The sequence below is a fragment of the Lithobates pipiens genome, unplaced genomic scaffold (assembly GCF_037356315.1).
Source record: "Lithobates pipiens isolate NorthernLeopardFrog02 unplaced genomic scaffold, aLitPip1_a1.2 Scaffold_8, whole genome shotgun sequence".
Classification (NCBI taxonomy): domain Eukaryota; kingdom Metazoa; phylum Chordata; class Amphibia; order Anura; family Ranidae; genus Lithobates; species Lithobates pipiens.
This window is the reverse complement of record NW_027507903.1, coordinates 567,343,400-567,631,757: the sequence shown is the minus strand read 5'-3', so window position 1 is coordinate 567,631,757 and position 288,358 is coordinate 567,343,400. Positions and strand designations below refer to the sequence as shown.

The 288,358-nt window shown below is 44.8% G+C and overlaps 2 protein-coding genes across 4 annotated transcripts; both read left to right on the top strand.

Annotated features, from left to right (window-relative positions):
* The first annotated feature begins 80,215 nt into the window (after positions 1–80,215).
* On the top strand, positions 80,216–215,692 carry LOC143961032 (cytokine receptor common subunit beta-like). Of its 3 annotated transcripts, XM_077470153.1 has the most exons (13): positions 80,216–80,338; positions 116,371–116,482; positions 129,839–129,962; positions 140,171–140,337; positions 149,262–149,382; positions 163,248–163,405; positions 170,361–170,524; positions 171,912–172,113; positions 199,382–199,472; positions 204,234–204,309; positions 210,066–210,151; positions 212,865–212,897; positions 215,322–215,692. In XM_077470153.1, exons 2-13 carry the CDS (start codon positions 116,380–116,382, stop codon positions 215,593–215,595), a joined length of 1,599 nt encoding a protein of 532 aa, XP_077326279.1. In that variant the 5' UTR covers positions 80,216–80,338; positions 116,371–116,379; the 3' UTR covers positions 215,596–215,692. The 3 variants fall into 3 exon arrangements, with proteins under 3 accessions (XP_077326279.1, XP_077326280.1, XP_077326281.1); XM_077470154.1 differs by lacking the exon at positions 212,865–212,897; XM_077470155.1 differs by lacking the exon at positions 116,371–116,482 and having other exon boundaries at positions 80,235–80,338.
* Positions 215,693–238,302: 22,610 nt separating this feature from the next.
* LOC143961029 (uncharacterized) lies at positions 238,303–244,755 on the top strand. Its single transcript, XM_077470152.1, has 2 exons — positions 238,303–240,775; positions 240,977–244,755. Exon 2 carries the CDS (start codon positions 242,564–242,566, stop codon positions 243,965–243,967), a length of 1,404 nt encoding a protein of 467 aa, XP_077326278.1. The 5' UTR covers positions 238,303–240,775; positions 240,977–242,563; the 3' UTR covers positions 243,968–244,755.
* Positions 244,756–288,358: the final 43,603 nt, after the last annotated feature.

Genomic DNA, 288,358 nt, shown 5'->3' with positions numbered 1-288,358 from the left:
GGACTAAGAGTTTTGTCACAGGGTCATTTAAAAAATGACATGCAGAGGAAGAGGCAGGCCCTTCCGCAGGGGTGGTAGGGGTAGGGCAGGAGCAACAGGCTTGAGCCAAAGTGGGAAGTTGCAGAAGGTGCGTTCAATTACTTTAAAGGATGCACCAGACTTGGTTGAGTGGCTCGCTCAGCCTTACTCTTCTGCACCCTCCTCATCCTCTCGATCTGCACCCTCTTCTTCACTCTCTGCTATGTGCACCCCCAAAGACACTACCACCAACAACACGACCACCACCACCACCACCACATACCTTCCGCTTGAGTCACTGGAATTATTTTCCGATCCATATCAAGAGGACATTTCTGATGCGCAGCCACTCTTGGTATTGGATCAGGAAGAGGAGGTAGCAACAAGCGCTACTCAGCAGTCTGACGCCAGTACCCAGATCAGCCCAAGGAGGAGGTTGGTCCCCGGTGTTGCTGCCTACTCCGAGATCTCTACTTATAGCGGTGGGGAAGGTGACGTTGATGATGACGTGTCTAGTGATGTCACGTGGGTGCCCACAAGAGAGGAAGAGGAGGGGAGTTCAGAGGGAGATATGGACCAGCAGATAGGGAGGAGAAGCAGCAATGACTTACATTGCACAGCAGGGACAAAGCAGACTGCAAATGTATCAGGAGCGAGTCATCGACCATGTACGGTCACATCTGGCGCTCCCAGGACACCGGCACATGGCTCCGCAGTGTGGGCTTTTTTTAACGTGTCCGCTGCTGACAATAGCGTTGCCATCTGCAATCTTTGCAGTCAACGCGTTAGTCGCGGTAAGCCCAATACTCACCTAGGGACGACCGCCTTAAGAAGGCACATGAGCAGCCATCACCGAGCCCAGTGGGAGCAACGGAACACACAAAGCCACACTGCAGGCTCTCACCGTCCAGCCTCGTCTTCTACTTCTCCTTCTCCTCTCTCCTCACAATTGTCCTCCACTCCACCTTCCATCACGCCAAGCTCACATTTTTCTGCAAAAAGGCAGGCTTCCGTGGGCCTAATGTTTGAGCGTAAAAAAATGATGATGCCGGATAACCCTCTTGCCCAACGGTTGGCGGCTGGCTTGTCAGAACTCATAGCCCGCCAACTACTGCCATATAAACTGGTGGACTCGGAGGCCTTTCGCAAATTTGTGGCCATTGGAACACCACAATGGAAGGTCCCAGGAAGGAAGTATTTCTCAGAGAAGGGCATCCCAGAGCTATATGGCCATGTTCAGCGGCAAGTGAATGTATCTCTGGCACACAGTGTCGGTGCCAAGATACATCTGACCACAGACACGTGGTCTAGCAAACACGGGCAGGGAAGGTATATCAGTTTTACTGCCCACTGGGTGAACCTTCTGACGGCCGTCAAGCATGTAACCCGTGGCACCCGTGTAGATTTGGTTTTACCGCCACGGATTGCATGCAGGCCTGACTCTTCTTCTCCTCCTCCTACTCCATCCTCCTCCCTCTCCTCCTCAGCTGCCTCCTCCTTTTCCGCTGCTAGCGTCTCTTCCACTGCACCGCCCAAGCTCCCCAGAACCTATTCCACATGCCAGGTGAGACGTTGCCATGCCGTGCTGCGTCTGTTGTGCCTGGAAGCAAAGAGCCACACTGGCCCGGCACTCCTTTCAGCTTTGCGTTCACAGGCAGATGAGTGGCTAACACCGCTCAATTTGACAGTTGGTAAAGTGGTGTGTGACAACGGTGCCAATCTGCTTAGCGCATTGAAACAGGGCAAAATCACGCACGTGCCGTGCATGGCACACGTCTTAAACTTGGTCGTGCAGCGATTCCTTGTCAAATACCCTGGGGTCCAGGACATCTTGCGGCAGGCAAGGAAAATCTCGGCCCATTTCAGAAGATCTTACACGGCCATGGCTCGCCTTGCTGACATTCAGCGGCGACACCATCTGCCGGTCAGACGTCTTATTTGCGATTGCCCGACGCGATGGAACTCAACCTTCTATATGCTTGATAGGCTGCTCCAGCAGAAACGTGCAGTTAACGTCTACCTGTATGAACTCTGCGAAAGAAACGGTTCTGGGGAGCTGGGTTTTTTTTCACCGCGCCAGTGGCTGCTCATGCGCGACACATGCAGACTTCTGCGGCCATTTGAGGAGATCACCAAACTGGTCAGTCGCAGCCATGGCGCCATCAGTGACATGGTACCTTATGCCTTCTTTCTGGAGCGTGCATTGCGTCGTGTCATTGATCAGGCTGTGGAGGAGCAGGAGCGGGAAGATGAGGAAGTCGCAATGCTGGATGAATTCCCAGGGGGGGCTACTCTATCTGAGACAAGTCAACAACAGGAGTCTGATGAGGAGTCAGAGGAGGATGGTGCCGGGGCGGATGAGCAGGAGCAAGAAGAGCATGCTTTAAACCTTTCTGGGATCCCTGTTGTGCGAGGATGGGGAGAGGAGAATGAAGAGGACGACATTATCCTGGATGATGAGCAGGAGCCAGGCCACCACACCGCTTCCACTTTAGTGCAAATGGGGGCCTTCATGCTCCAGTGTTTTAATAGGGACCCCCGTATAAAAAGCATGAGGGTCAAGGACCAGTACTGGGTGGCAACGTACTTAGACCCCCGGTACAAACACAAAATGGCGGAAATGTTACCGCCGTCGCAGAGGGCTGTCAGAATGCAGCACTTCCAGGCCTTGCTTCGAGAAATGCTGCATTCTGCTTTTGCGTGCGCTGGCAGAGGAGCAATTCCCACTCCCAGAGAAGGATTTGCGGGTACCAATCCAACAGCGCCTGCAAGAAGAGGCCGGTTTGAAGATGTGTTGGTGACTTCGGATATGAGGTCATTCTTTCAGCCGACCCATCGACAGGTGTCATCCGGATCCAGCATCAGGGAACGCCTAGACCGTCAGGTGTCCGACTACATTGGGTTAACGGCCGATGTGGACGCTCTGAGGAGTGATGAACCCCTAGACTACTGGGTGGGCAGGCTTGACCTCTGGCCAGAGCTTGCCCAATTTGCAATCGAACTGTTGGCTTGCCCCTCATCCAGTGTCCTGTCCGAAAGGACGTTCAGCGCAGCAGGGGGGATTGTGACCGATAAGCGTACTCGCCTAGCTCACCACAGTGTTAACTACCTCACATTTCTAAAAATGAATGAGGCATGGATCTCGGAGGAATTCAACACATGTGACCAGTAGACCATGTATATGTCTATAAACTATTTTTTTAATCAAGCACACAGACCTTCTTAATTCATTTGGCTCACTTCCTTGACCCAAAAAAGCACACCGTACTATATGCCCCTACCCTCCTCTTTGAAGAGGTTGAGCGGTGTCATATTTCTACTGGGGCTGCTTATGATATCCCTGTGCTGTGCTGACTTCCTCCTGGGGGTTCTTATTATGAAGGGATCACACTATCCCTGTGCTGTGCTGACTTCCTCCTGGGGGTTCTTATTATGAGGGGATCACACCATCCCTGTGCTGTGCTGACTTCCTCCTGGGGCTGCTTACGGTGCTGCTGTCAGTGCTGTATGTCACGGTGCTGCTGTCAGCGCTGTATGTCACGGTGCTGCTGTCAGCGCTGTATGTCACGGTGCTGCTGTCAGCGCTGTATGTCACGGTGCTGCTGTCAGCGCTGTATGTCACGGTGCTGCTGTCAGCGCTGTATGTCACGGTGCTGCTGTCAGCGCTGTATGTCACGGTGCTGCTGTCAGCGCTGTATGTCACGGTGCTGCTGTCAGCGCTGTATGTCACGGTGCTGCTGTCAGCGCTGTATGTCACGGTGCTGCTGTCAGCGCTGTATGTCACGGTGCTGCTGTCAGCGCTGTATGTCACGGTGCTGCTGTCAGCGCTGTATGTCACGGTGCTGCTGTCAGCGCTGTATGTCACGGTGCTGCTGTCAGTGCTCTGTATTACGGTGCTGCTGTCAGATGCCTCTATCACGGTGCATGTGTCATTCCGGTATGTCACGCTGCTGGTGATCATCTCCTGCACCCTCTTCTTTGCCTACCCTGGTCCCTGACCTTCCCTCTCCTCCATTGCCTTCATTAGCTCCATAGTCCTGAATTGTTAGAACAATTTCCCAAATAAAATAAAAATGCTTGTAGTTATCGATCCCAAATTCACCTCATACATGTATTATGTCATTGTCCAGATGGTGGGACTACGTTTTACCCCCTAATAATTACCACGTGGCCGCAAATTCGACATGAAGGTTTGCAAAGTTCGCCTCCCATTGAAGTCAATGGGGCCCGCGGCGAACGGTCGGTTTCGCGAACGTTTGGGTCCGTTCGCATTTCGCGTTCGCGAAACGTCCCGTCGGAAGTTCGTCCATCACTATCTGTAATGGATTAGCATACTCTTCCCCCCCTCCTCCCCCTCACAAGTTTTCTTCTTTTCCTCTTATTGTCACCTCCCTTGGTGAAGATTTGATGTTATCCTCTTGGGCAGAATGGTAAGACAGCTGGCACATTTAAGTCAGGATATATACTCTAGGTGATAACTAACTGCCATTCCGTCTCTACAATTACAGTTGACCATGGCACAAACCGCATGGGGGGATTGTGCGGCACCGGCCCTTGGTCTGCAGCAGGATCCCTTTTTGGTTTTATCCAGTTATGTTCACAATTTAGAGATATATTAAGTGCCATGGGTATATGACTCTTAGAGCGGATTGCTGGGTCAAATAAGGGTAAATGTGACTATTAGACACGTGCGATTCGTTTCGTACGAATCTCAAATTCGTACGAATTTTCCTAAATTCGTACGTTCGGGAGGATCCGAAATACAAATTACCATGCGTCCGAATTCTGTACGAAATATGAACTTTTGCTTACGAATCCGAAGGAGGAAGTCAGCACAGCACAGGAATGTTGGGAGCCCCTCATCTAACAAAAAATCATATATCGGATAGGAAATTCTTCAACGGAATTTCGTATTTCGCATTAAAAAAACAAACTTCCATCAGCATCGACTGTCATATTGAGGTATATTTTTGCCGTTAAATTCATCGTAACGAACGTTTGTACAAGTTAACGAATCGTATTTCGTACGAATTGAAACGGAATTTCGGACACGAAATACGAAGTATGAATTAATTTTAATACGAACCGTAACGGAACAGAACAAAACTAATTTATTGACGGCGCCCATGTCTAGTGACTATCACGTTCAAAGGTATAAACAGACCTGACTCTTTTTTCTTACATAGTCTCCATGGATGGAAATGTTCATGATATATTTGTTATGATGCATTTGTTCTTCTTTTGTTGTGAAGAAAAACTTTTAATAAAAATTATTCAAACTAAAACATTTCAGGGCCTCTGAAACTGTGATAGGTAGTGAGGAAGTGAAATCACCATTTTACACCCTTATGCCGCTTACACACGATCTGGACTACCAGAGTCCGCCCGGACAATCCGCTCGTGTGTGAGCTCCGGCTGACTTTTTCTTTCCAAAAGTCCGGCGGACTTAGAAAGAAGCTTTGACTCAAAATTGTCAATTCAATTGACAATTCGCCCATCTGTGTGCTAGTCCACCGTACTTTTGAAATGAACGGACTTGCCCACACACGGAGAAAAGTCTGTTCATTTTGAACGTGGCTCCAGGTAGACAGAACTAGCGAAGGAGGTCAATGTCGCCGCCCCCACCGGAGAGATTGACATCTCGCTAGCCCCGTCACCTGGTATGGATTTAAAGGGGAAGCCCTACGCTGAAAAAACGGCGTGGGGGTCCCCCCAAAGTCCATAGTAGATCCTTATCCAAGCATGCAGCCCGGCCGGTCAGGAAAGGGGGTGGGGACGAGCGAGCAGCCCCCTCCTGAGCCTTACCAGGTCCCTGTGGCACCCCACCCCAATGCATCTTGTCCCCATGTTGATGAGGACAAGGGCCTCTTCCCGACAACCCTGGCTGTTGGTTATCGGGTCTGCGGGCGGGGGGCTTATCGGAATCCTGGAGCCCCCTTTAATAAGGGGGCCCCCAGATACCAGTCCCCCACCCTATGTGAATGAGTATGGGGTACGATGTACCCCTAGCCATTCACCTGTCCGGTCGTGTGTGGGCAGGTCTCCTCCTTCGGAAAGTCCGGCAGACCTCAGCTGCAAAGTCCGGTGGTTTGTCCGCCAGATTAAGTCCACCAGTTAGTCCGATCGTGTGTACGTGGTATAAGAAAGCCTGAAGGCGGTGATTGGTTTTCGGGATCCTCCCAAAAAGACTCACACATGTGGTATCCCAGTACTCGAGAAGCAGCGGAATGTATTTTGTGGTGTAATTTCACATATGCCCATAGCATGTTTGAGCAATATATAATTTAGGGACAATTTTGTGCAAAAAAAAAAGTTTGTAATTTTCCCACAACTTGTGGCAAAATATAAAATATTCCATGGACTCAACATGCCTCTCAGCAAATACCTTGGGGTGTCTACTTTCCAAAATGGGGTAGTTTGGGGGGGGGTTGCTATCTTGCCATTTTATGGCCTAGGAAACTGGTAGTGAGGAGTGAAATCAAGAATTTACACCCTTAGAAAGCCTTAAGGCGGTGATTGGATTTTGGGGTCCTGTAGGTGGCTAGACTGCCAACAAATCCCACACATGTGGTATACCTGTACTCAGGAGAAGCAGAATGTATTTTGGGGTGTAATACCACATATAACCATGACACCTGTGAGAAATATATCATTTAGTAACAACTTTGTATAATTTTCGTTTTTTTTTTCATTTTTCAATCACTTGTGACAAAAAAAATATTCAATGGGCTCAACATGCCTCTCAGCAATTTCTTTGGGGTGTCTATTTTCCAAAATGGGGTCATTTGGGGGGGGGGGGTTGTACTGCCCTGCCATTTCAGCACCTCAAGAAATAAGATAGGCAGTCATAAACTAAACGCTGCGTATGCTGACTGTTCTGTACTTAGGCGTTTGACTTCTGTTCTACTTACATCTGTATGATTGTAAAACTCAATAAAAATTATTTGAAAAAAAAAAATCTGCGTAAATTCCAGAAAATGTACCCTAGTTTGTAGACGCTATAACTTTTGTGCAAACCAATAAATATAGTCTTATTGACTTTTTCTTTTTTTTTTTTTTACCAAATTCATGTGGCTGAATACATTGTGGCCTACATGTATGACTAAAATTGAGTTTATTGGATTTTTTTTTATAACAAAAAGCAGAAAATATCTTTTATTTTTTTTTTAAATCGTTCTTTTTCCGTTTATATTGCAAAAACAAAAATCTCAGAGGCAATCAAATACCATGAAAAGAAAGCTCTATTTTCGTTTGTGTACAGCATTGCATGACCGCACAATTACCAGTTAAAGCAGCGCAGTGCCAAATTGTAAAAAGTGCTTTGGTCATTGACCAGCCAAATCCTCCGATGCTGGAAGTTAAGCAGCAGAATAATGACCTATAATCACTACACAGATGATTTCTACAGGATCCAGCTGCCTGATAAGTGTGACATTTCTTTACAGATAAGTGATGTGAATGCAGCTCAACTTTGAAATTTATTAAAAATGATCCCTGAATCAAATTTAAAAATTGCTCTGGTCTATAAGGGGTATAGACCTGAACAGGTTATAACGTCATTATACTGCGGCAGGTTGGCTCTCCTTGGCGAAATGCCATAGATGTACTGTACGTCGGCCTCTTTAAGAGCTCTAGGGGGCGTGCACGCACGACGCTGAAGCCGATACGTGTGGCCGGCCACCTGCGATCGCTTCTCACAGAGACAGAACTGGGATCTGTAAACAGACAGATTCCCGTTCTGTCAGGGAAGTAGAGAGAGATTTGCTGTTCCAAGTAATCAGGAACAGCAATCTCTCTCGGCACGCAACAGCTAGTGGACACCTGGAGAATATGTAATCTGGAAAAAAAAGACTATACGTACTATTCCTCAGTCCATGGCATGTACGTGAGACTGGACTACATATTTGTAGATCACGAATTATTGGAAAATGTGATAGACGCCAAAATAGGAACCATTACTCTGTCGGATCACGCACCAGTGATAGTTAAAATCAGAGAGCAAGAAATGGAGTACAGAAAAGGGACCTGGAGACTCAATGAGACTCTATTAGAAAATGCGGAAATGGAGAATATTATAAAAATAGAGATTGAACAATACTTCAATATCAATGACACAGTAGAAATGCCTAAAGCTACTCTATGGGAAGCTCATAAAGCCCTAATCCGTGGTAAATTAATCTCCATAGGTGCAGGGAAAAAAAAGAAAGTGAAATGAAATTTAATAACTTAAAAAAAGAACTGCACGAGCTAGAACAAAAGCATAAGAGACAATTAGACAAAAATATATATAAAGAGATTATCCAAAAACGCACACAACTAAGCGATATGATGGAACAGGAGTCTAGAAAAGTATACAAAAATTTTGCCAAAGAAAGATACAGGTGGGGAAACAAGATGGGGAAACACCTGGCAAGACTAGCTCGGAAAAAAAAAGCTTTAAATTACATAGAAAAGATTAAAAACGCGCACAGGGATATGAAATTTAGAACATCGGAGATAGCAAATGCATTTAAGACATACTATAATGCTCTATATTCAATTAGGAAAACGGAGACAGAAAAACAGAAGGGGATTAGGAAAATTCAAATCGAAGAATATTTAAGTGATATAGAGTTACCCAAAATAACTGAAGAAATGGCTAAGAGGCTAGATGAGCCAATTATGCCAGACGAAATTTATAAAGCAATAAAGGAAACACCGAATGGGAAAAGCCCGGGACCAGATGGTTTTACCATCAGGTACTATAAGAAATTTAAGCAACAACTGGTCCCGGAATTATGTAAATTTTGTAATAAATTAGGGGAGGAGGAGACTCTGAGGAAAGAATCACTACTGGCGAACATAACAGTCACCCCAAAACCCGGTAAAGATAAATCCATCTGCTCTAATTACCGCCCTATAGCATTGTTGAACATGGATACTAAATTATATGCAAAGGTATTAGCGACAAGAATAAAAAACCTTATGCCAGAATTAATTAATGGGGATCAAGTAGGATTCGTTCCCGGGAGGGAAGGCCGAGATAACAGCCTGAGGACTTTGTTACTTATGGGTAGAGATAAGGAAAACAACCCCCCAATGATACTAATTTCGATTGATGCCGAAAAGGCATTCGATCGAGTAGATTGGAGTTTTATAATGGAAACTCTTCAGAAGGCAGGCCTTGGACCAAAAATGCTGAAATGGATAAATAATTTGTATACTTGTCCTTCAGCTAGAGTGGGGGTAAATGGGAGTATGTCGTCCTCATTTGATATGTTAAATGGGACAAGGCAAGGGTGCCCCCTCTCGCCCCTACTGTATGTGATCGCTTTGGAGCCACTATTGGCAAAAATTTGAAATAATGTTAACATAGGGGGGGTTACAATGGGGGGAGAAGTACATAAGGTGGCGGCATATGCGGACGACATACTCCTATACATGACTAATCCACGAATGTCTTTACCTACTTTAATAAAAGAAATCAGAGAATACGGCGCACTTTCTAACTTTAAAATAAACCCAATAAAAACAGTTATTTTGAACATAGGTCTAGATAATAGGGAAGAGAAAATGCTACAACAAGAATCCCTCTTCACATGGGAGAAAAAAAGAAATAATATATCTAGGAATAAAAATAACAAAGACGGTCCATGAGTTATATCAAGCTAATTATATTCCATTGGTAAATGAAACTAAGACACTGTAATGCCGCGTACACACGATCAAACAATCCGGTGGAAAAGTCCGGCAAACTCAAGTCCGCCAAACAATCCCCCCGTGTGTAGCCTCCGGCATACTTTTTTGACCCGAAAGTACGGCAGACTTAGAATGCCGTGTTGCACTCCAATCTTCCCGCTGGACTCGCATTTCGGCGAACAATCCGGCCGTGTGTACTTTTGAAATGAGCGGACTTTTCCCGCCCGGAGAAAAGTCCGTTCATTTCGAGCGGGTCTCCAGGTAGGCGGGGCCCGCGAAGGAGACGTCGCTGGCCCCGCCGCCTGGTATGGACTTAAATGGGAACCCCAACGCCGAAAAAAATCGGCGTGGGGGTCCCCCCCAAGTCCACAACAGACCCTTGTCCGAGCACGCTACCCGGCCGGCCAGGAAAGGGGGGGCGAGCGAGCGCCCCCCCACCTGAGCTGTACCAGGCCGCGTGCCCCCAACATGGGGGGTGCCTTCGGGAAGGGGGGCCGCGCGGCCCCCCACCCCAAAGCAGCTTGTCCCCATATTATATAATAAGGGGGCCCCCAGATACCGGCCCCCCACCTTATGTAAATGAGTATGGGGTACAATGTACCCCTACCCATTCACCTGTAAAATAAAAGTACAAAAAAAAACACAACACACGAGATAAAATACTTTATTGCACAGCTCTGGGGATCTTCCGTCTTCAGGGGTCTTCTCGCCGGACTCCTCCGCTATCTTCTTGTAGCTCTTTTGCTAGCGGAGGAGCCCGGCTTTCTTCCTCACCGCTGGCCTCTTCTTCCGACTTCGGGGGTCTTGTCCCCCTCTTCGGTTCTTCTGCCGAACCACCGCGCCTTCTTCTAGCTCTTTTACAGGCGGTGTGTTGTGTTTTTTTTTGTACTTTTATTTTACAGGTGAATGGGTAGGGGTACATTGTACCCCATACTCATTCACATAGGGTGGGGGGCCGGTATCCGGGGGCCCCCTTATTAAAGGGGGCTCCCGGATTCCGATAAACCCCCCGCCCGCAGACCCCGAAACCAACGGCCAGGGTTGTCGGGAAGAGGCCCTTGTCCTCATCAACATGGGGACAAGGTGCTTTGGGGTGGGGGGGGCCGCGCGCCCCCCCTCTTCCCCAAGGCACCCCCCATGTTGAGGGCATCGCGGCCTGGTACAGCTCAGGAGGGGGGGCGCTTGCTCGCCCCCCCTTTCCTGGCCGGCCGGGTAGCGTGCTCGGACAAGGGTCTGTTGTGGACTGGGGGGGGCCCCCACGCCAATTTTTTTCGGCGTTGGGGTTCCCCTTTAAGTCCATACCAGGCGGCGGGGTCAACGAAGTCTCCTTCGCGGGCCCCGCCTACCTGGAGACGCGCTCGAAATGAGCGGACTTTCCTCCGCGTGTGTGGGCGAGTCCGTTCATTTTAAAAGTAGGGCTGATAGTACGGCGGACTTAGTACGCCGTATTAGTCCGCTGAAAAAGTGCTGTGTGTGGGCAAGTAGCCCATTCGGAAAGTCCGACGGACAGTCTGGCGTGAAGTCCGCCAGACTAAGTACGTCGGACATACCGCCGGCTTTAAGGAACATAAAAAATGGACCAATAACATGGACGGATAGAATTAATATGTTGAAGATGGTGGTGTTACCAAAAATTACCTATAAATTCCAAATGCTTCCGATCAATATTCCAAAGAGTTTTTTTAAAATAATGAAAACATTGTTCTTAAAATTTATATGGCAAAATAAAAAACCTAGGATAAACTATAATTTATTAACTAGAAAACAAAACAAAGGGGGAATGGCATTTCCAGACACTTACAGATATTATATCGCAATCACTAAATCACTAAATTCAGAGTAATTAGTAATAGGACTCACAAAATCACTATAACAACATTTAAAATATGGGACACAGTACACCGGAGAAACAAATGGGTATACAATTCACCACTGATCCCACTCGAGGGCACGAGTTTCTTTATTCCAGGAAACGGCACGCACTTAGGGAAACAAATGATAAATTTACAAATAAAAGATATCACGAGGGGCGGTAAGTTAATGTTAAAACAAGATCTAATAAGGAAGCATAGTTGGCAAACTTTAAGTGATTGGGAATACCTACAGATTCAACATTTTATTAATTGTATCCCAAAACCAATAAGAGATGAAAATACGTTAACGCCAATGGAAAAGCTCTGTACTGCAAAAACTACACTAAAACATAGTGTGTCACGGGTACATGATATTCTTTCAGAAATAGAGGGCCAAGGGACCATACCAGCTATAGCCAAATGGGAGCAGGACATGGGTATCAAAGTAGATTAAACTCAGATGATTGATGCAGTGCACAATTATGTATCGGACACAACATCAGTTGAGGTCAATTATAAGTGCCTGATGAGATGGCATCTAACACCAGATAGATTACACAGAATAGATCCCTCCAAATCCAAACAATGTTGGAGAGAATGTAGATTACCCGGAACAACATTTCACATATGGTGGCAATGCCCAGAGATAAACCAATATTGGCGCAACATAATAGCTTACATAGAAATAATAACTGGTGAAAGACCACACATGTCGAACAACGCTCCTATCCTCGTCTCCAGGTCCTATGACACCAATAAAACTAAACCCTGACTTTCCCCCGGGCATGCACAAACGCTACCTGACTAACTACTGGCCAGAAACGTGCCCTAGGGCACATCAAATGTACCGTCGAGGCAAACTCCTTTCAGCGCATCAACTCTCTCTGACAGTGGAACGCCCGCCCATCCCCCCGTGGGACTACCTTCTCCTCACACAATACCTTAAATCCACAGAAAAAGATGCACAATACCCAAGACAACTATCTCCTTTCGAAAGACTATGTATGCAAAGAATGCCCCAATCTCACCTTATCTCTCTCACCCACAATCTCTTGTATGAGAACTTAAAAGCTAACGACAGTAAAGCCTGCAAGCAATGGGAAAAGGATCTAATGATCCCGATCTCAGAAGAGAACTGGGAGAAGATTTTCCTGAACATCCACAAAGGCTCGAGAAATGTGTATGCACAGGAAAATGGATATAAAATCCAATCCAGATGGTATCGCACGCCGTCTCTCCTTAACAAATTTAACCCAACGGTTTCTGATGCTTGCTGGCTTTGCCAACAGTCGAAAGGCACTCTACTTCACATATGGTGGGAGTGCCCAGCCCTCCAGACATTTTGGAAAGCTGTCCATCAAACTATCTCCACCATTGCCTGTCATGACATCCCGTTCACACCGGCACAATTTCTCCTTCACCACTCGATACTTCCTCATAAGAAGTATCATAAGTCCCTAACAATGCATCTAATAAATGCGGCGAAACAATGTATACCCATACACTGGAAATTCTCGCGCACCCCATCACTCAAAGAATGGGTCAACAGAGTCCAGAAAATTGCTGACCTGGAAAAGCTTATACATACTGCCCAAGATAATCCTACCAAATTTAGCAAAAAATGGGCTGGTTGGATATCCTTCCAAACAACAACAGCATTTGACGCTCTAAGTAACCCGACCACCTAGTTCAATTGGACCACTTAGGATATAATGGATAGACCTTCGAAAACTTGTAAGATCCATCTCATTAACGACATCCATAATATGCAGATCTCCTCCTCTCCATACCCATCCCATTCTAACGGACCTCCAGGCATCCGGTCCCTAAACGTATTCCTTTAAGTTAACCAAATAAAAGAATCTACCATCTGAGAGCAGCTACAAGGGAGTCAGAGACAAATGCCCCCATTTCCCCCCCTTTTTTTTTCTTTTCTTTCTTTTCCCCCCTTTCCCATCCCTCCCCCCCCCAATCCGACTGAACTGAATACTCACCATTCACGCTTCTATACACTCCACCAGATTACCTACACACAACCTTACATGTTGAGTTTGAAACACGAGTCATCGACATCGCCATCTCCACATACACCTAAACGCTTCACTTAGCCAACTATACCATTTGATTCTCGAGTCCTCACACTTAAGTAACAGGAGATGGGCTTACTAATCAGCATGGGCTTAGTTTTATTACTTATACTTTTACAATGCTGACCTGGATTTTTGGTTTATGTACTCGTGTCAGTTTTCTGTGTTTGTTATCCCATGTATTAACTGTTTCTATAAATAAAAGAAATTTCATGGAAAAAAAAAATAAAGAAATAATAACTGGTGAAAGAATATCATGTGATCCGGGGGAGTGTTTGTTTCTGGGGGCAGAAGAAAAAACTAGCAACCAATTTAGGAATAAAATAAAAAACACGCTGGTGCCGTTTTTGCTTAATGCGGCAAAAGCCTTGATACCTAAAAATTGGTTACAAGCTAAAAAAAACCTCCATCAGAGAGTGGATACAGAGAGTAGAATATATTAATAATATGGAATACCTAAGTAAAATGGAGGAAAATAAAATGAAAAGATTTTGGGTAATCTGGGAAAAGTGGAGATCATTCAAAAAGACGGAACATTTCATTCAGGCACTATCGGAATAAACGAGAATGAATTCAAGGCGGGCCAACAGACCACGGGGAGGAGGGCAGGGTTTAAAAGGAAAACAGAAAAGAAATGCAAATAAGATAAAGTTGAATGAGATTAAAGGTGAAAATATATGTATTTGTACTGTATGAGATGTTTTTTTTTTTTTTTTAAATATAATAAAATTTAAATGAAAAAAAAAAAGAAGCAATCTCTCTCTACTCCAAGTTCCCAGTCAGTCCCATCCCCCCACAGGTAGAAACACCTCCCTAGGACACACTTAACCCTTTGATCGCCCCCAGTGTTAACCCCTTCCCTGCCAGTAACATTTAAACAGTAATCAGTGGCTGTTTTTAGCTCTGATCGCTGTTTAAATGTCAATGGTCCCAAAAAAGTGTCAAAAGTGTCTGATCTGTCCACCACAATGTTGAAGTCCCACTAAAAATTGCAGATCATCGTCATTAGTATTAAAAAAAGAATAATAATAAAAATGCCATAAATACATTCCCTATTTTGTAGACGCTATAACGTTTGCGCAAACCAATATACGCTTATTGTGATTTGTTTTTTCTTTTACCAAAAATATGTATAAGAATACATATTGGCCTAAACTGATGAAGAAATTTAATTTTTTTCTTTTTTGGGGGGATATTTTTTATAGAAAAAAGTTAAAAAATATTGGGGTTTTATTCAAAATTGTTGCTATTTTTTTGATTATAGCGCAAAAAATAGAAACCACAGAGGTGATCAAATACCACCAAAAGAAAGCTCTATTTGTGGGAAAAAAGGACAATTTTTTTTGGGTACAGCGTTGCACAACCTCGCAATTTTCAGTTGAAGCAACGTAGTGCCGTATCGCAAAAAAAATTCTTCCAGGGCTGAAGCGGTTAATGAAATCATTTAACAAATATCATGACCATCTTTATACTAGCATAGCTTTATTGAGATCTGATAGTATAAACAAGAAGTTCTTACTAATTAAAAAAATGTTCGGAAGATACATTTACAGGAACAATAAGAGGAAATTTGAGTTTCCCTTAAAATGGAACTGAATGCAAATGGTAAAAATTATTATTTAGTTTGGTTATTTGCTTGAAAAAAAAATGTCAATGTATTCTTAAATACTACTAGAAATTTTGTATCTGTTCATGAATGGGTTCATTTAGGCTGAATGAATTTTGGTCTCCCAGTGATTCACAACATATTGGTATGTAAAACTGAGCAATCATACTTTATTTTTTTACTTCTAAACATTAAACTAAAGACAAATTCCTTGTATGCTGTACATACTTGGCCAATAAAGCTGATCATTTTTATTTTAGCTTGACATGTACTATTTTGATGAAATTGGCAAATTCAACACTTTCCAAGCTGAAAGTTAGGAAGTGGTCAACTTGCTAAGTTTTCTTGTATGTGAAGCCGCGTACACACGTGGCGGACTGTCTGGCCAACTTAGTCCATCAGACAATCCGACGGACAGTCCGTCATACTTTCGAATGAACGGACTTGCCCACACATGGCACTTTTTGAGCGGACTAATACAGCGGACTAAGTCCGCCATACTATCCGCCCTACTTTTGAAATGAACGGACTCGCCCACACACGCGGAGGAGAGTCCGCTCATTTCGAGCGCGTCTCCAGGTAGGCGGGGCCTGCGAAGGAGACGTCGCTGACCCCGCCGCCTGGTATGGACTTAAAGGGGAACCCCAACGCCGAAAAAAATCGGCGTGGGGGTCCCCCCCAAGGCGCCCCCCCTCCTGAGCCGTACCAGGCCACGTGCCCTCAACATGGGGGGGTGCCTTTAATAAGGGGGCCCCCGGATACCGGCCCCCCACCCTATGTGAATGAGTATGGGGTACAATGTACCCCTACCCATTCACCTGTGAAAAAAAGTACAAAAAAAAACACAACACAGGGTTAAAATATTTTATTGCACAGCTCCGGGGGTCTTCTCGCCGGACTCCTCCGCTATCTTCTTGTAGCTCTTTTGCTAGCGGAGGAGTCCGGCTTTCTTCCTTGCCGCCGGCCTCTTCTCCCGACTTCGGGGGTCTTGTCCCCCTCTTCGGTTCTTCTGCCAGGCCACCGCGCCTTCTTATAGCTCTTTTACAGGCGGTGGCCCGGTCTTCTGTTGCCGCCGTCGCCGACCGCTTTCCGTTCTACTTCTTCTTCTTCTTCTCCAGGAGATGTTGCCTCGACGCTCTCTCCGGCCGGAATGCCAGGGACGCGCTCCGCTGCCACTTATATAGGGACAATGGGGCGGTGTCACATGGCTTTATGTCACATGGGTTGGTCACATGGTGACCCCGCCCCCTTACGATGTCATAGTCCCCATGTGACATCAACCCATGTGACCAACCCATGTGACATAAAGCCATGTGACACCGCCCCATTGTCCCTATATAAGTGGCAGCGGAGCGCCTCCCTGGCATTCCGGCCGGAGAGATCGTCGAGGCAACATCTCCTGGAGAAGAAGAAGAAGAAGAAGAAGAAGAAGAAGAACGGAAGGCGGCGGCGACGGCGGCAACAGAAGACCGGGCCACCGCCTGTAAAAGAGCTATAAGAAGGCGCGGTGGCCCGGCAGAAGAACCGAAGAGGGGGACAAGACCCCCGAAGTCGGGAGAAGAGGCCGGCGGCGAGGAAGAAAGCCGGACTCCTCCGCTAGCAAAGCTACAAGAAGATAGCGGAGGAGTCCGGCGAGAAGACCCCCGAAGACGGAAGACCCCCGGAGCTGTGCAATAAAATATTTTAACCCTGTGTTGTGTTTTTTTTGTACTTTTTTTCGCAGGTGAATGGGTAGGGGTACATTGTACCCCATACTCATTCACATAGGGTGGGGGGCCGGTATCCGGGGGCCCCCTTATTAAAGGGGGCTCCCGGATTCCGATAAGCCCGCAGACCCCGACAACCAACGGCCAGGGTTGTCGGGAAGAGGCCCTTGTCCTCATCAACATGGGGACAAGGTGCTTTGGGGTGGGGGGGCCGCGCGGCCCCCCTTCCCCAAGGCACCCCCCCATGTTGAGGGCACGCGGCCTGGTATGGCTCAGGAGGGGGGGCACTCGCTCGCCCCCCTTTCCTGGCCGGCCGGGTAGCGTGCTCAGACAAGGGTCTGTTGTGGACTTGGGGGGGACCCCATGCCGATTTTTTTCGGCGTTGGGGTTCCCCTTTAAGTCCATACCAGGCGGCGGGGCCAGCGACGTCTCCGTCGCGGGCCCCGCCTACCTGGATACCCGCTCGAAATGAGCGGACTTTTCTCCGGGCGGGAAAAGTCCGCTCATTTCAAAAGTACGGCGGACTGGCACACACACGGGCGGATTGTCCGCCGAAATGCGAGTCCGGCGGACAGTATTTCCAACATTCCGAAATACTTAAGCCGCGTACACACGGGCGGACTGTCTGGCCAACTAAGTCCGTCAGACAATCCGACAGACAGTCCGTCCTACTTTTGAATGAACAGACTTGACCACACACGATGAACAGACAGTCCGTTGAAAGCTTGCGCGATGACGTGTACAGCACGTACGACGGGACTAGAAATACGACGTCCAATACACTGCAATGCAACCTTCGGCCGTGTAAATCCTTTCTGAGCATGCGCCATACTTAGTCCGTCCAACTTGCCTACTCACGAGCGGACTGTCCGCTGAAACCAAAGTTGGACAGACAATATTATGGAAATTCCGAAAGACTTAGTCCGCCAGACTGTCCGCTGAAAAAGTCAGCTGAAGCCCACATACGAGCGGACTGTCCGCTGAAATGTGTTTCAGTGGACTAAGTTGGACAGACAGTCCGCCCGTGTGTACGCGGCCTTAGTCCGCCAGACTGCACGCTGAAAAAGTCCGCTGAAGCCCACACACGAGCGGACTGTCCGCTGAAATGTGTTTCGGCGGACTAAGTAGGCCAGACAGTCCGTCCGTGTGTACGCGGCTTAACCCTTTATATCTTTTTTATGGCATGCAGTTCTTCGTGACAGTCAGCTCATATATGTCTTGGGGGTCTTCTCCTCAGCTCCATCAATTCAGTGGTATCTACAGTGGTTGTCACTTTAAACAACTTTGGAAACAAATTGCAGTTTCAAAGTAAGGCTTCATGTACACATAGCCTAATATGGCCGCTGGCCGCAAGAAAGCGCAAAATGCAGCTAAATGGAGCTGTTATTATACAGAGATTTTTGCCCTGTTTTGTGGCCGATGGTCAAGATATTCCTATCCTGAACACGATTCTACCACATTCAAGAGACCAAAGTTTAACCTTCCCTAACCACAGAGCTCCTAAACAATCCTAAAAGCCTATGTGTACAGTACATGAAGCCTAAGTTTGATTTTCACTTGACCCTTTAGGGCTCTTCACAAATTGAATTTTCAGATTTCCAAAAGAGAATGATCTTTTCAGAGTCCTCCTTAATGTAAGCTTACCAGTTTTTCCTACTGTTCTCTTTATGTCCCACTGATTACAGGTGTACAATGTCTTTAGCAGACCTTGCATCATCCTCCAAATAGTTTAGGGCTAAACTAGCTTATCGTGCTCTTAGATATTCATGCACCTTTCAAATAAAACTCAAAAGATAAGTTGACCGTTTGTGACATGTTACACCCATATTCAGGATGTAACATGTTACAAATCTACTTGCCCCTGCCCCCCCCCCCCCCCCCGACTCCCTGTTGTGATATGGAGCAGAGGATCTTCTCTCCCGCTCTCTGTCACATTCTGCTCCCTCCCACCCAGCTACGTCATTCATTCACAGAGTGAACTGAATGGAAAATGATAAGGTTGGCAGCCTTTGCGGTAGACATGCGCACACTGAAATATTTTGTTTTGGAATTTCGTTTTCGTCCGAAAAGATACATTTATTTAGTTACTCCCGAAATTCATTTATATATATTTTGTTTGCGTTAAAAAAATGCATTTGTCCAAAAATCCGACATAATTAAGGTTGAATCTGTCATTGAAGGCTTATGGTGTCTGTCGAATGTTCTAAGAAGATTCGATGGAGCACCTAAAGTGTACGACGCTGCAATCGTACATTTCCGGTCGAATGTTCCACCTACAAGCTATAGTAGAATTCTAATGTTGTATGACACTAGTAATAACAATTAATAAATATAATCATTACTAGTCAACCAACATTAGAATTCTTCTATAGCCTATGGGCAGAGCATTTGACCATAAATATCCACTCGCAGTGACTGCTTCTTCGAATCTTTATGCCAAATCTTTTCTCTCCATGTCGAATAATCTTGGACTAATAGAGTTAGGTTAGGCACAATCAACCTTTTTTGCTATTGTCTCTCTATGTTGAATCTTTTCTCTCTATGTAGAATAGTTTTGGACTAATAGAGCTAAGGTTAGGCACATTCGACCACAGGTTCGATGGACACAGATTGCTATTGTCAGCGTCATGTCGAATCTCCTATCTATATCAAACTCAAAAAAAATAAAAAGCATTTGTTTATGTCAGATCTTTTGGTTTTCTGATTCTGCACGTTCATTATCGTTTGTTAATACGATAACAAAAATACCCGAAATTTGGGCGAAAATGCATTTGGACAAAAACTAATGCTCATGTCTACTTTGCGGCTTTCGGCCTTAGTTCTCAATGAACTACCATGGCACTGTTGAGCACTGTGGTAATTCATTGATGCTTCCTTTTATTGTATAACTGCTTGGTTGTATGATGTATGGCCAGACAGCTTATACACAGCAGATCGTGGATGCAGTGCAGAGCTCTTGATTGCTTTCCAGGCTTCCAAGAAAAAAATAAATGCGCTTTTTTACCTGCAAAAAGATGTAATTTTTTTTTTAAAGGTGAACTTATCCTTTAAGTAAAACTATGCAATACCAAGCTATAGCCACATTTTGAAGTGGGATGAGAATACATTGTGAAAGCAAAGGCTGAACAAAAGTTTAAAGTAACAAGCAATTGGCCTTTAATGTGCTTTTTCTGGGCAATGTCATTTATAGTTATTGTGAAATTATACCCATTGCTGCATTATGACTCTGTAATCAAATGCATAGTGGGTCTGAAACTAAGGCAGCTCATACATTATGCATTTATTTTTTTCATTCAACTAGTGGGTTGAATATTGACAGTGAGGTGACTTCCCCGCCATCAGAATACAATGATCAGGGTTGCCAGCTATAGCTGATTGTTCAGGAAAAATCAGACAGGCTGGTTGTACACAAGTCAATCAACCAAACTGCCCATACATGGAACAAAATTTAGCCAATTCCAGCTAAATTTTGATCCATGTGTGGCTAGCTTTGGAATGGATCTTCTTTTGAGGCGGCACTTCCAAACTTGAGGTCAGTTATAACATTGCAATATCTGTTATTAACCATTATCACATTATCCTAGTTATCTGTCTCAGAGAGTGCAGCAGTTACTACATTATCCATCATATCAAATGTTCTTTTAGAAGGGATGTGAACAGGTTAGTATTGGTAGCCTTGCCCTTATATACACTAGAAAAAAGTTTGTAGGTGTCATAACCTGCAATATGTAAAGGCAACCAATTATTTCATTGAGCCTTCCCTTCCAGGAGAACACAGTGATTGTTGCTAGCTCCTATGGCCGTTGGCAATTGCCGCATGCAAAAATCCAACATGCTGGTTGCACCCAAGTCAATCGTTGGATCGACTGGGCTCCAAGTAGCCTGCCCATACATTATTCAAATCTCGGCCGGGCCTGGCTGAACCGGCTGGGTTTCAAACTGTCTATTGCCAGCTTCAGTGAATCAGAAACAATTTCATAATTAAATAAAAAATATTGTTTAACTACTTGCCGCCCGGCCATTTGAGGGCAGGGTGGTGCGGCTCTCGTTCTAAAGGCAACATCATATGATGGCTTCCCAGAAAAGCTGCTCTTGCATGCCCACGGGGCGGGCGGCCATCGCGGCCACGCCGATTTGCTAGGACACAGCACGACCCTGATCTCTGTATAGAGCTGTTTCCGTGGCTCTTTAACTATGTGATCGGCTGTGTCCAATCCCAGCCGGTCACATGTAAACAAGGAAGTGCCCATAATCGGCACTCATAGAGTTCACACACTGATAGAGTGTGTGGCGAGGAGAGCTGATCGGCAGCATCTCCACGCAGGGGGACATCTAGGAATGTAATTAGGGCACTAATTATCAGTGCTCTGATTACAATATTGCAAAATAAAATCACAAATCAGTGCCCACCATTGCCCACCAATGCCAGCTATCAGTGCCCACCAGTGGCAGCAATCAATGCGCACCACTGCCCACAAATGCCACCAATTAGTGTCCATTAGCGATGCCAGTCAGTGATGGCAATCAGTGCTGCCCATCAATGCCCGTCACTGCTGTCAATCAAAGCCCATCAGTAATGCCCATCTGTGTCGCCCATCAGTACCACCCATCAATGCCCATCAGTGCCACCTATCAGTACCCATAAGTGCGGCTTTTTTTGGCTCCTCATCAGTGCCCATAAGTGCCACCACATCAATGCCCACCAATTCAGCCCATCAGTGCTTAGTTACAAATTTATTGACAGAAAAAAAGTAAACTTATTTTTTTTCAAAAATGTTGGTCTTTTTATTTGTAAAAAACCCAGCAGTGATTAAATACAATCAAAAGAAAGCTCTATTTGTATGAACAAAATGATAAAAAAAATTGTTTGTGTACAGTGTAGCACGGCCGCGCAATTGTCATTCAAAGTGCGACAGCGCTGAAAGCTGAAAAATGGCCTGGGCAGGACCGGTAGGCAAGTGGCTAAAAAAGCTAGGTAAAATGTTGAAAAGAACATATATTTGCAGCAACTGAGTATTACAAAGGAAAAGAGACAAAAAACACCTGACCTCAGCAAGGTTTTACCTCATTCATGGAAAAGAGGATGCACTGGCCTAGTGCATTATCCAACATGAATTTATTGTAACAATAAAATGGTTAAAATGTCTACTCACAAACATAAATGTACAGTTCACTCAACAGGCCAAATACATGGCTGGTCTATCCCAGGACACCTGGAACACCAAGCCGTGGTGGAGGGGACCCAAATCCAGGTCCTTGCTGGTGGACGCAATGAATGGGAGGCAGTTTTCAGGCACTATTTTTAGTGCTTAAACACCTGAAAACTGCCTCAGTGTGAAAGGGGTCTTAAGATAGCCAGCTAATGGGATAAACTTCAGACTTGGCCAAGCAGAACCAAGATATACATTCCTGTGTACAATACATCCCGTGAAAGGGATCTTTTATGGGAAAGAAGTTTTTCCTTAGAAGAAGCTTTAAAAGGCAGATGATGTGTTATTTTTGCCTTCTGACAGCCCTAAGGAAAAGCAATGACTTATTTGTAACCTTTCTATTCAAATTAGTGAAACCTTTACTTATTGGAAATTGAAGGTACTGGATTGGTTGAAGAGAATAGCAAAAAATCGTGGGGTTTATCAGAAAGATTTTTGGGGGTTCCCTTCTTAGGCGCCATTCACACATTATCGTGGGCGGAATCACCGCAATGCTGCGCTCCGATTTTAAATGGCTACAAAACGCGGGGTGCATTTGAGATGCCATTACTTTTAAAGGCACCCCTATAACACCGTGATTTTGCTGTGATTGCCACATTGTCACAATGCTGTCACCCAAATGAAACTCGTGTTCCCTTTGTTCCTTTGCGATTGCAGCATGATTTACCACACGACAATCGCGGCAAAATTGTGGCGTGATTGGGGTGCCATTAGAAGCAATTGCAGGGCCAAACAAAACTCAAATTTTTAGATTTGGTTGTCCTTCATTAAAGAGAGGCCCGGAGTAATGCTGCAGGTATCAATGGAGGCCCGGCATGACAGGGGTTAATGGGGCCGAGCAAAGGGGGGAAAGACGGGCAGCTTGGGGCTGGCACCTTTGTGGGGATGGGGTGGAGCTGTACAGGTTTGAGCAGGAAGAGGAGGGGCCAGTTGACACGAGGAGCTGTAAGGGTAAGGCGCTTCCCACCCACCTGCCCTACGATTGGGGGAGCTTTGTATGCTGGTATGGTGGGGGTTGCACGACCACAGGGTTGGTGGACATTTGGCAGGATGCAAGGTTCTTGTTGGGTCATATGAGCACCTAAAAGGCATGGTTTAGTGTCTGAGGTACGGCTCCCAGTTGATATATGGGTAGCTGATAGTTGTCTCTGAGCCAGAGGTTTTCACGACTGGAGGCCTGAGAAGTGACTACCAGGTACAGTTATGGGTTATGCCTATTGGACCTTTTGCCCCATTGTTGTGATAAAACTGTATGTATATATTAAAAAGGTTATTATTATGTTAATTATTTAGATTTATATATTTGGTTAATAAAATGGCTGCTATGGCCAATTCACTCCATCTTAGTGTTGTGTGGTCATTAGAGTGAGGGATGGGGTTATTGGATAGCAGGATAAGCCGTAGTTAATACCATAGTCAAGTATTACTAAACCCAGAACCCTGCATTCACTATATCTGGTTTCCCACAGTACACAGAACATTAAAATGCAATTGTTTTAGTAAATATAAACTGATATATTTTTTTCATCAGTATTATATAGCAGTCTTGTGACTTGAATCAGTGTCTACTTAAGCTTGTAGGAGGAGTTTTCATTCTCCCCTGACCCTCTGTCTGGACAGTGCTGATTACATGCACTCTCCCAAGAAAAAAAAAATCTCTAGCAATACATACCAAACTGAGCATGTGCACCCTGACTCCTAATGCTCTGTTCTAACAAGAGATGGGTTGAAGTTAGTTAAAGAAGAGACACAAGCCCAGTGTGAAGTCACCAAACAAATGTGCTGAAAGTGAAAAACAGAAAAGTGATCCAATTAAAACAGTAAAGAGAAGCCTGGAATAATGCCTAAAAGGAAATAAACATAAGGCTTACATGACTGGGTGAACAGGGATACAGGGTAAGGATGTAAGACGGTATCTGATTGGTGTTAAAGAGGAAGTAAACCCTGATGGGTTTACTTCCTCTTTGATTGCCTGAAAAGGTAAAGCATAATGGACTACTATGCATTGCATAGTAGTCCATTATGTGTCACTTACCTGACACAGGAGCCAGCGAAGTCACCGCTGTCCCCTGTAGTCCGGAGCATCCATCTTATCGGTGGGTCTCGCTGCTCCGCCGCTGTCATTCGATGAAGCTGCGATGACGTCACTCCCGCGCATGCGCATGGGAGCCGCCACTCGCGGCATATCGCCGTTGACAGCGGCGCGCTCAGTGCCTGTCTTTCGGCAAATATCTCCTAAACCGTGTAGGTTTAGGAGATATTTCTTGGACCTACAGGTAAGCCTTAATCTAGGCTTACCTGTAGGTCAAAGTGGTTTGTAAGGGTTTACAACCACTTTAATGGAAGAAGAGGAGTCGGCAGGAAGTGAAGGAAAGGAGGTCCCTCCCCAGCGTCAGTGTTTGAGATGGAGGAAGCAGATTCCCACCCTCCCTCCCTGGAATAGGTTTGAGTTGTTTATTTAACATGATTTTCTTTATAGAAGTCTGTTTTACAGGATGTCATGGCAGTTGGCGGGTGTTGGTTGTTGCAGGTGAAGGATAAACCCCCCCCCCCCCCCCCAGTTAAGGTGAACGTGGGACCCATCGATGGTACTCCAGCTAACGTTAGTCTAGCTGGAATTTGGTGAAAGGGTGCACTGCCTATTTTAGTTAAAGGTACTGCAATGCATGGTGAGAATCGTTATGTTAATTCTGTGGGGGGGGGGGGTCCTACAATGACCAGCGTGATCTGTTGAGGTTTACAGATTTTTTTTATAATATGTTATTTTAATAGATTTATTAACCACTTGCCGCCCGCCCTATAGGCAATTGACGGCTGCAAAGTGGTTTCAAAATCCTGACCGGACGTCATATGACGGGATCAGGATTTTGAGCCGCTGTGTGCCCCCGGGGGGAGCGCATCACGGCGATCGTTGTTGCGGGGTGTCAGTTTGACACCCTGCAACTACGATCTCGGTAAAGAGTCTCTGACGGAGACTCTTTACCACGTGATCAGCCGTGTCCAATCATGGCTGATCACAGGAAAAGCCGATCTGTCAGATGCGAGTAGAGGAGAGCCGATCGGCTGCTCCTCTGACAGGGGGGGTCTGTGCTGATCGATTATCAGCGCAGCCCCCCCGAGGATGCCCACACTGGACCACCAGGGACGCCACCAGACCACCAGGGATGCTTAGCACAAGGTAATCCTCCCTAGACCACCAGGGATGCCAGTCAGTGCCCACAATGGATGCCAATCCGTGCCCATAATGGATGCCAATCAGTGCCCACAATGGGCATCACTGATTGGCATGCATTATTGTTTGGTACTGATTGGCATCCATTAGTACAGTATAACATAATACAATGCCGCCTATCAGTGCCCACCTGTGCCGCCTATCAGTGCCCATCTGTGCCACCTATCAGTGCCCACCCATGCCCATTTGTGCCGCCTATCCATGCCCATCTGTGCCACCTATCCATGCCCATCTGTACCGCCCATCCATGCCAATCCGTGCCAGCTATCAGTGCCAATTTGTGCCACCTATCAGTGCCCATCCGTGTCGCCCATCAGTGCCACCCATCAGTGCCGCCTATCAGTGCCCATCAGTGCCGCCTATCAGTGCCACATATCAGTGTTAATCAATGCCACCTCATCAGTGCCACTTCATTGGTGCCACATCATTGGTGCCCATCAGTGCCGCCTTATCAGTGCCCATCATGCAAAACATATTTTTTTTCAAAATTTTCGGTATTTTTTTATTTGTTTAGCAAAGAATAAAAACCGTAGAGGTGATCAAATACCACCAAAAGAAAGCTCTATTTGTGGGAAAAAAATTATAAAAATTTCATTTGGGTACAGTGTAGCATGACCGCACAATTGTCATTCAAAGTGCGACAGCGCTGAAAGCTCAAAATTGGTCTGGGCAGGAATGGGGTTTACGTGCCCTGTATTGAAGTGGTTAATAAAGGGGCTGCTACGGCCAATAATTTACTCCAAAACGGTGTGGTCTCCTTTAATGGGAAAGGGGCCGGAAGTATGGAGTTGGGTTGGCCGGGTAAAGCAGTGTGGATGTAGCATCTGTTATACTATAGTCAAGAGTTTGAGTTCAGAACAGGGAGAGCACAGAAGGTGCCAACACCCATAGCAGAGTAGTCCTACTGGTAGCAGAAATATAGTGTGAGAGCCAGAGTAAAGGCCTGTACACACGGTCGGACTTGTACAAACTTTTCCGTGGACTTTTGTACAAAGGGCGTGGTCCACAAGTTTGTATTGCATACACACGGTCTGACTTTTTGACAACAAACACGAACGTGGTGACGTCACAACGTACGGACGCCACTTCAAAAGAGGACGTTCAATGACTCCAGCGCCACCTTTGGTCAACTTCTGTATTGTAGTCTGATCGTTTGCATAGGTTCTGAGCATGCGTGTTTGTACCTTGTACAAAAGTCCGATGCTTTTGCGTACACACGGTCGGACTTTGCTCCATCAGACTTTTGTTGCCAGAAAGTTTGTCCGTTCGCACAGCCAACAAAAGTCCGATGAAAACAGAAAAAGTTTGTCCGATGGAGCGTACACACAGTCGGATGTTGCTCCAAAACAGCTAATTTGCATGTTTGTTGTCAAAAAGTCCGACCGTGTGTACGGGCCTTAAGGGAGAGTGGAAAATGTCTGCAAAAAGTGTACTGATCACATAGTAAAGGTGCATAAACATAGAAAACACAGCCAATAAACAATATATACAACTTATGCATAGAAAGTAGTGCCACAGATCACAATATCTATGTTTCTAAGCCCACAATGACAATTTAGAAAGATGAGTAAAAAAAGAAGCTCTCAGTGTCCAATAATATGCAAGTTGAAAGGTGAGTTAGAAGGCATTTATTGAAAATAGGACTACATCAACCAACGTGTTTCAGGGGAACAAGGACTCCCCCCTTCTTCAAGGCTATGAAATAAACATGGAGTTGTACAGAAACAGATATCTATGTAAATATATAAAAATGGGAAAAGTGACAGCTAAAAACATTCTAATCACATGAAACAAATGTATGAAAAAAAATGTATAACAATTCATATAATAATTTAGAATCAGTAATAAATAAAGACATGGAGGAAGAAATTGGAGGCTGCACACCAAAGTAGCAAAAAAAGTCCCTTTATTTCTCTTTAATAAAACATGATATTACACCACAGGATGGTAGCAAGTATCTACCATTCTGTGGCGTTATATCATATTTTATTGAAGAGAAATAAAGGGACTTTTTTGCTACTTTGGTGTGCAGCCTCCAATTTCTTCCTCCATATCCTTTGCACAGCAGTTCACCGGAGGGAGGAGTCCTCTCCCCAGCTCACCTAGAACAGTGTTTTTCTTTCCTATTATAAATAAAGACACCCAACCCTGTGCAGAGCACCTACAGGCTTTATCTATCTATGCATTGGTTTTTCACTAGTCATAGAGCCGAAATTTTTTAGCAGTAATAATAATATTGTTTTTTATTATTCTTATTATTTTTAAAAAGTTATTCACAGGAAAAAAGGAAATGTAAAGCAGACAGTTTTGTGTCACAGTAGGTCTTGTTTATGCTTGGGGTTGAAGGAGAGTAAAAACACATGGCTAAGCTGCATTTTTACCGCCCCAACCGATTCCCATTATGCTGCAAAGGCAGCAGCTGGGGGTGTATACATTTCACAGGTGCATGCAATGAACATGGTTGTGGAGCAGTAGTGTGGTATTTAGGGGATTAATACAGGCAGTGAAATGACCAATAACCTTCTTAACACCTTTAAATGTCTCTAAAAAGTGATCTGACCACTTATAGCTTTTCAGAGGTGCAGCAGTCCTTATCTCTAGTGTAAAAAAAGTCATGCTTTTATATTTGAAATGTTGGACAGTTTATTAGGCATTTACCCCTTTTTGAGTACATGTACACAAGGCTTAATTTATGAATCTGAAGAGCTGAGCTGACTTAACCGATTCCTGACCATCGCACACCGATGTACGTCGGCAGAATGGCACAGCTGGACAAATGGGCGTACCTGTACGTCCCTTTAAATTTGCCGCCGTGCCATCGCGTGTGAGTTGCCGGCCGGGACCTCCGTGAGTAGGGTCGCAGGTCCCGCGGACTCGATCGCTGTGGGGATACCCGCGATCGCCTCACAGAGAGGAAGGATGGGAAGATGCTAATGTAAACAAGCATCTCCCCATTCTGCCTAGTGACAGTGTCACTGATCTCTGCTCCCTGTGATCGGAAGCAGAGATCAGTGACATGTCACACATAGCCATGCCCCCCCCCCACAGTTAGAAACACTCCTCAGGACACACTTCACCCTTACACTGCCCCCTAGTGGTTAACCCCTTCACTGCCAGTGTCATTTACACAGGAATCAGTGCATTTGTAGAGCACTGATTGCTGTATAAATGACAATGGTCCCAAAAATGTGTCAAAAATGTCAGATGTGTCCGCCATAATGTTGCATTCATGATAAAAATCGCTGATCGCTGCCATTACTAGTGAAAAAAAAAATTAATAAATATGCCATAAAACTATCCCTTATTTTGTAAACACTATAACTTTTGCCCAAACCAATCAAACGCTTAAAAAAAAAAGTTTTTTTTATATATTTTTGGGAGATATTAATTATAGCAAAATGTAAAAAATAATGATTTTTTTTCAAAATTGTCACTTTTTTTGTTTATAGAGCAAAAAATAAAAACCGCTGGGGTGATCAAATACCACTAAAAGAAAGCTCTATTTGTGGGAAAAAAAGGAAGTCAATTTTGTTTGGGAGCCACGTCACACGACCGCGCAATTGTCAGATAATGTGGCGCAGTGCCGAATCGCAAAAAGTGCTCTGTCAGGAAGGGGGTAAAATCTTCTGGGGCTGAAGCTGTTAAATATCTTTTCTCACTTCCTTTGTGTTTCTACTGCTTCCAGATTCAAAATATAGAAGACAGGAAGTTTTGTGACTCAGCATCACAGAATTACGAGATAAGAGTAGCTGTCAGCAGCTGCAGGTCAAGCAAATGAAATAGTTTTTCATACTTAGCTCACACTGATCTACATATTTCATGTGCCACTTTCCTTATGTTTTTGTACATACTAGCATTATAAATTAAAAATGTAGCATTAGGGAATCAACTTAAATCTCTTCCCCTTAAGGCCCAACTCTATGTTTAATTTTACTTTAAAGGATAAATTCACTTTTTAGAAAAAAAATAATTAATGCACATTTTTATGCAGGTAAAAAAATGTGCATTTTTTTCTTTTTTTTTTTAGACCTGTAAAGCATTGCATCATCGATAAGCAGATCACTGGTGCCATGCAGGTATGCCAGTGTATCTCTGTGCCCGTACATCCCGTAAAGCCAAGCAGGTACAATCTGACAGCAAGAGAGGATGAACTACATGGTAGTTCACTGAAAACTGCAAGCCGACAGCCACAAAGGCTGCTGGACCTTGCAGTTCTCCATTCACAGGACACTGTGAGAGATGCAGCCAGGCTGGTGGAACCACACTCAGCCACATTTTTTTAAATTGTGACAACTAGCACTAGCAAGATCCCCGCTAAGGCCTGATTCACACTTGTGCAGGTTGCAGTTTGCATATTGCAGGTGCATTTTGCATTTTTCAATACACATCTTTAAACCATTGAAGTCCATGGAGCCCAAAACCAGAAAAAAACCCTGGCCCTTTCTATAAAATGCACAGATGTGAACTACATCCATAGCAAACCATGTTAAATGTACTGTAGTGTGTTTCTGCAAAACTGGAAAATGCACTAAAAAATATATAGGTGTGAACCAGGCCTAACTGTCAGATCAGGGAATTGGAGAGATGTGGGGGCTGGTCTGTTCATATCATGTTACACCCTAAGCCCGGGTTCTCAAAGTCACATTGAAGTTGGACCCCAGAGCGACTTCGGCACCACTTGCATTTGACTTCATTAACAGAAGTCAATGTAAGTTGCACCAAAGTCGGAACCAAATGCAGTGCAGGAGCTTTTTTCTAAGTTGGAGCGACTCAAGTTGCACCGATAAGAATGGCTCCATTGCACAGAATGGGGTCCAACTTCTGATGCGACAAGTGCTCCAAAGTCGGAGTGACTGTCGCATCAGTGTGAACAGTGCCTGAATATGGGTGTAACATGTTGCGAAAAGTGAACTTCATCCTCATCCTTTAAATAGCTCACTGCAAGGTTGTGCTGCATATGTTTTTTTTCACCCTGACATAGGCTTCAGTTATTTCCTAAAATACGCTACACAATTTCCCCAATCCTGCTACTAAAATTTCTAGGGATTAATTGCTAGATGTAGCAAATGATTAATAGTAAGAAGAGCCGGCAAAACTGAAATCCTTAAAGTGTAATTTATTGATACATCAGAGTGACAGTAAAACAATAGCTGTTGGTATTTAAGTTAAAAATCCGCCCCCACTTAAATTCCTACCACTGCGCCTAGAACAAAAGTCCCCCCCTAAAGCTGAGCTGCCACTTTAAATATTATGAACTATGAATTGTATTTTAAACCTTATATATAGAATATAGTGAATAAAGGAAAAAATAGCGGCGCTTAATATTTCAACATGAATGTCTCTTCAACTTTACTGTGAAAAATGGGTATTAAATGTAGCGCCCTGCTCCTGATGAGCAGCCGCTATTGTTCTTTTTCCAAATTTAATTGTCTGAAGCTGTAGTTTGGCTCAGACTAAGTTCTCTAAAAGTTCTGCTTTCTGTACCAGTTCAGCTGGGTTGCATTAATTCCCACTTGGCCATAGGTATCGCTGTCACCGTCAGTGGGTGTGGAACAGCAGCAGGCTGGATGCATTGAATGCCACCTCTTGCTCGGAAATGGTTCAGTGGGTGTAGTTTCCCTGCTGTGCATTCTGGGAGAGGGTATTTAAGGTACCAACGCCATTTTTTGGGTTCGTTTTCCAGAGACCGTGATCCCAACCACAGGGCCTTCCTGGCCAGGGGCCTGTGTCGCATTGGTCTTGAGCCTTGGGGCCGGCTGGCCCGAGGTCTCGCAACTGAGAGTGTGGGCCCAGGAATGTCCTGTGCTGTCTCGCCTGAAAGGAGAAGCAAAGAAAGCTGGAGGATCCAGGGGAGGACTTTTCCAGTGAAGGACGGAGAGCAAGGCTGGTGTCTCTGGAGGAGCCTGGAAACTCAGTTTGAGGACACAACCCAGATCAATATCCTTACAGTATCACCGGGTCAGCTGAAAGAATCTGGTACTGTATGGTAGTTCTTCCTAAAAACTCTCAAAACCTCTAAGTTCAAGTAACAAGTCTGTGGCAGAGACTTTGTTGTGTATCTACTCTCAAAACCTCTAAGTTCATTTAAAAAAATCTGTGGCCGAGACTTTGTTTGGCATCTCATAGGCTGCTAGGTCAAGTGAGAGACTGACTGCTGGATTCAGTCTGTGGAGCTGTTTGTCCTCTGGATCTGACTAATACCTCTAACCTGCAATTACCAGGTGCCTGAACTCCCCCTTATCCTCTAACCCTCTATTGAAGGGCTGTGTCTTGTGTCTTTCTTTGGTGTTACCCCTAAATAAATCTTCAAAAAGGACCACGTGTCTGATCTATCATCATTTGGGCTACTTTCCACGGGACCCCCCTAAGATGAAGAGGCGAGCAGGTGAGGTAATGGTAAGCCCAAATAAAACCAGCAGCTCCTCACCGAATTCCAATGCCTACACTTGTATGTCAGGCTAAAGCGCTTTCAAGCCACACAGAAAGGGTTAAATCAACTATCCAATATCCAAATGTGTATGCAAGGATCCATCCACATGTAAAATAATAAAAGTGCTACAATAGTGTAATAAAGTATAAACCAGTTTATTAAAAACACTTCAAATTTTCAACTAAAGCCAGCAAAACTCAAAACCACAGCAAGCCTTTCTAGTGGATAGCACAGTGTTGGACTGAAGCCACGGTGAACTCGAGGTGTGCAGGTGTTTACAGTATCTCTCACCCCCTCCTCAGTGTCTGGACACAGTATCGAATCACCACTTCCTGTTTCGGCATCAAGCGACCCACGTCACTAGTGATGATTACCGTACAGCCAGGTTTCGTCACAAACTGACTTATTCATGGGATTGCAGTACAAATGAATGAAGCATTGTATGATCATGTGAGACTGTTTGCTACTACCTGCTACTTGTATAGCTTATGCCATTATGCCTTTTATTCCATTAGCTTAATGATACTTTGCTGAACTCAAAGGTTCATGCATAAAAAAATTTGCTATGTGATTTTCTCATCATTTGTGCAAAAGTAACAAATACCGTTTCAGTTTCTATTTGCGGCCTTTTACAGGGTGAATGTAACATTTCCTTATTCAAAACCTAAGAAAAATTATCCATAAGAACATGCAAGCATAAGGCCGCGTACACACGCGGGGACTGTTCGCTCAACTTTGTCCGTCAAACAGTTTCAGCGGACAGTCCGCTCAAAATTAGCATGGACGGACTTGCCCACACACGACGAACGAACAGTCCGCTGAAACCGTGCGCGATGACGTGAACGGCACGTACGACGGGACTAGAAAACGACGTCCTATACACTGCAATGCAAACTTCGGCGTGTAAATCCTTTCTGAGCATGCGCGGAACTTAGTTTGACGAACAAGCCTACACACGAGGGGACTGTTCGCTGAAACAAAGTTTCAGCGGACAGTTTTTCGGAATTTCCAAAAAACTTTGTTCAGCAGACTGTCCGCTGAAACTGTCCGCTGAAAGCCCACACACGAGCGGACTGTCCGCCGAAACACTGTTCAGCGGACAAAGTTGAGCGAACAGTCCCCGCGTGTGTACGCGGCCTTAGAGTAAAAAAACATTCACCAACATAGAAAATAGCCTAATGCTATAGTCTAAGAACATTCGACCAAAAGGAGAAATAATATGAGGGAGACCTCCGCAATTTGTACAAAATCTAAGAACATTCCTGTGTGAATGGCCAAACAAATTGGTGTTCAGGCGAACGAAGCGCTGCAGTGGGAAGTGAAATATTTAGCAATGGTATTATTAAAAATGCTAAACGTAACAACTTCCTGCTCAGGACTTCTGGTTATTAAGGAGCCTTCAACTGCCGGAATCTTCACACCCAGTGACTCTTCTCACCCGAAACATTCAGCTGTCAGCTGGAGATTCTCAACTGACTGGTGAATGTAAACAAAGGGATAGTGTTAAAAATTGCATGGGGTCCTTGTATCTGCCCACAATTCATAGCAGACCCTTATCAGCCTGGCTCAACAGGAAAAGGGAATGACAAGCATGTGCCCCCCTCCTGAACCATACAAGACCACATGTCTTCAACATGGGGGCAAAGCTCCCTGTTATTTGACGTTCTGCCCCACCGTTTGGTAGAGCACATTTTGAGTCATGCTAACTCTTTGAAAAAATGTGGACTTTAAAGGGTCAAGCAACAAGTGACAGGATTAGATGTGTCTGCAGGTGATGAGTTTTTTTTCTTTTGGTGGTCAACAAGTGTCAAGCATAACTATTGTATAACAGATGTATTGTGCTTACCTACTGTCTGACCAATGCTTGCTACAGCCCCTTTACCGTTCTTCCCATTAATATAGACCACACCAGGTTGGAGTAAACTTTGGCCGTAGCAGCCCCTTTATTAAACCATAAATTTAAATGAACATAACCATCAACATCTGATATTTGCATTGGTCTTTGCATGCACTCCACATACCATCCATTTAATAGTAGTAATGCACTGCGGTACCTTTTAAATCTGATAATAGGCCTCTCGCCGACATACTGGCTCGGAGACGACCAACTGACCGCAGCACCCGTTAACCAAATTCCAGTTAAACCACCGTTAGCTGGAATACCACCATCGGGAACCATACCACCATGGGTCCCGGACTCTCCTTATCCGAGGTTTCTTCATTCACCTGCAAAGACCAACACCCGCCAGCTACCACGACATCCAGAGAACAAACCAATCTGTTAGAAAAAGAAGACAAATTAATCACCGAAAGCAAAACAGGGAGGGTGGGTGGGAAGCTTGCTCCTGTACGCTGAACTGATGCCTGGGGGAGGAGCCAGCTCCTTTTTACTCTCCTGTCCCCTCCTCCCCAAGCTCCTCCAATCATGTAAGCCCTCGCACTTCTGCACCCTGTTAACACTGTCATGCCCAGCCCTACGCTATTTCTTCATTTTATTTCTTTTTCGCTCCGGGCTTTCCTTGACTATTGTATAACAGATGTATTGTGCTTACCTACTGTCTGACCAATGCTTGCTACAGCCCCTTTACCGTTCTTCCCATTAATAGAGACCACACCAGGTTGGAGTAAACTTTGGCCGTAGCAGCCCCTTTATTAAACCATAAATTTAAATGAACATAACCATCAACATCTGATATTTGCATTGGTCTTTGCATGCACTCCACATACCATCCATTTAATAGTAGTAATGCACTGCGGTACCTTTTAAATCTGATAATAGGCCTCTCGCCGACATACTGGCTCGGAGACGACCAACTGACCGCAGCACCCGTTAACCAAATTCCAGTTAAACCACCGTTAGCTGGAATACCACCATCGGGAACCATACCACCATGGGTCCCGGACTCTCCTTATCCGAGGTTTCTTCATTCACCTGCAAAGACCAACACCCGCCACAGCACACAAGGGGAAAACCTTACCCTTGGGTGCCCCTCCAACCCCAACTATGTCTAAATGCCGTTGGAAAAACCTGAATCCACATATGGGACCCCCCAGCATGGGGGTCACTCCGTCACCTCGACCGCACCTCTAGCTGCCCACTGACCACCTTGCCATTCCAACCCAGCACCAGCTGACCTCCCCACGAAGTGCGTATGAAGCTAAGTCTCACACCCTACACCGATCGGCCCATCAGCCAATCGACCGACCAATGATGTAGGGCCCACCGCCACCGTCCCCAAGAAAGCCCTGCGGGCGTACCCGAAACCACCGTCATAACCCTCGTCCAATCCCCAATAGACTGTTGGCGCACATGATTACCACCGACGTGTGACACCCAGTTCCCAGCGGCCCCCTGTAGTCACATCGGGCCGCCCACATGCTAAAGTCACCACCACAATTATGTCCCCGTTAATCCATGTTGTGTCTCGACACCCAAGACCCCCTAATTTTATATAGCCGCAACTGCCTAAAATCCGGACGTAGCGAAACCGTCCCAACGGAGCAACAGAGACCGCCCCCCACCTATGGGCTCACCGTTACCACTAACGCCCCTACTGAGCCTTGCCCCCTACTGGACCTCCCAGGAGGGCTAAACCAGGCGCTGAACCCGTCCGCCCGAACAGAGACTACCGAGGGACAGCTTCCCTCGGGAACAAGGAAACTTCCTCACCGATAAAAACCCCCCAAACCAAATGAGCTGAAAGTAAATAAATAATACGGAATTGAATGCCAGCAAATCCGAAAACGACACGGTGTGCTCCGTGTCCTGGAGCAACGAGAGTCGATCCCCTTTATGTGCTGGTCTAGCAATAAAGTATCAGCAAACCTGTGATGTCGCAGCAAAACACACAACCCACCGCCTCCGGATCCGCAAAAAACCCCGCACCAAGCCAGACCCTCCCTTGGGCCCCACTGTCACAACACTGCTTGAAGCAGCAATGACAGACATGCCTGCCAAAACCCCGGAAGGGTGAGGTAAAGCACCGTGACCAATTGCCTTTGTGGCCCGCCTAACCCAACTTACCGGGATCCAACCCCGTCATGCGGGACAAAGTAAACTGCTGGTTGCTGCAGCACCGAGGCCCCAGTCCCGGGATACCTACCCAATGCAAGCCAAACCAAGCTTATGCCCTGGACTCCCACCCCCGAGAGGTGGACAGCGCCCCCAAACAAGGCCTACAAATTTCTCAACCCCAACGGACCGAAACCGAACAGCCCAACCCCCAGCTGACATTAGACCGCAACCTGTGGTAACCCATACCCCTTATCACGATGTCCACGTGCAAACTCACAACAGAAAACCCCAACATACTCACCCAAACCTCCTGGGCCAGCACCACTGGAAGCCATGCCGCCGATGCACCTCATGTATCCCACCGACGTACTTCACGAACGCGCATGTAACCCCCTTCCACAGGCCCATGGAGAAAGCCCACCGCTCATCCTGTCGGCCACATACCCAGACCTGCATTTCCGTCAACACCCACTAACCCAATAACCGGCCACACCTAACCACTAAAAACCACCGCGCCTGACGCCCTAAAACCATGCAGTCCTACCTATCCGTGCATCTATCAATAACCACACCAAATACTTACCGATACCCCGACGCACCCACTCTATCGTAAGATTCACCACTTACGTACTTACCAAATACTTACCGCACACCTCCATGTTGCCAACTTGACAGTAAAATGAACCATGTACGTACTCACCGGACACTGGAAGCCCCAATGTCACCACCGTAATGTCAGGAAGGGACCCCCATACCTCAGAAGGGCCCAACCAACATTTTCAACACTTCGAAGGGGACACCCATACCTTCGATGGGCCCCCACCAACATTTGTCCAGCGGTAGGAGGGGCCACCCATGATTCCGATGGGCCCCAACCACATTTCTCCACCCTTAGTAAGGGGCCACCTACGACTCCGATGGGCCCCACCAACATTCCCCAGTAATGAAGGGACACCCAACCACCGATGGGCCCAACCAACATATCTACCAACAGGCAGGAAGGGACACCCATCCCTCCGATGGGCCCCAACCACCAGCTTCCCCACCATCTGGCAGAGACAACCATACCTCCGATGGGCCCCAGTCCCCCCCTGACACCCACCGTTCCAGCACTTCCCAGGGAAACAGGGACCCCGCCCCCCGATGTGTCCAACCCACCATCCTTCTCAACTCAGAAGGGGCACCCATACCTCCGCTGGTCCCAGCCCCCCCTATTCCCCCAAGGCAAGAAGGAAAAGACCGAACCCATGCCACCGGCGGGCCCCAACCCCCCCCACCTTTTCCAATCAGGAAGGGGCCCCCATACCTCAGACTGGCCGCAACCCACCGGTGTATCACCGTTAGACAGGAAACCCCCACGCCCCAAAGCAGTCAACACCCACTACTGTACCCCAGGTGGGAAGGGCCACCCCAACTCGGATGTGCCCCACCCCCCGTGGCATTCCAGATAGGAAAAGGAGACCCATACGTACCAAGAGGATCGGACCACCCCGCCACCGATAGGTCCGGCCCTATATATATTTTCCTGGGCCCCCCCCGCCCGCAACCTGTCTAGAAGCTTACTGCCCCTTGTAGACTGTATTGTAGTCAATTTGTCAGGTTTATAGCTTTACCGTTTTTGTCTTTTTTTTTTTTTTTTACATTTACCAGACCCACCCCAGCCAGAAAGGGGGCACCCAAACTCAGATGTGCGCAGACCCACCATCTTCTACCCAGGTAGTAAGGTGCACCCATACCTCCTCTGGGCCCCACCCACTACAGTCCCCCCAGGCGGGGCAAGACCTCCCCCCTCCCGAGGGGCCTGGCCCTCCAGTCCCTCCCATGTGGACCCCCGCCCCCGTACTGGGGGAAAACTGCACCCCAAGAGCTAAAACCAGTACCAAGCAGGGAAAAATACTCCTGCTCCTCCCGTACCGCCGCACTCCCGCACCACGTTCCCAGTTCCCCGGACCCCGGCTGTCTTGCCACATGTCCAAAGCCTCCAGGTACACAGCGCCCCAGTCCCCACCGTCCACCGCTGACCCCAGACCCGTGAGAAGGTGCGCTTTTGGGGACCTGCACCAGCACCCACCCCGCCCCTTAGGTCAGAGGCAGCTATACCCCCATACTCCCGTATCCACCCTGGCACCAGCGTGAACGTGGGCCAAAAGAAAACCGGTGACAAAACCCCCACGCAAACCTGACCGCGGGTCCGGTCCCGCATGCCGTGGCCTAGGCCCACCCCACACGATCCCCCCCTGCTAACCCTCAACCCGCCATAAAATAGAAAATTGTAACAGGATTTACCCAGCAGCCTGGTGCGAGTCCCACCAGCCGAAGATCCCGCCGCTCGTCTCTGGGGCTCATCCTCCTCTTCCGACCAAGCCACCCCTGCGAATGCTGTTCCAACCGTCCTTCTCGATCGCCAGCCCTCCTGGGGAAGCATCCCAGGATACCGAGGATCCGCGCGGCTGCCGCCTACGCCTTCTCGCGCCGGGTCCACCCACCGGAACCCCATTGCCGTGTCTGTGCATGGCCGAGCGATGGAAGGGGGGGGGGGGGCACCTCTGTCCCCTTCTGCAAATACCACCAAACCATGCGTAGAGAGCCACCGGCCAGGACAATGCAGGCCTGATGTCCGCAGCAGGATTCATTGTGCTAGGAAATTTGTCGGTGCCGAGCTCCGCCCCCCCTGCCGACTCACTGCCAGGGGGGGGGGGGTTGAGGGAGCCCGCGTAGTCCTCTCGCTGCAGTGGGGGGGGGGGGGGGTGTGCAAATCTGTCCATGTCGTCGCCGAATGCCGTAGGGGGGGTTAAGGATCCCCCAGCCGTGTGCAATGCGGGTGGGGGGGGGGGCGTGTAAACCGCGTGTCGGCCTCTGGAGAGCGAACGGCCGCCGGCCCTGATCTCCCCCAGAGCTCCGCCCCCTCCACCTCCCCGCCAGCGGTGGAGCCCACGTGCTCCCGGAGAGCCGAACCGAGGGGTCCCACACCGCTGTGCACCACACTGGTCCCGAAGTCCCCCGTCGCCTAATGCCGTAGGGGGGGGTAAGGCTCCCCCAGCCGTGTGCAATGCGGGTGGGGGGGGGGGCGGTAAACCGCGTGGCGGCCTCCGGAGAGCGAACGGCCGCCGGCCATGATCTCCACCAGAGCTCCGCCCCCGCCCCCTCCCCGTCAGCGGCGGAGCCCACGTGCTCCCGGAGAGCCGAACCGAGGGCTCCCCACCGCTGTGCACCACACTTGTCCCGAAGCCCTCCGTCGCCGAATGCCGTAGGGGGGGGTAAGGCTCCCCCAGCCGTGTGCAATGCGGGTGGGGGGGGGGGGCGTGGAAACCGCGTGGCGGCCCCCGGAGAGCGAACGGCCGCCGGCCATGATCTCCACCAGAGCTCCGCCCCCGCCCCCTCCCCGTCAGTGGCGGAGCCCACGTGCTCCCGGAGAGCCGAACCGAGGGCTCCCACACCGCTGTGCACCACACTGTTCCCGAAGCCCCCCCGTCGCCGAGTGCCGGCGGGGGGGGGGGGGTAGGATCCCCCATCCATGTGGACCGGGAGAAGCACCCCTCCAGTCTGTAGTCGTCTATGGCTAAGACCCGTGAACGGGGCTCCAGCGGCACTGTTCTGCCCGTCCGCATGGACCCAAGCCCAGGTCGCCCGCTCACCTCGACTGGCCCCCCTCTCCCGTCTCGCCGCCATCCTGCCCTCCGTGCCGCCGGCCAGACCGCATCAAGGCTCCTCCAAGCTTGCTCCTGTACGCTGAACTGATGCCTGGGGGAGGAGCCAGCTCCTTTTTACTCTCCTGTCCCCTCCTCCCCAAGCTCCTCCAATCATGTAAGCCCTCGCACTTCTGCACCCTGTTAACACTGTCATGCCCAGCCCTACGCTATTTCTTCATTTTATTTCTTTTTCGCTCCGGGCTTTCCTTTATAACTGATTTGGATCTGCATCACTAGACAACATGAGTGATGGTGGATTTACATTATGGAGCTTTATTTTTGTTATTAAAGACTTGTCAAAAACTTTGTATTTATTTACTATGACATTGTTTGTGACTGGGTAAAGGTGATCATTAATGTAGGGGGGGGGGGGACTGAGAGCCTCCTTATTAAAACAAAAAGGGCTTCTAGGTTCCAATAAGCTTCTTGCAAATAGACCCCCACAACGCTGAGCCAGGGTTGTGGGGAAGAGGCCCTTGTCCTCATCAACATGGTGACAAGGTGTTTTACCCTGGCAAGCTATCCCAATGTTGAGGACTTGTGGCCTGGTATGGTTCAGGAAAGGGGACCACATGCTTCCCCCCTCCACCCTTTAATGGTCAGCCAGGCAATATGCTCAGATAAGGGTCTGGTATAGGATCTAGGGGACTCCACTTAATTCTTTTGTGTTGTGCCCCTTAACCACTTGCTTACTGGGCACTTAAACCCCCCTCATGCCCAGACCAATTTTCAGCTTTCAGCGCTGATGCACTTTGAATGACAATTGCGCGGGCATACAACACTGTACCCAAATGAAATTTTTATCATTTTTTTTCCCATAGAGCTTTCTTTTGGTGGTATTTAATTACAGCTGGGAGTTTTTTTTTTTTTTTTTGCTAAACAAACAAAAAAAGATGCAAAAAAAAAAATTTTGCAAACAGGTAATTTTTCTCCTTCATTGAAGTATGCTGATGAGGCGGCACTGGTAGGCTGCACTGGTGGGCACTGATAGGCTGCACTGGTGGGCACTGATAGGCTGCATTGGTGGGCACTGATAGGCTGCATTGGTGGGCACTGATAGGCTGCACTGGTGGGCACTGATAGGCATAGTTAAGGCGGCACTAATAGGCACAGATAAGGCGGCACCGATGGGCACAGATAAGTCGGCACTGATGGGCTAAGATGGGCACAGATAAGATGGCACGAATGGGTGGCACGGATGGGTGGCACTAAGGGGCACTGATAGGTACCACTGATAGATGGGACTGATGGGCACTGATAGGTGGCACTGATAGGTGGCTCTGATAGGTGGCACTGCTGGGCACTGATGGACGGCACTGCTGGGCACTGATGGGCACTGGTAGATGACACTGATGGGCACAGATATGTGGCACTGGGGTGCAGCACCTTTGTTGAGGCAGATTGTGGGCACTGCTGGGTGGCACTGTGGGCACTGCTGGGTGGCACTGTGGGCACTGCTGGGTGGCACTATGGGCACTGCTGGGTGGCACTGACAGGGGGGGACACATTTTTTATTCATGTGGCACTGGCAGGGGGCAGGTGGGCACTGGCACGGCCGCCGATGATCGGCTCTTTTTTTTCTCCTCGCGCTGTCAGCGTGAGGAGGAATAATAGCCGATTACCGGCTCCGTTGTATCACATGATCAGCTGTCATTGGCGCGGGTCTCAAGTGGTTAAAATCTATACCAGACCTGAAGAACCCCGACACCTTTTTTTCTACACTCTCCCTTAATTTCTATTCACCTGTCAGCCAAGAATCCCTGGAAGCTAAATATGTAGGTTGGGGATGAGTCACTTCACACTGCATTTGGAGGTTTGCTCAGCTGAACACGCATTTTCTTTTCTTTTTCAATTCAAATAGGAATATCAAAATATTTTATACACAGTGCAAAGGTCTGCCTCATATTTTTTCCCTTCCCGGTTGAATGTTTTTAGCCTATAAAGGTGAATGTTCTTGAACTCATATGTTCAAATGTTCTTACTGATATTCTGTCTTTGGATCGAATTATAAGAAAAATGCAAAAAACAGTATGGGTATTATTTGTTACATTTGTGTGAATGATGAGACAGTCACAAAGCAATTTTTTTATACACACAGGCTCCCCAAGTGACTTATTATTTTAATTTCATTTTATTATTATTTTTTATTCCTTTTAGTAGCAGAATTGAGAAACTAAACGTTTCCTGTGTTCTGAAAACTGACAGCAAGTAGTTAAATCTCCATGCATGTAAGAGATTTAAATAACCTGCGATTATTATGTTAAATAATTGTTTTCTCAGTTTAGAAAACTGTAGAAAAATTGTTAATCAGTTATATTTAGAAATCAGTGCACCTATGTAATATAAAACTATAAAAAGTTTAGTTCTAGGACATTATTTTCTATGCACTCCCACAAGAAGGCTGTGTTATCCTAATGAAATGATGCATACGCCTATCATTACATGTTTAGAACATAATAACTGACAAAACTGGCTTTGCCGAAACTGCTGGTTATGTCTGCCAACATTTATATGACATACTGTCAAACCTGTTTTTTATCATAAAGTTGCCCCTAATTTAATGGCAGATGAAAAAACAATATAGTTGTGATAAAAAAAAAAAAAAAAGGTAACACTGTTTTATAATCAGTTTTATGTATTCATATACATGGTGACAAAAACATATGAAAACATTTCCATTGTGTGGGTGACATATTTGCCCTAGTGGAGGCAGCTGTAAAAAAAAACGAGTTGGGCATTCAAATTGTCCCTCAAGTTAAAATGTACTTTTCCTTTTTACTTTTTTAGAGGTAGGCTGCAGCTATACTGTCTGTATATATATATATATATATATATATATATATATATATATATATATATATATATATATATATATATATATATAAAGGCCAGTATGGTGGCCTGGAATTATGGGAGGAGCCCGGTGGGGTATATAACCAGCCCGTTCACCTGTCTTCCTTGTCGGTTCCGGTGCGCGATATCTGATACGTCAGAGATCAAGGGCCGACTGTTCGAGACCATTCGCAGTGAGTTGTGTTCGTGAGTTCCCGTGTTTGTTAGTCCCGATCGTGTCCGTGTTGTCAATTGTCTCGTCTTTCTAAAGCGTTCGTGTGTTTTCCCGTCTGAGTGTCGCATACTCAAAGAAATTTCCGTTGTCATACAACACATCTGGGCAGGCTGTCGCAGGTAGGGCTTCGGCACCCATTTTTCATTTCATGTTTTCTATGTCACTTAAACACGATATCCTGAACTCACGAACCTCTCACTTTACATTTCACGAATGTTTTAAATCATGTCACCCTTACTTGTTACCTCATGTCACTACTCCTTCTCCTTTCGAAGAGAAATCGTTATCGCCTATTCGTGACATGTCGGTCATGCCACATCAGGCACTTCATATCGTAGGCTTACATTTCTAGTCGAAACGACTCCCCAATCATTTCAAAGTGTTTAAATAGTTCGAATCATTTCGAAAACACAACCGACTGCTCGTCATGTCAAAATCAAGCAGTCCGGTTCAAATTGATTTCGAATCGTCTCATATCGTTACGAGTCGTCTCAAACCTTGTCGGGTAATTTCAAATCATTTCGTATCGTTTCATATAATTTGAATCATTTCAATCTTTTCGTTGAATCATTTCGATCATTTCATAGCATTTCGAATCAGTTCAATCAGTGTCAAGTCATTTCGAATCATTTCTAAATAATGTCACGTCTTTTTCCGAATCATTTCAAATCATTTCATATCATTTCGAATCATTCGTTCATTTCTGTCACTTACCGCGCTCCGGTTCGAATCCCGTCACATCCCCGATGCACCGATTCCCAGGTGCCCCAAGTTTCAGCCTCATTTCGATACATGCTCCAGAGACGGAGTCACTCGCAGGTTCAGGCACAGTCCCTGATTCCAGTCTTTGTCATGGCATATCATTTCTGTCACTTATTACGCTCCGATTCGAATCCTGTCGCATTCATTGATGCACCGATTTGTTCCGGTGTGCCCAGCTGTTCACGCCTCATTTCAGTACATGCTCCAGAGACGGATTCTTTGTTACAACCATCAGTCCAGTCGTTGATTCTTGTCTCTGTCATGGCAGGTCATTTTTGTCACTTATCACGCTCCGATTCGAATCCTGTTGCGTTTATTTAATGCACCGATTTGTTCCGGTGTGCCCAGCTGTTTACGCCTCATTTCTGTACATGCTCCAAAGACAGGATTCATTTTTCATTTCATGGGCTCACCCTCTGATTTTTGTCTTTGTCATGGGTATCATTTCATCTCACCTATCACGCTCCGGTACAAATAGTTACACCTGTGTACCAAATTCGTCCCGGCATGCCCTAGGACAGGCCTCATTTCAGTTCATGCTCCAGAACCCGTTTCGTGCTCGGTCGCAAGATTGCGGCATGACGATCCGGATCTCTGGCATGGCAGATTCACTCATTTCACTGTCACGTACCGCTTCCCGGTTTGAATCCAGTTGTTTTTCAATGTTTTGATTCCGGCCGGGGGGCCTTGCTCATCGGCCTCATTTCACTAAGGTTGCCTCAAAATTCAATACATGCTCCAGAGTTCGGTTCGCTGTCAGTTGCATCTGCGACGCGACCAAATCACATCTCTGTCATGGTAGGCGTTTCATTCAAAAAGCAACATTTCATTTGTTTGTTTGTCTCATTTCATTTATTTCATTTCATTTTCATTTCTAAATCTCACCTCCTTGAAGTCACTATTTAGCTAGCCATCTCTGTTTAGGTATTGAACTCTCAAACAAACTTCACCTTCATGTCCTCAGGTCAGTCGAGTTTTCAGTAGGTCCACCCTGCACCTGGTCGGACGGTGCCTCCTCAGGTAAGGAAAAAAAAAAAACACATCTGTGAAGGAAACGCACATGAGCGGAAGCATCCTTCTCGTCAAGCATGTATTTCTTCAGGAGTCACCAACGAGTCTTGTAATCCATGTCACCCTTATGTAGGTTCCGCTTAGAAGAAAAACCCAAACCCAAGGACAAGTAGGCTCGCCTAGGCCTGGATTATGCCACCATGTCCCGGGCCGGCAGTGAGGATCTCACAGCCCCATTATCTCCATCTCTAGTCTCAGAAAGTGGCAGCCAGCGGTCCCCCAGAGCATGGACCATTCCCAGACTGACAGCTGAGCTTAGGCGCAGAGGTGTACCCTTTCCGGCAACAGCCAGAAAGGCCGAGCTTTTCAGGCTCCTCTTTCCTCCCCCAGCTGTGGCAGAAGCTAGTACCCAGCAGGCCTCCCTGGGCTCGATCGCCTCTGCAATTTCGCAGCTACATACCCTGGTATCTTCCCTGGCGACCTCAATGTCAGAGGTCCAGAATCGGGTGGCCCTCCTCGAGACCCGCCCGCCCGTTTCTCCTCCAGTACCAGCAGCCCAGACAGTGACTAGCCCACTCGCAGGTATCACCGGGTGTACGTCAGTTGTGTACCCTTCTCATCTGGTATCGGCTAGCATCAGGAAGGACATCCTAGAGGGTAAGGACATCAATCTGGCTTCTCTACTCATCTCCATCCACGAGCTTGCGGAGAACAAGGCTTATACGTGGGGGGACGTGTCAGTGGTCCTCAAAGCCAAAGACCCCAGGCTGGACAGAAAGCTTTCGGTCACCGAGTTTACGTTGGCCTTCGGCATGTTGAGGGATATCATCTGCTCAGCCTCCCCCAACAGGAGGGAGGAGCTGGATCGCTACCTCCATGTAATAGTAGATCTAGGTTACAAATACGGCGGTTTTTCGTTTTACGACTACCACCGCTTATTCTCCGCTAAAGCGGCCGCCAGGCTCTTCCAATTCCAGACGCCTACTGACTGGAGCGCCATGGATACCGAGCTATTTTGCCGCCACTTCGCGGGTCTACGGTCCCCCCTCTGTGCGATTTGCCAGTCGGCTACTCATACCGCGACCTGGTGCGCTAACTCAGTGACAGCCCGGCCCTCAGACAATCCTTCTGCCTCAGGTACTGCTCAGGGCCCACAGGCGCCGGCACGCCTGCCGCAGACAGATAAATTTGGGCGCCCGGTCAAGACCATGGGAGGTGCAGCAATCTGCAACAACTACAATAGCGGGTCGTGCAATTTTAGTCAATGCAGGCTGCTCCACATATGCACGCAGTGTCATAGGGCTCATCCCAGGCTTATGTGCGAGGTCAAACAGATTAAGAAATCTTGACTGAGCCGGGCCAACGTCTCATGGCTCAGCATCTACCTTACAGCTCATCCTACTCCCTCACTATCTGTCTACCTTGTTCAGGGCTTCACTCAAGGCTTTCACACTGGACTTATCTCTCTCCCTCACCTCACGCACGAATGCCGGAACCTGCGGTCAGCAGCTATGGATGAACGAGCCATTGACCAACTCCTACAGACAGAGTTAGACCAGAACTTTATCATAGGCCCTTTCACACAGCCCCCATTCAATACCTGGAGAGTCAGCCCTATTGGGCTTGTCAAGGGCAAGTTCTCAAATAAACTCAGATTGGTGTACGATTTGTCAGCGTCTCATTCCTCTTCTGTCCCCAGTCTTAATTCCCTTATCCCCTCCGAGGAGTTCTCGCTTAAGTATGCATCCATAGACACGGCCATCCAGGCCATTCTCGAAACAGGCATGGGCACCTGGCTCTCCAAGGCCGACATCTCGGATGCTTTCAAGCTCCTTCCCATCCATCCATCTCTCTGGTGCTGGCATGGCATCAAGTGGAGGGAGCTGTACTATTTTGCCACCAAACTGACGTTCGGGTCCAAAAGCAGCCCCTGGCTCTTTGACACTTTCGTGCAGTCACTCACGTGGATCTTGCTGCACGTAGCCCAGTGTCGGGGAGTCATACACTATCTGGATGACTTCCTGCTGATCGAGCCACCCGGCTCACCGCCAGGAGATCTGGATAAGTTAAGGGTGGTCTTCAGTAACCTCAACGTCCCCATTGCCGAGCACAAGGTGGATGGTCCAACGCAGTCCATCACCTTTCTCGGGGTTAACATAGACACCAACACCATGCAGGCCAGCCTCCCCCCAGATAAACTGGCCCGCATCAGGACGGTCCTGAGGGACTTCACCCGCGCCAGAACTTGCACCAAAAAACAGCTACAATCCCTACTCGGCATGTTGAATTTCGCCATGCGCATCATCCCTCAGGGTCGCGCCTTTGTATCACGCCTATTGGTCTTACTGTCCCTCTCACAGGACCCGGAGCAAGTCCTCAGCCTGGATCCCGCGGCAATAGCGGACCTCGCTATGTGGGAGGAATTCCTATCGTCTTGGAATGGCGTGTCCTTGTTCATTCCCTCCGTGTCTTCCCTTTCACCCCAGGTGGTGACCGACGCAGTGGCCTCCACAGGCTTTGCGGCAATTTTTGGCCACCTCTGGCTCGCAGCTCCCTGGCCTCCCCAGATACTGGCTAAACCTGGCTTCGCCGAGACATCCTCCCTGTTTGAATTATACCCCATCGTAGCTGCAGCACACACATGGGGCCGTAGTTGGTCGGGTCAAACCGTGACCTTTTCAACAGATAATTTAGCCACTGCAGAGGTCATTAATAAAGGCAGGTCCAGGTCTCTAGCGATGATGTCCTTCCTACTTCGGCTGGTCCAGCTCTCGTTATTATTTCAGTTCAACATCCACTGTTCCTTTATCCCCGGTAAATTCAATCAGGCAGCGGACGCCCTCTCCCGCTTTAACTTTGTCTCATTTTTCGATCAGGTGCCCGGAGCCGGACCAACATCAGCAGCTATCCCGGACTGGTCTCAGCTGACCCTGGACTAGCCCCACACCTCCTAGCGGCAACCCAGCTCATCGATCTCTCCCTCTCACATAATACCCTCAAGGCCTACCAAACGGCCTGGAGGGCCTTTAACCACTTTATGACACGTCACAGCACAGAGACGTCCCGTGTCAAGCAAGTCCTGGCCTTCATTTCCTACTGCCACTCGGAGATGGCATTATCCTATAATACGATCCGGCTATACCTGGCCGGTGTACAACATTTCACGTCCCTCCAGGACCCTACCGAGCCTTCCTTATTTTCTTACCACGCTGTCCGGGCTATCATGCGCGGCGTCCAGAAGTGCCAGCCAGTGGCCAGCACCAGACGGCTGCCTATCACAGGAGACATTTTTAGAAACATGTCGGATATCCTGGTCACATCACCTTTCGGTCTCTGCCTTAGTGTCATCTTACAAGCAGCCATACATCTGGCCTTCTACGGCTTCTTACGGCCAAGCGAGTTTACTTGTAACAGCCCCACAGCACGCATGCTGTGCAAACGCCACCTGGTCCGATACGAAGACCATTTCGTCTTACACTTAGCAGTCTCCAAAACGCAGCAGCTTGGCTCGGGTACGGACATACATTTCTATAAGACCAACAACCGCTGGTGCCCGGTCGCCACTCTCACCCGCTTGTTGACCCTTCTGGCCGATCAACCAGAAACTAGCCCGCTTCTGCCATTTCATACCAAACCTCTGAACGCTGCCCAGTTTATGGAACATGTCAGGATACTCCTGAGTATCCTTCAGCTCAATCCTACTCACTACTCCGGACATTCATTCCGTATCGGAGCAGCCTCAACAGCCTCCCGCCAAGGGGTCCCGGACCATGTCATCAAGAAGTTGGGCAGATGGAAGTCCACCTGTTTTGCCCGTTACATACCCAATCCACAAGTGGAGATGGCCCAGGCCTTTGTCAAGCTCACCCAGTAACAAACTTGAAACAATAAAGTACAACCCCTACCTGAATGTTTTTGCCCCCTTATTTTGGTATAACGTACGTTAGACCAGGGCACACTTTCAGGTCCATTTCAAGTAAGCGAGTTTATGTTAACCTTGTTTGTCATCCTTATCCGTATCGGTCAGAGGGCTCTGAACCATAAATAAAAAGGCCAGTATGGTGGCCTGGAATTATGGGAGGAGCCCAGTGGGGTATATAACCAGCCCGTTCGCCTGTCTTCCTTGTCGGTTCCGGTGCGCGATACCCACCCACCCATCCCCTTTTTAGGGCATTTCTCAAGTATTATACTCCTCATGAGAGTACTCATTTCACTCCATTTCATATTCATCTCATTTAACACTCATTTCTCAATCTAGGGTATGCCCACTTATTTTGGTATACCGTACGTTAGACCAGGGCACACTTTCAGGTCTATTTCAAGTAAGCGAGTTTATGTTAACCTTGTTTGTCATCCTTATCCGTATCGGTCAGAGGGCTCTGAACCATAAATATATATATATATATATATATATATATATATATATATATATATATATATATATATATATATATATATATATATATATATATATATATATATATATACATATATAAAATTCACGTTCAAAGGAACATTCTTCTTGCTGAGGTAATCAGTTTTTATTTTTTGCTTCATCAGTGGAGATAAGTTGGTTGCTAATTATTTGCTCTGTCTGCAGTTTGTTCAATATTCACACATTTGATTTGTATCTCCTGTGTCTTTAAGGGCCCATTCACATCTTCACATTTTACCAAATCACTTGCACAGTACCGTGGAAATTGCAACGCAGAGCATTGAGGGGCCATCATATTGCTGTAGTCCTTTATATGCTAAGAGAACCCTTCCACTGGATGGCCAGTTGAAAATAATCACCCCATCCAAGTAGGGACATGGACACTCAAAGAAGGACCCTCATCCTCTGCAGGGAAAAAGAGAGAAAATGCTGGACCATGTCATGTGACCACAGATTTAGGTATGTAAAAAGGGGGTTTAGCTTTTGTTGTGGTTTGGGGGTTGAGGGGCAAGGGGTGGGAAGGGGGAGCTAAGTTGGGAGTTTAGCTTTGACACAATAATGCAAATGCATTAATGCAACACATAGTGTTAATATGCCCTGAAAGAAAGTTGTCATGGGAGATTTACAAAAGCTTTCATGGTTGACTTTCCTGTGAACATCCTAGTGACCTAACTATGAGGTTAATCATTTTGATCCAACATTTTCTAAATCACTAAAATAAAACACAAAGGCAGAATGTCACTTTACTTTCTGGATTAGGGTCAGTGACTTAAGTTTGTCATAGATGAATCATTTTATTTTAAATCAGCCAGCCAGTTTAAAAAAAAAACAAACAAATAAAAAATGGATTCCTTCATCCACATATTCAAGGTGGAAGAATGAAACCTCTCCAATGCACTATTGTATTCTGACAGAAGGACCTCTCCACTGTCAGAATACATAGATCATTGAACCTGCCGATTGGCTGCATGCGCTGATCGAACATGAATTTTCAACAGTTCCCGATAACTAAATTGACTCTTCTTGAATGGGAACAGCCATGAATATATCACAATTTGTCCAGTCCTTGCTGAACTGGCTGAATTTTAATCCATCTATGGCGAACTTTAGAAAATGATCAAACCAGCATGATATCCACACAACTAGGAGATTATTATTATACAGGTTTTATATAGCGCCAACAGTTTGCTCAGCGCTTTACAACATAGTTAGTAAGGTTGAATAAAGACACCAGTCCATCCAGTTGAACCTGAGTGAGTGTCTACAATTGTCCCTATCCCTGTACATTGCACACTCACATTGGTCCCTACCCTCAAGGATCCAACAATACAAGGTCCCCATTCATATACTAAGGCCAATTTGGGGCAGAAGCCAATTAACCTACCTGTATGTCTTTGGAGTGTGGGAGGAGGCTGGAGTGCCTGGAGGAAGCCCACACGGGCGCGGGGAGAGCATGCAGGCTCCAGGCAGGTAGTGTCATGGTTGGGATTCAAACCAGTGACCCTTTTTACTGATAGGTTAGAGTGCTAACCACTACACCACTGTTCCGCCCTAGGGCAGACATTACAGTTACATTACAATTTGGTACAAAAGGAATCAGAGGGCTCAGGAGGAATCAGGAGATCACAAATGATTAGGGTTCATTCAACTTTTGTAATGATATCATTAAAGCAATTCTACCCCCCCCCCCCCCTCAAAGAAATTATATACTGTAAATAGTTATAATATTGCAGTTTACAGGTCTTAAATAAGGTGGCTGAATTAGTTGTTTTAAATCTTGTACACACAGGCCGCAAATCGGAAACATAAGATTTTCAGCCTGTGTGTACAGCTGTCTGTTCTACAAGAGCCGATCTCCCAACTAGCTCCCGTCAAGCAGGTTAGCTAGAAAATCAGCAACTGGCCGCATCAGTGTGTTTTAGCTGGGGGGGGGGAGAGTCGCCCTGTCAGAACACAAAGGCACAGCGGGGGGTGGCCACACTAACATTGTGGTTGAATGAAAAGACTTTGTAGTGTGTTCCAGGCTTAAGATTTGATTTTCCTTTCATTTAATCTTTATGTATACAGTGTCCTATATGGAACGGGCATTGATTTTGGGCATCACATCCCCAAAATTGGTAAATGTATACCAAAAAAAGTATTAAAATTTTAACACATTTTTATTGCATATCAATTAAAATTTCTCATTAAAACCATGAATCTCATTATATTGTAAATCAAAAGACATAGTTCACAGATTTCAAATTTGCAATAGATGCATCAACCTTGACATGTTTCACCAAAAGATTTTGGCATCTTCAGGAGTATTAGGCATCAATTAGAGTTATGTACAAACGTGTCTGTTAGATCAAGGATAGAAGTGATCACTATTACTATCAATAGCAACTGGAGCCCAGATATTGGAGATCAGGGAAGCTGAATAGATGGCCACGGGAAAGTCAAAAAATCCTATAGAGGGGCCATTATTATGTTTGTTTCGTTTAAGGGTGACTTCCAATTCTTCTTAACTGATAGTGTGTCCAAGTTGAATGGGTTTTTATTCAGATAAGGTTATGTATAGTATTCCCATTGTAGCTCCCTCGAGCCACGGGGGAGCTACTATGACGAATACTACACATAAACTTTTTTTTTCTTCTTCTTCCCCCCCCCCACCCGCCTCCATGCACGTCCTATTTTAACTACTAGTCCATCTAATTGATCCTTCCTCTTACCCTATATGCTCTTTCCAACTCTAATTCTATTGGGTTATCTCCCGCACATATCTCCATGAGTTTTTAAAACACTCCCACCCCTTCCATTTATCTTCTCTATCCACTTCCTTTTCCTCCTCCCTCTCTTTATCTTGCTCCCTCTCAATTTTTTGAATATAATTTATTCCATTTATCCGCTTACTTATCTTTGGGCTTTCTGGTTTCTGCCAGTTTTTTTGGGATCAATCACTTAGCTGCATTTAATAAAATTGGTACCAATGAAGCTTTATATAACACCATCAGTCTGTCCGTCCTGTGGGAAAAGACAGACCCATGGGTCGAGAGGGATGGACTCCCCCGTTATCTCTTTTATCAACGCCAAAATCCTTATCCAATAGTCTTTTATGGTGGGACATTCCCACCATATGTGAGACATTGTGCCTACCATTTTACATCCTCTCCAGCATTCGGATGAAGTTTCCGATTGATAACGACTCAATCTATCCGGAGTAAGGTACCATATGACTAGGAATTTGTAGTTTATTTCTGTCATCCTAGTATCCGGTGCCGTTTCATGTGTCATTCTCCATATTTTACCTAGTCTAACACTCATACACCTTGTGCCTATTTCCCTTTCCCATTTCTTGATACATGGAGTGTCCTCCCCATTCTCCTCCTCCAACACAATTTTATAAATTTGAGCAATACTGTTTTTCGTATTCCCCTTTACTATCATCTTTTCCATTTCTGTATATTCCTTTTCCGAACGAATTGGGTCAGGCAATTTTTCCACAATTTTTTTCACCTGGTTATACCTCCATGTAACAAGTTTCCACCGTTCTGTGTCACCTAGCAAATTCTGAAAAGTGCGGATTTTTCCTTTTTCTACTATATCCTTCACTTGGACCTCTTTTTTTATCCAATTTCCCCCAACCTCCCTCATCCCGGGTGAAAAAAAAACATTATCTTTCAAATAAATTAGTGGGGAATTATATTTCCATTTTTTTGTGCATGTATTCTATCCCAAATTTTTAATGTAACATAAGTGATTTCATATGTATCCAGTCCTAATTCCCTAAAATGTGGTGGATTCTAGACATGTGCATTCGTTTTCGTCCGAATGCATTTTCGTCCGAATTTCAGCTATTTTCGTTTTCGTTTTGCCAAACGATAACGAAAGCACAAAATCCGAAAAACGAAAGATCCGACATAAATAAATGCTTTATTTTCGTTTTCATTGTTACAACAGTTTGATATAGAATAGGAGATTCGACATGACTCTGACAATAACAATCTGTCTATAGAACCTGTGGTCGAATGTGCCTAACCTTACCTCTATTAGTCCAAGATTATATAGAGAAAATATTCAACAGAGAAAAAAGATTTGACAGAGAGAAAAGATTCTGCAAGTTACTGTCCTAAAAAGTGTTTGGGGACCCGGGTCCTGCCCCAGGGGACATGGATCAATGCAAAAAAAAGTTTTAAAAACTGCTGTTTTTTCGGGAGCAGTGATTTTAATAATGATTAAAGTGAAACAATAAAAGTGTAATATTCCTTTAAATTTCGTAGGGGGGGGGGGGTGTCTATAGTATGCCTGTGAAGGGGCTCATGTTTCTGGTGCTTAGAACTGTCCCTGCACAAAGTGTCATTTATGCAGGAAAAAAAGTCCTTTAAAATCACTCGCAGCTATTATGAATTGTCGGCTCCCGTAATACAGAGAACACTCATTGAAAGTCATTGATAAAAAAAAATAAAAAAAATTTAAAAAAAAAGCGTGGGGGTCCCCCAAATTCAATTAACAGGCCCTTCAGGTCTGGTATGGATATTAAGGGGAACCCTGCCTCAAATTTAAGAAAAAATTTGACGTGGGGTTCCCCCTAAATATCCATAACCAGACCCTTCAGGTCTGGTATGGATATTAAGGGGAACCCCGCGTCAAATTAAAAAAAAAATTGACGTGGGGTTCCCCCTAAAAATCCATACCAGACCCTTTATCCGAGCACGCAACCTGGCAGGCCGCAGGAAAAGAGGGGGGGAGGAGAGAGCGGCCCCCCCTCCCTCCTGAACCGTGCCAGGCCACATGCCCTCAACATTGGGAGGATGCTTTGGGGGTCTGTGACCCCTCAAAGCACCTTGTCCCCATGTTGATGGGGACAAGGGCCTCATCCCCACAACCGTGGCCAGTGGTTGTGGAGGTCTGCGGGCGGGGGGCTTATCAGAATCTGGAAGCCCCCTTTAACAAGGGGACCCCCAGATCCCTGCCCCCCCTGTTTGAAATGGTAAGGGGGTACAAAAGTACCCTCACCATTTCACAAAGAAAGTGTAAAAAATAGTTAAATAAGACAAACACACTTTTGAAAAATATCTTTATTAAAAAAATAAAAAATAAAAAAAAAAGATTCCACCGGTGGTAATCCACTCTTGCTATCCAGCGACGGACAGTCATCTCTCCAGCGATGTCTCATCTCATCCAGCGCAGCGTATCCATCCTTCTTCTGTCTCCACTGTGGAGACACTGCAAGGATTCCGGCGGCCTGACGTTTCTTATATATGGAGGGCGGGGCCACCCGTCACCTGACCCCGCCCCCCTCTGACGCAAGGGGAAACCCGGGGTTCCCTGTGACGTATGGGTGACCCCGCACCCCTCTGATGTAACACAGGCAGGTTTCCGTTACATCAGAGGGGGGCGGGGTCACCCATACGTCACAGGGAACCCCGGGTTTCCCCTTGCGTCAGAGGGGGGTGGGGTCAGGTGACGGATGGCCCAGCCCTCCGTATATAAGAAACGTCAGGCCGCCGGAATCCTTGCAGTGTCTCCTCTGCGGAGACAGAAGGATGTATTCGCTGCGCTGAATGAGATGAGACATCGCTGGAGAGATGACCGTCCGTCGCTGGATAGCAAGAGTGGATTACCACCGCTGGAATCTTTTTTTTATTTTTTTTATTTTTAATAAAGATATTTTTCAAAAGTGTGTTTGTCTTATTTAACCATTTTTTACACTTTCTTTGTGAAATGGTAGGGGTACTTATGTACCCCCTTACCATTTCAAACAGGGGGGGGGGCCGGGATCTGGGGGTCCCCTTGTTAAAGGGGGCTTCCAGATTCTGATAAGCCCCCCGCCCGCAGACCTCCACAACCACCGGCCACGGTTGTGGGGATGAGGCCCTTGTCCTCATCAACATGGGGACAAGGTGCTTTGAGGGGTCACAGACCCCCAAAGCATCCTCCCAATGTTGAGGGCATGTGGCCTGGTACGGTTCAGGAGGGAGGGGGGCCGCTCTCTCGTCCCCCCCTCTTTTCCTGCGGCCTGCCAGGTTGCGTGCTCGGATAAAGGGTCTGGTATGGATTTTTAGGGGGACCTCCACGTCAATTTTTTTTTTAATTTGACGCGGGGTTCCCCTTAATATCCATACCAGACCTGAAGTGTCTGGTTATGGATATTTAGGGGGAACCCCACGTCTATTTTTTTCTTAAATTTGAGGCAGGGTTCCCCTTAATTTCCATACCAGACCTGAAGGGCCTGTTAATTGAATTTGGGGGACCCCCACGCTTTTTTATTTATTTTTTTTTTTTTTTTTTTTATCAATGACTTTCAATGAGTGTTCTCTGTATTACGGGAGCCGACAATTCATAATAGCTGCGAGTGATTTTAAAGGACTTTTTTTCCTGCATAAATGACACTTTGTGCAGGGACAGTTCTAAGCACCAGAAACATGAGCCCCTTCACAGGCATACTATAGACACCCCCCCCCCCCTACGAAATTTAAAGGAATATTACACTTTTATTCTTTCACTTTAATCATTATTAAAATCACTGCTCCTGAAAAAACGGCCATTTTTAAAACTTTTTTTTGCATTGATACATGTCCCCTGGGGCAGGACCCGGGTCCCCAAACACTTTTTAGGACAGTAACTTGCAAATTAGTCTTTAAAATTAACACTTTAGATTTTGAATGTTGGAGTCCCATAGACTTTAACAGGGGTTCTAAAGTATGCTATATACTAGCTCCATCGAATCTTCTTTATACATTCGACAGACACCATAAGCCTTCAAAGACAGATTCGACCGTAATTCATGTGGATTTTCGGACGAATGCAATTTTTGAACGAAAAACAAAATAAATAAAAACGAATTTCAGGAGTAACTAAATAAATTAAGTTTTCGGACGAAAACGAAATTCCGAAACGAAATATTTTACTCTGCACATGTCTAGTGGATTCCATACCATGTGACCCAGATGTGTACTACTCATGCTAAATTCTATATCTCTCCATCTTTTTTCGCTATTCTCCCTTGTCCATGCTACTAAACGTGACATTACCCCACCGCATAATAATATTTTTTAAAATCAGGGACAGCCAAACCTCCTTTTTTCTTACTTTGACACAAAACGGCACCTGAGATACGTGGTCTTTTATTATGCCATATATAACTGGAGATGATCCCTTTTAATATTGTGAAAAACGATTGTGGAATCTTTAATGGGAGCATTTGAAATTTATAGAGGATTTTAGGAGTTATCATCATTTTTAACGCATTAATACGGCCAAACCACGAGAGTGAGGATAATGACATTTTTTTTATTTCTCTCCTGATCTCATCTAACAGCGGGATATAATTTATTAAATACATTTTCCTCAAAGTATCCATTAGTCTAATCCCCAAATACTTTATATCCTGTTTCCAGATAAAGTGGAATTATTTTTCTAACCTCTCTTCTTCTATCTTATTTATATTAATATTCAATACTTCCGACTTTGTGGGATTTATTTTAAGATTAGAGAGCTCTCCATATTTTTCAAAAACTCGCAATAAATTAGGAAGTGTTGTCCTAGGATGTGAAATGAATAAAAGCACATCATCGGTGAAGGCTGACAATGTATGTTCCTCTCGACCCACTCTAATCCCCCTTATGTCCACACTATTCCTTATATAGGCCAATAAAGGTTCCAGTGTCAGTATGAACTATAAAGCCCCGTACACACGCGCGGACTTTTTGACATCCAAAGTCTGACGGAATGATTCCGTCAGACTTTTCGATCGTGTGTGGGCTGCAACGGACTTTTGATTCGCAAAAGTCTGACAGACTTTAGAAAATGGAACATGCTTCAAATTTTTCTGACGGAACTCCGCCGGACCCAGTTCCTACCGAAAAATTCGCTCGTGTGTATGCTATTCCGACGGACTAAAACCGACGCTAGGGCAGCTATTGGCTACTGGCTATGAACTTCCTTATTCGAGTCCAGTCGTACGTCATCACGTTCGAATCCGTTGGAGTTTAGTGTGATTGTGTGTGGCCAAGTCCGCTCATTCGGAAAGTCCGTCAGAACTCTGTCGGAACTCCGGCAGAACTTCGGCAGAACTCCTTCGGAAGTCTGTCGGACATAAGTCTGGTCTTGTGTATGCGGCATAAGGGGGACAGAGGGCAACCCCGCCTTGTTCCATTTCTCATTCTAAAGGGAGAGGATATGTGCCCATTTACCTTCACCGTTGTTTGAGGGCCCCTGTACAATGCTTTAATCCAACTAATCATCCTGGGTCCTATCCCCATCTTCTCCAGCACTTTCCACATAAAACCCCAGTCTACCCTGTCAAAAGCTTTTTCAGCATCAATTGACAGGAATAGACTGGGGCTTTCTTCATTCTTAGCTGCCTGTATTAACATCAAGGCCCGGACTCCATTTTCCCGGCCCTCCCTACCTGATATGAATCCTGTCTGGCCTGGGTGGATCAGTGCACTCATCCTCTCCTTCAATCTGTTTGCTAGTAAGCTAGCGTAGAGTTTAATGTCCGCATTTAATATTGCGATAGGCCTATAACTGGAACACAATCTATCATCTTTTCCATTCTTTAATATTAACGTTATTGAGGCTAACAACGCATCTGTCCCCATATCACATTGTTTACCCAATTGATTCCAAAATTTACATAACCTAGGGACCAGAATGTCCTTAAACTTTTTTAAATATAGGGGTGTAAACCCATCCGGGCCCGGGCTTTTTTCAGAACTTGATATATTTCTTTCTCAGTTATTGGCCTATCCATATACTCCCTATCAAACTCTGATATTGTATTTAACGCAATATGCTCGAAAAAATCCCATATCTTTATTTCCGCTTTCCATCCTTACGCTTTCTGTCCTTCCTGATTTCCCTTTTTTATAGTATACAGGGCCTCATAATAGTTCCTAAACTCTTGTGCTATCTCTTTTGTGGTGTAAATGGAATCCCTGGCCTTATTCTGTATCTTTTCAATAAAATTGACCTCTCAAATGCCTGGAAGACTGCCTGTGAGGACCCCCCCTGATTTTTATGTTGTATTTCTAAGCCACAAATTTCTACTGTAAGATTTTTAATGTTCATTTCACTTTCCCTTTTTTTCCTAGCCCCTATGGAGATAAGGATCCCTCTTATATACGCCTTGTGCTCTTCCCAGAGGGTGTTGGCAGTTACTTCACCGTTATTATTCAAAAAATAAACCTCAATCTCTTTCAGTATTATGGCTTCTACCTCTACATCCGATAATAGGTTTTCATTAAGCCGCCATGTGTATGGTATCCTATGGATACCTGGGGTCCTCATCTCCATAGTGGCTGGAGCATGGTCAGATTGTGACATTATTTCAATATTGACCTCCCCTACCTCCTCCAATAATATGTGATCTGAAAAAATAGTCCAGTCTTGAGTACGTCCCGTGCACAGGGGAAAAAAAAGTGTAGTCCCTAACTCCATCATGTTTTACCCTCCATGCGCCCATCAATTGGACTTGGTGCAATTTTAATTTTATCTTTTTTATTTGTGCCTTACTCATCCCCTGTGCACACGACGTACTATCAAGCATAGGGTCCAATCCAAAATTTAGATCTCCCGCCATGACGACCCTTCCTGTCCTAAATTCCTCCAATATGGTCAACATTCTATTGAAAAAACAAATAGGGTTCTTATTTGGGCTGTATACATTAACCAAGGTGTATCTCCCATTTTACCTTTAATAAACATATAGCGCCCCTCTGGATCAATCCTTCTATCTAATATCTTCAATTTAACCCTTTCCAAGAACCCAATTGCCACCCCCTTTGCTCCCCTTATTGTGGAGTCACCATAGAACCAGGTAGGGTATTCTTTTTAATACATTTTAATATTTGTATAGTGAGTTTAAGTGAGTCTCTTGTATAAATATCACATCTATAGATCGCTGTTTAATTTCTTTGAGAATTTTAAGTCTCTTCCCATACGAACCCAGACCCCTCACATTATATGTCATGAATTTTAATTCCATCTTCTACCTGATTCTATGGTGAGTCCGACTGCTTTCTACTTGGGGTCCCCATCCACTCTTGTCCTCCCTCTCCATCCACATAGTTATGTGGGATACGTGCATACCCCGACTTGATAGAGGATTCTAAATTACTGAAAATTTTCAGCATTTCTGATTTTGTCGGTAGCTGTGCCATCTCCCCCTTTTACCCTATTTGCTCTGGCTCCGTCCATACTCCCACCCCCTCTATGTCTGTTTCTTCCCGGGCTCGATTTTCCTGTTCTATCCTTTGTTTCTCAAGCTCTTTTTTTATTTTGTGGTAAGTTGTTTTTTTTTCCATCCCTGGACTCCTTAAGTTGCCCTCCTTGAGATATTTCTGGATTGAGCTAGTATTTAAACTTTCTTGTGGGTTCTTAGAGTCCGTCCCTCTCTGTGTGCGGCCTTTCATGCTGATTTCTAATTCCTAATACTACTTATGTCCATACCATTACTTTCCTCCCCCCACCCCTTTCTAGGGGTGGGACATCTTTTGGCTCTGACTGAGCCCCCTTTAATAATTTTGTAAAGGCCATACACCATATAGTTCAATATTTGATTTGATGTGATTTGCTCACATTTCAAACGCTGAATGGCGCTTTAGGTTAGGAATCACTGGTCTTCATATTTCATCATCATCATCACCATATGTACCATAAATTTGCTACACTTTGTACCCTCCGATCAACCCACTTTCTTAGTTGGAATAATACACCAGTTCAAAATACACTCTCAAAACCCCCAGAGTTTCTCCCTGATGTATTAAAAAGTAAGTAATCCTCTCGGGTGCTTCTGGGTGCAATCCAACTGATATTTCTGTCGTTTCACTGAATAAAATTCAGATAGTCTCTCAAAACATCAGGATATCACTTATCTCTTGTTCACTTCATATATATCACCTCAAGGAAGCCACAGTACATCCTCATATTTAAAAAAAAAAACCTTAGAAGGGCTGGATGGAGTAGGTGGGGTGGGATGGAATGGAATAAGGAGAAAAGGGTAGCATCACTGACTGGTTTACATTTAAACAGTCTCTGAATATTCACAAATATTGTTTTATGGTCACCACTCCAGTCACAGTAAATGAGGGCTAACAGCCACAACAAGGGAAACAGTCAATTCACAGCCACCCTGAACTCCAGGGTCTTTTACCCAACCAGTATGGATGAATGAAGGGGACAGTAGTCTCAGCAGGGTGGATGGATTGCACCAGAAAGGCTGCCTCTCTCCTCAGGCTTTCCAATCGTTCCAGGCATCCACTTCACCACTGCATATCACATGCAGTGGCTCGCAGCACACAACCCCCGGTCCCTCTCCAAGCCACCGCTTCTCCTGTCTCTACAAACATCCAGACCAACGGGGGGAGGTATGGGGAGGGCCACCAGGCGGTCGGAGGAGTCAGCAGTTAGCGGTCAGCGGATACACATGAGAGCTTCCCGGGCTCTCACCCCGTTCAGCCTCCTCTCCCGAATGCCGCTCGTCTCCGCTTGTCTGCTCTCACCTCTCAGCTCTCTTTCTCTCAGACCCACACTTGATCGGCATCACCTGGCCCCTCCCCTCTATCTCTGGCATGTCACATCCACACGCCGCTCTGCATCCTCTGCTGCCACAGTGTCTGATATCTGTAAATGACTACACATAAACTTATCTGCATATAAACCCATTCAACATGGATACACTATCAGTTAAGCAGGATTGGAAGTCATCCTTAAACGAAACAAACATAATAATGGCCCCTCTCCTGGACTTTGTCTTTCCTGTGGCCATTAGACATGTGCATTCGTTTTCGTCCAAATGCATTTTTGTCCGAATTTCAGCTATTTTCGTTTTCGTCTTGACAAACGATAACGAAAGCACGGAATCCGAAAAATGAAAGATCCGACATATATAAATGCTTTATTTTCGTTTTCATTGTTACAACAGTTCGATATAGAATAGGAGATTCGATGTGACTCTGACAATAACAATCTGTGTCTATAGAACCTGTGGTCGAATGTGCCTAACCTTACCTCTATTAGTCCAAGATTATATAGAGAAAATATCCGACAGAGAAAAAAGATTTGACAGAGAGAAAAGATTCTGCAAGTTACTGTCCTAAAAAGTGTTTGGGGACCCGGGTCCTGCCCCAGGGGACATATATCAATGCAAAAAAAAGTTTTAAAAACTGCAGTTTTTCGGGAGCAGTGATTTTAATAATGATTAAAGTGAAACAATAAAAGTGTAATATTCCTTTAAATTTCGTAGGGGGGGGAGTCTATAGTATGCCTGTGAAGGGGCGCATGTTTCTGGTGCTTAGAACTGTCCCTGCACAGTGTCATTTATGCAGGAAAAAAAGTCCTTTAAAATCACTTGCAGCTATTATGAATTGTCGGCTCCGTAATACAGAGAACACTCATTGAAAGTCATTAATAAAAAAATGAATAAATAAAAAGCGTGGGGGTCCCCCAAATTCAATTAACAGGCCCTTCAGGTCTGGTATTGATATTAAGGGGAACCCTGCCTCAAATTTAAGAAAAAATTTGACGTGGGGTTCCCCCTAAATATCCATAACCAGACCATTCAGGTCTGGTATGGATATTAAGGGGAACCCTGCCTCAAATTTTAAAAAAAAATTGACGTGGGGTTCCCCCAAATATCCATAAGCAGACCCTTCAGGTCTGGTATGGATATTAAGGGGAACCCCACGTCAAATTTTAAAAAAAATTGACGTGGGGGTCCCCCTAAAAATCCATACCAGACCCTTTATCCGAGCACGCAACCTGGCAGGCCGCAGGAAAAGAGGGGGGACGAGAGAGAGCGGCCCCCCTCCCTCCTGAACCGTACCAGGCCACATGCCCTCAACATTGGGAGGATGCTTTTGGGGTCTGTGACCCCTCAAAGCACCTTGTCCCCATGTTGATGAGGACAAGGGCCTCATCCCCACAACCCTGGCCATTGGTTGTGGGGGTCTGCGGGCGGGGGGCTTATCAGAATCTGGAAGCCCCCTTTAACAAGGGGACCCCCAGATCCTGCCCCCCCCCCCTGTTTGAAATGGTAAGGGGGTACTAAAGTACCCCTACCATTTCACAAAGAAAGTGTAAAAAATAGTTAAATAAGACAAACACACTTTTGAAAAATTCCTTTATTAAAAATAAAAAAGAATTTAAAAAAAGATTCCAGCGGTGGTAATCCACTCTTGCTATCCAGCAACAGACGGTCAGCTCTCCAGCGATGGCTGATCTGAATCAGCACAGCGAATCCATCCTTCTTCTGTCTCCATGGAGGAGACACTGCAGGGATTCCGGCGGCCTGACGTTTCTTATATATGGAGGGCGGGGCCACCCGTCACCTGACCCCGCCCCCTCTGACGCAAGGGGAAACCCGGGGCTCCCTGTGACGTATGGGTGACCCCGCACCCCTCTGATGTAACACAGGCAGGTTTCCGTTACATCAGAGGGGGGCGGGGTCACCCATACGTCACAGGGAACCCCGGGTTTCCCCTTGCGTCGGAGGGGGGCGGAGTCAGGTGACGGGTGGCACCGCCCTCCGTATATAAAAAACGTCAGGCCGCCGGAATCCCTGCAGTGTCTCCTCCATGGAGACAGAAGAAGGATGGATTCGCTGCGCTGATTCAGATCAGCTATCGCTGGAGAGATGATCGTCCGTCGCTGGATAGCAAGAGTGGATTACCACCGCTGGAATCTTTTTTTATTTTTTTTTATTTTTAATAAAGGAATTTTTCAAAAGTGTGTTTGTCTTATTTAACTATTTTTTACACTTTCTTTGTGAAATGGTAGGGGTACTTTTGTACCCCCTTACCATTTCAAACAGGGGGGGCCGGGATCTGGGGGTCCCCTTGTTAAAGGGGGCTTCCAGATTCTGATAAGCCCCCCGCCCGCAGACCCCCACAACCACTGGCCAGGGTTGTGGGGATGAGGCCCTTGTCCTCATCAACATGGGGACAAGGTGCTTTGAGGGGTCACAGACCCCCAAAGCATCCTCCCAATGTTGAGGGCATGTGGCCTGGTATGGTTCAGGAGGGAGGGGGGGCGCTCTCTCGTCCCCCCTCTTTTCCTGCGGCCTGCCAGGTTGCGTGCTCGGATAAAGGGTCTGGTATTGATTTTTAGGGGGACCCCACGTCAATTTTTTTTAAAATTTGACGTGGGGTTCCCCTTAATATCCATACCAGACCTGAAGGGTCTGGTTATGGATATTTAGGGGGAACCCCACGTCAATTTTTTTTTTAAATTTGAGGCACGGTTCCCCTTAATATCCATACCAGACCTGAAGGGCCTGGTAATTGAATTTGGGGGACCCCCCACGCTTTTTTTATTTTTTTTATTTTTTTATTTTTTATCAATGACTTTCAATGAGTGTTCTCTGTATTACGGAGCCGACAATTCATAATAGCTGCGAGTGATTTTAAAGGACTTTTTTTTCTGCATAAATGACACTTTGTGCAGGGACAGTTCTAAGCACCAGACACATGCGCCCCTTCACAGGCATACTATAGACAACCCCCCCCCCTACGAAATTTAAAGGAATATTACACTTTTATTGTTTCACTTTAATCATTATTAACCACTTGACCACTGGGCACTTAAACACCCTTAATAACCAGACCAATTTTCAGCTTTCGGTGCTCTCACATTTTGAATGACAATTTCTCAGTCATGCAACACTGGACCTATATGAAATTTTTGTTCTTTTTTTCACACAAATGGAGCTTTCTTTTGGTGGTATTTAATCACCGTTGGGTTTTTTATTTTTTGTGCTATAAAAGAAAAAATACAGAAAATTCTGTAAAAAAATGAATTTTTCTTCGTTTCTGTTATAAAATTTAGCAGATTAGTAATTTTTTCTTCATAAATTTTGGCCAAAATTTATACCACTATATATCTTTGGTAAAAATAAGTACAAATTGGTGGATATTATTTGGTCTTTGTGAAAGTTAGAGTCCACAAGCTATGGTGCCAATATCTGAAAATTGATCACACCTGAAGTACTGACGGCCTATTTCAATTCTTGAGACCCTAACATGCCAGAAAAGCACAAATACCCCCCAAATGACCCCTTTTTGGAAAGAAGACATTCTAAGGTATTTAGTAAGAGGCATGATGAGTTTTTTGAAGTTGTCATTTTTTCCCACAATTCTTTGCAAAATCAAGATTTTTTTAACTTTTTTTTTTTTTTTCCACAAAATTGTCATATTATCAGTTTATTTCTCACACAGCATATGCATACCACAAATTACACCCCAAAACACATTCTGCTGTTACTCCCGAGTACGGTGATACCACATGTGTGAGACTTTTACACAGTGTGGCCACATACAGAGGCCCAACATGCAGGGAGCGCCATCAGGCGTTCTGGAGCACCCAGGACAATTCTGACATTTCTCTCCTACATATAAAAATCCTCATTTATTTGCTAGAAAATTACATCGAATCCCAAAACATGATATATGTTTTTTTAGCAAACACCCTGGAGAATACAATGGTGGTCGTTGCAACTTTTTATCTCGCACGGTATTTGCGCAGCAATTTTTCAAATGCTTTTTTTTGGAAAAAAAATGTTTTGTGCTTAAAAAAAAAAAAAACACAGTAAAGTTAGCCCAATTTTTGCATAATGTGAAAGATTAAGTTACACCGAGTAAATCGATACCTAACATGTCACTCTTCAAAATTGCACAGGCTCGTGGAATGGCGCCAAACGTCGCTACTTAAAAATCCCCATAGGCGACGATTTAATTTTTTTTTTACTGGTTATATGTTTTGAGTTACAGAGGAGGTCTGGGGCTACAATTATTGCTCTCGCTCTAACGTTCGCAGCGATACCTCACATGTGTGGTTTGAACACCGTTTTCATATGTGGGCGGGACTTACGTATGCGTTCGCTTCTGCATGCGAGCACATGGGGACAGGGGCGCTTTAAAAAAAAAAAAAAAAAAATGTATTGTTCATTTTACTTTATTTATTTTAGTTTGACATTTTTTTCCCCAAAAATACATTTTTTGATCACTTTTATTCCTATTACAAGGAATGTAAACATCCCTTGTAATAGGAATATGGCATGACAGGTCCTCTTTCCAGTGAGATATGGGGTCAATAAGACCCCGCATCTCACCTCTAAGCTGGGAAGCCTGAAAAAAAAAAAAGATTCTGGATTTGATCGTATTGGCGAGTCGGTAGAAGCACCGGAGGGTGGCGGGAGGGGGGGGTGTCTATGGCTGGGTATTGCAGGGTATCACCGACTATGGCTGGGTATCTCAGAGTATGGCTGGGTATCTCAGAGTATGGCTGGGTATCTCAGAGTATGGCGTTGCAGAGTATTGCATTGCAGAGCATTGCAGGATATTGGAGGGTGTTGCAGAGCATTGCAGAGTGTTTCACGGTATTGGCGGGTGTTGCAGAGCATTACAGAGTGTTGCAGGGTATTGGTGGGTGTTGCAGAGCATTGCAGAGCATTGCAGAGTGTTGCAGGGTATTGGCGGGTGTTGCAGGGTATTGCAGAGTGTTGCAGAGTGTTGCAGAGTATTGCAGGGTATTGCAGGGTATTGCAGAGTAATGCAGAGTAATGCAGAGTAATGCAGAGTATTGCAGAGTATTGCAGTGTAATGCAGAGTAATGCAGAGTATTGCAGAGTAATTCAGAGTATTGCAGAGTATTGCAGGGTATTGCAGAGTATTGCAGAGTAATGCAGAGCATTGCAGAGTATTGCAGAGTAATGCAGAGTATTGCAGAGTATTGCAGGGTATTGCAGAGTATTGCAGAGTAATGCAGAGTAATGGCAGGGTATTGCAGAGTATTTGCAGGGAATTGAGGGGTTAATTTTCGGTGAGCAGCGATGTGGGCACTGCAGATGCAGCCCACATCGCTGCTGACACCGATCTCTTCCCCCTCCGCTGTTCCGATCGGTACAGAGAGGGGGAGGGAGGAACCGGCGTCATAACATGACGCCGGTTTGTTTACAAGTGATCACTCCGTCATTTGACGGAGCGATCACGTGGTAAACGGCCGCTATGAGCGTTTACCGTGATCGGTCACGGATGCTCTCGAGTGCGCGCCCCAGGGGGCACGCGAGAGCGGAATTCTGGGAGGACGTCATATGACGGCCTCCCAGAGTTAAGAAACCGCCCTGTAGCCGTCATTCGGCTATAGGGCGGTTATTAAGTGGTTAAAATCACTGCTCCCGAAAAAACGGCCGTTTTTAAAACTTTTTTTTGCATTGATACATGTCCCCTGGGGCAGGACCCGGGTCCCCAAACACTTTTTAGGACAGTACCTTGCAAATTAGTCTTTAAAATTAGCACTTTAGATTTTGAACGTTGGAGTCCCATAGACTTTAATAGGGTTCTAAAGTTCACACGAAGTATGCTATATACTAGCTCCATCGAATCTTCTTTATACATTCGACAGACACCATAAGCCTTCAAAGACAGATTTGACCGTAATTCATGTGGATTTTCGGACGAATGCAATTTTTGAACGAAAAACTAAATAAATAAAAACGAATTTCGGGAGTAACTAAATTAATTAATTTTTCGGACGAAAACGAAATTCCGAAACTAAATATTTTACTCTGCACATGTCTAGTGGCCATCTATTCAGCCTCCCTGATCTCCAATATTTGGGCTCCAGTTGATATTGATATTAATAGTGATCACTTCTATCCATGATTTAACAGACAAATTTGTACACAACTCTAATTGATACCTAATACTCCTGAAGAAGCTGAAATCTTTTGGCGAAGTTGATTCATTTATTGTAAATTTGAAATATGTGAACTATGTCTGGTGATTTACAATATAATGAGATTCATGGTTTTAATTAGAGATTTTAATTGATATGAAATAAAAATGTGTTAAAATTTTAATAATTCTTGTGTATTCATCAGCACCTTAAACTTCCATTATTTTTCTGTATACATTTACTTACATTTTTCCTGTTAATGCTACAAATAACACACTTCCTGTTATTTTACGTCTATACCCACTTCCTCATGGTGTCTATGGAAGGAGCCATGGTTGTGACACAGGCTGGACTTCAAGCATGTTTGTCTTTGTTCTTATCCATTACATGCTGGATGAATGGGACTAGTAATTTACAGGTAGATAACATTATTTATGCTGCCTTTTTAACTCACATGAAGTGACATGGTCACTGAATTTTTGGCAAGATTCACACATTTTCTGTTCTTGCAAACAGGTGCATTCAATAATGCATTTATACCACATTCTGTCAAAAAGGTTCTGTACCAAATTCACTGGCCTGCTGCCAGTTTTAGTAGCTTTAATGAAATGTGCAAGAGATTCAGATCATTCTGAGCCCTTGTACACACGGTTGGACATTCTGACAACCAAATTCGTTGGATTTTGTCCGACGGATTTTGTCCGACGGATTTTGTCCGAAACTGTTGCATACACACGGTCGGACAAAGTTGTCGAAAAATCTGATTGTATATAACGTGATGACGTTATTTCGTTACGACGGAACTACGTTCAGGCTAGTAGCCATAGCTTTGGTCTAGGAATTTGATCTTAGCATGCGTGGCACTTTGTCCGTCGGAGTAGGCTACACATGATCGGAGCATTTTGTTGGAAAATTTTATGGACAAGTTGGAAAACTTGGTCCGTTGGATATGCCGACGGAAACAGTCCGATGGAGACCACACACAGTCGGATTATCCGACAAAATGGTCCGATAGGATACATTCCGTAGGAATCTCCGACCGTGTGTACAAGGGCTGAATGGCAAATAGAAGATAATGCTTTTTCCTAGGATTCTCATGAAAAGCAAAGGTCTACACATCTGGAAAAAAAGCATTATCTTTTGTTTGCATATTGAGACTATTTTCTTTTTCTAGAGACTTTGAATGGAAGTTTGAACAGTCTTAATGGTACTGGTTTTGAGTTTGTATCTTTTAGTCTCCCCAGGGGGGAATAGTGTTGCCAGCTGCTGGGGAGTAATTATTTTCTTTATTTGTTCCTCCTGTGGGCTGATACTGTATTAAAGTTCTCAATGGCACTATTACAAAGTGCCACTATGGCTGCACCAAATTCAAAAATAATTACCTACAATTCCAATTCATATATAATGAATTTGGAGGTAATTAAGAACTAACAGTAATGCCGGCCATAGACTAAGTGACTTTCTTTCATGCAGCCATGGGTAGTAGGAAAGAAAAATGCTTGAATCACTTCTGTGGAGCCACTGTGTTCTTCCAGTAGCCACCAGCAATAATCGCATGTAAAATACAATGGGCTCATTGTATCCAAGTTGTTCAATCGATCAACTTGGGTACATTCAGTCTGCCCATGAATGGTTTTAATCTCGACTGGTCCCTGCAGAACCAACAAGATTCAAGCTGTCTATGGCCAGCTTAAAGCGGAGGTTCACACAAAAATTGAACCTCTGCTTTTCGGAATCCTCCCTCACTCCGGTGTCACATTTGACACCTTTCGGGGGGGGGGGGGGGGAGTGTGCAGTCTAAGACAGGTATTTGCACCCATTTCTGGGCATAGACTCCCACGGGAGTCTATGCCTCTTCCTGTCCCACCGCACTGTCTGCTGGGACATGCATGCATGGGCTCGTGCATGTGCAGTAGGGAACTGGGAAGTGAAGCCGCAGCGCCTTCACTTCCTGATTCCCTCACCGAGAATGGCACCGGCAGCAGGCGAGCGATTGCTCGGCTTCGACTGCCGACATCGCTGGACTCCAGGAAATGTAAGTGTCCATTTATTAAATATCAGCAGCTGCAGTATTTGTAGCTGCTGGCTTTTAATACATTTTTTATAGGTGGACTCCCTCTTTAACTTGGTATACAGAAAAAGTCAGAATATCTGTCTCTATATGCTGTGTTGCAGGGAATCATGATTGTCGCTGTCCCTCCTTCCCTCTCCCCCTGACACTGGAAGTGGGCAGAGCCTCATAAGGAAACTGAGGCACTATTTCCCCATAAGGTTCACTCACTTCTTGTAAATGACAGCAGGCTATGGGCAGTTATATATTCAATAGCAAGCTGTTTATTCGCTATGAAACCCACCCACTGCCTGCTGTCAATCACTAGTGGAGCACAACTGGTGGTGAACTAGTGTCTCCGTACCCCCTAACAGGCTCCACTCACACAACCACCACATTTTTTGGCCCCTGAGTTGTGCGACAGCTGCAATTACAGGGAGGAAGCTCATCTGCACTGAGGATGGAGTGTCCCTATGGACACTATAATCTCAGTGCACCTAGCCACAGCAAATGTCGGTACTTGCTTCCAAAAGTTACATGAATTTGCGCCATGCGTATGCACAAGGAAATTCAAAAGCATTCTTTATGAATTCCCCAGAATGTTCTTAGCCTGAAAAAGGGAATCTATTGCAGCTACCACATCTGAGAACTAGTACACTGCAAAACAGTAGATTTGTTTTTTGGGCTGGCTAACTCCACATTTTAGAGCATGTTACATGTTACACCCATATTTCAAGGGTAACGTGTAACATGGTGCCCAGCTAGCATGGACCTCAGTGCAGACTAGGAGCTAGAGGAAAAGTCTGCAGGAGCCTGGCATTGCACCTGTGATCCACTGCTCAAGATTGTAATGCTTTGCAGGCTCATTTGCAAAAAATAGGTGGAGTTAAGCTGGACATACACCTATAGATTATCTGCAGATTTTCTATGGTTAGATGGAAAAAGTGCAACCGATCTCTCATCTAACCATAGAAAATCTGCAGATAACCTATAGGTGTATGGACAGCTTTAGTCTTTAAATTGTGGTATCAGACCCCAACAACCACACACATGGATTTCTACCAGCTGGGTACTCCAAGAAGAAATGTTGTTATTCCCAAAAGGCCAGGAGGTATCTGTCCAGGGGTGGACTGACAACTCATGGGGCCCCCGGGCAATAGGAGATTATGGGGCCCCCAGGCAATCAGAGATTATGGGGCCACATAGTATACGCAAACACACACACAGTATACAATCACACACACAGTACACAAAGACATGTTTCTATTGGCTGAGAAGGTACTGGAGAGGTGGGGCAGCTATAATCTCGGGATTTACATACTGTCCCTTGTTTTACTGAGGCTGGCAACCCTGATGGGGCCCCCTAGTGGCATGGGGCCCTCGGGCAGTGCCCGAGTAGGCCAATGGTCAGTCCGCCCCTGTATCTGTCTACCTGGATTGCTAATAATAACCCATATGTTAATCAGAAACATGTTTATTTTAGTTTGTGAGACCAAAATGGGAATTGCTTTGTCCATCCTAAATGCACCGGGTCAGTGCTGAAAGACACACACGTGCCATATTTTTTAAATCTGGGAATCCACAATCGCACACATGTGTCCTTAGCTATGAACATTTATACTGTTGTGAGCAGTAAATGTGATTGCAAGGGATAAACGAAACTGAGGGTTTTAATTTCTCTGAATATCAAGAGACCTCAAGAGGAACTACAGATTTTTTTTCTAAGTCAGCAGCTACAAATACTGTAGCTACTGACTTTTAAAAAAAATCAAGCAACTAGCAACTGGGGTTTAGCACTGTCTTCCTGAAGCTAGTTCTTCTTACCGATGTGGGTCACTAGCACCGACATCTTGGATATTGGAGGATCCTGAGGATCCACAGCTGGCTTCATACTATGCATGTGTAAGCTCATGCAGCGCTTCTGTGACATGTTCCAGGAGGTTGCCCGAACACAGGGGGTGAGGTAAAAAAAGTGAAGAAGTGGGAGTCGTATATATATATATATATATACAGTGCCTTGCGAAAGTATTCTTCACCCCCCTTGAACTTTTCAACCTTTTGCCACATTTCAGGCTTCAAACATAAAGATATAAAATTTTAATTTTTTGCGAAGAATCACCAACAAGTGGGACACAATTGTGAAGTGGAACGAAATCTATTGGATAATTTAAACTTTTTTAGCAAATAAAAAACTGAAAAGTGGTGCATGCAAAATTATTCGGCCCCTTTACTTTCAGTGCAGCAAACTCACCCCAGAAGTTCAGCGAGGATCTCTGAATGATCCAATGTTGTCCTAAATGACTGATGGTGATAAATAGAATCCACCTGTGTGTAATCAAGTCTCTGTATAAATGCACCTGCTCTGTGATAGTCTCAGGGTTCTGTTGAAAGTGCAGAGAGCATCATGAAGACCAAAGAACACACCAGGCAGGTCCGTAATACTGTTGTGGAGAAGTTTAAAGCCGGATTTGGATACAAAAAGATTTCCCAAGCTTTAAACATCCCAAGGAGCACTGTACAAGCGATCATTTTGAAATGGAAGGAGTATCAGACCACTGCAAACTACCAAGACCTGGCCGTCCCTCTAAACTTTCAGCTCAGTCAAGGAGAAGACTGATCAGAGATGCAGCCAAGAGGCCCATGATCACTCTGGATGAACTGCAGAGAACTACAGCTGAGGTGGGAGAGTCTGATCATAGGACAACAATCAGTCGTACACTGCACAAATCTGGCCTTTATGGAAGAGTGGCAAGAAGAAAGCCATTTCTCAAAGATATCCATAAAAAGTCTCATCTAAAGTTTGCCACAAGCCCCCTGGGAGACACACCAAACATGTGGAAGAAGGTGCTCTGGTCAGATGAAACCAAAATCGAACTTTTTGCCCACAATGCAAAACGATATGTTTGGCGTAAAAGCAACACAGCTCATCACCCTCAACACACCATCCCCACTGTCAAACATGGTGGTGGCAGCATCATGGTTTGGGCCTGCTTTTCTTCAGCAGGGACAGGGAAGATGGTTAAAATTGAGGGGAAGATGGATGCAGCCAAATACAGGACCATTCTGGATGAAAACCTGTTGGAGTCTGCAAAAGACCTGAAACTGGGACGGAGATTTATCTTCCAACAAGACAATGATCCCAAACATACAGCAAAATCTACAAAGGAATGGTTCACAAATAAACGTATCCAGGTGTTAGAATGGCCAAGTCAAAGTCCAGACCTGAATCCAATCGAGAATCTGTGGAAAGAGCTGAAAACTGCTGTTCACAAACGCTCTCCATCCAACCTCACTGAGCTCGAGCTGTTTTGCAAGGAAGAATGGGCAAGAATTTCAGTCTCTCGATGTGCAAAACTGATAGAGACATACCCCAAGCGACTTGCAGCTGTAATCGCAGCAAAAGGTGGCTCTACAAAGTATTAACGCAAGGGGGCTGAATAATTTTGCACGCCCCACTTTTCATTTTTTTATTAGTTAAAAAAGTTTCAAAAATCCAATAGATTTCATTCCACTTCACAATTGTGTCCCACTTGTTGATGATTCTTCACAAAAAATAAAATTTTTATATCTTTATGTTTGAAGCCTGAAATGTGGCAAAAGGTTGAAAAGTTCAAGGGGGCCGAATACTTTCGCAAGGCACTGTATATATATTGGTATTTTACCAGCAAATTTGGTAAAAGCAGCTTAATGATCAAAACTTAAGAGTTTTTAGTTTTTTGCCAAATTTCAGCAATGGCAAAATCATTTTAATTGACTATTGAAATAAAGTTAGCTGAAATCTTCATGCCTAGCAGAGATTTGTTACTTTTTGGGGTGTCATTCCCTGCCCCAAAGGGCATATAAAAAAAGGGGCAGGATGCCGTTAATGTCAGTGCCCTTATATGGACACATGCTCAGATTTAATGAATGTTATTGGCTTAACATTAGCATGTGCTCATACAGTATAAGCCCACCAACATCACCATCATCTAGCCCCTTTGTTTACTTGTGGTGTGGGGTGGGGATTGACTCAGCCCACAGGTGACTGAAGTAAAAAGAGTTCAATTTTGATGTTTGTAAAAAAAAAAAATTAGTTCAGAGGACATCTGAATTGCCCTCCCACCCACCCGCTCTGATGTTTTGTCACAGATTTATTGGATGTTTTGACCTTGCCAGCAATTGATGTTGTTGTAATGGGCTATACCCTCAAGTTAAATTCTGGGATCAGTCTATTGCCTGTCTGGCACTGATGGTAAGGACAGGCCTCTTAGACTATGTGAGTTTATGTTTAGTATAACTGTGACTAACATTGTTGTTTGGTAAATTGTGGGGTCGGTCTAATGCCTGTATGGCACTGATGGTAAGGACAGGCTTCCTGGACAATGTCAGTTTATAGTTTATATGTCCTCACAGTATACCTGTGACAAGCATTGGTTATTTGTTACATTTGAAAAAGTTCAATAACGCTGTGACTTTGCCCTTTTTGCAACTTTATCGGTGTCCTTGTCATTTTTGGGCAAGGTATTGGTCTGTTAATTGGTTGTATGAGCATATGTTTCTCAGCAGTCATGATATACATGTGCATTTAATTTATTTGTTGTATCCATTCTGTAGTATAGGGACCTGACCTAAATTTACCTATTAGAAAAAAAATAACATAAATTTTTTCTTTTTTTATATATATACACAGTATAGTTGGGTTACAAACAAGGTAGGTGCTGTAGGTTTTTTCTTAAATTTTTTCTTACATTTTTTTCTTAAATTTTTCTTAATTTTTTTTTTTTGTAAGTTGGAATGGGTAGATTTTTTAAGTGTAGCTCTATTTTGAAGCCTTTTTGGATAGCATAGGGAAGGGTTAACACCTCTGTAACATTTATTTTGCTGTCTGTGCCCCTCACCTCATTTTCTGTCCCTGTGACAATTGGATTTAGAAAATTTTGGGTTGTTAGGGAAACATGGCCTGGTAATAAAGCATCAGTGGAGACACCTTTTCCCCATAATAAATCATACAGGAGTGAATTTCCCTTCCTAGGGTTAGATTTCCCCTTACTTCCTGTTGTCTCCTTCCGTTTGTAAGTAGGAGCTGTTTGGAAGTCAGATGTTTGTAGCTAGGGGACCGCCCATCTATCTATCTATCTATCTATCTATCTATCTATCTATCTATCTATCTATCTATCTATCTATCTATCTATCTATCTATCTATCTATCTCGCACATACAGTAAAACCTTGGATTGTAAGCATAATTCACTCTGGAAACATGCTTGTAATTGAAAGCGCTCGTATATCAAAGTGAATGTGACTTTGAGGCAACTTCTCGGAATGCCTGTGTAATCTTCCTATAATGTCAGATCCAAATCACATCAATTAAGATGAGGATCCGACTTAGGGCTCATTCATACTGCAGCTCAAACGGAAATCAGATTTTACAGGCATTTAAGCTTTTATTTCAGCTTGAAGAAGCTTGTGTTTTTTTGTGCTCTTGTGCATATTTTTATTGAGCTTCTTTGAGCTCCTTTGAGCTTCTGTAAACTTTTTTGAGAATAAGAGTGTTTTTTTTAACAAATCTTTCTTAACCACTTAAGGACCGCCGCATGCCTATGTACGTCATCACAATGGCATGTACAGGCACAAGCACGTACACGTACGTGCTTGCCTTCCAGCGGGTGGGGGGTCCGATCGGACCCCCTCCCGCTAGATGCGGCGGTCCGTTTCGCTGCAGGAGCGATCCGGGATGAGGGGATGGCCGTTGGTTTCTGGCTTTCCCCTCTCGATCGCTCCTGGCGAATGAGAAGCTTCCTCCCACTGTGTATAGTAAACACAGGCAGGCAGGAAGTGATGTCATTCTCCTCGGGGTGGTCTTATTGACCGGACTACGAGGAGAGGACACAGTAAGTGTGCACCAACACTACACTAACACATAGGCACACACAGGCACACCACCCCCCCCCGATCACCCCTCGATCTCCCCCCCCCCCAGTCACAGTGTCACTGATTGCAGTGATCATTTATTTATTTACTGATCACTGCATTCAGTGTCAGTTGTGACAGTAAAAACTGTCAGGGCAGTTAGTGCTAGGTCCAGGGTAGCCCCCTACCACCCCCCAATAAAGGTTTAACCCCCTGATTGCCCCTAGAGTTAACCCTTTCACCCCCTTTTGCCAGTGTCACTAAGCGATCATTTTTCTGATCGCTGCATTAGTGTCGCTAGTGTCGCTAGGTAGCTAGTTATTTTTTTAGGTTCACCGCCAGGATTTTTATAGCGCTAGGTACCCCGATATACTACCCAATAATGGTTTTAACCCCCGATTGCCCCTAGTTAACCCTTTCACCCCCTTTTGCCAGTGTCACTAAGCGATCTTTTTTTGATCGCTGCATTAGTGTCGCTAGTGTCGCTAGGTAGCTAGTTATTTTTTTAGGTTTACCGCCAGGTTTTTATAGCGCTAGGTACCCCGATATACTACCCAATAATGGTTTTAACCCCCCGATTGCCCCTAGTTAACCCTTTCACCCCCTTTTGCCAGTGTCACTAAGCGATCATTTTTCTGATCGCTGCATTAGTGTCACTGGTGCTGCTAAGTTGCTAGTTATTTTTTTAGGTTCACCGCCAGGTTTTTATAGCGCTAGGTACCCCCATATACTACCCAATAACGGTTTTAACCCCCTGATTTCCCCTAGTTAACCCTTTCACCCCCTTTTGCCAGTATCACTAAGCAATCGTTTTTCTGATCGCTGCATTAGTGTAACTGATGCCGCTAGTTAGCTAGTTATTTTTTTAGGTTCACTGCCAGGTTTTTATAGCGCTAGGTACCCCGATATACTACCCAATAATGGTTTTAACCCCCTGATTGCCCCTAGTTAACCCTTTCACCCCCTTTTGCCAGTGTCACTAAGCGATCATTTTTCTGATCGCTGCATTAGTGTCACTAGTGTCGCTAGGTAGCTAGTTATTTTTTTAGGTTCACTGCCAGGTTTTTATAGCGCTAGGTACCCCCATATACTACCCAATAATGGTTTTAACCCCCTGATTGCCCCTAGTTAACCCTTTCACCAGCGATCACCGTATAAGTATCACTGGTGACGCTGGTTAGCCAGTCAGTTATTTAGGTTCCCCATCAGGTTTTTATATAGCACCAGGGACCCCCATATACTACCTAATAAAAATTTGAACCCCCTGATTGCCCCTAGTTAACCCTTTCACCAGTGATCACTGTATAAGTGTTACGGGTGACTCTGGTTAGTTTGCTTTTTATAGCATCAGGGCACCTGCAATTTATTACCCAATAAAGGTTTAACCCCCTGATCACCCAGCGGGTGATATCAATTAGGTTTTAGGGTCAGGGTCTGCGTCGCCCCAGGCAACGCTAGGTTAGTGCCAGTACCGCTAACACCCACGCGCAAAGCATAAACCTCCCGTAGTGGTATAGAATCTGAACAGATCAATATCTGATCTGATCAGATCTATACTAGCGTCCCCAGCAGTTTAGGGTTCCAAAAAAACGCATTGTTAGCAGGATCAGCCTAGATACCTGCTAGCACCTGCGTTTTTGCCCCTCCGCCCAGCCCACCCAAGTGCAGTATCGATCGATCACTGTCACTTACAAAACACTAAATGCATAACTGCAGCGTTCGCAGAGTCAGGCCTGATCCCTGCGATTGCTAACAGTTTTTTTTGGTAGCGTTTTATATTTAAATCTGGATGGCAGTGCTTGGTTTTCGGGGTCCCGTACGCGGCTAGGCTCCCAAAAAGTCCCCCACATGTGGTATCCCTGTACTCGGGAGAAGCAGCAGAATTTATTTCGGGGTGTAATTTGACTTATGCCCATAGCATATGTGAGCAATATATCATTTAGTGACAACTTTGTGCAAAAAATAAAAAAAATTTAATATTCCTGCAACTTGTGGCAAAATATAAAATATTTTATGGACTCAACATGCCTCTCAGTAAATAGCTTGGGGTGTCTACTTTCCAAAATGGGGTCATTTGGGGGGGTTTTGTGCTATTTTGGCATTTTATGGCCTTCGAAACTGTGATAGGTAGTGAGGAGTGATTGGTTTTCGGGGTGCCGTACGCGGATAGACTCCCAAAAAGTCCCACATATGTGGTATCCCCGTACTCAGAAGAAGCAGCAGAATATATTTTGGGGTGCAATTCCACATATAACTATGGCATGTGTGAGCAATATATCATTTAGTGACAACTTTTTGTAAACTTTTTTTTTTCTTTTTTGTGTCATTATTCAATCATTTGGGACAAAAAAAAAATATTCAATGGGCTCAATATGTCCCTCAGCAATTTCCTTGGGGTGTCTACTTTCCAAAATGGGGTCATTTGGGGGGGTTTTGTGTTATTTTGACATTTTATGGCCTTCAAAACTGTGATTTGTAGTGAGGAGTGAAATCAAAAATTTGCACCCTTAAAATCCTGAAAGCAGTGATTGATTTTCGGGGTGCCGTACGCGGCTAGACTCCCAAAAAGTCCCACATATGTGGTATCCCCCTACTCAGGAGAAGCAGCAGAATATATTTTGGGGTGCAATTCCACATATAACTATGGCATGTGTGAGCAATATATCATTTAGTGACAACTTTTTGTAAACTTTTTTTTTTTTTTTTTGTCATTATTCAATCACTTGGGACAAAAAAAAAATATTCAATGGGCTCAACATGCCCTTCAGCAATTTCCAAAATGGGGTCATTTGGGGGGGGGGGGGGGTTGTACTGCCCTGCCATTTTAGCACCTCAAGAAATGAGATAGGCATTTGTAAATTAAAAGCTGTGTAAATTCCAGAAAATGTACTCTAGTTTGTAGACGCTATAACTTTTGCGCAAACCAATAAATATACGCTTATTGACATTTTTTTTACTAAAGACATGTGGCTGAATAAATTTTGCCCTAAATGTATGACTAAAATTGAGTTTATTCGATTTTTCTTATAACAAAAAGTAGAAAATATTTTTTTTTCTCAAAATTTTCGGTCTTTTTCCATTTATATCGCAAAAAATAAAAATCGCAGAGGCAATCAAATACCATCAAAAGAAAGCTCTATTTGTGGGAAGAAAAGGATGCAAATTTCGTTTGGGTACAACATTGCATGACCGCGCAATTACCAGTTAAAGCAGCGCAGTACGAAATTGTAAAAAGACCTCTGGTCCTTAGGCTGAAAATTGGTCCGAGGCTGAAGTGGTTAAAGTCTATGGACAAAAGACAGATAGAAGTTGCCTTGAAGTGGTACAGGAAACTTTTCCAAAAGTCTGAGCGACTTCAGTAGTGCTAATTAAGGCCCTATATAAACTATTCGATTTTCTGCAGATTTTTGTCTTCAGAAGTACCAAGACCATATAATATGTGGTCAAACCTTAGGCTGCATTCACACCTGAGCGTAGCTTTTTCAAGCGTTTTTTGCGGCGTTTTTTACCGCGATTTGCGGCGTTTTTTACCGCGATTGCGGCATTTTTTACCGCGATTTGCGGCGTTTTTTGCCGCGTTTTGTCGCGAATTTGTGCAGGGCAAAAGGTCACCAATGTTAAGCATTGAGCAGATACAGCGTCAAAACGCCCATAGAAACGCTCGTTGTCGCGCTAAACGCTCGAATCGAGCGTTTCCATTAGTTTCTATGGGAATGAAAACGCCCAAATCAGCCCGATTCGCGCGGAGGGTCCGGAACTTGTTTGAGCTTCAGGCGTAGGGCTTCAGGCGACTTGGAGTGGAGATGTGAACCATCTCCATTGAGAATAATGTATTTTTTCCCCTCCAGCGTTTTGTAGCTTCAGGCGTAGGGCTACAAAACGCTCAGGTGTGAATGGGGTCTTAAAGTGGATGTAATTTCATCTGTGCCAGTCTTGCAATCCAGTTCTGAGAAATTCTCTTATCTTTCTTCAGTAAAATAAAACAGACACAGACAGGGAAATAGGTGTCGGTTCTTCCCCCTTGCTGTGACTGACAGGTGATTTCCTTATCTCATACACGAGTGAGAGAGGCATTCTGTGTACTTCACATCCCCCTTCATTTCTTCTCTAGCTCTCCCAGGATTGGCTGCTCCACACCCCAGCATGATTGGGCATGCTGAAGTCATGTGGTGACTTTCCTGGGTTTTGACTGGATGTTAGTGATCATGGGGCATAATTCAGGAGACCAGCAGAAGTTCAGTGTAAGAAATATCAATGTCTGGCCAAGGGGAGTGTAGAGGTGGGCGGGGAGTCTACTAATATCACAACTCCACCCATGAGCTCCGTACAACAGACCTGCCCACAGAATCCAGAGTATTGCAGGGCTCCAAACAGCTAAAGGGGAGATATTTGACAGGTAAGGATACATGCAAGAGGCATATATATCCTGATGAGAGTGGGTTTACAACCACTTTAAGAGTTTCAATTTGCATGTAATCAGGCAGGCCCTTGCCCTACATGGTTTTGGTAAATCTGAAGACAAAAATCAGCAGAAAATCGAATAGTGTGTATGGGGTCTAAGACAGCTCTCACTCAGTTGTGAGGGATGTGATGCTACCTGTATTGCAAGACCTCGCTCATTTATCAAGTTAAAATTTATTTAAAACATGTGCTCCTCTTGTAAAAAAAAACACTCTCAAACCAAGTTACTTGCAATCCAAGGTTTTCTTTATTTTATATATATTGTAACATCATTATATATATATATATATATATATATATATATATATTAGGGCTGTTACTTACTGATTAAAATTTTCATGTTTGATTACTCGTTTTTTTTTTTAAATCGATGAATCGACTAATTTTGATTAATTATCCAACTACTTTTAGCTGATCTTGCATTGCAACTATGCATTAGTCAGTGGTAAATGTGGCATACACTATATACAATCACCCAACACTAGCTAGTTTCCACAATCCATGACTTAACTTCACAGTTCACACAAATACGTTTTAAATACAAACTGTAGCACTGACGTAAGTCATTTTTTTTTATTAAACTTTAAGAAAAACATAGAAAGTTAAACTTTAATTATAAAATGTATCTAGTATATTGACTGTCAGTCACTTTATAGTAGGCAAGTAGGCATCACTTTAGCCAGTTGCGCAGACATACCAGAGTGTTTACATTTTTTTTTTTTTTTTTTTACAATGTTAAAAATGGAGGTTATCAAATTTGCCTACACTTAGCTCACTGAATGATCCCAGTTAACCACATCATTATTTACCATCACTGTCCAATGAAGGGAAGGGGTCCGGTGACGTCGAAGTCTGTGATGTCACCGGGCTCCTCCCCCTTCCCTTTATTAGCAGACAGAGGCACTTGGGGAAGGGGGGAGAAGTCCGGTGACGTCAATGTCCGTGATGTCACCTGACCTCTGATGGAACTCCCTGAAGATCTGGAAGCCGGCAGAGAGGTGAGTACCGATCAAAAGAATTTTGATCGATCAAAAAAATTAACGAGTAATCAAGGAATTAATCTTTAATTTTCCCAGCCCCAATATATATATATATATGTATGTGTGTGTGTATTTTGAGATATATATATATATATATGTGTGTTTGTATGAGTAAATGTTCTGACAGTCAAAATATATATATATATATATATATATATATATATATATATATATATGTGTGTATATGTGTATATATATATAATGTATATGTGTAAATGTTCTGACAAACAGTTCTAGAGAAAGCTCATTACAGTCCTTGGGCTGTTTTTTCTCTGGAACTATTGCCAAACAAGGGCAGGATCTGATTAGCAGGAAGCAGAATTTTTTTTGTTACCAGATAAAACGTCAACAAGAGAGAAAAGGAGGAAGCTGTTCTAAGCTCAAAGTACCCGTAAATTCTACAACTATTGTTTTAAAGCAACACTGAGTGGGGAGTCTAACAGAGGTAACACATTTTATTGGCTGCTTTACCTGTATTATGTCTTTGCTATTTTTAATTGTACAGCTTGACGTGGGAAATGATAGCACTCATAACATCCACAGCTGCATGCACATGTTTTTAGTCGCTATTGCTCACAATGACAAGTTGCTTGGTGCAGTTGATACCTGTTCCAGTGTAAGGACAGCGGTTTATGTGAATGTACGGAAACATGTGAAGAAATGTGGAAGCAAGCTCTGGGGCTTTCATCTTGGTCCAGACTTTCACTGCTTAAGTGAATGACCTGGAATGAGTACACAGGATGGAAGGCTTTTTCGGACTTCCCTGATGGCATTGACATCTTGTATTTCTGACCTCCTAGATTTGCTTTCGCTGAGATGACTGTCAGACATTTACTGTGTGATCCTAAATGTAGGATATTACTAATATTTGAAAAAAAGGTCTACAGGAAGCAATCTGTTGTAAAGAACATCAGCTTAGATTTAGAATTCTTCCTACAAATTTTTTTTCTGCCTTCCTGTCAGATGAGGGGGTTTTTATCCTAATACTGTCATACATATTTCACATGGTAAGAGCATTTTCTTAATGACTTTTGCATTGAGATGATACAAAAGCTATCAGTTCAGTGTAAAATTTTTACGTTATTAACAATTAAAAACAATTCCTTGTAGGCAAAGTTATCATTTAGCCTCATCCCACAGGAAAACAGTTAAAGTAAAGTAATAGGGTACCTTTTGGGCAAAAAATTTTTTTAGTTTTGGATAGAATATAGTTAATGTCCCTGTGATGGGAGTCACTTTGGGTGGGGGCCTTGTGGAACCCAGATTACCTTACAGAAATTGGGAAACTCCTGTTTCAGCTCCCCAGGCCCCTCTTATGTTTGAGTCTTCCTGTGTCTATTAGGGGCACAGGGTGACCAAGAAAGTGATGGACAATTATTTATTGGACGTTGAGAGCGCGGTTTGGATTACATCTTTGGACAGAAATACTTATCAACAATAATAGCACTGCTTCGACCAAATGTGACGGAACTGCTTGGGCACTCCACTTAGGCGCTTCCTTCCACCAAACAGCGCTTTCTGCCCTCCAAACCGTTCCGAGCAGACCAAGAGCTAATACCAGCCCTTTTAACCCCAAACATCTTGTCTGTGTACAATGTTTGGGGTAAAAAAGGGCTGGCACTAGCTCTCGGTCTGCTTGGAACAGTTTGAAGGGCTGTTAATGCATTAAGATAAAAAGACTTCTGTGTGCAGCAGCCACCCGTCCCCCGTCCCCCTAATGCTTACCTGAGGTCCCTCTCTGTCCAGCGATGTCCACAAGTCCCTCGGCCATCCGAGATTCTGCTTCTTGATTAGTTGAGACACAGAAGTGGCACCATTGGCACCGACTGCTGTCAATCAAAGTCAGCTGGCCAATCAGGGGAGAGAAGGGGCAGGGCCCGTTTGGGGCTCCGTGTCTGAATGGACACAGAGAGCTGTGACACAGCTTGGGTGCCCCAAAGCAAGCTGCTTGCTGTGGGAGCACTTAACAGGAGGGAGGGGCCAGGATCACAGAAGAGGGACCCGAGAAGAGGAGGATCAGGGCTGTTCTGTGCAAATCCAACTGCATATAGCAAGTAAGTGTAATATGCTTGTTATTTTTATAGGGAAAAGAAGACTTTACAATCACTTTAAAGGAAAACTTAGTGAATTTATACTATGTTGTATGCCTTATTCTTTATTTTTACTTACTTCACAAATAAATATTTAACCACTTGCCACCTACCCACCATCAAATGACTGAGGGACAGTGCGGCACCCAAACTGCCCCTCCCATGCGCCCGTGGGCATGTGCAGTGAACCAATCCTGACTGCTGCGTTTTACTAGGACATGGTGCGACCCAATCTCTGCAAAGATTCACTGATGTGGCTTTTTGTGTCCAATCACAGCCGGTCACATGTAATTACAGGAAGTGCCAGTAATAGGCTCTCTTTGTCTCACACTGACAGAATGTGAGGTGAGAAGAGCTGATAAGTGGAATTTCCTTGCAGGGCATGTAATTAGGGCACTGATCATCAGTGCCCTGATCACAGTAAAGCCCCAGAAGTGCCACCAATCAGTGCCCATGAGTGCCCATCAATAACACAAATCAGTGCCCATCAGGGACACAAATCAGTGTCCATCACTGGTACCAGTCAGTGCTGTCTTTTAGTGCCCATCAATTCCCATCGGTGCCAATCAGTGCCCATCAGTGCTGCCTATCAGTGCCCATCAGTGCTGCCTATCTGTGTTGCCTATCAGTGCTCATCAGTGCAGCATAATAGTGCCTCCTGACCAGTGCCACCTAATCAGTGCCCTTAAGGGCCACCTCATCAGTGCCCATAAGTGCCACCTCATCAGTGACCGTCAGCCTGTCAGTGCCCATCAGTGCAGCCTCCTCAGCACACAGCAGTGAAGGAGAAAATTTACTCATTTACAAAACTGACTGACAGAAACTAAGAAAAACTTTTATTTTTCAAAATTTTCGGTCTTTTTTCTTTTTTTTTGTAAAAAAAATAAAAAATGCAGCAGTGATTAAATACCACCAAAATAAATCTCTATATGTGTAAAGAAAATAATAAAAAATTAATTTGGGTACAGTGTTGCATGACTGCGCAATTGTCAGTCAAGGTGTGACAGCGCTGAAAGCTGAAAAATGGCCTGGGCAGGAAGGGGGTGAAAGTGCCCAGTATTGAGGTGGTTAATGTGGTTATAAAGGCTTAGGGCCCTTTCACATGGGTGGACCAATAAGGTCTACCTGTCAGGAGACCTTCCAGTCTCCTCTATGGAGACTGTCCATTGACATCTATCGACATCGGATATGATCCTGTCTGCTAAACACAGACAGATGGGAATCCATTTCCCATCCATCTGGTGGATCAGATTGGATGGTAGTCGAGTGTAAATAGACAGAAGGTCCTTTTACATCCAACTGCAGTCTACAGAATATTTTGATTTTCCGGGTTACGTGGTTAGTTAGTTAGTTGGTTAAAAAAGGACAATAGTACATCTAGTTTAACCTTAAAGTGATTGAAAAGTCTTGTTTTTTTCTATAAAAATAACAAACATGTTATTCTTACCTTCTCTGTGTGTTTCCTCCTCTTTTGAGGTCCCACTTCGCTGCTCCTGCCACCTCCCTCCTGTTAGGTACCCCCACAGCAAGCAGCTTGCTATGGGGGCTCCTGAGCCAAGCCTCAGCTTCATGTATCCATTCAGACATGAACCCGCAGTTTGGCCCCACCTACTCTCTCTCCTCATTGGCTAACTGACTTTGACAGCAGCGGGAGCCAATGGCACTGCCGCTGTGTCTCTGCCAATCAGGAGGGGAGTCCCAGGCAGCCGAGACACTCGTGCAACATCGCTAGAAAAGAAGGAGCTCAGGTGAGTATGAGGGGGACTGCTGAACACAGAAGGCTTTTTATCTTAAAGCATAGAATGCATTAAGATAAAACAAAACCTTCTGCCTTTACAAGCACCTTAATTGAACTGGATGGACTAGAAAGCCTCCATATAGAAAATATAAAACCTCCATATATGCTATTCTATACCCATAGGGGAAGGCAAAAAAAAACCAATGAAGCATGGTTCAATTTGCTCCAGTGGGGGAAATACATTTCTTCCTGATTTGCCAAGAGGCAATTAGTTATTCTCTGGACTATAGAACTATCCCTGGTGTTACCTCAAAAAAGGTATATTTTGTGCATTTGTTTAAAAAATCTACTGGCCAGTAGTAGTCCACATTTTCACTGCTTTTACTGTGAAGAAACCTGTTGGCATGTGAAGGTTAATCTTTTTTCCTACAGACGTAATGACCTAAAAGTAAATAAACCTACACCAAGTTCAATATATGCACCACTTATGTATTTATACATATTGATGCTTTTTTACTTTCCTCTTCGCAAATCATTTTTAAATATATTAAAAAGTAAGGGTCCCAACACCGAACCTTGGGGTACATCACTAATAATCTTAGACAATTCAGAGTAAACACCAAAACACAGAATACAGTTTGAAGTTGAGTTCCTGAGGAATAAGTGATAAAGGGCCTCAGGAAAACCCTGGGCTGGGACAGATTACAATGAAAGAATATCTATGTCCAAAACTTTGAGCTTGTTTAGTAACAATAAAAACGATTGGAGTGGTGTACAATCAAGGCACCATTTTCTGTGTTAACCTATAATCCATATAATATAAAATTCATGGTTGGAATGGCCAGAGGTGGGTAGTGGGGTCCCCCAGGGTTCTGTGCTGGGACCAATCCTATTTATTTGTTCATAAACGACCTGGAGGATGGAGTAAACAGTCCAATCTCTGTATTTGCAGACGATACTAAGCTAAGCAGGACAATAACTTCTCCGCAGGATGTGGAAACCTTGCAAAAAGATCTGAACAAATGAATGGGGTGGGCAACTACATGACAAATGAGGTTTAATGTAGAAAATTTTAAAATAATGCATCTGGGTGGCAAAAATATAAATGCAATCTATACACTGGGGGGGAGAACCTCTGGGATACTCTAGAATGGAAAGGGACCTGGGGGTCCTAGTAGATGATAGGCTCAGCAATGGCATGCAATGCCAAGCTGCAGCTAACAAAGCAAACAGAATATTGGCATGCATTAAAAAGGGGATCAACTCCAGAGATAAAACGATAATTCTCCCGCTCTGCAAGACTAGATAATATACAAATACTAGTTTTCTGATACCTCCATGGTCAAGGCTGGTGTGTGCTGAGGGGAAACAGTGCTCATGTACCAATCCCAGAGCATCACAATGTTTGCAGTTTTGTCAGAACTTTATCGGAAAATGTTACAACTCAGTTAAAGAGGAAGTTATCCCTGATTGGTTTACTTCCTCTTTCATTCCCTGCAAAGGTAAAGCATAATGGACTTCTATGCATCACATAGTAGTTCATTATGTGTCACTTACCTGACACAGGAGCCAGCGAAGTCACCGCTGTCCCCTGTAGTTCCGAGCGTCCATCTTCTTGGTGGGTCTCGCTGCTCCGGCGCTGTGATTCGCCGGAGCAGCGATGATGTCACTCCTGCGCATGTGCACGGGAGCCGACACTCGCGGCATATCACCGCGATCTGTGGCTTACCCAGTGCGCCTGCACGCCGCTGTCTAAGGTGCATGCGCCGTAGACAGCGGTGGCTGTCTTCAGGTAAATATCTCCTAAACCGTATAGGTTTAGGAGATATTTCTTGGCCCTACAGGTAAGCCTTAATCTAGGCTTACCTGTAGATCAAAGTGGTTTGTAAGGGTTTACAACCACTTTAATTCAGTTTCATTCACACAGTGGCATTGCGATGCGATAGATTGTGTTGCAACCCTATGTGCTGAAAATAAGTACTGCATGCACCATTCATTGCAACTCGTTTGATGTGAACCAGCCTTAAAAGTATTTTGGTTCAGTATTGCATAATCATCAATTGCTCAGCTTCTATTTATACATCAACGTTATCATAGATAATAATGATAAATAACAACCACCATTAATAAAGATAACAGATGGTTTATCTTCAGTCAACAAGTCATGCAAGGAAACAGGAGTGGCTTAGCTTGATGTCTTACCCAGGTCTGACAATCAGCTTCAATGGGCGGTGTATAGAGGCAGGTCTACAACATTAAAAATAAAAAACATACATGCAAAGAATTAACAATGATACAGTATATAAATCCCTTAGCCCTTGTACACACGGTCGGACATTCCGACGGAAAATGTCCGCTCGGACCGTGTTGTCAGATAATCCGACCGTGTGTGGGCTCCATCAGACTGTTTCCGTCAGAATATCCGACCGACAAAGTTTTAAAGCTGGGCTATAAAATTTTCCAACAACATGATCCGATCAGACTTTGTCCTATCACTTGTAGAGAATTCCGATCGGACAAAGTGCCACGCATGCTCAGATCAAATTCCTAGACCAAAGCTATTGGCTACTAGCCTGAACGTAGTCCCGTTGTAGCGAAATAACGTCACCACGTTCTGAACTATCGGATTTTTCGACAACTTTGTCCGACCGTGTGTATGCAACACAAGTTTCGGACAAAATCCGATGGATTTTGTTGTCGGAATGTCTGACCGTGTTTACAAGGGCTTAGAGTCAGAAACATAAATGTGCCTATAGCGAAAGAACCATGTGTTTAAATCATGTGTAGTAAACCAGATTCCAAATAACTCATGCCGCGTACACACGACCGTTTTTTTCCATCAGAATAAACTCTGATGTTTTTTTTTCTGATGGAGTTCTACTGAAACAGTCTTGCTTACACACGATCACAGCAAAGTCCGATCGTGACGTACAACACGTACGACAGGACTAGAAAAAGGAAGTTCAATAGCTAGTAGCCAATAGCTGCACTCGTGTCATTTTTGGTCCGTCGGAACAGCATACAGACAAACGGTTTTCCCGATAGGAATTGATACCGTCAGAAAGCTTTAAAACCTGTTCTATTTCTAGGTCCGTGAGAATTTTGGTAAAAAAAAAAAAGGATGATGAGGCCCACACACGATCGGAATATCCGATGAAAAGATTCCGTCTGACTTTTTCTGCCGGAAAGTCCGACCGTGTGTACACGGCATCAGGTGGGAGTTCCATAGGGAGGAGTAAGGATTGATGGAGCACCTATAGGTAATGCTATTCAAATTATTTACATAACATTGAGAAAGTTAGCCATATATTCAGAAGACTGTATGAGTACTTATCATTCAAAAAAATTGATTATTTGCCTTGGATATCTCCAAATGGAGATTCACTCTTTTAAATCGTCCTGGTGACATTTATGTTTGAGACAGTCTGGGAGCAATAGGAAATCCCATATTTTGAGAGTGTCTTCCTGTCTCAAGACAAGAAATAAAGGGAAATCTTTGCAAAGGGTCTGCAGGCAGCAGAAGAAAAACAAGATAGGTTTCTAAGAATTCCCTGCTCTATGCAAACTTATAGAAGGGCTTTGGTTTGGGACATGCTCTAGGGGATAAAGGTAAATTATATACCGGTAGTAAATAATGTGCAAATAGTATACGAAACAAGTGCAAACTAATTACACAATTCTTTCTATAGTTATAAAAATTAATATAATTAGTAAATAATATACAGTATATATATATATATATATATATATATATACACACACACACACACACACACACACACACACACACACACATATATATATAGTCAGAGGTTGTAAAGCAGCCCTCTTTAGTGTTCTCCCCACAAACTGTTGTGTCTGAAAATTTCTGCCTTACAGCAACACACATTAACTCACTCCCTAAAAACCTAGCCTTAACCATTTAAGCCCCGGACCATTTTGCAGCTAAAGGACCAGGCCCCTTTTTGCGATACGGCACTGCGTCGCTTTAACTGACAATTGCACGGTCGTGCGACGTGGCTCCCAAACAAAATTGGCGTCCCTTTTTCCCCACAAATAGAGCTTTCTTTTGGTGGTATTTGATCACCTCTACAGTTTTTATTTTTTGCGCTATAAACAAAAATAAAGGCGACAATTTTGAAAAAAAAATCTATATTTTTTACTTTTTGCTATAATAAATATCCCCCAAAAATATATAAAAAACATTTTTTTCCTCAGTTTAGGCCGATACGTATTCTTCTACATATTTTTGGTAAAACAAAAATCGCAAGCGTTTATTGATTGGTTTGCGCAAAACTTATAGCGTCTACAAAATAGGGGATAGTTTTATGGCATTTTTATCAATATTTTTTTTTTTTTACTAGTAATGGTGGCGATCAGCGATTTTTATTGTGACTGCGACATTATGGCGGACACGGACAATTTTAACACATTTTTGGGACCATTGGCATTAATACAGCGATCAGTGTGATTAAAAATGCATTGATTACTGTAAAAATGTTACTGGCAGTGAAGGGGTTAACACTAGGGGGCAGGGTAGAGGTTAAGTGTGACCTAATGTGTGTTTTTTTTACTGTAGGGGGCGTGGCTTGGCATGTGACATCACTGATCGTCCTTCCCTATGACAGGGAACAGACGATCAGTAACAAGCTCACTAGGAAGCACGGGGAGAGGTTTGTTTACACTTACCTCTCCCCGTTCTTCAGCTCTGTGATCCGATCACGGGACACTGGCGGCGTTCGGGTCCGTGGGTCCCGCGGCCACGGTCACGGAGCTCAGGACCGAGCCGGCTGGGCTCTTAAAGGGCAACGTACCTGTACGTGCTTGTGCCCAGCCGTGCCATTCTGCCGACGTATATCGGCGTGAGGCGGTCCTTAAGTGGTTAAAGGAGAAGTCCAGCCAAAGCTTGTTTGGCTGTACTTCTCCTATAGATCACAGAAGTGCAGTTCGTTTTGCACTCCTATGATCCATTTATAGCAGAGACCGGGCTGAAGACTGCTCTCTGTTGACGTCACCTATTTCAGTCCAGGCACCGCGTCATCACGACCACGGAGTCCTGGACTGACATCCGGCTCAGCCTCTCAGCGAGCCACTGAGAGCCTGAGACGGCCGCTCCCCCCTCCACAACTCAGCGCTTCAGTGAGCGAGGAGGGGGCAGAGCAGAGAGCTGTGACAGTCTGCAGCTCTCTCATGGAGCTCTGAAAACCGAGCGATCAGCGGTGTTCGATCACTCAGTGCTCAGTGTAGAGGTCCCAGGGGACAGATGCAGCATTAGACCGATGCTGCATCCACCTAGGTAAATCCTTTACTTCTCTTTTGACACTAAGGCTCCATGCACACTGAAGCTCAAAAAAGCTATTTCTGGACGCCAGATTGCTGGCAGAAAACGCTGGTTGAAAAACCTGCTTTTAACAGCGTTTTATACTAGCGTTAATGAGCGTTAATGAGCGTTTTACAGCGTTAGCGTTAATGGGCGTTTTTTATAAAAATACACAGAGGACACTCCAAAAATCCCACAATGCATTGAAAAATAGAATGCCGAACACTAATGAACAAGCGTTAATGAGCGTTAATGAGCGTTAATGAGCGTTTGTCGTTTTTTGCCGCTGAAAAACGGCACTTTGAACGCGAATTTCTGGCGTTCAGAAAAAAGCCCATAAACTCCACTGCTCATTAAAGCTGAAAAACGTCCATGTGTGCATGGACACATAGGCTAACATAGAGTGGAGTTTATGGGCTTTTACAAAAAACGCCCAAACGCCAATAAACTGCAGTTTATCAGCTTCAGTGTGCATGGAGCCTTAACTTTAAACTATAAATCCCCACCCTAACCATTACATCTAAAATGTCAACTTTACTTTACTCATACTGATAACATATTGGACTTGTGCCAAACACCACTACACTGAAACTCTCTAAAAATGGTTTCATCATTTAGAAGTTTTTTTGATGTGATCTTATGAAAGCCTTTTTGTAACTAACATTTTGAAACCTTTTCATTTTTAACATTGTCACAACATGATTCTAAAATGATTCATGCTCTCAGATGACTACATATTCTTCAGAAAACAAAACATTAACAGTAAGCAGCGCGACTTTGCAAGGCGATTTGCACACGACTTCAGCGGCAGCTTGCAAAATTACTTCTTTATAGAAGTCAATGCAAGTCGCCCTGAAGTCGTCCCAAAGTAATACAGGAATCTTTTTCAGAGCGACTTGGGTCATTCCTATTAGAACGGTTCCATAGTACAGATTGGAGTGCGACTTGTCAGGTGGCTAAATCGCCTGACAAGTCGCCCCTGTGTGAAGCTGCACTAATTGTGGAAGTTAAAGAGACATGCAGAGGAAACTGGTGGGGTTTTTACAAAATGCAAACCCTGAGCCTCTTATACCCACCTTACTTGTACTTGTTTACTGTTCCTTGCTTCTGAGAAAAGCTGGCACTTTCAGGTATAGGGAAAGCATGTGACTTGCTCTCCTGAGACATGCCTAGGCGTAGCAGCCAATCACTTTTTTCAGCCTATGGCTATGTCCAGGGCTGTCTTTAACCACTTAATAACCGGCCTATAGCCGATTAACGGCTATAGGTCGGTTTGCTATCTCTAAGAGGCCGTTAATTAACGGCCTCCCGGAGAATCGTTCGTGCGCGCCCCCCTGGGGCGCGCACGCCGGAACATCCGTGCTCGCCGAGTTCACGGGACCCGGCGCAACACGGATCGCGGTAAAGGACCAATGGCAGCGGTCCTTTACCACGTGATCGCTCCGTCCAATGACGGAGCGATCACAAATGTAAACAATTCGGCTTGCCGGGTCAAGCTAAGGTCATCAGTCTCCTCTCCTCACACCGATGCAGCGTGAGAGGAGAGGAGAACATCCCAGTGAAAATAAAAGATAACCGTGAGTGCCCAGCAGTGCCCAGCAGTGCCCAAATAGTGCCACAACAGTGCCAGAACAGTGCCAGACCAGTGACAGACCAGTGCCATCTATCACCTGTGCCACATCTGTGCGACCTGTGCGACCTGTGCCACCTTTGCCACCTCTGTGCCACCTCTGTGCCACCTCTGTGCCACCTCTGTGCCACCTCTGTGCCAGCAGAGCCACCCCAGTGCCACCCCAGTGCATACCAGTGCATACCAGTGCCACTACAGTGCATACCAGTGCCATACCAGTGCCACACCAGTGCCACACCAGTGCCACCTGTGCCCATCAGTGCCACCTGTGCCCATCAGTGCCACCTGTGCCCATCAGTGCCACCTGTGCCCATCAGTGCCATCTGTGCCCATCAGTGCTCATCTGCGCCACTGCAGTGCCACATCAGTGCCGTCTGTGCCCACCAGTGCCGCCTGTGCCCACCAGTGCCGCCTGTGCCCACCAGTGCCGCCTGTGCCCACCAGTGCCATCTGTGTGCTAATCAGTGCCACCAGAGCCACACCAGTGCCACCAAAGTCACTATAGTGCCCATCAGTGCCACCTGTGCCCATCAGTGCCACCTGCGCCCATCAGTGCCACCTGCGCCCATCAGTGCCACCTGTGCCACTGCAGTGCCCCATCAGTGCCGCCTGTGTCCATCAGTGCCGCCTGTGTCCATCAGTGGCGCCTGTGTCCATCAGTGCCCACCTGTGCCCATCAGTGCCCACCTGGGTGTTAGCTTTCCAAAATGGGGTCACTTTGTGGGCGTTTCCATTGTCCTGGTGCTCCAGGGCCTTCATAAGTGTAATAGGTGGTTGAGGTATTAGATGTGTAATTTATGCTCCTAGAACGCCTGAAGTTGCTACTTCAATGTTGGACTTGTGTATGTGGCCAGGCTGTGTAAAAGTCTAACACATGTGGTATCACCGTACTCAGGAGGAGCAGCAGAATGTATTTTGGGGTTTCATTTGTGGAATGTATATGCCGTGTGAGAGAAATAGCCTGGTAAAATGACAATTTGGTGTGAAAAAAAATTAAAATAAAAAAAATCTTTATTTTGCAAAGAATTGTGGGAAAAAATTACAACTTCAAAAAACTAACCGTGCCACGTACTAAATACCTTGGAATGTCTACTTTCCAAAAAGGGGTCATTTGGGGGGTTTTTGTACATTACTGGCTTGTTAGGGTCTCCAGAAATGAGATAGACTGTCAGTACATCAGCTGTGATCAAATTGATACATTTTCAGTGATTGGCACCATAGCTTGTAGACCCTATAACTTTCACGCAGAATAAATAATATCCACTAATTTGGGTTATTTTTACTAAAGACATTTAGCAGTATACATTTTTGGCCAAATTTATGAAGAAAAATTACTTATTTGCAAAAAATTTTAATAGAAATGAAGAAAAATGCTTTTTTTTACAAAATTTTCGGTATTTTTTCATTAATAGCACAAAAAATAAAAAACGCAGAGGTGATCAAATACCACCAAAAGAAAGCTCTATTTGTGGGAAAAAAAGGACGAAAATTTCAGATGGGTACAGTGTTGCATGACCGAGTAATTGTCATTCAAATTGTGAGAGCACTGAAAGCTGAAAATTGGTCTGGTTATTAAGGGTGTTTAAGTGCCCAGTGGTCAAGTGGTTAAACTTGATTGGACCCTGGGCAAAAAATTTCTTGGGCCTCCCCCCCATGCAATTTCACTCTCCACTTGCTCTGAGACATACAATAAAAACAGCTAGACTTAAAATCAGTTTACTGTATCAGATCAGTCAGCAATTGCAATTGGTTGCCAGCAGTTACAGCATATCATTACTACTTACTGACTGGTTGCTAGAGGTTACAGCGCACATTACGGCTCACTGATTAGTTGCTAGAGGTTACAGCACATCATCTCCTCACTGCAGGGAAACAAGATATACATATAAATACCGCCTTTATTTACATATCAATGCCTCCGGCCGCAGCTATTTACTTAGTAATTCTGTAGCTACTTACATATGAATGCTGGTTATTTATATGTAAACACAGGGTCTGCAGGTGAGTCATTTGTACACAACAATAGGCCAGAGCTGGGCAGCATTAGTAACAGCACTTCGCACTGAGATATCGGGACACAGCACAAGCCTGAAATTTCAAGGGACGAGGGAATTTAAACTGGGATAGTTAGCAAGTATGAGAGAGCTGCTTTGGGCCCCAAAACAATGACAGGGCCCAGGGCAGCTGTCCTCTTTGCCCTGCCATGGCTACGTCTAAGGCTTCTTTAGGCTGAAATGTGTTAGTGGTGCTACATAAATTGATTCTTACCATATGTTTACCACAAGTTTTTGGTCAAGTTCTGGCTTCAACATATGTACATGATTATCCTGCACTTCCCGTATTAGGGTGACAACATTCACTCCTCCACTGTATCTATTGAATAGCAACATAGTTAACCTTACTGTAGAAGCATTATCAAATTATAGAGAGCGTAGCATTGGATTGACAACATGTTACAAAATGATTCCTCCTGCCTCTAGTAGTTTGACAACATTATCTTAGCCTAGGCAAAGCTATTTGACTAGAGCTAAAGAACTGCATTTTAAAGCTCAAATCCAGGTATGACCATTACTGCATACTTACATTGATTCAGCCTGAACAAAGTATGCACAAAAAAATGCAAAACAAAACAAAACCAGTACTCTATGAATATAGACTCTACTAATCACCATACTCATCCAAATATAACGGAGAAAATAACCAGTTACTACTATGTAGAACATACTATTTGTTTACCTTTTAATTTATACAACAGATTGTTGAAATATAATCAAAAATTTTATTTCATATAGTTCAAAAATGACCCCATAAACACATAAAAGTACTTAGTTAAAAAAACAACCTGTTGCCCTTGCTCCACCAATTTGACCATTAGTATTAGAGTGTAAATGCATGCATAAATCCTTAAAAAAAAAAATATATATATATATATATATATATATATATATATATATATATATACAGTAGCAAAATTTTAAGGTGGCCACCAGAGAAAAAATGCAACGTGATGGGAATGAAAAGAAAAACTTTCCAGGGAATTTGTAATATTGGTGACAAAAGCCCACTGCACAGTCAAGCAGACTCTCAGATGAAAGCTAAGAGCAATTTAGCAAATCATGGTGCTGAGAGTTATGTGAGAGTTATGTGGGCAGGCGCAGCATGGTATTGTGGCAGTAAACACTCAGAGCCCAGATGCAGTGACAGAACTGTATTGTAAATGTAGTTCAAACCAGTACAACTACCCAGTGGGAGATCAACCCAAGTGGGCACACTCGCAGATTGTTGGAGTGAACAGTGTAGCAGCAGCTCTTGGAATGTACTGACAGCCTCTGTCTCGAGGGATGGCCAGTCAGTGCCCAAATGGAGAGGTTTCCTGGAAGGTAAGAGTGACCCTACTCTTCCCCTACTCATCTGGAACCTCTCCTTACCACTAATATTGTCCCTGACAGTGGGTGACCTGACCCTACACTACCAACACGTCAAATGCTCACCAAGCCTGAGTGCCAGGGTTTTAAAAAGACTCTGCCTTACCCAAGATGGACACCGTAGTTACATGAGGTGGCAGCATCAAACAGCTTCCCAGTGTCCCTATGGTTTCTATAGGAACAATTTCCTCTTTACTACCTCTCGCTCTGCAATGCCACTGTGGTTGAGCCCCACCTGCAGTGGAGAAAGTAGACTGCACCTTCCTACAAGTATGCATATTTTATACCTGTGAGCCTGCTAGGGAAGCTGACATTCTCTGTAGTAGATAGAGCTATTACAGTCTGGAGCCACCTGGAACTGCATGCAGGCATGCTATGTTAGTAAATGGTGATGAATAAGTTGTTTGGACAGATCTGCACATCCAAGTTTGTCAGTCAGACTGTCTGTATTCAGTGCTGTGCTCCCATCCCTGTGTACCTGTTGTACAGGATGTCAGGGATGGGTCTTGGATGGGAGACATGTGTCCCCACTATGTGGTTTGTGGACCCTTGGGGGATGAAAAGAAGCATGGTTGGAGTACTGAGAGATTCTTAACTATGCGGGGTCCTGGGGTGATCCAGCAAAAGGGAAAAACTGACTTACAGTTTCCCCAGGATTGTCAAGTCCTTAAAAGTGGACCAAGAATTTGGAGGCTTAAAGAGATTTTTCTATGGGAAAGAGCCTCCAGCCCTAATTATGGGAACTTTGGTCTTGAAAGAGTTAACTCACCTGTGAGAGACAGCTGAAACCACCAGGAAACAGGTATCTGTGCCAGCAGGTGTCTGTGGGGTATTGAATAGAAGACGAACTTGGCCCCGCCCCCGCGTAATTGGATTTGATTGACAGCAGCGGGAGCCAATGGCTGCGCTGCTGTCAATCTATCCAATCAAGAGCCAGGACCCTGTGCAGAAAGGGACAGTGCATCTCCCACAAGTGAATTCCGGGCTCAGGTAAGTAAAACGGGGGGGGGGGGGGCTGGGGGGGGCCGTTGACTGCCAGAAGTTTTTTTCACCTTAATGCACGAGGGTTTCCAATCCCTTTGAATCAAGCTTTTTTACTAGTGATTTAAATCAAATCCACCCTGCTTGAGAGTCTTAGATCTTGGCCTAAAAAGGAAAATCAACATTTCCAAATAAAGAAATCCAGTCCACATTTATGTGTGTGAACAAAGTTTACTAGACCCATTGAAATAAAAATAGTTATCAAATTATTTTATGTTCTGTTTTCAAGCAAAAATCCTGTTGATCCAGATGGAAATCTCTTTTTTTTATGTTTTGCGTACCGAACCAAAACAGCGCAATTTTTATTATTATTATACACAATTTATATAGAGCCAACAGTTTACTCAGCTCTTTACAATGTATAGGGGGGGGGGGGGGCACAATTACAGTACAGTTCAATACAAAATGTACAAAAGAGCAATGTTATCTGCTGTTCCAATTATCTTCTATGAGCTACAGAACAACTTGACTCTATGTAATGGAGATGAGGATGGGGAGGAGTCTCCAATCCAGATCAGGATAGGATGACAAGCTTGCTCCTCCACAGATAGTGAGCCGTTATCTCTCTAGGACAGCAAGTGTGTTACTAGCTGGATAACCAGTTGGAAATAAACAAGGCTGAAAGAAATCAGCCACTTTAATCTAAAGACTGGAGAGCTAAAATATATTACATTCCTAGTTTTTCTTTAGCTTAAAAGTATAATTAAAGGCATATTTCTTTGTTTTCTATAGCTTGGAGATTAGAACATGTCAGGTTTTTATTGCTGTCTGTATTCTCGTTAAAGAGGAACTGCAGTCTGCTCGCATAAATTTGTAATAAAAACATCTTTGCCATTCTGAAGCTTCCCTCCAACCACTTTGCATATTATTTTATATATACTGTGATTCTGTACTTGCAAAAATATATATATTGCAAATATGCTACAGAAATCTCCCCCCACTGAGCCTGGCTGCATCCGTTTTAACTGTGGGCAGCTGAAGCTCCTGCCTGTTCACTTTCTGGTTTTACAAGGACACACAGAGGTTCACATCCAGCTCTTTAGCTCTCATTGGCCCTCTTATGACTCACAACCCCCTCTCTTCCTGGCAAACTCCCAGGAGAATGAGAGAGAGAGCTGTGCATGATGTCATAAGCCTAGGCTTTTTAGCAGACAAGAAACAGGAAGTGGGCCTTACAAGGTATTTACTTTCAGAAAAAATATGTTTTACTATCCCATACCTCCCAACTTTTTGAGATGGTAATGAGGGACACCTATCAGCAAACATATGCAGGAATAGGACACAACCCTTGCCACGCCCCCTTAAAGGAGAATTTTACAAAAAAAACAAACAAGATTGGTTAAACCCACAAGTGCTTTTTTTTACTATTACTATTCCTTTATATTGGCTTTTGAAATTTACAAATGCAGCAATTTAGAAGTCAGATGAAAGGTTTAGCACTGGGAAATACTTTTTGATAGATAAAAAGTGCAGTTTATATACATCTATATAGATCAGACCAAAATAAGGGACAAATGAGGAGGAATGAGGGACAGAGGGACATTGCTCCAAATCAGGGACAGTCCCTGGAAATCAGGGACAGTTGGGAGGTATACTATCCAAAGTTAAAACAACAAGGGCATGAGATTTAAAAGATGGAAAGATAAAAATATTGCTAAAGTTCCACTTTAAGGAAGTTCACTCTTTCTATTTGACCTGTTATCACCAAGAGTGAACGTCAAAGAAACTCTCAAATGTTGGGTTGTTGTCAGAACAGCAAAAGGGGAAAGAAATTTAGGTGGGGACACCAGTTCTGGCGACACTGAGATTTCTTCAATTTGGAGGGATTTCTTATCACTTCCTGTTTTGATCATAGAGCAGGAAGTGAAGGCAAGTCTCTCCCAGAAGAACTCAGAAGACAAAACATCTTACAGTTTTTGCGTCCCTTACTTCTTTCAATAAGAAGACAAAATTGACTATAGTTCTGCTTGAGGTACTGTAACGAGTCATATGTGTAGCACTGATCCCTGAAGGAGCGGCTGGTTTGATTGGGCTTACCGTTACCTTCTTGACCTCCTGTACGTCTAGGGGTTTCCCGAGGTAGATGGCCCAAAGAACTGCAGAAACTGACGCTGGATCCACTTTTGGGATATTTATTTGACAACAAGTACACAGAACGGTCTCTTAATGAAGGGTAGAGGTTAGGTAGGAAGTTCAGATACTCTTGGAACTGCAAAAGATAGGAAGTCTTTCACTATAGAAATCCAGAGAATTACCGCTCACAACTGGATTCTCACAGCTACCGGATAGACCTCCTCTCACTAGGCCTAGCAGCTGATAGAGTGTTTGAGCAAAGCAAAGTCTCTGCCACAGACTTGAATGTAGAACACTTGCGAATAAAGTCTCTGCCACAGACTTGGATGTAAGTGAAGGATGTAGGTAAATTTAGAGAGCTATCATACGGTACCAGTATCTCACCAGCCAGTTCGGCGATACCATATGAGTGTAGATTCACTTGGTGTCTTTCAACTGAGCCACCAGGCTCTTTCTGAGAAGCCAGCCTTATGCGTGGCCTTCTCCCGAAGAGTTCTTCCCTAGGTTGCTTCTCCAGTTGCTGGGCCTCTCCAAAGATGAGATGGCACCGGACCACCTTTGAATCCTCCTCCGAGTTACTTTGCCTCGGGCTAGCCAGCCCCAAGACTCGGAATTGGATGGATCCGAACCCCAGGCCATGAAGGCCATGGGGGCTGGTCAGGAGGACCAGGACCAAACAGACAGAAAGATCTTCTGGACCAGAACCATGTGATGTCAGTACCTTAAGTATCCTCTCCCAGAATGCACAGCAAGATGACACTCCCACTGGACTGGTTCAGAGAAAGAATGGCACTCAATATGCCTAGCTAAACTGCGTTCTCACACTTGCCAGTGGTGACAGCGACACATGTGGCCAAGCAGAACCCAATGCAATCCAGCTAGACTGGCACTGAAACCATAATTTGGTATAATTGACCCTAAAACCCGACTGTGGCTTTAGGAATCTTAAATAGAAAAAAACACATAGTGCGTGCTCTGCAGGAGCCGGCTCTACATATGTAATGTGAGAATGAACATTGCTGTATTATTTTATTAGAAACAGAATAGATTGAGGCTTAGTGGCTCACAAGAATTTTCATACCTCCCACCATTTTGAGATGGGAAATGAGGGACAAACATATGTAGGCATAGGACACGCCCCCTACCCCACCCCCTTAAAGGAGAATAAACCAAACAAAAGTTTAATTAAATCTACAAGGACTTTTTTTTCACTACTACTATTCCTTTATATTGGCTTTTAAAATGTACAAATGCAGCAATTTAGAATTTGAGTGAAAGATTTAGCACTGGGAAAAACATAGCAGTGACAATTACAATTTGACATCATTGCACATTCATCTTTAGCAGAACTGGGAAAATGGATAGACAGGATAAGTATCTGGCCTGGAGGGTTCACTGAGAAAAGGGAAAAATCAAAAAAACAACTGAACCTGCAACCTATGTTGCTGAGATCTTTAGCAGTTGCCTTTTAGCCACCAAATCATGTAGGAACCTGCAGCACATAGCTTGTGTTCACATCTGCACATGTGTCATCCTGTCTGTCGTTTTCATTCAAGGACCAGCTGTTTAGCTCTGCGCAGACTTCTTATGTGTGCTGTAAAATACATTAAGGCTGCACTTCCGTGTGATCAGCAAATGCGCAAAAAGTATGCGTTTTTGTGCATATTCATGGAAAATGCAAAAAAACGCACATCATGCTTGCAATGTCATTAAAGAGGAAGCAAAGCCTCTTAAAAAAAAAAAAAACTACACCCTGCAAGACAAAGGCATAATGAGCTAGTATGCATAGCATACTAGCTCATTATGAATTACTTGCCTGAGATCGAAGCCCACGCATTGGCCCTCGTTCGCCTCCTTCGATGCCACCATCTATCCCGGAGTGACTTCCGGGTATCGCGGGTCAGGCGCTGTGGCTGGCCGGAGCCGCGATGATGTCACTTCCATGCATGCGTGCTGGTGCCGCCACTAACGGCATGATCGCTGTTAGAAAGGGCACACTCAGTGCGCATGTGCCCGATGTCTACGGCGTATGCGCCATAAACATCGGTGCTGCTACTTCTGCAAATATCTCCTAAACCTTTTAGGTTTTGAAGATATTTCTTGCACCTACAGGTAAGCCTTAATCTAGGCTTACCTGTAGGTTAAAGTGGTTGTAATGGGTTTATTATTAATGTCACCCCAAATGCGGCCAGCAAACGCACATTTTTGCATGCAGAAAAATGTGCTTATATGCAGGAAGCTCTATACTCAAAAAAAGGTGCAGGAGCTTCTTGGGTGCATTTATCATACATAGCGGTGCCCAGGTATGGATCTGAATGGATCTGAATGGATGTGAATGGATGTTGTCTATTTACATCAGGTCCCTTCACATCTGTGTAACATGTTTTTTTGTTTATACTTTTTTCACCTATATACGTAATTAGCCTCTTCAGCAATTAAGAAAAAACAGAACAAGAGACATACAGTGGGGCAAAAAAGTATTTAGTCAGCCACCAATTGTGCAAGTTCTCCCACTTAAAAAAGTCCTGTAATTGTCATTATAGGTATACCTCAACTATGAGAGACAAAATTTGGAAACAAATCCAGACAATCACATTTTCTGATTTTTGAAAGAATTTATTTGAAAATTATGCTGGAAAATAATATTTGGTCACCTACAAACAAGCAAGATTTCTGGCTCTCACAGACCTATATCTTCTTCTTTAACCACTTCCCGACCAGCGCACGACGATGTACGTCGACAGAATGGCACGGGCAGGCATATTGGCGTACAGGTACGTCCAATATTCGATGCCGCCCTGCCATCGGGAGCGCGCCGCCGCCGGCGCGCTCCCGCGCTGGTCGGGACCCCCGTGAGTCCGGTCGCGGGACCCGCGGACTCGATCGCCGCGGGCATCCCCGCGATCGTCTCACGGAGTGGCCGAATGGAGGAAATGCTGTGTAAACAAAATTTTTCCATTCTGCCTAGCAACTAGTGACGCTGATCTCTGCTCCATGTGATTGGAGCAGAGATCAGTGTACACTAAATGAAAGCCCAACCCCCCCACCGTTAGTAACACACCCCTAGGAACACTTAACCCCTACACTGCCACCCACTGGTTAACCCTTTCACTGCCAGTGTCATTTACACAGGAATCACTGCATTTATATAGCAGTGATTACTGTATAAATGACAATGGTCCCAAAAATGTGTCAAAAATGTCCGATGGGTCCCCGACAATGTCGCAGTCACAATAAAAATCGCAGATCGCCGCCATTACTAGTAAAAAAAATAATAATAAAAAATGATTAATAAAAATGCTATAAAACTATCCCTATTTTGTAAACGCTATAACTTTTGCGCAAACCAATCAATAATCGCTTATTGCGATTTTTTTACCAAAAATATGTAGAAGAATACGTATCGGCCTAAATTGAGGGAAAAAATGTTTTTTATATATTTTTGGGGGATATTTATTATAACAAAAAGTAAAAAATAATGTGTTTTTTTCAAAATTGTCGCTCTATTTTTGTTTATAGCGCAAAAAATAAAAACCGCAGGGGTGATCAAATACCACCAAAAGAAAGCTCTATTTGTGGGAAAAAAAGGACATCAATTTTGTTTGGGAGCCACGTCGCACGACCGCGCAATTGTCAGTTAAAGCGACGCAGTGCCGAATCGCAAAAAGTGGCCTGGTCTTTGACCAGCAAATTGGTCCGGTCTGAAAGTGGTTAAGAGGCTCCTCTGTCCTCCACTCATTACCTGTATTAATGGCACCTGTTTGAACTTGTTATCAGTATAAAAGACACCTGTCCACAACCTTAAGCAGTCACACTCCAAACTCCACTATGGTGAAGACCAAAGAGCTGTCGAAGGACACCAGAAAAAATATTGTAGACCTGCACCAGGCTGGGAAGACTGAATCTGCAATAGGAAAGCAGCTTGGTGTGAAGAAATCAACTGTGGGAGCAATAATTAGAAAATGGAAGACATACAAGACCACTGATAATCTCCCTCGATCTGGGGCTCCACACAAGATCTCACCCCATGGGGTCAAAATGATTACAAGAATGGTGTGCAAAAATCCCAGAACCACATGGGGGGACCTAGTGAATGACCTGCAGAGAGCTGGGACCAACGTAACAAAGGCAACCATCAGTAACACACTACGCCGCCAGGGACTCAGATCCTGCAGTGCCAGATGTGTCCCCTTGCTTAAGCCAGTACATGTCCGTCCCGTCTGAGGTTTACTAGAGAGCATTTGGATGATCCAGAAGAGGACTGGGAGAATGTCATATGGTCAGAGGAAACCAAAGTAGAACTGTTTGGTAGAAACATAACACTTCATGTTTGGAGGAGAGAGAATGCTGAGTTACAACCAAAGAACACCATATCTACTGTGAAGCATGGGGGTGGCAACATCATGCTTTGGGGCTGTTTCTCTGGAAAGGGACCAGGACGACTGATCCGTGTACATGAAAGAATGAATGGGGCCATGTATCATGAGATTTTAAGTGCAAACCTCCTCCCAGCAAGGGCATTGAAGATGAAACGTGGTTGGGTCTTTCAGCATGACAATAGTCCCAACCACACCGTCCGGGCAACAAAGGAGTGGCATCGTAAGAAGCATTTCAAAGTCCTGGAGTGGCCTGGCTGATCTCCATATCTCAACCCCATAGAAAACCTCTGGAGGGAGTTGAAAGTCCGTGTTGCCCAGCGACAGCCCCAAAACATCACTGTTCTAGAGGAGATCTGCATGGAGGAATGGGCCAACATACCAGCAACAGTGTGTGACAACCTTGTGAAGACTTACAGAAAACGTTTGACCTCTCTCATTGCCAACAAAGGATATATAACAAAGTATTGAGATGAACTTTTGATATTGACAAAAATACTTATTTTCCCACCATAATTTGCAAATAAATTCTTTCAAAAATCAGACAATGTGATTGTCTGGATTTGTTTCCACATTTCCTCTCTCATAGTTGAGGTATACCTATGATGACAATTACAGGCCTCTCATCTTTTAAGTGGGAGAACTTGCACAATTGGTGGCTGACTAAAAACTTTTTTGCCCCACTGTATGTGCAAACTGATGTACATGGATCTAAACTGTGTCAGTATTCATCAGTTTTTTCTTAGCAAAAAATGTGACTGAACCATTTGAAAGAATCCTAAAGATCCTAAAATCCTAAAAGATGAAGTTGTGTCAAGTAAATAGATACCAAACATGTTCAGCCTAAAAATTGCACGCACCCAAGACACAGCAACAAACTTTGAAGTATTAAAAGGCTTCAATGCCTTTGCAGGTTATCCGTTTAGAGTAGAGTAAATGATGGCCTTAGATGCATTGCTTGCACTCTGACATTCATGGCAATGCCCAACATTTGTTGTGCAGTTGGCAATTTTTTATACGTAGGTGCACTGATCAGTGGCAGGCCGGTCCATTAGGGGTGCAGAGGCGCTGCCCGTCTAATTCATGCGCCAGGCCCCTAATCTACATGCAGGGTGCTGGACGCATGGATTTCTCTGGGTTTTTTATTTTTATTTTTGAATCACATAATTGGCTTCAAAAAAGGTTGAGCTCGAGGCGCAGGACACCGCTGCCTTAGCCCACCCAGTTGTGTGACAATAGCAGATTATTATTAAAGTTCGTTTGTTTGCCACCCACGCCACTGGCACGATACATTATTATTATTATTATTCAGGATTTATATATACACAACAGTTTAGGCAGCGCTTTACAATATACAAGGGAGAAAGTGCAGTTACAATATAATAAAATACAAGAGAGTTAAGAGGGCCCTGCTTATAAGAGCTTACAATCTAATATTGTGGGCCAAGTGGTACAAAAGGTTGTAAGGTAGGTGGGCGTGGTAGGCTTCTCTGAAGAGATGGGTTTTCAGGGATCCCCTAAAGGCAGCCAGAGTAGAAGATAGCGGGACAGATTGAGGTAGAGAGTCCCACAGGATGGGAGAGGCTCTGGAGAAGTCCTGGAGACGAGCATGAGAGACAAGGGAGCTTGAGAGCAGGAGGTTTTGAAAGGAACGGAGAGGACAGTTTGGGTGATATTTGGAGACAAGATTGGTAATGTAGCTGGGGGCAGAGTTGTGAATGGCTTTGTATTTTGTTAGTATTTTGAATTAAATTTAATGGGCGATTGGAATCCAGTGTAGGAAATAGCAGAGAAGAATGGCAGACACTGAGCGGTACATCTGTTTACATTCATATATGCCTGTATGTGGGGAAAGGGGGCTTTAAAAAAATTTTGTTTTTTTATTCTTTTGATTTGTGTGTTGTTGTTTTTTATATGTTACTTTGATTTTTTAACTTTTTTACACTCAACTCTTTTGCAATGCCAATCAACATAGTAGACATGAAGGATGCTTTTTAAGGAGACATCAAGGGACTATTAGACCCCCAAAGTCACATATGGACCCCACTGAAGCTATTCAAGTACAGATCCTGCTTGATCAGCTGCTTCCCTGGCCAGTGCTGCCAATGAATTACAGCTTAGAACCCTAACCAAATGAACATATTTACATTCATCACTCTGACCCTGACTCTCGGTTGTGCTTCTGTGTTGTCAACCTGTTGACCAGCTCCTAGTGGAGATTACAAGAAGCCACGCTGACAGATATTGCAATGCCATTGTCCACTGTTATAAGCATTCTGATTTAGACTAATGTACATGCAGCCAGGAAGTGGCTAAAATGTCTGAAGGAGATTAGCAGCAGCAAGAAAAAATGCAAACAAATCATGAAAACAGAATTGTGTTACACATGGCAATTGTTTCTTATGCACAGTGCTTTAAAAGGGGAAGAACACCCTAACACTAAAATCTCTACATCTACATACATCCACAATCTAAGCCCTTGTACACACGGTCGGACATTCCGATGGAAAATGTCAGTTCGGATCGTGTTGTTGGATAATCCGACTGTGTGTGGGCTCCATCGGACTGTTTCCAATCGGAATATCCGACCAACAACGTTTTAGAGCTGGGCTATAAAATTTTCCGACAACATGGTCCGATCGGACATTGTCCGATCATTTGTAGAGAATTCCGATCGGTCAAAGTGCCACACATGCTCAGATCAAATTCCTAGACCAAAGCTATTGGCTACTAGCATGAACGTAGTCCCATCGTGACTAAATAACGTCACCACTGAACAATCGGATTTTCCGACAACTTTGTCCGACCGTGTGTATGCAACAGTTTCGGATAAAATCCGTCGGACAAAATCCAACGGATTTGGTTGTCAGAATGTCCGACCGTGTGTACTAGGGCTTAGACTAACCTATCTAATCCGGTAAAGACAAAATCCATATGCATACCTTTTTTGAAGTCGATCCGGTCTCCTGCAACGGAAGCTCTGCAGAGGCCACAGCAGACAACAGCTGTGAAATGAATGAGAAGGGAGGTCACCCATAGACTTACTATGGGGCTTCCATTGTTGGCTGTGTCTTCTGCACTCGCTTTCACAGAGAAGCCGCCACTGACAACTCAGCGTGGGATCATGTTGGCTTCAAAAAAGGTATGTATACTAATTTCTTCTTTCCAGGGCTAGATAGGTTAGTCTTATATTGTGGATGTCTGTAGATGTAGAACATTTTAGTGTTAGAGTGGACTTATCCTTTAAGTATGAGGGAATAGGACCCGGTTTACTGGAACCCTTTATTTGAACTAATACTGTAACCTGTTCATGTGGGATTTCTGTATCACCTCACTATTTGATTATAATGTTCTTTTGTAAAATTTGCATGCCAACTTGTTCCCCATTTTAAAAATGAATAAAACATATTCAAACAAAAGCTGATGGCAGCAGATAATGTATGCAGATATATTACCCAGATCTGTATTGCATTTAAAATTGAGCATCAATTTAACCACTTCCTGACTGACTTTTACTGTAAATAGATAGATAGATAGATAGATAGATAGATAGATAGATAGATAGATAGATAATATCTACTGTATATGTAGATATATATATATATTTTTTTTTTACTCACACACACTGTATATGAACTGTCAGCAATTGGTTATAACAAGACCATAGTTGTAGCTGCAGCCATGATCTTGGCATCATTTTTAAAGTCGGTAATTGGCTTGTAGGCAGGTGTAGTTTTGCCTCCCTGCATAGGTGGCACTGTTGGCACCACCATGCAGGGAAAATGGAGGACAAGCGTTCCTCTTACCAGGCCTCTGTAGGCCATCAGTTGAGCGGCTGTCTGACTGGACTCTGCTACCTCAGATGTCTCCATGGTCATCTTTGGTGAGGACAGTGTTTACAAAGGCACTGACTCCCTACAGCATTTTGTGTCTGGTTAGGAAAGGGACAGGAACCCAATGGTTAGGGAGATTTTGCCTAGCGTAAGGAGGGGGTTCCAGTGGAGGCGGGACAGGATATGGAGTGGTCATCAAATCATTAGTGTGGAGTTTTTATACTACAACTCCATGTTATATGACTACCTGCAAGTCGGCTCCTTTGCCAGGTGCTTTTGGCATTGAGGTGTTTCTCAGAGGAAAGGAATGCATAGCTTTCTGTGAGTGTTATTACCAGTTTGCTGCTTCTGCCTAGACTCTTTACTGTTGTTGGAACGTTCAAGTTAATACACTTCAAAGCAACTCAGATCTCCATGTGTCTTTCCACTCTTCTGGGTGGAAGCACTTATCAAGTACAATCTGTACTTGATTACATATCTTATGAGGCAGCAGACACACTGGGGGGGGGGTTGTCTAATATATCCCTGATGTCTCCATAGAGTACTTTCCACCTGCGAAAAGTTATTGCATGGGGGTTTGTTAGTCAATTTGCCATAGCAATAAATAAATAAAGAAATAAAATAAAATGAAAAAAAAAAGTGGCAAAAATTAATTTTATTAAATTAATTAAAAATAATAAAAAAATGTAAAAATCATCCCCATCTCCCCACGCATACATGCAAATACAAGTGCAGGTCCTGCAAGCATACTGTAACTGTAACTAAACAGCGATTGCATCACACACACATGTAAGCTATCACTACGAATGTCAGAGTAAAATCAATAAATCTAGGGCCACTGTAGTTTGTTGCCATTAATTAGGTGCTTGCAATTTTGAGTCTTGACACACTTGGTATCTATTTACTTGATGCAACATCACCTTTTATATTTGACAAAAACAGAGTATTATACTGTGTTTGGGTGAACCAAAATTTATTTTAGTGTATTTTTTCTTGAAAATTAGCATTTTATATATGGGGGTACAAATATTGTTTGACATAAAAAATTGCAGCAGCCACCATTTATTTTGCAAGGCTTCTACTTTTAGAAAACATCTAAGATGTCTAGAAACATCTAATTTTTTAGAAAAAAAAAGGAGATTTTATTGTGTGTGAAAACTTAAAAAAAAATTCCCAAATGGTGAAACTTTTTGGATAGAGTGAGGATGAGTTTAAATCACTGTCACATTTTTGCTACCATTCTTGTGGTTGTTGGAAACATTTTCTGTCTCATATTAGAACAGGAAATATAGAAATCCTTTCAACATAGACAGCTACAAAAATCTGGCAGTGGTTCTAAACCTTTTCCACTTAAAATAAGGTATTTGTATTTATCATAAGATCTTTTTCTTGGTTTTTGTCCGAATGCATTTTTGTCCGAATTTTGGGTATTTTTCATTTTAACAAACAATAACAAACGTGCAGAATCCGAAAACCTAAAGATCCGACATAATAGCGATCTGTGTCCATCGAACCTGTGGTCGAATTTGCCTAACCTTAGCTCTATTAGTCCGAGATTATTCTACATAGAGAGAAAAGATTCGACATAGAGAGAAAAGAGTCAAATGTGCCTATCTAACTCTATTAGTCCAAGATTATTAGACATAGAGAGAAAAGATTCAACATGAAGATTAGACAAAGCAGTCGCCACAAGTGGACATTTATGGTCAAATGCTCTGCCCATAGGCTATAGAAGAACTCTAATGCTGGTTGACTAGTAATAATAATAATTAATAAATATAATTATTACTAGTGTCATACAACATTAGAATACTACTATAGCTTGTAGGCGGAACATTTGAGCGGAAATGTACAATTCCGGCGTCGTACAGCTTAGCTGCTCCGTTGAATCTTCTTAGAATATTCGGCAGACACCATAAGCCTTCAATGACAGATTTGACCTTAATTATTTAGGATTTTCGGACGAATGCATTTTTTAACAAAACAAAATAAATACAAATTAATTTCAGTAGTAACTAAATAAATGTATTTTTCGGACGAAAACTAAATTCCGAAAAACAAAATATTTCAGTGTGCTCATGTCTAGTAAACAGCAAAAACCGAGCCCCAATTTAACCCTGTCCGTAATCATCATGCCTCAGTATTATAAGCAAACGATAAACAGAAAAGTGGCAGGACCTCATTTGAGGGTGAGCTCAGTGTGTGAAGTATTTAGGCCATTCAGCATTAACAAACATGACAATCATTGTCTATCAATAGTTGCTAACACTGCAGCTGGTGCTTGAACCTGCCATGCATTTGCCAACCACTTATGTCAGCTAGCCCATGCACCCATGTAGGCAAATGGGCAGGGAATGGAGTGGTTGCATCGTTAACTAAATATGACAATATGGCAATGTTTGGGCAATTTTTGGTTTATGTTTAGACAATGATTTCACCACTAGCCCTGCCTCTTCCTTTATATAGCTGATAATAACATTGTGACTGACAGTAGGTTTATGAGGAACTTTTTGGGGGGGATTTTTATTTCTTTAATAAAGGACTTTCAGGTTTCTTTATTTTTGGGTGCAAATTTTTGTGAATGAGTAGGGGTATGTAGCCCATACTCATTCACTTACAGGAAGAGTATCTGGGATATCCTCCAGATTCTTATAAGACCCCAACCGTAGACCTCCACAATCACTAGCCAGAGTTGTGGTGAAGAAGTTATTGTCCTTGTCAATTTGGGGACAAGGTGCTTTGTAAGAGCGCCCCCATAATGAGGTCATGTGCTTAAATATTGGATTTTCCAAAGCAAGGTCACAATAGAGACTGTGCCTTGGCTCTGGATCTGGAGAGCAATCTGCAGCTAACTAATAGAGTATACAAAGGTCTGGAAAGCACAATTCAGAGCCAAATACCCAAAGTTCCTGTTTTAGGCTAGTCACACAGTTTTCCAGTTCAGCAGGGTCTGGGGAGGACCCCCAAATCTGTTCCTGAGGATATGCTGATCCAGGTATCTGCTATGTAGGGACTACCTCAAGTAGCATTTTTGCAGTCTTGATTTAACATGCATGTAAACCCTCTCCTATACCCAGTGCAGTGAACTGCCTCAGATGATACACAGAGATGAAACAAATCTCCCTACATAAGTTTTACATCTACATCTGCAGTCTTTAGCTTTATATACCATTTAGAAAGTGCACATCATGTTAGAATTGCCACTAACTATTCTGCACTGTGAGAGAAGTCTTGGATTACACTGGGAGACCGCTGATTGGAAGAAAGGCACACATCTCCAGATACGTTCAGAGCTGTCCTGTGACTAATGCTAATCTATTAATAGCACCCTCCTTGACACAAAATTTAGCCTGGTTTTATCACATGTCGGAGAACTTGTCAGAAGTTATCATGCTGATAACAGAAGAATGGAGCAAGAAAAAGCCACGGGACTTAGTGCTTTGAAGAGAGATAAGAAAACACTGCAAATATCTGTGCCCAGCTCAAATGTCATGAATTGGGTTTACATCCACTTTAAGTTACCGAAGAAAAAAATATCTAAAGTGTACTGAGTATTTTGAATACAGAAAAATAAAATACAAATAAAAAGCAAAAATATAGTTAGTGAAGCTGAGGGAAAGGCTTCCAACCTTCTAGGATAATAGCAAAAAAATGAGGCATTATGGGTAGAGGCTGCATTATATGGCGCTGGCCTTGAACTTTTGTTTGCCAGTGTCCAAACCTCTTGCAGGCAGCAATATAACTCTGTTAAACTGTTTCAGGATTCCTGTGTCCCTCAATTGCCAATAAAGAAAATTATTTTATTGCTGTCGATGTGCTGACTAGAGAAATTTCCCTTAGTAACAAGAAATTGATAGACGTTTTCCCACTGGGGAAACAGACAGCAATGAAAACCTGAAGAAAAATTGCTTCCGCTCAAAGCTCTACCATTAAATTATCTTATATCATCCTACAAAATAAAAAGACATTGTACTGCTAGACAAGATGAAAATGTTGAAATATATCTGATTGGAATCTCCTGCATGCTTTGTGGCTCACATTTACAGTGTAATATGTAGATGTCTTTATACTAGGAAATTAGGTTTCAGGCATATGGTTATGCAGGAAGGCTTCTTTCTCCTATCATATCCTGTTATCACTCTACATGGCTTGCTTAATAATTTATATATTTTTGCTATTCATATGACTAACAATGCTGCACATTGTATCACTAAGGCCCAACATAAAGCTTGCTTGCATTCAGATTGCAATCATTGCTTATATTTACTGGTCCATTTCACCTTTCCTTAAAGCTGGCCTTCAGTAATTTTTTTATCTTTCCATCTATTAAATTTTCTGCCCTTGTTGTTTTAACTTTGGATAGTAAAACTTTTTTTTTCTGCCAGTAAATACCTTATACAGCCCACTTGTTTCTTGTCTGCTAAAAAGCCTAGGCTTGTGACATCATGTATGTGATAAACTCAGCGCCAAAAATGTAACTAAAATGAATATTAGTGACAATAGGTGGAAACACTACAGTGTGACCAATCTCTAACAATATTAAATTAGTACAGCTGCTCCCCTGATTGAACACAGTGATCAATTAAAATTGTAAATAAATAGAGGGTGCTAAATGCTAAAGACAAAATCAAAATATAAATTACTATTACAACATATGTGCATAATGATGAATGTGGTATACCAAACCAATACAACTTGCTGTGTATACACTTGACCACAATGCCGTGAAGTACAATAGTGCCAAATCACATATATAGTGCAAACAAAGAATGAAAATAGAAAAGTCCCAATGAAGTGACCACAACAGTGGTAGAAGCCTTAAAGTCTTCAAACATGAAGTATAGAAGTCTTCTATGTTCAAATGATAAAAATTAATTCACCAAAAAAAGGTAACAGCACCCCGCAGTGACAAGTTGAGGATCTGCTTACCAGATGTATATGACTTCTTTAGTTAAAAAGAAAGTCATGAAGGCTTGTACAGGATTGTGCCTGTTCACATGAGATGGCTTGATCAGATATGTAAAAAAAAACCTCCTCCCCATATGGTCAGCTGTACAATATATGAAAAACAATAGATGCTTCCATAGTGCATTAAAGTTTATTAAAACAATTTAAAACCATGAAGTAAAGCCAAATGGCTCCTTACATTAGTTGGTGTCCACCCGGGACTGAGGCTGCTCGCTCTTCTGGGGTTTCGCTGTGCTGAGAAGCTGTATATAACCTCCGTGAGTGGCGTGCGTTCCACCCGGCGTTAGCGGCAACCAGAGATGCCGGAAGTGCGATAGGATCACGTGACCAAGGTGACGCACCTACGTACATTTCGTATAAACGTCTTCAGGGCTGCGTACCTTGGTCTCTAGGTAACGATACTTTATATAGATGGGGGTGGACCAACTAAGCGTGTATAACGCTGCCGGCGGATATACTATATTGCCCTTCCGGTGACACCCTTATTATATAGAACATAGGTGACACTCGATCGCAAAAATAAAAGGATTATTTTTAAAATACTCTGTGGTTTATATAAAAATTAAAAACTAAAAATTGAGAGCTCAAGGGAAAGAATTTATTAAGAAACCAGAGTATATATGGCAAAATCCAGATGGCAATAGAACAATTGTATTTGTATGCAGCCACAGTCCCGGTTTACATACTATACCATATTATTCCCACCATATATGCTGTCCATAATTATGCTAATCTAAACATATTGTCACAAATATTGAGTATCTACACATATGTGGGAGAAAATGGAAAAAATCAAAACATAAAAATTTATATATACCACTTTAGACTAGTGGGTGGCAATGCTAAATAAATATCATATGAGGAAAGGCTCATCTAAATTGCAACTATAATGGTAAGATGAAAAATAACAAATGAACTCCAACTTAATACCAGGGCTGACACCCCAGATATACACACTAACGATAGTGGGAATCTTGTGGGATCAAGACCCCATACTAGACAAATTTGCTGGCCCTTCTTATTTGATTAAAGATGGCAGTATTTAGCGTGGGGTAACCTTGAGACCCCCTTAACCGATGACCCACATTGACAATATTGTGGCATATGATGGAAAAAGAAAGGAGGGAAACAAAAAGGACTCGTAATAATATATTAATCATTAGTTAAATAGCATTTGCGCCCACATATGTGTAGATAGTCAATATTTGTGACAATATGTTTAGCTCTTAAATGAAATCCCTGTCAGTGGCATTCAGTGCTGCCTATCAGTGGCGCCTGTCAGTGCTCATCAGTGCCACCTGTCAGTGACACCTATCAGTGCCCATCAGTGCCGCCTATCAGTGCCCATCAATTCTACATATCATTGCCTCATCAGTGCCGCCTCATCATTTCCCATCAGTGAAGGAGAAAACAAAATTTTATAACAGAAAATTTGTTTGTTTAGCAAAAAATAAAAACCCCAGTGGCGATGATCAAATAACCCCCAAAAAAAGCTCTATTTGTGGGAAGAAAATGATAAAAATTTAGTTTGGGTACAGGGTTGCATGACCGCGCAATTGTCATTCAAAGCGCGACAGTGGTGAAAGCTGAAAATTGTCCTGGGCAGGAAGGGGAGAAAGTGCCTGGTATTGAAGCGGTTAAAGAGGTTGTAAAGTCTAACTTGCTTTATTAAATTAAAAAAAGATGTTATGCTTACCTACTCTGTGCAAGGGTATTGCACAGAGGGGCCCTGAATCTCATATTCTGGGTCCCCCACAGCTCTCTGCTCCTCCTCTTCTCCCTGTGCCACCATAGGAAGTTGCTTCCCTTTCCCTTAAGACAAGCAGGCCTACCGGTACTTGGTTGCCCCCAGGACTTATACACAATGCTATAGTGCCTGGCCACCACACTAGGGCAGATGCAAACAGAGCAAACAACAGACTACCTGCAGTTTAGCAGACAGATAGCGTGGTTCTAAAACAGCCCAGATAATAAGGCAGGCTGAGTTCAGTATTCAATCCAGGTTATACACAGGGAAATCCAACAGCAAACAAGGCAGACAAAGGGAGGCTTGAACAGAAACAATGCAGGTAACTGTCTCTATCACAAGCAAGGGGTAGAGTGTTCGGTTTGCTTATATCAGGTGACTGATCAGATCAATCATCCTGCATCCTGCAGGTGAACACAGACAGGGGAAAAGCAACAGCCAACTCCCGGATGCTGGAATGAGGAACAGGGGCACTAAGTGTTCATGACAATATGATATTAAAAACATGTTGCCTTCCAACACTGCTACTTGAATGTGCATTCATTATTACAATTATCCAGTGTGAACCAGCCTTGAGAGGAATTATGAGCACCCTAGTAAGTTGCAGGTGCTTGTTATCACACAGAGAGATTTTTCCATCTTAATCGTTATTTATTCACCAATTGTATGTAGTTACATATTTCAGAGCTGTACTGAATGCCAGGACTAGCTCAGGGAGAGGTCAGCTTGTCTGTGTCCAGCCTCACTTAACACTAGGGAGGAGATGAATATTTGTTATAAAGACACATTCAGATTGAACTTTGTTTGTTCAGGCATTAGTTTGAATACCAGACTTTTTGCTCATTCAGCATAATCTGAACGTAACATATAGTAACCATCTTTCTACTGCCAGAATAAATTACAGCTTGTTTCCTATCGAAGGTAGTTGAAGAAGTGGTGGGTGCCAACACTTGCCCCCAATTCATGGGAATCCCCAGCCATGTTAACAAAGGGGCAAGAATAGCACTGACATCCCTGACCAAATATGGCCACATAGCCTTATTTGGGCAATGACATTAACAATGAGATAAGGATCTGGTGTGGATGTCGGTGGACCTCATCAATAACAGATAAGGTTCTGGTATGCATTTTTGTTTCCCCCGATTATTATTATTATACAGGATTTATATAGCGCCAACAGTTTGTGCAGCATTTCACAACATTAGGGCAGACAGTACATTTACAATACAATTCAATACAGGGGGAATAAGAGGGCCCTGTTCCTTAGAGCTTACAATCTAAGAGGGAGGGGAAAGTAATACAAAAGTTAATAACTGGGGGGTGAGCTGATGAAAAGAATAAAAGTACAGTTGTTAGGTGGAGGTAGGATAGGCTTCTCTGAAGATAAAACTTTTCAGGGATTGCCTAAAAGTGGATAGCGTTGGGGATAGTCCGACAGATTGGGGAATGGAATTCCAAAGGTTGGAGGAGGCTCAGGCAGGAGAAGTCCTGGAGGCAAGCATGAGGGGAGGCAATGAGGGAGCTAGAGAGCAGGAGGTCTTGGGAGGAATGAAGAGCATGATTATGTTGGTATTTTAAGACAAGGTTAGTGATGTAGCTGGGGGTAGAATTGTGGATGACTTTGTAAGTTATTTTTAGTATTTTGAATTTAATTCATTGGGTGGGTGGAAGCCAATGGAGGAATTGGCAAAGAGAGGCAGCAGACGCTAAACAGTTTGCAAGGTGAATGAGTCTGGCAGCAGCATTCATGATGGACTGAGGAGGGGATAGCCTATGTAAAGGTAAGCCAATGAAGAGGCAAGAAATAACCGGTCGGGGGGTGAATCAGGAGCTTTGTGATTTCATTGGTTAGGAAGGGACGTATTTTGGAGATGTTGCGGTGGTTGAGGCGGCAAGCACCTATTAACATCTGTAGCAGTCCTAATCTAAAATATGGGCATGATATAGATGAAGGGAATTCATGTAATTTACTGGTAATTTAAACTGTATTTTTTTCTATGCAAATGGAATTTTTGTATACAGTAGGTTGTCTACATTGTACAGATTCACCATTTCAGCAGCAGGTTGAGATCATCCTCCACAAAGGGATTAAGTAAACAATCCAACAGAAATTTCAATCCATGTGTAGTGCTCTCTGTTCAACAGGAGACAGTCATTAGACTGGCTTCTGTCAAATGGTCCTGCTAGCAAACCTACATTCAGCTCTGCAGTCATTGTCAATGTATTCTGATAGGGGCAATCCCCACTGTAATGCCCTGTACACACGGCCGGACATTCCGACTACAAAATCCGTTGGATTTTTTCAGATGGATTTTGGACCAAACTTGTCTTGCATACTGATCGTTCAGAACGCGGTGACGTAGACCACATACGACAGGACTATAAAGAGGGCAATAGCTGTTGTCTCATAATTTATTCTGAGCATGCGTGGCACTTTGTCCGTCGGAATTGTCTACATACGATCGGAAATTTAAACAATCGTATTTTGTTGTTGGAAAATTTTAGATCCTGTTCTCAAACTTTGTGTGTCGGAAATTCCGATGGAAAAAGTCAGATGGAGCCTACACATGATCCGATCACACATTTTCCATCAGAAAGTCCGACCATGTGTGCATGAATGTGGTGTGTGTGTTTGGTATGTTTGTCTGTCTTTTGGCTCTGTTTTGTTGTTTTTTAGTTTCTACTCCTTTGAAGTACCCTCTTGGTGGTATCGAGTGACAACACTGCTTCAGTTGTCATGATTATGGCAGCAATGAGCTGTATGACAGCTCCAAGGCTGGGTGGTTACTCTTCCTAACGGTTACTCGGGCCAACGTATACAATACCTAATAAGCAAGCATTAAGGGTATATATTGCTGTTTGTACGAACTAGGTATTATTATATACTATGTGTACTGATTGACATTTAAGTTGTAATGTTGAAAACTAAAATAAACAGCTTTTAAAAAAAATAAATAAAGAAAGTCCGACCGTGTTTACAGGGCATTAGAATACAATAGCACATTCGGGAGATACCTGCATCCACATCAGTTGTGATATAATACCTGCTGATTGAAAAAAAAAACCTCAGTGTATACAAGGATTAAAAATTGAGATGGAGTGAAAAAAAATAATAATTTAGACAGCAGCCAGGCTCCACCTTAGGGTAAGGGGTGGGAGATATGAGTAAAAGATGATGTTTTGCACAAAGAGATGTGACTCTATCAAAACTTTGTTGGCATCAAATGCTTCTAATGTTGCTAATAATAAATGTGTGTGAGCCTAATGTGCGTAGAGGCATCTGCAAATTGGCGCAAGGTCAAACTTGTGGGCGGTGTTAGATTTCCCAGTTTGAATAATCAATGAACTTGTATTTGGGGGTTACATATGGGTAGTGTGGACTTGCTTGATTAAAACTATGAAAACTTGCAGTGTTATTTTCTTTTCTTGCACGGAAAATGATACACATCAGTTAGGCCTGAAGCCTTGTCAGGGGTCATCTGGTTTTCTGCCATCACTGCTTCTTGAACTTATTACTGCATAGACCAGTACTGCTCACTGCACACATTGGGGGGTCCATGCTGTCTCCCAGCGATATAAAGGAAGAACCTGCCCCCCCCCCAGCCTGTTGCTGGACAGTTAAAGGAGAAGCAGCAGACTGTAGAGCCATACCTCCCAACATTTTGAGATGGGAATGAGGGACACCTACTAGCAAAGGAGAATTAACAAAAGAAAAAGTTTAATTAAATCCACAAGGGTTTTTATTTCTTTACCACTGCTATTCCTTTATATTGTTTTTTTAAATGTACAAATGCAGAAATTTCGAATTTGGATGAAAGATTTAGCACTGGGAAACACTTTTTGAAAGATACAGTAAATAAAGCATTTTTTATACAACTATATAGATCAGACCAAAATGAGGGACAAATGAGGAGGAGAGAGGGACAGAGGAACTTTATTCCAAATCAGGGACAGTCCCTCGAAATCAGGGACAGTTGGGAGCTATGGTAGAGCTAATCTTTCTGTCGCTCTTCTCTCTAGTATCAGCTTGCTGCTTCCACACCAGCACACATGATTGGCTCCTTGTGCTGCTTCTCTGACTAATACCAAGTAAAGTTCAGCTACCTACACTGCATTAAAAACACATTTAAGATGTATTAATGAACACAGAGCTACATCAATTTCTATTGCCTTTAGTCTAATGAATATGTCAGTCCTAGAAAGAATATTTCACACATTTGTTTTTTCTCATCACAGCTCTCAGGAATGATGCTGATGGCAAACTGCCGTGCATCAGAAATGAGGAAGAACAGTATCGTTACATATTGTGTAACCTTTTGCTTGCTGTCTGCAGTTACAGGGAACCAAGGTTTGAATGTTTCCTAATACATTTTCTAAATGTCACATTAAAATTTCATAGTAAAAAAATGTTTACAAATTACAGCACAATGTCCAAGTTGAAATTTCCTTGCAGGATCAATGGTCCTAATGACTAGAGCTGAGGCGAACATACCTCGATTTGTTTCAAGCAGGGCTGGGTAAACATGAGACTAAAGTTTGGGTATCCAATCCAAATCCTAATAAAGTCAATGGGAGCTGAATGTTAAAAACGGTAATGGTCATTTCCTGGGCTAATAAGTAAGGGATTGCCACAGGGCCGGTGTTGTGTCGAATACTATCCCCCATTGCACTTGCGCAGTACGGAGGACAAGGAGACGCCGAAGGTCTCCGAAGATGAGCGGCGCCGGCCAGGTTCAAGCTCCACCACCCAAGTGGACATAGAATTGTAATAAAAAATTGAAGAGAGAAGCGAGGCCGTGCCCGAAGCACGGCAAGCAAAGCGAGCTCACACGGGGCCCTGTTGCTAAGTGCTACCATATGTCCACTTGCATGGTGGGGCTCGAACCTGGACTCAGGGCAGAAGGTACTAGCAAGTGCACAGGCGCTGTTCATCTTCGGAGACTTTCGGAGTCTCCTTGTCCTCTGTACTGTGCAAGCGCTGCACCTGCGCAGTACGGGGGGAACACTATCCGATGGGGGGGACAGATTTTGGCAGAACACCGGATTTACCTCTAGGCAAACTAGGCAGCAGCTTAGGGCACCCACCCAGCCGCTGGTACTCCCGCTCTCTGCTGCCAGCAACTAACTCAGTGTCAACAGTTAGGCTGGAAGCCTGGTAAAGTTAGGCTGGAAGCCTCCTTTAACAATAAGGGGGGCCTCTGATACCACCCCTCAGTGAATGAATAGAAAAGTGAACAGTGAGAGAATACAAAAACTCTATTATGAACCCTAAAAAGTCCCACTATGTATATCCACTGTCAACGAAGTAGATCCACATCAATCATGATGCCCAATGCATCCAACCTGCTGAAATGTCACCCGCTGACACATATCTGGTCCTGTCACTTCACTCCCACCAAAGGACTTGTCTGGTGGATGAAAGCAGATATTTACAAAGGAGCTGGGTCTTCTGGGTGACATAAGTGGCCATATATGGACATGACTATATATGGTCAAAGACATCACACCGGAAAGACCATTCCTTTTTGCATATACCAGCTGTCATTCAGCAGGAGTGAAACGGGACCAGACGTATGTTGACAGCCTGAGTTTTTTTTCTCTTTAATGTGGATCTACATGGCTGGATGATTTGATTGAGGGTGGATATACTCAATGGCACATTTAACTTTTGTTTATTAAACGACTTGTCAAAAACTCTGTTGTTATTTCTACTATGTACCCCTTACCCATTCAAATGAAGTTAGTATCGTTAGGCCCCGTTATTGGTATATTGGTAAAGGGGCTTCCAGATTCCAATTAGCCACCCTACCTGCAGACAACAATTGGACCAGGGTTGTGGGGAACAGGGAACATGGGAACATGGTGTGTCCCCCAAATGGGCAATTTAGACACAGTTTAATGAAAGACTGATGAGTATTATCACATAATATGGACCGTGTGTGAAAATTATTTTAGTTTTTTTTCACAGAAGTTTTTTGTTTGATAGACTCATTTTGTTATGCCGCTGTTGGGACCTGGGATGGAACCTGGGACCTCTGGTGTGTCTGGCAGTGACTCTGCTTGCTGAGCCACCTGGAATGCTGGACAGCTCCTTGGACAGCTTCTTGGACAATTCCTTTAGTGATCTTGTCTTGAATCTTGTTTGCCTTGAACCTTGAACCCTTTGCTCCTCCCATGAACTTCCTGATATAAGCCATGTCTCTGCACTTCCTCCTTGCCAGAATATTGTGCCTTTACCAGCCAATATCTTGCTTCTATCTCTCCTGCTGCCGACCGTATCCTTGCTACCTTTCGTTACCGACATTTGGCTTGCTCCTGGACTACGCTTCTGCTGAATCCCAACCTGTAACTATTGGTTACTGACTTTTGGCTTGTTTCTCAACTACGCTTCTGCTTGATCTCTACCTGCTATATCTGCTACCAGACCCCCGGCTTGCTCACCTCCTGGTGGGGCTATCCTGAGGACCGCGACCTGGCACTAACACGCAGCCAAGCCCATCTCCACCTTTGGGAGCTCTGGTGAATACCGGTTAGTGCTTAGACCCCGCACCTCAGGTGAACCCGTGCCATCAGCCAGGGTGACCTGTGTGAATATCTGCTCTGCTGCTATAGCTACTGGTCTCTGAGCCTGACTCCAGATCGTGACAGAATATTCTGGCCAAAAACATGGAGGCCGTTGTAGCAGCTGCCGTGGCTCCTCTCAGGGTTCAAATCGCTGAGTTACAGGCATTTGGTGTTGACTGAAAAAAAGGGGAAAAACTGCGCTACGGAATACAAATGGTATTGGACGGAAGCTGCAATTCAAATGTACACCAAGAATACACCAAACAGAAATAGAAAAAAGAGAGAACTGCGCTAACCACGAATACCCAAAATGAGTAGGGTATGTATATGTGCCAGACCCACAAAATGGGTCTTAGTATCTTAATGTCTCTGAGACCACCTCCAAAATATAGTGCAAACCATATACAAATAAGTGAAATTAACTACAAAAACAAACCATAAATGCGTGTCAATAATGTGAATTCCCCAAATACAATATGAGTATGTCAAACTCTGTGCATATACCCCTAAAAATTAAAAATAAAAAATAAGATATGAAAGAAAAAAATATTTGCAATTTTTACATAAATGAACTATCGAAAAAAATCGTATTTAGAGACACTCTATATAATGTCCATATAGTCATATATCAAAAAATAATAATAGAATGTCCATATGGTAAACGAACACCAGTGAAGTAAAACTTCAAGTGAAGTACAGCAGTGAAGAAAAAACTTCAAACAGCTGAGTTATAAGTACACAAATTAAAAATCTTCTCCAAAGATGTAATGTGCTTTTCCCATCACCGAATGAGTGAATTGGCTCCTTACCAGATCCAAGCGACCCCCCGTTACAGAGGGTCACCACAGGCGACAACAGTCAAAGGATATCCGGATAGCGCTTCCTCCTCAGGCGATCCCGAATCTTTCACGCGATAGGGTTATGGCTGTTGGCCCCTGGACGACGTAAATTATTACGAAACGCGTAGGGCGGTGCGAACGTGTCGACGTCACCCCAGTCGTGTTCGTTCTTTTTGGACCAGGAAGGACGGGTTGGTCTCTGCGTTAGCGTGTATCCGGCCGGTGCACGCTTCTGTTTTGAACCTGCTTTTAAAGTCTTTTATGTAAGTGTATACGTTCGTTTTTGCAAATTAAAGTCACTTGGTTTTACACTATCTGGAGCCTATGTTTTTCCCTATGTGATACTACGTTGAGTTGGGAGTGATATGTGGAATAACAGCCATAACCCTATCGCGTGAAAGATTCGGGATCGCCTGAGGAGGAAGCGCTATCCGGATATCCTTTGACTGTTGTCGCCTGTGGTGACCCTCTGTAACGGGGGGTCGCTTGGATCTGGTAAGGAGCCAATTCACTCATTCGGTGATGGGAAAAGCACATTACATCTTTGGAGAAGATTTTTAATTTGTGTACTTATAACTCAGCTGTTTGAAGTTTTTTCTTCACTGCTGTACTTCACTTGAAGTTTTACTTCACTGGTGTTCGTTTACCATATGGACATTCTATTATTATTTTTTGATATATGACTATATGGACATTATATAGAGTGTCTCTAAATACGATTTTTTTCGATAGTTCATTTATGTAAAAATTGCAAATATTTTTTTCTTTCATATCTTATTTTTTATTTTTAATTTTTAGGGGTATATGCACAGAGTTTGACATACTCATATTGTATTTGGGGAATTCACATTATTGACACGCATTTATGGTTTGTTTTTGTAGTTAATTTCACTTATTTGTATATGGTTTGCACTATATTTTGGAGGTGGTCTCAGAGACATTAAGATACTAAGACCCATTTTGTGGGTCTGGCACATATACATACCCTACTCATTTTGGGTATTCGTGGTTAGCGCAGTTCTCTCTTTTTTCTATTTGGTGTTGACTACCAGGAAAAATTTTCTGAGTTACAAATTGAAGTGAAAGGTCTACAAGAGGAAATCCTTGATCTACACAAACAATTGAGGGATTCTCATGCCCGAGATACTGCTGCCATTGAAACTAATGCACGAATGCCCCTACCACTCAAGTTTAACGGAGACCGCCGCCATTATAGAGGATTCCTTAATCAATGTCGTATATACTTTCAGATGCAACCTGCTGCATTCACTTCTGACAGGAAAAAGGTGCTGTTTATTATCAACCTCCTGACTGAGGAAGCCTTAGCCTGGGCCTCCCCTTATGTGGAGAAAGATGATCTCATCCTGGATAATTTTGATTCTTTTGTGACTGCAATGAACCAAGTTTTCGATGATCCTAACCGCTGTGCTACTGCTGAGGCAAAATTGCACAATTTACGGCAGGGAAGACGCTCTGTTGCAGAGTACACAACTGAATTCCGACGTTGGATCTCAGATACCAATTGGAATCCAGCAGCACAGAAGAGTCAGTTCCGTCAAGGACTCTCGGAACAAGTAAAAGATGAGCTTGCCAGAGTAGAAAGTCCTGATGACCTTGAAGCTTTTATTAAATTATGTATTCGAATTGATCAGAGACTTACTGAAAGGAGAAAGGAGAGACTGGGAATCCTAGGCAGTAATGGTGGCATGCGTTTTTCTACTACTCAGTATCCTCCTAAGGGTCCAAGAGCTTTTCCTGATTCTGACACTCCTGAACCTATGCAGGTGGATGCTATTAAAAGATCTATTACTACTCAGGAGAAAGAAAGACGACGTTCAGAAAACTTATGTCTTTATTGTGGAGACTCTGGACATTACGCAGTTAATTGTCCCAATAAATTTAAAAGAACAATTGCAGCAATGGATGTTACAGTATCTGAACAAATAAACTCAATTTCTCAGTCCATCTCTCAGGAAGCAAATAAAGTTAATTCTTTATCAACTCATTTTGTCATCCCTATAAAGCTTATTGTTGAAAGCAATGAAATACCTTGCTCTGCTATGCTGGACTCAGGGGCTGGGGGAAACTTCATCGACATCGAATTTGCCCAAAGTAATAACATTCAAATAAGAAATAAACTTGCCCCAATTGCTATGGAAACTGTGGATGGCTCACCTTTTGACTTCAGGCCCTGTTACCCACGAGACAATCCCACTTAAACTCCTAATTGAAACTGACCATCAGGAGACTATCAGCTTTGAGCTGATTACATCACCCAAGTTCCCTATTATCCTGGGCATTCCTTGGTTCTCTATCCATAATCCCTCCATCAACTGGGAGACACGTTCTTTAAGCTTTACATCTGACCATTGCAAGAAACATTGCAAAGAATCTTATCAAATAAGCCCTCCACCAACCCAAGATTTACAAGCAGTTTTGGCAACTATCCAGTCATACGACAAGCTACCTCCACAATATCTTGAGTTTCGGGATGTTTGTGATAAAAAGAACGCAGATCAGCTGCCTCCTCATCGCTCTTATGATTGTCCCATTGAATTGCTTCCAGGGGCAGAAATACCATTTGGTCGCCTTTATTCTTTATCAGAACCTGAACTGAAAGTGCTCAGGGAGTGGATTAATGAGAATCTTGAGAAGGGTTTTATCAGACGCTCAACCTCTCCTGCTGGCGCAGCCTTATTCTTCGTGACGAAAAAGGACTCCACCCTGCGTCCATGTATTGACTACAGAGATTTAAATAAGATCACAATTAAGAATCGCTATCCACTCCCACTGATTCCAGAAATGCTTGAGAGACTCCGCTCTGCCAAGCTCTTTACCAAATTAGATTTACAGGAGGCATACAACCTTGTCCGCATTCGTTCCGGTGATGAATGGAAAACTGCTTTCAGAACCAGATATGGACATTTTGAGTCTTTGGTCATGCCCTTTGGGCTTTGCAATGCTCCTGCAACTTTTCAACATTTTATTTAATGATGCTTTTCGAGATTTGCTTGATCAGTTTGTAATAGCATATTTGGATGACATTCTCATTTTCTCTGATACTTTGGAAGAACACCGCAAGCATGTCTGTATTGTTTTCGAGAGATTAAGGCGAAATCAACTTTACATAAAATTAGAGAAATGCGAGTTTGAACAAACTCAGATCCAGTTCTTGGGATACATAATCTCTTCTGAAGGGGTAAGCATGGATCCCGATAAGATCAAAGCTGTGGTGGATTGGCCCGCCCCTAAGAATGTTAAAGAGATACAGCGATTTGTTGGATTTGCCAACTTTTACAGAAGATTTATAAGGAATTTCTCTAGGGTAATTGATCCAATCACACAGTTGACAAAGAAAGGGGTGCCCTTTTTGTGGTCACCTGAGGCACAGGCTGCCTTTAGTAAACTGAAAACTCTCTTCACTTCTGCACCAATACTGGTACATCCAGATCCAGAACTACCTTTCATCGTAGAAGTTGATGCTTCTAATTCTGCTGTGGGAGCTATCCTTTCTCAGCGAATGGGAGAAAAAATGCAGCTTCATCCTTGTGCTTATTTCTCTTGACTGATGTCTTCAGCCGAGATGAATTATGACATTGGAAACAAGGAGCTGCTGGCAATTAAGGAAGCATTTTCTGAGTGGAGGCATCTGCTGGAAGGAGCTAAGCACCCTGTAACCGTTCTCACCGATCATAAAAATTTAGAATTTATTAGGTCTGCTAAAAGGTTGTCATTTAGACAAGCACGTTGGACCCTTTTCTTTTCCAGGTTTAATTTTGTTATTTCATACCGCCCTGGGTCAAGGAATGGTAAGGCTGATGCCCTATCACGGATGTTGTCTGGGCCTCTCCAGGAAAGCACCTCTGAATGTACAATCCTGCCTCAAAAGAACTTTCTAGGGGCCATGAGTTCAAAGACATTTCTTAATCTTCTCAAGGAGGGGTATGAGAATGACCCACTTCTTAATAATCCTCCTAAGGACATTAACCTCAAGTACAACAATGGTTTTTGGACTCAAGCGCATTGCTTCTATGTACCTGAATCAGTTCGGGTAGAAGCCCTCAGGTTGGTACATGACTCTAAGCTTGCTGGTCATTTTGGGGTTTCTAAAACAGAAGAACTCTTATCACGTTCCTTTTGGTGGCCTGGGTACAAGAAAGATGTTAAGAGTTATGTGGCTTCATGTCTAACCTGTGCTCGCAATAAGACACCTCGATCTTCTCCTCTGGGGTTACTTCTACCACTACCTGTTCCATCAAGACCATGGGAGTCAATTTCTATGGACTTTGTGGTTGACCTTCCTCTTTCAAAAGGGATGACCATCATTCTGGTAGTCGTTGACCGTCTCACTAAGATGGCTCATTTTATTCCAGTTAAAGGGGTACCCTCCGCCGAACATACTGCTGAGGTAATGGTTAGAGAAGTTTTTAAACTTCATGGAATTCCTGATGATGTGGTGTCTGACAGAGGGGTACAGTTTACCTCAAAATTTTGGAGAAGTTTTTGCTCAGCTTTGGGTGTAACAGTTAATCTGTCCTCGGCTTTTCATCCGCAGTCTAATGGTCAGACCGAGAGGACCAATCAAACTCTGGAGCAATACCTTCGATGCTTCGCGAGTTATCTTCAGGATGACTGGGTGGACTACCTTCCTACGGCAGAGTTTGCTTATAATAACTCTAAACATAGTTCCACATCCCAAAGCCCATTTTTCTTAAACACCGGGTATCATCCAGTTTTTATTCCTGATCTCCCCATCTCAACTTCAATTCCTGCTGTTACCAACAGACTAACTTCATTACATGAGATCCAGGAGAAATTGACTGATACATTGAAGGAGGCGCAGGAATATTACAAGAAGGCTGCTGACAGACATCGTAGGTCTATTCCCACTTTTCAAGTAGGTGAGAAAGTTTGGTTATCTACCAAAAATGTAAAAGTTCCATGTGCTAAGTTGGGTCAAAAGTTTATGGGACCTTTTGAGATTTCTGCTCAAATCAACCCGGTCACTTTTCGCCTAAAACTTCCTGACAATATGAAGATTCACCCTGTGTTTCATATATCACTACTCAAACCATTTCATGAAAATACTTTTTCTGGAAGAATTCATCCTCCTCCCCCACCTGTCGAGGTACAGGGTGAAGAAGAATTTGTGGTGAGAAAAATTCTTGACTCCAGGATCTCTAGGAACAAATTGCAATATTTGGTTCAATGGGAAGGATATGGGCCAGAAGAAAATTCTTGGGAGCCTGAGGAGAATGTTCATGCCCCTAGATTAGCAAGGGAATTCCACCAGAGGTTTCCTCAGAAACCTGGCCCTAAGACGTCCAGGTGACATCCTGGGAGGAGGGGAGTGCTGTTGGGACCTGGGCTTGAACCTGGGACCTCTGGTGTGTCTGGCAGTGACTCTGCTTGCTGAGCCACCTGGAATGCTGGACAGCTCCTTGGACAATTCCTTTAGTGATCTTGTCTTGAATCTTGTTTGTCTTGAACCTTGAACCCTTTGCTCCTCCCATGAACTTCCTGATATAAGCCATGTCTCTGCACTTCCTCCTTGCCAGAATATTGTGCCTTTACCAGCCAATATCTTGCTTCTATCTCTCCTGCTGCCGACCGTATCCTTGCTACCTTTCGTTACCGACATTTGGCTTGCTCCTGGACTACGCTTCTGCTGAATCCCAACCTGTAACTATTGGTTACCGACTTTTGGCTTGTTTCTCAACTACGCTTCTGCTTGATCTCTACCTGCTATATCTGCTACCAGACCCCTGGCTTGCTCACCTCCTGGTGGGGCTATCCTGAGGACCGCGACCTGGCACTAACACGCAGCCAAGCCCATCTCCACCTTTGGGAGCTCTGGTGAATACCGGTTAGTGCTTAGACCCCGCACCTCAGGTGAACCCGTGCCATCAGCCAGGGTGACCTGTGTGAATATCTGCTCTGCTGCTATAGCTACTGGTCTCTGAGCCTGACTCCAGATCGTGACAGCCACGTACACACGATCGGACTATCCGGCGGACTTAGTCCGGTGGACCATTCGACCGTGTGTGGGCTCCGGCAGACTTTGAAAGAAGTGTTGACTCAAAATTGTCCGCCGGACTTGTTCAATCCGCTCGTCTGTGTGCTAATCCGCTGGACTTTTCAAATGAACGGACTTGCCCACACACGGAGTAAAGTCTGTTCATTTTGAACGTGACTTGAGGTACGATGGGACTAGCGAAGGAAGTCAATGTCGCCGCCTCCTTTGCTAGCCCCATTGCCTGGTAAGGTTTTTAAGGGGAACCCCTACATTGAAAAAACGGCGTGGGGGTCCCCTGAAGTCCATACCAGACCCTTATCCGAGCACACAGCCTGGCCACTCAGGAAAGGGGTGGGGACGAGCAAGCGTCCCCCCCTCCTGAGCCGTACCAGGCCCTCAACATCAGGGGGTGGGTGCTTTAGGGAAGGAGGGCCCTGCGGCCCCGGTCGGCAACGAACGAGAAAGCCGGGCTCCTCCACTAGAAAAAGAGTGACAAAAGAGCAGACGATAGCAGAGGAGCCTGGCGAGAAGACCCCCGAAGTCGGAAGAAGACCCCTGGAGGTGACTTATAAACTACTTAAAAAACCTGTGTTTTTTATTTACACTTTTTATTTATTTACGCAGGCCCCCCTTCCCCGAAGTACCTACCCCCCATGTTGAGGGCACATGGCCTGGTCCGGCTCAGGAGGGGGGAGCGCTCGCTCGTCCCCACCCCCTTTCCTGACCGGCCGGGCTGGGTGCTAGGGTAAGGGTCTGATATGGACTTTGGGGGGACCCCCACACCATTTTTTCAGCATGGGGGTTCCCCTTAAAATCCATACCAGGCAACGGGGCTAGCAAGGTGTCAATGTCCGATGGAGGCAGCGACATCGACTTCCATCGCTAGTCCCGTTGTACCTCAAGTCCCGTTCAAAATGAACAGACTTTACTCCATGTGTGGGCAAGTCCGTTCATTTGAAAAGTCTGGTCTGCCAAAAGTCCGGCAGATTGTCAGTCGGACCTAGTCCGCCGAAAAAAAAAAAAGGTCGTGTGTATGCGGCATTAGCCATATTTTGGATGGTACACTGTTTATGATAATACATTTTAAAATGCGTTTCATTGTTGAACATTCATAAGGGAGTGATTATATTATATATAGAGTTGGGTAGTTGTGTCCACCGCTGCACTGATTGTAAATGTTATTCCCCAGGCAACTGTCTGTCCCCCATGCTATTTGTTTGACAATCCAGGGCTGGTACAAGGATTTTTGACACCCTAGACAAAACCTCATTTTGCCACCCCCCTGGCTCCACCCCCTGCCCATGTATACCCCTACCAGCACCCATAAATTCAGCCTCAGCAGCACCCTCAGCAGCACCCATTAATGCAGCCTCAGCAGCGCCCATTAATGCAGCCTCACCAGCGCCCATTAATGCAGTCTTACCATCGCCCATAAATACAGTCTCAATAACAGCCAGTCGCGTGATCTCCAGGAGCCACTGTGAGATACAGTGAAGGAAGTATTTTTTTGGTAAGACACAGCAACAGTGGGCACTGTATTAAGATACAGAACGGATAGTATACCAATACATATGTTATTCCTGCAGCAGGAGGGGAATGGGGCGGCACTGTCAATAGGTGACACGCAGAGAAGGGAGGGGTGGGGGGACAGAGGAGGCAGACACAGAAGAGTAGGCTGCGGATGACGGAGGCACGCAAACAGACTACAATGTCAGGGCTCAGCAGCCATGATTATTGTGGTCTGTTTGCAGAGGGAAGGCATAGCTAGGCAGGATCAGCCAGGTATGTCAGGTGATACGGGGTCCAAATGACACAGCACAAGCACTGTGCTGTATAACAGGCTTTAAGGGAACAGGATCTGTCTTTTTTTTTTTGGGGGGGGGGTTAACATACGCTTTAAACTTATCTCTAGTAATAGTAGTACTAGCTGTAGTGATTGCAGAATTGTTCAATAGCAATATACTGTAAGGATTTAGTCAACTCAAACAAATTGGATGAATTGTACAGAAAATAAATATAGATCAGCAAAACATAAAGTGATGTATTGATATTAGTATGATGCACAGAGACAATAAGGGGTCACATTTAAAGAACAACACCAATTTTGTGAAAAGGTACAGAGAAAATAGATTCCTAAATAGCCACAAAGGACATAAATCCAGTCTGCATGCACATACAAGGGCATTTTCCACCCAAAATAATACCTTGTAAAAGTAGCAGTGACAACCTCATTGTGCAGAATTGTGGGTTGGGCACAGCAGCATCACCTCCTACAGGCTGGCTGCAAAAAACTTCAGGGAGTGGATACAAGAATAGTCACCCCACGCAAAAAGGTGCAGCAGTAACAGATCTTTACTATTGGAAGCTCATGCACAGAGGCAAATTCTCTGATGCAAAGGACCTTTCTTCCATTCTCCAGCTAGCTATGGTTATCTAAAATTGGCAACAATCTAATTTGATTCCCTTGTAACCTTGACCACAATGTGGATATTCTGTACAGTGTGTACAAAACTCCTCAAAATTAGCATTTTCTGATTATATTCTGATTATGCTCCCGTACGCATGCGTGGAAGTGACATCATCGCGGCTTCGCCGAATGACAGCGCCGGAGCAGCGAGACCCACCAAGAAGATGGAGGCTCTGTACACAAGGGGACAGCGGTGACTTTGCTGGCTCCTGTGTCAGGTAAGTGACACATAATGGACTACTATGAGATACATAGTAGTCCATTATGCTTTACCTTTGCAAGGAATCAAAGAGGAAGTAAACCCCCATCAGGGTTTACTTCCTCTTTAAGCCTCTGGCTACTATACCTTCCAAGTTATATCCTTGCAACAACTATGCAGATCAGAAAAATCAGAACTTCTTATGTCGTGTACATACGAGCGGAATGTCCGACAGAAAAAGTCTTTTCATCTGATATTCCGATCGTATATATGCCTCATTGGACTTTTTCTTTCGTAAATTTTGACGGGCCTAGAAAAATAAATATTTCCGATGGGATTAATTCCTATCTGGAAAACCTCTCGTCTGTATGCTGTTCTGACGGACCAAAAACGGCGCATGCCCTGAAGCAAGTACGAGAAGGCAGCTATTGGCTACTTTTCTAGTCCCGTCGTACGTGTTGTAAGTCACCGCGTTCTACACGGTCGGACTTTGGTGTGATCGTGTGTATGCAAGAAAGTTTCAGCGGAACTCAATAGAAAAAAAACCTTCGGAGTTTATTCACACGGGAAAACCGGTTGTGTATACGCGGCATTACTTGTCAGTGACGGGTGTACTGAATAAAAACGATCAGTATCACAGCCACACATATATCATTTTCAGAAGAAGTGGTCAGCAATAGCATCTTTCACAATATGCTTCCTTAAAGTGGTTGTAAACCCTTACAACCAACTTTGACCTACAGGTAAACTTAGATTAAGGCTTACCTGTAGGTCCAAGAAATATTTAACCGAAGACAGCCACCACTGTCTACGGCGCATGCGCCGTAGACAGCGGTGCGGTGCGCAGGCGCACTGGGCAGGTCGCAGATCGCGGCGATATGCCGCGAGTGTCGGCTCCCGTCTCCACGATACATGGCAGCGGCGAAGAGGAAGACGGAGGACCGCTTCGAGGGCTTCGTTCTCAGGTAAGTTATTCATAATGAGCTAGTATGCTATGCATACTAGCTCAATATGCCTTTGCCTTACAGGGTGTGTTTTAAAAAAAAAATAATAATTTGCCTTTACTTCCTCTTTAAAGAGAAACGACACTCATCACAAATACCGGAGCTGCTGACTTATAAAAAAACAGACACTCACCAGTCCATGAGTCTAGCACTGTCTTCACCTAGGCTGGTTCTTCACCGGTCTTCGGATCCCCGGTGCTGCCATCTTGGCTTTGGGAGTTGGCTGTGACTTCCTTCTTTTTCGCAGCTGGCTCCCCACTGCACATGAAGAAGAATGTGATGACATTTTAAAACTGGTCATGCAGCCTCTTGCGATATGTGGCATGTCCCAGGAGATTGCGGGTGGGGAAGGGATCAGGCCAAACCTCCATCATTTTCACCCTAGGAGAAATGCAGAACTGGGTGTGGGTACCTGTCAGAAAATAAGTACCTGCTCCCATAAAAAAGTGAAGATCCACTTTAAAAGTTTCACCAATTACTTCTTGTATACTGTATGGGGACATTGAAGCGCTATGTTCTTATATCGATATCGTTCAGTGAAAGTTTGCTTTACTGTTTTCTCTGGACTTGTTATAAATGTACCATTTGGGTTCTTTATGCTTGTTTTCCACCCAGGTTCCAAATTACTGGATAGTCTCTCCTGCATTCGATTATATCCACAGAAAAAAATTACCTGCACGTGGTCAGAAAATAACTTTTCTGGAAATCTGGTGAACATGACTCTCAAAGTCAAAGATACGTATGTCTATGCTTGTGACTTATTAGAATCTTTTTTATCTACACCTTGTCTTATTTATGTGGGATTTGCATTTTTTCCCCATATTTAGCTCAATTCCCATATAAACACAGTCAGTATTGATGGGAGAATTCATCCAGCAGTGCTATTGTGTTTTGCCAGCAGGGAGCCTTCCCAGCCTTCCTAGCCAGCAGAACACAATGATTCCTGCTGACGGCTATAGCCACCAGTGATAATCAGTTGTAAAAAATCCAACAGGCTGGTTGCACTCAAGTCGATCAATGGTACAATCAGCCTGCCCATACATGGATGAAAATTTGGATCCATGTATGGCTGGCCTATGTGAAGTTATTGAAATAGTCCTGAACTTGGCAAGTTATAGTAGGATCCCAGGCACCTAAATTAACCAATTAAGGACCGCACCACACATATATACTGCGGCAGGGTGGCCCTCCTGCGTGAAATCACGTACAGGTACCTGATTTCGTGCAGTGGATCTGGGGCATACACCGCCTGCAACCCGCTCCCACAGTGATTGGACCTATCAGGAGCCAATCAGCAGGTCTGGTGGGCGAGATGGCCTCTGGCACCCTGCAATCATTTACAGGAGAGGCAGAATGGCAGTCTGGCCATGTAAACAAGACAGACCGCCATTCTGTAAGGGAGGAAGATGGAGATCTTGTATTTCTGCTAAGCAGAAATACGGATCTCTCTTTTCCTCCAGTCACAGCATTCCCCCCCCACAGTTAGAAAGCACTCCCTAGGAGCACACGTAACCCTTTGATCGCCCCTGATTTTAACCAATTCCCTGCCAGTGCCATTAGTACAGTTACAGTGCATATTATTTAGCACTGATAACTGTATTAGTGTCACTGGTCCCCAAAAAGTGTCAGTTAGGTGTCCGATTTGTCTGCTGCAATGTCGTAGTCACCGCCATTACTAGTAAAAATAAATAAATAAAAATTCCATAAAAATATTCCCTAGTTTGTAGACGCTATAACTTTTGTGCAAACCAATCAATATATGCTTTTTGCCATTTTTCTTTTACCAAAAATATGTAGCAGAATACATATTGGCCTAAACTGATAAAGAAATTAGAGTTTTTACATTTTTTTATTGAATATGTTTTATAGCAGAAAGTAAAAAATATTGCTGTTTTTTTTTTTTTTTTCAAAATTGTCTGTTTTTTTTTGGTTATAGAGCAAAAAATAAAAACTGCAGAGGTGATCAAATACCAGCAAAAATAAACTCTATTTGTGGGGAAAAAAAGGACATCAATTTTATTTGTGTACAGCATCGCATGACCGCGCACTTGTCAGTTAAAATAACGTAGTGCCATATCGCAAAAAATGGCCTGGTCATGAAGGGGGCTGAAGTGGTTAAATTGTTGTAGGGCTTGTACAATTGCATAATGAAAAGTCTATATTTCCTCTCTCCTTTCCCTCTACTCTTTGCTGTCTTCCATTTCTTTGAAATAGTTCCACAAACCTGCTGCACTTAATTCTGAGGCATTATTGCTATGGTCTTTTGCTCACAATGTGCAGTAGAACTAAATGTAGAAACCCGCAGGGGCGGACTGACAACTCATGGGGCCCCCGGGCAGTAGGGGATCATGGGGCCCCCTTTGTCCCCACCCAAACACAAGCCACACCCTCACAAAGCACCACGTATATATTGCACTGGTGCATCATATGCATTGGTGACAGAATTTCTCTACTGTATGTTCAAAATAAAGGTTTAAAGAGTTAGGAAAATCAAGAAAAATAAACTCACATTAACCACGTACATTTACTGCGGGGCTGCGTCTCCTGTGAGCAGAATCACATACAGGTACTTGATTCTGCACTTGCGGGTCTGCGCGCTGTTTGATTGGACACACCGAGAGCTAATCAGTGGGTCCGGCGGGCCCCGACGATTGTTTCCAACAAAGGCAGAACGGGGGTCTTCCGATGTAAACAAGTCCCCAGAGAGCCTCCCTCACTTACATCAGGGTCCTCAGAGAGCCCCCCCATACATCAGGGTCCCCAGAGAGCCCCCTCCATACATCAGGGTCCCCAGAGAGCCCCCTCCATACATCAGGGTCCCCAGAGAGCCCCCTCCATACATCAGGGTCCCCAGAGAGCCCCCTCCATACATCAGGGTCCCCAGAGAGCCCCCTCCATACATCAGGGTCCCCAGAGAGCCCCCTCCATACATCAGGGTCCCCAGAGAGCCCCCTCCATACTTCAGGGTCCTCAGAGAGCCCCCTCCATACTTCAGGGTCCTCAGAGAGCCCCCTCCATACTTCAGGGTCCTCAGAAAGCCCCCTCCATACTTCAGGGTCCCCAGAGAGCCTCCCCCTTACATCAGGGTCCCCAGAGAGCACCCTCCATACAGCAGGGTCCCCAGAGAGCCCCCTCCTTACTTCAGGGTCCCCAGGGAACCTCCCCCTTACATGAGGGTCCCCAGAGAGCCCCCTCCATACAGCAGGGTCCCCAGAGAGCCCCCCTCCATCACGGTCCCCAGGGAACCTCCCCCTTACATGAGGGTCCCCAGAGAGCCCCCTCCATACAGCAGGGTCCCCAGAGAGCCCCCCTCCATCACGGTCCCCAGAGAGCCCCCCTCCATCAGGGTCCCCAGAGAGCCCCCCTCCATACATCAGGGTCCCCAGAGAGCCCCCTCCATACATCAGGGTCCCCAGAGAGCCCCCTCCATACATCAGGGTCCCCAGAGAGCCCCCTCCATACATCAGGGTCCCCAGAGAGCCCCCTCCATACAGAAGGGTCCCCAGAGAGCCCCCTCCATGCATCAGGGTCCCCAGAGAGCCTCCTCCATGCATCAGGGTCCCCAGAGAGCCTCCTCCATGCATCAGGGTCCCCAGAGAGCCTCCTCCATGCATCAGGGTCCCCGGAGATCCTCCTCCATGCATCAGGGTCCCCGGAGATCCTCCTCCATGCATCAGGGTCCCCGGAGATCCTCCTCCATGCATCAGGGTCCCCGGAGAGCCTCCTCCATGCATCAGGGTCCCCGGAGAGCCTCCTCCATGCATCAGGGTCCCCGGAGAGCCTCCTCCATGCATCAGGGTCCCCGGAGAGCCTCCTCCATGCATCAGGGTCCCCGGAGAGCCTCCTCCATGCATCAGGGTCCCCGGAGAGCCTCCTCCATGCATCAGGGTCCCCGGAGAGCCTCCTCCATACAGCAGGTTCCCCAGAGAGCCTCCTCCACACAGCAGGTTCCCCAGAGAGCCCCCTCCATACAGCAGGGTCCCCAGAGAGCCCCCTCCATACAGCAGGGTCCCCAGAGAGCCCCCTCCATACAGCAGGGTCCCCAGAGAGCCCCCCCATGCATCAGGGTCCCCAGAGAGCCCCCTCCATACTTCAGGGTCCCCAGAGAGCCCCCTCCATACTTCAGGGTCCCCAGAGAGCCCCCTCCATACTTCAGGGTCCCCAGAGAGCCCCCTCCATACTTCAGGGTCCCCAGAGAACCCCCCTCCATACTGCAGGGTCCCCAGAGAGCCCCCCTCCATACTGCAGGGTCCCCAGAGAGCCCCCCTCCATACTGCAGGGTCCCCAGAGAGCCCCCCTCCATCAGGGTCCCCAGAGAGCCCCCCTCCATCAGGGTCCCCAGAGAGCCCCCCTCCATCAGGGTCCCCAGAGAGCACCCTCCATATGTCAGGGTCCCCAGAGAGCCCCCCTCCATCAGGGTCCCCAGAGAGCCCCCCTCCATCAGGGTCCCCAGAGAGCCCCCCTCCATCAGGGTCCCCAGAGAGCCCCCCTCCATCAGGGTCCCCAGAGAGCCCCCTCCATACTGCAGGGTCCCCAGAGAGACCCCCTCCATCAGGGTCCCCAGAGCCCCCCCCATACATCAGAGTCCTCATAGAGCCCCCTCCATAATTCAGGGTCCCCAGAGAACCCCCCTCCATCAGGGTCCCCAGAGAGCCCCCCTCCATCAGGGTCCCCAGAGAGCCCCCCTCCATCAGGGTCCCCAGAGAGCCCCCTCCATACTGCAGGGTCCCCAGAGAGACCCCTCCATCAGGGTCCCCAGAGAGCCCCCCATACATCAGAGTCCTCATAGAGCCCCCTCCATAATTCAGGGTCCCCAGAGAGCCCCCCTCCATCAGGGTCCCCAGAGAGCCCCCCTCCATCAGGGTCCCCAGAGAGCCCCCCTCCATCAGGGTCCCCAGAGAGCACCCTCCATATGTCAGGGTCCCCAGAGAGCCCCCCTCCATCAGGGTCCCCAGAGAGCCCCCCTCCATCAGGGTCCTCAGAGAGCCCCCCTCCATCAGGGTCCCCAGAGAGACCCCCTCCATACTGCAGGGTCCCCAGAGAGACCCCCTCCATCAGGGTCCCCAGAGAGCCCCCCATACATCAGGGTCCTCAGAGAGCCCCCTCCATATTTCAGGGTCCGCAGAGAGCACCCTCCATATGTCAGGGTCCGCAGAGAGCCCCCCTCCATATGTCAGGGTCCCCAAAGAGCCCCCCTCAATCAGGGTCCCCAGAGAGCCCCCCTCCATCAGGGTCCCCAGAGAGCCCCCCTCCATCAGGGTCCCCAGAGAGCCCCCCTCCATCAGGGTCCCCAGAGAGCCCCCCTCCATCAGGGTCCCCAGAGAGCCCCCCTCCATCAGGGTCCCCAGAGAGCCCCCCATACATCAGGGTCCCCAGAGAGCCCCCCATACATCAGGGTCCTCAGAGAGCACCCTCCATATTTCAGGGTCCCCAGAGAGCCCCCCTCCATCAGGGTCCCCAGAGAGCCCCCCTCCATCAGGGTCCCCAGAGAGCCCCCCTCCATCAGGGTCCTCAGAGAGCCCCCTCCATATGTCAGGGTCCCCAGAGAGCCCCCTCCATATGTCAGGGTCCCCAGACTTAAACCCCCCCCCCCCCCAGGTTCCCCTGTACCTGGCTGTGCACATCCAATCCCCAGCACGGGGAGGTGGGAGGGGCGATCGGCAGCTCTATGGTGCCTGTGGACCGCGGGATCTCCCTGGGGTTTGCATTTCTCCTTCACAATGTATAGAGTGGAGAGGGGAGGAGCCTCTGACCCGGGCAGCAGTCAACAGTATACAAGCCGAGCAACTCACTGAAGAGTGAAACTTATAGCTGCCCGGGTCAGAGGCCCCTCCCCTCTCCACTCTATACACTGTAATGGAGAAATACAAGCCTGAGGGAGATACCGCTGCAACAACATATTCGATCGCCGCCTCCCATCTCCCGGGCCCCTACTGGACTGAAAGCTAGAGGTGCAGGGGAGATGCTGTGTCTTCGCCGCCCCCCTCCCCCCCCCCGCAGCGGCAGAACGGCTCCACCGCAGCACTGCCAGCAGCATAGGAGCTACTCACGGGCCCCCTACTGGCCACGGGCCCTCGGACGGCGTCCGAATGCCCGAATGGTCAGTCCGCCCCTGGAAACCCGGTTATACATGTCAGATTCTCTAATTTACTATATAATTCACCCAACATCATTGAGGTTAATATTGAAGGAAAATGTTGTTACTCAAAGTGGTAAGAGAATAGATGTACAAGATTAAAATTCTCAGAACCAAAGTTCATAGAAAAAACAAAGGGTGTTTGTTAAGCCTGGTACACACGATCGGACTTCAAACAAACTTTCCGTGGATTTCAGTCCAAAGGGCGTTGGCCGTGATCTTGTATTGTATACACACGGCATGACTTTTTCAGCCAACTTTCACCAAATCAGGTGGGTTTTCTGCTCTTTACCGCCACCTTTGGTCAACTTCTGTATTGTTGTCTTATCTTTTGCATTGCTTCTGAGCATGCGTGTTTGTACTTTGGACTTAAAGAGGAAGTAAACTCTCCCACTCTGATGGTTCTTTTCATTTAGTCCATTATAATAAGTAATTTTCAAACTATAGCCACTGTAATCCAGCCCAAATTGCATATTACTTTAAAAACTTTAAAAAAAACTTGTTTCCAGGGGTAAGGCAGCGCCATCTTAAGTATTGTTTTCTGAGTCCACAGTGGAGTGTATTTCCGCCCTTACATTGATTTTATCTAGTGTTTGCCTGTGTGAGTCCTATCAACTTCAGCTGATAAGACTGCAGTAATGCTGTCCCATGCCCTGCTTTACGCTGCATGTGATGTCACACAGTCACATGGTGTGTAGGAGGAATCTCTGAGTGATTATGCAGCCTCCCGGGAGTTCAGTGTTGTGTGCCGTAGGAAGTCCTGATAACAGATAGATAAGCACATAGAGAGTGTGCCGTAAATCAGGGGAGATCTGGGTATGCTCAGTGACGTCATTATACAGAACAACAAGGATTACAACAATACTAAGCAAGTAAGGAGATATATACAAGCAGTGTTCATTAGGGATTTTGTATGCTGATTTACATGGGACAAAGTTGTGGGGGAGGGTTTACAACAACTTTAAGTCCGATGGTTTTCTGTACACATGATAGGACTTTGCTCCATCGGACTTATGTTGCCGAAAAGTTTTTCTGTTTGCAGAACGAACTTTTGTCCAATGAAAACGGAAAAAGTTTGTCCGATGGAGAGTATACACAGTCGAATTTTAAATCAGCTAATTTCTTCGCATGTTTGTTGTCAAAAAGTCTGATCGTGTGTACAGGCCTTAACACTCTGTATTATAGCAGCAAATATTGCAAAGGAATCCTGGAGCATTTAGTATAAGTCTAAAGCCTCATACACACTATCAGATTTTCTGCTGATTTTTTGTCTTCAGATTTACCAAAACCATGTAGTGCAAGGGCCTGCCTGATTGCATACAAATTGAAACTCCTAAGGTTTGACCTCATATTATATGGTTTTGGTAAATCTGAAGACAAAAACCAGCAGAAAATCTGATAAGGCCCATACACACAATTGGACTTTATGACAACAAAAAATACAAATGAGCTGTTTTAAGGCAACATCCAACTGTGTGTACGCTTCATCGGACAAACTTTTTCGGTTTTCATCAGACTTTTGTTGGCTGTGCGAACAGACAAACTTTCCGGCAACAAAAGACAGATGGAGCAAAGTCTGATCGTGTGTACAGAAAACCATAGGACTTTTGCACAAAGTACAAACATGTTCATGCTCAGAACCAATGCAAAAGATCAGACAACAATACAGAAGTTGACCAAAGGGAGGTGGTAAAGAGCAGAAAAAACACGTGATTCAGTGACATTTGGCTGAAAAAGTCCTGCCGTGTGTATGCTTAACAAGTTCACAGCCAACGCCCTTTGTACAGAAATCCACAGGAAAGTTAGTTTAAAGTCTGATCATGTGTATGAGGCTAAACTTTTAGTCAACATAAATCCATGGAAAAGTTTGTTTTAAGTGTGTACGAGGCTTAAGGCAAGCCAAAGGAGCAACTTTCAACTAGGAAATTTGCTTGATTCCCCCATCAACAGTGTTGATGTGGGAATCTCTCCTGCCAGGCAAATATCTTTTCCCGACAGGGGAGGTGGGAGAAGTCATCCCTGCCAGAAGAAGACAGAGATTATTGCTAGCGGCTATAGCAGCCACTAGTGATAATCGCAGGTAAAACCCAGCATGCTGGTTGTACCCAAGCTGATCAATCGATCAACTTGGTGCATTCAGCCTGCCCATACACAGTTTGAATCTCGACCAGTTACTGCTGATCTATTCAAATTTTTAGGAAATGCTTACAGTACTAAGTGTACTAGGGGCTGCTTCTACATATTGTACTTGCCTGACTACCATGGTGATCCAATGTCTTCAGTGCTTTGTTAGGCCTCATTTTTGCAAAAAACATACCACCTCCTCTCCACCTCTCGATCCCTCTGAAGAGCATTACACTGCAGATCATCAGTGAGATAGCACAAATGTTAATGAGCCCTTGGTTAATTACCAGGAATGAGCACACATCGGAGCACCTGATCTGTAATATTCAGGACTAAGGATGAGCTTGGGCATGTTCTCACACTCCACGTACAGAGCCCGCCAGGAAATCAGCACTGCACAGCGCTAATCACAGGCAGTGAGACATTTTCCCGATGTGAGGCTGCAGAGATCAGGAAATGTCTCACTGCCTGTGATTAGCGCAGAACAGTGCCGAATTCCTGGTGGGCTCTGCACATGGAGTTTGCAAACACGCCCAGGGCCGGGACAAGGAGGGGCAGGAGGGGCGGCTGCCCCTGGCGCAATGGTTTATTGCGGGGCTAGGGGGCACCCTGACCCTAACCCTAAGGCAAAGGGGGGCACAGTTTGGCATCTTTGCCCTGGGCGCTGCTCATCCCTATTCAGGACTGCCCATTACAAGAGGAGTGTTAACAGGGAGCACAGAGACATAGCTCCAAGGGATCCCTCCCTCCACAAATTGCATCAAATTTCTCTTGAGTACTAGTTTATTTTCTTTTCAATAGATGCAACCACATTATTAAATCTTTGGTCATGTTCCCACAGGCTTGCGACTCTAGGGACACCCAGATCGGTTTATCAATATAAGAATATATTTGAGTTAATTGGATGAATTGTATCGGCAAATAGTATTTCCAAAAGTCAGGTACCCCCCGGGCCTCCCAAGTTTTTTGGGGTAAATAGCATGTGCTTTTGCACTCCGTGACCTTGGTCTCCCCAAAGTAATTTTAAACCTCAAGCTTGAAATCTATTAAGTTCTATGGTGGGGACAGCTACTGGCAATGTTCTGAAATAACACCAATTTTGGCAAAATGGTCATTTTTCACAGAGGCCATCTTACCCACCCAAGAAAGGGAAATGGAAGACCATTTCACCATCTCCTCATACAATTTGGCCTATTAAAGAAAAATGTATTTGCTTGTCACATTTGGAGTTAGCTTACCCCTAGATAAGAGAATGAGTGAATTTGCCAGACACAAGAGAATTGAAATTGAAAGATCTTGTAGACCCTAGCATCTAAATTAATATTAATAGCTTCTGAATTACCTAGGTAGACGTGGTGGCCTAAAACAAAGCAAATTGTTGATGACATAAATTAGAAAAGGTGTTATGAGGCGACTTGATAAAAAATAAAAAAGATCATCTGCGAATAGCGCACATTTATGGTGAGTCAAGGGGTGTATGTACAGGGGTCACAAGGGTCACCATTGGGATCCAGCTCCATGATCCAGGTGGCCGTGTGACCTCCCTGTACAGCTGGATAGGAAGGCGGCAGCATGTAGAGGAATCAATCCCTCCATATAACTACCAAATGCCCACTTCTCCTCTCCCTCCTGCGCAACATTCAGTGGCTGATGGAGGGAAATGGAGGGCATCGGCCCCTCTGTATGCTGCTCTTGTCACCTATCTATCAATGTCCTGCTGCCCTGGGCCCTTGTGTGCTCCCCTGGCCCCTCTGCAGTGCTGCTGAGTTTCCCCCTCCCTCCCGCTGGCTGCTGGTGATCTTCATTCATAGCTGAGGCATAGTAAATTTACTGTGCTTCAGTTTATGAATGAATGGGAAGCTCTGTACAGAGCTATTCCTGTTCATTCATTCTGTGTAGCTATGGCTGCAGAGAAAGGGACTGAAGAATCTATCCTCAGTCCCTTTCTCTGTCTCAAAAGTGAGACAAAATGGGTCTGTTTGGACCCCTGATATTTCACCTAAGCTCCCAACAGGGTTCCTAAAAAAGAATGAAAAATAAAACGGTAAAAAAAAAAAAAAAATGGTAAAAAATAAAATAAAACAACAAAAATTAAAAAAAACTACCGACACCAGTGGCAGAACTACCAGCATCACACTGGCAACTGGGCTCTGACGTTCTGCCACATGGGGGGGACCCCAGGATGGCAGGAGGGTGGTACCATCATAAAGGGCCCCAGGATCAGTGAGAAGGGCCCCGGTCAGGGACTAGTGTGGCCCTTCATGGTTTCTTACATTGGGGCCCTGAAGATTCTAGTTATGTCTCTGGGTCCCACTGCCCTCAATTCCAGGTATGTTTGAATTAGCACAAATAGTGATAGTTAAAGTTTCAATAGCAATTATGCAAATATGAAGCAGAGAGGGGATGATTTGGGAACATCCCCGATGCATGGCAGACCTAAAGGCTGTAGGTTCCAATTTGTATCCTTTTATTCTTATCTGAGCTGTTGGGGAGTACTAGTTTCTTTTAAAAGGCATGTGGCAGCTGTGCCAACTAACGGAAAAAACATGTCTCAAGATCAGTTAAGAAATATTGTGAACATTTCTCTGTGTGGTCAGCAGAACAGGATGCTTTAAAAATATTTCTGTGTTGCCTGTCTGTTTTTATGTATGAAAGTGAAAGTTTTTCTTTTTATTTCAATTTCCTAGAGAGGAAAGTGCTTGTCAGAAGAAAAGTGTGCCCGGGAGTTCATTGACGCATTCAAATTGGACATGTGATGTAGCTTGGGCTACAAATTGGAACTCAGCAGATGTCATCAATTTTAGTTTTGTGCCTGAGAGAAAACTGGAGACTCGACTTTACACTGAGGAAGAGAGTGAGAATACAACAAACTTTTTTACTGCATCTCTGTGTTTCCTACACCTGCATTATTTGTGCAACACATGCCTACCGTAAGCTGAATTGTAAATGTTACATAGTTACATAGTAGGTGAGGTTGAAAAAAGACACAAGCCCATCAAGTCCAACCTATGTGTGTGATTAGATGTCAGTATTACATTGTATATCCCTGTATGTTGGGGTCGTTCAGGCTCTTATCTAAAAGTTTTTTGAAACTATTGATGCTGAGACTACCGCCTGTGGAAGGAAATTCCACATCCTTGGCGCTCGTACAGTAAAGAACTCTCTATGCAGTTTAAGGTTAAACCTCTTTTCGTCTAATTTTAATGAGTGTCTTGTTAACCACTTGCCGACCGCTGCACGCCGATGTACGTTGGTAGAATGGCACAGGCAGGCATATGGGCATACCTGTACGTCCCTGCCTCCCAGCAGGCGGGGGGCCTGCGGCGGTCGGAATCGCTTCAGGAGCGATCTGTGCTGAGGGGGAGGCCACTGATTCATAGCCACCCCCTCACGATCGCTCCTGGCGAATGGAATGCTTTCTCTGCTTCTGTAATGTAAACCGGAGCAGAGGAAGTGATGTCATCTATCCTTGTGTATTTTTGTTTCGGCACTGAGGAGAGAAGACATCAAATAAGTCTGCTCCAAGACTACACATACAGTAGAACACGTAGGTACACAAATCACCCCCCAATCACCCCCTGTCACAGTGACACCAATAGCAGTTTTTATTCTTTTACTGATCACTGATCACTGCATTACCCCCCCAATAAAGGTTTAACCCCTTTATTACCTCCTGTCGCCAGTGTCACTATGCAATCTTTTTTATGATCGCCGTATTAGTGTCACAGGTGACACTAGTTAGCCAGGTAAGTATTTAGGTTCACCGTCAGCTTTTTATAGTGTCAGGTACCCCCATATACTACCTAGTAAAGGTTTTAACCCCCCGATTGCCCCCTAGTTAACCCTTTCACCAGTGATCACCGTATAACTGTTACGGGTGACGCTGGTTAGTTCGTTTGTTTTTATAGTGTCAGGGCATCTGCCTTTATTACCCAATAAAGGTTTAACCCCCTGATATAAGGGTGATACAAGTTAGGTTTTAGGATCAGATAGGGTCTGCGTCACCCAAGGCAGTGTCAGGTTAGTGCCAGTACCACTAACACCCATGCACATAGCATACACCTCCCTTAGTGGTATAGTGTCTGAACAGATCGATATCTGATCTGATCAGATCTATACTAGCATCCCAAGAATGCAGTGTTAGAGCCCGTTCACACAGGGGCAACTCAGGATCCGACTTTAGGTCGCCCCTAGTCACCTCAAGTCGCGCTACATGTAAAAATCAATGTAAGTGAATGAGAGCCGTCTTAATGCACACTACTGAAGTCGCTCCGACTTCAGAAAAGGTTCCTGTACTACTTCAATCCGACTTCTAGGCGACTGGTACCCATTGATTTCAATGGAGGTCACCTCCAAGTTGGATCTCCGTCTATACGGAGGCGACTCTCAGAGAATTATCAGCTCTCAAGAGGGAACTCCACGCCAAATTTATTTTAAAAAATTGGCGTGGGTTCCCCCTCCGAGAGCATACCAGGCCCTTAAGCCTGGTATGGAGTTTAAGGGGAACCCCCTATGCCAAAAAAACGGCGTGGGGGTCCCCTCCAGATCCATACCAGACCCTTATCGGAGCACGCTACCCGGTCGGCCAGGAAAGGGGATAGGGACGAGCGAGCGCCCCCCCCCCCCCCCCCTGAGCCGTACCAGGCTGCGTGCCCTCAACATGGGGGGGTGCCTTGGGGAAGGGGGGCCGCACGGCCCCCCCACCCCAAAGCACCTTGTCCCCATGTTGATGAGGACAAGGGCCTCTACCCATTCATCTGTGAAAAAAATGTACAAAAAAAAACAACACACAAGGGTTAAAATAGTTTATTGCACAGCTCCGGGGGTCTTCTTCCGTCTCCGGGGGTCTTCTTCCGTCTTCGGGGGTCTTCTCGCCAGACTCCTCCGCTATATTCTGCTTTTTTGCTAGCTATTTCACTAGCGGAGGAGCCCGGCTTTCTTTCCGCCACCCTCTTCTTCCGACTTCGGGGGTCTTGTCCCCCTCTTTGGGGGTCTTGTCCCCCTCTTCGGTTCTTCTGTCACCGCTGTCTTCTGTTCTGTTCTTCTCTTCTCTTCTTCTTTTCTCTTCTCTTCTGGAGATGTTGCCCCGTCGCTGTCTCCGGTCACAATGGCAGGGACACGGCATGCGGCGACTTATATAGGGACATAACCGGATGATGTTCTTGCCCATTATGATGTCACAGTCCCAGCATCCTCTGGGACTGTGACATCATAATGGGCGGGGACATCATCCGGTAAGGTCCCTATATAAGGCGCCGCACGCCGAAGAGAAGAAAAGAACAGAAGACAGTGGCAGTGGCGACAGAAGACGCGGTGGCCCGGCAAGAAGAGCCGAAGAGGGGGACAAACCCCCGAAGTCGGAAGAAGAGGGCGGCGGTGAAGAAGAAAGCCGGGCTCCTCCGCTAGCAAAAGAATTGTATCGCAAAAAATAAAAATCGCAGAGGCAAACAAATACCATCAAAAGAAAGCTCTATTTGTCAGAAAAAAAAAGACGTAAATTTTGTTTGGGTACAACATTGCATGTCTGCACAATTACCAGTTAAAACAGTGCGGTACCAAATTGTAAAACGTCCTCTGGTCTTTGGCCAGCCAAATGGTCCGGAGGTGAAGTGGTTAAACTCCCTTCTGTGAAAACATTTTATCCCTATTGTGGGGTCCCCAGTACGGTATTTATAAACTGAAATCATATACCCTCTCAAGCATCTCTTCTCCAGAGAGAATAAGTTCAGTGCTCGCAACCTTTACTCATAACTAGGGATGAGCCCGATGTTCAAGTCAAACGTAAGTTTGAATCGAACATCGGGTGTTCACCGAACAGCAAACAATATGCAGTGTTCGCAGAAAATTTGAAAGCTGCCGGAACACCGGTAAAGTCTATGGGACACTAACATGAAAAATAAAAAGTGCTAATTTTAAAGGCTTATATGCAAGTTATTGTCATAAAAAGCATTTGGGGATCTGGGTCCTGCCCCAGGGGACATGTATCAATGTAGTAATTTTTAAAAAAATGCCTGTTTCTTCGAGAACAGTGAGTTTTTTAATGCTTAAAGTGAAACAATAAAAATGAAATATTCCTATATAATATTGTGCATGGGGGGTGTCTATAGTATGCCTGTAAAGTGGTGCATGTTTCCCGTGTTTAGAACAGTACCACAGCAAAATGACATTTCTAAAGGAAAATTTTCATTTAAAATGAATTGTTTGCGGCCGTAATGAATTGTCGGGTCTCGGCAATATAGATAAAACTCAATGAAAAAAAGGGTCTTAGGGTCTGATATGGAAATTAAGGGGAACCCTGCGTCAAATAAATAAATGGCGTAGGGGTCCCCCCAAAATCCATACCAGACCCTTATCCGAGCATGCAACCTGGCAGGCAACAGGAAAAGAGGGGGGACAAGAGAACGCCCCCCTGCTCCGTACCAGGCCACATGCCCTCAACATGGGGAGGGTGCTTTGGGGTAGCCAAACCCCCACAGACCCCCACAACCACCGGGCAATGGTTGTGGGGATGAGGCCCTTGACCCCATCAACATGTTGTTTTGGGGGGCTACCTCAAAGCACCTTCCCCATGTTTAGGGCATGTGGTCTGGTACGGTTCAGGAGGGGGGGTGCCCTCTCGTTCCCCTTCTTTTCCTGCCGCCTGCCAGGTTGTGTGCTCGGATAAGGGTCTGGTATGGATTTTGGGAGGGACCCCTATGCCATTTTTTTCATTGGCTTTTATCTATATTGCCGAGACCCAACAATTTGTTACAGCCGCGATCAGTTTTAAATGACAATTTTTCCTTTAGAAATTTCATTTTGCTGTGATACTGTTCTAAACACGGGAAAAATGCTATAGAGACCCCCAGGCAAGATATTTAAAGGAATATTTCATTTTTTATTGTTTCACTTTAAGCATGAAAAAAATCACTGCTCCTGAAAAAACATCCGTTTAAAAAAAAAAAAAAATTGCCTGTTCGCATGTTCTGCTGCGAACTGAACAGGAGGGTGTTCGGCTCATCCCTACTCATAACTTATATCCTCCAGACTCTTTATTAGCTGTGTTGCCCTTCTTTGTACTTGCTCCATTTCCAGTACATCTTTCCTGAGGACTGGTGCCCAGAACTGGACAGCATACTCTAGGTGTGGCCGGACACTTGTGGAGTGGCAGAATTATCGTTTTATCTCTGGAGTTGATCCCCTTGTTAATGCATACCAATATTCTGTTTGCTTTTTTTAGCAGCAGCTTGGCATTGCATGAGCCTATCATCTACTAGGACCCCCAGGTAATTTTCCATCCTAGATTCCCCCAGAGGATCTCCCCCAGTGTATAGATTACATTCATATTTTTGCCACCCAAATGCATTATTTAAATTTTTTTCTATATTAAATCTCATTTGCCATGTAGTTGCCCACCCTATTAATTTGTTCAGATCTTTTTGGAAAATTTCCACATCCTCCAGTTATTGCCCTGCTTAGCTTAGCATCGCCCACAAAAACAGAGATTGAACTGTTTACCCCATCCTCCAGGTTGTGTATGAACAAATTAAATAGGATTGGTCCCAGTACAGAACCCTGGGGGACCCCACTACCCACCCCTGACCATTCCGAGTACTCCCCGTTTATCACCACCCTCTGAATTCACCCTTGTAGCCAGTTTTCAATCCATGTACTCACCCTATGATCCATGTCAGCAGACCTTATTTTTTACAGTAAACATTTATGGGGAACTGCGTCAAATGCTTTTGTAAAATCCAGATACAACACGTCTACTGGCTTTCTTTTATCTAGATAGCAACTCACCTCCTCATAGAAGGTTATAAAATGGTATGGTTACACCTGGAAGATCTTGTACCAAGACTTAAGACTTTGTTCCACTTTTGCTTAGAACACAAGATTTTGCTGAAATCTCATGGAGGCTCAAGTGGTCCTGTTGCCTAAACCGGGCAAGGACCCTCTGAGCTGCTCCTCCTATAGACCCATAGCTCTCCTTGATTATAGATCCTAACAAAAATACTAGCCACAAGATTATCGAAGGTAATCACCACACTGGTAGACAGATCAAACTGGCTTCATTCCCCAGAAATCCACTAATACAAATCTCTGCAGGCTATTTGCGCACTTACAGATTAGTCATACTAACCCTGGGGCCAGAGTGATAGTGTCCTTAGACATTGCTAAAGCCTTTGATTCCATGGACTGGCATTATATGTCCACGATACTACGGTATATAGGGTTTGAAGATTTTTTCTTACCTGGATCTCTCTGCTGTACAGTACACCCAAGGCGACAATTAAGATAGACACGGCAGTTTCTGAACAGTTCTCGTGGATAGGGGAATATGAAAGGGGTGTCCACTCTCCCCGGCCTTATTCACCTTGGCCATTGAACCCATAGCCATTGCTCTACAAGCATCCACAGAGGTAAAAGCCCTTGAGATAGGAGGCATTCGTCAATGCACTGCCTTATATGCGGATGACATGCTTCTCTTTTTAGAGGACCCTGGACCATCCCTAGAAGCAGTATTTGAGATTCTAGGCACCTTTGCAAAGTTTTCGGGCCTAAGAGTAATTGGGAGAAGTCCAATGTCATGGCTATTGACGATGGGGCTCAGGCACGAGCATCACCCCTATAAGCTGGGTCTTGGTATTTAAATATTTGGGTGTTCGTATAACCCCAAAGTGGTGACTACCTATCACTCAATCTAATGCCACTACTCGCAAAGGTTAAGATACAGTTGGACACCTGAACCACTTTCCCTGATCGGTAGGGTGAATCTTCTCAAAATGAAGATACTACCAGTTTTTTTTTTTTTTTTTTTTGCACAATACTCCAATCTGGGTCTCATGCTCATTCTTTAAGCACACAAATAGCCTGTTTAGCTCTTTCCTGTGGTGCTCGGGTCACCCTAGAATAGGTCTCTGTACACTACAGGAACCCTATGGACACGGAGGATTAGCTCTCCCTGACCTGCTCAAGTATTTTATAGCAGGGCAAATGGTGGTTGCCCAGCACTGGCTGGTAAGAGATGATGGTGATGCAGCAACAGTACTTGAGGCTGCACTTATGAGATCCTACAAGAGTCTTTACTATTTGGTGCACAGGGGACCACAGGTTTTGGCGCCTTTGACTGGCTCCATGCGCGCTACTATATGCACGCGGGACAGGGCAAAGGTGCTTATGCACTCTGAAATAGAGGTATGATCGCCAGACACCCCACTATGGTTCAATCCTAGATTACCCCATTTTAATGAAATTCCAGACCCAATTATATGGGCCAGAGTCGGCATCAAACAATTGAAGAACATAGTGGAGGGGGGACACTGCTCACTTTCAGTCAATTAAAGGATAGACACGTTCTACCAAACTGGTACTTTTTACGCTATCTACAGCTGCGGCACGCATTCGCCACACAGCTTGGTGCAGGCATGGTGGAACCTCAAACTCCACCCCTGGAACGGTTACTTTGTGACAAATCCGTATGAAAGACGCTGTCAGAACCTTATAAAGAGCTATTTGTCGAAAGGCCCCAGACACTCAGTAAGTGTAGAGATAAATGGAGCTCACTAGTCTCCAATTGTCAGGACGACGACTGGGACGATATGTGGGACCATCCATTCTTGGTCCTGGTATCGGCTCGTGATCAATATATTCAATTTAAGATACTTCATAGGGTATACCACACCCCAGCAAGAATAGCCAGTATATATGGTTCGGATGGCACAACTTGCTGGTGTTGTACTACCGCCATGGTGGATTACAATCATATATTCTGTTATTGTCAGCCAATACAGGAATTTTGGGCAGGGGGTACAAAAACCATTCAGGGACTAATCCCACTACCTGTTTCCATGACAATATCAGTGTGTCTGCTGGGCCTGGTGGAGGAGGTGGCACTGCTTTGAGGTGCAGAAAACCATTCTCTCCCTCACTTTGTTCTATGCACGCAAAGCTATACTACTACGGTATGCTGGAAAAAGCCTGAAGCTCCCTCCCTGGCCTACTGGAAGGGCTTAGTGAATAAGGCATTGCTTTTCTATAAAACCACGTACTTGAGCAGAGGTTGCCCCAAAATTTTGAGAAAGTATGGCAATGCTGGCTCTCATCAGATGACACTATGAAACTCAGTAATTGAGGGGTTTAACTACTTCAATACAGGACACTTACACCCCCTTCCTGCCCAAGCCAATTTTCAGCTTTCAGCGCTGTCACTGTTTAATGACAATTGCGCAGCCATGCAACACGGTACCCAGACAGAATTGTTATCATTTTGTTCCCACAAATAGAGCTTTCTTTTGGTGGTATTTGATCACTTCTGTGTTTTTTATTTTTTGCTAAACAAATTTAAAAAAGACCTAAAATTTTGAAAAAAAAAAGTTTTTCTTTTGTTTCTGTTATAAAATGTTGTAAATAAGTAGCTTTTCTCCTTCACTGATGGACACTGATAAGGCGGCACTGAAGAGCACTGGTAGGTGGCACTGATATGTCGCACTGATGGGCATTAATAGGCAGCACTGATGGCCACTCATGGGTGGCACTGGTGGGCACTGATGGACATTGATAGGCGACACTAATGGGTACTGAAAGGCTGCACTGCTGGATACTTATGGGTGGCACTGATAGGCGGCACTGTTGGGCACCGATGGGCACTGATAGGCAGCATTGCTGGGCGCTGATGGGCACCGTTACGTGGCACTGATGGGCACTGATATGCGGCACTGAAAGATGGCATTGTTAGGCATCACTGATGGCACTGGCAGGCATTGGGGATGGGCACTGATTGGCAGCTGCCTGGGCACTGATTGGCATTTCTCTGGAGGTCTAGGGCGGCATACCTGGTGGTCCAGTGTGGTGGCCATCCCTGGTGGTCCTGGGTGGGCATCCGAGGGGGGGCTGCGCTGATAAACAATCAGCACAGACCCCCCCTGTCAGGAAAGCAGCCAACCGGCTCTCCTCTACTCGCGTCTGTCAGACGCGAGTGAGGAAAAGCCGATAAATGGCTCTTCCTGTTTACATCTTGATCAGCCATGATTTGACACGGCTGATCACGTGGGAAAGAGCTTCCATCAGAGGCTCTTTACTGAGATCGCTATAGCGGTGTGTCAGACTGAAATGGTTAATTGGTTTAATTGCAGTTTAATTGGAGACTTTGGTGAGGTGGATTTGGCTTCCCATAACTTAGAAGAAGCCTAATTTCACCACAGAGCTTACCTATGTCTGAGTGTGTGTGTTATTCTTTCATAGTCTATGGCAATAAGTTTCAGTCCTAGATCTCATTTCATTTACACATTTGACAGGTGGTGAAGAAGCAATATTTCACCTCCTGTTTTTAGCCCTAAAACCTGCATCACTATGTCCCAATAGCTGCATTGAATCAGTGAAATGGGTCGTGTTCGGCAGGCAGTGCTGTGATGTGATGGGGGATGTATATACCTTCATCCGCTGCCTTTGTAGCTTAAAAAACAGGGGTTGGGGGCGGCAGTAAGAACATTACTCGGGATGTTTAGTGTATGTCAGTATGGTGTTAAGTGAATCATATCAAGAAATAGCAAACTCTGTGCATTCAATTAAAGATAAGGATATTAGGAATCATAAAAGCCTTTATAAATGTAACTGTCTTGCTGGCTTGTGCATTTATATGATTACTGAATTATTTTGCGATATTTTTAGGTATTAACATTTACAGCAGGGCACTACATTATCATATATATAGTAACTACAGAACCAAACACGGATACAAAAACACCTTGTTTATAACATACAGTATTCTTACATTGTATCTCTTTCTACGTTTTCTAGAAGATGAAGCCAAACCACAAAACCTGCAATGTAAACCTGCTGATGGGAATTTTACATGCTCCTGGCAAATCAGAAAGGAGATAGCTGAATCTATTGACTTTGTTCTCTTCTATTACAATAGGTAAGTTTCAATGCTTTTGTTAAGGTTTTGAGATGCATACTTTTGTGATTGATTGAAGATTATTAGTAAAATTAAACCACTTGACTCTCCCATGTGCCAAGAGGGTTAAAGCTTATGTAGCACTTACCCCCCAGCAGGAGCCTTGGATGATGATAAGTCCTCTGTTCTTCCATGACTTGGTCCCCACCGGCACACTCTGTTTGAGCTGGAGGACCACTTGCACCTGGATAAATTAAGCATTATTAAGCCACGTATATATTAAAAATTCAAAGCGACTCATATGATTGGGCATGTAATTGCCAGCATCCCTTATAACTTGAAAAAGTATGTAAAACCTCTATTGTGGGATTTTTAAGGCAATAAAAAAAAGGTATTTTTGTAAAAATTAATTTATTATATAGTTAGAAAAATTCCCATAAAAATCTCAAACATGTTGCATACAAGTATTAAAACATTGTATATTGAGGGCATGGCTTGAGAGTGCATGTAGCCGGTCACGTAGCTTGTGAGCTCTGCTGAATCTCCACTATATCATCCTGATAACTGCCCACCAGTGCTTGTTTCTGAGGCCCCTGAACCCCGTGACACTTGCTGGATCTCCGGTGCTCTGGTTGTTGTGTCTCCTGCCTGCTGTAGCGTTGTCCAAACGTGGATCTGCTAATCGTTCTGCTCCGGACCATGTAGCTCAAGATGGCGGATCATTACTAAAATCAGCTAAAGCGACCTATGTGGAGGCCGTGCAGAAGCTGTTCTCATTGCCTACAGCACAAGATTCCCCTGCACTGCCTGGTGATGTGATGGTGGATCACAGCGGCTCGCAATCTGATGCGGATGACACGGTCCCTCAGGAGGATGCGTCTGCGCCATTGCTCCCATAGAACACTGTGAGTACACTCCCGGCCACAGTGGGGAAGGGGGTCAAGGCAGAGCTGTCATTTCTCCACCAGGATATGCAAAAATTAAGAGACCATATGTCTGCCATGGAAGGACGCATCAGTACTTTGGAGGATGAGTGGGCTCCCCTGCAAAGAGAATCACATGCCCAGCAGTTGCTGGTGGCCAAACATTCTGCATTCCTTGATGATTTAGAAAACAGACTTTGCAGAAACAATGTTAGGGCCATAGGTATCCCTGAGAAAATGGAAGGAAAGAATCCTGTACAATTCATAGAACAGTGATTGCTAAATACATTCGGGAAAGATTCATTTTCTCAGATGTTTGCGGTGGAGCGCGCGCATCGTGTCCCCACCAAGCCTCTACCCCCAGGCAACCCGCCTAGACCCTTCCTGATGAAATTACTGAATTACAAAGATTGTGATGTTATCCTGTCCAAAGCCAGATCTATGGGGGATGCCCTGGGGATGGACAATTTCAAGATTTCATTGTTTCCCGACTTTTCGGCAGAAGTACAAAAAGAAAGGGCCCAGTTCAATGATGTGAAAAAAGGCTTAGTTCTCTGGAACTGCAGTACGCCATGCCCGCTTATGCGTGATTGCAAGAGACAAAGTACATTTCTTTGAAAAACCAAACCTAGCAATGCAATGGCTGGATAAGTACTGACCAATATTGTGTGGGACTGTGAGTGCCTTTATTTGATTGATTTGCTCTACAGTGATCTACAGGATAATTATCTACTTACTGAGCCTAATTTGATGTTATTTTTGGCACATCATCCTGGCATGCCAGCACTCATTGTTGGGGATTTTAATAATTACCTGGATGCTGACCTGGACAAGTACTCTACTAGGGCGCACTTGATGGGCACTGGGAGGGGTCCAACACCCTTTGCTCGGCTCCTATCTGAGCTGGGCTTAAGGGATGTTTGGAGGTTTAGACATCCGGAAGTTAAATGTTATTCGTGCCACTCAGCCACATATGGCGGGCTCTCTAGCATTGATTTTGGTCTGGGCAATGACTTTATGCTCCCATTGGTGTCCTCTTCCAATTATGAGGCAAGAACTGTCTCTGACCATTCTCCCTTGTTTATCCAAATCACCACATCAGGTATAGTCAAAAGGACTTACCGGAAAATCAACCCGTTCTGGTTGTCGCTGTTTACTAACCCGGATCCCATATGCAATTCTCTTTCCACCTTTATTAAACTCAATAAACCATCAGTGGTCCCTAGTATTTTCTGGGACACGCTGAAAGCCTTCCTACGAGGCCAATTTATTAAGTCTATTAATGCCATTAAGACTAGGACTGGTTCTTGGGAACAATTTGTGCTGCGGGAGGTTGAGAGGGCTGAGTCAGGGTTTGTTGGCTCCCCCTCTGAACAAACCAAAAGGACATGGCAAGAAGCCCAGCATATAGCTAAACATAGGGTTCTAACAAAAGCTAAAAACAAGCAGTTCCTTCTTCAACAAAGGTTTTTGAGGAGGGAGAAAGCACAGATCACATGCTTGCAATGATGGCAAAGTCGCTGAGATGCTCCTCATATACAGAAGCGATTACCGACTCCGCGGGAGTCCTGATCTCCTCAGACTCGGGTATATTGAATACATTTACAGATTTCTATGCTGATGTGTACTCCTCCAAGGTCTCCCCAACACGAACTGCAATCAGGTCCTTTCTTTAGAATAGTCATTTTCCCCAACTTCTAACATCAGATATATATTAAATGCCCCCCTCTCTGTTGAGGAGCTAATGGAAGCCCTGGCTCTTTCTTCTCCTGGCAAGTCTCCAGGAGTGAATGGCTTGCCGGTGGAAGTTTATAAACGGTATGCTGAGATTCTGATACCACAACTGAGAGAGGTCTTTTTAGATGTTCTGGAGCGGGGAAGCCTACCCCTATCCATGAATGAAGCAGTGATAGTTTTATTGTTGAAACCAGGCAAAGATGCCCACTCCCCGGACTCATGTAGGCCCATCTCATTATTAACAACCGATGTAAAACTGCTGGCTAGGGTTCTGGCTACTAGGTTGGCAAAAATCATCCATAAAATTGTTCATAAAGACCAATCGGGTTTCATTCCCTCTAGGTCCACAGCCTTAAATATCAGCAACTGTTTCTTAATCTCCAGTTGCCTGTAGACAACCCAGGTAACAGAGTCATACTGTCGCTAGATGCAGCTAAGGCATTTGACAGCGTTGAATGGACTTACTTATGGGAAGTGCTGAGGTGCTTTGGGCTGGGAGACAAGTTCATAGCCTGGGTGAAGCTGCTATATGCGGCTCCTTCTGCTAGGCTACACATAAATGAAGATCTCGCAGATTCTTTTCCCCTTTTGAGGGGCACGCAACAGGGGTGCCCGCTTTCACCCCTGCTGTTTGCGCTAGCCCTGGAGCCATTGGTGGCCACAATAAGATCTCCTTCTATTGTGGGCTTCAATAGGGAATCAGGTGTAGAGAAAATGTACCTCTACGCGGATGACTCTCTCCTCTATCTTGGTGATGCTGCTGAGTCCCTTACTAATGTAATGTCAGTGATAAAATACTTTGGCTCTTTGTTGGGATTCTCCATCAATTGGAGTAAATCGTTACTACTGAATGTGGACAACCCAAAAACGTTGCCGGTTGCTGCGGAATACCTACAGATAGTCTCCTCATTCAAATATTTGGGTGTCTATTAACCCTGCCAAATATTTAGAAGATCTGCTGCCCCTTTTCAGGAAACTTCAAATGACCTGTAATATGTGGTGTAAGCTGCCACTGTCAGTAATTGGTAGGATAAACCTAATTAAAATGGTGTGATGTCCCCAATTATTGTACATAATGCATAATTCCCCCAAGTGAATTCCACATAGATGGTTCACGTGTATTGACACCCTATTCCGATCCTTGATTTGGAAGAAACAAGTAGCTAGGATCCGTCTCTCCATACTGCAGTATGGCGAGGATCAGCGAGGGCGGCAGTGCCTAATCCAAAATTGTATTTCTATGTCTCTCAGCTACAGCACCTGAGTGGTGGTGGATTATCAACTGAATCAGACCCGATAAATAGCTTATTGCAGACAGGATCGCTGATGGCGACTACGTTAGCGGGCTTAGAGGCTGGTTTACCCAATCAGCTCCCACTATTATACTTTTGAACAAATTATGGACTGTAAGTTTAGGAATAGTGGGTTTTCTAGACATTACTCCACTATGGCATAATCCAAACCTGGTGGAGTTACATAAATTAAAGGATTTTCAGTCATGGCAACAAGCTCGCATTTGTAATGTTTCCCAACTGTATAATCAAAATGTGCTAAAATCCTTCATGGACCTTCAGATGGAATTGAATCTACCTAGACAGCAGTTTTACCGATATATCCAGTTGAGACATGCTATACAAGCTCATGGGTAAAAAAGGCCTAATATCCCATATTTATTCAGTGTTACTGTCAAATCTACAAGATCCGACAATTTTGCCATGGTGGAGGGGATGGATGCAGGATCTGGGAGAGGTAGATGATGAAGCCTTGGAGATGTGTTCACAATCTGGTCTGATTACATCAGTCTCACAGTCCCACAGGTTATCCCACCTATTTCTACTACATAGGGCTTACCGTACACCCATTCAGTTTTATCACTGGGGTAGGAGGGAATCTCCACTATGCCTTAAATGTAATAGGAAGGAAGGCTCTCTAATCCATTTAATCTGGCACTGCCTCAAACTACACCGGTACTGGGGGGAAATAACCAAAACCATCTCTAATGTATTTCAGGTTGAGGTCCTTTCGGACCCCCTAATCTGTGTGTTAGGAGCTATTGACGAGTAAAAATTTACACCTCCCATTAACATAGCTGTGATTAGACTACTCCTATATTGCCCGTAAGTTGGTGGCTAGATTCAGGCTTTCCCCACGCGTGCATACTAAGAACCAATGGGTGGACCAAGTTAATCACATTCTTATCAGGGAGCAATTAACATATCAGCATAGAAATGCAAATCACAAATTTCACTCTATATGGCAGGCTTGGTTGAGAGCCCCAGGGCTAGCTCTGCTGCAGTTGGTCTTGTACCGGCTGTTACAAGCCTGAGTTATGCAAATACTCGAGGGGGGAGTGCAGCATTGTTTAAGATTGGCATGGGCAAATTTCACACTCAAAAGATGTCTCACTTTTTGGATATATCTTGTGAAGGCGCATCGTATACCTTAGAGAGGAATCCTCTCTATATACAGGCGGAGTGAGGACAAAAATTTAAATTTTTTTTTTTGTACCGTTGGCCTTCTGTTCTGTGCTGAGTTGGTGGGCTAGCTGCTCCTGCTTACTTGGTATAGATGACTGTTATTGTTGTCAAAAGATTTCTAGGTATCATTATGCACTACTTTGTCTCACTATGCCTTTCAGAGAAGAGGCTATCCCACACTAGCATATGAGTATTGGCTCATGGACTTGTAGTAATAAGATGTTAATGTCAGGATTTCCTGTTCGTTCCTTCTATGAGACATGAGGATGTATTTTTATACCGTGCTGTAATTATATTTTTGTTTGGTTCTTTACATGTCTGCTGATGTTTACCCTTTAAATAACCAGTGATGTATTATTATTGGCACAATAAAGACTTCTTTTGATTTAAAAAAATAAAATGTATATTGAAAAAAGGAGATACAGTGGTACTTTCACCAAACGCGTTTCAGTGGAAAATGGTTATTAGAATCTTCATCAGGGATATTGTATCACTATTTACAAGAAATAAAAAATACAACATTTTAGGATTACATGTAGGGATCACATTCAACATACATAGATGTTATCCATAAGTATACAAAGATCACAACTTACTTTAAAATACATGATTGATCAAATAGCAGGTGCATTCCCCATGATATCAGCAAAGGAGGTCCAAAAAACATATAGTGAACCCTAGTTCTCTACAGGACGGCTAGATATAATCTCCAAAAATTCTTTGGCGCTTAAAAAGCACTCCAAATGCTGTGCAAATATAAAGATAAAAATCAGGGCAAGGCAAAAAACTGTCCTTAATTACCATAGGCAAAAAACAGGGCACTTATTCTGCAGATAGAACCTAATTCAGGTCCTCTGGCACTGAGGAGTCTTGCACAGACACTCCAGTGGTGGTTAACCTCCTTCAGCTATCTTGCTGAGGAGAGGAATGGAGCCAATCGGCATCCTCGCGTCCTCTTGTATGCTGTTCCGTGCATCGTCCTGACGCACCACATGATCATGATGATGTGGCACGCAATAGCACGCTGCACCATCAATGGTACATCACGCAGTCTAAGTGACGCTGTGCATCCGGCCCGTCACATGATCATGATGACACGGCACGCAGATGCGCACCGCGTCGTCAATGATGCATAACGTGATCTTAGTAATGTTGTACGTCCAGCAACAAATATTGCCGCCAGGGCGTAATGCAATGCCGGAGCTCAAGCAATTCCTGTCTCTCTGATGTCAACATCTGGGAGACAGGACAGGTGTCCATCTTGGATAGACCCACAGAAAAGTGGAGCGAGGGGGGTGCAGAGGGAAAACGTCACAAACATGTGACACAACCAAAATGGGCAAAAAAAAACCCTACACTCCAGATATCATCTGGAGTAGTGATGGCCGAACGGTTCGCCCGGCGGTCGTTTCGCGGCGAATTTCGGCTGTTTGCAGTCCGCCCGATCACCAGACTATTGCCGCCGTTCGCCCGGCGGACTTCCGTGTTTACTGTGTAAAAGAACTTTGACCTATGATGACACATCCATCATGGGGTACAGGACAGCCAATTGAGACATTACAGCACATGATAAATAGACCCGATCCGGCGGCCATTTTACATTCTTTCTTCTGTCACTATAGGGAGAGGTTGCTGTGTGGAGCAGGGAGAGATTGCAGTGACCCAAATCACTAGTTATTTGGTACACAAAAGTTCTTTTCAGGACTGGTATAGGTGTTAGGTGTAGTTCAGGATATAGGTTTGAGGCACTGCTGTGCTACTGATTGTTGCAGCAGCCTGAGTGTCTTTTGTCAGTTTAGAGAAAGGGACAGGACGGTGTGTGCTGCAGGGACAGTCAGTTTATTCATTAGCTGTTACTATCAGGTCCACAAAAGTGCTATTCAAGTTATTGTTCCCGCATCCTCTGTTTTGTCAGTTTATATAGGGACAGGCAGGAAGCTGTGTGTGAGGCAGTGAGCGTCAGTTTAATCAGTAGCTGTTACTATATTAGGTCCACAAAGGTTCTTTTCAGGACTGGTATCAGTGGTATGGTAATAGGCTTGTACACGTATAATATTCTTTCTTCCAAATATAGAAATCATATTATACTTGACTGCTGCCCTTCTGCTGCAGCCTGCTAATCATTCACAACCTACTTGTTCCACAAAGGTCCTTATAAGGACTGGTAAGGTCTAGGGTGCTACAATACATAGGGTTGAGTGAGGTACAGTCTGCTATTCTATAAGGACTGGTATAGGTCCACAATACATATGGTTGAGGTGCACTACTGCTGACCGCTGCCCTATACTGCAGCAGACCTTCATCAGTATAGGGACTGACGTACAGTCTGCTAATCAGTCACAACCTACTTGTTCCACAAAGGTCCTTATAAGGACTGGTAAGGTATAGGGTACTACAGTACATAGGCTGGAGTGAGGTACAGTCTGCTATTCCTTAAGGACTGGTATAGGTCCACAATACATAGGGTTGAGGTGCACTACTGCTGACCGCTGCCCTATACTGCAACAGTCCTTTATCAGGATAGGGACTGACGTACAGTCTGCTAATCAGTCACACACAACCTACTTGTTCCACAAAGGTCCTTATAAGGACCGGTAATTTGGTCTAGGGTGCTACAGTACATAGGGTTGAGTGAGGTACAGTCTGCTATTCTATAAGGACTGGTATAGGTCCACAATACATAGGGTTGAGGTGCACTACTGGTGACCACTGCCCTATACTGCAGCAGTCCTTTATCAGTATAGGGACTGACGTACAGTCTGCTAATCAGTCACAACCTACTTGTTCCACAAAGGTCCTTATAAGGACTGGTAACTTGGTCTAGGGTGCTACAGTACATAGGGTTGAGTGAGGTACAGTCTGCTATTCTATAAGGACTGGTATAGGTCCACAATACATAGGGTTGAGGTGCACTACTGCTGACCGCTGCCCTATACTGCAGCAGTCCTTCATCAGTATAGGGACTGACGTACAGTCTGCTAATCAGTCACACACAACCTACTTGTTCCACAAAGGTCCTTATAAGGACTGGTAACTTGGTCTAGGGTGCTACAGTACATAGGGTTGAGTGACGTACAGTCTGATATTCTATAAATACTGGTATAGTTCCACAATACATAGGGTTGAGGTGCACTACTGCTGACCGCTGCCCTATACTGCAGCAGTCCTTCATCATTATAGGGACTGACGTACAGTCTGCTAATCAGTCACACACAACCTACTTGTTCCACAAAGGTCCTTATAAGGACTGGTAACTTGGTCTAGGGTGCTACAGTACATAGGGTTGAGTGAGGTACAGTCTGCTATTCTATAAGGACTGGTATAGGTCCACAATACATAGGGTTGAGGTGCACTACTGCTGACCGCTGCTCTATACTGCAGCAGTCCTTTATCAGTATAGGGACTGACGTACAGTCTGCTAATCAGTCACAACCTACTTGTTCTACAAAGGTCCTTATAAGGACTGGTAAGGTATAGGGTACTACAGTACATAGGGCTGAGTGAGGTACAGTCTGCTATTCCTTAAGGACTGGTATAGGTCCACAATACATAGGGTTGAAGTGCACTACTGCTGACCGCTGCCCTATACTGCAGCAGTCCTTTATCAGTATAGGGATTGACGTACAGTCTGCTAATCAGTCACACACAACCTACTTGTTCCACAAAGGTCCTTATAAGGACTGGTAACTTGGTCTAGGGTGCTACAGTACATAGGGTTGAGTGAGGTACAATCTGCTATTCTATATGGACTGGTATAGGTCCACAATACATAGGGTTGAGGTGCACTACTGCTGACCGCTGCCCTATACTGCAGCAGTCCTTCATCAGTATAGGGACTGACGTACAGTCTGCTAATCAGTCACACACAACCTACTTGTTCCACAAAGGTCCTTATAAGGACTGGTAACTTGGTCTAGGGTGCTACAGTACATAGGGTTGAGTGACGTACAGTCTGCTATTCTATAAATACTGGTATAGTTCCACAATACATAGGGTTGAGGTGCACTACTGCTGACCGCTGCCCTATACTGCAGCAGTCCTTCATCATTATAGGGACTGACGTACAGTCTGCTAATCAGTCACACACAACCTACTTGTTCCACAAAGGTCCTTATAAGGACTAGTAAGGTATAGGGCGCTACAGTACATAGGGTTGAGTGAGGTAAAGTCTGCTATTCTATAAGGACTGGTATAGGTCCACAATACATAGGGTTGAGGTGCACTACTGCTGACCGCTGCCCTATACAGCAGCAGTCCTTTATCAGTATAGGGACTGACGTACAGTCTGATAATCAGTCATACACAACCTACTTGTTCCACAAAGGTCCTTATAAGGACTGGGGCTGTACCTCTGCTGTGCATATTATGAGGGGCTCCCACCATCCCTGTGCAGTGCTGTATATCACGGTGCAGGTGTGAGTGCTTTATGTCCCGCTGCTGATGTCAGTGCTCTCTATCACGGTGCTGCTTTCAGTGCTGTATATCACGGTGCTGATGTTAGTGCTTTATGTCACGCTGCTGATGTCAGTGCTCTCTATCACAGTGCTGTTGTCAGTGCTCTCTATCATGGTGCAGGTGTCATTGCTGTATGTCACGCTGCTGATGTCAGTGCTCTCTATCACGGTGCTGGTGTCAGATGACTCTATCATGGGGCAGGTGTCATTGCTGTATGTCACGCTGCTGGTGATCATCTCCTGCACCCTCTTCTTTGCCTACCCTGACCTTCCCTCTCCTCCATTGCCTTCATGTGCTCCACAGTCCAGAATTGTCACAACAATTTCCCATATAAAAAAAGAATGCTTGTAGTTGTCGATCCCAGATTCACCTCATACGTGTGTTATGTCATTGGCCATGTGGTGGGACTATGTTTGCACAGCTATTAATTATTTTGTGGCTGCAAATTTGACCTGTAGGTTTGCAAAGTTTGCCTCCCATTGAAGTCAATGGGGCCCGCCGCGAACGTTACGGTTCTATCGGCCGCGTTCGCGAAACGTCCCGTCGGAAGTTCGTCCATCACTAATCTGGAGCAGAGGACATGGCCATACCAGAATTAAAACCTCTGACAAACCTACCTCTAGTGGTGGAAAAAAACACCCAACTGAGGGAATAATAGGGCCCCACACGTCTATCAAGTGTGGGGGCCCTTTTGTGCCAGGTAGAAATATAAGGCCTACAGATAAGGACCAACCACCTTAATCCAAAAATCTGCAATATACAATGTTTTAATACTTGTATGCAACATGTTAGAGATTTTTATGGGAATTTATCTAACTATATAATAAATATTTTTTTTCAAAAATACCTTTTTTTATTGCCTTAAAAATCCCACAATAGAGGTTTTACATACTTTTTCAAGCCACATATGTATAATAATACACAGAAATTACACCAAAACCTACCAGATGATATGTTAAGTAAATGTATTATATCAAAGCAGGTAAACAATGCAAAAGTTAGCATCAAGCAATACACAATTCAAAATTGCAAAACTGATAAAGTGAATTCAGTCACAGGAGTAAAAACCAAAGTCAGACCCAAAATACCTCAATAACAATGTTCTTGAGTGCACCCCGCAGTGAGAAGAAGCAAACACCTGGCCCCTTAAAGTTAGCATTGGACGGCTTGCGGTGGGGCCCTGATGTCATTGGTGTGCAAGAGTCTGTCGCTTTAAGAGTAAGCGATGTATAACTGTGGAGCTACTAAATAAAGAGCCGTCTATGTGAACTGAGTGTAGCAAGGGGTTAAAGCTGTTTCTCCTCTCACCATTTCTGGCAAACAACAGCTCCCGTTCCACATGTTTGGTGGTTCCAGATGTCAGGTTCCATAGGCTCAGTCACTCAGTTCTGGCTCACACACGTGCAGTCTCTAATAAACTACAGCAACAGGATTATCCTCCCTGGGATGCAGGCAGACAGGCTCAATCAGAAAGCCTCCTCTATGTCACGCTCTCTCACTTGTGTAGCTGTATAATGTCCCGCAGAAGGTCCTCTCTAGGGATGGGCCGAACATCCCCCTGTTCGGTTCGCACCAGAACCTGCGAACAGACCTAAACTTCGTGTGAACTTTAGAACCCTATTAAAGTCTATAGGACTCGAACGTTCACAATCTAAAGTGCTCATTTTAAAGGGTAATATGCAGGTTACTGTCCTAAAAAGTGTTTGGGGACCCGGGTCCTGCCCCAGGGGACATGGATCAATGCAAAAAAAAGTTTTAAAAACGGCAGTTTTTTCAGGAGCAGTGATTTTAATAATGATTAAAGTGAAACAATAAAAGTGTAATATTCCTTTAAATTTCGTAGCTGGGGGGTATCTATAGTATGCCTGTGAAGGGGCGCATGTTTCTGGTGCTTAGAACTGTCCCCTGGTGCTTAGAACTGCAGGTTTCCGTTACATCAGAGGGGGCGGGGTCACCCACACGTCACTGGGGAACCCCTGGCTTCCCTCTCCAGCGTCAGAGGGGCGGGGTCAGGTGACGGGTGGCCCCGCCCTCCTAATATAAGAAACGTCAGCGCTGGGATCTCTGCAGTGTCTCCGGAGTGGAGACAGAAGAAGGATGTATGGACAGCGCTGGACTGAGAGATCCCCCGTCGCTGGATATGATCATCCATCGCTGGACCCCGCAGACCCGTCGCTGGATAGCAAGAGTGGATTAGCACCGCTGGAATCTTTTTTTTATTTTTTTTATTTTTAATAAAGGAATTTTTCAAAAGTGTGTTTGTCTTATTTAACCATTTTGACACTTTCTTTGTGAAATGGTAGGGGTACTTTTGTACCCCCTTACCATTTCAAACAGGGAGGGGGCCGGGATCTGGGGGTCCCCTTGTTAAAGGGGGCTTCCAGATTCTGATAAGCCCCCCGCCCGCAGACCCTCACAACCAACGGCCGGGGTTGTGAGGATGAGGCCCTTGTCCTCATCAACATGGGGACAAGGTGCTTTGAGGGGTCACAGACCCCCAAAGCATCCTCCCAATGTTGAGGGTATGTGGTCTGGTACGGTTCAGGAGGGAGGGGGGGCGCTCTCTCATCCCCCCCTCTTTTCCTGCGGCCTGCCAGGTTGCGTGCTCGGATAAAGGGTCTGATATGGATTTTTAGGGGGACCCCACGTCAATTTTTTAAAAAATTTGATGCGGGGTTCCCCTTAATATCCATATCATTGAGTGTTCTCTGTATTACGGGACCCGACAATAGCCGCAAGTGATTTTAAAAGACTTTTTTTCCTGCACAAATGACACTTTGTGCAGGGACAGTTCTAAGCACCAGAAACATGTGCCCCTTCACAGGCATACTATAGATACCCCCCAGCTACGAAATTTAAAGGAATATTACACTTTTATTGTTTCACTTTAATCATTAATAAAATCACTGCTCCTGAAAAAAACGCCGTTTTTAAAACTTTTTTTTGCATTGATCCATGTCCCCTGGGGCAGGACCCGGGTCCCCAAACACTTTTTAGGACAGTAACCTGCATATTACCCTTTAAAATTAGCACTTTAGATTTCTCCCATAGACTTGTATAGGGTGTTCCGGCTTTTTGAATTTGAATTTGCTACAGCCCAAATTGTTCACTGTTCGCTGAACAGGCGAACAGGCAATGTTCGAGTAGAACATGAGTTCGACTCGAACTCGAAGCTCATCCCTAGTCCTCTCTACACGGCTTCTACTTTCTCAAGACCTCAGATGTGAGGCATAGACCCTGACAACAGGTCCATCATACTGAAGTAACAGTAATTTCACCTTGTGCCGCTATCCTGATTTAGACAACAAACACCTCTGCCTCTCCTCACCTCTCTTAGGCTGGGTTCACACCGATGCAAATTGGATGTAGGTTTTCCTGCACCAAATTTGCATGACAGGAGGCTGTGACTGGTTCTCAATGCAGCCGGTTCACACATCTCCGGGGCGGCCACAGAGTGGATTGCACAAGGGTTCTGTGTATCTTTGGCTCTGTTTTAGGTCTGAATTCAGGCAAAAATTCTGCTGTGAGCCACACCCACGCACAGTGGGAACCCAGCCTTACATACAGGGACATTGTTTGTGGTTCATAGCAGATGGCTGTGAAGACTGGTAAGATTCTTCAATATTTTATGGAAGGACTGGTGAGCTGCAAATATAACACTTGTTTTCTTAGGTTTAGATATCTTTCATTTTTCTTTGTCCGTTCAGTCAACAAAAAGGTTTTTGCTCTGAATAAGCAAAATTTGCATGATTATTAGTAAAAACAAAAAAAATACAAATATTATTGGGGCTAGTGGACATTGGATGGTCTAAGTTAACAATAATTTCTGGATTCCTGGCAACCATTACAGATACCCTCCACTGCTTTATACACATAAGTTCTAAAACATAAAAAAAAAAAAAAACATAAAATAACCAAGCATTCATAATTGGAGAGATAGAAGGATTCACGCTATCTGATTTTCCCATTTGCTACCTAGCTTCAAGACTTCTTGTACCTTTGACGTATTCTTGGGTTACAATTAACTATCTTCACTAGCCTTCAAAGGCCTCTCTAGCTAGGGAGAAGCTACTTGCTTACTGTATGGCATATCATGCATATTGGATTCTCTGAAATGTATTCTTTATCTTCCATCGTTTTACTCATTATTATTTTTAATCAAAGTTCTACTTAAAAGGTCACACATATTGCTAAGTTTATGAAACAAAGAAAATAATAAACTATGGTAAAATGTAGCAAATCATATTAAAATATTCTTATTTTAATGAATTTACTAAATTAACTTTGTCCACAGTGAGAAAGGATGCCAGCCCGAATGCCAACAGTTTTCAGACTACCATTACTGTCATTGCAACATAGCAAATGATAGCCAGCTGAACACGTCTGATTTTTTAAAGACCATCAGTGTAAAACCTCAGCATTCTTTTAAGGGATTTACGCTTTGCTTGAATTGTAAGTACTGGTATGTCATTGCTGATGTTGTTGAGCTTTTTTATTAATATATAAAAACCTAATAAAACTCATTAAACTTGTAGGCATGTGGGATTGGTAGGGGTTCCATGAATAGACATATTCAGTTCTGCAGAGTTGTTCCTTTTCAGGTAATGAAGAATAGAGAGGCATTGGTAGTGGCACATATTTTGCTAAGTATCGGTCACAATCAAGGTTTTCTTACTGGCCTAGTCAATATTACCCTGACAGCAGTCAATTCCCAAAGATATGAGATAGCCACCTCATACAGCCCAAAAAGTATGTATATGATCAATAAGGACAAAAACTATTGCAAGATGCTAATTTAATCAAAATAATACAGACAGACTCCCAACCAAAAATGAAATATTTTTTTTGCACAAAAGGAGAAAACTTGAGAACAGTTTAATTCAACTCTATTAGTCACTAAAAGCTTACTCAAAGGTAATGTTATATAACTTACATACATTTAGTTCCAAGTGATGGGCAATATAACCATAACCATGTCCATCTTGCACACATTCCTCTTCCCTTTCAACAGATGTGGGTGCACAGACTGTGATATTGCCGCCAGGAACATTAAATGCATAGATACCAACAGTCCCGGATTTGCCAGGACAATCCTGATTTTCAGACAAGTGCCCTGAGATGTCCATGTCCAGTCTCCTCCCCTCTCTATTTAGTAAAAAGCTTAGTAAAACGCTCTGTTTAGTAAAATACAGTGGTGTGAAAAAGTGTTTGCCCCCTTCCTCATTTCCTGTTCCTTTGCATGTTTGTCACACTTAAGTGTTTCGGAACATCAAACCAATTTAAACAATAGTCAAGGACAACACAAGTAAACACAAAATGCAATTTGTAAATGAAGGTGTTTATTATTAAAGGTGAAAAAAAATCCAAACCATCATGGCCCTGTGTGAAAAAGTGATTGCCCCCCTTGTTAAAACATACTATAACTGTGGTTGTCCACACCTGAGTTCAATTTCTCTAGCCACACCCAGGCCTGATTATTGCCACACCTGTTCACAATCAAGGCATCACTTAAATAGGAGCTGCTTGACACAGTAAGGTCCACCAGAAGATCCTTAAAAGCTACACATCATGCCGAGACCCAAAGAAATTCAGGAACAATTGAGAAAGAAAGTAATTGAGATCTATCAGTCTGGAAAGGGTTATAAAGCCATTTCCAAAGCTTTGGGAATCCAGCGAACCACAGTGAGAGCCATTATCCACAAATGGCGAAGACATGGAACAGCGGTGAACCTTCCCAGGAGTGGCCGGCCGCCCAAAATTACCCCAAGAGCGCAGCGACGACTCATCCAAGAGGTCACAAAAGACCCCACAACAATGTCCAAGGAACTGCAGGCCTCACTTGCCTCAGTTAAGGTCAGCGTTCATGCCTCCACCATCAGGAAAAGACTGGGCAAAAATGGCCTGCATGGCAGAGTTCCAAGGAGAAAACCACTGCTGAGCAAAAAGAACATCAAAGCTCGTCTCAATTTCTCCACAACACATCTTGATGATCCCCAAGACTTTTGGGACAACATTCTGTGGACCGATGAGACAAAAGTGGAACTCTTTGGAAGGTGTGTGTCCAAGTATATCTGGCATAGAAGGAACACTGCATTTCATAAAAAGAACATTATACCAACAGTAAAATATGGTGGTGGTAGTGTGATGGTCTGGGGATGTTTTGCTGCTTCAGGACCTGGAAGACTTGCCGTGATAAAAGGAACTATGAATTCTGCTGTCTACCAAGAGATCCTGAAGGAGAATGTCCGACCATCTGTTCGTGTACTCAAGCTGAAACGAACTTGGGTTCTGCAGCAGGACAATGATCCTAAACACACCAGCAAGTCCACCACCGAATGGCTGAAGAAAAACAAAATGAAGACTTTGGAGTGGCCTAGCCAAAGTCCTGACCTGAATCCTATTGAGATGTTGTGGTATGACCTTAAAAAGGCCGTTCATGCTCGAACACCCTCTAATGTAACTGAATTAGGACAATTCTGCAAAGATGAGTGGGCCAAAATTCCTCCAGGACGCTGTAAAAGCCTCATTGCACGTTATCGCAAACGCTTGGTTGCAGGTGTTGCTGCTAAGGGTGGCCCAACCAGTTATTAGGTTTAGGGGGCAATCACTTTTTCACACAGGGCCATGATGGTTTGGATTTTTTTTCACCTTTAATAATAAACACCTTCATTTACAAATTGCATTTTGTGTTTACTTGTGTTGTCCTTGACTATTGTTTAAATTGGTTTGATGTTCCGAAACACTTAAGTGTGACAAACATGCAAAGGAACAGGAAATGAGGAAGGGGACAAACACTTTTTCACACCACTGTACCTCGTTCCATTCACATTGTACCTTCAGTTGGGCATATACTGTACTTTGCCCAGGCTGTAGGTGCTGCTGGCCTTAAGATGCCATAGGGTGGGATTGTAGGTGAGATCGACTATGGCTGGACAGTCTCGGCTATCCCTCACTTCTACTTCCTCTTCCACACTACCTTCTGCCTTCATGACATCAAAACACATGTGTATCTAAGAAACTGTACTTTTTAGAGTGCTGAAGGGGGGCACAAGAGTTAATTTGCATTTGTAGTAGTGGAGTTCTACTACTGAGGGATCTGCAATAGAAGGGGGGCACAAGAGTTCATTTGCATTTGTAGTAGTGGAGTTCTACTACTGAGGGATCTGCAATAGGATGGGTGGGGGATGTTGGGATGTCTCTACTGAGGTCTGTACTTGGGGGAGGGGTTCTGTATTGAGGTGTCTGTATTGGGGGTTGGGATTCTATAATGAGGGGTCTATACTGGTGGGAGGGGTGGATTTATGGGAGGGGTCCTTGCTGGGGGGGTCTTTTTTCTTGGGGGAAGTTCATGCTTAGGGGTCTGTGCTGGAGATTGGACTGTCTTGGAGGGTTAGTCTATACTGACGAGTCTTTTCTGGGAGGTTGGTCTGTACCAAGGGGTTTATGCTGAGGAGGTTAGTCTGTGCTACAGGATAATTCTGTGCAGAGGGGTCTGTGCTGGTAGAATCAGACTGTGCTGGGGGGAGTCTGTACTGATCAGTCTGTGCTGGGGGGGGGGGGTCAATCTGCACCAAAGGGTTTGTGCTGGGGGGATAGTGTGTGCTACAGGATAAGTCTGTGCAGAGGGGTCCATGCTATGGCAGAGTCTGTACTGATTGGTCTCTACTGGGGGGGTCAATCTGCACTGAAGGATTTGTGCTATGGGTGGGCAGTCTGTGCAGAGGTGTCTGTGCTGGGGGGATTGGACTGTGCTGGGAAGAAGAGTCTGTACTGAGGGCTTTGTGCTGGGGTCCATCTATATTGAAGTGTCTGTATTGGGGGTACGTCTGTGCTGGGAGGTGGGTCTGTACTAAAGAGTTTGTGCGGGAGGATCTGTACTGAGGGTGTACGCTGGGAGGGAGAATTTAGGGATCTTAGGAGACATCTGTACTATGAGGGATTGGAGGGTGATTTGTACTGGGAAGAAGGGGTCATTTTAGTTGTTCTCTGAAAACTGGTTGTGCATTGTTCACTCCTCACTCCTGCATTATAGACACTTGCCTGCACAGTAAACTGGTGCGGGCAGCTGTCTATTTGGCCTGCAGTGATGTGTGGCAGGGGGTGTTTTACCACATCACACAGCTCCTTTTTTTGGGAACTATATTTAAAAGGTACAAAGTCACACTTCATTCATGTCACTGAACAGCAGTGCCATGCATTGCTCTGTTGTGTGGTGACATGTGGTGCCATCTGATGAGGTGCGATAAAATGTAGCTGTGGGCTGTGTTGTTGCGAGAATGGGGTACATAGAAAACAATTGTTTTTTACGTGCCCCTTTCTCACTACAATGCAGTCCATGGGTGCTGTGCAGTCAGGGCCATCTTTAATATTGATTGGAACCTGGGCAAGCATTTTCTTGGGCCCCTCCATGCAATTTCGCTCTCCACCTGCTTTACAATATACTATGCTCAAAATCAGTTTACTGAATCAGATCAGGCAGCAATTGCGATTGGTTACCAGAGGTTACAGTGTATCATTGCCACTCAATGATTGGCTGCTAGAGGTTACATCACACATTAGGGCTCACTTATTATTTGCCAGAGGTTACAGCACATGACTTCTGCTTGTTGATTGGTTGCTAGAGATTACTGTACATCAATACTGCTCACTGATTGGTTGCTAAAAGTTACTGGACGCCCTGGCAGCACTGGTGTAGTGGGTAGCACTCTCACCTAGCAGTAAGAAGGATTGCTGGTTCAAATCCCAACCATGACACTACCTGCTTGGAGTTTGCATGTTCTCCCTGTGACTGCATGGGTTTTCTCTGGGTACTCTGGCTTCCTCCTTCACCCCAAAGACATGCAGGTAGGTTAATTGGCTTCTGTCCAAAATTGGCCCTAGTACATGAATGGGGACCTTGGATTGAGGGCTCCTTGAGGGTAGAGACTTATGCGAGTGTGCAATGTACAGGGATAGGGACAATTGTAGACACTCACTCAGGATGGACTGGTGTCTTTATTAAACCTTGCTAACTATGTAACTATGTAACCCTTACCACTTACCAATTGGTTGCTAGCAGTTACTTCACATTATTACTGCTTACTAGAGTTGAGAGGACACCTGGATGTTCGGGTTCAGGACCGAACTTGACCCTGAACCCAAACCCCATTGAAGTCAATGGAGACCCAAACTTTTGAGGACTAAAATGGCTCTAAAATAGTAATGGAAAGGGCTAGATGGCTGCAAATGGCAACAAAATGTTAAGAGCATGGCAAGTGCTCTGCAAACAAATGTGGATAGGGAAATAACTTAAAATAACATAAAAAAAAAAAAAAAAAATATATATATATATATATATATATATATATATATATATATATATATATGCTGGAGGCCCCCTTCTCAGAAGAAGAGGTACAGGAAGTGATTAAGAACCTCAGAAACTCAATGCACGATGACACACATATGGTGGGAATGCCCCAGAATACGCCCTTTCTGGAAAAAAATATTCAATTTAATGGATAAGCTACTCAGAAAATAAAATACTTTGAAATAAAAAAAATAAAAAATTATAATCTTGACCTAGGAGGACGAGGTCCATATGGAGTAGGAGGTTGAGGTGGCGGTGGATGTGGCGGTGTAGGTGGAAGCGGTGGTGGAGGAGGACGAGGTAGCCAATACTGGTTCAAAAATACAACAATGGCTGGGTAAGGCCGGTGATGTGTCGAATTCTGTCCCCTGTCGGATAGTGTCCGCCCTGTACTGCGTTTGCTCAGTATTTAGGACAAGGGGATTTCGAAAATCTCCAAAGAAGAAAGGCGCTGTGCGGTGAGTCCAGGTTCAAGCCACACCATCCAAGGTTCAAGCCGAGTGAAGTGAGGCCGTGCCTAAAGCATGGCAAGCGAAGTGTGGCGAGTGAAGTGAGCCTGTGAGGGGCCCTGTTACTATTTGCTACCATATGTCCACTTGGATGGTGGGGCTTCCCGAGATTTTCAGAATCTCCTTGTCCTCTGGCCAGACACTATCCAATGGCCAGACAGTTTTTGTTAGAACACCGGTATACATGTCTATTCTGCACATGGTACGGACAAGTCCTGTGAGATCCATGCCTGGTTCGTTTTAATGAACGTGAGCTTGTCCACATTGGCTCTGGACAAGCGGCTGCGCTTGTCTGTGATAAAGCCCCCTGCTGTACTAAATACACATTCAGGTAATACACTGACTGCAGGGCAGGCCAGCACCTCCAAGGCATAAAGGGCAAGCTCAGGCCATGTGCCCAATCTCCCAATGCTGGAGAATCTCTCCATTTGGTCCTCTTTACTATTACACAAATATTCAATTTTGTATGTATACTCAATTCTTTCAAACCATTCCCTCATTGTGGGGCTCTCAGGGTCTAACAATTTTTTGGGGAATTCTTTTTCTGCATTCAATATATATGGTACTATCGTGTTCTTATATTGTTTTCTTGTACTATTTATATTATGGAATAAACAAAGCCACAGGTCGTTGGCAATCTCTGTTTCCGCAATCTCCCTTATGTGCTGCTGTATCTTCTGCCAGTAATCCCGTATCTTTGAGCATTCCCACCAAATATGAACCATGGTACCCCTTGAACTACATCCCCTCCAACACAGTGCAGATTTCAGAACATATAGTCAAACATTTATAGTTAATTTCTGTCGTATAAATGTCCACTGCCAGGCTATGTACAGAGCCCAATACTTTGTTTAATTGTTGCTCTTTTATACGTATTCCCAGTTCTTTTTCCCATCTTTCAATGAATGGCAGTATTCTTGGCTCTGCACTCTCTGTAAAGCCCCATACACACTATCAGATTTTCTGCTGATTTTTGTCTTGAGATTTACCAAAACCATGTAGTGCAAGGGCCTGCCTAATTACATACAAATTGAAACTCCTAAGGTTTGACCTCATATTATATGGTTTTGGTAAATCGGAAGGAAAAAATCAGCAGAAAATCTGATAGTGTGTATGGGGCTTAAGTATTGTATAGATCCGAGAAATATAATGCTTGGAAATCATCTGTAAGTTACACAGTTCAATTGGAAACAAATCTTCTGCACTAATAAGTTGAGGCAATGTTGTCACAAAGTGTCTTAGCTGTAGATACCGCCATTCATTTAGTGTCATTGGTTCCCTCTTGTGTTTCAATTCTTGATATGTACATATTTTACCTTTTATTATTATATCCTTTAATTGTACATTTTTATCTTTAATCCATTCTCCAAACTGTTCTCCATTACCCAGTAAAAAGATATTTGTCCCCATGAGTGGAATTAACAGTGAATTATAGTCCCATTTTGTTTGTCTATATATTCCTTATTTTGGAGTTTTAACTTATTAAAGGGTCTCGTTGTCTGCTTGCAATTTATATTTGGAGATATTTTTGTCATTTTTTTTTTCTCAGATAAACTGCCACCCATAAACTTGAAAATCAATGAAACAAAGAAAGGAGAGGTTTTCACTGTTTCTTGGAAGAGCAATTCTTGGAATAGCGCCACTTCAGAAAGTGAAAACTTTAAATATGTTTATGAATTCTGTTACTGGACTCAGAGTGATCTGAAAAAGGAGGTTTGTTCTACAAAAATATTACATTTATGTGGCCCAAGAGCACATAAACAGAGTATTGAGCTTTAAAGCGTACAGTAGGTGCGGCTTAAAGCGGTAGTAACCCACTGCAGAATAAAAGAAAGAAGAAAAAAAACACCTGTAAGACAATGACATACTAGCACATTATAGAATACTTAGAACAAAGCCCTTCCAGTGACACCCAGTCACGATGAGAGGGCTGACTTCTTCCGCTGGCCTTTGTTTTCCGGGTTCACAAGCTCCAGGGCTGTGAGTGAGTAACCCGCCGCCCGCTCACTGGGCCCTCCTTGGCTGCGGGCCCCATAGCAACTGCATGGGTCGCTATGACGGTAGTTCCGCCACTGTCTCCTGGAGTCATTTCCGGGTTAGCAGGCTCTGGCACTGTGATTGGCCAGAGTCGCAATGACGTCACTCCCGCAGGTGCTGCCAGTCACGGCACAGCTACTGGAGGAATGGCACGAGTGAGCCGTTTCTTCAGTGCGCATGTGCCAATGATGTCGGCACATGCGGATATAGTGAATATCTCCTAATGGTGCAAGTTTAGGAGATATTCATGATATCTACAGGTAAGCTTTATTATAGGCTTACCTGTAGGTAAAAGTGGTAGTAAAGGGTTTACAACCACTTTAAGAACTCATCCAACACATCCAAAGGATAGTTTTTATCATTAACTGGAAATTAAACACCATCAGCATGTTTCGTGGCACTATGTTGACTACTTCTATAGGATTAGTGTAAAGATTACTACTAGTAAGACAAATACAGAGACATGCATGTAAAAATAGTGATTAATTACAATTACTATAGCTTTTTCTACATGGATAAGAATTTGATGGAATTTAATAAGGATTCAAAAATATTAGTTAAAGTGAAACTCCAGGCTCAGATATTTTTGTAAACTCAGATGATTAAGGAAATGTTACCTCAACTCATAAGAAATGGCTGGATTACTTCAAAATACTTTTCTTATTGTTGTACTTCCAGTGTACTCTGCATATGATAGTTGTTAGTCTCAAATCCTGCAGTGCTAGTGTTGTTATTTTATTGAAATGTCAAATCGGCTGCAATTGCCGGCAATGGCACCATCCTAATCGGTGCGATGCTGCGTTTGCAGCGGCGCACCAGTTTCAAAAAGTAGTTTCTGGGCTACTCTTTGGGATTTCGGGGTGCGATTTCCATTGTTATCTGTGCATAAACCCACACCTGTCTGTGAAATCGCCGCTGAAATCAAGACTGACATGCGGGAGTGAAATGAGCTGAACTCGTATTGGCTTCATTCCCGTAGCTCAGTGTGAACCTCGGCTTAGTTGAAGTTCTCTTCTGACTTTGTATGATTTCAATGGGCTAATGCTAATTTTTTTACCAACAGATCCCCGATAATTGTCCAAATGTCCCAATCAATATAGGAATCAACCAAGATCCCAGTGTAATACTCCAGCTTGGTAACCAGCTTACGCCAAGCAGTAGTTACTCACTGATGGTTCGTGTACATTTGAAAGAGGGTGGTAAGAAATGTTATCAGGGGCCATGGAGTGAGTGGAGCGAAGTGCAAACACTGACCACCAAAGCAGGTACCAGCAAGAGCATTAACATTTTAGAAATTGGCTGGCTTAATAACATTTAGGGCTCATTCTCACTATTGCAGTGTATTAATACTAGCATGTAATTGTGCACTTTATTGTGCATTATGTAAAGGCAGTTCATTCATTTGAATAGGCTGCCTAGTACCATTTCTGGCAGAATATTGCATACTACATTCTGAATGGCATTACATTACATCAAGGCATGTGACTGGCAATACCGCACATTCCAGCAACACAATAGTGTGAACAGGCCATTAGATCATGTTATCTGCCTTGTTATAAATGCTGCTAAAGTTATATGATTGCATCTCTTTGGTTAAGTATGAAATGTGCTTTCTGTGTGTATGATGATTATTATGTAGAAAGTAATGGTAAAGACTAGATTTGTGCAATTTGTTTTGGTTCGAAATACAAATTTGGACGAATTTTTGGTTATTCGGAGAAAGATTCAGATACAGTGCCTTGCGAAAGTATTCGGCCCCCTTGAACTTTTCAACCTTTTACCACATTTCAGGCTTCAAAACATAAAGATATAAAATTTAACTTTTTTGTGAAGAATCACCAACAAGTGCGACACAATTGTGAAGTGGAACGAAATCTATTGGATATTTTAAACTTTTTTAGAAAATAAAAAACTGAAAAGTGGTGCATGCAAAATTATTCGGCCCCTTTACTTTCAGTGCAGCAAACTCACTCCAGAAGTTCAGAGAGGATCTCTGAATGATCCAATGTCGTCCTAAATGACTGATGGTGATAAATAGAATCCACCTGTGTGTAATCAAGTCTCTGTATAAATGCACCTGCTCTGTGATAGTCTCAGGGTTCTGTTGAAAGCGCAGAGAGCATCATGAAGACCAAGGAACACACCAGACGGGTCCGTAATACTGTTGTGGAGAAGTTTAAAGCCGGATTTGGATACAAAAAGATTTCCCAAGCTTTAAACATCCCAAGGAGCACTGTGCAAGCGATCATTTTGAAATGGAAGGAGTATCAGACCACTGCAAATCTACCAAGACCTGGCCGTCCCTCTAAACTTTCAGCTCAGACAAGGAGAAGACTGATCAGAGATGCAGCCAAGAGGCCCATGATCACTCTGGATGAACTGCAGAGAACTACAGCTGAGGTGGGAGAGTCTGTCCATAGGACAACAATCAGTCGTACACTGCACAAATCTGGCCTTTATGGAAGAGTGGCAAGAAGAAAGCCATTTCTCAAAGATATCCATAAAAAGTCTCGTCTAAAGTTTGCCACAAGCCACCTGGGAGACACACCAAACATGTGGAAGAAGGTGCTCTGGTCAGATGAAACCAAAATCAAACTTTTTGCCCACAATGCAAAACGATATGTTTGGCGTAAAAGCAACACAGCTCATCACCCTCAACACACCATCCCCACTGTCAAACATGGTGGTGGCAGCATCATGGTTTGGGCCTGCTTTTCTTCAGCAGGGACAGGGAAGATGGTTAAAATTGAGGGGAAGATGGATGCAGCCAAATACAGGACCATTCTGGATGAAAACCTGTTGGAGTCTGCAAAAGACCTGAAACTGGGATGGAGATTTATCTTTCAACAAGACAATGATCCCAAACATACAGCAAAATCTACAAAGGAATGGTTCACAAATAAACGTATCCAGGTGTTAGTATGGCCAAGTCAAAGTCCAGACCTGAATCCAATTGAGAGTCTGTGGAAAGAGCTGAAAACTGCTGTTCACAAACGCTCTCCATCCAACCTCACTGAGCTTGAGCTGTTTTGCAAGGAAGAATGGGCAAGAATTTCAGTCTCTCGATGTGCAAAACTGATAGAGACATACCCCAAGCGACTTGCAGCTGTAATCACAGCAAAAGGTGGCTCTACAAAGTATTAACGCAAGGGGGCCGAATAATTTTGCACGCCCCACTTTTCATTTTTTTATTCGTTAACCACTTGACCACTGGGCACTTAAACACCCTTAATTACCAGACCAATTTTCAGCTTTCGGTGCTCTCACATTTTGAATGACAATTACTCAGTCATGCAACACTGGACCTATATGAAATTTTTGTCCTTTTTTTACACAAATGGAGCTTTCTTTTGGTGGTATTTAATCACCGCTCGTTTTTTTATTTTTGTGCTATAAAAGAAAAAATACAGAAAATTCTGTAAAAAAATGAATTTTTCTTTGTTTCTGTTATAAAATTTAGCAGATTAGTAATTTTTTCTTCATAAATTTTGGCCAAAATGTATACTACTACATATCTTTGGTAAAAATAAGTACAAATTGGTGGATATTATTTGGTCTTTGTGAAAGTTATAGAGTCCACAAGCTATGGTGCCAATATCTGAAAATTGATCACACCTGAAGTGCTGACGGCCTATTTCAATTCTTGAGACCCTAACATGCCAGAAAAGTACAAATACCCCCCAAATGACCCCTTTTTGGAAAGAAGACATTCCAAGGTATTTAGTAAGAGGCATGATGAGTTTTTTGAAGTTGTAATTTTTTCCCACAATTCTTTGCAAAATCAAGATTTTTTTTTACTTTTTTTTTTCACAAAATTGTCATATTATCAGTTTATTTCTCACACACAGCATATGCATACCACAAATTACACCCCAAAACACATTCTGCTATTACTCCCGAGTACGGCGATACCACATGTGTGAGACTTTTACACAGTGTGGCCACATACAGAGGCCCAACATGCAGGGAGCGCCATCAGGTGTTCTGGAGCACCCAGGACAATTCTGACATTTCTCTCCTACATGTAAAAATCATCATTTATCTGCTAGAAAATTACATAGAATCCCAAAACATGATATATGTTTTTTTAGCAAACACCCTGGAGAATACAATGGTGGTCGTTGCAACTTTTTATCTTGCACGGTATTTGCGCAGCAATTTTTTGAATGCTTTTTTTTGGAAAAAAAACTGTTTTGTGCTAAAAAGAAAAAAAAACAGTAAAGTTAGCCCAATTTTTGCATAATGAGAAAGATGAAGTTAGGCTGAGTAAATAGATACCTAACATATCACTCTTCAAAATTGCACACACTCGTGGAATGGCGCCAAACGTCGCTACTTAAAAATCCCCATAGGCGACGATTTAATTTTTTTTTTACTGGTTATATGTTTTGAGTTACAGAGGAGATCTAGGGCTAGAATTATTGCTCTCGCTCTAACGTTCGCAGCGATACCTCACATGTGTGGTTTGAACACCGTTTTCATATGTGGACGGGACTTACGTATGCGTTCGCTTCTGCATGCGAGCACATGGGGACAGGGGCGCTTTAAAACATTTTTTTATTTTTTATTGTTCATTTTACTTTATTTATTTTAGTTTGACTTTTTTTAATAAATTTTTTGATCACTTTTATTCCTATTACAAGGAATGTAAACATCCCTTGTAAAAGGGATATGGCATGACAGGTCCTCTTTACAGTGAGATATGGGGTCAATAAGACCCTGCATCTCACCTCTAAGCTGGGAAGCCTGAAAAAAAAAAGAAAAAGATTCTGGCTTTGATCGTATTGGCGAGTCGGTAGAAGCACCGGAGGGCGCCGGGGGGGGGGGGGGGATGTCTATGGCTGGGTATTGCACAGTATCTCTGACTATGGCTGGGTATGGCTGGGTATCTCCGAGTATGGCTGGGTATCTCAGAGTATGGCTGGGTATCTCAGAGTATGGCGTTGCAGAGTATTGCGTTGCAGAGCATTGCAGGGTATTGGCGGGTGTTGCAGAGCATTGCAGAGTGTTGCAGGGTATTGGCGGGTGTTGCAGAGCATTGCAGAGTGTTGCAGGGTATTGGCAGGTGTTGCAGAGCATTGCAGAGTGTTGCAGGGTAATGGCGGGTGTTGCAGAGCATTGCAGAGTGTTGCAGGGTATTGGCGGGTGTTGCAGGGTATTGGCAGGTGTTGCAGGGCATTGCAGAGTGTTGCAGGGTATTGGCGGGTGTTGCAGGGTATTGCAGAGTGTTGCAGGGTATTGGCGGGTGTTGCAGAGCATTGCAGAGTGTTGCAGGGTATTGCAGAGTGTTGCAGGGTATTGGCGGGTATTGCAGAGTGTTGCAGGGTATTGCAGAGTATTGCAGAGTGTTGCAGGGAATAGCAGGGTATTGCAGAGTGTTGCAGGGTATTGCAGAGTGTTGCAGGGTATTGCAGAGTGTTGAAGGGTATTGCAGGGTATTGCAGAGTAATGGCAGGGAATTGAGGGGTTAATTTTCAGTGAGCAGCGATGTGGGCACTGCAGATGCAACCCACAGCGCTGCTGACACCGATCTCTTCCCCCTCCGCTGTTCCGATCGGTACAGAGAGGGGGAGGGAGGAACCGGCGTCATAACATGATGCCGGTTTGTTTACAAGCGATCACTCCGTCATTTGACGGAGCGATCACATGGTAAACGGCCGCGATGAGCGGCCGTTTACTGTGATCCGTGATGCGCCGGGTCCTGTGGACCCGGCGGTCACGGACGCTCTTGAGTGCGCGCCCCAGGGGGCGCACGAGAGTGGAATTCTGGGAGGACGTCATATGATGGCCTCCCAGAGTTAAACAACCGCCCTCTAGCCGTCATTCGGCTATGGGCCGGTTGTTAAGTGGTTAAAAAAGTTTAAAAAAAACAATAGATTTTGTTCCACTTCACAATTGTGTCCCACTTGTTGGTGATTCTTCACAAAAAATAAAAATGTTATATCTTTATTAGGGATGAGCCGAACACCCCCCGGTTCGGTTCGCACCAGAACTTTCAAACGGACCCCAAATTCGTACGAACGTTAGAACCCCATTGAAGTCTATGGGACTCGAACGTTCGAAATTAAAAGTGCTAATTTTAACGGCTAATATGCAAGATACTGTCCTAAAAAGGGTTTGGGGACATGGCTTCTGCCCCAGAGGACATGGGTCAATGCAAAAAAAAGTTTTAAAAATGCCCGTTTTGGCGGGAGCACTGATTTTAATGACGATTAAAGTGAAAAAAATGTGAAATATTCCTTTAAATATCGTGCCTGAGGGTGTCTATAGTATGCCTGTGAAGCGCCACGTGTTTCCCGTGTTTAGAACAGTCCCTGCACAAAATGACATTTAACGGAAATAACGTCATTTCAAACTGCTTGCGGTTTTAATGTTATATCTGGTTCCTGCAATATGGTTGAAAATCATTGAGAAAAATGGCATGGGTAGCCCTCCCTGCCCATTACCAGCCCCTTTGGGTCTTCTACGGATATTAAGGGGAACCCCGTACCCATATTAAAAAAAGGAAATACGTGTGGCCACCAGGCCCTATATACTCAGAACAGAAGTATACAGGCGGTGCAAACAAGACAGGGACTGTGTAGATTTGTTGTGTTAAGTTGAATCTGTTTGTAATTTTCAACTGGTACATTTTTAAAGCTTTTTGGAAAACATAGGGAAGGGTTATCACCCCTGTATAATTTGTTTTGCTGTCCGTCTTTTTTCATCTCACTTGCTGTTGTCTCCTTCCGTTTGCAGTAGGAGATGTTTGTAAGTTGGATGTTTGAAAGTAGGGGCCTGCCCTATATGCTCTGCACAAATGGCGGAACAAGGTGTTGGTTTTGCCACAACATTGTAAGCCCTCAAAGTGACTCTTGGTGGGCGCTGGAGCGCCCTGCAGTGAACGATTATATCAAGAATTGTAATTACATGCCATTGTTGAACAGTGGTAGAAAAATTGACCTTTGGTGGTTGTGGTGCTGGTGCCACAACACTATAAGTCCTCACAGTTACTCTGGGTGGGCACAGGAACAGGCCCTCCTGTGAAATATTATATCAAGAATTGTAATTACATGTCCATGTTGAACAGGGGCAGAAAAATTGGGCCTTAGGCACTAGTGCTGGTGCCACGACACTGCAACCTCTCCCATATACTCTAGTTTTAGTGCAAGAATTAGCCCTGCTGCAAAGCATTGCATCAAAAATTTTAATTAAACGCCCCTGTTAAACAGGAGTAGAAAAATTGGGCCTTAGGCACTGGAGCTGGTGCCACCACACTGCAACCTCTCCCATATACTCTAGTTTTAGTGCAAGAATTAGCCCTGCTGCAAAGCATTGCATCAAAAATTGTAATTAAACGCCCCTGTTAAACAGGGGCAGAAAAATTGGGCCTTAGGCACTGGTGCTGGTGCCACGCCACTGCATGCTCTCCCATATACTCTAGTTTTAGTGCAGGAATTAGCCCTGCTGCAAAGCATTGCATCAAAAATTGTAATTAGGGGGGGGGGCGTGGCCAGCCGCGGAGCGAGATGGACGTGTAGTGTCTCAGCTCCGCTCCAGAGCAAGGGGAAACGAGCGGCACAAAAGCTACAGACAGCTCTCCTCTCTTCGGAAAGAGAGTAGAGAGCTTCGGGACACCCTCGGGCATGTCAGGCAGGCGGAATCCTCCATCACATCCGCGCCGCCTGACAGAATGCTTCGGCCGCATGGAGCAGAGGAATCTCCAAGATGGCGCCGGCCGCCCTCCGCCGGCGGGAACGCGCCACAGCGGGACACAACTTCACCTCCCGCAGCAACACAACGATGAGGTGATTCAGGATGACAATGAATCTGAAGCGATGGACAATCTTCCACCCCCTGACAGGGAAACCACACCGGTACATCAGGACAGAGGTAAGAGACTTGCCTCTTCTCCCTGCAATTCTCCTACTAAAAATCACCAGGCCAAAAAGCACCAAGGCTCTGCACCAGCTTTAGCCTCTCACAACCTGGCCCCTGTGTCCTCCCTAGCTACTATACCTGCCACAGACAACCCTGTCTCTGAGAGCACACTAAAATCAATGCTGCTTACTTTACAAAAAGACCTGCACAGAGAACTGCAGATGTCTCTCTCACAAGTTCATGACAGACTTGACTGCTTAGAAGACAGAGTGGACATAACTGAGGAACACATGTCAGATGTGAGCAAAGCACATAATGAGCTGTTGGATGCTCATGAACATCATGCAGCTGAAATACATAAAATAAAACTCAAATTGGCCGACCTCGAAGACAGGGGCCGAAGGAATAACATAAAATTCAGGGGGATCCCTGAGGCGGTCCCACCCGCTGAACTCAAGCAATACATACAGCAACTCATGACGTCTTTGATCCCCAATCTGTCTGCTCACGACTTGATCATAGATCGTGCGCATAGAATCGCCAAACCAGACCACCTACCTGCAGATACACCCAGAGATGTCCTGGCCAGGATACATTTTTTTCACATAAAAGAACAGATCCTTTACTCGGCCAGAAACCTGAAACCCCTCCCCTCTCCTTACTCTAAAATCACCCTATATGCTGACCTTTCACCAGCTACTATGGAGATGCGCAGGGCGTTTGCACCGGTCACCTCGGTTCTCCAAGAGAACAAAATCGCCTACCGTTGGGGTTATCCGACGAAGCTCCTGGTGACCTACCAGCAAAAAATTGTACCGATACTATCTCCTAAAGATGGTTATAAGAAGCTGACGAATTGGGGCTTACTGCCTATCACCTCGACCCATCGCGGACATAATGGCCAGAATGCCTCCTCCACCTCTCACCCTCGCCACCGTAAGGACAAAACGGATAAAGCCTGATATTTGACTGTTGCGATTACCTACATGTCCCCAGCACAGAACTCCCCTGCTCGGGCATTATGTCAGTCTCTTACTCCCCAGGATTAAAGTGTGCCAAGCACATCTGGTTTCAAGTTTTCTTACTCTATATTATTTGCTACTGTGTTCATTGTAGGAAATATATGCAGTTCTAGCATACGAGTTTACAGGTACCTGTTTGTTACCTCTACCTTTTTCTGTGTTTTTTTTTTTTTTTTTCTAAGAGGGGTGTTTTTTTTTTTTCTTTTTTTTTTTCCCCCTCCCTGGCAATTGCTATCACTCTGACCGATTGCACACATTGTTCTTTAAGCTTCAGTCCCGTTCAACTTATATATCCACCTGTGAATAAGGTAAATCTTAGATTATCACTTGTAACCACTTATTATCCAAATGGCCATCACCATTCTATCACTTAATGCAAAGGGGCTCAATTCTCCTTTTAAAAGAAATCTCTTATGGAAGGAAGCACTTATGTCTAAAGCTGACATTTTATGCATCTAAGAAACACATTTTAACAGTACCAACCCTCCAAATTGTAAGCATAAGAAATTCGCACACTATTTTTTCTCAAATCATGATAAAAAAAAATGTGGGGTCATGATAGCAGTAAATGCTACCATCCCCTTTACCCTTCATCGAATGGAAACAGATAATGAGGGGAGATTTATTATCCTATCCGCCACCATTCATAACCACCCCATGACACTTGTTAATGTATATGTACCCAATACCTCCCAAAAATCGTTTTACAAAAAACTCAAATCCAAATTGGCTCCGTATATGGATACAGCCTTAATCATCTGTGGTGACTTTAATGACACCCCAGACCCCTACCTGGATTCTACTAATCCACGCAGGAGAACAGCCTCTGCACTCTCAGCCTTTATAGCCAACGAAGATCTCTATGACCCCTGGAGGTGTATGCATGACGTTGAACGCGACTATACCTTTTACTCGCATACGGGAGGATCTTACTCTCGGATCGATCTTTTCCTCACCAACAAAAAATCTTTACTATCAATCTCAGAGACGCGAATTGGTCTTATCACCTGGTCTGACCATGCTCCAATTACCTTGAAAGTGTTCCCACAACAAAACTCACACATGCGTCCTCCCTGGAGAATGAACACTTCTCTTTTAACTAATCCAAAATATGAGGAGAAGATCAGGTCCGAGATTGAGGGCTTCTTTGAAATTAATTGTGGTTCTACTGCCGATCACTCCATGGTCTGGTTGGCTCACAAAGCCTTTCTACGGGGTCTCCTTATTAAAATTGGTGCGCAGGAGAAAAAAAAAAGGTTGGAAGAGACAAACTCCCTACTTAACCAACTCAAACAATTAGAAATCATCAACAAAACCTCACCTTCTCCGGCAACACTAACAGCACTATCGGAACTCAGACGTAAACTGAGCGAACACCTACATAAAAACTTTGAATTTTATATTCAAAGATTGAAACTACGTTCTTACGCCTTTAACAACAAGTCTAGTGCATTTCTTGCTCGACAAGTTAAAAGACAGCAAATCAAAGCCAAGATCCCTTTCTTGTTTAATACAAAAGGAGCTAGGATGACCAATCTTTTAGACATCGCCAACACCTTTGCGACCTTTTATGACAGATTATACAATCTACAAGCCTCAGAGGGTGCCACCCCACCACGTACCAGTGACATCAATGCCTTTCTAGACTCCATCCAACTCCCTAACCTAACTCAGGAACAACTAACAACTCTTTCTACCCCATTTACTACAGAAGAAATGTATAGAGCCATCCAGTCCCTCCCCTTACATAAGGCTCCAGGCCCGGACGGCTTTGCTAATGAATATTTTAAACACTTCCACCACACGCTTACACCTCATCTATGTAAGACACTTAACCAATTTGCCTCCACTGGTGTAATACCTCAAGAATGTTTAGAAGCCCTTATAGTTACCCTCCCCAAACCCGGCAAACCCCATGGCATTCCGTAAAATTACAGGCCCATATCCCTTCTAAACACGGACATCAAATTATACGCCAAACTATTAGCACTTCGACTTTCTTCAGTCCTACACCACCTAATACATGCCGACCAAGTGGGTTTCATACCCCGAAGGCAAACATCCGACGGAACTCGTCGATTCATAGACCTCATTCAGTGGGCAGAAAACCGTCGAATGCCTTCTCTGCTCCTATCCCTGGATGCGGAGAAGGCATTCGATCGGGTGCAATGGACATATCTAGAAGCAGTATTGCGCAAATTTGGCATATCAGACACTCTATTAACTGCCATACTTGGCTTATACACGAATCCCAGTGCGAGAGTGTGGACTTCGGGAGTAACATCTGATCCATTTACTATCTCGAATGGTACCCGACAAGGGTGCCCGCTTTCACCCCTTATCTTTGCCATGGTCATGGAACCTCTAGCTCAGAAAATTCGAACAGAAAAGCAAATTAAAGGAATAACAATAGGGCAGACGGAACATAAAATTGGACTATATGCGGATGACGTGATCATCTCCATTACTGACCCAACTAATTCTTTATTGACGCTACAATCGATTCTCGACCAATTTAGTGCAATTTCCTTATATAAAGTGAATCATAGTAAGTCAGTCATGTTAGCAATTGGTTTAGACCGAGACACCAAACAACAGATTTCTACACAATCCCCGTTCACATGGTCAACAGACTCATCCATTACATATTTAGGGACTCGCTTGCTCTCTCCCAGTAAAAATATCCTGCGCATCAACCTAGCAGACCTCATAGAAAGGCTCAAAAAATTGTCTGATGATTTAAATCTTCCTTTCGTATCATGGGCTGGACGAATAACACTTGCAAAAATGTATCTTCTCCCACATGTCTTGTATTTATTCCGTACGATGCCAATGCCATTTCTCTCCTCGCAACTGAGATCCCTTCAAGCTATCTTCAACTCCTTCATATGGCAACAAAAAAGACCCAGACTACACAAGGACAACCTAATGGCGCCCAAAAAAATGGGTGGTATGGGGTCCCCCAACATTGGTCTATATTATAAAGCTGTCATTCTGGACCAACTCAATCAATGGTGGAACACTGACACAATCTATAACTGGTCACAGATAGAATCATCTGTTTTAGCCAAGGACCTCCAGCTATACCTCTGTGCAGCTCTCCTAGCTCCTGTACCCACGCACTCCCAATTGGACTCAATAACGTCATCTCTCAGGGTGTGGACATCTCTTCCTCAACTTTCAAAAGGAATACCACAGTCCATACTGCAATATTTACCACTCTCAGCTGTCTCATTGCTACTACCGGACCTTCCTCTGACACCCTGGCTTGAGGCAGGCGTCCACACTGTCGGACATCTCTTCAATTCCAACGCCTTGATGCCCTTTGCTCAACTAAGCTCCAAGTTCGGGCTATCTTCAAAAACTTTTTACATATACCTCAGGATCAGATCACTACTTGCTAAGATTAAATGGTCCACTCGAGATACTATTCTGTTACCGATCATACAACATTTCCGGTTAAGGAAACCCTCTTCCAAAGGCATTTCATACTTATATGGTCTACTTTCCCAGGATGCAGAAAAGCACATACGTACTCAGTCAGAAAAATGGAACCTATACGTCCCACATGCCCTGCCACTATCGCAATGGCAAGCAGCACTATCGTTGCCGTCAAAATTTTCCCATTGCACCACGCACTGGGAATCCGGTCAAAAACTTTTTCACCGATGGTACTATACACCCAGTAGACTTGCCAAAATTTACCCTACCTCGTCTAATCTCTGCTGGAGAAATTGCGGCTTTCCAGGATCTTTCATTCATATCTGGTGGGAATGCCCCATGCTTAAAGTCTTTTGGAATCAAATAACCGACCTGCTCAAAGTAAGCTTCCCCTCACATACCAATCTATCTGCGGTGGATCTCCTCATGGGCCTGATGATTCCTACGTGGCCCAAAAAATCCCAAACCGTGGCCACCCACATTCTCATCGCGGCAAGACTAGCATTAGCTAGAAACTGGAAAAAGACTCACCCCCCTTCTGTCCAAGACGTCATTACCATACTCAACGATAACTTCAAGATGGAATTTAGCTTTGCCAAAGCTCATCTCCAAACAGGCAAATTCTTCCGGAATTGGAATTCGTGGATTAAGGACTCCAGATGTGTGCGGTCAGTCAGTTCCCCCAATCCAGCGACGTCCACATCCTCCTGTGTCACACCGTGACTTTTCACGTCCTGTCCCCTCCATTTGATACTTATCTTTCTCACACCGAAGAACCGGAGTATAGATGCAAAACAGCAACAACGTAAAATGACTATGATAATAGGTGTTAAAGAATATTGGTTTTACTGCGGTGACTGCTAACTTTACCCTTCCCTCTTTTTTTTTTTTTTTTTTTTGTGTGCTCACCCCTACTTTTGCAATTTGTTATACTTACTATAGCTCAGGACCGGGCAGCGCTGTCACTCTCCCCAGGACACAGTTAGTTCCCAGAAGGGGTGTTCAGGGGTGACTGATGGTGCTCTCATCCTCTCAGGATTTGTTCTTAACTATTAACATGTACATCTATGTTTTCAATATGCTTGCTTTTGTTAGACTAAGCTTCCCAACTGGAAGCAACGACTACATCTACACGAAAATGTAAGTCCTATATTGCTGTTATCTTTTGTGCAAAATTTAATAAAAAATAAGATTAAAAAAAAAAAAAAAAAATTGTAATTAGACGCCCCTGTTAAACAGGGGCAGAAAAATTGGGCCTTAGGAACTGGTGCTGGTGCCACGACACTGCAACCTCTCCCATATACTCTAGTTGTAGTGCAGGAATGAGCCCTGCTGCAAAGCATTGCATCAAAAATTTTAATTAAACGCCCCTGTTAAACAGGGGCAGAAAAATTGGGCTGGTGGCATCACCCAGAACCAAAAATGTTCTTCCAACATATCCGCGGAGGAGGAAGAGGATAGACAATCAACATAACAGGACAGTCACTCAGCATCAGCATAGGCAGTCTTGAAGGGATGTGATATTTCTAAAAAAATTATTCGGTTACATCAGCTTCAGGTGCTTGGTAGCTGTGGGTGATCCAAGACTTATTCATCTTGATGAAGGTCAGTCGATCAACTGATTCGGTGGACAGGTGCACCCTGTGATCGGTAACAAAGCCACCAGCAGTACTGAAGGTGCGTTCCGAAAGAACGCTGGACGCAGGACAGGCCAGTAGCTCAATTGCATACTGTGCAAGCTCTGGCCAGTGATCCATCCTCAAGACCCAGTAAGCCAGAGGATTTTCGGTGGGAAAGGTGTCAAGTCTGACCTTGCCCCTAGGTATTCCTGCACCATGTAAATCAGACGTTGGCGATGGTTGCTGGAACCGATCATACCTTGGGGCTGTGGACTAAAAAATTGCCTGAAAGCATCGGTCAGACGGCCACCTTCTCCACCGCTCCTTCTGACCGATGCCTCAGCAACACGTTGTCCAGGACCAGGAGTTTGTAACCTCCCAGTCTCTGGGAACGCATTGCACAGACCTTTCTGCAAGGCCTCCTGGAGATGTCTCATCCTCTGCTCCCTCTGCGACGGCAAGATAAGTTCAGCAACCTTACCCTTGTACCGTGGATCAAGGAGAGTGGCCAGCCAGTAATGGTCCCTCTCCTTGATCCGAAGAATACGAGGATACTTCCGCAGGCTTTGCAGGATCAGGGAGGCCATGCAGCGTAGGTTAGCTGAGGCTTTCGGTCCGGAGTCCTCTGGGTCACTAAGGACAACATGATCCGCAGCTACCTCCTCCCAGCCACGTACAAGTCCACGGGTTTCTTGGGACTGTAAATCATCCCTACAAGACTGCTGCTACTGCTGATGCTGAGTGCCAGCCTCCACCTCCATGCTGACACAATAATCCTCCTCCTCCTTCTCCTCCTCATCCTCTTCCTGTGTGATGGGTGGCACAGCAGGAACACTGTCTGAATAAAGGGGGCCTTGAGAGGCAAGGAAGTCCTCCTCTTCCTGCCTCTGTTCTGCCTCAAGTGCCCTGTCCATTATTCCACGCAGCGTATGCTCCAAGAGGTGGACAAGAGGTACAGTGTCACTGATGCATGCACTGTCACTGCTCACCATCCTTGTGGCCTCCTCAAACAGTGACTGTCCTGGTGCCGTAGTCGCACAGGTACTCATTGATTGCGCTCTGCTGCGTGTGCAGCCGCTGCAACATGGCCAACGTTGAGTTCCACCTGGTGGGCATGTCACATATAAGGCGGTTCTTGGGCAGGTTCAACTCCTTTTGGAGCTCAGCCAGCCGAGCACAGGCATTAAATGATCGGCGGAAATGCACACAGACTTTCCTGGCCTGCTTCAGGACATCCTGTAAGCCCGGGTACCTGCCCAAGAATTGCTGCACCACCAGGTTAAGGACGTGAGCTACACAGGGCACATGGGTCAGTTGTCCCTGTCGGAGGGCGGAGAGGAGGTTGGTGCCATTGTCGCAAACCACCATTCCTGGCTTAACCACTTCCCGACCAGCGCACGACGATGTACGTCGACAGAATGGCACGGGCAGGCATATTGGCGTACATGTACGTCCAATATTCAATGCCGCCCTGCCATCGGGAGCACGCCGCCGGCGGCACGCACCCCCGCTGGTCGGGACCCCCGTGAGTCCGGTCGCGGGACCCACGGGCTCGATCGCCACGGGCATCCCCGCGATCGTCTCACGGGACGGCTGAATGGAGGAAATGCCGTGTAAACAGCATTTCTCCATTCTGCCTAGCAACTAGTGACGCTGATCTCTGCTCCACGTGATTGGAGCAGAGATCAGTGTTCACTAAATGAAAGCCCAACCCCCCCACAGTTAGTAACACACCCCTAGGAACACTTAACCCCTACACTGCCACCCACTGGTTAACCACTTCACTGCCAGTGTCATTTACACAGGAATCACTGCATTTATATAGCAGTGATTACTGTATAAATGACAATGGTCCCAAAAATGTGTCAAAAATGTCCGATGGGTCCCCCACAATGTCGCAGTCACAATAAAAATCGCTGATCGCCGCCATTACTAGTAAAAAAAATAATAATAAAAAATTATTAATAAAAATGCTATAAAACTATCCCTATTTTGTAAACGCTATAACTTTTGTGCAAACCAATCAATAATCGCTTATTGCGATTTTTTTTTACCAAAAATATGTAGAAGAATACGTATCGGCCTAAACTGAGGGAAAAATGTTTTTTTATATATTTTTGGGGGATATTTATTATAACAAAAAGTAAAAAATAATGCGTTTTTTTTCAAAATTGTCGCTCTATTTTTGTTTATAGCGCAAAAAATAAAAACCGCAGAGGTTATCAAATACCACCAAAAGAAAGCTCTATTTGTGGGAAAAAAAGGACGTTAATTTTGTTTGGGAGCCACGTCGCACGACCGCGCAATTGTCAGTTAAAGCGACGCAGTGCCGAATCGCAAAAAGTGGTCTGGTCTTTGACCAGCAAAATGGTCCGGTCTGAAAGTGGTTAAGCTGGCGTGGCATCAACCGCCTGCCCCTGCAGAGCTGACAAAACATCCGCCCCAGTGTGGCTCCTGTCCCCCAAACAAATCAGTCCAAGCACGACATGGCATCGTTTTGCCTGCGTACTTGCGTAGCCCCTGGAACGCCTACGGAGCACCGCTGGTTCTGAGGACAGAGCACTGGAAGAGGCCATGGAGGAAGAAGAAGAGGAGGGGGTGGAGGAGAGAGGTGTGTCACAACCAATAGTAGCATTTTGGAGGCGTGGTGGCGCAACAACCTCCAACACTACTGCACCTTGTCCTGCATCCTTCCCAGCTGTCAGAAGAGTGACCCAATGGGCCGTGAAAGACAGGTAACGTCCCTGTCCATGCCTGCTGGACCATGAGTCAGTGGTAATATGCATCTTACCGCTGTCCGCCCTGTCCAGCGAGGCAAGGACATTGCCTTCCACATGCCGGTAGAGAGCCGGAATCGCCTTCCGTGAGAAAAAGTGGCGTTTGGGGACCTGCCACTGAGGAACATTGTACAAACTCACAGAAAGGGGCCGAGTCTACCAACTGAAAAGGCAGCAGTTGAAGTGCTAGCAATTTAGCCAAGCTAGCATTCAACCGCTGGGCATGTGGATGGCTGGGAGTGAACTTCTTTCGCCGGTCCAGCAGCTGGGGCAGGGACATTTGCCTGCTATAATCGGACGTGGGTGTACTGCTAGCAGAGTGCCCGGAAGCACTTGGCTGTGACACACCTAATTCTACACCTTCATTCCTCTCAGAGCAGGTTTCAGAGAGGACTGAAGGTCTAGTGGGGTTGGAGATCCCAGCTGATGAGGCGCAAGGAGAGGTCCGCTTTGTTCTTTGGTGTAGGTCTTTGAGGTACGCTTGCCAACGAGCTGCATGGCAGGTCAACATATGTCTGGTCAAGCATGTGGTGCCCAAGCGGCTGATATTTTGGCCACGCGAGATACGCTTGAGACATATGTTGCAAATAGCAGCGGTGCGATCTGATGCACTCGTCTCAAAAAAGGCCCACACCAAAGAACTTTTAGAATAACGCGCAGAGGCAGCGCCCTGCACAGGCGGAGCTCTGCGGTGTGATTCAGTCAGTGTGCTGCCCCTAAGCTGGCCCCCGGAGGGCATCCTGCCTCGTTGGACATGTGCCTCCCCCTCCTCTCTCCTACCAGGCACACACGTGGAGTCAGTGCCCTCATCATCCCCTCCCTCTTCATCGCTGGAGCAAACCTGGCAGTATGCTATAGCTTGTGGAACATGACTGCCAGATTGCTGTCCTTCTTGAGCATCCCCTCTCTCTGCATTCACGCTACTGCCTTCCTCTAGCTGAGTATCATCATCAGAGCCTACAAAACACTGGGTATCCTCCTGGTGCATGTACCCAACACTGTGCTCAAAGAGTTCAGGAGACTCATCAGGAGGAAGTGGTGGGTCTAGGGAAGGAGTCACTGATGATGACATTGAGAGGAGGGAAGACGATGCATTGGCAGCTGCTTTGCTAGTACCCTGAGCCTGGGTGAGAGACGATGAGGAGGATGAATAGGGCTTGGTCATCCACTCTACCAAGTCATTGGCATGTTGCGGCTCAACATGTCCAGCTGCCGAAAAGAAGGACAAGCGTGTCCCATGGCCTTGTGCTGATGATGACGATGCACCGCATCCACGACCAGCACTGTTGCCTCTAGACACAGAGCCTGCTTGCCCTCTTTTATCGGCTCGCACCTGTCTGCCTCTCCTTGCTGGCCTTCCAGACATGGTAATGGCCTGAAGGGAGTTGGGAAAACCAGCAATTGGGTAATGTATATTGTGCTGGAGGCACACACAACTTCCACTAACTCCTGCAGATGGCAGATGGCTCAAATAGAGAAGAGCTATGTAGGTGGATATAGCGGTGTATACTGGGTTCAGAGCACGCAGACAGCATGCACAATCTCCTAACACTGACTGCAAGCTCTATTTAAAACTAGCAAGATAGTTAGCTATATAGGTGGAAATTTTTATTAAAATAAAACTGCTACTGATTTACATAATCAAGAACTTAAGAAAAATACTTGAGCAAAAAAGAACTAAAGAACAACGTGCATAAATGCTTTTGGACAGACAGGATCTATTCAAACTGCCCTTATCAGACGATCCTTAATCCCATGATCATCTGGGAAGAAAAAAAAAAAAAATTCCTAATCATTATTCAAACTATATACATTTATATTACATACCCCCTATAGGCAGGAACGTAACGAAACTGACGGTGCATACCATGTTTTTAAAATTAAGTTGCCCAAAAGCTAAAAAAAAGGGGTGAAAGGACAGACAGACCCCCACCTAAGGAAAAGAAGGGGGAGATCATCAAGGTGGCCGGAAAGAGAACCCTCTCCACAACCTAGCACACCTTTCCCTACCCATTCTTTCCCCCTCAAGAAACCTCACCTTACCCAATTCCCGAATGATATCACCCGCCACCTCATGCATGGGCAGGAACTTGCCCCTAGTGGACACTAACCACCGAGCGTGCCAAGTGTAGTAAAGGCATATGACACTAACGAAAAACAGTGATGATAACACAAAACCCCTCCGGGCTCTGAAGTCACCGTACACCCTCTCAGAATAGGCAAGGGCCCGGAGACGGGGTTAGCCAATGGCATCTCCAACCTCACCCAGAACCCCCAAGTTGAAAGGGCACTCAAACAAAAAGTGGTCCATGGTCTCTAGTACCCCACCACACTCAGGGCGAGGACAGCCTCTGTCCTCTGGGCTCCGGTACTTCAAGTTCGATCTCACATAGAGTCGTCCATGGAACGCCCTCCATGCGAGATCCCAGAACTTGGCAGGAATTCTCTTAGAATTCAGAAGGGCTAGTCCCTCCCTGAGAACCCTGTCTGGACAGTCCCTTAAGGCCAGTGGTCTCAAAACGTCTGAGGCCATGACCCTCTGGTACAGCTCTCACCGGCCCAGGGAGCCTACCTCTAAGGCCGTTATCCTCCACCACCTTAGTACCTTCAGGGCGGTTGGGACATAGGCGGGGAGGTACCCATGGGACCTCCGAAGGTCACCCGGGCGGCCGCCCCCCTCCCACCTGCTCAGGAACACCAGGAACCAATTCTTACACGAACGTTCCCACAGAGAGGGCTCGTCCACAAAAATGGATTGCAGATTGAACTTCAGGAACACCACAGTAAAGAAAACCGTGGGGTTGATCATGTCCAAGCCGCCCTCCCCTCTCCGTCGATACGTGACCTCCCTTTTTATCAGGTTCAGTCTGTTTCCCCACAAAAGCAGAAAAAACAGACCGCAGACCCGCGCATAGAGTGACTCTGCCAACAGACATGCGTAGCTGACATAGAGGAACTCGGGAAGCAAATAGGTTTTAACCAGGCTCACCCTTTCCCTCAACGACAGCTTCCAGCCTTCCAGGATTTGACTTTCTGGGTGGCACTTACCAACGTGCGCTCCCAATTTAGCTTGGGATAATCACCCTGGCCGAAATAAATGCCTAAGATCTTAACTTCTGGTCGGGGCGGGGGAAAAACATCCGGGAGGGCGAACTGCTCACCCTCCCTTCCCAACCAGAGAGCTTCACTCTTGTCCCAGTTGACCAACGAACCAGACGCCTCGGAGTAGCCTCCAATCTGTGTTTCCACAAAATGGGCCTCCTCTCGGCTAGCCACCACCACCGAGACGTCGTCCGCGTAGGCCACCACCTTCACCGCCTTATCCGGGCCACTGCCGGGCTCCATCAGGACCCCCCCCAGCTGCCCACAGTCTAGCCTTCTTACGAAGGGGTCGACTGCAAAGACATAGAGCAGGGGACTCAGCGGACAGCCCTGCCTAACACCAGAGTCCACCGGAAAGGTAGGACCCACCCAACCATTGACCTGAGGGAAGCTCTCGGCCCCTCTGTACAAAGTCCTGAGCCAATCAATAAATCGATCAGGCAGGCCGTATCTACCCAGGAGAAGCCAGAGGTACTCGTGGTCTACCCGATCAAAAGCTTTCGCCTGATCTAATGCCAGCAGATACCGCCCATCACCCGTTGCCCTGCACCTCTCCACAGCCTCCCGGACGTTAAGGACTGCACTAAAGGTGCTACGGCCGGGAACTGTGCAGTGCTGGGAGGAAGACAGCAGCTTGCCCGCAAACAGCAGACATACGCGTAAACAAAATCTTTGCCAGACTTTCTATCCGTGGAGAGAAGGGCGATAGGACGCCAATTCTCAACCACGGACGGATCCTTCCCCTTGGACAGAAGGATCAAGGCCGACCTTCTCATCGAGGGAGGGAGCAGGCCAGATGCCAAACACTCACTGAACACCTCCCTCAGACGAGGAGCCAAAAGGCTCTTAAAGGCTTTATAAAATTCTGCCGTGAACCCATCAGGCCCCGGCGACTTCTTTAGAGACAACGAGTCAATAGCCTGCTCAATTTCGGCCACTGAGATCTCTTCCACCAAGGAGTCTAGGGGGTCAGACCCCACCTCAAGTGGAGTCCCGTCAAGAAATTCCTTGGCTCTCCTCAGATCCAACGGCTTCTTCCGAAGGATGTCTGAAAAATGGGCTCTGATGATCCCCAGGATGCCTGGCTTGGACCTTACCAGGGAACCCGAGGGATCTCTCAGTCCATGTATGACCTTCCCACTCACCGCGTCCCCACAGCTTTTGTAGGGATCCGGGTTGGTGAACTTCCCGTAATCCCTCTCCAGCACCAGGGAGGCGAGACGGTCATACTGACACTCCTTCATCTGGAGCTTCAGATCCGAGATCTGGTCCTGAGGGCCACCATCAGAAACCAAGCGATCTAGCTGCCTGCGTAACTTCTGGTAGGCCTGATACCGGGATGCTGCCCGACGGCCCGAGACTTCCCGGAAGAAGCCCTCCGACCTCTTCTTCACCACTTCCCACTATTCCTGGCGGGAGCAGCCGCTCTCAAGGAGCGAGGCTTGTTCTAAAAAGAAGTCCTCATAGGCCGATCTGATTTCAGGGTCCTCAAGTAGCGACCCGTTTAGTCGCCACAGGCCCCTTCCTTTCTGAGGGGTGTCGGCCACATTCAGAGTGACCGACACCATGCGGTGATCAGAGAACTCAACCGCATGCAGCACAGGAGCTGCAAAGGACGAGTCCCCCTTCAAAAAAAACCTATCTAACCTACTCCTACAACTACCTCTGGAATATGTGAAACCAGTGAAGTTGGGGAAGTGGCGAACGTGCACATCCACCAACCCAGCTTCCCTCACTATTCTATTCAAAAAGATACTATCATATCCCAGAGGGCCTGAGGTGCCTGCCCGGTCCTTTGACCTGGTGACCATGTTAAAGTCACCACCAAAGACCACCTGCTGGGATGTAAACAGGTATGGTTTCAGCAGGGTGAGAAGGTCCTTCCTCCCCCTCTGGGACTGAGGTCCATAAAAATTGATAAGGCGGAGGGATTCCCCTCTCACGACTGCATCCACAATCAAACACCTACTGATTTCCAATTCAATCACTCATCGTCAAGCCACCGAACCAGTCTTAAAAAGGACCGCAACACCACTGCAGGGCTCAGCCGCAAGAGACCAGAGGGAGGGCCCATGTCTCCACTCCCTCTTCGCTAGGTGCATCTCTGCCACAGATGCCAGCCAGGTCTCTTGCAAAAACAAAATGTCGGCTTCAACCCGGCCGAGAAAATCAAAGGCTGAAAATCTAGCCGCCGCAGAACGCACACTTGCGACATTAATGGTCGCAAGGCGTATTGGAGCGGGTACCGCCATCCTTAGTGATTGAATTTTACGTTCCTCTCTATTTTACATTTCTAAAAGAATCAATTCTCCTCGGAGTCCGTGGAGGAAAGGATCCCGTATTTGTTCCATAGGGCCAGTGAGGAGCCCCCCCCTGCCCCTGAACTCGTACTGGGCTGGGGGTCCTCACCACCCTCCTTCCCCGAAACCTTCCTCTTCCTCTTCTTTTTGGTTTTCTTCTCCCATTCCACTTTGGGAGGTTCCCTCCCACTCTCTTCATCGGACCTCCCACTGGAGATCTCCTTAATCCTCTTATTAACCCCCTTACCGGCCCCTGAGATGTCCATCGGGGTCACCCCTCCTGCACCAGCCTGCCGACCACTCACGACCACCGAAGAGGCCGGAGGGGGCATTAGTATAGCCGCCTGATTCAGGGTTGGATGCGGTTTACCCGCACATTTAATTACTGAAGGGAGGGGGGGAGGGGGCAAAGGAGAAGAAGGGGAGGCTGGGAGGGGGGAGACCAGGGGGGGAGAGGGGAAGGGGGGGGCAGGGGAAAGGGAGGAGGACGGGGGGGAAACAGGGGGAGGGGGGGAGGGTGATTTTTGGGCGAGGGCTTTTTCGCCTTGGCCGGCTTCCCAGGTGTTTTTGTTGCCATTGCCCCATCTGACACAGGGTCAGACGGGGCCGGAGAACTCGCCGGCTCCCTCACTACGCCAGTTCCTGTCCTTGATCCGCGCCAGGGGGGTCTGACCCTTTGAGGGAGGGGGGAACCCTCCCTCTGTGACCCTGAGGGGTTGGGATCCCCACTTCGTCTAGGGACCCCCTCACCCTCCGGGCCTGGGGCACCCCCCTCAGCCTGGCACCCCCTGAACGCCTTGGGGCACCGACTAAAGGGGTGTCCCATTTCCCCACAGAGGTTGCAGACAATAAGCCTGCAACCCTCAGGTGAATGGCCGAAACCATTGCACCTCACACAGCGGGGCATTGTGCAGTCCGCACTGAGGTGCGCGGGACTGCCGCATTTGAAACAGCGACGGGGCTGTCCAGGGTAGAAGACCAGGATCCGGTCTCTACCTATAAAGGCGCTGCCAGGTACATGCGCCACGGTATTATTGTGGCGCTTGAGCCGGATCCTGACCAACCACGCACCTGTCCAGACCCCGCGCTCATCCAAACTTTTCCTCAGCCCTGTCTGGAGCTGCCCGTACCGCGCCAGCCAGGTCGCGATGTCCTCAGGTGGGAGGGACTCGTTCCTGACCAGTACAGTCACATTCTTTACCTCCTCCTGCCTCGAAAGAGGTATCACCCGGAAACTTTTCCACGGATCTGACTTCCTGACGAGCTCGTACAGTGTCAGGAAAAGCTCCATGGAGACCAAGGAGACGAAACTTACATCAAACTCCTTCGAGTTTGTGGGGTGTATGACTGCAAATAAGTCCGAAACTTTAAAGCGCAGCCCCAGCAGATAGTCGATGACCTGACCCCTGCTGGGACATGCAGACGTCCCTTCCCACCTGAGCTGCACCACATTCCGTCTGCGCCTCTCAGGGCCCCCCGTACCCCTCGTCCAGGCCTGCGCACCCTGGGGCTGATCCCCAGGGGGAGCCCGGAAATTCTGGGCGCCAAACTGGCCGTACAGGGGACCCAGGGGGACAGAGGAACCTGCCACCTGTGCAAACGAGCGCCCAGCCTTCAGGGCACCTAAGAGGTTTGCCTCCTCCTGTGTGCCCAAGATGAAAACTGGGTCTGTGGGGGAAGGGCCAGACCCCTGACAGACCGGACTCCCTGGCTCAGTACCTCTAACCACCGCATCCCCACCAACCGGCATCTCACTCCTTACCGCGGGGGAAGGAGCAGTACCCCCTACAGCTATATGATCCTGGGGGGGAGCCACCTCCATTTCTTCAGGACCCCGCTCCTGTGACCCCTCCAAACCCCATATGAAATCCAGGGCCAAGCACTCGCTCCTCAAATCCCCCATCGGGGACTCACCCCAGCATACTTGTCCTGCTGGAAGAAAATCCCCAGAGGACGCTAAAGCTGTTATCTCCAGGGAGGTCTCCGACACCACCGCCTCCTCTCCCCCAACGAGCGACACCAACGGCCCCCCTAGCTGAAATTCCGGTGTCCCCACTTCCGTTTTAGGCCCTCCCAGGACTTCCGGGGTCACCGCTGACATCACTTCCGGTTCCCGGAAGTCGATGAGGTCACTTCCTGTCTCGTCACCCGGAACAGGAAGTGATGCACCCGCCCCCATCCCACCACTCCTCCCAGTGTCAGCAGAAGATGCTTGTCCACATTGTCTATCCGAGACCGCACATGTGTCCGTTCCCATCAGCACCTCCCCCTCTCTCCATGCGGCCGCGGCGGGGGCCGCCATTATGGATGGTCTTCCTCGCACCGCTATGGGTCTGGCGGGAGTCGACGGGGTCACCGATGGGGCCCCGGGGGGGGGTCGGACTGCACTGTCCACTGGGGACTTCTGACCATTGGCCTTCACTGGCCCCTCCGACGGCTCTCTGGTGAGGACCACCATCAGTTTCTTGTGACTTGCGATTCCACCGGAGCTTTTACGTGCTTCATCGGGTACCCTACGCGGATCCTCCTGGACTGCGGCCATAGGCATGGCAGGTGTTAACACAGGAATCCGGGGACCCTCCGCACTGACAGCTCCGGGGGTCATACATTCCTTACCGGCCATGGATTGGTCGTCTCCGAGAAACGTTGCTTCCACTGGGGTCTGTTGTACTGCTACATCAGGTGAGAGTTTCAGGGGGGACTTCAGGGGGGCATTTCCTCGTCTCACCGCCTGGGTTCCTTCCTGGCTGGTCTTTAGAAGTTCTTTCTTCACCTCTGCCAAAAAACTTCGCTCACCCTTTCCACGCTCGCAGAGACCGCCCAGCAGCCGCCAGAGGTCCCTGCATTCAAGCTTCAGGCCGACTATGGTCTCCCTATATTCACCACGCTTGCTGCTGGCTGAGCGGTCCCTGCGATTTCGTAGGTCGGCCAGTCGCTCTGAGCGCTGTGCATAAGTCGCCACGGCCTTCTGTATAAGGGTTTTTACCCTCTCTCTCCTTTTCTGGAGCTTGCTTGGGCCCTCTCCCGGCTGGGCCCAGGTCCAGTCCATTAACTCAGACTGTGTGACCAAGAACAATTTCTCCTCCCTGGAGAGGTCTCTCACCCCAGGGGGGGTTGTCTGAGACCCAGGCCGGGAAAGAGGCCCCGAGCCTGGGCTGGCCGACGCCATAAGGCCGGATGTCTAAGACAGCTGCGGTTCTCCACAGAGCTCCTCCACGTACGTCTGCTCTCCTGGGAAGCCTCTCCTGTGTGCTGGGTTCAGAGCACGCAGGCAGCACGCACAATCTCCTATCACTGACTGCAAGCTCTTTTTAAAACGAGCAAGATAGTTAGCCATATAGGTGGATATAGCGGTGTATATTGGGTTCAGAGCACGCAGACAGCACGCACAATCTCCTAACACTGACTGCAAGCTCTATTTAAAACGAGCAAGATAGTTGGCTATATAGGTGGATATAGCGGTGTATACTGGGTTCAGAGCACGCAGACAGCATGCACAATCTCCTAAAACTGACTGTAAGCTCTATTTAAAACGAGCAAGATAGTTAGCTATATAGGTGGATATAGCGGTGTATACTGGGTTCAGAGCACGCAGACAGCACGCACAATCTCCTAACACTGACTGCAAGCTCTATTAAAAAAGAGAAATATAGCTAGCTATATAGGTGAATATAGCAGTGTATTCACCTGCCAGGGCACACAGACTTGTCAGGGCACGCAGACAACAACTACTACAGAAGAGCAAGAACGAAAAATCGGCCGATAACGGTGTATACTGTGTTGAAGGTACACAGAACACCCACTAACTGCTACAGACGCCAACACACTACACAAGGCCGCCACGCTGGCGGCCTTATATAGTGTGGGGCGTGTACTACACAGCCTGAGCTATGATTGGCCACAGGCATCCGGCCTGTGGCCAATCATGGCTCTCCTCGCTGCCGGCGCTGTGATTGGCCAAGCATGTGGGGTCAAAGTGCATGCTTGGCCAATCATGAGCCAGCAATGCACTGCGCCATCACAGTGCATTGTGGGCAGTGAGCGCCACACGAATTTGGCGCGAATGGCCCATAACGTTCGGAATTCGCCGAGCGGGTGAACAGCCAATGTTCGAGTCGAACGTATGTCCGACTCGAACACGAAGCTCATCCCTAATCTTTATGTTTGAAGCCTGAAATGTGGCAAAAGGTTGAAAAGTTCAAGGGGGCCGAATACTTTCGCAAGGCACTGTACATTCAAATCTCTGAATAAAAAAGGTTGTGGATTTTTGTTGAAATCCATTAAAATTTGTTTTGTTTATTAGTTTTCTAATGAAATTCTAACATTTCAGAACAATTAGAATTCAGATCCGTCAAAAAATCTGAATTCTGTGTGAAGAAATAGCTGGTTGTTGAGCAGCGGGCCGGGAAGCCGGCTGCCCACGTGCTTAACAATCACAAGTCATCATCTGTCAGCGGGCCTCCTCACTGACAGATGAATGTAAAGAAAATAATGCCTGCTCAGCACTAGAGAAATGTATTTTAAAAATGGCGTAGGGTTCTACTCAAAATACATACCAGACTCTTATCCGAGCATGCAGCCTGGCAGGTCAGGAAAGGGGGAGTGAGCGAGCATCCCCCTGAACCATACCAGGCCACATGCCCTCAACATGGGGGTTGGGTGCTTTGGGACAGGGGGCTCTGTGTCACCACCCCAAAGCACATTGTCTCCATGTTAATGGGGACAAGGGCATCTTCCCGACAAACCTGGGCTGTGGTTCTTGGGGTCTGCGGGCGGGGTGCTTATCTGAATCTGGAAGCTCCCTTTAACAAGGAGGCCCCCAGATCCCACCCCCCCCCCACATGTGAATGGGTAGGGGTACATCGTACCCCTACCCATTCGCCAAAAAAGTGTCGAAAAAATGCTAAAGAAACAGTCAGTTTTTAACAAATCCTTTATTTAAAAAAAAAAAACTGTGTCCCCTGATGTAGATCTGTTGTCAATCACGCCGCTTGGCAACCCAAAAAAAAGAAAAGAAATTGCTCTTGACGACACGGAGGTGCTAGGCCTACTGCAGGCCCCTCCATCTGACAGTTCCTTTATAGGGAATGGGCAGGGCCATCTGTCTACGACACTTGGTGGCACCGTCCTTTCTGACATCTCGGACCCAGCATGCACTGGTCCGTGATGTCAGAAGGGGGAGGTGCCACCATGTGATGTAGACTGGTGGCACCACCCATTCCCTATAAAAGAACTGTCAAATGGAGGTACCGTGCCGGCGAGAGCTAATTTAATTCATTTTTTTCAGGTCAGCGGGCGGCATGATTGACTATGGATGTTAAAAAAACAGCGAGGGGTCCCCCCCAATCCATACTAGGCCCTTCAGGTCTGGTATGGATTTTAACAGGAAACCCATGTCAAAAAAACTAAATGCACATTCCCTTTGTTCTCAGTTGCATAAGAGCTGGGAGAAGGAGAAGCAGCAGCACACTGAGCTTCCATCAAGTGACTTCCTCCATTTAAATGTGTATCAGGAACATATATCAGCGTTTACTTCACATACATTGTGGAAAAAAGTGCATCCTATAGACCTTGTTGAATTTTTCCACATATTTGAACAGTCAAATGTTAGATATTCATTTATAACAGAATCACAGAAAAAGTACAATGGAACCTCGGTTTGCGAGAAACGCGGTTAATGAGCGTTCTGCAAAACAAGCACTGTATTTCTAAAAATCCTAACTCTATTTGTGAGTGTTGTCTCTAAAAACGAGCAGGATTCAGGCAAAAAGCAGTGTGCAGTACCGCTTTTGACCTGAGGTGGGGGACGCTGGAGCCAAATAGCGACGATCATCAGCGTTCGTAAATGCATGGAAAGGCCCGAGCACACTTTGGCTGACCTCGGCAAACCTCGGAAAGGCTCGTGAATGTAGTCTTTCTGAGTTTTGCTGAGCTCAGCTGAAGTGTGCTCGGGCCTTTTTGGCCGTTTCCGAGGCTCTCGGCACCCCCCGCCTCTGGCCGCATGCGATATTGCATCCCATTGAAGTCCATGCGGAACAAATTATTTTTGTTTTTTCATTTGTTTCCATTGACTTCAATGGGAAAACTCGCTTTGATATGTGAGTACATTGGATTATGCGCATACTCCTGGAATGGATTAAGCTCCACTGTAATACATTTGAATTAACATTTGGCATAACTGCTCACCAATCTTGGACATTGACTTTCAGACTATGACCAATCCTCCATGCACAATTTCCTCAGTTGCAAGATGCATGTGGGTTTCTTGCATGAACTCCTCTTTCAAATTCCCCCACATATTTCAGTGGTTGACCTGTCAGCGCAGTGGCGAGCAGTTATACAAAACGATACCTTGGTATTGATACTTAGCATTTTATATATTTATTGTATATTTGTTCTATTTTTTTTTTAGTTCTCAGTCTCACCCTGCTATACGTCTCCATTCCTGCATGTATCATTGTTCTTGCAATAGTGTCTATTTTTGGATACAAAGCTCTGATAAGGTGAGTATAACCTATATGTATTTATATACACATGGTAACAGTCAATGGCAGACTACAAGTTTACTTATAAAAATTGGAAACATTAAAATGGGACCCCAGTTTATACCTATCTAGCCTTAAAACTGTTCCCTTCACCCTCCTAACTCCTATGCTACCTAACCTGTATAAGAAAGATGTATATGCTGTACTTATGGTAGCTATTTTCAGTCTGCTCCAGTCCAGTCATATGATCCAGCTCCCCTGTGTCAACCAGCATGGCTGCAGAGGAGGGGAGGACTCACCAACAATGGATGGGCCATTAAAGCCTATGGGTGATGTCACCACTTTACTAGACACCAGATAGATCACGTGGCCAAACTGGAGTGGCCTGAAAATAGGTAAGTATAATTTTCCTTATCCAGGTTAGTTGGCATAGTTTTTAGGAGGGGGAGGGGACCATTTTTAGAATACTTAGGTGTAAGCAGAAATTCGTAACAGCAGTGTAAAATACAGAAATAAGGCATTTTATTCATTATTATAGTCTTAAATGTAGTTTTGAAATGCAAGCAGAAAAGTTACCTGCATTTGGCTTGGTGTCAGCCTCTTGTAGTTCTCGTATGACTGAGTTCTGACTAAGGGAGGAGAGATGCAGCACAAGAAGGCTCAATTAGTTGTGTGCTGATAGGTAGAGAGAGCAGAGTGACAGACTGACAGAGAGAATAACTTATCAGTTTTCTGCTTCTCCTGCTACTGTCCAATTGCAGGTTAAGGGAGGGACAAGATCTGTAATGCCCCTTACACACGGTTGGAAATTCTGGCAGAAAAAGTCTGATAGGATTATGTTGTCGGAAAATCCGATCATGTGTGGGCTCTATCGGAATTTTTCTGTTGTTTGTAGAGAATTCCGACGCACAAAGTGCCACGCATGCTCATAAAAAATTTGGAGACGAAAGCTATTGGCTACTGGCCTCTACGTAGTCCCGTCGTGCGTTTTGTACGTGACCTCATTCTGAACGATCGGATTTTCCCACAACTTTGTGTGACTGTGTGTATGCAAGACAAGTTTCGGACAAAATCCCTCTGAAAAAATCCAATTGTCCGACCGTGTGTATGGGGCATTAGTGTTATTGACCTGCAACCACGGATCTGGTCTGCTCCCCCGCCAGACAGGGTTATACTGTGTGGCAAAACATAAATAAAAATCTATTGATGGGTAATAAAGCTCCCACAGATGTAGGTCACCAGTGTATTCAGTTGTTTGCCTTGAGTTCATCTTTCTAGGTTCTCCACAAAAATGAAAACATGCTCATGGCAGCCAGTAAGGTTCTGTTTTGCAATATTAGACACAGGATCAAAAGCAGGGGTGCCCAACCAGTGTCCTGGGGGCCACATGTGGCCCACGGAGGCCTCTGACGTAGTCCACAGCCTTCTGCTCTGGGAATGGCAAGCCCAGATCGTGGGTTGCCAACCTGCCACCCCAGAGCATCAGTGTTGTGAACGAAGCTGCCGCCAGAGGAAGCAAGCGGGTGCAGAGCAGAGGCACATAAGTCAATCCTTCCTGTATAGCGCCAGCTCCTGCCAAAGGGAGAGTGATAACAATTGCACTCCGCCTGGGACAGCAACCGCCGGCGATACCTGAATGAAAGACTGTTAATAAAGGTAAGTTTTATTACTAAAATCACAGTGTATACAGCTGTGTTCATAAGTTTACATGCCCTGGCAGAATTTATGATTTCTTGGTCATTTTTTAGAGAATATGAATGATAACATAAAAACTTTTCTTTCACTCATGGTTAGTGTTTGGCTGAAGCCATTTATTATCAATCAACTGTGTTTACTCTTTTTAAATCATAATGGCAACAGAAACTACCCAAATGACCCTGATCAAAAGTTTATATGCCCCAGTTCTTAATCGACCATGCAGCCATCTTTCTTCAGGTGCCTCCTTATTGTTATTGTGCACCTTGAAACAGCCACACCACATGTTTTCAGAGAGTCCTGTATTTCACCTGAAGTTACTTGTGGGGTTTTCTTTTCATCCAGAACAATTTTCCTGGTCGTTGTGGCTGAAATTTTAGTTGGTCTACCTGACGTGGTTTGGTTTCAACAGAACCCCTCATTTTCCACTTCTTAATTAGAATTTGAACGCTGCTGATTGGCATTCTCAATTGCAATCCTTGAATATCTTTTTATATCCCTTTCCTGTTTTATACAGTTCAACTACCTTTTCCCGCCGATCCTTTGACAATTCTTTTGCTTTCCCCATGACTCAGAATCCAGAAATGGCAGTGCAGCACTTGATGAAAGAAGCAAGGGTCTGTCAGGAGTCCAGAAACTCTTTGACCTTTCATACACACGCACTAATTTCAAGCAAACAGATCACAGGTTACCTTTAATAGCCATTCAAACCCCTGTGTGTTTACTTGTGTGCATGTTATCAGGCCAAAATCACCAGGGTATGTAAACTTTTGATCAGGGTAATTTGGGTAGTTTTTGTTGTGATTATGATTTTAAAAGAGTAAACACAGTTGATTTATAAATAATGGCTTCAGCCAAACACTAACCATGAGTGAAAGAAATGTTTTTGTGTTATCATTCATATTCTCTGAAAAATGGCCTACAAATCATAAATTCTGCCAGGGTATGTAAACTTATGAGCACAACTGTATATGGGCATATCAATAGATGGGTAATAGAGTTACTATTGAGTTAACAGACACATACTGATGTTGCAAAATTTGATCTGGGAATCTAGGCATCAGTGTACTTCCCCATATAGTAAGCAATTGTGCTACAAGTTTGAAAATGACTTGCTAAGCTATTGGTAGACTTTCCAGGCTTCACAAGTTTGTTGCACATTTGTATGTCTGCATTGCATGACTCCAGATAAACTTTCTTTGCAAACATTCTGAAAGTCCGCTGCAAGTTCTGGTTCAGTTATGTTGTGTAGTAGTTATCCCACCACAGGGGTCACTGTGACTTGCTGTAGACTCACCACTGCAACTTTGCTCTTGCTAATTTGCTTCAAATTGGAAAAATGTCAACAAGAACTTGTGGCATGCCTAAGAGGCATGGAGGAGCTCTGCTCTGAGGAAAGATTAGAGGAACTGGATTTATTCTGCCTTATGAAGAGGAGATTAAGGGGGGATATGATTAACATGTACAAATACATAAAGGGTCCATATAGTGAACTTGGTGTTGAGTTATTTACTTTAAGGTCATCACAGAGGGCAAGGGGGCACTCTTTACGTCTAGAAGAAAAGAGATTTCATCTCCAAATACGGAAAGGTTTCTTCACAGTAAGGACTGTGAAAATAGGGAATAGACTCCCTCCAGAGGTGGTTCTGGCCAGCTCCGTAGATTGCTTTAACAAGGCCTGGATTCTTTCCCAAATTACAATTCAACACTGCCACAAATTTGTTGCAAGTTATCCTTGTTTAGCAAGGTCCCGGGTCTAATGAGAACCTCCAGAGTTAGGGACAGCTGACATCCTTCTGTGTAGAGTGGGTTACAAGGCATGGTGGGTGTAATGCAAGGTAGATTCATGGGCTCCAGACACTTCTTGAATGCAAAGAGATTTATTTTCTCTTGAACAGAACTGTAGGGAAGAGGGTTTAGGGCCAGGACACCCTTAAGTAGTTGCAATGTTAATTGGCAGACTCCAAAACTTCTATAGGTAAACAGCCATGCAGGAAAAGGCACTCAGCAGGACACCACGTCTGCATATGTAGGATTGCTGTCTCCTATGGCATCAGTCTTATAACAATTTCTAACACAAGTTGTAACGAAATTCTGTACTTCCTCTACAATCACTTCTTGTAGATCTTCACTCCACCGAGCTCCCAGTCTCTTCTCACTATACTTGCTGATCCACTGCCACTGAATCTCCTGAGCTCTTCCAACCTTCTCACTGCGTATCTTCCTCAAGCATCAACCCCGCTTCCCTGCTGGGCCTCGGCACTCACAGATACTCCTCAAGCATCACACCACTGGCCTGCTCAGTCCCTGGCTTGGCACACAAGGTGTCTGCAAGCGTCACCTCCCTGGCTTGACACCTGCTGAAGTTTCAGAATTCTTCACCATCCCCGGTTGGTGGGAATACTGCTCCGGTACTTGCTTAAGCTACTCACTGTGGTCCCTGGTAATGAGGTGGTTGGTCCCTTAGTGGTGACAGCTTCACCTCTCACTCCGAGCATGACAGGTTCTCCGGCCAGCAGAACCATCACTTATGGTTGGACTGCAAGCTGCAATCCCAACTCTATGCTGCTCTCTTGCTTCTGAATAGGCCCTCAGACAGCCCAGCAGCCAGTGGTTCCTAGGATAGGCCTCAGGCTCTGGCCTAGCAGCCCAGGGCAGCACAACACATGTCCACCCAGGTGGCAAAGAACCCTGATCACCTGACCTCACCCAAATAAAAAATCTCTCCCAGCAGGTCAAGGGATCCAAGGAGATCCCTGCCCATTGGCTGAGATACCCCATCTATTCCTAATCTGTCCTTGTCTTATCTAAGGTCACCAGATACCCGGCCATCTGTAACAGAAGAGAAAAGTGCAATTCCAGAATTAGGGTGGAATCAATTGATCTCCTATCAATTGGCCAAGGCAATTATACCTGGCAGGAAAATTTATTGGCAACCCTGCCTAACCATCAGGGTGCTACACTTGCTCTTTCGGTTCGGAAGAAAATGGTGGATGTGGTAGTGTCAGCTACAGAATGTTCTCAATTTGCTGATGGGAAACTGCAGTAAAAAACTTTTTCTTTCCTTATTCATTTGTATTACAGGTACACAAGGCTGTGGGATGAAAGTATTCCAAATCCAAACAAGAGTGCCATCATTAAAGGATTACAGAAGACTAAGGCAAGTATTGTATTTGGTGATAGTATAAGCACATCATCTTTTGTTAATGAATTTGTAGGGTACCGTATATACTCGAGTATAAGCCGAGATTTTCAGCCTCTTTTTTGAGGCTGAAAGTGCCCCCCTCGGCTTATACTCGAGTCATCGCTGTCTGTCTGCCCGATCAGCGTGTCGAGCAGACAGACAGCGGCCATTCTAGGATTCAAAGGCCGCGCCTCCGTCTCCGCCTTCGCCTGTGATAGGCGGAACACTGAATTTCCCAGCAGTCTGTGTTCCGCCTATCACGGACGTCCTCTCATCCTCGTCCGTAGTATGAGGATGAGCAGACGTCCATGATAGGCGGACCACTGACTGCTGGGAAATTGAGTGTTCCGCCTATCACGGACATCCGATAGGCGAAACACTCAATTTCCCAGCAGTCAGTGGGAAATTGAGTGTTCCGCCTATCACCGACGGAGGCGCGGCTTTTGAATCCTAGAATGGCCACCGACGAAGAGCTGCGGGACGGGCCGGGACGCAGGCCGGGCCGGGACGCAGGCCGGGACGGGACGCAGGCCGGGACGGGACGCAGGCCGGGACGGGACGCAGGCCGGGACGGACACAGGCTGGACGGACACAGGCTGGACGGACACAGGCAGGCTGGACACAGGTAGGCTGCACGGACACACACACACACACACACACACACACACACACACACACACACGGATGCATGCACACACAGGGATGGATGGACACACACGGATGCATGGACACACACACACACACACACACACACACACACACACACGGATGCATGCACACACACAGGGATGGATGGACACACACACACACGGATGCATGGACACACACACGGATGCATGGACACACACACACACACACGGATGCATGGACACACACACACACGGATGCATGGACACACACAGGGATGGACGACACACAGGGATGGACAGGCATGTCTCACCCTCGGCTTATACACGAGTCAATAATTTTTTCCAGTTTTTTGGGGGTAAATTGGGGACCTCGGCTTATATTCGGGTCGGCCTATACTCGAGTATATACGGTAATCATTAATTATGACTATCACTTCAAGGTCTCAAGAGAACCGCTCAATCTGTGGATTCAGTTCAGTCATTCTCTGGATTCCTGCTAAATTCAATTGCTTTTGAGAATATGCACATCGTGTGAATGGCAGCCTGTGTATTAGGTTCCACTGTAATTAGTCGTCAAAATAGATGATCAAAAAAATGAATAGATTCCTTGATCCACACAAGCGAGGTGGATAGAGGAATCCTCTGTTGCAGTAGGGGCTCCTCTGTCAGATTACAATGATCAGCGCTGCAGACAATTATCTGCAGCCTCTCAACAAATGAAAGTTTTCCCAACAGTTCTGTTCAACAAAAGTCAATTATAGTTGATCCATCTATGGCCAGTATAACCACTTAAGAACTGGAAGGATTTCCCCCTTAATGACCAGGAGGGAGGGACCAGGAGTACCTAAGAGGGACCTGAGAAAAGGAGGATCTGTAATGCTCTGTGCAAAACCACTGCACAGAGCAGGTAAGTTTGACATGTTTGTTATTTTTAACAAAAAAAATGAGCCTTTAGTATAACTTTAAGTTTTACATTTCACCTAGTTTGCGTTAATTGAAGAGAATCACAGAATATCCTAATCTGTCACAAATTAGTACATTTGTTCCAAGTCAGTGAGGCAAAATGTTTTAAAGCTATTTAACCACTTCAATACAGGGCACTTCTACCCCCTTTCTGCCCAGTCCAATTTACATCTGTCGCAATTTGAATGACAATTGCGTGGTGAAGCAGCACTGTACCTTATCCCAATTTTTATCATTTTTTCCCACAAATAAAGCTTTCTTTGGTGGCATTTGATCACCAATGGGGTTTTTATTTTTTGCGCTACAAATAAAAAAAAAATAGAAAAATAAAAGTTATTTTCACTTGCACTGATGAGCACTAATGAGGCTGCACTGATGGGCACTAAAGAGGCAGTACTGATTGGCACTGATGAGGTGACACTGATGGGCACTGATGATGAGGCACTGATAAGGGGCACTGATGATGAGGCACTGATGGGCACTGATATGCAGCACTGATGGGCACTGATGGGCACTCTTAGGTGGCACTGATGGGCACTCATAGGCGGCACTGATCAGGAGGCACTCGCAGGCATAACTGATGGTGCATACCAAATGGGCACTGATTGGCATCCCTGGTGGGTTCTAGTGGGCGTACTTAGTTGTCTCCAGTGGGCATCCCTGGTGGTATCCAGTGGGCATCCTTGATGGGTCTGCACTGATAATCAATGTGCTAATTATCAGTGCAGACCCCCCCCCTCCCTGTCAGGAGAGCAGCCAATTGGCTCTCCTCTACTTGTGCCTGTCAGTGTGAGTAGAGGAAGAGCAGATAAACGGCTCTTCCTGGTTACCATGTGATGGTTACCATGTGATCAGATGTGATTGGACACAGGTGATCACATGATAAAGAGCCTACATGATAGGCTCTTTACCTAGATCAGAGATGCGGTGTGTCAGACTGGCACACCACACCACCGATCGCCACGCTGTACGCCCCCATGGGCGTTTTTCAGTGGCTTATCCTGCTGGACGTCATATGATGCCCAGTCAGGATAATAGAACCACTTTCCAGCCATCATTCTGCTATATGGCGGGTGGGAAGTGGTTAATCAGCATAGAAGTCTAGGTTTTATTAATCTTTTAGTAGTTTTCATCTCAGTGAAATGAAAGAAATGCACCCTCCAAATGAGCTTTCATGTCAGGCAAATGGGCTGGTATTCACAAGCCTTTGCTGGTCTCCCTCCTATGTTCCTTAAAGAGTGGGCACCTAAAACAATACTAATAAGCTCTTCACTATTACAGCAGTGCCAGGTAATGGTAGGATGGGCATATGTGCTCTTTAACTCTAAAGGTGACAAACAAATGACTACTTTATCAGTTTACCATGTTACTGAAAAAACAATCACAATATTCAAAATAGACATAAAATGACCACTTTTCACCAATTTACTAATAAGATTAAAGGCCATTTAATTTTACTTTAAATCGTTTGTTCAGGCCAGCTTGGTCTAAGCAAACTATTTTAAAAGATGTTGTCAGCTCTGTATAAACTGTAGGGTGCAACAGCTACATACAGTATACAATCCTGTGTTCTGGCAGTGGGACAAGACCTTCTCAAGCTGATCCCATACAAAATACAATAGCATAATAAATGCGGCAACGTACCGACAGAACCACAATTTGTCCAAAGTTTTGTATTTTTATCACTCGATACAAGGCTTTCTCTGATTGACTGAGATGGAGATATCTGTCTATACCCCCTGTTAGGACTACAGAACACTTCCCCTTCTCTGTATCTCCAAAACATGATGAAGGTGTTGTGGAGTTAACAATGCTAACTGAAAGGTTCAGCAGAGGCAGAAAGCCCAGGGAGTTGCCAACTGTTCATGATTTGGCTGATATTTATTAGATATAACACAACACTTTCAGCTATATATTTAACAGACCAAAAGTGAGAAAATGAGAGATGTACATTGTTAGATTTGAAATACACTTTAACCGGTTAGTGACCACCCACCATATACATACTACGGCAGGGCAGTACTAGTACTAAGCTGGGGCATGTATCTAGTACATGATCTGACACTTCCAGGTCTGGAGAATGTGTGACGCTGGTGACCCACTCCTGCTGCATCCAATCAGTGGGTCCGGCAAACGCAATGTCCACCGGGACCTGACAATCGTTAGTGAGAAAGGCAGAATGCCGGTCTACCTATGTAAACAAGGCAGATTGCCATTCTGTGCGAGGGGAATGTGCTGATCCTGTGTTCCTACTAAGCAGGAACACGGATCTTAACATTCCCCCAGTCAAGGCACCTCCCCCACAGTTAGTAAGCATGCCCAGGGAACACATTTAACCCTTTGATCGCCCCTGATGTTAACAACTTCCCTGCCAGTGCTATTAGTACAGTGACAGTGCATATTTTTTAGCACTGATCACTGTATTAGTGTCACTGGTCCCCAAAAAGTGTCAAAAGTGATGTCTTCGATTTGTCTGCTGCAATATCCTTCCAGAGCTGAAGTGGTTAAAGTAGTATTAAACTCTCAGCATATTTTAGTTTAAAGAGTAATTCTACTTTTGTTAAGAAAAAACTTCCCCTTTAGGGGTAATCAATTTTTCAAGGATTTTAGCAAGTTTTGGTGTGGATTCCTGTATGTTTCTACTATGAAGGAAAAGCTGTTTGTTCTTCTATGTCTTTTGGATACTGATTGTGAATAAAAGTGACTTTTTCATTATTGATCAGCTGATGCACTTGCCGGGTTCTAATGAGAAAAGCTACAAGGTATGAATTCCTTTAGAATTGATTAACCCTTTAGGGGAAAAAAACTGACATTTTTGTTATGGCGATGCCTAAAATGCGACATGTACCTTACTGCAGACTTCTGGGAAAATCCACGAGTCAATCACACAAGCAGGAATGACATTTCTGTGGGCATTCCATATACCAACTGTGTACGGGACACCTCCATGTTGCCAAATTGCATTGAATTTTACAGAAATTTACAATGGCCACAGATGAAAAAGGAAAGGGAATTTTTAACAATATTAAAGTGGAAGTTTAGGCAAGAACTAACTAACTCTAATCTTCCACTTTAATATTGTTAAAAATTCCCTTTCCCTTTTCATCTGCGGCCATTGTAAATTGCACCAACTTAAACAGGAACAATGAATGAAATAAAAAGAAGCTACATATTCAGTTACCTAATAAATCACATGCTGAAAATAAAAACTAAAATAAAAGGGTTTAATATCACTTTAAGTATTACAGCATGGTCAACTTCCTGTCCTCAGTCTGTGATTAAGCCATAAAGAAGCAGCAGAATACTGATAAGCTCATCCATCTGTTCTATCCTCCCTGTTAGCAGGTTCTTTGTCATAACATATACATGTAGCTCATCTGTAGTGCTGTGATTGGCCGGAGCCACGATGATGTCAATCCCACACATGGGAGCGGTAGCCACCATTCACAGCACAGGGCTTGGAAAGAACGGCACCCGTGGCCGTTCCTTCAGAGCGCGTGCACCGGTGATGTCACTGGCTGCATATAATGTAAATATCTCCTAAACAGTACACGTTTAAGAGATATTTACACTATCTATAGGTAAGCATTATTATAGGCTCATCTATAGGTAAATGTCTGCAGAGGAAGTTTGTTTCCTCTTTAATGTTTTAATATTCATCTGACACACCCCAATCCACCAGATTTATAGTAATTTAGTTTGCTTACCTCTGCCTGCCTGAAAGAGAAAAAGCAGATTCTAGGTTGCTGGCTTGCTTCAACTAAATATACTAACAAATGATAATAATAATACTTTATAATATTTAAATAAATAATACTTAAATAGTACTTAAATAAATAATGATTAAACATAAATAAATAAAATAAATACATAATTATGTACGTACCGTAAATACAAATAAAAAAAACTGATTTTTTTTTCAATGATTACTTTGGTAGATGTGCAGCTATTATTCTCAGCTACAGATACTGGCATTAGATTCAGATACAAAAAGAGAGAAAGTATTCTTATTTTTTTGTAATCACTTCTGAGCAACAAGCCTTGTTATAATCCTTCAGATATCAGTATGGCTAGGACTCTTGTAGATTTAATAAATGTCCAAATGAAAAATACATTTGACGTGGCTCTTTTGTTTTTTAGAAACCCATTATATGTCATGAACAGAATGGATCGTGTTTGCCTTATGAAGAACATCTGTACGTCGAGCCATACAATGACATAATGATGTAAGTATTGCAGTATATTCAAGCTGAGGTTGCTCAGTCTGGTGTTTTCCTTTATCAGCATTTATTTTAAAGAATAAATAAAGGCAAATCTATATTTTTTTAGTTTTGGATAGAGTGGAAGAGGATTAAAAATTGCTGGCAGGTTTTTATTACTGTCTGCATCCTCTTCATACTGATGCGAATTGGATGCAGATTACTCCACATCCAATCCGCATATCGCATGTCAAGAGAGTGTGACTGGCTCTCAATAAAGTCAGTTCACACAGCTCCAGGGTGGCTGCAGTCTGCGCTGGAAAAGGGTCCTATGTGTCTTATGCCCCGTACACACGATCAGAGATTCTGCCAGCAAATCCAATGTGAGCTTTTGGTCGGAAATTCCAACCGTGTGTATGCTCCATCAAACTTTTTCTGGTGCCAGGGCAAATTCCCGCCAGCAAAAGATTGAAAACAGGTTCTCAATTTTTTGGTCGGAAAAAGTCCCAATCGGAAATTCCAATCGTCTGTACCAATTCCGACCCACAAAATTCCCAAGCATGCTCAGAATTTTTTTTAGCGCCGCTTTACTGTCGTTTCAGTGGCACTATTCATCTGCTAGTGGGGCGGTTTTAACCCCCTGCTAGCAGCCGAAAAAGGGTTAAAACTGCAGCAGCGCTATGCTGGTGGTATAGCCGCGCTGCCCCATTGATTTTCTTCACCGCTCCAAAGATGCTGCTAGCAGGATGTTTAATGGTGTCCTGCCAGCACACCGCTGCATTGTGAAAGCCCTCGGGTGCAGTGTATTTCCAAGTTGGCTCTAATGATGAGGATGGAGGGGAAGCTGATGATGAGGTAACTGATGCAACTGGGGTGCCATATAGAGTGGAGGAGGAATGTGAGGGAGGAGAAACAACCCAATGAGTCAGGATGTCAGGCATCACAAAAGAGTAGAGAGCAGCCACCCAAAGCCATATAATTACGGAGCTATTATCTCCCAGACCACTTCCCAGAGCTAAGCTATGTGGCCCTTTTTTAGCACATGTGCAGCTGATTGCACTGTTGCAATTTGCAATCTCTGCCACAAGCAGATCAAGCATGGCAAAAACACTAGCCATTTGGGTACCACACCCTTGACAATGCATTTTCCCTCCCACCACTCAGCCCATTGGCAAGAGCACCTGAAAGTCACACACAAGGGACAAAATTATTCTCCTCCTCAATCCTCACCTCTCATGTGTAACCTGCTATATCTCATGACCTCTCAGCAGCCTCCACTAAAAGGGATGATGGTATAGCAAAGGGTGTCACGTCTGGCAGCAGCACATCACCAGCTGTAGAGTATAGCAGGCAAATCTCTCTGCCCCAACTGCTGTAGCGCAAAATTAATATAATCCCTGCCACACACATGCATTTAAAATTCAGCTCGCTGGCTTTACAACTCCTGCTTTTCCATCTGGTGGATTCTGCCCCCTTCCGTGAATTTTCAGAACACGCTGTACCACAATGGCAGGTTCTAAGTTGCTATTTCTTTGCAGGTAAGGCTATTCCAGCTCTGTACTATCACGTGGAAGGCAATATTTTGGCAATGCTGGGCAAGGCAGTCAGCCACAAGATCCACCCTACTGCTAGACATGCACACTGATAAAAAATTTGTTTTGTTTTTCCTTTTTGTTTCATTAATTTTTTTGCTTTTTTGTAAATTCAAAAATTTGAATTTAAGTGGTTGAAGGAATCACTGGTTGCAGGAAGAGAATGTTTCTCTTTTTTTTTTTTTTTTTTTATATATATTGTTTATTTTCTTATTTTGTTATGTTTTACAAACATTTAATCTTTTACTTTCATTATTAACATTACAATCATTACCTCCTTATCACTAGCCCTCCCTCTTCCCCCCCCCCCTAAGGAGAGAAGGAAAAAAAACACACCACCTACCCCGTCTCTCTCACCTCCCTCCCTTTCTGTCAAGACTATCTCTCCATTAACCTCAGGTACCTCTCCGTTTTCCTACATGCCAGCCATTGGTACCATATCCTTTGGTATTTCACCCCTGTGTCCTCTGTCTTGTTGATCGACTCTTCTATATTTCTTATCCACTCTACCCTCTCAATCCACTCTTTCATGATCTGGCCTCCTGAGTTTTCCACAAATGTGGGATCAGAGCCTTCGCTGCATTCAGTAAATATGGGATTAAGGTCAGTTTATATTGTGTCACCTCCTTCTCTGTGTCATTAAACAGACATGGTTGTTTTTTAATCCTTTCACCCGTTATATCAAAAATTGCTTCTGTTATTTTATCCCAGTAAGATTGTATTTTGGGGCACTCCCACCACAAATGTTAGAAAGTCCCCAATGTAGCACAGCCTCGCCAGCACATTGAAGAATTATCTCCTCTATTGGCATACATTCTTTGTAGGGTTACATACCACCTCACAAGGAGCTTGTACGACATTTCCACTGTTTACATATCCTTTGCTACAGAGTGAGTAAGCTTTATTATCTTGTTCCTATGCTTGTCGCTGCTTAAGGGGCCTATCTCTCTTTCCGATTTTTCTAGATAGGATGGGTATTCATAGTCCGCCTCCGGCAACAATATTTCATATATTTTTGATATCCTTTTCTCTAGGCTTTGGGGGGACTCCAGTAATTTCTCTAAGGGTCTCAGCTGTCTCTTTCCTCGTAATGGCTGTGGTAAAGTCTGTGCGAAGTGTTGTAATTGAGTGTATCTCTATTTATCTAGTGGTTTCTGTCCCCGTTCCCGCGTGATTTCCATGTAAGTGTATAATCTATTCCCTTCCATCACATCCTGCAATCTTATATCCTCCTTATTAGCCCATCTGCTAAAATATATGTATTCCTCCTTCCATGGTAGGAAGAAATCTGTGTCTAAGCCCTTTTATACATGGTCGGACATTCCGACGGAAAATGTCCAATCGGACCGTGCTGTCAGATAATCTGACTGTGTGTGGGCTCCATCGGACTGTTTCCTTCGGAATATCCGACGGACAAAGTTTTAGAGCTGGGCTATAAAACTTTCCGACAACATGATCCGATCGGACTTTGTCCGATTGTGTGTAGAGAATTTCGATCGGACAAAGTGCCATGTGCTCAGATCAAATTCCTAGACCAAAGCTATTGGCTACTAGCCTGAACGTAGTCCCGTCGTAATGAAATAACGTCGTCACGTACGATCGGATTTTCTGACAACTTTGTCCGACCGTGTGTATGCAACACAAGTTTCGGACAAAATCCAACGGATTTTGTTGTCCGAATGTCCAACCGCGTGTACAAAGGCTAAGAGTGATATTAATGGCGAATTATAATCCAATTTGTGTCTTTTATTTATTGCATCCCAAATCTTTAGTGAATTTTTTTGTCAGCATATTTGTGTTTGGTCCTAAATCTCGATATTGTGATGGTATCCATATCATTTTCCCTATGTCTGTCCTACCCATCCTCATTTCTAACTCGACCCAACTCTTCTTTTTCTTATTGTGAATCCAATCTACTATTCGGGAAATCACAATAGGTTCATATTATTTTTTCAAATCTGGTGCTGCTAAACCCCCTCTATCTTTTTCTCTAACTATTGTATTATATGCGATGCGTGGGTGTTTACGTGCCCAAATAAATTTTGTGATCATAGATTTTAACTTTCTAAAGTATGTCTGTGGAAGGGGGATTGGGATCATTGCATCCTACTCAGTTGCTCTTTGATTTTATTAAGCAGGGGAATATAAGTAGCCTCAAAAAGGTCCCCCAATTGTGCTGTCAATTTTATTCCTAAGTAGCCCAGTTCTTTCTTACACCACTTAAACAGTAATTTAGCTTGAATTGCTCTCTGATCTTCTGTTGGTAAAGTTAAGTTTAATATCTCGGATTTAGTCATATTTACTTCAAAGTTCTATAATTTCCCATATTGTTTTAACTCCTTCAGGACTATAGGGATTAATGTTCTGGGCATGGAGAGGTAGAGAAACAAGTTATCCGCAAATGCGGATGCCTTGTACTCCCTCTCACCTACCCGAATTCCTTGAATATCCTGATTTTTGCGTATTGAGGCCAAGAGGGGTTCTAACATAATTATAAATAAGAGTGAGGAGAGTGGGCAATCCTGTCTTGGCCCGTTAAAAAAATCGAGGGGGCAGAACAGGGTGCCGTTAACTCTTATTCTAGCTGTCGGATGACAATAGGGGGATTTGATCCATTCCATCATCTTCTCACCCAATCCAAGATATCTCAATGTTTCAAATAGGAACCCCCAGTTGACCCTGTCAAAGGACTTTTCGGCATCAATTGAAGAGAATGTTTCTCTTAAGTATCATAAAGGTCACTTAGCCTGTAAACCACATCACTGTGGAGCAAACACGAAGTTGTTTTTTTTTACTTTTGTTTTGTGTGAGGTCCCCCTTGACAGCCAAATTAAGGTTATGGGTATTCAAGGATATTAGGGACAACAAGGATAAGTATCTGATATGTATTTTAGCAGGAACCCTATGTCTTTTTTCATGGTACCACCCTCTAACAATTTGCATAAGGGTCAGGCAAAGATAAATGGAAACCCTGGCTAATTTGTTTACAGAACAGAATAAAGCATCCAGAAACTGTCAGGCCGCGTACACACGGGCGGACTGTTCGTCCAACTTTGTCCGCTGAACAGTGTTTGGGCGGACAGTCCGCTCGTGTGTGGGCTTTCAGCGGACAGTTTCAGCGGACAGTTTGACGGACAAGGTTTTTCGAAAATTCCGTAAAACTGTCCGCTGAAACCTTGTTTCAGCGAACAGTCCGCTCGTGTGTAGGCTTGTTCGTCAAACAAAGTTGCGCGCATGCTCAGAAAGGATTTTCACGCCGAAAGCTATAATGCAGTGTATAGGACGTCGTATTTTTCGTCCCGTCGTACGTGCCGTTCACGTCATCGCGCACGGTTTCAGCAAACTGTTCGTCCGTCGTGTGTGACCATGTCCGTCCATGCTAAGTTTGAGCGGACTGTTTGCCGAAACTGTTGGACGGACAAAGTTGGGCGAACAGTCCGCGCGTGTGTACGCGGCCTCATTGTGCATTTTTTTCTTTGTAATTGTTTTGCTTTAGTTTCTATTTAGGCATTATTTAAATTGTTACATGTTACACTATTCAGTATCAATGTTAGAGATACAATATCCTCCACCTGCATGCTTATCTTTTTTTCCTCTTTGATTAGGGGGACATCTTCAGTTTCAAAAGAGCCTCCGTATTATTACAACAATGAAGAGCACATCAGTAAACTTAATAGCCAACTGATTCCTCAGGAAGATATTGAATGTTTTATTCTTTGTGACCAAATTAAAGAAGACTATCCAACAGCATCCATTGTTGATGGGTATAAGCCTTTTACGGACTTGGAGAGTGAACAAGAAAGCAAAGACGTAAAGGATTCACAGTTCATGTTTTCAGCCTTTGATGGACCATATTTGTTCTCTGAAAGTAACTTATGACAATAGCTTTTCAAATAATATCTGTTAACATCATAAAGTTAATGGATTTTCCATGTTCTAAATTGTAAATAAACTTTGGGAAACATTGAATAACGAATTTGGAAAATGGTAATTGAATAGAAGTGGTTATAGTTTACAATTCATTATTTGATCAGCCTTTGGGACCTTTTTGCAAGAGTACTAGACTGATTAATCGTGGCATGATAAAGGCATGAGATCATTAGGTGATCATTGTGTGATGTATGCCAAACATTATCAAAAGCTAAAAAAAAGGGCTTATATTGTGAAGAGGCGCTGTGTAATTAACTGTTAGGGCATGATTAAGGGCAAAAAGGGCACTAGCCAAAAGTGCATTTCTAGTATAGATAGAGGAAATGTGGTATACAACATACTAAATTACTATGCTAGATTTTAGCACATTGTACTGAGTTCAGAATTGTGGAATATATATAACGAATTGGGATTAGCTGAGTCTGTGGATCCCCAAGTCTTATAGAATTACTTGAAAATGCAAAATGTTGAGGGTGAGTACTAAATACAACAGATAACAACAGAGTATTTGAAAAACTAGGCAGGCATCGAACCTAGATTTTTATTATCTGTTTTCAGATGCATTATGTTTTCAGATGCATGTTCTGCGGCAATGTGCCGCAGAACATACTGTGGGTCTTTGTCAAGCTTCCTTTGATCACAACTGTGGGATCAACACACATTTTCAATGCAATTACAATTCAAACAACTGATTTGAACACTATATGAGGGATCTATAAAGTGAAGACATTTTCTAAAGCCTCTACAGTTTTTGCTCAAGACAAGACAGGAATTTGCAAGAAAAAAATCCAGATTCCTATTTGCCAACCCCATTATTGAACCTTTGATGAACCTACTTTGAAACCTATCTCACCTGCGGGGCCAAAATCCACCAGAACTGTCATTCTGAAGGATTTCTAATGGGTAGAACCTCCAATGCACTTGCCCAAGCCAAAGCCAGATATTTGGAATTAAGCTGTCCAAAAAACAATGCCAGCATCCTATTTGCCAAGATATTTGATCACAAACATCTTGCTCTCTCAAGGATTTCCAAAAGGATATAGTCTATCCAATCCTTCTACCAGCTTGCCGCCTCCGTTACCAACTACTTCAAATTGTTTGGGAAAAAGGCCATCGGGGCTTTCCAGTAGCCAAGCCTCCCATGAACTTGCTAAAGCCAAGACCAGCGTTTTGTGGAGTTCCCCTATCCAAAAAAACATGCCAAGTTCCTGTTTGTTAAAACAAATTATTAAGTGAATGTCTTGTTTGCTCCACAATGTCTGGCAGGAAAAGACTCTTAACCACTTTTGGGCCAAGCCTATTTTTGACACTTAAGGCCTAATTCACTAAGAATAAGGAGAAAAAGTAGTCACTCTACATCTAGTTGCTCCCAATGAGTTCAAACCAATTAAGATCTAGGTGAACATGTGACCATAAAAGTGAGTACAAATACTCGAATATGCATTAGTGAATTACGATTCGGTATAGTCACAGTTCAATAACTGGCACTTGCCAACGAGTTTCCTATATGAAACTGCACTGCAGTATTTAGCTATGATCATGTGTGTACAACCATTGTTATGTGGGGTGTGCTCTACCTCGTGTGTGGCTATTTATTTATATTACAATTATTGTGCATAGTTTGTTTTCTTCTTTTGCTAATGAATGATGTTCTGAATGATTATTACAGAGTAATGTCTGCTATTCTGTAAGGTTAAATGTATTTAACATTTACAGTTACATATCTGTTATATGTTTGTTTTTTTCATGCTACATTCCTTTTTTAGGAGACTACAGAGTTCTAACTATCTATGTTCATTCTTTAATCATACTAAACTATTATGCAGGTCTAGTTGTGCCCAGCACATTGGCTTAGTGGTCTGTGCTCATGAACAAAAAGAACTTAGGGGGAGGAGTCTAGAGATGGAGCATGTCCACATCTAACATGCTCAGGTGAGGATCAGGTCTCCTCTCACAGCCGAGATGGTGCCGCTTGTTCCTCCCTGACCCCAGCTCTGGTGTCTCTACTCTTGCCTCCCTTCCCCTTCATACCCGTGCGGTGTCTACAGCCGGAGCTGCGTGCGGATGCGGGGACCTCTGCTCCGAAGAATAGCTTGAGTAAGCGGTGTAGAGCCTCGGTGAAGGACGGCGCTGTGAGAGAGCCTGCGAGAGGGGCGGTCGGGATCCCGAGCGAGGTTGGAGATCTCCGGAGAAACCGGCAGCTTCAGGCGCCCTCTGCTGCCCACTGAGATACAGCGTACCTAGGCTTACTCGGTCTGCGTGGCTGGCGGCACCCGAAAGAGGAGGACAAGAACCCATGAGGTGGATGCTTTGCCGCACGGATGATTCGAGGGAATAGCGAACGGGACGCCCAGAGAGATCCAGCTTGAAGGGTATGTGGATATACACTAAGATGTACTAAAGCCTGATACTCAGAAAGTGTTTTGTCAGAGTTTCCTTAATACATAGATTTTAAGACTGTAAATATAAAGCTTAGCTTACTGGCGCAAGTATTCTTTCTGGGAAGCAATGGATATAAAATGATAGCACTGCAGTTCTAACGCTAAAGATAAATTCTATTGCTGGATGATGCGACTTGAACTTTAAAGGAGAAACAGAAATAAAATTAGATAATTTGTTCCCAAAGCATCTCATTATATAGCCCTCTTAGAGATATCAGTGGTAAACCTATAAAACTGATGGGTTGCTAGCAATATAAGGGACACTAGAATTTGTTGGTCCTTTAAATAGAAACATTTACCATGTCTTACGTGGCTTCACCGTGAATAAATAAGACAATAAGAGAACCAGAACTATCAAAGAGATGGTCTTAATGGAATTTTATTTAATTGAGTGAATGCATGATACCGAGAAGAATAAGTGGGGTTGTAGGATTGGAAAGTCTACTTGTTATAACTGTATATTGGTATATAGCTGTGTCTCCTTGGTATACTGACCCTTACTCAAGCAATATCATTTGTTCTCCATGGATGGATAAGCCCAATGAATGATCTAAAAAAAAAAAAACTGTCACAAGAACAGATAATTGAATACGCCTTTATATCGATCCCGTGTATATCACCTATCTGAGACGTTCTGGAGGAATATCTAGGAGAACATAGATGTCATAAGTATATCTCAATAAAATAATAACGGTGTTAAATTGTACTGAATAATTTAATATGGATAAATGAAGCCGGGAGCCACTGCTAAATCACCTCGGCGGAGTCTAGTCATTAGTCTTGGACCAATGAATAAATACGTTACGCAAGCCGGCGTAACCGAAAAACAATACGCAGAAAAACAACAAAATACTAGAAGCACTCTAGCTGAATATAAAAATAAAGATAAAAAGGAAAAGGACAAGAAGGAAAGGGAAAAAAGAAGGCAACAAGCGCAAAATAAATCCTTATAGGACCAAGACGCAATGTTAGAGGCGGAGATGGAGCAATCAGTAGAACCAGAGTGTGAAACTGAAGGGACACAGACCCAGCAGGAAAGTCCTCTATCGCTGCCTACCAAAAAAGAAATAACATCTATGTTTGCAGCCCTAGAAAATTCCATGAAATGTGAAATGGAAAGATTACATAAGAACCTTGGCCACATATTGGAATGGGTTAAAGACATGGAAAAAAAAAGCTGAAAAGGACGCCAATACAATAAGGAAATTAGAAGCAGAAATTGTATCTTTAAAAAAAGTGCAACAAGAACACGCATACAAAATGGAAGACCAAGAAAACAGGGACAGAAGAAAAAACATAAGAATACGTGGAGTCCTAGAATCATCACAGCAAGAAGATCTAATAGATATAATAAAAAAGATATGCAATCCATTGATGAATAAAGATATAACAAACCCAATAAAAATTGAAAGGGCCCATCGGTTAAGAAAACCAAAAGAACTTCCACAAGAGATGCCTCGGGATATAATAGTGAGATTTCAGAACGAAGAAGATAAATATCAAATATGGAGAAATTTAAGAGAAAATACATCAATTGAATATGAAGGAAAGGATGTCCAGATATTCCAGGACCTATCCCAAGAGACTATAAGGAGAAGAAGAGCCTTAAAACTTTTATTAGCAGTCTTGATCGAGAACGGGGTCCAATAAAATTGGGGGTTTCCCGCGTGCCTAATTGGCAGAAAGAATGGAGATATATAGAAGACACAACAGAGTTCTGTAAAAAACTTGATATTCCTGCACCAAGGAAATAATATATATGAGTGAAGGGGACTAATGAGTTCTGGGGGGGTGGGGTGGTGGGGGGGGGATTGGGAGGATAGGCTCTCCATCCCTCTCTTCCCCAAATAGGGAGGGAGGGAGAAGATATATGGGTATATATATGCATGAGGGTGTGTTTTTTTTTCTTTTTTATCTTCTCTCTCTCTCCTCTCTCCCTGTATTTCCCCCCACCCTACCAGGGATGGGGGGGAGAGGGGGAAGTTTGGTGGAGGAGTGGTGGGAGTGGGGAGGGAGGGCAGGAGGGTTACGGAGGGTAAGAAGAGATGAAGATAATAAAGCGGCAGGGGGAGGGGCTTGATGTCCCTGGCACGTCGGGATACCATCTCACAAGTAATAGGTGAGATGGATAGCGACATGGCCAAACAGAACTCCACCCTAGGACAAAGGGACCAGAGGAACAAGGGAGTTCCTGGTAAGATGTCCTGGACCATAGGGTCATATTTACATCAAATGAGGGGGAAGGGGGGGGGGGAGAAAAGAGGGAAATTCTGTCGACCCAAATCCACAAAATGAAAGAAGAAATTTTCAAGATTTGTCTGATGGTAGAGCTTAAGCTATTAACATACAACGTAAGAGGAATTAATTCTCCCAAGAAAAGGTATATTATTTTTAAAGAAATTGAGGGATACTTTGTGGATTTGTTTTCTTACAGGGGATGCACCTATCCCTTGACTCTAATATTCGGCTAAATACAGGAGTGTTTCCAATGTGGTACTATGCAGACACCCCAAACAAGGGGGCTAGGGGTGTAGCTATCGGGATCTCGAAAAATGTGTACTTTATAGTCGAGGAAAGGAAGGTGGACCCAGAGGGGAGGTTTCTGTTTTTAAAAGGAACTATACAAAGGAAAAGATATACACTAGTCAACTTCTACTGTCCTAATAAGGGTCCAAAAAATATTTAAATGGGATTTTGAATGCTCTAGCGAATTTTGTGATTTTAGCAGGAGACCTAAATTTCTATATTGATCCTGATTTAGATAGCACGTCACGTGTCCCCCCTCAGGAAATCAAACAACATAGAATATTTTAAAAATATATATACTCACAACAGCTTGTGGATATATGGAGAATAGGTAACCTGTGAAAAAAGGATTACACTTATTATTCCTGTGTACACAATATGTATGCGAGATTGGACTACATATTTGTAGACCACGAAATGCTGGAAAGCGTGGTAGATGTGGAGATAGAAATTATCACCTCGTCGGACCACGCACCGGTGATAGCTAAAATTAGAGAGGGGGAAATGAAACGTAGAAAAGGCACTTGGAGACTCAATGAGGCCCTAATAGAAAATGAGGAAGTAGAGAGTACCATAAAAACAGAGACTGAACAATATTTTAAAAACAATGACACTATAGATGTATCTAAAGCAACACTCTGGGAGGCTCACAAGGCCCTGATTCGGGGGAAATTAATCTCTATAGGTGCATGGAAAAAAAAGAAAGTGAAAAGAGATTGAATAATATAAAAAAAGAACTATATGAGCGAGAGCAAGATCATAAGAGACAATTATACAGAAATATTCATAAGGAGATCATTAAAAAATGTGCACAATTAAATGATATGATAGAGCAAGAGACAAGAGAAGTATTTAAAAATGTAGCTAAAGAAAGATACATGTGGGAAAACAAGACGGGGAAATATCTGGCAAGCATATCAAGGGAAAAAAAAACCTTTAAATTATATTGAAAAGATCAAAGATGAGTATGGGGAAATTAAATACAGAACATCGGAGATAGCCAATGCTTTTAAAACATACTACAGAGCACTATACTCAATCAGAAGTGCAGAGACAGGAGAACAGAAGCGGATTAGGAAAGCTAAAATACAAGAATATCTGATGGAAACAAACTTACCTAAAAAAATTGCTAAGAGATTAGATGAGCCTATTACGTTAGACGAAATTCATAAAGCACTAAAAGAAACCCCGAATGGGAAAAGCCCGGGTCTGGACGGCTTCTCAATCAAGTACTTTAAGAAATTTTAAGAGCAACTAGCCCCAGAATTGTGTAAATATTGGAACAAAATAGGGGAGAATGAGGACATGAGGAAACAATCGCTGTTGGCAATATAACGGTTATCCCAAAGCCAGGGAAAGATAAATCAATTTGTTCTAACTATCGGCCTATAGCATTGCTGAACACCGATACTAAGCTATATGTGACGGTGTTAGCAACAAGACTGAAAAATCTTATGCCTGAACTAATAGAAGGGGACCAAGTAGGATTTGTACCAGGCAGAGAGGGGTGAGATAACAGTTTGAGAACCCTGTTACTCATGGGTAAAGATAAGGAAAATAAGCCTCCAATGATACTAATATCGATCGATGCCGAAAAGGCATTCGATCGAGTAGATTGGTGTTTTATAATGGAAACCCTCCAGAACATAGGCCTAAGTCCAAAGATGTTGAAATGGATAAACTATTTATATACACAGTCAACAGCTAGAGTGGGGGTAAATGGGAGTATGTCATCCGCATTTGAGATGTTAAATGGGACAAGGCAGGGGTGTACGCTTTCGCCCCTCCTGTACGTGATTTCTTTTAGAGCCATTACTTACAAAAATTCTAAATAATCCTAACATAGGAGGGGTAAAGTTGGGCGACGAGGATCATAAGGTGGCGGCGTATGCGGATGACATACTCCTATATATGACTAACCCGCGACTGTCCCTTCCTAGCTTAATAAAAGAAATAAGGGATTATGGAGCTCTCTCAAATTTTAAAATAAACCCCATAAAAACAGTTAGGCCGCGTACACACGCGGGGACTGTTCGCCCAACTTTGTCCGCTGAACAGTGTTTCGGCGGACAGTCCGCTCGTGTGTGGGCTTTCAGCGGACAGTTTCAGCGAACAGTCTGCTGAACAAAGTTTTTCGGAAATTCCGAAAAACTGTCCGCTGAAACTTGGTTTCAGCGAACAGTCCCCTCGTGTGTAGGCTTGTTCGTCAAACTAAGTTCCGCGCATGCTCAGAAAGGATTTACACGCCGAAAGTTGTAATGCAGTGTATAGGACGTCGTATTTTCCGTCCCGTCGTACATGCCGTTCACGTCATCGCGCACGGTTTCAGTAAACTGTTCGTTCGTCGTGTGTGGGCAAGTCCGTCCATGCTAATTTTGAGCGGACTGTTTGCTGAAACTGTTTGACGGACAAAGTTGAGCGAACAGTCCCCGCGTGTGTACGCGGCCTTATATTGAATATAGGATTAGATAAAAAAGAAGAGAAACTACTACAACAAGAATTCCCCTTCACATGGGAGAAAAAAGAAATAACATATTTTGGTATAAAAATAATAACTACAGCCCAAGATTTATATCAAGCTAATTACATTCCATTATTAAAGGGATCAATTACATGGATTGGTAGAATTAATATGTTGAAGATGGTAGTTTTACCAAAAATTACTTATAAATTTCAAATGCTCCCGATCAGCATTCCAAATTGTTTTTTTAAAGTAATAAAAACACTTTTCTTAAAATTTATATGGTAAAATAAAAAATCAAGGTTAAATTATAATATATTAAAGCGGGAGTCCACCGGGACTCCGCGTTTTTTTTTTTTTTTAAAAGCCAGCAGCTACAAATACTGCAGCTGCTGACTTTAAAAATAGTGACACTTACCTGTCCAGCGCGCCCGCGATGTCGGCACCCGAAGCCGATCGCTAGGTCGTCTGTCGGGTCCTGCCGCCGCCATCTTGGGTATGGGAATCAGGAAATGGAGCCTTCCGGCTTCATTTCCCGGTTCCCTACTGCGCATGCGCGAGCCGCGCAGCGCAATCCGGACGGTCCCCGCTGCCTCTGGGAACTGTGTGTTTCCCAGCAGACAGCGGGGCACTTGCAGGAAGGGGTGGGCACTTGCGGAAAGGGGCGTAAGTTACGCCCCTTTCCGCAGAGAGCTGTCCCGGAAGTGGGTGCAGTTACCTGTATTATCCAGGTAACTGCACCCCCCTCCCCCCTGAAAGGTGCCGATTGTGGCACCGGAGGGGGGGAGGGTTCCGATGAGCGGAAGGTCCACTTTAGGGTGGACCTCCGCTTTAACTAGGAAAAAAAAAAAGTGGGATGGCACTGCCAGACACATATAGATATTATATTGCAATCACTTTAGCGAGATTGGTGGAATGGGCTAACTTAGGCACTAATAAGAAATGGGTAAAAATGGAGGAGACGCTTTTTGGATCACAATTACAAAAAAATATTTGGATTCTGCCAAAATATAGAATAGGAAGCAATAGGGCACTTAAAATATGGGATGCATTATATCGTAGAAATAAATGGGTATATAATTCTCCATTAATTCCACTTGAGGGCACAAATTTTTTTATCCCAGGAATTGGCACGCAATTAGGGAGACAAATGATAAATATACAATTAAAAGATATCACTTTAGAAGGTGAATTAATGTCAAAACAGGATTTAATAAAGAAATATAGGTGGCAAAACTTAAAGGAATGGGAATACTTACAGATTCAACACTTTTTTAACTCAATCCCTGGTCCAATAAGGGACGAAAATACACTAACGCCAATGGAAAAGCTCTGTAACTCAAAAAAAAAACAGTAAAGCATAATGTATCCCGGGTATACCAGCTATAGTAAAATGGGAGCAGGACGTGGGTATTAAATTAGATGAGACACAGATGATAGACGCTGTATATAGATACGCATCAAATACAAGGTCAATAGAAGTTAACTATAATACTAATATCACTGAACAATATGAACTATTCCTCACTGATCCCAGCGCCCAAAAGGAAAGCAATTTCTCAAAATCTCATCCAATTAACAGCTGCTATCATTAATTAAATTACCAATAATATCGACATATAGTATAAATCAACCCTTATCCTTCATGACATTACACTATATTGACAGCGCTAAAATAAAAATATTTTACAATCCAATATGCATAAAAAGTATATAAATACAGAAAAAAAGATGACAATTTCTCAAGGAATAAAATGCACCAAAAAGTTTTTTTTGAAAGTCCAAACACAGGTGTTTAAATGCCTGTGCTGCGCTGCTTGGTCACGCCCACAGACGAAGACGTAGTGACGAAACGCATATGGGCGTGACTAAGCAGCCGTACGTCAGAAGGTTAATTTTTTAAAAGATAGACAGATTGATTTGGAAGCAATCTTCTCATGTGAAGGAGAATTGCTTGAGGATAATAATTCTGCTGAAACTCTAACAGCACTGGCCAACACTCTGGAGAAACAAGTCCGTACATGGTGGGATATCAGCACTTTTGAACAGTATCTTAAAGATAAATTAATTATGAGAAGTCTGAGGTGGGATGTTGCACCTCAGGATGGACTTGATGATGTATGCTCAATGTCTGAATGGCTTGATTTCTTCAATGGCGTTGGCCACAAATTACAACAATTAGTACTTGAACGTAAAAGAAGAAAAATGGTGATTTTAGAAAAAAGGATTGCAGATTTACAACAAATATTAGAACCAATAAGAGATACACCTCAGTTAATTGTTTTTAATAATGAAATATGCAGAAAGTTAGAGAAAGTAGATAGGGAAACATAAAAAAATTTAAAAGGGATTTGAATGATTTTAGAAATCACACTATGTATAGCTGGCAGGGAGGAGCTGGATCATCTTTACAAGAGGAAGCAACTGGTGGTACTGCATTAACCCAACCCCCATTGACTAAAGTAATAACTGTAGATAAAGATTCTAGACAGTTGGAAGGAGCAACCCCTAAAAATAAAAATCTTAAAAATTTAAATTCCCAAGGTAAGAAATCTCAAAAAAACGTAGACAAAAAGCCCCCTAATTCCGCTGCCATAGATAGTGAAAGGGAATATAGGGAGGGGCACTCAGCATATAATAGACAGGACGTATATAAGTTAAATACATATAATCATTTTGCCCCACTCTCGGGTTCGTCCTCACCCCATAATACACAGATACTCCCTTTTTTATGGAGGGGAGGAAGAGGTCAGTGGAGAGGAAGACCGAGAGGGGGCCGACCATGGAGGGGGCCGACCATGGAGGGGTCGTCCTTTTTATCCCCCATCAGTACAGAGCAATCAGGGATGGAGGCAATCCCAAGATTGTACAGTCCGACCAGGCAGGTAAAACCCATTCCAAAAGAGGCTGTAGAGCCGGAAGACGTCTCCAGCAAAAAAAGAAGAAGGGAGATGGACTGACGGGGATTTATAATCTGACTAATGTAACTTTATCACAGAAAGAGAAAAATATCCTGAATGCAGGCCTGAAATGCTCTGTTCGTCGGCCTATGAATAAATTTGATGTTTATATTGACGTACAAAAATATGTGCGGAAAATTAACATCAAAAAATATATGCTCTCGAACAGTAGAATGATGAAAAATAACAATAACACTGAAACAATAGGTATTAATAGTGGGCTTCGTAATAAGTCTCTTTTCAATCCTCCTCTCCCTTCGAATCATCAAGTAGAGGTGTTTAAACAATCGGTTTTGAGAGATCTGAATGATCTCCCTTTGAAGAAAAATATTTGTCCTAAACATATTAAAGAAGGGATTATGGCCTTAGAAGAAAGAAAGGATATAATAGTTCGTCCTGCAGACAAGGGGGGGGGGGGGGTGTGGTGCTGTTAGATAAACAGTTTTACCACTCCCAACTCAGTGGGATGTTATCTGATCAAGTAAAATACACACTATTGGACAAAGACCCCACTAAAGAATACCGAAGTGATTTGGCGAATTTGGTGGATTTTGGGTATTATATGCGGATCCTTACAAAGAAAGAAAAATTATTTCTGGTTCCAAGTTTCAGATGAATTCCCAACATCTACACGTTGCCTAAGATACACAAGAATGCAATTGAACCACCGGCTAGGCCGATTGTCAATGGAATAAATTCCGTGACATCTAAAATAGGCCAATATCTAGATCATTTTTTACAGATGAGTGTGGTAACGACCCGAGCCTATTTGAAAGATACCACAAGTTTCTTACAGTTGCTGTGAGAGGTTGAATTTTCGGAAGAATCTGAAATCTTCCTAGTAACAGCGGACGTGTCGTCTCTCTATACAATTATACAACATGAGGATGCCCTGTTGGCACTCAACTGGGCATTCTCGCAGAGAGACGACCTTCCTTTCATTCAAAAAAAGTTTTTACGAATGGCTTTAGAATACTGCCTCTCGCACAACTACTTCTGGTATGATGGTAAATTTTACAACCAGAAGAAAGGGGTAGCAATGGGCTCTAAGTTTGCGTCAAGTCTGGCGAACTTATTTATGAGCAAGTGGGAGGACATACGTATCTTTGCAACTAGGAGACAGGAATTACTTTTCTAGAGGTATATAGACGATTTATTCTTTATTTGGCAGGGCACTGAAGAAAGTTTGAAATTATTCGCTGATGGTCTGAATATTAATAATAATAATAATAATATCAAATTAGATTTTAATTGGAGTAAGGAATCAATCCACTTTTTGGATGTTAAGGTAATGAGGGAACGTACCCATTTATCTACTAAAGTGTTTTTCAAGCCAACAGACAGGATCCAGAGTGGTCACCATCCACTGTGGCTGCGAGGTATACCCAAGGGACAGTTTCTCCGTATTCGTAGAAACTGCACCTCTGACAAGGATTACTTGACACAAGCATCTCTTGTAAGAGAGAAGTTTCTAGAGAAAGCATATTCCCCTGATATTCTAGATCAGGAGTTAAACCATCTTTCAGATATCTCAAGAGACTTGCCTTCAACCAAAAGTAAGATCTGCAAGTACCAGTCATGAATCGGGCTTTATCAGTACTCTACACGGACAATATAAGGAGGTTGAGGATATTATCGGGAAATATTGGAACATCCTTAAATTGGACCGCACCCTTAAAGAGGCTATTCCAGAAAAACCCAGATTTACATATAGGCGTAGCCCTTCTTTTGGTGATAAAATTGTTAAAAAAGTTTTCCACCGTCTAGGCCACATATGTTCTGGGATAGGACAGGTTTCTTTGCCTGCCGTAGGTGTAAGGCCTGTAAATCAGTCGGTACCCATTTGAGAGGTGTTGACCAATTTACTTCAACTGGAAATGGACACAATTTTAAAGTGCAACAAGGGGGGGAATTTTGGGACTTTAAATGAAGCACAAGTATGTGCCTCCATCCCGGTAAACGGTACATAATAAAGGAAGTTTGGGACTTTAAAATGAAGCACTTGGATAATGGAGGTAAGTTTTAACCATGTATCAAAATTTTTTATTTTTTTTTTATTGATTGTTCAGTAACAGATCATAAAAAATAATAAAGATCAAATTCATAAAGTATATAGGCGTAAATGTAGTAGAAACATGATATATAGTATTCACATATAGCAGCACATAATAGTAATGAATAAATTAATTGGGTAATATGGCATGGTAGTGCCTATGACAGCAAACACGACATCAGCAAGTACATCCACATAATAAAAAAAAAAAAATTTTAGTATATAGTTAAAAAGGTAAATTCATAATAAAATGAAATAAATATAGTTCCGTATAAAGTATAACTGGGACATCAATTCAAAAGCTCGACGCGTTTCGTGGGTGTCTCCCCACTCATCAGGAGCTGATGCGACCAAAAAATTCCTATGGAATAGAATAAAAAATATATAATATACTAACCATATAAATAAAAATAAATTAATGGGAATTCAATGCGTGTAAATGGTTAGCCAGGACAGACTCACCAATCCGAGCGGAAAGTGCAGTGTGCGGCAGTGGGCACAGGGCGGGCCATGGGCAAGATCCATTATCCAAGTGCTTCATTTTAAAGTCCCAAACTTCCTTTATTATGTACCGTTTACCGGGATGGAGGCACATACTTGTGCTTCATTTAAAGTCCCAAAATTCCCCCCCTTGTTGCATTTATATCGGGATGGAAGCACCTGGATATACGGGATTGATAGTGTTCCCCTATCTTCCCGGCGTGAGGTCCATTTACATATTGCTGATGTCTTTAGATTTTTTTAGTTTCTGTACTAATAGCAATGTTTTCTGTAAATACTTCATGTAATGTAAATGCTAAATTGCTGTCATTTTCAATTGAAGCGGTTTATTATAGGTTTGATGTATTATTCTGAATCATCAGATACATATTGTTGCCAGCTTTTTTATCTGGATTAGTTATTGATTTTTAATTGTAGGCAGGACGAATTATTAATCAATGTTCTGTGAGCGGGAATGACAATGGTTATCATAGATCTATGACTATGTCTTACAATGGATGGTCTTAGTATCTGTCTTTTGTTTACACTGAACGCTCCAGCAGGACACTGAGGATCATGTTATCTGACGTGGGTCAGAACGCTGTGAGTCTCGGTGTCTTGGTAACAGCGTATCTTGTCATTCCTGTAGTGATTGTTTACTATTGGGGTTAGGCGGCGCTGATTAGTTGGGAGGTTGGATGGAGGAGTGCCTCTGTATATTGTCCCCTTATCAGCGCGCCGCCGGTCCTGTACACAAACATATGAGTTTTACTATTGAAGGTAGGCGGTGCTGATCAACTGAGAGGTTGGATGGAGGAGTGTCTTTGAGCCATGTCCCCCTATCAGCGCGCCGCCGGTCTTGTACATAAGCGTAAGAGCTGCGCTGCTTGGTCACGCCCACAGACGAAGACGTAGTGACGAAACGCGTATGGCGTGACTAAGCAGCCATACGTCATCGCAGGGGAGAAGGTTTGAAATTTTACCCGGGACCCGCCGTGGACGCTGAGAACGATTGCTATCTTTGCATCTCAGGACTGCGGTGAGACAAACCTGATCGCTCTGAGCATGATTAATGACCTGATGATTGTACATTGTGTACGTATGTTTTTATTAAGCGCATGAGAATTTTAAATAAATAAAATGGTTTGCACTATGGAATATTTTAATTTTTCCTACATGTGAATCTATGCTGAATGGAGTACTATTGAACCAAAGATAGAGCGAATTTAAACTATTAGTGCTGACAACCGTATTGGCATTTGGTTTGATTGGAAGCATTATTACAAGGAATCTGAGGAACCAATGTGTTTTGTGATGTGCCTGTAACCCTTTAAGTTCTGGTAAGTGTTTTACCATAAGGGGTGTCACTTAGTGTGAAGTTACTACGCACTGGTGTCTTTCACTGGGAGATGGACTATCTTTTTCATCACCTCTGGAATACTGCAATGGATGGCATTTAAACACCTGTGTTTGGACTTTCAAAAAAAACTTTTTGGTGCATTCTATTCCTTGAGAAACTGTCATCTCTTTTTTTCTGTATTTATATACTTTTTATGCATATTGGATTGTAAAATATTTTTATTTTAGCGCTGTCAATATAGTGTAATTTCATGAAGGATAAGGGTTGATTTATACTATATGTCGATATTATTAAAAGTTAACTATAAGTGTCTGATGAGATGGCATTTGACACCAGAAAGACTGCATAGAATATATCCCTCCAAATCTGCACAGTGTTGGAGAGAATATAAATCATTCGGAACAACATTCCCTATATGGGGGGAATGCCCAGAGATAAAACAATATTGGCATAGTATATTACACTATATAGAGGCAATAACCGGGGAGAGGATACCATATTGCCCCTGGGCTTGTCTGTTTTATGGTTCCGACTAGGAACCAATATAAAAAAAAAACAAAAAAACTCTAGTACCTTTCTTGCTTAACGTGGCAAAAGCCCTCATCCCTAAAAATTGGTTAGAGAATAAAAAACCTACTATTAGAGAATGGATACAGAGAGCAGAGTATATCAGCAATAGGGATGAGCCGAACACCCCCCGGTTTGGTTCGCACCAGAACTTTCGAATGGACCCCAAATTCGTACGAACTTTAGAACCCCATCGAAGTCTACGGGACTCGAACGTTCGAAATTAAAAGTGCTAATTTTAACGGCTAATATGCAAGATGCTGTCCTAAAAAGGGTTTGGGGACCTGGCTCCTGCCCCAGGGGACATGGGTCAATGCCTAAAATGTTTTTAAAAATGGCCGTTTTAGCGGGAGCACTGATTTTAATGACGATTAAAGTGAAAAAAAGTGAAATATTCCTTTAAATATCGTGCCTGGGGGGTGTCTGTAGTATGCCTGTGAAGTGCCACGTGTTTCCCGTGTTTAGAACAGTCCCTGCACAAAATTACATTTAACGGAAATAACATCATTTAAAACTGCTTGCGGTTTTAATGTTATATCTGGTTCCTGCAATATGGTTGAAAATCATTGAGAAAAATGGCATGGGTAGCCCTCCCTGCCCATTACCAGCCCCTTTGGGTCTTGTACGCATATTAAGGGGAACCCCATACCCATATTAAAAAAAGGAAATGCGCGTGGCCCCCAGGCCCTATATACTCAGAACAGCAGTATACAGGCGGTGCAAACAAGACAGGGACTGTGTAGGTTTGTTGTGTTAAGTTGAATCTGTTTGTAATTTTCAACTGGTACATTTTTAATGTGTAGCTCCAGTCAAAAAAACAATTTTTAAGCTTTTTGGACAACATAGGGAAGGGTTATCACCCATGTATAATTCGTTTTGTCGTCCATCTTTTTTCATCTCACTTGCTGTTGTCTCCTTCCGTTTGCAAGTAGGAGATGTTTGTAAGTTGGATGTTTGAAAGTAGGGGCCTGCCCTATATGCTCTGCAGAAATGGCGGAACAAGGTGTTTTTTTTGCCACAACATTGTAAGCCCTCAAAGTGACTCTTGGTGGGCGCTGGAGCGCCCTGCTGTGAACGATTATATCAAGAATTGTAATTACATGCCATTGTTGAACAGTGGTAGAAAAATTGACCTTGCAACCTCTCCCATATACTCTAGTTTTAGTGCAGGAACTAGCCCTGCTGCAAAGCATTGCATCAAAAATTGTAATTAAACGCCCCTGTTAAACAGGGGCAGAAAAATTTGGCCTTAGGCACTGGTGCTGGTGCCACGACACTGCAACCTCTCCCATATACTCTAGTTTTAGTGCAGGAATTAGCCCTGCTGCAATGCATTGCATCAAAAATTGTAATTAAACGCCCCTGTTAAACAGGGGCAGAAAAACTGGGCCTTAGGAACTGGTGCTGGTGCCACGACACTGCAACCTCTCCCATATACTTTAGTTTTAGTGCAGGAATTAACCCTGCTGCAAAGCATTGCATTAAAAAATTGGTGCTGGTGCCACGACACTGCAACCTCTCCCATATACTCTAGTTTTAGTGCAGGAATTAGCCCTGCTGCAAAGCATTGCATCAAAAATTGTAATTAAACGCCCCTGTTAAACAGGGGCAGAAAAATTGGGCCTTAGGCACTGGTGCTGGTGCCACGACACTGCAACCTCTCCCATATACTCTAGTTTTAGTGCAGGAATTAGCCCTGCTGCAAGGCATTGCATCAAAAATTGTAATTAAACGCCCCTGTTAAACAGGGGCAGAAAAACTGGGCCTTAGGAACTGGTGCTGGTGCCACGACACTGCAACCTCTCCCATATACTTTAGTTTTAGTGCAGGAATTAACCCTGCTGCAAAGCATTGCATTAAAAAATTGGTGCTGGTGCCACGACACTGCAACCTCTCCCATATACTCTAGTTTTAGTGCAGGAATTAGCCCTGCTGCAAAGCATTGCATCCAAAATTGTAATTAAACGCCCCTGTTAAACAGGGGCAGAAAAATTGGGCCTTAGGCACCGGTGCTGGTGCCACGACACTGCAACCTCTCGCATATACTCTAGTTGTAGTGCAGGAATTAGCCCTGCTGCAAAGCATTGCATCAAAAATTGTAATTAAACGCCCCTGTTAAACAGGGGCAGAAAAATTGGGCTTTAGGCACTGGTGCTGGTGCCACGACACTGCAACCTCTCGCATATACTCTAGTTGTAGTGCAGGAATTAGCCCTGCTGCAAAGCATTGCATCAAAAATTGTAATTAAACGCCCCTGTTAAACAGGGGCAGAAAAATTGGGCCTTAGGCACTGGTGCTGGTGCCACGACACTGCAACCTCTCGCATATACTCTAGTTGTAGTGCAGGAATTAGCCCTGCTGCAAAGCATTGCATCAAAAATTGTAATTAAACGCCCCTGTTAAACAGGGGCAGAAAAATTGGGCTGATGGCATCACCCAGAAACAGAAATGTTCTTCCAACATATCAGCGGAGGAGGAAGAGGATAGACAATCAACATAACAGGACAGTCACTCAGCATCAGCATAGGCAGTCTTGAAGGGATGTGATATTTCAAAAAAAATTATTCGGTTACATCAGCTTCAGGTGCTTGGTAGCTGTGGGTGATCCAAGACTGATTCATCTTGATGAAGGTCAGTCGATCAACTGATTCGGTGGACAGGCGCACCCTGTGATCGGTAACTAAGCCACCAGCAGCACTGAAGGTGCGTTCAGAAAGAACGCTGGATGCAGGACAGGCCAGTAGCTCAATTGCATACTGTGCAAGCTCTGGCCAGTGATCCATCCTCAAGACCCAGTAAGCCAGAGGATTTTCGGTGGGAAAGGCGTCCAAGTCTGACCTTGCCCCTAGGTATTCCTGCACCATGCAAATCAGACGCTGGCAATGGTTGCTGGAACTGATCATACCTTGGGGCTGCAGACTAAAAAATTGTCTGAAAGCATTGGTCAGACGGCCACCTTCTCCACCGCTCCTTCTGACCGATGCCTCAGCAACACGTTGTCCAGGACCAGGAGTTTGTAACCTCCCAGTCTCTGGGAACGCGTTGCACAGACCTTTCTGCAAGGCCTCCCGGAGATGTCTCATCCTCTGCTCCCTCTGCGATGGCAAGATAAGGTCGGCAACCTTACCCTTGTACCGTGGATCAAGGAGAGTGGGCAGCCAGTAATGGTCTCTCTCCTTGATCCGAAGAATATGAGGATCCTTCCGCAGGCTTTGCAGGGTCAGGGAGGCCATGCAGCGTAGGTTAGCTGAGGCATTCGGTCCGGAGTCCTCTGGGTCACTAAGGACAACATGATCCGCAGCTACCTCCTCCCAGCCACGTACAAGTCCACGGGTTTCTTGGGACTGTAAATCATCTCTACAAGACTGCTGATGCTGCTGCTGATGCTGAGTGCCAGCCTCCACCTCCATGCTGACACAATCATCCTCCTCCTCCTCCTCCTCATCATCCTTTTCCTGTGTGATGGGTGGCACAGCAGGAACACTGTCTGGATAAAGGGGGCCTTGAGAGGCAAGGAAGTCCTCCTCTTCCTGCCTCTGTTCTGCCTCAAGTGCCCTGTCCATTATTCCACGCAGCGTATGCTCCAAGAGGTGGACAAGAGGTACAGTGTCACTTATGCATGCACTGTCACTGCTCACCATCCTTGTGGCCTCCTCAAACGGTGACAGGACAGTGCATGCATCCCTGATCATGCCCCACTGGCGTGGTGAGAAAAAACCGAGCTCCCCTGACCCTGTCCCAGTGCCGTAGTCGCACAGGTACTCATTGATGGCCCTCTGCTGCGTGTGCAGCCGCTGCAGCATGGCCAACGTTGAGTTCCACCTGGTGGGCATGTCACATATAAGGCGGTTCTTGGGCAGGTTCAACTCCTTTTGGAGCTCAGCCAGCCGAGCACAGGCATTAAATGATCGGCGGAAATGCACACAGACTTTCCTGGCCTGCTTCAGGACATCCTGTAAGCCCGGGTACCTGCCCAAGAACCGCTGCACCACCAGGTTAAGGACGTGAGCTACACAGGGCACATGGGTCAGTTGTCCCTGTCGGAGGGCGGAGAGGAGGTTGGTGCCATTGTTGCAAACCACCATTCCTGGCTTAAGCTGGCGTGGCGTCAACCACCTCTTGGCCTGCCCCTGCAGAGCTGACAAAACATCCGCCCCAGTGTGGCTCCTGTCCCCTAAACAAACCAGCGCAAGCACGGCATGGCATCGTTTTGCCTGCGTACTTGCGTAGCCCCTGGAATGCCTACGGAGCACCGCTGGTTCTGAGGACAGAGCACTGGAAGAGGCCATGGAGGAAGAAGAAGAGGAGGGGGTGGAGGAGAGAGGTGTGTCACAACCAATAGTAGCATTTTGGAGGCGTGGTGGCGGAACAACCTCCAACACTACTGCACCTTGTCCTGCATCCTTCCCAGCTGCCAGAAGAATGACCCAATGGGCCGTGAAAGACAGGTAACGTCCCTGTCCATGCCTGCTGGACCATGAGTCAGCGGTAATATGCACCTTACCGCTGACCGCCCTGTCCAGCGAGGCAAGGACATTGCCTTCCACATGCCGGTAGAGAGCCAGAATCGTCTTCCGTGAGAAAAAGTGGCGTTTGGGGACCTGCCACTGAGGAACCGCACATTGTACAAACTCACGGAAGGGGGCCGAGTCTACCAACTGAAAAGGCAGCAGTTGAAGTGCTAGCAATTTAGCCAAGCTAGCATTCAACCGCTGGGCATGTGGATGGCTGGGAGTGAACTTCTTTCGTCGGTCCAGCAGCTGGGGCAGGGACATTTGCCTGCTATAATCGGACGTGGGTGTACTGCTAGCAGAGTGCCCGGAAGCACTTGGCTGTGACACACCTAATTCTACACCTTCATTCCTCTCAGAGCAGGTTTCAGAGAGGACTGAAGGTCTAGTGGGGTTGGAGATCCCAGCTGATGAGGAGCAAGGAGAGGTCCGCTTTGTTCTTTGGTGTGGGTCTTTGAGGTACGCTTGACAACGAGCTGCATGGCAGGTCAACATATGTCTGGTCAAGCATGTGGTGCCCAAGCGGCTGATGTTTTGGCCACGCGAGATATATTTGAGACATATGTTGCAAATAGCAGCGGTGCGATCTGATGCACTCGTCTCAAAAAAGGCCCACACCAAAGAACGTTTAGAATAACGTGCAGAGGCAGCGCCCTGCACAGGCGGAGCTCTGCGGTGTGATTCAGTCGGCGTGCTGCCCCTAAGCTGGCCCCCGGAGGGCATCCTGCCTCGTTGGACATGTGCCTCCTCCTCCTCCTCTCTCCTACCAGGCACCCACGTGGAGTCAGTGCCCTCATCATCCCCTCCCTCTTCATCGCTGGAGCAAACCTGGCAGTATGCTGCAGCTTGTGGAACATGACTGCCAGATTGCTCTCCTTCTTGAGCATCCCCTCTCTCTGCATTCATGCTACTGCCTTCCTCTAGCTGAGTATCATCATCAGAGCCTACAAAACACTGGGCATCCTCCTGGAGCATGTACCCAACACTGTGCTCAAAGAGTTCAGGAGACTCCTCAGGAGGACGTGGTGGGTCTAGGGAAGGAGTCACTGATGATGACATTGAGAGGAGGGAAGACAATGCATTGGCAGCTGCTTTGCTAGTACCCTGAGACTGGGTGAGAGAGGATGAGGAGGATGAAGAGGGCTTGGTCATCCACTCTAACAAGTCGTTGGCATGTTGCGGCTCAACATGTCCAGCTGCCGAAAAGAAGGACAAGCATGTCCCATGGCCACGTGCTGATGATAACGATGCACCGCGTCCACGACCAGCACTGTTGTCTCTAGACACAGAGCCTGCTTGCCCTCTTTTATCGGCTCGCACCTGTCTGCCTCTCCTTGCCGGCCTTCCAGACATGGTAATGGCCTGAAGGGAGTTGGGAAAAACAGCAATTGGGTAGTGTATATTGTGCTGGAGGCACACACAACTTCCACTAACTCCTGCAGTTGGCTCAAATAGAGAAGAGCTATGTAGGTGGATATAGCGGTGTATACTGGGTTCAGAGCACGCAGACAGCACGCACAAGCTCCTACCGCTGAATGCAAGCTCTATTTAAAACGAGCAAGACAGTTTGCTATATAGGTGGATATAGCTGTGTATACTGGGTTCAGAGCACGCAGACAGCACGCACAAGCTCCTACCGCTGACTGCAAGCTCTATTTAAAACTAGCAAGATAGTTTGCTATATAGGTGGATATAGCGGTGTATACTGGGTTCAGAGCACGCAGACAGCACGCACAAGCTCCTACCGCTGACTGCAAGCTCTATTTAAAACGAGCAAGATAGTTTGCTATATAGGTGGATATAGAGGTGTATACTGGGTTCAGAGCACGCAGACAGCACGCACAAGCTCCTACCGCTGACTGCAAGCTCTATTTAAAACGAGCAAGATAGTTTGCTATATAGGTGGATATAGCGGTGTATACTGGGTTCAGAGCACGCAGACAGCACGCACAAGCTCCTACCGCTGAATGCAAGCTCTATTTAAAACGAGCAAGATAGTTTGCTATATAGGTGGATATAGCGGTGTATACTGGGTTCAGAGCACGCAGACAGCACGCACAAGCTCCTACCGCTGACTGCAAGCTCTATTTAAAACTAGCAAGATAGTTTGCTATATAGGTGGATATAGCGGTGTATACTGGGTTCAGAGCACGCAGACAGCACGCACAAGCTCCTACCGCTGACTGCAAGCTCTATTTAAAACGATCAAGATAGTTTGCTATATAGGTGGATATAGAGGTGTATACTGGGTTCAGAGCACGCAGACAGCACGCACAAGCTCCTACCGCTGACTGCAAGCTCTATTTAAAACGAGCAAGATAGTTTGCTATATAGGTGGATATAGCGGTGTATACTGGGTTGAGAGCACGCGGACAGCAGGCACAAGCTCCTACCGCTGACTGCAAGCTCTATTTAAAACGAGCAAGATAGTTTGCTATATAGGTGGATATAGCGGTGTATACTGGGTTCAGAGCACGCAGACAGCACGCACAAGCTCCTAACACTGACTGCAAGCTCTATTATAAAAGATAGTGTTAGAAAAGTTTTAAATGTTTATTGTGTGACTATTAGAAAAACAATAGTCCTGAGACTGATTTGTTAAAAAGCTTACTTCTGAGCACATTATTGTATTAACTCATTGTATTGTTTTGTCTTAATTAACTCCATAGTAAGTTGTAGAATCATTAGATTTAACTAAATATAATAGCCTAAGAATGTACGGAACATGTATAGCTAATAAAGTGCCAGCCTGTGCCATGACAACGTTATTTATGTTCCCTCAGCCAATAGAAGCACAGAGATGTTATTCTTATGGGGTATGTGAGGGCGTAACACGGTCTTTTGGCAGACATTTTTCTTCAGCTTTCATGCTGTAAGCATGTCTCTCTGTTGTGGGCCACATCAGAAATAAATTTTCCTGCTTCTCAGAACACCTGAAGTTTTTTTACTGATCACAAGGGAAATTCCTAACATTTTTGGTCTTTTGAGCCGGGAGCAACACGCTGGTTTTCAGATTAGACTGCCCCGACAACACTTCGGTGAGTATTGGACTTTGAAGCTCACCGACCAATTTAAAGTCCCCCCAATCAAAGTTATTGGTGAAAAAGGGGCAGGGGCAAAAAAGATCTGGATTCCACTGTCTGTTTCCGAACCTTGTGTGATCCAGTCCAGGTGTTTGAGAGGTAAGATAATTTAAATTATTCTTAATTCTTTCTAAGAGTCTTTTCTTCTCTCTTTGCTTCTGGTTTAATGTGATGTAATTGCCGACATTGGTATTGATCGTATAATATCTAGATGATCCAGTGCTCGTAGACAGAGACACTTGGGGACGTTGTCTAAGGTAAAAAATTATTGCTGCTTTGTTCATTTACATGGTTTTTGTGCTGCATATTTCTAAGCAGATAAGAAGTCATTCTTCACCTAACGCACTGCACTCACTCTCCCCCTCCTCCTCCCCCTCCCCTCATGGAAGGATTGCTTCTGCCAGAAGTTGTAAAGTTAACCCTTGATTAGCTATGACAATACAGAAGGGTTATATTGTAAATATTGAAACTTAGCATAAAAGAAAAAGAATGTAGATTGCACTTTGGAGTAAATAGAATGTTGTAGAATTATTATCAGGTGGCTTGATGAATGTGAAAAGAAATGAAAAAAAAAGGCTGAGGATGTTTTCTTTGCTATGAAGGTCAAGAAGCTGTTTCTCGGAAACAAGAAAATGCAGAATGCCTGACAGAGGTTAATTTGTGCATCTGTGAAAATATTAGGACTTTTGGTGGGAAAAAGAGTTTGAAAAATAGTCTTAAAGTAAATATTTATATTGGATTGGAGTTATTTTTAGAATTCATAGACTTTCAACTGTGAAGTGTTAATGATGCAATGCTGTTTATATTTGGGTACATTTATAAGTCAAAAGGCTAAGTTCTGAATCAGAATACTAAAAAAAAAAATTTAAAAGAAAGAAAGTTCTATTTTGGGGCCCTGTGGATAAGCTTAAAATGTCAGGACCCAAAGTTCAAAAAAGGTATGGGTTGGAAATGGCGGAGTATTGGCTTCAGCATGCTAAAATTAGGGTAGAAGGAAAAAGAACAAAGGAAAAATGCCAAGCCCAATTGTCCCTAGTGGACAAAGAGGATGATCTCATCTGCTACACCCAGAGACCACCTCCCTATAATGGTCCTCCCCCTCAGGTGCAAGTAACTGCTCAGAGTTAGGCCGCGTACACACGCGGGGACTGTTCGCCCAACTTTGTCCACTGAACAGTGTTTCGGCGGACAGTCCGCCCGTGTGTGGGCTTTCAGCGGACAGTTTCAGCGAACAGTTTGCTGAACAAGGTTTTTCGGAATTTCCGAAAAACTGTCCGCTGAAACTTGGTTTCAGCGAACAGTCCCCTCGTGTGTAGGCTTGTTCGTCAAACTAAGTTCCGCGCATGCTCAGAAAGGATTTACACGCCAAAAGTTGTAATGCAGTGTATAGGACGTTGTATTTTCCGTCCCGTCGTACGTGCCGTTCACGTCATCGCGCACGGTTTCAGCAAACTGTTCGTTCGTCGTGTGTGGGCAAGTCCGTCCATGCTAATTTTGAGCGGACTGTTTGCCGAAACTGTTTGACGGACAAAGTTGGGCGAACAGTCCCCGCGTGTGTACGCAGCCTAACACCTTCCCTGTGACATCCACCCCTGTCAAAGGAACCGCCTCTGAACAAAACCCCAACTCCACTTCCTCAATCTCTCCAGACAGTAGTTCAGTCCTGGAGATGAACAGATCGATCCTTGAAACATTAACTGACGCCATAACTCATGTACTAGGTGCCCCAGCAGGAGCCAAGAGACTAAGTAAACCTCCTATTAGGTATGGTGTGGAGGACGGTGAGGAATACCCCTGCGCCCCAGAAAATGCACAGGGACGGGGGGATCCATTGCCTCCAGAAAGCCCAGACTTAGGAAACAGGTTGACTGCCCTACTGAACAGATGCCAGCTTAGATGGGTACAACGGACTGATTGGCAAAAAAATAAATATGACAGTACAAGAAGACAAAGAAAGTGTCAGTGACTACCTAAATAAATTACGAGAGATTTTTAGAGCGTTCTCCGGGCTCCCCGAAGCTGAGGATGTGTATAGTGCATATCAGCAACAGCTAAAGATTGTTTTTTTAAATGGATTGAAACAGGATCATAAGGATTACATTGTTAAAAACATGGTTACTTACCGAACTGCATCAGTTTTAGATGTTTTACAATATGCTAAGCATTCTGAGAAGTATTTGAAAGCAAAAGCAAAAAAGAATGTGAAAGTAAAGGTTCTTATGCAAGGTGATGAAGGAGAGGAGGATGCAGAAGAGTACACTGCTGAGGCAGAACCAGAGGGGTCTCATAGAGGAAGGATTACTCTACAGAAATAGACAGTGCAACGAGAGTACTTCCACCCTGTGTACAAGCACTGGTAGCATCAGCGGTGTAGTGGTTAGCACTCTCGCCTAGCAGTGAAGGGGGTCACTGGTTCGAATCCCAATCATGACGCTGCCTGCCTGGAGTTTGCATGTACTCCCTGTGCCTGCGTGGATTTCCTCCGGGTGCTCTAGTTTCCTCCCGCACTCCGGAGACATGCAGGTGGGTTGATTGGCTTCTGTCCCGGTTTGGCCCTGGTATATGAATGGGGACGTTGGATCCTTGGGGGTGGAGAATGATGTGGGTGTACAGGGGTAGAGGCTAGACACTCACTCAGGCTGAACCGGATGGACTGGTGTCTTTATTCAACTTTACTAACTGAAAAGGTACCACATGCAGTGTTTGTTATCCTGTTACAGCAAAAGATATCACATTTGAGCCCAGCACGACACCTTTCCTGTATGACAATACTCTTGACACAACCTCACTTAACAATACAGAGGTGTGCTACATTAAAACCATCCACACTACTACCACTTCCTACTGACGGGTATAAACATGACTGCACTGCTGCCATCACTGAAAAGGTACTGCCACGAAGTGATCTGAAAGATGTACCATTATCTAACCCTGACATGATACTTTTTGTTGATGGTTCTAGTAAGAAAAATCCAGATGGCACAAATGCAACAGGATATGCAGTAGTGACACAGGATGAGATTTTGGAAGCGGGGCCACTACCAAAACATTATTCAGCACAAGTTGCAGAACTTGTAGCATTGACAAGAGCATGTATACTGTCAGAAGGAAAATCTGTAACCATATACACTGACAGTCAATATGCCTTTTCAACAGTGCATGTTTTCGCACAACAATGGAAAAACAGGGGGATGGTCACCTCCAGTGGTAAACCAATTTCACATACGGACTTCATTTTAGAACTCCTAGATGCAATACAGTTACCAAAAAAGCTTGCAATCTGTAAATGTCAAGCACACACAAAATATACGGACCCCATCTCAAAGGGAAATAAAAGGGCAGATGAAGCTGCACATAAAATAATGATGAGAAATCATAGTGATAGATCATACAATCCTTACTGATATGCAGCAAAATGCCCCCCCCGGGGAAAAACAATATTGGAAAACAAAGGGTTACACAATAATTGATGACATTTACACATCACCTGAAGGGAAACCGGTATTACCAAAATCTTTATTTAGGTATGCAGCAGTATTGACACATGGAGTAACGCATGTGTCAAACAGGGGGATGACTGAGATGTTAAATAAAGTATGTACAGCCTATGGATTCACAAATTACTCAAAAAACTTTTTGCTCTCAATGTCTTATATGTGCAAGACACAATGCTCAGGGAGGTATAAGACCACAGAAAGGGAAGTTCCCTACACCACAATATCCATTCCAACACATTTGCATGGATTTTATTGAATTAGACAAATGTGAAAGGAAGAAATATTGTTTGGTACCCAGGCACCCTGACCAAATGGGTGGAGATATTCCCGACAGGAAGTGCAGATGCACAGACTGTAGCCAAAGCATTACTAAGAGATATTATTCCTAGATTTGGAATCCCTGAAAGGATTTACAGTGATAATGGACCCCATTTTGTAATTAACAAATATACAACATTTGATAGAAGTGATGAGAATTAAAGGGAAATACCATTGTGCCTATCATTCCCAATCAGCTGGATTGGTAGAAAGACATAATGGCATTCTAAAAAGCAAACTGAGAAAAGTTATGGAAGAAATAGGTAAAAATAATTGGATGTATTGCCTACTAGTAGCTGTGACCAGTATGTATATCACACCCCCAAAAGAAGATGAAAAAGGTGCATGTGGGAGATTGGGTCTCAATAAAAAGTAATAAGAAAAAAAAGCAGTGGTAACTCCCCAAGGTGGGATGGTCCTTTCAAAGTCCTTTTAACTACCCCTACTGTGATAAGGATTGCAGAGAGGTCTACCTGGATTCACCAGACCCATTACAAAAAGGTTTCACAGGCAGAGTAGGGCCAGTTGGCTACAAGAGGTCCAGAAAGTCCGGCTACAAAGGGAGGTCTCACACAAGGTGGGACTTGTCTCAAACCGGTGAAGTCTCCCTCCCCTTCCAACTCCCCTATCCTATCCGCTGGAACTCTGTAGCTGGTTAGGATGAAAGGGACAGTAATTATCCTTGGGTTACTGGTGACTCTAGGAGAGGCATCCATAAGAGGGGGTAGGCGCTATGGAAGAGTAGAGGAACCTTTGGATTGGGAAAGAACAGGAAAAGCATTAAATCTAACCTTTATAGAGGGAATAACTAGCACTATACTGGTAGACTTCTGTCAGATTGCAGATTGTGGGGATACAACTGGGGCTAGAGGACTTCTATGGGCAGATAAATATATCTGCTGGCTCTGGAATAAGGCAGGATGTCAAGCATGGGATCAGGCCCTATGGACTACAGCACATCAAGATTGGGGGTATAATCAACCAGGGGCTAAAAAGAGTGGTATAAAGGAGAGACTCGTAATCACAAAAGCGGCCAACTCCCCCTGCACAAATAGTAAGAACTGTAACCAACTATTAATAACATTAAAGGAGCCGAGGAAGGAAGATCAGCGGTTGTATTCCATGGGAGCATGGGTGTCAGGAACTGACCCCTCAGGAACATTTTTCCTTGAGGTATTACCACCTAATAAAATTAAACAACAGGAAAAAGTAGACTCAGAAGGGAAAGAAGAAGGCCATACTAAAATAGAAGTTCTGAGTAAAACTATAAGATTCACTAACCTAACAATAGAAGATGCCATAGCTTTGGAGACGGGCTACCAAGAAAAAAATGAGTGGTTAGAATGGTTGAGGTACACGGTTAGAACTCTGAAAAAGGAAAACTGTTTAGTTTGTGCCGGAGCCAGACCACATTTAGCAACAGTTCCTTTTCCTCTAGATCACAATACAGATCCAGTAGGTTTAAAATGTATGTTGCAATTGTATAATAAGAGCTATAAACCTGAAACAAGTTCTACTTGTCACACATTGAGTTTGTTGTTTCCCCCAGTACAGAGACCTCAGATACCTCCAGCGGTTACCGCTTATCCGGGCAACTTTACTTGTTTTGCACTCCCAGGGAACCGTAGCGCGGTGGATCTTGGGTCACTACCTGATGACTACTGTGTGGAGAGGATTAACACGGACAATGGTGACTGGGTTGAACATGACATTCAGAGAGCTGATGTCTGGTGGATGTGTGGGGATAAGAAACTGCGAGCTAGACTACCGGCCAATGCCCAAGGGGATTGCGCTATGGTCCAGCTGGCTATGCCCCTGAGAATCCTGTCAGAATACCCGTGGACTAAGAGTCACCGACAGTATCGTAGGGACACCTCTCCCTTGGGGTCATTTGACTCTCAGATCTACATAGATGAGATTGGGGTTCCTCGCGGGGTGCCGGACGAGTTTAAAGCCAGGAATCAGGTGACAGCTGGGTTTGAGTCTCTTTTCTGGTGGGTGACTATAAATAAAAATGTTGACTGGATTAATTATATATATATTATAACCAACAACGATTTGTAAACTATACTAGGGATGCTGTGAAGGGCCTAGCAGAACAGTTGGCCCCCACATCTCTAATGGCCTGGCAGAACCGAATGGCTTTAGATATGGTCTTAGCTGAAAGAGGAGGGGTATGCAAAATGTTTGGTAGCATGTGTTGTACATTTATCCCCAACAATACAGCTCCTGGAGGGACGGTGACCAGAGCCTTGGAAGGACTGACTGCGCTATCGAATGAATTGGCGGAAAACTCAGGTATTAATGATCCATTCACAACTTGGCTTGAAGGATGGTTCGGTAAATGGACTGGATTTATCACATCATGTTTGATCTCAATCGCTGTGGCTTTGGCTGTTTTGGTCACTTGCGGATGCTGCTGCATTCCCTGTATTCGAGGACTTTCACAAAAACTCATTGAAACTGCAGTCTCAAGAACAATGTATCAAACCCTCTCTACCTCTGAGGAGACCTATATGGACATTGAAGCTCAACTTAATGACATACAGTCCGAAAGTGTATAACACAGGGACTTTCATCGAAATGTGTTGAGATAAAATAGTCACACAAAGAGGAGGGAATGTTAGAAAAGTTTTAAATGTTTATTGTGTGACTATTAGAAAAACAATAGTCCTGAGACTGATTTGTTAAAAAGCTTACTTCTGAGCACATTATTGTATTAACTCATTGTATTGTTTTGTCTTAATTAACTCCATAGTAAGTTGTAGAATCATTAGATTTAACTAAATATGATAGCCTAAGAATGTACGGAACATGTATAGCTAATAAAGTGCCAGCCTGTGCCATGACAACGTTATTTATGTTCCCTCAGCCAATAGAAGCACAGAGATGTTATTCTTATGGGGTATGTGAGGGCGTAACACGGTCTTTTGGCAGACATTTTTCTTCAGCTTTCGTGCTGTAAGCATGTCTCTCTGTTGTGGGCCACATCAGAAATACATTTTCCTGCTTCTCAGAACACCTGAAGTTTTTTTACTGATCACAAGGGAAATTCCTAACAGATAGATATATCGTTAGCTATATAGGTGAATATAGTGGTGTATACTGCGGTCAGGGCACGCAGACAACAAACACTACAGAAGAGCAAGAACGAAAAATCGGCCGATAATGATCGGTGTATACTGTGTTGAAGGTACACAGAACACCCACTAACTGCTACAGATGCCAACACACTACACAAGGCTGCCATGCTGGCGGCCTTATATAGTGTGGGGCATGTACTACACAGCCTGAGCTATGATTGGCCACATGCATCCTGCCTGTGGCCAATTATGGCTCTCCTCGCTGCCGGCGCTGTGATTGGCCAAGCATGCGGGGTCACAGTGCATGCTTGGCCAATCATGAGCCAGCAATGCACTGCGCCATCACAGTGCATTGTGGGCCGTGAGCGCCACACGAATTTGGCGCGAACGGCCCATAACGTTCGTAACAGCCGATGTTCGAATCGAACATATGTTCGACTCGAACGCGAAGCTCATCCCTAATCAGCAACATGGAATATTTAAGCAATATGGAGAAAGATTGCATGAATAGATATCGGGCAACGTGGGAAAAGTGGAGATCATTCAAAGTGACTGAAACTTACATTCAGGCACTAGGGGAATAAATATAGAGTGGATTCAAAGGGGGTCAACAGAATATGGGGGGGGGGAGTAATAGGGGAAGGAAAAATGGATACAGGATAATGCTGAATGTTTTTAAGATGATAATATGGTATGTGGTGTATCAGAAATCACATAATAAAATAAAATTTTAATTATAAAAAAAAATGAACAAAAAGAACTTAGGTCATGAGTTCAAATCCCAGCCGTGTGTGATTACTTTATTTCCACACAATAATATTTTGCTGATGAAACCATAACGCTGATGTTGCAGTGGCAATTAGGCATTTACTTATTTTCCTCATTAAAGTTTAAGCAGGTGGTACCATGCTTCAGATTTGAACCCATGGTCGGAGTCTTTCTAAGTAGGAGTGCATTTAGAATATACAGTAGTACAATGATTACCGAATGAACATAAATCAAGAGAATCTATATTCTTCTAAAATACAAATGCAAGATCATTGCTAAATTGTCAAAAATTTGTAGAGGTGATTTGTTTTATTGATATTTATATTATTACCATTCAGAGTTATATCTCTATTGTATATATGTAATCATGGTACTTCTTTATATTCTAGGTATAATTGTACTTAGCAAAGTAGCTTAATCTTTAGCACTCTTAGGTCACTCCCAGTATGGGAAATGCAAGACCTTTTAATGACCCACTAGGCAGGGGCGGATCCAGGGGGGGGCAACAGGACAATTGCCTCCTCCCAGAAAATAGAACTTACTCCAAGGCTTTCTCCCTCCGCCACCTCACCAGATTTGCATGAGGCATCTAAATGCAGCTGGGACTTTATTGCTGCTTCCCCTGGCTTCCATCAGTTTATTTAGAGGGGGCCAGTGGGTCACTATGGGGGTCTGTAATTGATGTGACACAGGCTGCTGCTACATGCTGGCAGAGTTGCAGCAGAGCGGCACGAGTGTCACTTCACTTCCCTGTCAGGCGGAGTGATCTCTACCCGACAGGAGCTTCCTAGTCCCGGCTGGTGTGACGTCACGATTCAGAGGCGCGCAGGATTGAAGACAAGATGGACTGTAGCCAGCTCAGTGCACTGCAAGTGAGTGATCACTTACTTAGCTAAGGCAGTGTTGTGTTAATGAGCTACGGTGGGCATTGTTATGTTAATGAGCTACGAGCTGCAATGTTATGTTAATTAGCTACGGCAGGCATTGCTATGTTAATTAGTTAACACCTTGTCTTACAGGTGAAGTGGTGAATGCTTTGGGGGTGAGGGGGGTGAAATAATTTACAATGGTAATTGTAATATGGCACATGGAGGGGGTTGATGTACTCACTTATGTATTTGTGACCAGTGGCAATAAACCCCTTTGTGCTGCATTAATGACAGTGGCACCATCAATGTTAATTAACCCCTTTTATGCTACAGCATGAAGGGGTTTATAAACACTGCCACTAGTGCCACTAATGCAGCACAAAGGGGTTAATTAATTGCCACTGGTCAGTAATACATCAGTGAGTACATTAACCCCCTCCATGTGTCATATTACAATTACCAATCATCATCATTATCATCATGATAATCACACAGCACAGGTGCGTTGAGCCACAGCACCTGTATTGTGTGATTATCATGATGATAATGATGATATAGAATGACAGAAATCCGTATCTTTATGCTTCATTCACACAGGCAGACATGCGTCTGACATGCAGGGCTGTCTTTTACTGGCTTGGGGATGCATAAAGTGTTACATGCATCCCATTTATTTATACTGAGACACACAGCCGCTATACCCCAGTATATCATGCGTGCGGATCCCAGAATGCATGCAGGGTTTATTCAAGGACCCGCACCAACATGTCATATTGGGATATAGCGGCTGTGTGTCTCAGTAGAAATAAATGAGATAAAACCGTCCCGTTAGCGGCCTTTACCGCCGTCGCCCGCCCACCCCAGTGTGAAAGCAGCCTTATTTTCTGGCAGTGCCCCTCCCGAGACTAGACTCTGGATCCGCCCCTGCCACTAGGGATGAGCCGAACACCCCCCGGTTCAGTTTGCAGCAGAACGTGAACAGGCAAAAAATTTGTTCGAACACGCGAACACCGTTAAAGTCTATGGAACACGAATATGAAAAATCAAATGTGCTAATTTTAAAGGCTTATATGCAAGTTATTGTCTTAAAGCGGGAGTCCGCCGGGAGTCCGCCTTTTTTTTTTTTTTTTAAAGCCAGCAGCTACAAATACTGCAGCTGCTGACTTTTAAAATAATGACACTTACCCGCCCAGCGCGCCCGCGATGTCGGCACCTGAAGCCGATCTCTCGATCGTCTCTCGGGTGCTGCCGCCCCCATCTTGGGTATGGGAATCAGGAAGTGGAGCCTTTCGGCTTCATTTCCCGGTTCCCTACTGCGCATGCGCGAGTCGCGCTGCGCAATAAGGATGGTCCCTGCTATCTCTGGGATCCGTGTGTTTCCCAGCAGGCAGCGGGGGACCTTTGGAAAGGGGCGTAGATTCTGCGGAAAGGGGCGTACCTTCTGCAGAATCTACGCTGGAAGTGGGTGCAGATACCTGTACTGTACAGTTAACTGCACCCCCCTCCCCCCTGAAAGGTGCCGATTGTGGCGCCGGAGGGGGGGAGGGTTCCAATGAGCGGAAGGTCCACTTTAGGGTGGACCTCCCCTTTAAAAAGTGTTTGGGGATCTGGGTCCTGCCCCAGGGGACATGTATCAATGCAAAAAAAAGTTTTCAAAAACGGCAGTTTTTTTTGGGAGCAGTGATTTTAATAATGCTTAAAGTGAAACAATAAAAATGTAATATTCCTTTAAATTTCATACCTGGGGGGTGTCTATAGTATGCCTGTAAAGTGGCGCATGTTTCCCGTGTTTACAACAGTCCGAGAGCAAAATTACATTTCTAAAGCAAAAAAAGTCATATAAAAGTGCTCGTGGCTATAATGAATTGTCGGTCCTGGCAATAAAAGTTCATTGAAAAAGATGGCATGGGATTCCCCCACAGGGAAACCCCGAACCAAAATGTAAAAAAAAATGCAGTGGAGGTCCCCCTCAAAATCCATACCAGACCCTTCAGGTCTGGTATGGATTTTAAGGGGAACCCTGTGCCAAAATATAGAAAAATGGCGTGGAGTCCCCCCAAAAATCCATACCAAACCCTTATCTGAGCATGCAACCTGGCAGGCTGCAGGAAAAGAGGGGGGATGAGAGAGCGCCCCCCCTCCTGAACCGTACCTGGTCACATGCCCTCAACATTAGGAGGGTGCTTTGGGGTAGCCCCCCAAAGCACCTTGTCCCCATGTTGATGGGGAGAAGGGCCTCATCCCCACAACCCTTGCCTGGTGGTTGTGGGGGTCTGCAGGCGGGGGCTTATCGGAATCTGTAAGCCCCCTTTAACAAGGGGACCCCCAGATCCGGCTCCCTTTTGTGAAATGGTAACGGGTACAAATGTGCCCTTACCATTTCACAAAAAATTTGTGAAAATGGTAAAAAAAAAGACAATACATGCCTTGGGACAAGTCCATTATTAAAAAAATAAAACTGTTCCACAAAGTCTTCTTCTTGTAATGACCGGCCTCTCAGGTGACAGCACTTTTATAACTGAGGGCAGGGCTACACAATGATGTTTCCGGGTGACCCCACCCTCCTCTGATGCACAGGGACATCCCTATGGCTTCCCCGTAGCGTCAGAGGGGGGCAAGGCCACCCAGTTACGTAACCGACATTACGATTTTTTTTGTGAAATGGTAGGGGTACATTTGTACCTGTTACCATTTCCAACATGGGGGGGCCGGGATCTGGGGGTCCCCTTGCAAAAGGGGGCTTCCAGATTCCGATAAGCCCCCCACCCGCAGACCCCCACAACCACTGGGCAAGGGTTGTAGGGATGAGGCCCTTCTCCCCATTAACATGGGGACAAGGTGCCCTCCCAATGTTGAGGGCATGTGGTCTACAGTTCAGGAGGGGGGCGCTCCCCTCTTTTCCTGTAGCCTGCCAGGTTGCGTGCTTGGATAAGTGTCTGGTGTGGATTTTTGGGGGGACCCCACGCCATTTTTTTTAAATTTTGGTGCAGGATTCCCCTTAAAGTTCAGGTCTGATATGGAATTTGGAGGGACCCCCACGCATTTTTTAATTTTGGTTCGGGGTTCCCCTGTGGGGGAATCCCATGCCATTTTTATCAATGAACTTTTATCTGTATTGCCGGGACCGAAGATTCATTATAGTCGTGGGTACTTTTAAATGACTTTTTTCCTTTAGAAATTTTATTTTGCTCTTGGACTGTTGTAAGCATGGGAAACATGCGCCACTTTACAGGCATACTATAGACACCCCCCAGGTATGAAATTTAAAGGAATATTTCACTTTTATTGTTTCACTTTAAGCATCATTAAAATCACTGCTCCTGAAAAAACTGCCATTTTTAAAACTTTTTTTACATTGATACATGTCCCCTGGGGCAGGACCCAGGTCCCCAAACACTTTTTATGACAATAGCATGCATATAAGTCTTTAAAATTAGCACTTTTGATTTCTTCCATAGACTTTTAAAGGGTGTTCCATGGCTTTAGAATTTGCCGCAAACACCCCAAATTGTTCGCTATTCGGCGAACAGGCGCACACCCGATGTTCGAGTCAAACTTACGTTTGACTCGAACATCGGACTCATCCCTATGACCCACACACTCCTAGTGCTGAAACCTCCAAAGCTGTTTCTCTATTGTAGCCTCCAATCATCCCCTTGTTGTCAAAGTACCAAGGGTAAAAGCCAGGAATGCAGACAAGACAGGTAAAGCCGGGTCAGAAAAAGAAAATCATGAACATAAAATCAAATAAGATCAGGAACACAGAAACTCACAAGGGAAGCTGCAGATCATCCAGCAACTAATTGCTCATGCTCATCAATTTTTTCACACCTTTGTAAAAGCCCTTTTGAATTCCTCTTTGCTTTTTACTTTTTGTGTGATGAAATGAAGGGAAGCATGTCACATTGATGGATGATGTCTCTGTCAGAAAATGGTTCGTAGAAGATCGGCACATAGAAATTTGCCAATGCGAAGAAGAGAAAGAACGGCCAGGAAAATTAATTTGCCAGTGAGCATGTACATATGCCAAAGCGCACACAATGCGTGACAGATTCTGGTGCCCAGTGGCCTATTTAAAGCCAGCAGCATGAGCAATTAGTTGCAGGATGATCTTCAGCTTCCGCTGTGTGGTCCTCTGTTCCAGCTATCATTTGATTTGAATGAATGAATGAATGAATGACTTATATAGCGCTACCTATACGAACTGAATCGCCTCTGGGCGCTTTTTCTTGCCACCGGTGTCCATCTGCAGCTATTTATGCGGTCCTTTAACCTGTAGAGTCCCGACACACTCATGTTCCACTCATGATTTCATGTTCCCGACCTGGCTTGACCTATCTTATCTGCATTCTTGGCTTTGACCCTTGATACATTGACAACAAGGGAATGATTGGAGGTTACAATGGAAAAACAGCTTCGGATGTTTCAGCACTAGGAGTGTGCAGGTCATTAAACGGTCTAGCATTTCCCACACCGGAAGTCGAATCCAGGTCGCCTGGGTGAAAACCAGGAATCCTAACTGCTAGACCCAGGGGCGGGACAAGGGGTGGGTGGAAATGATGACTGCCCTGGGCACTGTGGTATCATGTGGGGTGCGAGGTGGCAAGAGGAGATGGGGGTATTTGTGTTGGTTGGGGGATATGGATCTGCAATAGGTGGTAAGAATTGTTCTAGGAGGGGAAATTTAGGGAAGGAGTGCTAGGAAAGGTGATTTGCAGGTATTTATGTTGGGAGAGAGGATGGGGGAAAGGGACTTATGGATATGGTAGAGGGGGGGAGTTGATTCGTGCTAGAATGAGAATTTTTTGGGGAGGTTGTGCTAATAGAGATGATTGGAGGGTATTTGTGCTAGGAGGGTAAATTTTGGGGGGGCGGAAAAGATTTGTGAAATTTTGAGGGGAAGATTTGTGATAGGAGGGGGGTTTGGGATTTGTGCTGGGAGGGGGTATTTGCAGTGAGGGGGATAGTATGTGTATTTGGAGGGGATATTTGAGTAGTGCTAGGAGGTTTTTTTTGTTTTTTTTGGGGGGGGGGGGAGACTTGTGCTGGGGGGATTTGGGGAAAGCGAGGTTATGAGATGGAAGGGGGGTTGGGGAGGCAAAGATTTGTGCTTGGGAGGGGGATTTCAGCAGGGAGGTAGATTTTTCCTAGGAGAGGGAATTCATGCTTAGGGTTAAGCATGTGGATTAGTGCTTAATTTTTTATATTATATTTTGGGGAGGGGGAGTATTTTTGCTAACACCTAATTCTCATACATCTTGGGGGGGGTGCAGTTTGGCATGTTCGCCCTGGCCTCTAAATGACCTTGTCCCGGCACTGGCTAAACCATATGGGAAATCTGCCAGTGGTTGCTTGGGAAAACTAGAGAAAACGAAAGTGAAAAAAAGTAGTGCAGCCACCATTATTTTCCAAGTATGGATGATGTCTCTGTCAGAGAATGGTTCATAGAAGATTGGCATATAGAAATTTGCATTCAGATGGCTCATGGAACTGTAGCATTCGAATATCTGATGCCTTGAGAAACTGCAACTTCTAAAGGATCTAATCTGCGGGACACCCTGCCAGTTACTAAACCCCAACACTGGGGCACACATCCTATTACCAGTCCTAGATGGTGGGCACCCAGCCAGTTACTGGATCCAGGCAGCAGGGCACCTAGCCAGGTGGTACCCTGCTGGTTGATAGACTTGGTTGGTCTAGTCTAAAATGTCTTCAGAAACTGATGATGTGAGACCTTCTCCTTTGTGGACTTAGCCAGCACAAGACATATCCAGGGTCTCTCATGTGGGTTTTTATAATCAAGTCTAGGTGGAACATCTGGGGGCGATTCCTTAAAGCAGTTGTATGCCCTGGAAAAAAATGGATACTAGCTCATTATGACTTACCTTAGAACGAAGCGCCCGCACCGCCTCCCAGTCACCGCTGAGGGAGTTGACAGATTCCCTCTGCGTTTCTTCCAGGTTTTCGTCATTATTAGTGGTCAGGGCCACAATGACCTCACATGCACATGGGAGTCCTCCATTCCGGCAGCATCCACTGGACCTTCAGAGTGCATGCGCTGCTGATGTCAGCCACTCCATGCAAGAGGAATATCTCCTACACCGTACAGGTTTAGGAGATATTAATTTTACCTACAAGTAAGCCTTATTATAGGCTTGTCTGTAGGTACAAATGTGCAGCGGGGTATACAACCGCTTTAAGTGGGGGAAATCTCAGGATCTGGATCACCTTCTGGTGGCACTGTGGTTCCATTCCTAGAGCAAAGGGTGTAGTTTCAGTGTCCACCAGCAGGTGTCTCCTAGTAGCCAGCAGATCCCAGTAATCAGTCTCTACCTGGTGCTGACTGCTGGGAAGGTGTATAACTATTCCCCTAGTTTTCTTTAGGGCCTTAGTGTTTTGCTTGTGAGTCACGTATCTGGTTATTGATGCTCTGGTCCTGGTTTTGGTCCTGATCCTGCTTTTGCCCTCAACCCTGATTCCAACCATGATCCTGTTCCTATTCTAGTACTTGTATCCTGTGCCCTGCTACCCCGCCTCTGCTCCCTTCGTTCCTGATCCCATTTCCCTCCCTGATCTGTCTTCCTAGTTGCGTCCCCAATCTCCTACATTACCCTGTTAATGCATGTTTAAACTAACACACACAACTTCACCTACATGTAAACAGTTGAAAACCATTTGTTTTGTTTTACATGTGTTTGCAGTCCAGATTACACTGCACAGCATAAGACACTAGTCTGAGCTCACCATGCTCCTTATTGCTCCTTTATAATATAGCACACACTATCACTTAACATAATAAAGCTGGCCATATATTGTTAGCTTTTTTCCAGTTAGCCATATTTCTCCACCCACACAAATGAGGGAATGAAGGAATCCCCCCCCCCGGGACATTGTAGTCTGACAGCAGCACCCAAGTGTCCGGTATGCTTTCATGAGTGCCACCCAAAATAGCCACCTCAATTGGCCTCATGAGTGGCATGGCCCTAAAAGTAAGATATAATAAGGTTCTTTTCGTTGTGCAAACATTGCCCTTTTTTTGTGGATTTTGTATTCTATTTTGGTTATCCTTGTCAGCACACTTGATGCTTGACTATTTTGAGCAATTTAAGAAAGGACTGGGGTAGAGGGGGACTGACAAAATGTTATCAAAATGCTTTCTCCTGAGTGCAACAGACTGATGACATTATATCAGTCAAAACAAAGACAACTGACTGGGGAATAGGGATGAGCCGAACACCCCCCGGTTCGGTTCGCACCAGAACTTGCGAACGACCCCCTTGTTCGAAACGAACGTTAGAACCCCATTGAAGTCTATGGGACTCGAACGTTCGAAATGGAAAGTGCTAATTTTAACGGCTAATATGCAAGATAGTGTCCTAAAAAGGGTTTGGGGACCTGCCTCCTGCCTCATGGGACATGGGTCACTGCAAAAAAAAGTTTTAAAAACTGCCGTTTTGGCGGGAGCACTGATTTTAATGACGATTAAAGTGAAAAAAAAAGGTGAAATATTCCTTTAAAGGGGTTCTGCACTCAGAATAAAACATTTGCCCATTCTCTTGCCTCTAGTTAATATATTTCATAATGCCACCTGTTTTTTTTTTTGCATTCACCTACCTTTTGTAATCTTGAGTAGTTTATTTTAAACCCCTGCGGCGATGGGCGGTCTCTTGCGGGGATCAGCGTCATTTCCTGCTGAAGCCCGCACTGTCTCCTGGGATCTCGTTCGTGCAATCCCAGGAGACATTGCGGCTAATGCACCCGACATCTCGCGAGATCTCGGGTGCTACAGCCGACATCTCGCGTGATTTCGGTAATTACAGGCTGTAATTACCGAAATCACGCGAGATGTCGGCTGTAGCATCCGAGATCTCGCGAGATGTCGGGTGCATTAGCCGCAATGTCTCCTGGGATTGCACGAACGAGATCCCAGGAGACAGTGCGGGCTTCAGCAGGAAATGACGCTGATCCCCGCAAGAGACCGCCCATCGCCGCAGGGGTTTAAAATAAACTACTAAAGATTACAAAAGGTAGGTGAATGCAAAAAAAAAAACAGGTGGCATTATGAAATATATTAACTAGAGGCAAGAGAATGGGCAAATGTTTTATTCTGAGTGCAGAACCCCTTTAAATATGGTGCCTGGGGGGTGTCTGTAGTATGCCTGTGAAGTGCCACGTGTTTCCCGTGTTTGGAACAGTCCCTGCACAAAATGACATTTAACGGAAATAACACCATTTAAAACTGCTTGCGGTTTTAATGTTATATCTGGTTCCTGCAATATGGTTGAAAATCATTGAGAAAAATGGCATGGGTAGCCCTCCCTGCCCATTACCAGCCTATTTGGGTCTTGTACGCATATTAAGGGGAACCCCGTACCCATATTAAAAAAAGGAAATGCGTGTGGCCCCCAGGCCCTATATACTCAGAACAGCAGTATACAGGCGGTGCAAACAAGACAGGGACTGTGTAGGTTTGTTGTGTTAAGTTGAATCTGTTTGTAATTTTCAACCGGTACATTTTTAAAGTGTAGCTCCAGTCAAACAAACTATTTTTAAGCTTTTTGGAAAACATAGGGAAGGGTTATCACCCCTGTATAATTTGTTTTGTCGTCCATCTTTTTTCATCTCACTTGCTGCTGTCTCCTTGCGTTTGCAAGTAGGAGATGTTTGTAAGTTGGATGTTTGAAAGTAGGGGCCTGCCCTATATTATAGCGGTATGTACTGGGTACAGAGCACGCAGACAGCACGCACTATCTCCTAACACTACTGACTGCAAGCTCTATTATTAACCACTTGACCACTGGGCACTTAAACACCCTTAATAACCAGACCAATTTTCAGCTTTCGGTGCCCTCACATTTTGAATGACAATTACTCAGTCATGCAACACTGGACCTATAGGAAATGTTTGTCCTTTTTTTCACACAAATAGAGCTTTCTTTTGGTGGTATTTAATCACCTCTCAGTTTTTTATTTTTTGTGCTATAAAAGAAAAAAGACCGAAAATTCTGCGAAAAAATGAATTTTTCTTCGTTTCTGTTATAAAATTTAGCAGATTAGTAATTTTTTCTTCATAAATTTTGGCCAAAATTCATACTACTACATATCTTTGGTAAAAATAAGTAGAGGTCGACCGATATGGGTTTTTCTCTGGCCGATGCCGATGCCGATATTTATAAATCATGGCGGCCGATAGCCGATATATGATGCCGATTTTTTTGGGCCGATATGTTAGGCCGATTTTATTTTATTTATTTATTTTTAATCCCCCTTGATCTAACACACCTTTCCCACTGGGGCGTTTTTTAAGGCGCTTTTGGGCTAAAAATAGCGCCTGTAAAGTGCCTGCAAAATGGCTCCCCTGCAGTCTGTGTGAAAGACAGAGTGCTTTCACACTGAGGCGATGTGCTGGCAGGATCTTAAAAAAGAAAGTCCTGCAAGCAGCACGTTTGGAGTGGTGTATACCGCTCCTCCACCACTCCTGCCCATTGATATGAATGGGCACCACTGCCGAAGCGCATGCAATGCGATTTGGCAGCGGTGCTTCATGGGCGCATTTAACCTCTTCCTTGGCCGCTAGCTGGGTTATATGTGCCCCACTAGCAGCCAAATAGTACCGCTAAAATGATGGTAAAGACCTGCTAAAACTTGCATTTTACCATCAACGTCTGCCCGCTCCAGTGTGGAAGCAGCCTTCATAAGTGATACAGAAAATTTCTTACACTTAAAGCGGAGGTCCACCCTAAAATGGACCTTCCGCTCATCGGATTCCTCCCCCCCTCCGGCGCCACAATTGGCACCTTTCAGGGGGGAGGGGGGTGCAGTTACCTGGATAATCCAGGTAACTGCACCCACTTCCGGGCTAGCTCTCTGCGGAAAGGGGCGTACATTACACCCCTTTCCGCAAGTGCCCGCCCCCTTCCGCAAGTGCCCCGCTGCCTGCTGGGAAACACACAGATCCCAGAGGCAGCGGGGACCGTCCTCATTGCGCAGCGCGGCTCGCGCATGCGCAGTAGGGAACCGGGAAATTAAGCCGAAAGGCTCCATTTCCTGATTCCCATACCCAAGATGGCGGCGGCAGCACTCGAGTGTCGATCTAGAGATCGGCTTCGGGTGCCGACATCGCGGGCGCGCTGGACAGGTAAGTGTCACTATTTTAAAAGTCAGCAGCTGCAGTATTTGTAGCTGCTGGCTTTTAAAAAAAAAAAAAAAAAAAAAAAAACGCGGAGTCCCGGCGGACTCCCACTTTAAACATTTATTAAACAAAACAAACCTCCAATGAATGAATGAATGAAATACTTATATAGCGCACAATGCGAACTGAATCGCCTCAGTTTACTTGTATGTATGATCTAGATTAAAAAAAAAAAAACCTATATATTAAATAAAAAACGGGTAGTCAAAACTTTTGGACAAAAAAAAAAAGAAATGGGCTAACTTTACTGTTTTTATTTTATTTTACTTTTTTAAATGGTGTATTTTTTTCCCAAAAAAATGCATTTGAAAGACCTCTGTGCAAATGCCGTGTGACATAAAATATTGCAACAACCGCTATTTTATTCCCTAGGATCTCTGCTAAAAATATATATATAATTTTTGGGGGGTCTAAGTGTTTTTCTGGCAGAAAATACAGGATTTTTACTTGTAAGCAACAAGTGTCAGAAAAGATTTAGTCTTTAAATGGTTAAACTGAGAACTTCTACACAGAGATGACTTCATTCATTCAGAAGTGTAAACATTGTATCATTTAGTTCTTTTCTTGGCAGTCTGCCCAGAGAGGAGGAAAGGGTTGCTATGACGACTCAGGCAACTCACACTGACTTCTACAGAAGTAATTTCAAAGTCCCGCTGTAGAATCGGCTTTTTAGCAACACAATCGGCCGATGCCGATTATTTAAAAAACGGCAAATATCGGCCGATATATCGGTCGACCTCTAAAAATAAGTACAAATTGGTGGATATTATTTGGTCTTTGTGAAAGTTATAGAGTCCACAAGCTTTGGTGCCAATATCTGAAAATTGATCACACCTGAAGTACTGACGGCCTATTTCCTTTTTTTTTTTTTTCCACAAAATTGTCATATTATCAGGTTATTTCACACACACAGCATATGCATACCAAAAGACCCTGGAGAATACAATGGTGGTCGTTGCAAATTTTTATCTCACACGGTATTTGCACAGCAATTTTTCAAACGCGTTTTTTGGGGGGAAAAAAACAGTTTTGTGCTTAAAAAACAAACAAAAAAAACAGTAAAGTTAGCCCAATGTTTGCATAAAGTGAAAGATGAAGTTATGCTGAGTAAATAGATATCAAACATGTCACTCTTCAGAATTGCACATGCCCGTGGAATGGCGCCAAATGTCGCTACTTAAAAAATCCCCATAGGCGTCGCTTAAATTTTTTTTTACTGGTTACATGTTTTGAGTTGCAGAGGAGGTCTAGGACGAGAATTATTGCTCTCGCTCTAACGTTCTCGGCGATACCTCACATGTGTGGTTTGAACACCATTTTCATATGTGGGCGGGGCTTACGCATGCGTTCGCTTCTGCATGCGAGCACATGGGGACATGGGCGCTTTAAAAAAAAAATTTTTTTTTTATTGTTCATTTTACTTTATTTATTTTAGTTTGACATTTTTTTCCCCAAAAATATATTTTTGATCACTTTTATTCCTATTACAAGGAATGTAAACATCCCTTGTAATAGGAATATGGGGTGACAGGTCCTCTTTACAGTGAAATCTGGGGGTCAATATGACCCCACATCTCACCTCTAGGCTGGGAAGCCTGAAATAAAAAATAAAAAAAAGATTCTGGCTTTGATCGTACTGGCGAGTTGGTAGAAGCACCGGAGGGTGGTGAGGGGTGGGGGGCGTCTATGGCTGGGTATTTCAGGGTATCACCGAGTATGGCTGGGTATCTCCGAGTATGGCTGGGTATGGCAATTTATGGCAGGGTATTGCAGAGTATTGGCGGGGTATTGGCGGGGTACTACAGAGTAATAGCAAGGTACTGCAGAGTATTGGGGGGTACTCCAGAGTAATGGCAGGGTACTGCAGAGTAATGGGGGTTACTGCAGAGTAATGGGGGTACTGCAGAGTAATGGCAGGGTACTGCACTGCAGAGTAATGGCGGGGTACTGCAGAGTAATGGCGGGGTACTGCAGAGTAATGGTAGGGTACTGCAGAGTATGCACTGGTATTGCAGAGTATTGGCAGGGAATTGAGGGGTTAAATTCGGTGAGCAGCGATGTGGGCACTGCAGATGCAGCCCACATCGCTGCTGACACCGATCTCTTTCCCCTCCGCTGTACCGATCGGTACAGAGAGGGGAGGGAGGAACCGGCGTCATAACATGACGTCGGTTTGTTTACCACGTGATCACTCCGTCATTTGACGGAGCGATCACGTGGTAAACGGCCGCGACGAGCGGCCGTTTACCGTGATCCGTGATGCGCCGGGTCCTGTGGACCCGGCGGTCATGGATGCTCTCGAGTGCGCGCCCCAGGGGGCGCACGAGAGCAGAATTCTGGGAGGCCGTTAATTAACGGCCTCTCAGAGTTAAACAACCGCCCTGAAGCCGTTAATCGGCAATGGGCAGTTGTTAAGTGGTTAAAGCTAGATCACTAGCTATATAGGTGAGGTGAATATAGTGGTGTATACTGCAGTCAGGGCACAGACAACAACCACTACACAGCAGCAAGATAGGAAATCAGCCAAAAATGATCGGTGTGTACTGTGTTGAAGGTACACAGAACACCCACTGCTTCAGATGCTAACACACTACACGAGGCCACCTCAAAGGCGGCCTTATATAGTGTGGGGCGTGCACTACACAGCCTGAGCTATGATTGGCCACAGGCAGGATGCCTGTGGCCAATCATGGCTCTCCTCGCTGCTGGTGCTACGATTGGCCAAGCATGCGGGGTCACAGTGCATGCTTGGCCAATCATGAGCCAGCAATGCACTGCGCCACCGCAGTGTATTGTGGTCCGCGCGCGCGCCACTCGAATTTTGACGTGAACGGCCCAAACGTTCGGAATTCGCCGAACGGCCGAACAGCCAATGTTCGAGTCGAACGTACGTTCGACTCGAACACGAAGCTCATCCCTACTGGGGAACAAGGATTGCTTTTTAATGATCAATGGTGCAGATTACTGTAGAATTCTGTGCATTGCAATATGTCAGTAATCATTTTCATTTAGACCTGTAAAGCTTACAAAAAGATCAGGGCACGAAGAGTTAAAAGAAAGGGTACAGTTACAGCTGGGCAGTCTCTCTATAAAACCCAGAATACTCTGCCTAACCAGTGTTACAATCATATGCTATATTAAAGGTTTATTTGCAGAATAAAGAATGTATAATTGTATGAAAACATGTAAAACATCACGTCAAAAACATTAGCAACAAAATAATTATAATACATACAGTATAATTTGCATTTACAAGTATTTATGTTTACTTGAAAAAATTACAATTCATTGTAAAAATAAGAATATGATTGGAAAGTGCTTTACAATTATTTATTATTTTAGATGTAAAAAATGAAAAACTTTCTATCCATGGGTGTTCTTAAGCCAACACTCTTTCAGTGAACAGCTAAACAAGCATACCAACAGCACAGCAGTAACTCCAGGAATGTGGAATTTGTCATTTCAGCTAGCTAGGAAAGTCCCTAAAAATATGTGCTGCTGACGTGGGCATTACTAATATTACTCCAGCAACTAAGTTTAGAAGCCAATTCTCTTATCATTAGTTTGAGCAAAACATTTTTATTTTCCTAAAGGAAACTTTGAGAAGGTTTGGAATCAACTATGAGAGATATTTAAAGCTCATTGTACCCTTAAAAAAAACACACACACTTTTGTTTTGTCTTCCGCTTTGACTCCAGTGCATTTTGCCAAAATGATAACATTTCACCAAGGTTTACAGATTTTTGGAAAATGTATTATTAACTACTTCCCACCCGGCCAATGTACATATACGGCGGGAGCTCTCTCCTTCTGACTGGACATTCAGGAACGTCCTTCAGATGGAGGGGAATTGCGCGTGCGTGTGCCCGCGCAGCGGAGCGATCCCAATGCACTCGTGTCACCCGGACACGGCAAATCTCAGATTGGCAGGAGGGCTCTGTGATTGGCGCTCCTGATCACATGACGGCCCTGTCCAATCACAGCCGTCATGTGATGTAAACAAACAGAGAGCAGATCGCTGCAGCTGGCTGGTGATCAGTGAGTATGAGCTTTTTTTTCAGCTTTTTACTAACTGATCACCAGTCTAGTGTAAAACACTGTCCCCAAAACACACATGTCCCCAAATAATAAAAACACATGTCCCCCACATATGTCCCACTAAAATCACATGTCCCAATAATTATCTGCACACATATGTTCATGATCACCTGCACACATATGTACATGATCATTTGGGTACATATATCCGTAATCACACAAACCAATTATTATACACTTAACAGAATTTTTTTTTAACCAAAAACATGTAGCAGAATACATTTTGGCTTACATTTATGACAAAATAAGATTTTATTGGATTTCTTTTAAAATAGAAAGAAGAAAAAAAAAATTTCTACAAATTTCCGCTCTTTTTTCACTTATCTTGCAAAAAATAAAAAACTGAGTCATGAATAAATACAACCAAAATAAAGCTCTTTCTTGATCATACATCACGGTACACAGGAGCTCATTACATAGTGGGTTATATAGGCACCTTTGGTGATTGGACACTGGTTAACCCCAATTAAGGAGAATTCCTCCCCTATATAACCCCTCCCATATGGGAGGCACCTCAGTTTTTTCGCCAGTGTCTATGGTGATTGGTCACGTAAAACATGTGCTATGAAGAAAGCTCTGTGCCGGTCCCTACGGGGGCCTAAGGGCTACAACAAACCGGATCCATATCTTGGGCCGATATTTTGACTCCCAAGATGGTATGGTACCCGGGCCTCATCATCTGAAAAAACAAGGTTTTGCCTGTAAGTCCTCTCCTATTGGAAGACTGGGCTCTGGGAAAATCAGACTTGGTGTACTATTTACATAGTGACACGAAAGTTTCTGGCAGAGTCTTTTACAAGGTCCAGGTAGGAGGTTCTTCTGAGAAAGAACCCCAAAAAAACCTGAAGGTTGGCACAACTCTGATGGAGATTCCCTTTCCCCCCTGGATTCCGGCAGTCCTCGTGCACGAGCGCGCGTGCCGAGCGCGCTCCCGAGCTAATGGAGGAGGGGGAGTGTGGTTGTGAGCCGTGCACGTTGGTGTGCACGGCGCTGTACTGCGCAGGCGCCAGGCGGCAGTTTTAAAAAGCCCAGAGCGTCAGGGGGCTGTAAGGGTGAGACACAGGAGCTGTGGGCAGTAAGCATCCCAAGGGATTGGATCCAGGCAAACCTTAGACACCTACTCAGCATCAGGTTGTGCAGTTTAAGCATATATATTATTGTGAGACTTTAAGCACAACAGTGATTGCACTTTGTACTAGTACCTCTGCTTTGTAGCTTAGGACTATATCTCCTCGTAAGAGGGTCTCAAGGGGAGGTAACAAGGGCACTGGTAAATCACCGCCTAGGTCCAGGGGTTCTAAAAATGCCTGTAAGTTACCATCCCCCCTGCAAGACTGGAGCCAGCCTCAAAGGATGAGTCAGTGCCCCTGTCAGGTTTTGCAGCCTCTCCTAATGTCTCAGCCCCGGTATACGTCACTAAGGACTCCCTTAGGGCTACATTGGAGGGTTTTGAAGGGAGAATCATGAATTTTATTTCTGCTTCCCTGAAATATAGCAGGAAAAGGGGTAGATCCCCTCCCTCTGCTGAGATTCCTCTTTCAGATGATTCTTCTGACAATGAGGAGAGATCCCTATCTTGGGACAGGGATCTTGAGCAGTCGGAGGAATCAGAGGAAGAGGAGAGAGTCCCCTCCTCCCAGGCGCTCAGAAAACAGGTGCAGTATTATACTGAATTGGTGCGTACCACATTCAGAATGCCTGCTGCTGAAGTCGCTACGTCCTCTGTTTCTTCCCTGGGAGTCAGGAAGGTCCCACAGACTGCTTTTTCCTTTCCAATTCATCTCTTAATGGATAAATTGTTGTATGAGGATTGGGGACATCCCGATAAACTGTTTGCTCCTCCTAAAAGGTTTTCTATGCATTATCCTCTGGAGGAAAGTTTCACCAAGAAATGGGGGGTCCCATCTGTCGATGCGGCTGTTTCTTGCGTGAATACAAACCTGACCTGTCCATTGGATAATGCTCAGGTATTTAAAGATCCAACTGATAAAAAGTTGGAAACATTATTAAATGCCTCCTTTTCCATGACTGGCGCTGTAGTGCAACCTACAGTCGCAGCCGTGGGGTTGTGTCAGTTCCTCAAGGAACAGGTTAAGCAGATGCTTGGCCTCCTTCCCAGTGAGGAAGTGGAGAATTATGCAGAAATACCTCAAATTCTGTGTTTCATGATTGAGGCGATTTTGGATTCTGTCCAACAAGCATCTCGTTGGTCTCTCCTGTTGGTACACATGCGAAGGGCCCTATGGCTAAAGAATTGGGCAGCTGAGCTATCATGCAAGAAGCATTTGATTGGGTTCCCGTTTAAAGGGGAACGTTTGTTTGGAGAAGAATTAGACAAATTCGTCCAAAAAATTTCAGTAAATCTACTCTCCTTCCAGTCAAAAGGAGCAAACGTCCATCATTTGGGCGTTCTCTCTCTCTCGGAGCATCAAGCTCTAAGCAGTGGCGACGGCCTTCTCAACCCTCCTCTGCAGGAAAGGCTCAGGCCGGGCCCAGGGGCAGAAAAAGACTTGGGGGCGAAAGCCTGCCAAGCAGAGCCCAAAAGCTTCCTTGTGAAGGGGCGCCCCCGCTCGGCCGAGTGGGGGGAAGGCTCCTGCAGTTTGCGGAAGCCTGGCGGGAAGAGATCAGGGACAAGTGGGTAGTCTCCTCGGTATCTCTGGGCTACAAGCTAGAGTTTCAGGAGATTCAACCTTCTCGCTTTCTAAGGTCAAGGATCCCCAGGGACCCAGTAAAGCAAAAACCGCTATTTCTGGCCTTAGATCACTTACTATCCCAGGGGTTGATAGTAGAAGTGGACCCAAAAGAACAGGGTTCAGGGTTTTACTCGAATCTCTTCACCGTTCCGAAGCCAAATGGAAGTGTCAGACCTATCCTGGATCTGAAGGATTTTTACGCATCCGGTCCTTCCGAATGCAGTCAATTCGCACTGTGGTCTCCTCCCGGAAAGGGGGAGAGTTTATGGCATCAATAGACATCAAGGATGCATATCTCCATGTGCCAATTTTTCCCGCACACCAAAAGTATCTAAGGTTCGCGGTAGAGCGGCGCCATTTTCAATTTGTGGCCTTGCCGTTCGGGCTCGCTACGGCCCCTCGAGTCTTCACAAAGATTCTGGACCCTCTCTTGGCAAACCTAAGAGCTCAGGGTATAGCCGTCATGGCTTATCTAGACGACTTGCTTCTCATGGAGAAAACAGTAGCGTTGCTGAATCACAGTGTTACCAGAACGCTATAACACCTGGAACGCCTAGGTTGGATTATAAACCTAGAAAAGTTGCCCCTACAGCCTGCTACCAGGTTGGAATACCTGGGTATGTTTATCGACACCGCTCAGGGCAAGGTGTTTCTTCCAAGGCCAAAAGCCTTGGCCATTGGGGATCTGGTGCGCCTAATTCTGGGCAGGAGATCTTCCCCCATTCGGTTGTGCATGAGACTGTTAGGGAAAATGGTCGCCTCCTTCGAGGCCGTTCCATTCGCCCAGTTCCACTCAAGGCCTCTGCAAAGATGCATCCTTGCAGCTTGGAACAGGAACAGGAAGCCCCAATCCTTGGATCTTCCTATGCGTCTATCCCCAGGGACACTCTCGTCTGGTGGTTACAAACCGAGAAATTGCTGAAAGGCAAAACTTTTCTTCCTCTTCCATGGAAGGTTATTACGACAGATGCCAGCCTGACAGGCTGGGGAGCAGTGTTAGAGGAGACGTGCTCGCAGGGGAAATGGTCTGCGATCGAGAAGCTATTGCCCATAAATGTCTTGGAGATCCGGGCAGTTTATATGGCTCTCATAAACTGTCTTCCAGACTACGGGGTCTCCCTGTTCGGGTTCAGTCCGACAATGCCACAGCAGTGGCCTATATCATTTACCAGGGCGGTACCAGGAGTCTGGTTGCGCAAAAAGAGGTGAATCGCATACTTGTCTGGGCAGAAAAGCATGTTCCATGCCTTTCTGCAGTCTTCATTCCAGGAGTGGAAAATTGGCAGGCGGATTTTCTGAGCCACCAGCAGTTGTGCCCAGGAGAATGGGCTCTGCACCCTGACGTGTTTTGGGACATATGTCGCTGGTGGGGTACTCCAGACGTAGATCTGTTTGCGTCCAGCTTCAACTGAAAACTGGACAAATTCGTGTCAAGAACAAGAGATGCACTTGCTCAGGGGTCAGATGCTCTGACAGTTCCCTGGGATCAGTACAATCTAATTTATGCCTTCCCCCCGTGCCCGCTTCTGTCGCGGTTCCTGGGAAGACTCAAGAGGGAGACAAAATCGGTTCTTTTGGTAGCCCCAGCTTGGCCCAGGCGACCGTGGTACGCAGAGATCATGAAGTTGGCAGTAGGCAGGCCGTGGATCCTCCCTCTCCGGCCAGATCTGCTCTCACAGGGTCCAATTTACCATCCTGCTTTACGCAGTCTGTTTGGCTGCTGAGACCCACATTCTGAGAGACCGTGGGCTTTCGGGGCCAGTCCTTTCTACTCTGGTTAATGCCAGAAAGCCGGCCTCCAGGCTTATTTACTACAAAATCTGGAGGGCATATGTTTCCTGGTGTGAACTCAGGGAATGGCATCCTAGAAAGTATGTCATTAGCAGGATCTTGGCCTTCCTCCAGTCAGAAATTAATTTGGCCGTAAGCACTATCAAGGTGCAGATATCGGCCTTGTCAGTGTTTTTTCAGAAGCCACTTGCATCGCATTCCCTGGTGCGGGCTTTCATCCAGGGGGCTATGCGGATAAGACCGCCAGTCAAACCTCCGGTATGCCCATGGGATCTGAATTTGGTTCTCTCGGCTTTGCAGGGGCAACCTTTTGAACCTTTGCATCTGGCTTCATTAGTTCTTTTGACCAAAAAATTGGTTTTCTTGGTAGCCATATTCACGGCTAGAAGAGTATCAGAACTAGCAGCTCTCTCCAGCAAGGAGCCGTATCTAATTGTTCATAAGGACCGGGTGGTCATGCGTCCCAACAGGTCCTTTCTACCTAAGGTGGTTTCGGGATTCCATTTGAACCAAGATCTAATCCTACCATCCTTTTTTCCGGTCCCACAGTCTGCAGAAGAAGAATCTTTGCACACTTTGGAGGGCAATCAGTATCTATCTTCAAGCAACTGCTCAGATAAGGAAAACTGATTGCTTATTTATTTTACCAGAAGGCCCTAGGAAGTGCCAGGCGGCATCAAAATCCACTCTCTCAAGGTGGATTAGACAGATTATTTCTCAGGCCTATAGTGTTAAAGGGAAAATCCCTCCTTTTCAAGTGAAAGCGCACTCTACTAGGGATGTAAGTGCTTTTTGGGCAGTGCATCACCAGGCCTCCCTGGCTCAGATCTGTAAGGCTGCAACTTGGTCATCAGTCCACACATTCACCAGATTCTATCAGGTGGATGCCAGAGGGCAAGAGGATATCGCCTTTGGGCGCAGTGTACTGCAGGCTGCAGTTTATTTCCTCCGGTCCCTGGCGGTCTATAATTATGATCTGTGTCTCCCACCCCTCAATCTGAGCATTGCTTTGGGACATCCCACTATGTAATGAGCTCCTGTGTCCCGTGATGTATGATCAAGAAAATAGGATTTTTATATACAGCTTACCTGTAAAATCCTTTTCTTGAGAGTACATCACAGGACACAGGGCTCTCGCCCCTCTTGGGTTTTACGTGGTTTCTTATTGCTTTGCTACAAAACTGAGGTGCCTCCCATATGGGAGGGGTTATATAGGGGAGGAATTCTCCTTAATTGGGGTTAACCAGTGTCCAATCACCAGAGGTGCCTATATAACCCACTATGTAATGAGCTCCTGTGTCCCATGATGTACTCTCAAGAAAAGGATTTTACAGGTAAGCTGTATATAAAAATCCTATTATTTGTGCAAACAAAATGATAAAAATTTAATTTGGGTACAGAGTAGCATGACCGCACAATTGTCATTGAAAGTGCGAGAGCGCTGATAGCTGAAAATTGGTCTGGGAAGGAAGGGGGAAAAAGTATCCTGTATTGTAGTGGTTAAACAAAAATTATCAATTTAATTTATTTCTTCTAAAAAGATTCTGAATCACATTTGATCACGTGACATAGTATTTTTCTCTATACAAAAAGCCTATCTGTGCATAATTTTGATAATAGATGAACAAATAAAAAAAAGTACCAAGAGTTTGCTTAACTACGTGTCTCAGCTTTTTCTTCTGCTTTCCCCTAATTAGAAACTGCCAATTCTATATTTGTTAGCATTCTTTTTTTTAAACTTCATAATGTATCCTTTGCATTGACAGCTATGTTAAAGTGTATGTTATCCCTATATTGTGAATGTTTCTGTGTGTCCATGCTATGTGCATAAATGCAGCCAGTTTTTGTTTTATTATTTTGTATGTAGGGAATTAACTGGGGATCCCGGCAGACCCTCTTCTTTATTGTTACAATCTGCCCATGCCAAGCACAGTAGCAGATCCATGGTGGTGTGATCAATTTGCATCCTTGGGATTTTTGCAGGGAGATACAGGCAGGGCTTTTTTCCAGCAGGAACGCGGGGGAATGCAGTTCCGGAACCTCCAGCTCTGAATGTATGTAATGGCAAGGGCTGCTGGGGGGGTCTATTGTTGCTGGAGGGGATCTATTTTTACAGGGGTAGAGTCTATTGTTGTTGGGGAGGTCATTTTTCGCTGGTGGGGGATCTATTGTTGCTGCTCTTATGCTACTGGGAGACAATAGTTTCTGGAAGACATCTACTGTTGAGGGAGAGGTCTATTGTTGCTAGCTGTTCAGAGTCTATGGTTGCTCGGTACATGGGATCTATTTTACTTCCTATCTTTAACAAATTACATACAAATTACTTAGCACCACGAATTTATACTTGGTTCTGTATCCATTACTATGAGGTGGGTAGAAGGGGGAACCAAGGAACAGTGCTCAGAGGTGGGTAGAAAGTGGAACCAAGGAACGGTGCTCGGAGGTGGGTAGGGGGTGGAAACAAGGAACATTGCTCAGAGGTGGGTAGGAGGTGGAACCAAGGAACATTGCTCGGAGGTGGGTAGGGGGTGGAATCAAGGAACAGTGCTCGGAGGTGGGTAGGGGGAGGAAACCAAGGAATGGTGCTTGGAGGTGGGTAGGGGTGAAACCACAGAATGGTGCTCAGAGGTGGGTAGGGGGTGGAACCAAGGAATGGTGCTCGGAGGTAGGTAGGGGATGGAACCAAGGAATGGTGCTCGGAGGTGGGTAGGGGGTGGAACCAAGGAATGATGCTCAGATGTGGACACAAGAGGGGACTCGGAAGGAGGGAGTTCCTGCACCTATTCTCTGAGAAAAAAAGCCCTGGATACAGGTAAGCCTGACATTGTATCTCCCATAGTCAGTTTAGCTGCCATGCCCCCAGCCGTGTTGTGTTGATCAACGGCAGCTTCTAGAGGGGGCTTCACTGTCAATGCCAATATGGTGGCTGGACAAAGAGAACTAGGGTGTACAAATATGGTGGCCAGTCAATGGGGACTCGGGTGTACTTTAATAGCAGGCACATTTTTTACCCAGCAGAAAAGATTACATGGTTCTCTTTTGCCAATCTCAGCACCGCTTAACTCACAGCATAGCTAACCCAGGGAAGCAATTACTGCACACACAGAATGGGTATGTATTTACCTGTAGTGTTTGATGTCATACACTGCCCACTCAATATGTAGCCATGCCCCCTGTTATAGAGAAGAAAGATGAGAAGGGAGTCAATGTGTCCATGTAACTGCCAAATAAAGTATTAAATAAAAGAAGATAACAACTAGTTTTTGTAATTGTAAATTAGGTTATTGTTCAAAAACAATATTTGTTGCATTACAATGTGTATTGTTGGTAGTGTATTGATGCTTTAATGATGGCTCATATTTCCTAAAGCACCAAATGGTTGATTTTAAGTAAAGATGAAGTTTTAAAGATTAAACTTTTTACATTACATTTTTACATTTACATTACATTTTTACATTTATACATGTCCCCTCTTTTTTGACAACCCCTTGCCTTTTAGCCTTGAAAATGGCAAAAATAATAATAATTATGTAGCGTTATCCCCGTAGGAGCTGCTGAGTGTTGTGGTCCATCTGTGACCCTGACCCAGCCAGGCACACACTCTCTCTTAGAGACATGAAAACAGTCCTTGCACTTGTTTTTATGTTTTATTGAGGGGATTAAACTTAAATAGGGATGGGGACTTATGAGATACCCAGGTAATCAATCAAAGTTGGGACTCACTATATACACCTCGGTATATACATTCTTCTCTTCTCCTTCTGCACTGACTTTCTTGTAGAGTATCACTCCTCACTAGGGATGAGCCGAACACCCCCCGGTTCGGTTCGCACCAGAACTTTCGAACGGACCCCAAATTCGTACGAACGTTAGAACCCCATTGAAGTCTATGGGACTCGAACGTTCGAAATTAAAAGTGCTAATTTTAACGGCTAATATGCAAGATACTGTCCTAAAAAGGGTTGGGGGACCTGGCTCCTGCCCCAGGGGACATGGGTCAATGCAAAAAAAAGTTTTAAAAATGTCCGTTTTGGCGGGAGCACTGATTTTAATGACGATTAAAGTGGAAAAAAAGTGAAATATTCCTTTAAATATGGTGCCTGGGGGGTGTCTGTAGTATGCCTGTGAAGTGCCACGTGTTTCCCGTGTTTAGAACAGTCCCTGCACAAAATGACATTTAACGGAAATAACGTCATTTAAAGCTGCTTGCGGTTTTAATGTTATATCTGGTTCCTGCAATATGGTTGAAAATCATTGAGAAAAATGGCATGGGTAGCCCTCCCTGCCCATTACCAGCCCCTTTGGGTCTTGTACGCATATTAAGGGGAACCCCATACCCATATTAAAAAAAGGAAATGCGTGTGGCCCCCAGGCCCTATATACTCAGAACAGCAGTATACAGGCGGTGCAAACAAGACAGGGACTGTGTAGGTTTGTTGTGTTAAGTTGAATCTGTTTGTAATTTTCAACTGGTACATTTTTAAAGTGTAGCTCCAGTCAAAAAAAAAATTTTTAAGCTTTTTGGAAAACATAGGGAAGGGTTATCACCCCTGTATAATTTGTTTTGTCGTCCATCTTTTTTCATCTCACTTGCTGTTGTCTCCTTCCGTTTGCAAGTAGGAGATGTTTGTAAGTTGGATGTTTGAAAGTAGGGGCCTGCCCTATATGCTCTGCAGAAATGGCGGAACAAGGTGTTGGTTTTGCCACAACATTGTAAGCCCTCAAAGTGACTCTTGGTGGGCGCTGGAGCGCCCTGCTGTGAACGATTATATCAAGAATTGTAATTACATGCCATTGTTGAACAGTGGTAGAAAAATTGACCTTTGGTGGTTGTGGTGCTGGTGCCACAACACTATAAGTCCTCACAGTTACTCTAGGTGGACAAAGGAACGGGCCCTCCTGTAAAATATTATATCAAGAATTGTAATTACATGTCCCTGTTAAACAGGGGCAGAAAAATTGGGCCTTAGGCACTGGTGCTGGTGCCACGACAATGCAACCTCTCCCATATACTCTAGTTTTATTGCAGGAATTAGCCCTGCTGCAAAGCATTGCATCAAAAATTGTAATTAAACGCCCCTGTTAAACAGGGGCAGAAAAATTGGGCCTTAGGCACTGGTGCTGGTGCCACCACACTGCAACCTCTCCCATATACTCTAGTTTTATTGCAGGAATTAGCCCTGCTGCAAAGCATTGCATCAAAAATTGTAATTAAACGCCCCTGTTAAACAGGGGCAGAAAAATTGGGCCTTAGGCACTGGTGCTGGTGCCACCACACTGCAACCTCTCCCATATACTCTAGTTTTATTGCAGGAATTAGCCCTGCTGCAAAGCATTGCATCAAAAATTGTAATTAAACGCCCCTGTTAAACAGGGGCAGAAAAATTGGGCCTTAGGCACTGGTGTTGGTGCCACGACACTGCAACCTCTCCCATATACTCTTGTTTTATTGCAGGAATTAGCCCTGCTGCAAAGCATTGCATCAAAAATTGTACTTAAACGCCCCTGTTAAACAGGGGCAGAAAAATTGGGCCTTAGGCACTGGTGCTGGTGCCGCGACACTGCAACCTCTCCCATATACTCTTGTTTTATTGCAGGAATTAGCCCTGCTGCAAAGCATTGCATCAAAAATTGTACTTAAACGCCCCTGTTAAACAGGGGCAGAAAAATTGGGCCTTAGGCACTGGTGCTGGTGACGCGACACTGCAACCTCTCCCATATACTCTTGTTTTATTGCAGGAATTAGCCCTGCTGCAAAGCATTGCATCAAAAATTGTACTTAAACACCCCTGTTAAACAGGGGCAGAAAAATTGGGCTGATGGCATCACCCAGAAACAGAAATGTTCTTCCAACATATCATCGGAGGAGGAAGAGGATAGACAATCAACATAACAGGACAGTCACTCAGCATCAGCATAGGCAGTCTTGAAGGGATGTGATATTTCAAAAAAAATTATTCGGTTACATCAGACTGATTCATCTTGATGAAGGTCAGTCGATCAACTGATTCGGTAGACAGCCGCACCCTGTGATCGGTAACAAAGCCACCACCAGCACTGAAGGTGCATTCCGAAAGAACGCTGGATGCAGGACAGGCCAGTAGCTCAATTGCATACTGTGCAAGCTCTGGCCAGTGATCCATCCTCAAGACCCAGTAAGCCAGAGGATTTTCGGTGGGAAAGGTGTCCAAGTCTGACCTTGCCCCTAGGTATTCCTGCACCATGTAAATCAGACCCTGGCGATGGTTGCTGGAACCGATCATACCTTGGGGCTGCGGACTAAAAAATTGTCTGAAAGCATCAGTCAGACGGCCACCTTCTCCACCGCTCCTTCTGACCGATGCCTCAGCAACACGTTGTCCAGGACCAGGAGTTTGTAACCTCCCAGTCTCTGGGAACGCGTTGCACAGACCTTTATGCAAGGCCTCCCGGAGATGTCTCATCCTCTGCTCCCTCTGCGATGGCAAGATAAGGTCGGCAACCTTACCCTTGTACCGTGGCCAGCCACGTACAAGTCCACGTGTTTCTTGGGACTGTAAATCATCCCTACAAGACTGCTGCTGCTGCTGCTGCTGCTGATGCTGAGTGCCAGCCTCCACCTCCATGCTGACACAATCATCCTCCTCCTCCTCTTCCTCCTCCTCATCCTCTTCCTGTGTGAGGGGTGGCACAGTAGGAACACTGTATGGATAAAGGGGGCCTTGAGAGGCAAGGAAGTCCTCCTCTTCCTGCCTCTGTTCTGCCTCAAGTGCCCTGTCCATTATTCCACGCAGCGTATGCTCCAAGAGGTGGACAAGAGGTACAGTGTCACTGATGCATGCGCTGTCACTGCTCACCATCCTTGTGGCCTCCTCAAACGGTGACAGGACAGTGCATGCATCCCTGATCATGCCCCACTGGCGTGGTGAGAAAAAACCAAGCTCCCCTGACGCCGTCCTGGTGCCGTAGTCGCACAGGTACTCATTGATGGCCCTCTGCTGCATGTGCAGCCGCTGCAGCATGGCCAACGTTGAGTTCCACCTGGTGGGCATGTCACATATAAGGCGGTTCTTGGGCAGGTTCAACTCCTTTTGGAGCTCAGCCAGCCGAGCGCAGGCATTAAATGATCGGCGGAAATGCACACAGACTTTCCTGGCCTGCTTCAGGACATCCTGTAAGCCGGGGTACCTGCCCAAGAACCGCTGCACCACCAGGTTAAGGACTTGAGCTACACAGGGCACATGGGTCAGTTGTCCCTGTCGGAGGGCGGAGAGGAGGTTGGTGCCATTGTCGCAAACCACCATTCCTGGCTTAAGCTGGCGTGGCGTCAACCACCTCTCGGCCTGCCCCTGCAGAGCTGACAAAACATCCGCCCCAGTGTGGCTCCTGTTCCCCAAACAAACCAGTGCAAGCACGGCATGGCATTGTTTTGCCTGCGTACTTGCGTAGCCCCTGGAACGCCTACAGAGCACCGCTGGTTCTGAGGACAGAGCACTGGAAGAGGCCATGGAGGAAGAAGAAGAGGAGGGGGTGGAGGAGAGAGGTGTGTCACAACCAATAGTAGCATTTTGGAGGCGTGGTGGCGGAACAACCTCCAACACTACTGCACCTTGTCCTGCATCCTTCCCAGCTGCCAGAAGAGTGACCCAATGGGCCGTGAAAGACAGGTAACGTCCCTGTCCATGCCTGCTGGACCATGAGTCAGCGGTAATATGCACCTTACCGCTGACCGCCCTATCCAGCGAGGCAAGGACATTGCCTTCCACATGCCGGTAGAGAGCCGGAATCGCCTTCCGTGAGAAAAAGTGGCGTTTGGGGACCTGCCACTGAGGAACCGCACATTGTACAAACTCACGGAAGGGGGCCGAGTCTACCAACTGAAAAGGCAGCAGTTGAAGTGCTAGCAATTTAGCCAAGCTAGCATTCAACCGCTGGGCATGTGGATGGCTGGGAGTGAACTTCTTTCGCCGGTCCAGCAGCTGGGGCAGGGGCATTTGCCTGCTATAATCGGACGTGGGTGTACTGCTAGCAGAGTGCCCGGAAGCACTTGGCTGTGACACACCTAATTCTACACCTTCATTCCTCTCAGAGCAGGTTTCAGAGAGGACTGAAGGTCTAGTGGGGTTGGAGATGCCAGCTGATGAGGAGCAAGGAGAGGTCCGCTTTGTTCTTTGGTGTGGGTCTTTGAGGTACGCTTGCCAACGAGCTGCATGGCAGGTCAACATACGTCTGGTCAAGCATGTGGTGCCCAAGCGGCTGATGTTTTGGCCACGCGAGATACGCTTGAGACATATGTTGCAAATAGCAGAGGTGCGATCTGATGCACTCGTCTCAAAAAAGGCCCACACCAAAGAACTTTTAGAATAACGTGCAGAGGCAGCGCCCTGCACAGGCGGAGCTCTGCGGTGTGATTCAGTCGGTGTGCTGCCCCTAAGCTGGCCCCCGGAAGGGCATCCTGCCTCGTTGGACATGTGCCTCCTCCTCCTCCTCCTCCTCTCTCCTACCAGGCACCCACGTGGAGTCAGTGCCCTCATCATCCCCTCCCTCTTCATCGCTGTAGCAAACCTGGCAGTATGCTGCAGCTTGTGGAACATGACTGCCAGATTGCTGTCCTTCTTGAGCATCCCCTCTCTCTGCATTCACGCTACTGCCTTCCTCTAGCTGAGTGTCATCATCAGAGGCTACAAAACACTGGGCATCCTCCTGGAGCATGTACCCAACACTGTGCTCAAAGAGTTTAGGAAACTCCTCAGGAGGACGTGGTGGGTCTAGGGAAGGAGTCACTGATGATGACATTGAGAGGAGGGAAGACGATGCGTTGGCAGCTGCTTTGCTAGTACCCTGAGACTGGGTGAGAGAGGATGAGGAGGATGAAGAGGGCTTGGTCATCCACTCTACCAAGTCGTTGGCATGTTGCGGCTCAACATGTCCAGCTGCCGAAAAGAAGGACAAGCGTGTCCCATGGCCACGTGCTGATGACAATGCACCGCGTCCACGACCAGCACTGTTGTCTCTAGACACAGAGCCTGCTTGCCCTCTTTTATCGGCTCGCTCCTGTCTGCCTCTCCTTGCTGGCCTTCCAGACATGGTAATGGCCTGAAGGGAGTTGGGTAAAAAAGCAGTTGGGTATTGTATATTGTGCTAGAGGCACACAACACCCACTAACTCCTGCAGATGCCTTTATTATAGAACACCAGAGATAAAGGGGTATATACAGATGTATACTGTGCTGTGCTGGAGGCACACACAACTTCCAATAACTCCTGCAGATGGCAAGTGGGCTCAAATAGAGAAGAGCTATTTAGGTGGATATAGCGGTATGTACTGGGTACAGAGCACGCAGACAGCACGCACAAGCTCCTAACACTACTGACTGCAAGCTCTATTATAAAAGATAGATCACTAGCTATATAGGTGAGGTGAAGATAGCGGTGTATACTGCGGTCAGGGCACGCAGACAACAACCACTACACAACAGCAAGATCGAAAATCGTCCGAAAACGATCGATGTGTACTGTGTTGAAGGTACACAGAACACCCACTGCTTCAGACGCCAACACACTACACAAGGCCGCCGCGCTAGCGGCTTTATATAGTGTGGGGCGTGCACTACACAGCCTGAGCTATGCCTAGCCTGAGCTATGATTGGCCACAGGCATCCTGCCTGTGGCCAATCATGGATCTCCTCGCTGCTGACGCTGCGATTGGCCAAGCATGCGGGGTCACAGTGCATGCTTGGCCAATCATGAGCCAGCAATGCACTGCGCCATTCGCCGAACGGGCGAACAGCCGATGTTTGAGTCGAACGTATGTTCGACTCGAACACGAAGCTCATCCCTACTCCTCACTCCTCCTACACATCACTTCCTTTCTTGCACTCACCAGACTAGGTAGCACTGCAGGCCTGTCACTGACTCAGCCAGGCCCAAAGCAAAGGCCCTACAGGCAGAGACCACGGGTACCTATGATGTATAAAATAGAAACGTTTCAGTGCTAGCTGTCCCTGTGGCTACTGCTCCCACTACCACCTCTTCAGGCACTGCCAGCCTTCCTGGCTGCAGCCGTCTCTTTCCACTGCCCATGTAACCACCATCCTCCAGACCGGTTCTGCACCCATCCCAGACTGCTCCATCTCAGTCCTCTCAGGTGTGTCTCCCAGTCCTCTTGATGGTGTGAACACTCACCAGCCCTCCTGGCTGCCTCTGTGGAACAACTGGAGACTTGTCCGGCAGTGTTCTCCCGCTGTCCTCTCTTGCTCCTCCTGTCAGGACACCTCTGTGGGTTTTAAGAGGGTCCTGTCCACACCCAAGCCCAGGCACAAGGCACCCCAGAATAGGGAACGCCCTCAAATTCCCTGACAGTCTAACACTTCACCTTCATTCTTCCACCCGATCAACTCCTCCCCAGCTAGGCAGACCCTGGGTATTTAAGGAGGCCTGCCCCCTGCCAATCCAAGTTGGTCAGGGCTCCTTAGAATACCCCAGGTGGCTCCATCTCCCCTCTCCACCTCTCTTTCCAGAAAGTACCAGAAGATTCTGGATAGAAGCAGGAGGTCCTAGTGACACCACCTGTGAGTCACCTAGTACTACTCTGAGCCACTCCCAACCCAGATCATCAAAACACACCCTGGCTTGGCTATTAGCTAAGCCTGGAAATTTACCTGACCTAAAAAAAAAACTGCTTTGCTCTTATAGCACACTGGAGGGTGCTACAATTATAAATGAGAAGATTCAGTTTCCCATTGACATCAATAGGGTTTGTATTAACATTCAAACTTAGGAGCAGTTTGACGAACATCCCAGGAACCAAACCCAGGTTCATTCAGCTCATCTCTAGTTTCAAGTGAAAAGAGTGGTACTGACTCCTGAAAGCATTGTGACAAAATTTGAGGGCTTATGTGCAAATTAGTAGCTCCCTTTCAAAGGAGGTCATTTTGGAGAATTGCACTATTGGTTATCGAAACTGTAGCCACCGACGACATAAGTCTAGTTTATCTTTCTTCATTTTCCCATGCCATGTCCTCACCTTCATTACAATATCACTTTGTGTCAGAAACCATAAGACCCCTTTCACACCAGGGCGTTTTGCAGGCGCTATAGCGTTAGAAATAACGCCTGCAATCCGCCCTAAAAAATCTCAGGGAAAAGTCCTGACAGCAGCTTCTTTGGAGCGCTGAAGGAGCGGTGTGTTTACCGCAACTCCCCATTTAAATCAATGGGGCAGCGCTGTATTATTATGTATTATTATTACTATTGCGGTGTATTGCCGGCGGTTTTAACCCTTTCTCGGCCGCTAGCGGCCGAAATGCGCCGCAAATCCGGCGGTAAAACGCCGCTAAAAATAGCAGCATTTTACCTCCTACGCTATGGGCGGTGTGGTGTGAAAGGGGTCTAAAACAGGCGGAGACAGAAAGTGCAGTTAAAATCACACCTTTGATGAAATAGCAAAAATAACACAGTTCAGGAACATAGTCAAAAACAGAAGCAAGAGCTTGGATGCTAGAGCAGGTAATCAGACTAGCCGGGGCCAGTAACCCAGAAGTCAGCATAGTCAGGAGCAAAAATCAGGAACAGGAATCATGAGAAGTCAGCCAGGCCAAGTCATACACAGGAACGCAGGCAGGAACACACTGGAGATCATAGACCACACAAGGGCAAGGAGGAAATGAGCTAAGCAGCTTAAAAAGCAAAAAGGGGCTGGTTGTAAGCTGGACTAATGAGGCAGGATAATAATAATCGGATGAGTCACTGTGAAAACAAGGAGTGGATAATTAACCGACAGCTCAGCAACTTCTGTGCACCAAAATAAAAGACCTGTTCATTACATACCAAGATCCCAGCCCTGACACTTTGTCTATTCATGGAAACAACAGTGCCTATTGATAGCCCACTACCCCCATCAAGGTATACTCACTCATCTACACTCCCTTATTACCCCCCGTCCTTGCTCTTTTGTTCTAGCATGTGACCTCTACATGTGACAGTGCTTGGGTTTAAACAACCAATTACCAGTTTTGTACACTGTCATGTGGGGACAGTGACATAATTTACTCAGGCACGGTGACAACAAATCTTTTTATGCTGTATTAAACTGTAATTATTGTACGCAGATTATTATATGGGGAGTTTTATTAGCTTGTGGCATTGATTTTAAAATAAACGGAATTATGCTATGTGCAAATTCTCCTCTATTTTATGACGTGTTTGGAGCACTGCTGAAAGCTGGACCCTAGTGGAGGACATTAGAAGTGTGGTAAACCTAGAGAGGGAACACCTCGTTAAAGGCCCTATTTTCAGCTTTGTCTGGTGAGTTTAACCCCCTAAGGGGGATGTGCTACACGTGGTGAAATCCTGCAACAGTCTGGTGGATGGTATACTAATAGCACTTTGAATAACCACCGATATCACCTTGCAACGCTGATTATAACCACTACTGTCACCCCTTCTGCACATTAAGGACTTTTAATAACTCTATATGGATATATATTGGACTTTGTCTATAGCGCTGTTTTAGTATTTACATTTTCAGGAATTGGACTGATTGATTTTTTTATTATTTGTTTTATATATATATATATATATATATATATATATATATCTGTGTGTGTATATATATTATATATATATATATATATTATCTCACAAAAGTAAGTACACCCCTCACTTTTTCACTTTTTGTAAATATGTTATTCTATCTTTTCATGTGACAACACTGAAGAAATTACACTTTGCTACAATATAAAGTAGTGAGAGTACAGCAGGGGGAGGCAACCTTGGCCCTCCAGGCTGTTTTGAAACTACAAGTCCCATGAGACAATGGAACACCTTATCAATCACAGGCATGACTCCTAGAGGCAGAGGCATGATGGGATTTGAAGTTTCACAACAGCTGGAGGCAGAGTTTGCCTACCCCTGTTGTACAGCTTTTATAACAGTGTCAATTTATTCATCATGAATGTCTAAACCACTGGCAACAAAAGTGAGTACATTCCGAAGTGAAAATGTCCAAGTTGAGCACAATTTGCCATTTTCCCTTCCCGGTGTCATGTGACTCATTAGTGTTACATGCACAAGAAAGCCCACAAACAGTTCGCTGAAGACAAGCAGACTAAGGACATGGATTACTGGAACCATGTCCTGTGGCCTGATGAGACCAAGATAAACTTATTTGGTTCAGACGGTATCAAGCGTGTGTGGCAGTAACCGTATATAACTGTATATATATAGGGACAGTGCAGGGCTACTGAGCATTGATTTTGAGTGGAGAAAACTGCTTCTGCAGCTTCCTCCAGATTATGGTATTTACAGGTGGCGCTCTGTAGTTTGGAGATTTTGTAGTGCCTTGGGAGGGAAGACATCTCCAACTCAGTGTCCAGGTTTTGTGGACAACAGCAGAGTGTGTGCCCAGGTGCACACAGCCCTTATAATGATGGTCTGCTGAGGGGAGTTTGTGTTGTAGTTGCTGCAATTGAGAGAGAAGGTTTCTGTTTGTGTCAATGTCATTTAAAGTGCAACAGCACTGAAAGATGAAAGTTGGCCTGGGCAGGGAGGGGGTGAAAGTGCCTGGTATCGAAGTAGTTATTCATTCATAACTTCGGATGAATTTGTATCGTTTCATTCGTTTAGTTGCGGCATTCGTTACTTAAGACTCTGACCATTTGTTCATTTGGTTGTATTCGTAACTTTTGTTTGGATTTTTCATTTTATACATTTAATCGGATTTGTCGTTTGATGTGTGAAAAAAAAAAATAGAACTGCAGGAAATAGAACTGCAGGAAACCCTAGCCCAGCTCTAAAACTTTGTCGCTCGGATATTCCGACGGAAACAGTCTGATGGAGCCCACACATGGTCGGATTATCCGACAACACGGTCCGATCGGACATTTTCCGTCGGAATGTCCGACCGTGTGTACAAGGGCTTACACTGCCTATCCGGAAATCGACTGAATCTGAATAAATCAAAAAGAAATACAAATGCATTCAGTATTTCTTTATATTTAGCTGTAACGAATAGTGGGAAAGACTGAAAAACAAAATCATCCAAATGTAATCGTTTAGTTAAACTCGTAGGTTGAATCGTTTTTCGTTCCTTCGTATTTTCGATCTCTCATATTTTTGTTCTTTCTGACAATTTGTTTTCGTGCGCATTTGTCAAAGAGTCTTTCGTTCATTTGGATGCTTTCGGAATGAAGGAATATACCAAATTTTGTCCGAAAACAAATTTGTAACGAAACAAATTGCACATGTCTAATCTTCGCTACAAGGCTGATTAACTTTTGGTTCTGTGGGGGTTAATAGCGATAGGTCTCCAGGCTCTGCTGCATCAAACATGATGCAACAGGGACACACACCCTCCTGCCCATTGCTTCATTGAGGAAAGTCCCTAAATACACTGCCTGCAACACAAGTGTGTTAATGGAGGAGAGTCTGATCTCCTGATTCTGCCCCTATTCACATGTTGCAGGAAGTGTAATCAATGACTTTCCTAATTGTAGGAGAGGGCAGGAGTGGCGGAACTACCAGGGTCGCAGCAGTCATGCTTGCGACTGGGCCCTGGCTTTCTGACACTGTGGGGGGACCACAAGACTCGGCATCTCCCCCTATACCTTTGGCTGGTGGCTAACCATACAGTAGAGGGGGGTGATCGGCAGCTCTGTAATGTCCATGGGATGACCCCCTGGCTAGCAGTTCACTTCCCGAGTGTATACAGTGAAGGGGGGGGGGCTCTGACCCAAGCAGGCACCAGTTTCAGTGCACAAGTGAGTTGCTCTGCTTGTACGCGCTTACCGATACTCGCTCAGGTCAGAGGCCCCTCCCCTCTCCACTGTATACACTCGGGAAGTGAACTGCTAGCCAGAGGGGCATTCCGTGGACACTACAGAGAAAACAGTATGTACAAGGGGTGTATTCCACTTACGGACCGCCGAAAGGCGATATACTTCCTAATATTGAAGAGGAATATTGTTATGGCAGCAGCTAGCTGCCATAACCCCAGTGTCCTCTTCTTTGGCCGGCGGTCTGCTTTCCGATAAGAGTGGTCTCAATTGCGGATTCACCATGAGATTACTTTTATCGGCAGCGCCCCCTCCCGCCGAGCTCTGGTGCCATCCGCCGCTTACCGGAGCCATCGGCACCAGCGGAGGCGATCGGATGTTACCCCTTGCTGGGTATACGAATGAGAGGAAGATGGCCCACACCTGTCTCCATAACATTGCAGGGCGGAAGTGACATCAAAACGTCACTTCCGCCCATAGCTCTTAAAGGGCCTTTTTTTATGACAACATTTTTTATTTCTTTTATTGCATTTTAGTGTAAATATGAGATCTGAGGTCTTTTTGACCCCATACCTCATATTTAAGAGGTCCTGTCATGTTTTTTTTCTATTGCAAGTGATGTTTACATTCCTTGTAATAGGAATAAAAGTGACACAATTTTTTTATTTAAAACAGTGTAAAAATAAAAGGTAAAATAAATATTAAAAAAAAAAATATTAAATATGCTCGTCCCGCCGAGCTCGCCTGCAGAAGCGAACGCATATGTGAGTAGCGCCCACATATGAAAACAGTGTACAAACCACACATGTGAGGTATTGCCGCAATCAGTAGATCAAGGGCAATAGTCCTAGCCCTAGATCTCCTCTGTAACTCAAAACATGCAACCTGTAGATTTTTTTAGGGTAAAAGTTTGTCGCCATTCCACAAGCGGGAGCAATTTGAAAGCATGACATGTTGGGTATCAATTTACTTGGTGTAACATTATCTTTCACAATATAAAAAAAAATGGGTTAACTTTACTGTTGTCTTATATTTTTTAGTTCCAAAAAGTGTAATTTTTTCCAAAAAAAATGCGCTTGTAAGACTGCTGCGCAAATAGGATGTGACAGAAAGTATTGCAATGACAGCCATTTTATTCTCTAGGGTGTTAGGAAAAACAGAACTGTGAGTGAAGTCATCTAATCTGTGTGTCCTACTGTAACAACGCCCCCTCTTATCACACTGCACACCTGTCACACTTCCCCCCTCTTATTACACTGCCCCCTCATACAGTCCCCACCTGTCATACTGTGACCTTGTAATAATATCCCCCCTGCATACTGACCCCCCCCCCCCTCCTGTCACACTGCCCCTCCATCATTCTGCCCCCTCATCACACTGCCCCCTTCTGTCATACTTCCCTCCCCTTCGGTCACACTACTCCTCTCATACTGCCCCCTCTTATTACACTGCCCTGCTCCTTTTCATAGTGCTCCCTCATCACATTGCCCCCCTCTTATCACATTTCTTTCACACTGTCTGCCTCCTGTCACACTTCCCAGGTACCCTTCTCCTGTCAGACTGCCCCCCTCTTGTCACAATGCCCCGTCATACTGCGCCCCTTCTTGTCACACTGCCCAACTCATTTCACAGTGCCCCCTCTTTTCACACTCCCCCTGCTGTCACACTGCCCCTCACCCCACCTGTCACACACCCCCCCCTCATGTCACAATACCCTCGTCATACTGCCCCCTGCTGTAGCACTTTCTCTGTCATACTGCCCCCTTGTCGCACTGCCCCCTCCTGTCAAAATACCCCCCATCATACTGCTTCCCCATCACACTACCACCTCTGTCATACTATCCCCTTCTTGTTACACTTCCCCCTCTTTTCACAATTCCCCCCCCCCCCAGTACCACACTCACTGTGTCCATTCATAAGTGTGGAAGAAAATCACCTGGCTTTTAGGAAAAAACTCAAGACCTTCCTCTTTTAGCAGATGATCAAAGCTCGCCACAGCGCCTAGAGGCGATTCAGTTCACATTGTGCGCTATACAAGTATTTCATTCATTCATTCATAACTGGAGCATAGTAACGGGAAGCTTTATTGCAGCTGAGGCTGCAGCGATGAAGACTGAGGGTCCTAGACTCAGAGGAAAGTGCCCCTGCCAGGGTTGAGGGGGCCCTTCCAGGGCCAGACTGGTCTACTGGATACCAGAAAATTTCTCTGTAGGTTGCCTGTCCTGGGGCTGCTTTGAGCTGCGGTTGCAGTGGCGCCCAGGGCCAATCCAAGTGCGTAGTCCTCCTCTCCCTCTCTCCGCTTGTGTAATCACACAGAGAGTGGGTATCTCCTCCTGCTGTGTCGTGGAGCTAGAAGGTGGGGCTTTGTTACAGTGGACGGCTGCCGAACAGTTCAGATCCCAGCTTCATGACACAGGAGGAGGAGATACCCGCTCTGTGTAATCAAGGGACTGGTGAGGCTGCAGATGGGCACAGTGTAAAGTAGTGAGTGTACAGCTTGTATAGCAGAGTCAATTTGCTGTCCCCTCAAAATAATAACACACAGCCATTAAGGTCTAAACTGCTGGCAACAAAAGTGAGTACACCCCTAAGTGAAAATGTCCAAATTGGACCCAAAGTGTCAATATTTTGTGTGACCACCATTATTTTCCAGCACCGCCTTAACCCTCTTGGGCATGCATAGAGTTCACCAGAGCTTCACAGATTGCCCCTGGAGGCCTCTTCCACTCCTCCACAATGACCTCACTGAGCTGGTGGATGTTAGAGATCTTGCGCTCCTCCACCTTCCATTTGAGAATTTTTTGCGCTACGGCACTGCACAATTGCGCATTCGTGCGATGCTGTACCCAAACAAAATTGACGTCCTTTTTTCCCACAAATAGAGCTTTCTTTTGGGGGTATTTGATCATCTCTGCGGATTTTATTATTTGCACTATTAACCAAAATAAATGAATATTTTGAAAACAAAAACACAATATTTTTTACTTTCTGCTATAATACATTTTCCCAATAATTATATAATAAAACAAATGTATTCATCAGTTTAGGCCGATTGATATATTCTTCAACATATTTTTGGTAAAAAAAAAATCGCAATAAGCGTATATTGATTGGTTTGCACAAAAGTTATCACGTCTATAAACTATGGGATAGATTTAGGGCATTTTTTATTTTTTTATGTTTTATTGTATTTACTGGTAATGGCGGTAATCTGTGATTTTAAGTGGGACTTCGACATTGCGGTGGACAAATTTGACCACCAAATGACACTTTTGTGGGACCAGTGACATTATTACATTGATCAGTGCTCTAAAAATGCACTGATCAATGTGCAGATGACACTGACAGGTAAGGAGTTAACAATAGGGGCGATGAAAGGGTTAAACGTGTTCACTCGGTGTGTTCCAACTGTAGGGGGGATGGGCTGCCTGGAACACCACAGAGATTGCTGTTCCCAATGACTGAGAGCAGCAGATCTCTATCATGTCCCCTGTCAGAACAGGGATCTGCCTTGTTTACATAGGTAGATCCCCCGTTCTGCCTCTGTATAATGCGATCATGGTTCACCGGTGGACATCGCGTCCGTTGGACCTGTGGGCACGCGCCCGTTGTATCACATGACCGGACTGATGTACCCCTATGGCGATTTGCACTATCCAGCCACCTTCCCACAGTATAACTACAGCAGGTGGTCGGGAAGCGGTTAAGTTCTGTTTGGCCATAGCACAGTGCAATGTGGTAGATTTTGTTGCACTGTAAAAATGACTGCATGCTGTCCTTTTTTCAGTGCGCAGTAGTGTAAAGTGGCCTGATAGGAAACAAGGCTAGCCTTGTCTTTCAATGGTACTGTGATGAGCAAGGCTGCCTAGTGCAGTCTCAATTCACCAGTTGTAAACGGGATCTAAAACCAACCAAATACAGTAAAACCTCAAATTGCGAGTAACGTTGTTTACAAGTGTTTCGCAATACGAGTTGTGTGGGTTTTTTTTTATTATTATTATTATTATTATTTTTTTTTTTTTTAATGCTGACTCGATTTGCAAGCATTTTCTCGCAAGACCAGCAGGATTCAAGCCTCTGGGGTGTGTAATACCACATGTGGTCAGAGGTATGGGGGTGCCGGTGATGCTCAGAAACACTCCATTCGCAAGTGTCTCTGAGTGGTCTCCGAGCGTTTCCGAGTGTCTCCGGCACCCCCCACCTCTGCAGTTTAGCAGTGACACTGGAACAAATTATCTGAGTTTCCATTGATTTCTATGGGGAAACTCACTTTGATACTGTATACGAGTGCTTTTTTCTTCTTGAACAAATTATGCTCGTAATCCAAGGTACTACTGTACAAGAAATTCATTGTTAGGTTGTAGATACACTTTTTCATCTAAATACAATTGCTCCACCTTGTGGCGCACTCCTAAAATATGAATTTCTGTAATAATGTTACACTAACATGAAACTACTGACTCAGCAAACTATTATCTGTTGAAAATAATCTGCAGACACATCTGCCTTGACTATCTTACTCAAACAGACCAGTACAAACTAAATGAGTTACTAAGATAACAAATGTGACAATTTAATCTAGCAAAGGAATCTGTGTGAGAGCCCAACAATTATGTGCATTATGGTTGTGAATTGTAATACTTTATATGCAACCTATATGCGTGTTATTTCAGTAGACAGATACCAGTGCTACTCTCCTTTTTAAACGGCAGCATGAACAATCCGACAATAGGAAGGAATGCTCTGCATATCAGTCATTGACTGCAATAACGAGGGTCTCTGGTAGTCAAATGTGTTCTTCATTACACAAAGAGGTTTACTAGGCTGTCGTAAAAATTTACAAATAGAGATGGCCTTGCGGTTCGCCCGACGGTAGGTTCGTGGCAAATTTTGCTTGTTCGCGATTCGCCAAACCGGTGGACTTCTGGCGCTGTTCGCAGCAGCCATATTTGTTTACATTGTGAAGAACTTTGACCCATGACACATCCATCATGGAGCACAGGACAGCCAACTGAGACATTTCAGCACATGGACAATTGGACATTCCCCCTACCTTATAAATAGACCTGATCTGGCAGACATTTTACATTCTGTCTTTTGACAGTGCAGGGAGGGACAGGACGCTGTGTGGAGCAGGGATAGTAAGTCTATCACTAGCTATTACTATTTGGTCCACAAAAGTCCTTTTAAGGACTGGTATAGGTGTATAGTATATAGGGTTGTAATAGACCTATAATATACTTTCTTTCAATACATTATGGTGCACTGCTGACTGCTGTGCTGCTGAGTGCTTGCTGACCAATTCTGCAGCTGTCGTTTCTCAGTGTAGGGACAGTTTGGTTTTTGGAGCAGGGACAGTCTGCAATTCACTAGCTACTAGCTAGCTACTATTAGGTCCACAAAGGTCCTTGTAAGGACTGGTATAGGTGTACTATTCGGTGTGCAGTATATAGGGGTGTAATACACGTATAAAATACTTGCACATATAGAAAGCATCGTATAGTGCATTTCCACTGTGCAGCATTGTGACTGCTGAGTGGTTCTGCAGCGATACTACAAAGAGTGACAAACACAATTAGAAAAAAGTATTATAACTGGTGTGATAGACCAGTGGCCCCCCAAAACGACAGATTGAAGTGGGGTGTTATATACCTTCTTCCACATACATGCTGCACTTCTTTAGAGACTTTTGTCACAGGGTCATTTAAAAAAATGACAGGCAGAGGAAGAGGTAGGCCCTTCCGCAAGGATGGTAGGGGTAGGGCAGTAGCAACAGGCTTGAGCAAAAGTGGCAAATTGCAGAAGGTGCGTTCGATTACATCAAAGGACGCACCAGACTTGGTTGAGTGGCTCACTCAGCCTTACTCTTCTGCACCCTCCTCATCCTCTCAATCTGCACCCTCTTCTTCACTCTCTGCTGTGTGTACCCCCAAAGACACTACCACCAACACCACCACCACCACCATATACCCTCTGCTTGAGTCACAGGAATTATTTTCTGATCCATCACAAGACATTGCCGATGCGCAGCCACTCTTGGCATTGGATCAGGAAGAGGAGGTAGCAACAACCGCCACTCAGCAGTCTGACGACAGTACTCAGATCAGCCCAAGGAGGAGGTTGGTCCCCGGTGTTGCTGCCTACTCTGAGATCTCTAATTATAGTGGTGGGGAAGGTGACGTCGATGATGACGTGTCTAGTGATGTCACGTGGGTGCCCACAAGAGAGGAAGAGGATGGGGGTTCAGTGGGAGATATGGACCAGCAGATAGGGAGGAGAAGCAGGATGAACTTAGATTGCACAGGAGGGACAAAGCAGAATGCAAATGTATCAGGAGCAAGGCATCAACCATGTACGGTCACATCTGGCGCTTCCAGGATGCTGGCACATGGCTCCGCAGTGTGGGCTTTTTTGTAACGTGTCTGCTGCTGACAATAGTGTTGCCATCTGCAGTCAACGCATAAGTCACAGTAAGCCCAACACTCACCTAGTGACGACTGCCTTAAGAAGGCACATGAGCTGCCATCACCGAGCCCAGTGGGAGCAAGGGAACCCACAAAGCCACACTCCAGGCTCTCACCATCCAGTCTTCTACTTCTCCTTCTCCTCTCTCCTCACAATTGTCCTCCACTCCACCTTCCATCATGCCGTCCTCATGTTTTTGTGGAAAAAGGCAGACTTCTGTGGGCCAAATGTTCGAGCGTAAAAAAAAATGATGAATTGTTCTATTCCTTAAGTATTCGTGAAAATTGAATCTAATCCCTTTTCCAATTCTTCAGTCACAGTCTAATCCCTATTGGGGTGACTGGTCGACAAAGTGACTTAAACTGAACATTTGCTTCTCCCCATTATGACATCAAACTTTTCTGAAGTGACACTAAATCCCTGCACTGGGATCTCGAGATCTAATACACTTTCCCCTTTTTAATAGACTAATTAGTTAAGTAGACCAAGCCTACAGATATCTGCCTTAAAGCATGACATCATAGTATTGGTTAGAATTACTTGCTGCATGCCATCCGAGATTGTCGACTCTTATATGTACCGAACAATATTGTTACTTTTTTCATTCATACATATGTTATTGTTTTTGTTTATGATATTGTACGCGTACAAATTCTTAATAAAAACTTCTTTAACAAAAAATAAATAAAAAAATAAATAAAAAAAATGATGACGCCGGATAACCCTCTTGCCCAACGGTTGACGGCTGGCTTGTCAGAACTGACAGCCCGCCAACTACTGCCATATAAACTGGTGGAATCGGAGGACTTTCGAAAATTTGTGGCCATTGGAACACCATAATGAAAGGTCCCAGGAAGGAAGTATTTCTCACAGAAGGGCATTCCAGAGCTATATGGCCATGTTCAGCGGCAAGTGAATGTATCTCTGGCCCACAGTGTCAGTGCCAAGATACATCTGACCACAGACATGTGGTCTAGCAAACACGGGCAGGGAAGGTATATAAATGTTACTGCCCACTGGGTGAACCTTCTGACGGCCGTCAAGCATGTAACCCGTGGCACCCGTGTAGATTTGGTTTTACCTCCATGGATTGCATGCAGGCCTGCCTCTTCTTCTCCTCTTCCTACTCCATCTTCCTCCCTCTCCTCCTCGGCTAACTCCTCCTTTTCCACTGCCAACGTCTCTTCCGCTGTGCCGCCCAAGATCCCCAGAACCTCGAGTGCCAGGTGATACGTTGCCATGCCGTGCTGCGTCTGTTGTGCCTGGAAGCCAAGAGCCACACTGGCCCTGCACTCCTTTCAGCTTTGTGTTCACAGGCAGATCAGTGGCTAACACCGCTCAATTTGACAGTTGGTAAAGTGGTGTGTGACAACGGTGCCAATCTGCTTAGCGCATTGAAACAGGGCAAAATGACACACGTGCCATGCATGGCACACGTCTTAGACTTGGTCCTGCAGTGATTCGTTGTCAAATACCCTGGGGTCCAGGACATCTTGCTGCAGGCAAGGAAAATCATGGTCCATTTCAGAAGATCTTACACGGCCATGGCTCACCTTGCTGATATTCAGCGGTGGCACAATCTGCCGGTCAGACGTCTTATTTGCGATTGCCCGATGCGATGGAACTCAACCTTCTATATGCTTGATAGGCTGCTCCAGCAGAAACGTGCAGTTAACGACTACCTGTATGAACTCTGCGGCAGGACAGGTTCTGGGAGCTTGTTTTTTTTTCACCGTGCCAGTGG

Excerpts from the sequence above, each read along its gene's own strand:
- LOC143961032 (XM_077470153.1), top strand. The coding sequence starts at position 116,380 with ATGATGCTGATGGCAAACTGCCGTGCATCAGAAATGAGGAAGAACAGT. Across the intron at positions 116,483-129,838 it reads TGCAGTTACAGGGAACCAAG|GTTCCAAATTACTGGATAGT; the intron begins GTTTGAATGTTT and ends TTTTCCACCCAG. Across the intron at positions 129,963-140,170 it reads ACTCTCAAAGTCAAAGATAC|AGAGGAAAGTGCTTGTCAGA; the intron begins GTATGTCTATGC and ends TCAATTTCCTAG.
- LOC143961029 (XM_077470152.1), top strand. The coding sequence starts at position 242,564 with ATGAAAGGGACAGTAATTATCCTTGGGTTACTGGTGACTCTAGGAGAG.